The sequence below is a fragment of the Gymnogyps californianus genome, chromosome 16 (assembly GCF_018139145.2).
Source record: "Gymnogyps californianus isolate 813 chromosome 16, ASM1813914v2, whole genome shotgun sequence".
Taxonomy (NCBI): domain Eukaryota; kingdom Metazoa; phylum Chordata; class Aves; order Accipitriformes; family Cathartidae; genus Gymnogyps; species Gymnogyps californianus.
The window spans coordinates 9294705-9583062 of record NC_059486.1 but is presented as its reverse complement, the minus strand read 5'-3'; the positions used below and the strand labels follow the sequence as shown (position 1 = coordinate 9583062).

The window sequence follows — 288358 nt, the reverse complement described above, 5'->3', positions numbered from 1 at the left end:
CGGGGCAGCTGACCTGAACTAGCCAAAGGAGTATTCCATACCATAGCAAGTCTCGCTCAGTATATAAACTGGGGGGGAGCTGGCCGGAGGGGCGGATAGCTGCTCAGGCATCGGTCAGCGGGTGGTGAGCAACTGCCTTGTGCATCATTGTTTTTTTCTTTTTTTTTTCTTTTTTTCCCTTCCTTTTTTTTGTTATATTCCTTTTCATTACAATTGTTATTATATTTCATTATTATTATTGTTAGTATTATATTTTACTTTAGTTATCAAACCGTTCTTATCTCAACCCACGAGTTGTACCTTTTTTCCCCAATTCTCCTCCCCATCCCACTGGGAGCAGGGGGAGTGACAGAGCAGTAGCGTGGTGCTTAGCTGCTGGCTGGGGTTAAACTACAACAGATTTTTAAAGAAATATATTTGCCACAAGGTAAAATACTTGAGATTTATTTTCAGACAACTGAAACATTGTGTTTCAATCAAGAAAAAAATGTCATTGAAAATGGACAACTCTTTTGTACATTGTGCACTATATACACATACATACTGTGTAAGTACAAGTATTAAAACCAAAAAACCCCGTTTTTTTCAAAGAAAAAATTGTAGCGTTACTTTCCAAGAAGCTCAGAATTGAAAGTTATCGCCCTGCTTCTTCAAAACTGAGGCATTTTCATAATGTGCTTTGCTTTCAGTGAATCAGAATTTTGCCAGAGGAACTGTTTCTCTCGGCCAGTTTCCAATCAGCTCTAGTGATGCGCTAGAGCAGGCAGGACACCAAAAGAAGGTGGTTTGGTTTATTGAGCTATGACTCTGTATCATCACACGGGCAGTACACATCTGAAACAGCTACAGTTTGCACCAAGTTTATGTCAGCTTATGCAAGTTGCAGGACAGATGCTACCTGCAGTGCCAGCAGAGCTGCACTCATCCCTTTGCAAGAAAAACTGAGCTCACAAAACTCTTTGCCCAAGACAAGACTCTAAGAAGCACAGCTAACCTTCTGTATTTTCCTTTTTGAATATGGCACTGCATGCCAGTTTAGGATGTGGAGGAAGCCCAATATCAAAACTTGCATCTGGGTTTTGGGCCATGAAGAGTTATCGGATGTGCAGAGTTTGATTTAACTTTCTGTAATGATGGGAATAATTTCTCTTTTCTTGTTTGGTTTGTTTGGTTTTTTTTTTTATAATTACACCATCACAAAATATTTTTTTCAGGCTAAGTTTCTGATTCAGTTAGCTCTAGAAAGGTTTGGAAAGTCCAATTTTTTGAGGCCTCCAGCCCGAAGGGCTGCAACGTGATTCTGATCAGCCAACGCAGCTTCTGAACCACGAAGATTTTTCCCAGACTGAGTGCACAAGGAAATATTGAGCCTTTTCACAATGGATCTACACCGTTACTCTCATCCTAGCATCACCAGAGATGATGATACACCACAGAGAATCTGCAGTATTGAATGAGCACCTTTTTCCTCAGCTCAGCTCACCATCCCTCCAGCATTATTTATCACTCACCCTGTAGCCTGCAGGGTGGAGCACGCTGCAATAGTGGCTAGCCACTAACAACTCTTTGTACAGATTAGCAAATCTCCTGTAAGTATTCATTAGAATTGCATTCCAACCTTTTATATTTAGTAGGTGTGCTCTCTGTGTGACACCAAGCATTTTGTCAGTATCTGGAGGTGATTCGGGAGGCTAGACATTTACGTTGAGGTCTATAGGCAGAGGAGAAAGCAGTGTGTAATCAAGGACAAACACAGGCAAACTGAATTTACCCACTTGCAATACAGGCAACACAGAACTTTCCCTTTCTATATATGTCTGAGTCGAGATTATGCAGTCTTTTTATTTCTCACTATGCTATAGGGATGAAGAAACTCTTCACAGATTCAGATCAGAGTTCTTCACTGCTGCTAATTGTTCATTTTTATTGCATATGTCTTTATTGAATTTAATTAAACTTGGCTCACAAGCTTTGCATATGCAATAACGAATAATAGTTAATAGTCCATTTCTCATTACTTTTGAGTCAAAGGATGCCTTAATGCTCTACAAAATAAATTGCATATGTTTAGGATTTTTTACCCAGCAGTGAAACAGCCATCTCTCATGATGCCTTGTAGCACATCTTCAGCAGTGCAAAGAAACCCCCCACTCACCTCAGACTAGGCTACACAGATACCAAGTGCAAATGAAATGGCCCTCAACTAGGGATTAGTAAAGAGGCTATATTGATTTATATCACAATCTGGCATACTGCTTGCAGAAACAGATTTGTGTTCCATGAATGGAGAAATCACTCGGCGTTACTTTTCCTTATCAGAATGGCAGCATGTCCTCTTGGCAATGAGAGATCAGATGCGTCTACAAGTAGCAGCTATCTTATGCCTTAGTCTGTAAAGTCAATCAAAATCACTGCCCAAGCTGATCAGGATGAAAAAGCCCTCTCTCCAGTCAGTCATGTTTTCAGTCCATATTCGCTCAGCCCTGAGAGGAATAACTAGAATACAAAACAACTTCCAAAGAAACAGTTCTTGTATCAGCTAAAACATTAAGACAAGATGCTTAGAAACTTCGCTAAATATTTTGTTTATCCATGGGAAAATCCTTATTTACACTGTGACATGTGACTTCCCCTGGGATCTCTCTACCAAGCTTCACATTTCTGGGAGAGGGGGTCTTAGTCCCCGAATACACACTGTTAATTTTTGACTCGGGTGATGCTGGGACAGGCATAGTCATCTCCATCCTCTCTGGGCTAAGCGAGCATCTGCCACGTTATTTCTTTTTTCACCACAACCTATACCGTAAAGGTTCAGAGGGAAATGGTGCCTTGTCTCTCCTGTAACACTGGAGGCGAAGGAGAACTTGCTGGGGGATAACTGACATCACCTCTTACAATTTTGTTATTCAGCAGGGGAGACACGACATTAGAAGTCAGTGGCTTGTCCTAGTTCGGGAAAGATCTCTCCCTGATCGGGATGGCTGAGTCTCTCACTTTATGCTGTTGCGCCTGCGTTAAATGGTGAGCCCGCTCTCGGGCTGTGACCGCTGTTGTGCTCTGCTTTCTGAGTAGTCACACCGTGCTTATCGGCACGGTGTCCAGGTGCTCATGGCCAACAGCTCACAGCAGTAGATGAGTCACAAGAGTTTCATACAACAGAGGCTTCTAATAGCAAGTTAACACTGACCTGTCCAAAGGGCATCATGTGCAAATATAAGCTATGAACAACAGGAAAAGGAAGACCCTCATACCTCCCTCCTGCAGGCACTGAGGATGAATTCCATATGTAAAGAAAGGAGAAAAACTAACACGATATCGCTCTGAGAGCCAGAAACACATAGCACAGAGCCAGTCCTAGGTTTTGACAACCTCTGAGGATCCTGGACAATTCACTACTGTCAGGACTGAACTAGGCGATTCACACAAAGGGCAGTGGTGAATTCAAGCCCTTGCAGAGCAGACTAGAGGCGTATCTTAAGCATGCGTCATCTCTGCGATCTCATGCATTGCAAAGGTCAAACGTTTCTGCCCTGCAAAAGTCAGTTGCAGGGCAGAGGTACAGCTGCTCCTCTCACAAGATTAAACAGAATGAGGAGAAAGGGTAAACTCAGCTGAAGATGAGCTGCTGCCTCAAGACATGCAAAGGAAACACATGAAGAAGACGCTGGGGTTCTGCCCGGAGCTGGTCACAAGAGCCCGTTCGCCTCAGACTTTTGATAGCGTCCTAGTAACACCTGCTGTTACTGCAATTCAGCATCAACTTCCTGTGGCTCAGCACGAAAAATATCTTCTTCTAGGATAAGAAGAGGAAAAAGTAATTAATAGATAAGGGTCTTCCCAGTGGAGGCTGATTTGCTTTCTGAGCCACAAAGCATAGCAGATTAAAAACTGGAACTAAACAATTCATAGAAAACTGAAACTGCTGGAGAAGTGGGTGCTTTTTTCCTTCACAGATTAGGGAGATCGTTACCCTCATCTGCAATCAGGATTGCAAAATTCCCCAGTCCAGCATGCCTGCTAATCGCTCCCTTTGCTTCATTAAAAGGAGAGCAAAATGAAATTTCCTGCACTGATTAGAAATGTGGGGAAGGCAATCACTGTCATTTGCATTCAATCAGATGTTTGTTCCCCTGATAGAAGAGCATCAAGATTATTTGAAAAGCACAAACACGTGCTATGCCATTTCACTAATTAAACCCACCCTTCTGCTTTAAAATTGATGAATAACGACTGAACTTGACTCATAATCCCTTTGTCTTCTATTATTTACTCTTTTTTAACAGTGATTTATGGCAAGGTAGTGCTTTCATTATTCTTGTTAATTACCTCTGTTCTCTACTTCAGCTTGTAAAATGTAATTGCCTGAAACATAAATCTAGTCTTGTCACCTATGTTCACACATCATTAATATTATTCTGGCTATTCTTATAAAATCTTTATAAAACATAATTATACATGTGCCAATAAGTGCTATGTTGTGTTGAAGATGCACTAAGCCTTTTCTGAGGACTAAGCTGGTCTGTATATTAAACCTTCCTGTTTATGTTAATGTGTTTGTGTTCCCCTAAGGAAAAAAAAAAACCACATTAATTGGTCAGTGAATATTGTAGATCCAACTAACACACCTCCTTGAGCGTGCAAGCCCTGCTAAGTGGCTGCTAACACTTTTGCAACAGGGGAGCAGAGGCACTTTAATGAACTCTCCTTCACTCCCCACCCCTGGAAACAATAATTTCACTGAACTGAACAATGATCACCAGGCAATGATCACCAGGCAAGAGGGTAGCAAACAAATGCAGCAGCTACTCACTCGAGTGATTATCAAGTTTCTTTCTGCGTGTAGATAATCCCCAAACAAATTGTTTTTATCCTTTCTGCCCCTGATACTTCAAATCAAAAGAACAGACATCTTCCAGCGGCCGATTTTTCCCATTGTAATTTTTTAGTATTGCTTATGATTATATGTAAGGAAAAATCTATTAGAAGGAGAGGAAATGCATTATCCCCAGCTCATTGTTGACATGATATTAGCTCAGTATTTGTCAGGCTTCTGGTAATGAACAAGTTTATACGCAGCACTTCATCTCTCCAACAAAACACTTGGCTATATGAACAGCAGTAATATCCCAGCTGAGCCTAGTGAGAGAGAAACATGTTTATTATTTCTCAAAAAAAAAGAAAGAATCTCATTCCTCCCTGATTCATCTGCTACATTATTACCTAAGTGTGCATTTGGAGGTACTAGATCAGCTAATGTAAGCCCTTCAGCCAACAAGTATTATCAAGTGTATTTCCATTAGCTTCCATTCTCCACAATCGTAGGAAGGACAGCCTATAACATATTGCAATTGCATTTACAATTGTTAATTACTGTAAATTCAGTGTTTGAGATAAGAGCATTTGCTCTCTCCAGGTCTTCTACCTGATGTATCGTGGCTATTATGGCTTTTAGTTGGATTCGCAGTGGCGAGGTGCTGGCCACGGGGTTTCTCCTGCCTTTCACCAGCGTACAAGATCCGAATCAGGCCTTCCCGGCACTACAGCCTCGTCAGGGCCAAGACTTTAATGGCTCAGACCGCAGATCTGAGAGGCATGGGCCAGAAGGGGAGTGAGCAGGGTGTAGCCTGGTAGATGAAATCAAGACTCTTTCTCCATCTTTTCCTATTCTTTAGATGACTGCAAGGAAAAATATTTCCTGCCTGACCCCACCTGTGGTTTATTGAGTAATGGCATTCTTGATAATGCATTTTGCCTGAGGAAAGCACTGTAACTTGGTTACTTTGGGGGAGAGCATGGAAATGGGATGAGAAAGCTGAGTCTTTAAATCAATTTTGTAAATCTATGCCAGATTGGGGTGGGCAGCATGAAAGAGGCAGGTCAGAGGGCAAATTCACCATTAAGTACAGTTCCCAGAATTAGACAGATTCATTCTTTTTTTCAAGTAAAGGTTTATTTTTTAAAATCAAATCTATCTGATATAAGCCATAGAGCTAAACCAAGTTCTGGGACCTAGCTTCCTTTCTTCTGAATGCAGTTCTGCTACAGAAGTGTATATGCCTTCTGGAGATTTCTTTCTCAAGAAAAGTGGATAAATCCCACTCCAGTCCTAACTTAAACTGCTAAAAGTGACTCCCCAGCCTCAGCTACTCATTCAATAGGGCCAACCATGAGGCAGTCCATCCCATTTTAAGCTAGTTGCCTAAGAAAAGTTGACTGACTTGCTTCTTGGCAACCTGTGTTTCTCCATTTAGTTTAGACTTCCAGACCACCCTTCCTCATGACCAGGGAAGCTGCCATGTGTGTGGCTACCTCACCTCCTGCATGCTGCTGTGGGACGGGCACCAGCAGTACGTGTGCAAATGCTCGCCGTGGTCCAGTTCCATTTCTGGATGGGTCTTCACATCTAAGATGTCTGTCGACATGGTTACTGAAAGCTAAAAGACTGGCTTGGTGGATGCAGCCCTGCATTTGGGGAGTGCTGCTCTGTGCACGCTGTCCTGGTGTCTCCTGCCTCCCGACCTCCTCGCCAACACCAATTTGAAATACAGGTGTCCAACACAAATGGTCAGCAAGGCAGGCTGTTTCACCACAGACTCCTTACAGTCAGACACAAAATACACTTTCATGCCAAGTGGGTCCCCTCTGAAAGTGATTTAATTAAAACTTCTGAATTAATAAGCCTATCCTTCATTAGTAGCCAGAGTAATAAAAGCAGCATGGAACTTCTCTTTAATGAAACAAAGCATACCTAAAAAGCGAAGAGGAACGTGAAAAAACAGTTGTATTCTCAGACCTGCTTTTGCTGCTGTTGGTGCATCGTTATAATGACTATCAGGCAACTGCTGTGTGTGTTCTAGTGAAGAAAGAAAGACTGAACAAAAGAGTGTATATCAGAAATAATGGAATCAACTTTGGAACTTAAAAATACAGGTATAACAGGAAAAACCTGAGATCTGGTGTTGCTCAGGTATTCTTATAGACCAGAACATCTCATGTATTCAGAGGTGTTTACTGTAAGATGTCTAACCATTTATCAGGAGAGCAGTGGAACAGATTACCTCTTCTGTGCTTATCTTTGTAACCCTATGAAAAATCCTAAACATGGAAATCCCCGAGCAGGGTAGATACTGAGACCCAGATCACAAGGTCGTGCGTCAGGCTCCTCTTTAATTCTGGACGCATCACACACCACTAAGCGCCTTTTTTCTTTTCTTAAAGTTTTCTCTTGTTTTGTAGTTTTTCCAAAGTTTTACAATCTACTGTTACAAACCTAACACAATTGTATCTCCTGCACAGCTGGGGGTTCGCGAAGCTAGTTTTCTAAAGAAAATGTATTTTCCATCCACTGCCTCCATGAGCCTCCCTACTGAGAAGAGTTTATGCTTAGCTACACTCAGGACATAATAAATGCAAAAGAAAAGGAGGTAAAGTGAGGATTTAAAGAGCTGTATCAAATTTTATCACTGGAAGGTCTGGCGATGAACACGATCCTATTCTCTTCTGTTTAGCGCATTTTGGAGTTCATTTTTCACAGAAACCTCCTCATTCACCCAAGGGATTTTTTTTTTTTTTTTTTTAAGTACCTAAATGGGTGAAGTGGTCAGACTCTAATTGTGTCTGAAAGGCTACAGTTGACACACACTGGAGACTTAATTATGTAGTGTGCGGCTCCATCTGTCAGCTGCAATATCTTTTGTTACCAAGAATTAGACTTCCATAGAAGATGACGTGACAGATTCAATTTGCTTTCACAAGGATAACAGTTATGTGGGCATTTGAATGATGCTGGAAATTAGAACAACATTTACATTCCTTGTGTAGACATTGAAACGCTATTTACAGCAAAGTTTGTCCAAAATATAAAACTAAGATTGAATGGGTGGCAGCCAATACAAATCTGAAAATCAGGAAACAATTAATTAAAATATCATTAAATGGAGGATAGTCTTACACAACACTGTCTGAGTAAAGATGCATCCATACACATGTAGAAAAATTCTGAAGAGTTTGTTTTTGTGTGAAGTTAATGGAAACAGCAGTTGTACTAAAATTCAAGTGCTTTTATGGCAAATCTGACAGCAAAATGTAAAGACCATAAAATTCCAGTTTGGGAGGGAGAGGAGATAAAGTTTTCCCCTAAACTAGAGATTTTTGACCTTTTTCCACTTGTCTACTATAAAGTTTTTTCAAGGCTGATGCAGATTGCTGTAAAACTATTTAAGCATGATGACTATAAGCTTACCTTTCTTTTCTGCCTTTGTAGATAGCTCACAGATCACATCTCTAGATTCATTGTGAGGTAAACAATTATCCTGTGTGGCTGGATAAACCCAGCTCATGGTTACTTTAGCCTTGCTGCTACCCGGCCACTCATTTAGCTGAGATAATCTGATCACTTACGATTGTGGGTCCAGAGCCTCCAACGGACACCGGTACCCGTGTATCACATGTTAGCATGAAAGGAGGAACAACTGTTATTTTCAGAAATTACATGTGAACCACAAGTTTTCCTCCAAGTTTTTGCAATCGTGTTTTCTTAATTTTTCTTAATACACATCTCTGCCCCATTTCAGTTTGTGAAGCCCACACAGACTACATGGGAAGCAAAGAAACTGATGACAACATGCTGGCATATTTACAAAAAGAAAAAACAGAAGAGGAAAAAATACACTATGAGGGATTTTCTATTTGCTTTAAAATGAAGAGACCTGTTAATTAGAAAATGCATTTCACAACTGATTTAATTTGAAATGGGGGGGCACCCCTTTCATTTGCTTACAGGCTGCAGCATATTTCATCCGATGAACAGCAACATTATTTTTAGCAAGCTATACATTCATCATATAGCAATGCATCTGGAAGTCTAACCTGCCATTATGTCAGCATGCAATATACAGTTTTGAACAACTCCCTGTATTTATCAGCTTTTGAATTCAACGGTTGCCCAATTATCTCTAAAATTGTTATAATCTTAGTTTTAGCTGAAAAGCTTTTATTGAAAATCTACTAGTAATCTTCCATAAATGTTAGTCATAAACAACACTGCTAAATCATAAAAATATAACTGCTTGTGATTAATCTGGAGAGAGACTTACATTAACATATTCAGTTCTAAATGGCCTCTCATCCCAGCATCCAATAAGCACTGATAAATTGAATTAGCTTACTTAGTGTGAGGTTTGCTGGGAGCTGGCTTGTAAACCTCCCCTGAATTTCTATTTTAGCATCCTGGCAAAAGTGTGAAAAATCCAACCCCAGACCAGATTTTCTGAAAATGGCACCAGTCTGTGAGGATCTAACAAAATGCAATATCCACGCTCTTTTGAATGAGCCTCTAACACTCATTTTACATTCCGCGCCTATGCAGGTTTTACTTCCCAAAGCGCAAAGCAACCTGAGGCCAAGCAAACCATGACTTTACCATAATTGCATCCCATTGCAAGCCTACAAGATCTGCTCAAACTGGAGGTCTTCCTGCCTGCTCGCCGCATTTACCCTACTCTGCGCACTCCGGGCATTTGGGTTTGCAATGTGATCTACAGCCATGAAACAAACAGGAGACACAAGCAGGGGACCAACATCACCAAAGCCTACGGAGGCCATCAACAGGGGCATGTACAAACATGCCTTGGTTGGGAGCAGGAAGACATAGCTATGTGGGGTTGCTCAGGGTTCCCCACCCATATTTTGGTGGATAAGAGCTATCAGAGAAAACCTACACGCTTGTTAACGTGACAGGGGCTGCACAGTGTTTGGCTCCTCCGTAGCGAAGCCGTAGCCGAAAGGCAGATGTATGCAAAGGATGGGAACGATGTCAATATTATGGGCTGGCAACAGCTGCAGCTCTGAGCCGAGTCAAGTGAAACCATGACCCTACGGACTCCACTAACCATGTGTGGATGCATTTTCCATACTAATTTGTATACTTTGCAAATACATAAAATACACCTCTTCCTCTGCTACAATTAGCTCATATCTGCTTCCAGCATGGCAAACTCTAACTGCGGCAGAAGCTGAACAAGAACTAATACTGGTTAATGAGAATTCACTAAAAACTGATTTGAATATTGCTCTCGTTTGCAGCCTAACTGGAGCTTGAGAGCTGCCGAAGGAATGAAGCAAACCTAATGAACATAAAACCAGGGCGTCAGTGCTGCTTGCTTAGAAAGGAATGGCTGAATTATGCTGCTGGAGCAGCTTGAGCGGCTGCAGAAATCTGTTCTCTGGAGGCCGTGCCAGGGAGGTGCCCACACGGCCAGGGCTCAGGGCACTGCTCGCGGCGCCAGGCTGCTCCGAGCTCCCTCCCGGCAGCCTCCGAGCTGTGCCGTGCCTGAGCGCTATTCCCTGCGGAGATCTGCCAGCTGACAGAGCTATTCTGTGAAATGAATACCTGCCAGCTGACTGCAACACTGGGATGAAGGTGCATTTATTTTACTCCAATATTTATCTTCTCAAATGCCTCCCCTTCGCCTTGCTAGCAGAACCACCTGGAGGCAACCTCAGGGTGTTCCTCCTTGTGTGGGGCTGAAGAGGTGGGAGATGCCTGGGGATTGCTATGGGAGCCGAGCGCCGCCCGTTCAGCATACAGTTTTGTTTAGCAGCCACATGGGCACCTTAATACCTTTCACATATAGATAATGTTCCTCACTTCCCAAATGCACAAATCAAGCAGAAAAAAACTCCAAACAGCTCAATTAAATCCCATCTAACTGACACCACGGGAGGCTTTTGACCAATGCAGAAAGCTAAGATATGTTTTACTTCAGTAAAATGAGTAAATAGCTTCTCCAGCGCACCAGAAAAATGTAGAAAACATGCAAACTTTAAACCACCATTTGGTGTTAAATACTTGTAAAAGCCTTTTTTCCTTAGATTAATATCTCACGTTTATCTGCTCTATACCTTTTGGAGACACAGTGAAAATTGCTTATTTCTAATAAAATGTAGCAACTGTACCCTGAGGAAAAATTACTGTGTTATGAAATATTTTTCCCCTCTACCACAACCAATTTAGTTTTCATTTAAAATTCAATAACTGCATCATACTCAGAACGTTCCACGACTGTCATAATGACTTTGAACAAAAAGTGTGCTGTAAATAAGGAAGATTAGAAAGACACTATTGAGGTAATTTCTCCCCAAGTTTCTTTCACACAGACAGAGATGCAGAAAATGGATGCAACAGTTAGCGTGAATACAATTAAGAAATAAATAGGAAAAAGGAAGCACTTTGTTCCACAGATACTTTGGTAATAAAAGCATTACTTCTTCTATTTTATTTGAGATATCTTTCACTGCTTGGTGGAAGGAAACATTTTGTTGTTTCCTCACTGAAATATTGATGTAAGTGAAGAAGACAAACAATATAATATTGCTAGGAAAATGCTGCCTACTTGCTGTAACATTTTCTTCCCTTGCATCTCAGGAAGGAGCTCTGGCAGCAGCGCCGGCAGAGATCTGCTGTGCAGGAACTGCCGGTCCACGCTCCCCCAGTCCTGCATCTCGTTGCTTTGTCAGTAGCAGTCACTTCAGAAGAAAGTGCAGAAAGAGTCTTTCCCTTTTCTCTTTGCCTGGTCTCTGAAGACAAATTCTGCTCCTAGCATGCAGAAGGGATAGAAATTTCAAAAAGTGCCTCTCTTGCCCGCCCATGGCTCTGCTCCTCGCTGAGTGCACGGCCAGGCTTCTCCCCCGAGCAAAGCCCAGAGCCTCCATTTTGCAGAAGGCGGCTGAATTCCTGCAAACCTATCCAATAAGCAGAGCTGTGGACATCCAGCTACATCACTTGGCGTCATTCCCTGTGTAAAGCATCTTCACACTTGCAAGAACCTTTCCTATCATTTTTAACTCAAAACAATCCCAAGAGCTGGAAGGAAGCCAGTGCTTTGTGGTGCACTGAAGAAGGACGGGTGCTGTGACGGTAACTTGCCTTGCATGGGAGCTGTGTCTGATGGAAAGCAGTGAGGAATTAATCAATTTTGAGGCTCCTTTTAGAGAAAACAACAAATGTGGATGTTTTTCTTCTGAGACCAATTCAAGAATATTCCCTTTACAAAGATTTCTGGTATTTTTTCCATCTGACCGTACTGCAAGGTCAATCTTTGCCTGCGTACAAATTCCCACCTTCCCTGAGCTCATGGAATCCACAGCTGCAAGGAAATCTTCTCCTTTTCCATGGAAACCAGACACAAAACCCACTAGAAACTTCTGCAAACCTTAAAAATCCCCTGAAAATTTTTAGTCCGAGTAAATTCCATTAATCTGTAATTGAAACAAGGCTGAGGCCCTGACCCTGCAGTTGCTCTGGGTGCTCTGCCTTACAGCTCCCATGGCGCTAGGACCTTGTCATTTCCAGTTGCTAATAGCTGACCTTGTAGGTCTTGTAACAGTGTTTGAGTTTACCAGAAAGATGATAGTATCTACAATTGCGAAAAAAAAGAAAGTGGGAAAAGTGCATTTCCAGTGAAGCCGAAAATCATATTATCATCATAAACCAGAACAATTTATAGTTCTCTATTTTTCCCACCTCAACAAACAGGAAAAACCTAGATGTATTTCCTATGGAAATGCAACGTAACATGGAGAAGCTTTCCGTGCTATTTCCTGTTTAACCTCTAGAGTTAAAGGAGTTCATTACCAGTCTTCTATCAAGTCCCATTCCCCATGTCAGCATTCCTTATTCCTGGTGAGGGATGCAGCCCAGCACATCCTGATCCAATTATGTCCTCAGGACTTTTCTTAGCACACCTTAGACACCTGCAGCAACTGCTGCAGGTGCCCGCTCTTATGCAGCAATGACATTACTGGTGTTTCATACTCTTATATTACAACTTGATGGGAACAATTTCTGCAAAGAAGGTGAAGATTCATAATGTTGCTATACCTCGCTATGCCCAGCACCCACAGCGAGCCCCAGCCATCGCTTCTGCACCTGCTGAAATGGCACCCGTGAAACCCTGCTCTGTTTCCCCTTCTCCCCCTCCGCTTTTCAGCTGCTCTTGAGATCACCTACACCGTAACACGCCTGCACAACAGAAATCCCCGTGGGTGCTGCTGCTTTGCAGTGGCAGAAAGAGAGGAGAGAAGCACTCTGGGCAGTTGGCTGTTCTCAGGATGCAAAGTGCTGGTCAGTCAAAAAACCTGTATTTCCCCCACTTATATTATCTTCTCCCTGTGGGATCTGTTCAAAATGAAACGTCAGAGTGGCCATTACAGTCAACTTAAATTTTAATAACAAAACCTGTTCTTCCCTTCTCTCTCCAGGGCTGCACAACAAAGCAGACTTGAGCAGCTGCCTTCTCCCTGAAGAAAGGCTGTATACTCTTATTTAACAGAAGCATGCAAACTCAATTTAAAAAAATTCTGGTTTGATTCTTCTCCTCTTGTCTACTCTAATCAGTGTAATTTAAAATGTTGACAGTAATTTTCCAGGGTTTTGCCAGGTGATTAAGCCAGAGGAGGTCTCTGTATGCCAAACCCTGATCATATTTACACCAGACAGTCTTACTAGTGCTCTACAGACACAAGATCATGTTAACACCATTGACTTTCTGCCCCTCTTCATTAATCTGAAATAAACATTTATATCCCAGGAACTGATAGGCCATCTGCAAGCAGAGGTAGCAGGGCATGCCCTTTTTACAAAGCTATGGCATAGGTGTTGGCAAAGAGCATAGGAATCTTTGGAAAAATGGACTATGAAGAGCAAACAGAGCTTTCAAGAAATAAATCAAACTCCTGTAAGTGAGCAAGAAAGTACCGGTCTGTTCTCTTACACATACAGGGTAAGAACCAGTCTCTCGCTGCACAGGACTGTCCTCAAGAAACGAATCTACTACATGGATTTTCCACATCTGTGTGGAGGGATGATCTCTATCATTCACAAAGAATTAGGTGTTCACGTCCAGTATCTGTTCAGTGCTGTGTCTGAATCATTGTTCAATTTGGGCTTCACAAGACTTTTTAACATCTTACCATAGAAAAATAAAAAAAAAAAAATACCCTACATCCAGGTAGTTTTAGATTTGATACCACCCATCTGATGGAAGGGTAACTCCCACAGCTTACTTTATTTTTTTTATTGTAGGTCACGGAGCTGATCTCTAACTGCAAATTCCAAGAAATACCACATGGAGTATTGTATGGAGTATGTGGAGTACTGGTGGAGTGAACAATTCAGCAGATTTACTAGATTTCCTTCTCACAAAGTACTGGTTCATATGAAAAAAAAAAAAAAGGCTTCTTAAATTTTCTGGTTACCTGAACCCCAATGTAGAATGGGGACATAAGGATTGTGAAAGTCTTGGTGATTCCATCCCATATGTGCAAAGACTTGGCATCTGCTAGATTCATGCACTTGACTTCATTACCGTTCAGCATTTGTCACTAGTCAGCTGCCAGTCTCTGAAAAAAATCAAGAAAAAACCCTGCTATCTCCTGGAGAACAGCAATGTGTCAACCACCAGTAAAAAAAAGCTTCAGATTCATGACAGCCTTTTACTATTTCCACACGAGATCTGCTATTTGCTATAAACACTTGTTCCTAGTCCTCAGTTTTGGGAAAGGTAAGAAACCAAAGGGTGGATTCTGCTTGGTCTTAATGCCATGCTTTTGTGCAAAAGGAAAATAATCGTGAAAGTACTTTCTTAAAACCTGGCCACACCACGCTGATTCAACAGGCAGTTGGTATTATGAGATAAAAGGATGCTGTTCAGTCTGATTAATCAAACCCCCTTATGCTTGCCAAAGCCTAATTATTCTTTGATCTACATTAATGACTTCAGAAAGCATAGTACACCTGGTGGGAGTTCTCAGTGGGGAGCATTTTAGACTAAAAGGAAAACTCCTCCCTGTGTCACAAAAACCTAATTTACTTATATCGGTAGAATCAATTGTTTTATACAGAACTGTGGTCTCCCACAGGTACTGTTGGTTATATTGAAAGATAATGTATGCAGGTTTTACCAGTACCAAAAAGCTATTGTTTGACAAATAGCAAACTCCTTCTCAGGGTGACTTTAAAAAACACATCGCTATTGCATACTATTGCTGTACGTAGCTTTTTATTGAACAGTCTGGCTGTAACTCACATAAGCACAGAGACACATCTCTCAGTTTTCTGCATTCTCAGTGAGATGAATGAGCTGCACATATCCCAATTTAAAATTCAGCAAGAGATTAATTTACAATCCAGATCCAGAAACGTTCACATGGATAAGGATGACACAGCATCACAAAGAAAAAAAAAACCCTATGAATAAAGCAATTCACCCCAGCTTTACTTGATTTAAAAAAATCCTATCATTAAAGCAAAGTAAACTGTTGAAAGCATAAGGTCTGTGCTTGTGCAATGGGAACTCATATCAGGAATTTACTACATCAAATGGTACTTTATGGTCATCTAATGGTGGAGGCGTCCAGGGCCAACAGAAACACAGAGAAATATAACAGAATTATTTCTAGCAAATCTACCTGCAACTGCATCAATTTATAACAGAAATTTTAAGATTGATGTGAGTAACATATGAATGGAGAGGCGTGTGTGAGCACCAGACAAAACAGTAGAACAAAGGTTTAAAGAATGGCCTGCATTTGTAACAAGATCAAGCTATGGTAAACTAATAATGTCCACAGGGATCTTCTTTGGTCTCCTCCGTGCTGTTGAGGATAATCTTGGGAAGAAGGTATCCTTTGCTTTACAAGGAATATTTGCTCAAATCCCAAAGCCAGGAACACAATTTCCTGTGCATTCATGGACAAGACCACATTGACAACCCTCTAAATTTTGAGAAGCTGATACTATTTACTCAAGAATTTAACGAAAGAAATGAGGAACAAAGATTTTACATAAGAACTGCATCAAAATAGCTGTTGTCTATGGAGAACTCGGAAGAAGCAAAGAAACCAACGTTCTGGTGTTTCCCTTGGGTACATGAATACTTGAGAGCCCTGGAATAAATTTGCGCTGGAGTTTTGCAACAAAATGACAGACGTGAGTTGTGTTTGCCAGAGAATCTTGGAATGCATCGGTTTCACAACCACATGTGGAGAAGAGGAGCAAACCTGTATGGTACCAATTGTCATTCAAACCGGAACATATCCTCCAAGGTTTCATGGTATTGGCTTCCCTCAGTGGTTATTAAGCTTAATATCTATAGGATCCAGTGAGAGAAGACCTGATGACTTTTTTTTTTTTTTTTGAAACAGACTTTTCTGATTTAAGAATAACTGAAAACAACTAGTAGTACATATCTAGACAAAATAACGCAAATTTATCCTGACAACCAGTCCAGATCCAAAGAGCCCACATAAGCTTCTGGGAAGTAATTCTCCCTATGGATTCATTGATCTTATTACACACTATCACATATAGCTTTGCTTAAACTACAAGTTTAAGCTAGAACTACAGAACAAAGAATGTCTTTACAGCTTAAGTCCCCAAAACAGTCTGATAGTTGTTTAGGCAACCATATATTATACACAAGATCGAGTTCTCAGAGAGAACTCAGGCCATTACAAGGATTTAGTCAGAGCTGTTTCTTCCTACTCTTCATCAGGCCTTTGAATACTTCATGCCCATTGCAGCTTTCAGTCTTTCACAGTCCTTACTGACGGGCTGGATCCTAATGCCAGGAAGTTGGTACTTCAACAAGGAGGTTGCAAAAGCAGCACGGAGTGCTTCAGATCAGGATTGAAAAAAAGAACACTTTTTCACATCTGTTTACATGATCTCATTTTTTTAATTCAGGGCTTTCAGCCCTTTTACCTCTGCATGCATCACCAAGCAGTGTGCAAAGTGCTAAACTGTGGGAGTTTGTAGGTGCTGTCGCAAGAAGCAGTACTAGAAGACTTGGCAGAACGCAACTGGAGTATTCCTGCTGTCAACTGCTTCCAGAACTCAGCTCATTGACCAAAGCAGGAGAGGACAAGTCTTAAATCAAGCACAGGACAAAAATGATTAAACAATTCGATGGAAAGATCAATGATGACACCACTTTGCTTCTTCCTTCAGCATATTATGAGCACACAGTATTTTCTCTTGCAGCAGAATTCATTAGTTTAATGTGAAATGCTGTGGGAAGGGACAGCAATCAGAAAGTTGTAAGAAAGGTTACATGTTTGTCTCAGATAGTGTTGCCCAGAGCTCTTTTTTGCTTAGTAGTATTATTATTTCTTTCTCCATTTCAATACGACTCCTACCTACATTTCATTCTTTTTTCCCCAGATGACTTTATTTTAGGGCCTTTGAATTTTAATGCCCTGGGCATAACCTGTTCAACATATCTATGGGTCAGACTTCGTGGCTGTATGGGAGTATGCGGCCATGAGAAAGCACAGCATCTGGAAGAGAGGTACAACCTTGCTGGTTATAAACCCACCTTTTCCATTCATAGCAGCAAGGCATCTAAGTACCTACATATACCTATAGTGCATCTAACAGCCGTGAATCTTGTCCTGCCAGTCCACGGATAAGCTCGCCCAATTCAAGGGACCAAAGCTTTAGTTGATATCAATCTATCAATGGGACTTCACTTATTTATAACAGCAGACGTTCTTGCCCTGTTACGTTTGCTTTGTACTATCATTTCCTTCTCATCAAGAAAGCAACGCAATTATACTTTTCTCTGCTCCAGGCATAACTAATCAGCAGGCAACTCCCTGAGTAAGCCCAGCCATTTCAAACACCTCTTCTCACACGCAGATATCTCAAATAAGAAGTGTTACTTCTATACCCCTCAAGGGGTGCAGGCACAGTCATTAATCTTTCTTTCATCTCACAGAATGCTAATAAAACAATCACCTCCCTATCCTGGAATTGGGTAGGTCCTAATTAACATGCTAATTGGGCAGATCTTCCCTATGACTCCCAAAACGCAGCAGTAATATGTTATTTAGATAGAAAAAAGTTACCTAAAAGATAGGTAGAATTAAAACCTGGCAAGCCAGAGCACAGTTTGGATAGGCAAAATACTGAAATGGACCTTTCAGCTGTGAGAATTAAAATTCTCCACCTGCCTATGCTACAGATCATATATTTACAGATTCAGCACCTTGCAAGGTTCAGAGCAAGAGGCATTTTCAAGGTAATATACAGCTGTAATAAAGAATATTATTCAAGCAGAGAGAAACAACATATGAGTAACAATGAAGTTTTTAAATATATTATTAAACCTGTTTATTTTAATATCTCTCTAAATAAATCTGGCTTTTATTATCTGACACAAAAACGTACAAGTTGTTTTGCAAACCCAGCAATGCCAGCAGCTCTGGCAGTTTGTATTCATGAGCAACTTCAAGATGGATAGTTCAAGTCTTAATGGAATTAGTCCACTGGGGCTAGAATTGTGTTTATGCAGTTAGAGGCTCAATATAATCAAATTTCTGTGCATTTGCTCTCTTCAGAAAATAGGACTCAATAATAATTTAAATCCCCTGTTAAGCTAAAATGAAAATATTGGCAGATGCCATAAAAGTCATTGTTCTAAAGTTTTCTTTCATGCACACCTCACAGATAAAAGCAGAGTTTTGTTACTAAGATATTAGAAAGTTTGAATCTTATAAAACAAAAGCTTTGATGTGTCGCTTTTGAAACTTGTACTGCAGAAGTCCCTGCAAACATGGCCTTACCCTACTACAGCTGCACATGTAGCTGACGAGCACACCGCAGCATGTTGACTCTGAAAAGCAGCATTTCTATAAATACCGTGCACACAGCCAGTCAGTACTGCCTCACGCCCCAAGGTTGCGTTAGGGAGGACAAATTCAGTGTGTCAGGACTACACAGCAGCAGCTCACCCCAGTCTAGTCAACTGAGACAAACCTGAAGCATATGCCTTGGTCCCAAACTGGAAAACCTGAGGAAAACCAGATTTTTTTTTTTTTTTTTTTTTTTTTTGCTGTGTTTTTGGAGCACACAGAAGGAGAAATACTGGCATGGGGACACCATGGTATTATTTTGTACAACTTTCTGGACTTTATTTATAACACCATTAAAAAAAGCCATGAGAAGCAGTCAAAACATTTCACTATGATATTTTGTTTTCTGATGCAGAACGATTTTTCATTAAAAGGTTTTTTTACAAGATGCCAAAAGCTAAAATGAAATAGTTTTATCCTGATATCTACTGTTCTTTCCAGTTCTAGTTTTTATGAACCTTGTTCACAAAACCAACTTTTTTCCTCTTCCCCCCCTCATTTTACAATGGCTGCAAATAAAAAAAAAAATCTCCACCTATTCATATGTTTTTGCTGCATATGAAAGAGGGACAAGCAATGCAATCGTTGTTACTCATGGCTGTGACAGACCAAGAAAAAATGAGTACAGCTGAGCTTTGGACAGGTTGGACCCTTTCTTTTCATCATTGTATATCCAGCCAAACCTCTTCTCACTTCTGAAGGCCCATTTGATAAAGAATCTGCTGGTTTCATTTACTGGCAACTGCAACACAAACGCCGACTTTAGATGTACTATCAAAAGTCCTGTTACTGACACCCTACTCCACTAAAGTCAATGAAGCACTGATTTAAGCAAAGCCCCTTAGCTCCTTTGGTACCATACTGCTGCTCTTGCCTTCATATGAGGCAGTTTATAACATACATTTAGATAAAATACGGAACAAGAGGCATCAGTCTGAACAGACAACACGGAGTCTAAGTAATATAAAATACAGTCTAAAAGAAAGCTATCCTTTTTTATGTATGCAATACTGAAGTGCATGGGATCACAAAAACACATCACTTTCCATATACTTTGTTGTGAACAATATCAGTTTTTTCTTAGGAGTTATTGACAGAAAAAAATATTACAATGAAATTACTGTAGCATGTATCGGGCTCACCTGCGTTTCTTGTTGGTCTTCTGTTATACAGCCTAAGGGGGCTAGAAAGCCCTTGGGTCGAAACTGCTGCATTACAGACCAGGCTTTTATTTCACAGCAAGTTCTTATAGAGCATCCTCATCCCTGCCTGACAAATGGGTAATTACTTTTGAGCACACAGAACTTCATTTATAACACCATTAAAAAGCACCTGTTTATGGTGTTTTCATTCACCACCAGATAAAGGGTCTGCCAGTGATGGAAATCCTGGCTGCTATTTAAAAAAAAAAAGTCTCCTCCCTGGTTGAATTTCAGCTGGACCTTGTAAAGCTAACTCGTGCTCCACCCATGCATCAGATATTGCATATTTGGGCATTTGACTGGACAGGAATAAGGGATAGCAAAGCCACCTTTGTGCTGCAGGGCAACTACTCCGTACAGCTCACACTCAGCGCTGGTCTGCTGATCATCTCAGTATCACAACTCCTTTCCAGCCCAGGCACCAGTGTTTTCTTCCTACTGAAAGCAGAGCGTGCAGGAGAACTGTGTGTGGCAGGGCTTCACCTCTCCCCAGAGACACAGCTGAAAAGCACTTTCTAATCCCACAGCAGAGATGCAGCTTCCGGGCCAGCATCCATTTTGTGTTACTCCCTACTCGGGGGGGGTAAAGATCAAGCCCTCGCACAATTTGATGGTTCAAGGTAATTTTCTGTACATGTGAGAGTCCACACTGAAGAAACAGTACCATTCAAGATGCCTAACAGGGCTTCCCGGGATCTTCAGCTCTCCAAATTATCCCTAACAGAGTCAGGTAATCTGATTTCTGCTCAGGTGATCCTAGTAACTCTGGGCTACTATTGGCCCATCTAACCTTGCAAATATGATTTCATCATGAAGAATGGCTTTAGAATTGAGTTTTGCTAGTAAAATTGCATTTGAAATGAAAGAGCACACGCTATAATTTTTGTGAATGAGCCAACACTGGTTAATGGGTAAGGCTGCAAGCCAAGTTATGTGTAAATGCTAAAGAAAGCCAATAACCTTACAATTTCCTCCCTCCCTCCAGTTTCCAGGGAACTTCAACTAGAAAAGCACTTATGTGAACATGAGTGGGCAGTTCCTGAAGTCCTGATTTCTCAGAAGGAAAAGCTCACAAATATCTCCTTCTTCCAAACCTTCCCTGTACAAGGGTTGGGGAGCCAGGAGAAGCAAATTTGAAGCTGCCAGCTTGAGACAAGGCCCAGATCAATATTTTAGACACCAGTGTGATAAACTACATTTTGTGGGAACTGAGATACCACTTAGTGTCAGGATATATGTGCAAACATTTTATTATATTTATTCACAAGCAGCATACAAATTTAATGTGGTAAAGCCAGCAGTGGGATACCTTCAGCACAGCAATGGTTACTGGCTGCCAAACTCTGGAGAAAGATGGAGGATGGCCTGGTTTTAATTACTGTAATTCTAAAGACAAAGAACGAAGAATAATAAAAACAAGAAAAGAAAATGCATTTCCAATTTTCAGCTGGAAAACAAAACCCCATTATGCTAACCCATTTAACCTGTTACACCCTAATCCAGAAGAGACACAGTTCCTTCTAGGGACTTCAGGACCTGGGAAGGACATTACTGCTTTATCGCTTTAACCTCTAGATTTTTTTTTAAACATAGTTAAAAAGGGAACCAAAGGCAAAAACTATAAAAATAAACCCCAAAGCATAAACCCTCCAGAATGTGTATAACCAACTCCTTTTCATGCCACGTTGACAGAAGAAACTCTCAAATGTGATTTTAGCAGTGAGACATCTGGACCATTTCCAAGCACTGCCAGTCATTACAGGCTTCCTCCAAATATCCCAAAGTCAAGGGTTCAGTCCTTCCACTGATTTCAGATCAAGTCCAACTGACACAGACAACTGGCACACAACTGAGCTGTCAAAACCAAAAACACAATCCAAAAAAGTGCTCTATGATACTGGTCCATCATACTCACTGGTGTATTAAATCAAAGAGACACAGTAGGAGTCTTGAATGAATGCAACGGTGCTCCTACTCCAGATTGAGTTTGATAGCAAGTCAGCTGAGGTCTTAACACTGATCCATCATGCAGATCCTAACACGCTTGGATGGGTCTCACTAAAATACAGGCTCTTCCTCAATATCTGCCTGATTTAGGCTTATGAAAAGCCTGATACAGGCTTATGTCGCACTATATGAGACAAAGTAAAGACAAGAGAGATTTTGCTTATTAGTGCAAGTGCTACTCACCAAACAGAAACTTGCTGGAAGATCCCACCTATAATCAAGATCTGGGGCTTTTGTATACACACAGACAACAGACTTGACAAGCAGCAAACTCTGTAGTCTTCTCCTCTTAAATACATGCAGAAAAACAAACTGGACCTGATCAAATGAACTTCAAAGTGGTCATCTCCTGTGAGGATGCAAGGGTTCTGCTCCGAGATGCCTGCAGCAGGAAGTAGCACCCCCCCAGACCCAGAGCAGCACAACACCTTTCTGTACTCCAGCTCGTCCAACACCCCTGTGCAAAACAGACTTTACAGAGGCACATTACTCAGCTACTTTCCTCTTGGCAGCACCTCTGGGGTGTCACAGTGTGTGCAGGCTCAGACAGGGCGTTGGGAAGATGGGAAGGGGTTTTTGAGCACAGCTCAATACCTCAGTCCGTTCTTGCACCTGCAAGGGACAGCAGGAAAGAGAATATCCCCTTGGAAGGACAGCCAGGATAACACAACAGCTGGATGTGGCTGGCACCATGCGGGCTATTGTGAAAGAAACCACCAGAGCTCTTTTATACAGCTTTGTACCTGTATTTATTTATCTATAAATACCTATATCTACATAGATATACTGTTGTTTCTTGCTATATAACCTCTCTCTAGAGCACGCTAATATTTCTGTGTACCACACCGTGGCACTGTGCTGTGGAAGCTCGGCTTGAAGCAAAAGCCATCATGGAAAAAGGCTCTCAGACATAGGCTTAAAAGCAATGTAGCCAGAGACAAACAGCTGCAGGGTGAGGTATCTTATGGGGTGTGTTTTCCTGACAGAAATACAGTTCCCTCAGCTGTATTCACATCTTCTGCAAACTCGCATCACGGTTCAATAAAATAATAAATCCATCTTAGATCAAACCTACTGCAGCTGTGAGACACAAAGCACTGATCCAGTATAAATTTGCTCTGCTGATTCAGATTTGTTAAAAAAAAAAAAAAAAAAATGTTGACAGGTTAACTTTTCACTGGCAGACTTTACGCTGGATCATGTACCATTTGTCTGAAGCACTTCAACATTTTCTGAGATCCCGTACCATCTTCAGCTACCAGAAAATAAACATATGCTCCTTATCTTAGATTTTGGTTAATTCACTAGAGATGCAATTGCATGTTCATGCCTGATTTGGTTCAAATCTGTGTTGCTGGATGGTTCTGTAAGTCCATGGATCTGGTATAAAGACCAGAGAACATCTTCAGCCTTTGCTAGAACAGTTCCAGAATGTATTGCCCCAGGGCAAAATCTCTGGTCTAAGCAGGGGGGCAGGTGAGTGCTCAAGGTGGCAGGAAAAGTCATTCTATGTGATCCGGAGCCAAAATCATGGGGTACCCCTTAAGAACAGATCTGGCCTGAAACCCAAAGCTGCTGCTGGCTTTGCTAAGGTTGGACCAGTTACATACATATACTTTAGGTAATACGGACTGCGAAGTATTCAAAAGTCTTAAAAACAATCATCTTGCTCTTCTTCTTGAAAACGTACCCTTTTGCTCATTGTTTCCAAATTGCTTTTCTCCCTTTTGTCTTTTTTTGGTGTTTTTCAGAAACCAGTTTTAACAGAAAGAACTTTCAGCTGCCTGCAAAGAACAAAATAAAGAGAGGAAACTTTTGATTTGTAACCTTTTCTAAACAACAAAAAAGCATGTAGAACATCCCCTGATGAGACCTGGGTCATGATCCCCTACAAGCCACCCCTGCTCAACTGAAGGTGAAATGGTTCTAGGTGAGCTCAAAAAGAGCTCAAAAGAGAAAAGACTGTTGAACCCAGCTGAGGGTCTAACCTTGGTCTTCTTGAGATGACCTGTTCATTGAAGTTGCTATGCGGAGTGTAATAGATCAGTGGGTTTTGAAAATTCACTGAAGGATGTGTGGGCTGAAAGCATTAATGCTACGTAAATGGAAATTTTCTTTCTAAAGAGTGAAATATGCAGATTTTGCTCATTGCTTCCACATTAACGAGTGACCAAATGAAGAGAAAACTGATCAAGAAAAATGTATGCATAATAAAAATGTGTACATGTTTCATCTAAAATTCATTGCCTCCGAAGGTTCATCAAATAATTACTTAATCTTGAACAGCTGCATGCACAATAAAATTTGCTTGCACTAGGTCTGAACAGAATTAATTTTTCCTGAGAATCATAACATAACCAATACCCTCCAAAAGTTCAGCAAGTGGCAACTCCAATTGAAAATGCCACTAAAGTAACTTGTATTTAAAAGGACCTACCCAAACCAGATTGATTCTGAGCTGACATTTGCTGGTTTTAATCATGTACTTCATTGCTACTAGAGTAGCAAGAGCCTGAAGAAATAACAGAGCTACCGCATACAAAAGTTTATTAATGTATCAGATCCAATCCGTGCATTGCTCTGCTCAACAAACATGAGAAGCTTTGTGTCACAGCTGAAATATTTCATTCCTGCTGTGAACTGAGGAGAGGCTATTTAGGCCCTGTGCAGGAGATTCTAGACGTTGTGCGTATTGCAATGTCTTAGTTTCCTTTGCTTCCCAAAACCTCTGCAGGTATGTCAAAGGGCGGGGGTCTCAGGCAGGGTTTGGGGGTATCGCTCCTCAGTGTGGAAGGAAAGGGAGAGCCTCAGTAACCTTTCTGGAGCAGAACTTTAAAAGAAAGATTCACTCCACCCCCTTCTTTCAGTAAAATCACTTCTGTGCTGACAGCAGGATTTGTTCCAACATGCTTCATTTTTTAAAATATCTGTTCCCATCAAATTTCCTTGAATAATGTTTATTACTGGGTCACCTGTCTTGAAATGGGAGCTGCAGGCATAAGAAATCCCCCAACTACCAGTAAATTATACTACACCCCCTCTGCCCCTGCTTCCTGCTTGTACAAACCATACAGCAGGAGACTTTCTTTGTTGCACTGAAGTTAGCAGAAAGACTCCCACTGACTTTCCTTCAGTGACAATTGGATCAGACGCCGGGTAGGTGTCTCGAAAATTCACAAAGCGCCAGTTTGGAAGCACTTAACAAATGTCACCGTTTACTCTAGTAAGAGGAGCTGCTTGCCAAAGATTCAGCTCCCATGGTGAACAAAGGGATGAGGGATGTTCTCGATTTACCATGGATAGCTATCCCTCGCAGCACCAGGCTGCCCGTTTCCATGCTCAGCTATGAAATAAAAGAAGATTTACAATAATCACAGGACCGAAGACTGCCTTTCATCTCCCCAAAGCTGAATGAGTTCAAAATGCTTGGGATGACAGATGACGACATCCATAGTCAGACAAGATGGGTAGCAGCCCATGTAGTTTTGTAATTAAGCTAGGTTTGCACAGTTTTTATTTTGGAGAAAAAAACCCAACAGGATCTCTTATAATTGGAAATGAAACTAAATGAATGCTACTGCCTTTATTCTGGCAGCTGAATTCCAGTAATGCTTAGCAATTGCCGTGTTTGTAATGTAAATATACTACTGTCGCTGCACTGGAATAGATTTCTTCTTTTTCCCTACTCATCAAAGTAAAAAATTTGCTCCAGCTGCTGCTGATCAAGAATTTGGAGAACATTACCCAGACTATTAGTGTTCTGCACACACTGCCAGGTGCAGAAGTAATTCACTAGCATCTCTCTCTCTCTCAACCCAGTTAATTGAATTGTGGCTTGATTGGGTTCAACAGACAATAAAAAATATTTTCCCAGTTTGAAAAGTTTTGACCTACCTCAGTGAGTAAAAGAGTGATAAGGGACATCTCCGCAAGAAAAATCAGGTTTGCTAGTCTCATCTGAATCCGTGCTCAATTTTGTGAGCGCTCATCTTTTCTTTTGCTTCCTTACTCATATTTCTGTTCGCGCTGCAAGACAAATGAGCTAGCAGATACCACAAAAGGTCAAAAGAGAGATAGCAAAAGAAATTTTAGCATAACTAGATTTTCTCATCCATCGCATGGTCCTGCAGTGTATAGATGTGATTTCTGCTCTAGTTGTGTTCTCAAACAGGACTGCTACAGCTACGTTTAACAGAGCAGGCATTGCCGAAGAAGAGATGACCTGCACTGCACCACGAGTGCATCCAGCTGGGTGTCCTGCCTCCCCCAGCAGCCATCAGAGAGCACTTCTCTTCTGAAGGCTGCCGTGTTTCAGTCTAAAAAACAATGTTATGATTTAGCATCAGGTGAAGCACAGGAACCCCCAAAGACAGGGAGAGTGCTTGGTTCGCCCATTGAATTTAGCTGGAAGGGAACTCACTGTAAGGGAAATGAAGGAATTTTACAGCTGAGAAAACCATCTCTGCTGTGCAGAACCGCCAGACCTTTTTTCATGGAAACTCCCTTTTTTACAGAAACAGAGCACCCTTGTGCTTCCTAATTGTCCAGAGGGTTTCTGCATTTGCCAGAGGAACCATGGAAATCAGCTACAACAGTGGCTGTGCCAGACAAACCCTCTCTCCTGCTGTGTCTTCAGCTTGTTTCTCTCTTTCCCCAACTGACACTTCCTAAACTCCCTGCTTGCCATGCTGGGGTGACCTATAGCATCGCCCCAGTCCAAATCTCAGGACACAGTCCGATATCCAGCACAGCTGCAGCAACACCGAGCCAGCTAATGGAGACGTGCAGAAGGCTGAGACCCGAAGCCCTGCAATCTTAGCAAAATCTGGGGCATTCGACAAGCATTGCCTAGAAAAGAGCAGAAGGTACAAGGGCACCGAGCAGAACCGCGTTGTCAGCATTCGCAGCGCTAACAACTTTGCAATTTCTCAGTGACCTTGCACGTAACAGGCAGGATGAAGGTACCCGGAGGCCCACGTGAAGGGTGGCTTTGGGCCAACGCATGCATTTGCTGCCTGGCCTTGTGATCAGATGTGAACCTTCAGCCCATCATTGCATACTTTTCCACCTATCAAACCCCTCGCTTTTCTGGATTGCAGTGGGACAAGATTCATAGTCGATGTAAATCAGCACACCTCCAGTAAAACTAGCAGGGCTGCAGCGCTCTGCACAACCGATGCCTCATCTAGAAGGCTCCAGAGATCTTACTATTTTGTAAAATATTAGGCATTACACAGCAGGGATGAATTTGACTAATTCTGACAGAGCTGAAGTCCCATTCATCAGCATCTCTATAGTATTTCCAATTTCCTTGTTTATTGAAAACTAGTGTTTCCTAAATATTCACTGAAGGTACTTTTTTAATAGACACCAGTCTCAATTAATTGTCAATCCACTCAAATTCTATTTAACAAGCACTTGAGTAGAGCTTGCTCTTCCAAATTGGTTTTCTGTTTTGGGTAAACTTCAATGGAGGACAGGCCAGCTCTTAGCATCTAGCTTTGCTGTGTTAACTGCCATGTGTTAAAAGAAAAAGCCCAGCCCCCCAAAAAAACAAAATACAAATCAAGAATTAAGAGCTTTCAGCTGCATTCAGTTGTCAAACAGGCTCTGGAGTATTAACAGATGCAAACAGTATGTATTTTGGTGTGATTTATATAGAGAAGGAAGATTGATGATGCGGAGTTAAGCATCAAATTCTGAATTAAATCCTGTTTTTATGTGCTTGACTGAGGTGTGCTTTATTATAGCGTGACACCCACTTGCACAGATAAAGTTCAGGGTCTGTCAGCATTTTCCAGTCCAAGTCAGGTCTGTTTTCCAGAGCAGAAAGGAGGTCTGGGCTGTAACTCAGCTGTATCCATTCTCTTGAGTCAGTAGTTTGGCAGACAAGGTTGCCTCTGAGGACAGTAGTGTTTGCTCTGCTAATTATTGTTCCAGCTCATTTGACCTTTTTAAAATTAAAGGAGAATTTGAAAGGAAAAGCACATGCAGGTCAAGTTTTCCACAATTTCAGATAATTTCTTATGGCTTGAGATACTGTGTTTTATAACTATAAGCGCAGTATGTGGATGAGATGCTAAGAACATACTGAAAATTAAGAATACGCCCCTTCAGGTATTTGATACTAACCCTTCCCAGAAAAGACCTTTAGGTTGCAGGCTACAAAGTGAGAACTAGTTTAGATTCCTTCAAATCACAAAGATGTCAGTGTGTAACAATTTGGTTTGGATCACTGTTGACTCAAAGTGATACATCTTTGTAAATAGCACACTTGTTTTCACTGTTTTTGCAGGTAGGCTAGAAGCAATGCAGTAAATATAACGCTTCTATCAGCAACATTACTTCTGCAAATTTTAGAAATGAATATGGTAATTGGAAATTGTTAAAAATTGATAAACATATGTAAATGAAAAAGAACTGCTGTGAGGCAATTTAAATGGAGAAACCATGGAACAAATTAAAAGCAGCAATAGAATTTTTTGGCACATAAGCAAGTTTTTCCTTAAAAACTGTATGCATGTACAAAACCAGAAAATATGTAGGAGAAAGAAAGTTGGAAAATATTTGCACCAAAGGACATATACGGTTCATCCAGCCATCTCTTTGGAGTCAGAAGAGAAGAGACAAGTATTAATTTAGCACTAGCAGGGAACTGGTTTTGACTGCATCAGTTATGCTTATGCTGAACTCGGAAGAAGTTTTGGTGGAAGACTTCAGCTGGAATCATCAGCATCCTCAGAATTGGAGGCCTGATCCTGCCACATCTGGGAGTTCGCCTGAGTGAAAGCTGTACGAGACCATCCAGAATAAGGAGCTGCTCTGCAGAGAGTCTTTACTTACAACAACTTGTCCTCACAACCAGAAATTGCAGCAAAAAAGCTGGCATGTCAAACTTCAGAGTATCTAAGGATAATAATAAAATAATAAGCTAATTAATACTTAAGATAATGAATAAAATCTTTTTAACTCATGAGGTTAAATAAGATGCAAGGATTTAAAGAAAACTCTGCTGACTGCAGTGCACAGAGACCTTAAAAAGAAAAGTCTGTCCTAATTGTGGATTCAGAATACTATGAGAAACTGGCGCTAAACTTATGTCACAAATTTGATATGTACAAACAAAAGAAAGAAACAGAGGACATAACTAAAGGGAAAATTGAACCAACCCTGTCACCTACAGTTATAAAAGTCAGGCCAGAGTCTGATTTTCCCTCAGAAGCAAACACTTAAGGCATGGTACTTATGACACCCGGGAAATGGCTTGGATGAGTCTGAACCATCAGCAAATAATGTTGTACATAATGAAACACTGTAGGGTCCTTCTCTAGACACTGATGCGGTGTGGGCAGACCTATTTCACTGTGACTCTCCTTAGCGGACTGTGGTCTAAGGACCCAAAACTGTAGGCAGATAGATATTCATTCCTTCTTAAAAGTTGGAGGCTTACAAACACTTTGCGTCCCTTCTATGTAGATGTCTTTTTTCATCTCCTTTGACTGTCACGAGGTCCTACAATATTTACAGCAACTCTGCAATGTCTCAGTAATTTATTCAACATTCAGCAAGTTTCTCCATCTGCCACATTTTATGTATCCTTAAGGAGTCTCCTAAAGAAAAAACACTCTTGAATTTCTCCGCTGAAAAACACAGTGCTAGCCCTGACTTAAATACCAAACATACCCTTCAGATAAGGCACCAATTGATGGCATACTTCCACCAATATAAACCATGTAGCTTAAAAGTAATATTTTATATTTTCCAACAGGGTTTTTTTGTGTGCAGTATTTTAAATATTCACTTCAGGCAGGATGCTATTTGAAAAGGCACTTCACCTAGGGATTTTGGTGTGATTTCTAGCCTCTTTCTAGTCTCAAAAGAGACTAAGACTTTATGCTCGTGAAAGGTGTTTCATATGGGGAATCACACAGTGTTTCACAAATAAATATTAATGTATCATAGTAAGGAAGCTGAGAGGTTCAGATGGTCAACCTAAGGCACAGACACACGCTTAGCAAGTCACTGTTTTATGTACTTCACTTGAGGCATGTGAGTGGAACTTACTGGCAACTTTCTGGCTTAATTTTATCAAACAAATAACTGTTTAGAGACCAAATTTGTAACAAGGAAGGGCCTGGTATTGCTATTTTACTGGTTCAAAGTTGTGAAAAATCTTCTGGTTTTATATTTAAAAAGTAAGTCTAAATTACTTCTGTTAATAAGAATTAAATTTATACCAAGAGACAAAAAATAGAAATGTTTTAGTTGACCCAAACTTCTTCTTTCTTACCCTCTTAATTTTGCTTGTTTGAAAAAATAAGAAAATTCTAATTTTTTTCATGACAATTTTAAGATCTGGAAATTCTCAGAGAATGAGAAACACTTCCTACATAAGCTCATTTATGAGTAATCAAAATCAAAACAAGGATTTGACTTCTAACATCAGGAATGTGTATACCAAATTAGACTATGTGAAACACAAGAGAAACAAAACTGCTTGTTTACTCTTGTAAGGTCATATTTATGCTAGAAGTTTCTTTGGACACCGATTCCATATGTGATTGCGCTCATCATTTAACAACATTTTCAAATTTTTAATTGAGTTTGTTTAATCCATTTAGAAGAGAGATTTATTCAGAAAAGGCATTCCTCTTCCAAAATAAGAGCAACCACCCACAGAGCCCATTAGGACCAGTTAAATGGCTTGACATTCAAACTTTGCATCTTATTCTACACTTTCTTGAGTATAAGCATACATCTTGGTTCATCTCTTTCTCCTTCCCTTACAGCTATCCCTATCCAAGGCCATTCGAGACAGATGATTCAATGAGTGGTGAGATGACATTCGCCTGAATAAAGACACTGCCTGAGCCTGCTGCAGATGCACACTGAGAGCTTTCATCCCACCCCCTCTCCTACAAGCGTCCTATGCTGTCACAGCTCCTCCATGAGATGCTGTCACATTGCTAAGGCACAAGAAGTTGGAGCCATCTGCTTGCTTCAATTAATTACAGCTTGCTCCCGAGATTTCTGCTGGGACTCTACCTTTTCAGGCATGCTGAAATGAGACCTGCAAGCATTAGGGGAATTGACCACATTGTCCCACCATTTAAACAAGAATAAAAAGAGATGCCCTTCCTAAACAAGAAAAATGGTATTATTTCAGCTCCCTCAGAAGTGACTGGCAATGTCTTCCTCTGCAAATGACTGTTTACCACATGCACAAATAAGGCTAGGAGAGGTTGAAGTGTCAAGAATGGTTGAATTTTCAGCTACTTGCTCTTTAATAAATAATGACAGGCTGCGCTTGGAGTTCAGCAAAGAAACCTTATTGCCTTTCTCCTGCCAGGACATCTTTATGCATTACAGGATTGGACACAAAGTTCCCTGACACAGCAAGGTTAGTGCAGTCATGCACTTGAAAAGACGACCCAGTGATATTCAGGGTCGACAACTGATAAGCATTAAACCATTCAGGTGTTATGCTCTTGCTTTGTGAGCTCCTCCATTTGCTTGTTTACTGGAGACATGTTTTATGGGGCAATTGTCAATGAACACAGCGACTTCTGGGTCTTATTGCAAAAGAGGACTGTTCATAACTCTGATAGATTTTTCTAAGTACCTAAAGTGAACACATAGTAATATAATTTGCCGATTAGAAACAAAACTGCTGGCTCACGGCCTAAGAAATACCATGTTATATCTGATTTATCCTCTCCTCCCAAATATACATGGCTAAGGAAGGTCATGAAGCAAAAAGCCCCCTCACCTTTACGTGGATGCTCATGTAAGCATATGTTACAGTTCCTGTCACAAAAATATCGAGTCATCTGCCTAATTATTTCCAAATCATTGAAGTAAAATTTCCATCGTCTTCTAGTTCTTCCACAGTTCATCTGAGCTAGCTCTGTGATTAGATCCTAGAGTATCATTAACTTGCCACCAGCCTTATGACCTACTCCAAGAACAGCCTGACATTGCAGCATAAAGAACCAACCTGAATTTTGCTGGATTATTCCCAAATTCACTAAAACCTCCTTCTCATCAGCTGCAATGTGATGCTAAACAGTAAACAGTAGGCTAAATCTAACTATTTCAGTGTTGCTTAGAGTCAGCCAGCTCCTTGGGGTTCCTGACAAATAGATACACCCTTCCTTCCCAGGAGAATTCAATGCACTTGTTTATCTTAAGCTAGCATCTGCTAGCTTGTCCTGGATACAAAGAGAAATATAAAAGGAAAGTTAAGTTTGTAAAGTGTTTCAGATGTGTCTCATTCTGGTTTCCAGTCCCTGCCACAGGTGCAATGAATTTCTATGCCCTGTGCTCACAGTGAGCATTAGGGTTGCAAGGTGAAATGACAACAAGCTTCTTTAGTAGCTCTGCTGCTGGCAGGAAAAGCACCAGTGTATCCCTCAGGTCAGCCTGCATGGGATAAGAAACCAGAAGGGAAATCAGGGTAACCTTCTCCTTTCACACTGCCTTCAGAAGAGCCACAGCATCCTCCACCAACAAAACCTTGGAGCTATTGCTCTGAAATGCAAACAAACTTAGAGTTAGGAAGCTTGGAAACTCTGAGGAGGACCGACATAGTTTATTAATTTCCACCTTTTGTTCAAAATATGCATAGACGTCTAAAGGCTGAGGTTCATAAAAGTCACTGAACAAGTGCCACTTTAGGAGATCAACTGCAAATAAAGGAATATATATCCAGCTGTTAAAATGATGCAGCCCATAAATGCCAAGAAACAGTGACTGTTTATAAGAGCTGTACATCTGCTACTTCTCTCTTTCCTTCCTATCCTTTCTGGGTAAGGATGCCCTTCAGATGGTTCCTTCTTGTAAAAAAAGGAAGAGGGGGGGAAGATGTGAATGAAGAGCTTTCAATTAGAAATACAGGTTCTGAACTCCTTTTTGATAGAGAACTTGGGAGTCTGACAGTTCACGAGCCTGAAACCTGACTTCTCTCTCCCACTCCCAGCAGAAAATGAAGGAGATGGTAGGTTGCAGCATTAGCACATTAAAGTCTCTTCTTAATCCATTCTTGCCAAGAAGCTGATTTTGGGTGAACTTGCTGACAGCTCTGTAAACCTTTCTAGATTAATCTTAGCTAGTGAATGACATTTGCAAGGGTTAGATGGCTCAGATTACAACCTTGGGCTGGAACTCCTTTAAAGATTCTCATATTCAATAACCTAGTATGAACAATTGAATTAGAGAATTACCACCAGTCAGTTTAACTAGAAAGTTCTTCACACCAAGTTCTTAAATTCCCTTTTCTTCAATAAATCAAGGCATTTATTCTCCCTGTCATCCATCTTCTACTTGTTATTTGCCTGGCTTAAATATTTTAGCAAGTTCTTTAAAAATGTTTGCTGTTTAAAAATTTAGGTGGTGAATAAATATGCCGGTTTCCTATTTCTTAAGCCCCACTGATACCAGGGACCAGATATTAATGGGAACACTTTTCTGCTGAGCTCTCACCACCAGACTTATACATTCACATTGTTGTCAGAGGGCTTAGCACGGGATTGAATCAGTTCAGTGCTCTTAGCACATCGTTCCTTTAAACATCTGTAAATGAATAAAGCATATTTGATGAAAATCTGTCACGCACTAGTCATCTGCATTAGCAGATTTTTAAATTTTCATGAGAATTATGTTAGACTTCAATAATAATAAAAACCCCAACCTTGCCTGCTTGGAACATATGCAGGGAGTACGGGGACATTTTTGCACACAGATTAAGGAGTTTTAAATGTATGAACTATACAGCAGAGCTTACATCAGCAATGGCAAAGAAAAACACACATGGTCTACAAACTATTCACAGGATACCAAGAACGTAAGGATCAAGGAAGGAGAATTAATAAAAAGTATGTACAGAGAAATACACTAGATTTATTCAGATTGGAAAGAGGAGAAGAAATAATTTTTCTTCAGGGAGACCAGCCCACACCTCATTTAAAGTCCCATGAAAATCCTGTATGCCTAAAGCTGGGTACACCCGGACATTTGGTTAGTGCTGGGTTCAGCTGAAATAGAAATTTAAGAATTACTTTTCAGGAAAAAGCAATTCTGTTGCAGCCAAGGAATTATCCTGGCCTTAGAATTGGGCCTGTTGTATTCTTCCCCCGGTGTCTCTGGATTTGTTTCCTGATAATTGTGGGTCCCTGAAAAATATCCCTCATTAGTCAGTAACAGCTGAATGATCCTGGTTCTGGGAAAAAAATGAAACCAAAGCTGCTAGAGATTTAATCAAGAGCATAAGGTGAATATTAGTGATTTCTACCCTCTTTACCCAATCACAAAATTATCCATGGACCCAAGCTTTTTTTTGTTTGTTTGTTTGAGGTCAACAGAGAACCTCAAACATCTTTGAGGTCTGTTAAACAGTGGGATATTTTTCCATGTTCTCCTTGCTGCTGAGATCAGTCAGAAAGACAAACAGCAGCCCACTATTACTAGAAAACAATCCTTTGATGGAGCTACACAGCCTGCAAGAGCTTTGCACAGCAAGTGCCTTTGCAAAGTATGTGTTGGCCACCTTCTGAATTCATTCTTCCATGTATGAAAAACCATACTGAAAGGATTGCTTCACTACAGAGCAGACAATGAACAGTAATTTAAGAACCTGTCTGGTTAAACAAGACCTGCTAGAAATGAAAAATGACATTCCTGATACAAGGCAATTACTGTAGTTCCAGCCATCCAGTCAGGAGCAAGGTATAAGGGAATGCTTCCTGCATTTAATTTCCTACAAAATCACAGGTATTAATTAACTTGACTTTTCAAAAAGGTGCTACCTTTGACATTTGAACACATGCAGATTTTACAGAGGTTTGTAACCATCTGGTTTTTGAAAACTTATTCTGGCCTCTGACCTGACTGAATAGCCATGCAGTGCAGCATTTAACTGCTGAGAGATAGAATAATTTTTTTCTTCCTTCATCCAAGATATTTAACAGCTGTAGTAAGGGAACAAACCCTGGTTCAGATTAAGTCTGCTGACTTTTCAACAGCAGTAACAATTTCTGTGGATGTTAGCCAGGGGACGTAAATAAGGAGCAGATTAAGAGCTCATGGCCATGCTGATTTTCTGATTAGAAAGTAGAAGAGGTGGGCTAGATGATTAGATTTAGGTGGATCTTTGTTTCAATAATGAAGCACCAGGAAAATTGTGATGCACTGCAAGATTGGGAAGCACTATGGACATTTCCCCACCCCCCCGTCCCCAAAACGTAACACTTCTTCCAAAATGAAAGCCTTTCCTAGAATGACAGTGAGGCTAGTAGGCCTGGCTGAGGGTTCTGCTCGTCCGAGTATTTGGAAGAAAACATCTTTCTACGAGCCTCAAGTTTCTTCTAGTGAAAAAATAAAGCCTGCTATTTCTGTTCACGTCATGTCCCAAGTCAAGTTTTCATCTAGTTATCATTACATAAAAGCAGCTTGATCCTTCTCCTAGGGTCGGAGCAGTAAGTCTACCACATCTCCACAGGCAACACATTCTCCCCTGCAACCCATCTCTGAATGTGAGCACAGCTCTACACACATACTGGCACGTACCACCCTCATCAGCTGCTGCATGTCTGCTTAAATCTTTTTCTTTTCTGTAAGTAGGAAAATGTCTTCATCAGTCCTGCCCTGAGCATCCTTGGATGAGAAGGCAAATTTAAAGTCTGTGCTGTGGTAGCCTCCTTGATCTATCACTGGCGTGAGGCCTCCGTAGATGCACTGTGAGCTGATCCAGTGCTACGGCTGCTGCCAGACGTTAGTATCAGCAGCCAGGTACCCGGACACTGAAAGTCCTTGCTGCACATAACTGAATATTCCCCTGTCTCTCATTAGCGTTCCTCACAATTCTCATTTATGATCTTCCCACCATACTTACAAGTGCCTAGCTGTTAATAAGCACTGTCACTCCAGTTATTATGTTTCGGATAAATATGTTGCAGTAATTAATAGAGAGTAACAATTTGATTTAAAAGATACTGGCTTGCCCCAGTATGAAAAATGACTTGACTGTCACTGCAAGCTCAGCTAGTCCTCCATTAGATTATACGTGCAGTTCACATGGGGAATCATACAGAAATCCCTCATCGGTAAAATTATATTCATTAGCCCTCAGTTTAGAAACGAAGCTGGTAAACCAACTTTATCTGCCGTCTGTGGGGTGAAGAGACTTTTGATAACAGCTTTTTAATTAGATGAGACTCCTTAGCATCAGCATGCAGGTAAGTGAAACTGCATGAATTACCTATACTTTGCAGAAATAGATCCTTTGATTTGGACTACAACAACAACAAAAAGATTTTAACATCAAAAGTATTGGGGATAGGACTGCTTATGAATAATAGCATCTGTATAAATTATAGCAGAAACAGCTGCAGCAGAGATGAATGCCTGTAAAAATGAGCCTACTAGAAGAAGTCTGTTCACATCAAAACCCAGAGAAATCCAGTGCCAAGTGACTATTAAAACTTCCAGCCAGTTTCCACTCAGATGGATAAGAACTGCCTGACACTCACTTCTGCTTACGGGACCTTGATTATAAAACATTTATCACATTTTCATCCCTTGTTAAATGATTTCTTCCAGGGGAGTTCTTTATTGGCAAGCATATCTAGTGCCTCCATATGCCAAGCAAGCAGGAAAAACTGCAGGAGAATGGAAAGACTGAATATTTCATACAGTCCCTGGTTGCACGGTTGTATGCTTCTGAGGCACTCTGCAAAAGGTACGAGGTTTAAATAAAGCTATTTCCAAGGAAATGGCTGCTAAGTTTCCCCTTTTGAACCTGCTAGTCACATAACTTCTCAGGTGGGAAGTAGCCAAGAACCTGAACTCAGCTCTTGCCACAGGACCACTGGAACTGGACTCCTGAGAAAACCCAGCTTCCTCACATCAAGTCTTATTCAAGCAGTAGACCTGAGGCTTTCACAGGCTTCGCAGATGCAACACATTCTTTCTTTGCTGCTCTTTCTGTAGAGAGAGGAGAAAAAGCAAGCTATGGGCCAACAAGATGACTGCAAAAGCACCTATGGGAATAGGATAGGATCATACTCTTTGCCTCTGAGTTGTGACAGAAGACTGCTTTTAATGCTGGCTTTGAACCTCCTGTTTGCTAACACATGGAGCATGGCAGAGTCTGGGCAGCCACTAAGAGAACCAGGAAATTGCTGCATTTGTGTGTGCCTTTGAAGATTTTGATAGGCACCCATCTTTTTCCACAGAGTAAGTATACTCACACTGAATCATGAATCTGATGTGTATTTTCCTTCAGCAGTTACTGTGTGCACCCCAAGCTTCCCTCTAAACTTTCTCTCATCATCTCCACGCTGTATGTGCACAGATAACATGCTTCTGGTACTCAAAGTCAGAGCTCTCATTTCCATATTGAACGATCAAGGGCAGCATTTCCAGGTCACTCATTTGTCACTACCATTGCCTCTGTCAGACTCTCCTAGCTGGAGGTAACCTTAGCTATGTATTACCTACCAGCGCTGGTGTTCTGAAAACAAAATATAATGCTCCCACTGCAAAGCTCAGAAACTGTAACCTGGCACAAACTCTGTGCCAACAGAGATTGAAATCTTCCCGGGTAAAGAGTCGACCACAAGGTCCCATGGCCCAACTCTGGGGTCTTTTAGAGGGACAGAGCTTGCACAGTGGAAACATAACAGCAAAAGCTAAGCCATAGGCCCTATTCTCCTCCTATCCGCATAGCAAATGGCTTGCACCATCCAATCGAGCCTGGAAAGCTGTCCCCAGGGTCCTAGACTTGACAACTGCACCAATTTCTCATCAGTTCTGTGTAAGAGAAAGATTTATGTGGTCTGAGGAAAATGCAGAGCCAGGCGGTTTCTAGAGGCTCTGGGAACTGCAGGATTTCTAAGGTCCAGGTGAGGACATGACTGGTTCTCAACCCTAAATGTCCTTAACATGAGTTAGGAAGAAAAAGCATCCTTCTGAGCTGGCATGAAGTTGCCCTTGTGGGGGCTGTACTGTCCTGCGATTGAGTGACTCATTTTTAACGACAGGAGGCTGGATAGGAAAATACCAGAGCTGTCTACAAGTTGTCTCTGCTCCCATGAAGGGAGCTGATAAGTGGGATACCTCGGGTCTGATCCTCCACTTGCTGTTGCAGAGTTATACCATGGAAACCTGCTGCAGGAAAAATCAAGTGTGCCGAATTCCCAGGAGCTCTTTGCCTTCTCCCAGCAGGCACACGGGGACCAGGACCCAGCGCCTGCCAGCGCCCCAGTACAATACCACCTGGCTTTGGCAGCACTCTCCTCCTGCTGAGGTTCAGTTAACAGACTTCATTACCATGCTTCCTCCATACGATACCTCTCACAGAGCACAGCTTTAAGTTTCCTCCCGAGGCCACGTAGCTCTTCATGGAGGCTGTTCGTGTTGTTATCAAGTTCCTTTGAAAATTCTGTAATACTCCCCTGTCTGCTCAACACTGAATTTTATGGGAAAAGATCTTGCCTGGGCTTGAAATAATGGCGGGGAGAGAGGAGGCAACCAGAGGAGCACACACCTTTCTGAACAAAGACAGTTATTTCACATACCACACAGCATCATTGTAATTTAAATGATGTCAAATGTAGCTCTTAGGATCTCTCTGCTCCAAGCAATAAACTACCAGATAGTTTTAATACCATTCAGTTGTCAAACAAAGTAGTAATTTACATAATAGTGTACTACTATGTCTGTGAAAGTCCCAACTCTTTCATAAGGCTCCTTGGCATAACACTTCTGCCTCTAGGAATATTTACATTATTTTATTCAGTACAATGCAGCTCTGTGGGTCCCAGTGGATTCAGCTGTCCCAAATGCGTTATGCTGGAAACTATGGAAGTCTTTTGTGCTTCTTTGACAGAAGAAATTCCACCATCTGGTCTCAAAAAACTTGCAGAAGCTCAGTACTGGCTTCAGCACATGACATAGCTCCTGCTCGCTGGCTTAGTCATGGAAACAGTTTTCATGCATTCTCCTGCTTCTCAGCAAGCAAGAGGTAATGAGCAGAAAAGGGAATAATTCAATCCTGAATTTGATTCCTGTTCTGCACACTAATGCTACTTTGTAATCCACGTCCCCTTGTGCCTCCAAATGCACTGGGGCTAAAGGGGTTTTTCTTCAAGCAGTCAATCGGGAAGCGTGACAGCACTGACCACATCTGATCCCAGCGGGCAGAGGGCACAGCAGGGCAACCACACCCCAGACAGCTGGCTTTTATCACAACATCAAGCAATCTGATTAACATCTGCATTCCAAACTTCCATAAGCTCTGCTCTGGCATTTTGTCCCCCAGCACAATCAGGGGGGGGGCGGAGAAAAAAAGAAAAAAAAAAAAAGAGAGTGCCTAAAAAAGAGCTGAATTCTCTCCAGTGTCAGGAAGCAGGGTTTGCACTCACTCTGTTATTGCTATTTCAAGGTTCAAGAGCAGCCTGGGCCCAGGTGCCATGTACACACGCTGCGGGAGAACCTCTGTTGCACTGAACAAGAATGACTGAGAAAGGTTTGTAACAGATGATGTAGAACCTGAGGAGCTCAGGGCCAAGAGGATATTATATGACCTGTTGTGACTTTCTGAAGGTCACACATTCCGTTTGCAGAAATCCCAAGAGCCTTGCCACACCAGCCCATTTTAAAACTCCAAAGAATTCTGTTCGTTATTCAAAATGATAGTATTTCACTTTGAGTGAAATTTTGCACTGTGATATTGCGCATATGAACTTGCTTTTTCCACACAGAAGCAACTAAGTTCCTATGAGCAAAGCCTGCTTTGTAAGATGCCTAACTTGGTTGCCTAGTTTTACAAAAGCATCTTCTATTTTGGTAGGTATGTGACCTACAAACTGCTCTGGGCAGTGCAATTCCCAGGAACCTCAACTAAACCTGAGTTTGAAGGACAGGCTGCTGCATTTGCCACTTTTGCAACATATCATATCAAGAAGAATACAGTGATCCTAAACACAGTTCTGCTTCACATATAGCAGAACAAGGAGGATATAAAACAAGATGCTTTCCCATGCAGAACAGCTTTTGAATATATATACTGAATAGCATAACTATGTCAATAATGTTGGTGACTGATCCTTAGGTCAAAGAAATAAAACATCCTTCCCACTGGTATAGGACACCAGCCTCATATGGTAGAGTAGCTTTACAGAACACATTCAAGTTCTTTTCCGTGTCAGAGGATCTCAAGAAATACCATTTTACTCCAGTTCCCCTTACCTCTTATTGAGTACTCCACACCTTTTAGTTAAGCTGCATACACCTCAAATATAACCTAAGACTAAAGAAGGAGAATCACGCAACCTGGAAGAAAGAAATATTGAGACAAAGCTTGAAGACTGGAACACACAGCAAAATACCCAACGATATGTCTGGAAGTCTTTGTGTTTCAGCCATTTGTTTTTATCTTGGCTGCAAGGTCCGAATTATGGGAACATCCAGCCATTCATGGTGCTTCTCTTTTCACTTGAACATTACCCTCTCCATCCCCCAAAAAGCTACATTTCAGCTTGTGAAAAATCATCTAGAACCCTTATAAAATGGTGCGTGCACATGATCAGCCCAAACCTGCTGTATTGTAGAATTACAGCTTAGCTATCTCTGTGTTTACTTTGATGAAAATCTAATCCTTGTTCTTCTCTCAGTAGAATTGTCTTGGCTCAGTCTCTATGCTGTGATAACCTTGCTCTGAATCCAAGTAGCTGCAGCTCATCACTTTCCAGTGTGTATGTTGTTTTGTTAGGTGTATGCTGAGCATTTTAAGAAGTACTGCAGTCATTAATGAACAGAATTTCAATCTGCTGTCATCTAGTCATGTAAATGTGGGGGCTTTTTATTCTCTGCTGTTAAACCCCCTAACTCATGTTTCATAATGGCTTCCAGGAATTATGATTACTGATCTTACATGTAGAATATTATTTTACAGTATACTACATCTCGTTCAAGTCAGTCTTCAGTTAAGCTGAAGCTCAAGTCCTCAGTCTAAAGTTAAATAAAGCTTTATTTTAATTTTCTTCATTGCATAGCATCACTCAATCATGCAGGCATATAAACAACTTTAGGAGAAAGACATCTTAAAATGACCAAACATTTTCAAAACCAGGATAAAGCCAAGAAGACAAAAGAAAAGACATCTTTTACAAGACCCAAACAACCCTAAACACTAGGAATACTAAAATGTCTCAGCCTCTGTCCCCTTAATTCAGCCCTTACCACCAGAATAGTGCTTTAAGTAGTACAAATATTTTTTTCTCATTTTGATATTTCTAACAGGTTCCTTTGCATTTAGCACTGAGCAGACACAGACTAAGAGAGACCATCCTTGAAAGTGAACTGACCTTGTGTCTTCAGGTTATAGATCTCTCCTATATCCCAGCGTGGATTACCCATACAAGTAAGCAGCAAGAATCCTCACCTAAGTAAAATCATCTCACTTTGGATGAAATTTTCTCTTTGCCAGGGAAACAGAAGTACATATTTCAGTGTAATACAATTTCTTTCCTTTCCATCCCTTCCGTTCTATTTTCCTTGGAAAGGTGGGAGATCACAATGGCACTATTAGACTCCAGTTTCCTGGATACATTTATGCATACGAAAAAAAGTGATTTGAAGTTCACAGTCTTAGTACATCAGAATGTTAGTGTCAGAATACACTGTAGAAAAAAACTCCTAACTTGAAATAAGGATTTTTAGCCCTTCCTTACATATCCACAATATATACTGTAGTAATTTTCTTTTTTTTTCTTTTTGTCTCTTACTGTTTGTGGAGATGGCAAAGGTGAAACTGATGCAATTATTAAATAAAGATTGTGTTTTAGATATTTTGCAAGGTCACCTAAACCTTGGAATAGCTGATGATTTGGTACAGACAGAAATAGATGAATCAACATGCAGTCATTTTTCAGAATGTTCAACTATGAATTGGTGATTAACCTTTGAAACATACTATGAAGAAAAGCGGCTGATTCTCTATCTCATTGCCTTCAAATCAAACCTAGTCATCCTTCTATAACACATGCTATAGCCAAGACCAGCTATTGTGTTCAGCACAGGACTATCTGTCTGAAATTCTTCATCCTATTCTTTGTAATAGAAGAGACCACATAAGCATATAATCTCTTTCAGCTGAAACTCTGTCAACCGGTGTATAACATTTCTAGTACCTACAAGCCAATATTTTAGGGTCCAACTCACAACCTTATTTCATCATTCTTCAATACCGTGTGGAAAAATTACAGTTTGTTGGTATTGCCACATTCTAAGCCTCTAGTAACAGTGCACTTGCCTCTAATTCTGAAATTTTCTAATGCTTCTTGTCAAATTAGATAGAGATCAACTTCACCTAGGTGGGAATCTTTCCAACTGGCAGCCAAAGAGAAGCTGCACTGACAGAATCCCAGAAGCTGATGATTAGGCATTGAACGGAATAGTTGGAGCAACATCAAACATTGGCAAAAAGCACTAGCCATCCTTTGTAAGTGGCGAAAACATTATTTCATGAATGGTAAACTGACGATATTCCTCATTGGCATGTGTTGATTTTTGGTCTGCTTGGTCTTCAGGGAAATACAACAAAAATTTCAGATTTGTAATGAAGTATTAGGACTTGTCCTTTATACTGTGAATTTTCTAAGAGGGAAAAGTAAACTTGGTGTCAAAACAATTCTCCAAAGTTGATGAAAATGACAGATTGTCACCACCATCTCAATTATGTTTGTTCACTGCTTCCAACCGCAGTCAGAAAACCAGTGAAAAGCATTGTTCAGGTCCTATAAACCCAGGTTTCCACTCTATCGAGTGGCTTTAGATCTAAGCCTCTAGTTTGCGAAATTCAGTTGGCTGAAAAGAAAGATTTACATAGCTGTGTAATATGAAAATGAGGAGGGGATCAGGTTTCTGGAAGATACGTATTTTTTCCAAACCAGGAATGTGTAGTACATCCAGAATTTACTTGTAATTACTCAGAATTAAGAGGCAGATGTGAACTGGTTGAATGAAGGCAGAGTTGGGAATGGAGAAATCTCTAAAAGTGTATCCTATCACGACAGAGAAAACAGACCCATGAAGCCCCAAAAAACCGAGAGCAGGTTTGAAACCAAACTTACTCAAAATGAAAAATACCTGGATGCTTAAGTCCCACTCTAGGACCACCTCTGATGAATAACAACTAGCTAGCAGTGTCTGGCTCCAAAGACCCAATTAATACTCTTCTCCAGCTATGTGTGGCTATCAGTTTGACTTCTGTAGTTACTGATGAGTACAGACAGAAGCCTTTTATTGTGCATCAGACACCAAAGAAAATTTGTGGCCATTTTTTTTAATCCATGCCTCCTTCTGAAACAATTTATATAGGGGCTTTAAAAATGCAGCAAATGCAACAAAGGATAAAACTGCAGAATTCTTTATTAGATGACTAACCCTAGTGTGTGGTCATTAAGAGTAGTAGCTGAGTCTGTCCAGAGATGTACTGATATGGTGCTCTAGGCTTTGCTATTGCTTATTTTGGAAAAACAACAGATCTGGCAAATACCCTTGACATATCTGCTACGTCAAACTCAGTCTTCTGGGACAGAAGCCAGAGTGAAGGATTTGCTTTCTACCTGACCTTGAAGAAGTCACTTGACCTTTGAGTAACCGTACTAGACAACCAGGTTAATAGAAGAGCTTTAATGAGAACCAGATGCTGTATCTGAACTGAATTTTCATAAGTTCATGAATTATAGAAACCCTAGCAGCAGAGGTGGTATCAAACTTATAATTAAATTTCAGTTGATGTTTCAGAGTCCTGTTCCAGCATACAGTGATCCAGTGGGAATCTGAACAAGTTTTGTTAAGTTCTTCTTTTTGTTACATTTGAATATCAAATAATTCACTGATTTGCTTCACCTCTCAGATAAGAAATCTCTAGGTCTGATTCTTCTTTGCCTATCCCAGTGGGTAGTCTCATATGCAAATATCCTTATTATGCCAGGTACCATGTTTCACCAGTGTATACATGGTTAAAGAAAGTACAGGACAGTCGAAAACCAGTCTGTCTCTGAAATCATGCTTAGCCTTGCTTGAAGCTTCCCCTGACTTTGCTGGATGCTTTAAAAAATACAGCCAACCTACAAAATATTAAATAAAGGCAGCCAGTAAATAGCCCTTTCATGCATTTGGTGGAAGATTTTAAAAAACATCCCATACCCATTATCTTTTAGCAGCTGTTAGTGACTACAGCAGGTGGAAAATGCTTTTTCTGTCTGTAAAACTTGTGCTATGTAATTTTGCTTCCCTAAAACAAGAGAGAGCGCGTGCACGCAGAAACAAAATGCGAAGTTCTTAGCTTATTCATCTTTCTTCTTGTCTGGCTAACTGATACTTAAAGTGACTGTTTGCTTTTTTGTCAACATGCAACACATCAGCATTGAGCCCTTTTACTTAGGAGCCAGGCAGGTATTAGAGCAACCCAGGACTCTGTCTGATAGCACCATCTTTATCTGGCTCTTCTGTCTCAAGTGTTGCTGGTTGAAAAGGCAGCCGCGTGTAGCAGATGGCCCGACGTGCTTCAATACACTCGCGTCACATGCAATGCTGTGCATCGGCACAAAGCCTGCGGTTCCAATCTCAGACCTCGCAAGCCCAGCACTGTCTCCTAAATTATTTATTTCTCAGGTCAGGCTTAATAGTGATGTGGGGAAGAATTTGGTTTTGGGATGAAGAGTGATTTAACAGAGCTAACAGTATGCCTACAAGCTTTGCCGGGGCTATTCAGCAAAGAGGTGAACATTCTGCTGCTCTGTTAATGGTTATGGGTAGTTAGTCATCAGGCATTAACCAGCTGTCATGAATAAAATCTCTGCAATCTACCAATTTCTAGACATGTAGCAAAGCAGTCTGTGCTATGGACAAAAATACTGCCTTCTGGACCAGGTGACAGGAGAACAAGATGTTGTGGTTTACTTTGTTTTTGTTTTGCTGAGAAACTAGCATTCTTGTTGTTTGGATCAACCCTAATGGAACACCTGCTAGGTTTTAATTAAAATAAAATGGAATGCAGTTGCATGAACAGGTGGAAGGAGAAGATGATATACCATACAGCTCAAATCCCTCCATGTGTTCAGAGACTTCGCAAAGTCCCAGCTATCACATCCATAAAACAGCGATGGAGTGTGTCAAGAACATTTTGATTGTGCACACGAGTCTGGTTAAAAAGGCATCTACTTAGTCAGGGAACAGCAGAAAGATAATATCCAAGCAGCCTTACATTACATCCAGGTAATGACTGGTGTAATGGTTTCTCGCTTCTGATGTACTACATGGTAATATTTTCCAGTTGTGAGAAGCTGGACTATTCAAATCATTCACAATAAAATGTTAGACATCAAAACAACAGCCAGACATCAAAATACATGAAGTATATAATGACTACGATCTTAAAAAAAAAAAAAAAACCAAACCAAAAACCTAATTACAATTCCTATCTGGTCCCCATCCTTTGCTGCAAAGAGCTGTCCCCAAGAGGCACGAGGTTGTGCATCTCTAGCCAACTGCCAAACAGAGCGGGGCAAGATCAGCCGCTTCATTTCGTATTTTGTTTAGGCATAGAAAAGAGGTGGTGCTCTTCAGTAGACTGCTGCCTCCTGAACTTGGCACAGGGTTAATTGCCATCTGTATGTGGCAAGAAAATGGAAGGTAATGAAGAGTCGGAGTCATGCTCCACACAATCCTGGCCCTGGCATAAGAGAGAAAGTAGGTAATTGTGAAATGTGCACAGTGAACACCTAGTGTAAGAGCCAGTTCTAGTGCTATCATTTATGGACAATTTAAGTTTTGAATTACATAAATGAACTTAGTGGGCTAGAAAATCTGGCCCTTTGCCAAGGAACGCTTAATACTGATTGCTTTAAATTAGGTCTGTCCTTTAAGAATTGGCTTTTTATGCATTTACTGTCAGTGAGCCTGTAGTGTTCATCTATTACTACTTTGGTGGGCACTTCCTTCTAAAACTATAGTTCCAGAACAACAACAAAAAATATATCCCATATGAAGTCTGAAAGGCCCCTCCATTTCCCTCAGGAGAAACTCATGTCCTGAACTTTTCCTGTTGCAAATAAACTACTGCAGAAGCCCTTAGTGTGCACTGTGTTCATCAGTAGAGAGAAACTATTTAGTGCATGGGTTATTTATCTTTAACAAACTTTTCAGTCTATCAGTTTGAAGCAGTTCAATGTTATAAAATACTTAGAAAATACTTACGCAAGAGAGGCTTTCTGCACATAAACATCCACTATTTTCTGAGATACAACGCATAAAGCCTTTCTGATTTTTGCTTTCAAGATAATAAAAGTCCTCTAAGGACTAATGATTTGTAAAATTTCAGTTCTATATCAAAGAATAGGGGAAAGCACATAGCATGCTGCATTCAAAGGAGCTCTTCATTTCAAATAACTCCAAGGATTGCAATTATGTACAGTAAAAGGTAACAGATGGAGCTGGAAGTTTGACCTGCTAGCTACCTACTAGTTCTGTTTGCTGTATACTTTGTACAGTGGGTTGATTACTGGTTATTCCCCTGTAAAACAAGGAGTTTTCTGACATGCTTGACTCCATAATTTGGAAAAATGTCTGCAGTTTGTGCTTTGATTTAGAAAATGAGACAGCAGTGGTATTTTCTGGTAAAGTGGAACTCTGTAGAAGAACGCATAGAACTTGGGGAAAGTTTTGCTTTCCAAGGGATGCAATCCAGGGTACTGCTCCCAGGCAAGGGGTGTGCAGCCTAATGAGGCAACAAGCCTGACGGAAGCTGGTAAGTGAAACAATTTCAGAACTATAAAAATGGTTTGGAGACAGCAGAGTGTTAGGAAGGAAGGATGACCTTGTATGAGCCAGATCCTTACCTAACCCAAACATGTGCTGTCCTATCCAAGGGCAAGGAAGTCACCAGATCTAATTACTTATGACAGATAATTCAGCATGTTTAAAAGCATCTGTCTGCGTGATTTCAGTCCATGAGATAATCCAGAAACAAAGCACTTTGGAAGGTGAGTTGGTTCTGACCTCCCATATTGAGATCTATTTCCATAACTTTTCTCGTAACACCTTCACTTCCCAAATGGAGTTTTGGCTTGAGTCACGATTTTTGGATAAGTCTCCCATGACGAAGCAGGCTGCAGCAGCAAAATGGGTCTTTGTGTAGTTTAAAGCCACGTTTTCTTTCACTCTCACTCTGCAGTCTACATTTGTAAATCACATCTTCCTTGGCAGCTACAGTGATTGATTTTCTACTAGTTCAGATGCAAAAAGTAATGTTTGATCTGGAAAATCCATTGAACAAGTTTTCTTTAATCTGTTTATGCTGTCACAAAATGTAATACACATTTTTACATGACATGGTTTATTTTTGAATGTGAATCACCTCCCACATTAAACGAGAAGTTTCTCTCTCAAGAAACCTTAAAAACAATGATGAAGTATGAAGTTGCACACTCTGATAGGAGTTAAGTTCCTAGATAAGTATCTCTAAAAGTCTGGGCCTGTGTTATCCAGGTTCTTTAATGTCCTGACCTGTCTGCATTTGCTATACTCATGCATGCTTTGTACAAACACTATGCTAAAACTTGGCAGCACTCTTCATCCACTGGTGTCATAGTTATTTACAACAGAGAGGAAAAAGCGGCAAGACTTTTGTTCCTTTGTGGTCATTGGCTGTGACGATTTGTGAAGCCAAACGTTCAAGAACAGACAGAATCAGGTAAAATAATAGTAATGGGGCAAGAGAGGAAGGGCAGGGAAATCCAGCAGATAATTGCACTTTTTGTGATGTGTTATACCTGACACTAACTCTGCATTTCCGCAAAGGTGAAAGGACATGAAGCAACAAAAGCAAACACACCTCACATTGCACAGAAACAGACAGAGATCTTGTTCATATTAGACAAGAAGGTGGCCAAGGTATAAAAAAAAAATACATGGGCAGAGGTAGGAGCAAAGAGAGAAAGAAATTGAATATTGGGTCTGAAGTCACTTTTATGGCATTTATGCTACCAAAGTTCTTGTGGTAACACCTACAAAGCAGAATGAAGATCTGCGGCTTTGCAAAGCAGCCTGAATTTTGGATGTCATTATGTACCATTAAAGTGCATAAACCATTTAATCACAAAGGCACCCACTGTTCTGCGGAAAAAAAAAGGCAATTGCTCTCTCTTATTACACAAACATTCAAGCTAATCCTGTATGGGGTCTCAATCAACAACCACAAACAGATGCTTCAAAGAAAGCCAGAAAAACTCCATAACAGACAATTAGAAAATAGTCCAGCGTAGACAGAGGTACTAACACAATTAATACTTCATTTTTTGCCCAGGAGCCTGATAATCTGTATTGCACCAAACCAGATTTCTATGTAACTGAAGAAGGATTTGGCATTTAAATGACAGTGAAAACATATGACAAGTTGTGTCATCAATGTCACAGACAAAAGCGTTGTGCATTTGCACAGGTTGCATTTCTCCAAGCTCGGCAGTGGATTAGCCTGATAGCTAATCCAGTTTGCACCATTCTCAGTGTAAGAACAGACTCATCTGGAAGACCACTGAGCATGTTTTTCTTCTGAAGTCCACAGATAAAACCATACTTGCATCACAAGTTTATATTTTTATATTTTATATATTTATATTATTTATAACATCTGCAAACAGATGCCTCTGGCTTCTTTGCCATGTGAACTCTGTCAAGCCATTAATTTTTCAAGTACCTTCTAAAAGAGATGAATTTCTTTGCTTGCACACTCATTGCAAGCAGCAGGGAACACCGTGGATTTAGCACCAACAAAAGTAGATTACAATAAAAACTATGTATTTTCACATTTCGCTGAAACAAGCCAAACTCTTCCATTAAAAAAAAATTAAGCAAAGTTTAACTAAGAAAACACTTGTTTGTGCACAGCTGGATATGACCTCATGTCAATTAGTCATGTGGTCCGCACCAAAAAGGCAGTGACATTTAAACATAAATAATTGGGTACACATTTCTCTTGGCTAGTGCTGGTAGGCTAGGCACTCCACTATCTCATTTTCATCACTCTTTCTCTGGTCCTGAGGAGCAGAAAACTAACATTTTTTTTCCTAGGAATGAAAAGTAATCCTGTGGAACAAGACAGCAGCGTGAACAGGTACAGCACAAATCCTCAATGTGGTTGCAGGATGTTGTTTTCCTAATACTACCGTTTCTACACCTGCACATAAGAACTCCAGCCAGTTACATTAAAAAAAAAAAAAATCTACATTCTATTTAATTATTTTTTTTATAAGCTTCTGAATGCACATTGCTTCCATTCTGTAATTTGGTCTCCTGAGTACCTTAAGTTTAAGGCCTTACTAGGTTAAAAAAGAAAAAACCTATTGGCCCTTTAGATGTTGCAAAAACACCCCACTTTTGGACTCTATTTGAATACATAGTGTTTCTTTGTGGCAAAGTTCTGGGATTTGTGGGAAGCATGAAGGGCTGCAAATGTTTCACAGGTCAGAGATTAAGTTTACCTAGTAAGACTGAAGTGGTTTAGGATACTTTGCCAGTGAAGATTTGATTCCCTTCTCTCAACCGCTTTAATAACGACAGTGAAATGAGCCCCCAATGTGCCCTGTCACTGACCTATCAGGCAAGTTTAATAAGCTTTCCTCTTAAATATTACATTGCACAGGGCCTTGAGACATCTTTTCCTATTTATAACCTGTCTCAGTCTGGGTTAACCCTTTCATACTTGATGTGCCTCTTCCAGTCCCATTCTTCCCTTCCCAGAACTACAAACTTGGAAGCTGGAGCTCAGGAGCACAGGTAGCTCCTACCTTCCCTAGTGAGCTCAGCATGAGCTTTACTTACACCACTGCTTCCCAACTGCATTAAAAAAAAAAAAAAAAAAAAAAAAAAAATCTCTTCAACACTTGCAATTCCCAAACCTAACACTTCATTTTACTCAATCAGAACAGATTGCCCTATTTTTTACATCCTAGTAATTGTCCATTAATAAATCCTACTTCTACTCAGCCTTATCCTTCAGTTACCCAGCAGCATCATTGGCACCAGCAAGATTCAATTCAAAATTGTGCCCAGGAGGGTAATAAGAAGTAAGCAAGCTTTTGCCCTTGGCAGGCATCAGTGATAATAGTAAAGTGGTAAGGTGCTGACCTACATCCATCTCACAAACACATCAGCTAAAGAAAGTCTTGAATGCCAGCACTTCAGTCTGCCTTTCAGCCCCAGTCTGTTCACATGTATCAAATATCACAATTTGGAATTAGAGCAAGTGTTGGTTGTTGTTTGTTTTTTTTCTAGTGCCATTAGGTGTGGGATTCAGGGAAACTGTGCTGCATAAGTAAAAAAGCCAATAGTTTCTGGGCTAACCAGTCACTGACCATACTTGGCTGTAGAGAGGAGCAAGGGCAAAGGAAGATCACACATCTGAGGATCAACATTACGAATCTGGACTAGGAATGAAGAGAGGTGTGAAGGGTGAAAGGGGCCTGATGCTGGAGACATACACACATGCATCCTCCAGCAGCGCCCGAGTGTGTTTAGAGGGCAGGGGAATATGGTTCCCTGGAGCTCTGGAGCTGTTCAAGAGCTATGTGAATTAGGATGGTCATGGTTTTCCACAGAGTTTTTCTATAGCTGCCTTCATGGTGGTACAGAGGCATATTGCCTGTTAAACTGTAGCCTTACTATCTGCTTATCTAACTCTCTTCATGCTTATCAGTCAAAAGTGCTGAAGGTCCAGTGTCCTTGAGTAAGAACTGCTTCAAGATTAATTGGGTTTTGTTCCCTTTGTACCATCAAACACAAGAGGGGTCATGCTTTGGGGCCTACATTTTCACTTTTGCTTGAACTAAATTATTCTTTGTCCTGTGGAAGTTACAACTGAAACAGAAAAGAAACTTCACGTCAAGCCATGGCTTGAAATTGTTCACAAGCCCTCTCGTGGTGCTCACTGTCAGCTACACTTCAGAAGCATCAAGTCGCTGCAAAGATGCAGAATGCAAGCTCTGCCTATGAAACAGATGCTCAGGGAAAGACAGCACTTCGTTTGACATAACCCAGTGCCTCTGTGCCTCTCTAATCTATAGTGTATAGAGAGCAAAAGACACAGAAGTGGCAGATTCTTTGCAACCTCTTGCCCTCATTCTAAACGTGAGTACCCTGCTCTCCAAAGGATGAGCTTTTCCTTTTTTAAAATAATTGTTTAGCAGCTATTTAAAAGTTTGCTCTGCTTATAACTCTTCTCTTTCTTTGTCCTCCCTTGGGCAAAGGATCCCCTTCTCTTCATTTCGTTTCATCAGCTTTCAAAAGAAAACCTTTAAAGTGGCACCACGACCTCCACATTTGTGCTGGCTTCTTCAAATCTATTTAGACAAACTGATGCCAGGTTATGTGAGGACAAATCAATTTTAGTTAAAAGACAACTTCGTTTTGGATTGTATTTATCTAAAAGACTCAGAATAACCCTGATATAAAACAAAACAATTTTCCCTGAGGTAGTAAATAACTTGTATGAAAATGGTTAAATACTGCGCACTCACAAAGCCAAAGTCTCTACCCCATTCTCAGTGTGTCACTAGAATTTTTCTCTAAATTGTTGAGAGTCCAGAAGAGAAGTTACAAATTGAGGTCTGACTGAGAAAACTGAGCTCTTTTTTCAAAGCTGAGAGATGATAATAAAGAGATAGTATTTGCTTCAGGGAAAAAGCTTTGGAGCAAGTGTCGCCCATTTGATCAGCATGCTGTCTACTTTGTCCGCCACTCCTCCTTTAAAAGGCTAATAGAAATAATTTCTTGAGAGACTGCACACAATGATAAGTGCAACAGAGTTGCAGACCTCTAGTGAATGTGCTTATCAGCCATTTTCAAAGGGCATGGAAATGAACTCCTCCTGACTTCATCAGCAGATCGGGAACAATTCAAACACTTTTGCCCTACAAGCATTAGATTTGTACACCCACGGCAAAAGGAAGGGTTACAGCAACATTTATTTATACTTCCTTTCATACAGTCTCAACAAGGAGTGCAACTTGGTTTTTATCTGCTTTGCAGCATCTCACATAGAGGATTTTTTGAATAAATTATTGAAAACCCAACTTCTTGAGCAATTCATTTGTCCACCTGCCTGGTGCTAAATTATCACTTTCTATTTCAAATAATGATATTGAAGGGCAAATGACAGAAATAACCTATGAAGAGGAATTTATCAAAAGTTCTTAGGAATAGGATGACATTTGCTATAGAAATGCCTTATCCCACAATAAAACAGGTGGGCAGAACTCTATCTCATAAACTGAACTTGACAGGTATTGCCACCAGTGGAGTTGAGTGTATGGCTGCAGGTTTCCATGAGCTAGTGCTACACTAGCTATTCTGAGTAGAGACATGCTACAGTGCAGCAACATTTAGATTAGATTCTTAATTTAATTCACTCCACCTCCAAGCAGATTTTGCAGCTCCTACATACTTAGGTGAATGCATCCAGCAAAAGCACCTCGCTCTTGGCTGTTGGCAAGAGGTCTGCCCTTCTTGGGTTATACTCTTCTTCCCTGGCCCACAGCTGCTTTTTGTTCACAACCGCTTAGCCCAGTTTCTGTGGCACTAGTCAGTTCTATTACCTGTTCCTCCAAAGGACTATGTTAAGATGATTGTGTGCATCCAGTGGCATTCCAGACAAGCTGACTGTAACTATAGAATCATTGAATCATTTAGGTTGGAAAAGACCTTTAAGATCATAGAGTCCAACCATTAACTAGCACTGCCAATTCCACCACTAAGCCATGTCCCTAAGCAACACATCTACACATTTTTTAAATACCTCCAGGAATGGTGACTCAACCACTTCCCTGGGCAGCCTGTTCCAATGCTTGACAATTCTTTCAGTGAAGAAGTTTTTCCTAATATCCAATCTAAACCTCCCCTGGCACAACTTGAGACCATTTCCTCTTGTCCTATCGCTTGTTCCTTGGGAGAAGAGACCGACACCCACCTCGCTACAACCTCCTTTCAGGTAGTCGTGGACAGTGATAAGGTCTTCCCTGTTCTAGTTGGGCTTTGGCCCTCCCAATTTTCTCCCTGCATAACTTCATGACATCCTTGTAGTCCTCCTGAGTTGCCTGCCCCTTCTTCCAAAGGTCATAAACTCTGATTTTTTCCTAAGTTCCAGCCAAAGCTTTCTGTTCAGCCAGGCTGGTCTTCTTCCCCGCCAGCTCGTCTTTCGGCACAGGAGGACAGCCTGCTTCTGCGCCTTTAAGATTTCCTTCCTGAAGAATGTCTAGCCTTCCTGGACTCCTTTTCCTTCCAGGACTGCCTCCCAAGGGCCTCTGTCAACCAAGCTCCTAAACAGGCCAAAGTCTGCCCTCCAGAAGTTCAAGGTGGCAGTACTGCTGACCCCCCTCCTTACTTCTCCAAGAATCAAAACCTCTACCATTTCGTGATCGCTATGCCCAAGACAGTCTCCAACCATCACATCACCCACAAGTCCTTCTCTGTTCACAAACAGGTCCAGCAGGGCACCTTCCCTAGTTGGCTCACTCACCAGCTGTGTCAGGAAGTTGTCTTCCACACAGTCCAGGAACCTCCTGGCCTGTTTCCTCTCTGCTGTATTTTATTTCCAGCAGACATCTATTAAGTTGAAGTCCCCCATGAGAACAAGGGCTAGCGATCATGAGACTTCTCCCAGCTGCTTACAGAATATTTCATCTGTCTCTTCATCCTGGTTGGGTGGTCTATAAGACTCCCACCATGACATCTGCCCTGTTGGCCTTCCCCCTGGTTCTTACCCATAAACACTCAACCCTATCATCACCATCATTAAGCTCTAGACAATCAAAACACTCCCTAACATACAGGGCTACCCCACCGCCTCTCCTTCCTTGCCTATCCCTTCTGAAGAGTTTAGAGCCACCCATTGCAGCACTCCAGTTGTGCAAGTCATCCCATCATGTTTCTGTGATGGCAACTATGTCATAGTTTTCCTGCTGCACAATGGCTTCCAGTTCCTCCTGTTTGTTGCCCATCCTGCTTGCATTGGTGTAGATGCACTTCAGTTGGGCTATTGATCCTGACACCTTTTTGCAGGGAGAAGCCCTAATTCCTACGTGACCATTCTCAGGCGCTTCCGTGGTTTCTAACACATCAATAACCCTTGCGTCTTTGCTGCCACACGGATCTCTATCCCCTACCTCCACTGAGACGGCAGACTGAAGGACCTCACTAGCACACTGTCCCTCAAACATTGGCGTGCTGCCCCCAGGCTTATCTCTAGTGAGCCTAGTTTTATTCCTTTCCCCCTTCAAATCTAGTTTAAAGCTGTTTCAATGAGCCCTGCTAACTCCTGTGCAAAGATCCTTTTTCCTCTTTGAGACAGGTGTACCCTGTCTGTTGCCAGCAGGCCTGGTGTCACATAAACCGACCCATGATCAAAAAACCCAAAATTCTGCCGGTAAAGATAAAGAACCCATGAAAAATTAAAGTGTCTGGTGCTCCCAAAGATGATCTTAAACTGTGAAGCTTTCCCAGAGAAACTACTGTACTTGCTATGGCACTGAAGCTCACAAGACATTTCCCCTAGAAAGTATTACACTATATTCATTTAAACAAAAGGTCATGCTGAACTAAATAAGAAAAACGAGTAAAGATAATCAGTGGGAAAGTGGTACAGAGACCAGTATTCTGTCCACCATACAAAGGACTCTTCTGCTGAAGACTGTTGTATTTATGTGCTTCTTTTCTCACTAGTGAACATTACCGTTCCTAGGCAGAGCAGCTTAGTGGCAAGCTCCAGGCATCAATTTCCATTTAATTGTTGGAAGAGGGAAGGAGAGAGCAGAAAAAAAATAGAAAAGGGAAGTAGGAAGAAAGATTGGTTTTGAAAAATCAACAAGGTACAACAGGGTGATGAAACCACACAGAAACACAGTCATGCTGCTGTCAGCTGCGCAGTTGCTCCTTTTGGTACCTCATGCTCCCAATCATTCCCTTCACATATTCTCCAAGAGATGCAACTCTGCTTACCATTTGTGTTTACTTTTCAAGCTCTATTTGCCTTAAACAAGTCTTGGCAAGATGCTCTTAGGATCAAAGAATAATTAGGATAGGACTCATAAAATAGGTTTATGATTTATTAATCACTGATTGTGCCTCCTCAGCTTCACTGCTAACATGTCACTAGTCCAAGAATTCAGCTTTTATTCTGTGCTGTCAATCAGGACACTCCTGAAGGGCTCTATGAAGAAGAGTGATGTTTTGCATTTCAAAGTGTTAAAGGAGAACAAGTAGAAATGATAGACACAGCTATTAGACAGAGTCTCTCTTTGCCGTTCATTAGCACAATGTTCTGGGAGGAGTCCTCTCCATGCGTTTTATCCCACGCAAATGTTTGCAATGCTGTGGTCTTCCCCGGGCCCCAATGAAACTAGAAAACCCAGCAAGCAAAAGCCATAGCCACACACCTCAGTTGTAAAACCAAACCTCCCTCCATTTAAATTCAGTCCTAGCCAGTAAACTTGGTCCCATTTAAGGTGTTAAAACATGACTTTAAGTGCTTAACCTGAAGCTGCCTGCATTTTAAAGCTTCTTACTACCTCTCTTTCTATAAAATAAAACTGTCAGTCTTTTACCTCTCAGTTAATTGAGATGGGGTAGGCTATGCAGAAAGTGTTCTGCTGAGGCAGAGTCAGACGTGCTCTAACCACTGCAGGGAGCAGTGCAAGTCTGGGAAATAATGTTTTGTCAGTCAGTGCTAATTGATCAACACAGACCTTGCTGAGTCCAGTATTTCCACAGCTGCTTGCAATATTGCTGTAATGCAGCAACCTTGTAATAGTTATGTTACTGCTTTCAGCACTAGCTCACATTCCCTGACACAGGACTGCCCATTTATATAGCCTACTGTCTAATTTTGGAAGATTGCTTTTGAGACAAGCAATAATCAGGAAACCTCAATATTTCACAATATCCAGTAAGTAAAACTTGTAGTTAATGCCTTTACAAAAAGCCCTTGGCGCCATATAGTTCTTACAATGGGAAGATTGGTTCTTTCCTGGCAATGAAAAACAGAAGAGAAAAAGATCTTATAAGCCTATAATAAAAAATACAAAATACATCCTAGGAGGAGAGTTGCAAAGGGGACAGTTTTTCAGGCAATGAATATAAGCACCAGTTCAAAATGCAAGCAGCTACAGAAGATCAATGCAAGGGCTGAACACTTCTCTTGACACTTTTCCTTTTCTGAATGTCTCTCATAAATTCTTGGAGTGCTTTGCTTCACAAAAGATTTAGAAGTGTCTGGATCCAACATCCCAGTCACTCCCCAAAAGATAACATACTTGCTCATCCCAAGAAGAGTTATATAGAAAGCAAATTAAAAAATGCAAGATCATATCAAATCAGAGCAGAGTCAGTCGCAAATATTAATGCCTCATGTCATAAAGGTACAAAATAATAAAAACACTCCCTACAGGCAATTGAAAAAGCAGCAACTTGGCAAGCAATCAAGAAAACTGCAGCCCTGGTTTATAGGTCTGCTTGAGCTGGCTCATCAGAAGAACGGAGACTCCTATTCCATGGAGTACATAAACGTGTGCATAAATCCTATGGTTTCTAACTGGATGCAGCCCTTGCTTACATGTTTTGTGTCACAAGGGTGCCAGGGAGGTGAACAAGACTCTTCGGGTACGGGTTCCAACTTTATAGATCATTAATCTGGATTAGACAAAAAGCTCAGTGTTTAGAGCAAATTCATTAGTTGGTAGCCTCCGAAATGTCACATTATCAGTTTTACTTGTACCAAGTTCTGTTCCTCTGCCAACAACTCCTAGGTCACAGAACTAGAGATGTCAAAGCTGATGCAGGAACTTTCTTTCTCAGATCATGAATTAATGAAGCAATCGTACTGTTTCTGGGCAAGCAATGCTGCTGCACCACCACTTATATTTGACAACTGATGAGGACAAGTTCACCCATAGAAGGCACATCTACCAGTCCTCCCCCAGTTCTACATGGGCAGAGAGTGACAAAATTCCAACAAAAATTTGTCAGCTTCCCTGAAAAATGGCATGATGGAAACAGAGTTTAATTCCAGGAGGCGTTATTTTGTCCAATTACTAGTAGGACACAGGCACAGAGTTCTATTCAGTTACCCCTTTAGTGGCCAAATGACTTATGTTCACTTAAACCCAAACCAAAATTGTCCAGACAGGCTGCAGTGTCTCCAAGGCTCGAAGAGAGAGGAAGAAGTCACTTATTACTTAGCAACTTGTTCTAATTGGTAATTATGCTCATCTTTTAAAATAAAAGGGTATACAGCCCATTTTAAATTTATTTGGATTTCTTCTTCAGCTCTTGGGCCTTTCAAGTTCACTTGAAGTGAGCAAAATTCATCCAAAAGCTAGGAAAAGTTTTAAGTTTTTGGTATCCACTCTTGGGACATCATAAGAGTGGGACACTCCTGGGAAGTGGTCTTGTTCACTTTTTTTATAGTCACCAGCAGCGTGTAAAACTCACCAGGGACTGCAAGCAACACATTTGCTTAGTAAGGCTCCCTAAAGTACCTTTGCCATGCTGGAGCCCTTCCAGGGCAAGTGTCAGTACAAGTCTGCTAGTCAGTGCCACACCACCACTGACTTCAAACTAAATTCACTTCTTCCCACCTCAGCCAATAGCGCTGGATGAGCACTCTTCACAGCAAGGGATTCTGGCCTGCACAGCCAGCCAGCTCCAGTCCTGTCCATCTCATTAATGCAAATTAGGAACTTCATTTTACCCAGGGCTGAGCTGCCACTGCTCCTCCCTTCTCCTGTTTGTACTTTATCATGGCTGAAGTTTTTTGTCTTGCCATGAATGAGTCTCCTCTGCTTTTACAAGAATCTCTCATTATAAAAGGTTGTGGTTTTTCTCCCCTCCTTCAGGCATCTTCATTACAGCGTACTTTAAAAGAACAACAACAAAACCATAGTGCAGTGTGCCAGTCAATAGTGAAATTATGAGAAGTGTAATCTACTCTCCCCACCCTAATGAGCTGATGAGTAAATAACTGTCAGGCCATTGCACTGAGCTATTGATTAGGGCTTCCCACAGAGCTGATATGCTGCATAGGTACCTGCTGCTAAACAGAAGAGATCAATATAGGAAACTTCTGAAAACAATAACAAAAGGTTTCAGGTTTTTTAGATGCTTTCTCTCATGTGGGGGCAGCACATCTTCATGGCTAGATCAATCTTCGTTGTTAGATCACCCCTCCCACCCTGCTTCCTGACTTTCACCTTGAAAAGGTTAAACATGTTCTGTAAACATGTAGTACCTTGGAACAGAAAAGGCTGATTAGTGAGAAGTGTAGTTTATAGTAGATATTAAAGTAGCTGGCTGAGATAACTTCACCTGCAATGAGTGCTCCAGAGAAAATTTCCTCAAAGATTTAAGCCTTACCTTCTTGCCCCTACACAACACAGCCATCATATCACACATATTGGCTTCCTATTCTACCAAGAGCCAAAGCTTGAAATTGTTTTACTTCCAAAAGCTTTGGAGGTGCTCCTCCACTGAGTGGCATGCTGTGTCACTCCTCCTCCATTTTCCACACTATCATCCTTCATTTAGTACCAAACTTTCAGGGCAAGACTCTTATCTTCTGCTGCATGTTCTTTTTTTTTTTTTTACCTTTCTTTTCAAGTCTCAGTTGAAAAGTTCTCTACCCTTCTAGACCTCAAAGCATTAAATTTTCTGTCCTCTGATCCTATTATTTACTTGGATGGTCCAATTTTCTCAAGACTTATCACAGCTTTTGCTTTTGTCCTCACCTCTTCTCGTTGAAGCTAGGTACAGACACAGATGTCAGCCTTGAATGCCAATTTTGAAGTTTCCTTTTTATAAAATTACTTTTCATTTGAACTCTTATCATGTTTTTTTAAAGTCCATTTACAATCATTAAAATGAGAATGAAACATTTGCTTTTTTAATGAAAAAAAATTTCAATTGACATAGCTCATCTTTTAAAAAATTCCAGGGTATGAACAATTGCAAAGGTCTTATTTCATTTGGTGATCTAAAAAAATTCAAATTCAGGGAAGTTCTCACAAAACGTTAATCCTGTTGTACTGTAAAAATAAAGAGACTTGAATGTCGCGTGAGTATCCTCAGATGAATTCACAAGCAGCTATACCTGAAACTTCAAGTGGGTAGCACGTACCTCCAGATAAATAGCTTGAGTCCCTATTAGATATTGTGTCTAAATCAACAACATATGGAAGCATGCTGTTCTCCTTCCTACAGAGCTGAGATTCTGTAAACACAAACCATAAGCTTTGTCTTATATTTATGTAGTCTCTCACTGAGAGAAATCCTGAAATAAACACACTATCATGTTTCTATGGACTAGTATTATCAATATATTTAAATATTAAATTGACCACAACTAAAAATAAGTTGTCCCCATCAGAAAATGGGGTCTGCAGTATTTTTTAAAGGTGTAACAATCTGGATAGAATTTTTCAAGTGGGAAAATTCAAGAAAATGTTTGGGTCTTGTCAAACAAACAATATGGTAGTTTTGAAACACAGAAAACTTTTGCTTGCTGTCGCGGTTTAATCCCAGCCAGCAGCTAAGCACCACGCAGCCACTTCCCCCTCCCCCTCCCAGTGGGGTGGGGAGGAAGATCAGGAAAAAAAAGTAAAACTCCTGGGTTGAGATAAGAACAGATTAATAACTAAAGTAAAATAAAATACACTACTAACTAATAATAATAACAATTGTAATGAAAAGGAATATAACAAAAGAAGAGAAATAAAACCCAAGAAAAGACAAGTGATGCACAATGCAATTGCTCACCACCTGCTGACCGATGCCCCAGCAGCGGTCCGCCCCTCCCGGCCAGCTCCCCCCCAGTTCATATACTGGGCATGACGTTCCATGGTATGGAATACCCTTTGGCTAGTTCAGGTCAGCTGCCCCGGCTGTGCTCCCTCCCAGCTCCTTGCACACCTGCTTGCTGGCAGAGCATGGGAAACTGAAAAGTCCTTGGCTTAGGATAAGCGCTACTTAGCAACAACTAAAACATCAGTGTGTTATCAACATTATTCTCACACTAAATCCAAAACACAGCACTGTACCAGCTACTAAGAAGAAAATTAACTCTATCCCAGCTGAAACCAGGACACTTGCATAGAGAGCCCTGATGCACAACACATTTTCAAAAAAAATTGGTTACAAAGTTTTCAAAAACAGCACAAATTTTCATCTTGACATCTTGATCTGTGATAGAAAAAAGTTTCAGAACATCAGGGTTTTCTGCTGGACCGAAATTGCATTTGGTGATCTGTTGTAAGAATTCTTTAAGGCACATACTTAGCTTCACTACCAGTGTCCTGTTTTTTCAGAATTTGTGGTATGCTGTGGATATTTGGCTTCATCACATACCCCAGAACGATGTCATTGCAACAGTTATTTTAAGTAATGTCAACCTTTTCTTGCTCAAACTCAATAATTAAAGATAAAAAGGGGAAGTGGATTAGACAAGACATTGTATCCCTTCCTTTATGCTGCCCCAAATCATTTTATCACAGGGAAGATATTTTCAGCAGATAGGTACTTGTTCTCTATTAAAATGCAGCAGAGGAAATTTTAAGAATGATCAAGGGGACACACTGAGGTCTTCATATTAAACAAACAAGAGAACTTGACGTACAATTCAGAAAACAGGGAATAAAAAGAAAGCTTAGACAAGATAAAAGAGATAACAGCACACAGAGGATAAGTTATCAAACAGAAGACCTTGAAGCAAAGCATATTTTTTTCATTTCAATAAAGAACATAAGATTCCACACAAGAAGATGGAAGAAGATTATTATTTTCTCCTCTGACAGATTCATGTTTGTAGCTTTTTTAAATTTATTTTTTATATAGCTCTACTATAATCAATTCCCTCCTTCAGTCTCCACTCCCAACCTATAGATCTCAAGCCCCAGAAGCGAGTGTGCAGTTGAAGTTACTCAGTTAGGAGACACTGTCAGCTATGAAATTAAAAAGAAAAAAAAAAGATGAAAATAAGAAACTTGGAAGCTGCAAGGTATTTTTAAAACGAACAATGGACAACACAGCAGAATGCACTGAAAGCTACTTCATAGAGCCAATATCTAGACCATTAAACTTGATATAAATAACTGGGCTGCAAAAAGAAAAAGAAGTATTTATGCTTAAACAATTCATTGCAATCTAGACTCCCAACCAATCATTCGAGCCATGGGTCAAAAAGCAGAAAATACTACAGTCTTTAAATCCTAGTAACATTCAGCACTTGTTATAAGGGCTAATTTTTAAGATTTTGGTGCATAGATTAAGTGGCTAGATCTAATCATGCAGAGCACGATCTCTACATCTACTAATTGAGGAGAAACACACCCACATTTTCTCAGTGAACACGAAAAAGATGTATGATCGCAGAGAATGGGAGGGACCGTGAAGAATGCCAACCTCTCCTTTGATGTATCAAGAAGTAAAACCAAAACCGTAAAAAGCAGCTAGTGACCAACCAGGACCTTGCTCAGCATTAGAATCTCACCAGGTTTTTCTTCACGTTTCTTTGTGAGGGTCACCTTCCACACAAGGCAAATCTCAGAAAGCGCCTGTGAAAATGATAATCAATAACAATAGAAGGAAAAATGAAAGAACTAATATAGTTCTCTTCCCACCACCTTGGGACACGGTGCTAATAGACAAGGAAGAGCTATGATAAGTCTACAATAACAAAAAGAAAATTCCCCTGTCAAACAGAATGCCAGCAGACATCAGAATATTAATCAAGGAAAAGCTTTTCTAGTGCTCCTGGATGTGATTTGTATTACACTGTTGATGTCCAGTGTACAAAGGTTTTACTGCCATAAATCTGAAGGTGCTATGTGTTTTCCTGCCGTTAGGACCCAAGACAGGTTGGCTTTTGCCTGAAAGCCCATGCATAGTATCATCATAACTGTATTTCCAAAAATTGGATATGCAGGGGAGAACAAAAGAGACTCCTCTGTATTTGAGACTTCAGCTGGCATACATCAATCCTATAACTAGCGGTGGTAGCCAACATTAATCAGAGCTACAAGATGGCAGATTCAAAAAAAATTTAAAAACCTACATGCAGGCACTTTGTCTGACAGCATATAATTAGGCTGAGAAATTCATTGGCCACTGGATGCTCATTAAGGCTGAAACCATCAATCAAAGTTGAAGAGGGAGTGGACATCAGACAGTTATGTAATAAGTGCAGATGACCCTAACACTTCCAAGGGCCACTAAATCTCCGCTTCTTGGTCTCAAGCCAATTTTTTTGTGACTAGACATTACGACAAAAGCTTTAAGGCAGGGAAGAGGTAGCACAGGTTATTCCTCCTCCCAGCATGTGAAGGAATTCTTCTTCTGGAGTACTTTGTCACAGGTCAGGATACTAGTCTGATAGTCAGGTTACTAGCAGGATGTACTTACTAACTAGATGGAGGCACAAGCTGGCAATTACCACGTCCAAAATAATTCCCACAGACTCTTGTTAACGCACTATGACATTGTTCCTGGTATGTACCAGCTGCTGTTCAAATAGGCAAAGAAACAGTCCATATTCTGTATTCCCTTGCGTGGCAGGCAGGTATTTAAGTACAGTTGCTGCCTTACCATATGCAGTACGAGAGCCCCCAATGTCTTTTGCAGCCTTCCACACCCCCATCCAGGGAGTGCAAGTTCTGATGGCTTGTGCTAAAGCGAAGCTGTGAATCATGGTAATGAGGTCTCTTCCCTCCTTTCCCCCAGGCACTCTTGTGGGATCCTTTCCAGCTGAAAAGATCACAGGAGAAGAAAGGTCGGTGGGCTTCTTTCTTGCAGGACTGGCCACAATCCAGACCCAAGCATCTGTTAGAGAGCTCACTATTGCTCTTTTCATAACAGATTTGGCTGGTAAACCTGGTAACAGCTGCATGAGCTATGCTTGTGATCCATACAATTAATTTGCAACTGGCAAACCTGTCATTGTTCATCACTAGATGACAGCAATGCACTTCTGTGCATGCCTTGAACTGCTACTAAGGGCATGACTCCAAGCAGCCTTGCGTGGTTCTGTGGCCTGTTTCCCTGCCGTAATCACAGTTACATCGGAAAATGATGGGAAGAGGATGCACTTGGGGAGATAACTCTGCGTGGATGAGGTGTCACTATCCCAAAGGGAGAGAAGACACCAGTTCAGGAAAATACAAATTAAAAATAGTGGTGGGGTTCAGGATTTACCCCAAAGAAAAGACTGAAATATGAGCTCCCTTCCTCTCATTACCATGGGTAGCACACTCAGAGGAACTTAAGCCAACCGCACTACACTGTGTCATACGTATGACTTTCCTACATCCACAGCACAAGTGCTGATGCTGTTGCAATATAAGGCAGAGACATGAAGAGATACGCTTCTAACCATGTGATGCCATAAAACTCTCATTACCAGTAATATACATGCTGGGCTGCAGGAAGGGGGTACCACAGGAGGAGCGAAGCCTGTGGTAGCAATTCCAGGATTCCTGCCTTCTCCTCCTGCTCCTGGATGCAGCACACTGACTAGCAGTGGTGCTGGCAAGACCATTTGAGTGACTGCACTGTGAACGAGTTGGTCAGGAAACTCAGCTGGCCTTGGACCAATTGGGTCCATGTCCACCATTTTGTCTTGCAGCCAGGCAGCTCACTGTGGCACCTCCAAGCTATTATTCTAGCAACACCACGAGGGCTGGGAACAGAAATAGCAAAAGTGGAGCTGCAGAAGGCAGGGATATTTTAACATCATGTCCCATAGCAAGCAACCTGGCCAGTTTGTATTTTCTCAAGAGGTTACAATTTAAATTAAAGAGTAAATGCAAGTAAGCTCTTAGATGGACATGGGGGGCGGAGGAAGAAGGGAAACAAATACAAAACCCCAACCAAAGCAAACAGACAAGATGCATGACCAATTCACAGCCAAACACTGCTTCAGCTGGAACAACTATCATTTAATCCTCCAATTTCCATAGACAGGCAGTCTATAAATTTAGCTGCATACATACATATGCATACCCACATTCACATAAATCCTTGGGTGAGAACAAGGAACATGAATATCTGCAGCTTCAGTGATTCCTTGCCCTGCTGGCAAGAGAAGAATAATTTCTTCTATATGTATGACAAGCCATTTATTTACACACAGTTTTTTCCATACTGCCCTTTTTTCCTTCTCACCTGATATTTTGCCTTTGCTGTATAGTACTTCATTTATGATAATTATTTTAATTCTGAAGTTAGCTTTGGGCTAGGCAGTCTTACAGAATATAAATTAAGCCCTTGACCACTTGAGGTCGTTAGAGACTCCACGGCAAGAAAATTATTTGTGAACAAGAAAGCTTAGTTCTCTCTACCAACAAGAAATAAGTGTATCCCTGGTAAGACAAAAACCACACCCACCCACCCCCCCAAAAAACCCCAAACCCAGCTATAAGAGCACAGAGAAAGGTTCAGCTGAGAAAAAGGAAAGACTTGTGTTTGCATTGCTTCTGAAATACCAAGTTCTCTGGGTTATCCACTTGCAGGTGTCAGGAAACCATGCCTTGTTTCTCCCTCACTTTAGTATAATCATCTGTGGTTATTTCCTTTTGGAATGGGATCATCAACTAACAAGTTGGTCATTTTATTCTAGTGGAAACCATCAGCCAGAGGTGTTCATCCTACATAAAATATCTTTATTGATTCCTCACCCTTACAAGAACAAAATCTTCTGAAAAGAGCTTATAAAGGAAGCTGCCAGTTCAGACATTCACCTTCATGACAATTCCTCTTATAAAAGTCACCTTTTTCAGAAATGAGGAGATTAGAGAAAGTAATATACATACAAGTTTAGCATGGTAACCATACTATGGACACTTAGGCTAGCAATATTAATTTACAAGTTTGTTTTTTTTTTTCCTTCTCAGTCAGTCATCAATCCTCAAGTCCATAGCAACTTCTCAGATAGCTCCACAGTTCCTTGGAAGGTCTAAGAGGGCCCAGTCTGACTTTCCACTAGGCAAGATCTGTATGTACCGCTGTAGGAAGGCACAATGGAAAACAACATTGGGCAGCTCAAGGAGCTAAATTTCTTACAATTTTTTTGGCACTGATTTGTCTAGCTAAATGAAAGGTAGCTGGGCTATTCTATCCAACAGAAGTAGAATGGGGAATCCTTTATTTTTTTGGCAAAGCAATGAGAATTATTTTAGACCTTGTTCTACAGAAAATGGACATCATCCTGGGATAACCCTAACCTTCTTCAAAACTAACTTAATCAGTTCTTCACTAAGTGAACTCAGATGGCTCTGAAACTCCATTCTTAACCCGAGTGTCTTTCTTCTGCTTTTATAATTGTGCACAACTTGTATTGTTTTATTCCTCAGTGCAGCATGTAATCCAGAAGACCTATACCAAATTGTAGAGCTCCTTCCTGCTTCTTGTGCATTCCCATTCTCCCTCCCACTGCAAACTTCCCTGCCCTGTGTTCACTCCCCTCCCCACCAGCATCTAAACTCGCCCCTTACCCCAGCTTCTGGTCTGCACGAAATCTCTTTTCCAGCAAGTGTGGTACTCGTTCCCACAGCTCATTCAGTATCTGGTATCTTGGAAAATGAAGTTTCTTAAGAAAACATGAGACAATGTCATTGTGCTTAAAGGACGCTAATGATTGGTAGGGGACTGACTACGCCCTATAATGAACGAGAATGCGGAACAGCCTTCAACTTTTGCAGCTCTTTGGGGAAGTGTTGTTGTTTTCCCTCTTTAAATAAATTTTGAAAAGACGACAGGTGAACTCTAACTGCAACTCCCTCTGTAGGCAATAAAGCATCTGATGGAATTTCTGCACATCTGTGAGTGAAGTGATATGGATTAATCAACATACATCATCATCTATATGGAAAGTATTAAAGCCTCCCTTGGACTGCTTTGCAAGAACATTCTCTTGACATTATTTTGATATTCATATCTCAGCCTTTATTTGTTCCTTGTCTTTTGGGGTGATGGATGAAGGTTAGAAAAACAAATCTCAGTGAAGAATTTTCCTTTGGAAAATACTTGCCCTAACCTTGCACACTGTACATAAGGGTTGATAGAACCAGGTTAATTTTCTCCATTGGTTTTCATTCACGTGACAGTAGGGAGAACTGGCTGGCAGTTTCTTGACATTTTCCACCTCCACACCCCCAAATGGGAAACTGACATTTTTCAGAGAAAAGGTTTGCTTTACCATAAAAGTCTCCAGTTAGAGTTTTGTAATTATTAGAAAGCCCATTTTAACATACAATGGAAATTTGGAAAGACATTATTTTATATTAGTCTTGACAATATGAAAATGCAAAACTGAGATACTTTGAAATGGTTGAAATTAATAAAACAGTGCTTTCCAAACTTTATTGGGGTGGGAAGGAAGTTCAGCAAACATCAGGTTTTGATTTGTAAGTTTAAAGAGATATAACTTTTGCCCAATAGAATACACTTAAATGAAATCTTACTGAAGATCTCAGAACTATAGAGAAAGTAGTGTTTGTCTCAAGATAAACATCATTTGATTAAATTATAGGGTATACTAGGAGATATCAGTGTTGATGTCTTCAGTACTCAACTGATTTTCTTTAAAATTTTGGTTTTAACAGCATCTTCCACTGAGTTTTGAGATAGTCCTGCCAGATTTGGAGGACTTGCTTGAAAGAACAGCAGCCTGTTCTTTGTTGTGTCACATGAGCTGTCCTGTGTCAAATAGGACTGATTTCAGCCATCTTTCTCTAAAAGTCAGTTTTGTCAAAAAATCTGCTAAACCTAAACACTCAATTTAAACCATAATATAATAGTAAGTCTTCAAATTTCAATCTAAATTTATCCACAGCCAGTTTATACATGACTTAGTTTTGTGCCAACAACATTCTCTAGCTCAAACAGGTATTTCTCTTACCTTTGTAGTTCCTTCTTCTAGATAAAACTTCTGTAACTTAAAAATACTTTTCATCCTACCGGGCTCAACAAATAGGCCTATTCATCAACTTATCCTCTGAAATGTTCCTAATTCTGAACATGGCTCAAATGCCAGATCAAATTTTTCTAAATAAACCTACTCATAAATCTTCGTAGGTAAACATCTGTCATGCACCTAAGTAAACTGAAGGGAAAAGGAGATTCATGGCCAGTCAGTTACTTGCTTTACTCATTTCTCTTTGCTGGTTCATCTCTCTGGTTGCCTACAGCTTGGCAGAGACAGAAAGCACATTTGTAGCAGCCAGCTCTGACTGCATTTGGAAAGGTTTGCTAACATGACCTTTTTATGCCTGCATGAGGACACATAACAAAGCCAAAAGGGAGATGTTTGAGACAGAGACAAGTACTTCATCAAATACCACTAGTAGCAGGACATGTTCAATAACAAGGATATGCCAGTGAGAAAAATGCCCAAGTCCATATCTAGTAGTGATTAGAGCAACTAAAAGAACTGGTAAAGATGTTTAATCCCGTTACAGACCAGCAGCCAACCCCTAACAAACAGAGCTCAGAGAAGACTTTCATTTCTGCAGTCACTGCACTGCTCCAAGGGCTGCAGGTACCAAAGCAGCTGGTACTACCAGTGCTGGAGAGAAGCCACTGGACACGGTAAACTGATTCAGTTTTTACATATCTTCCTCAGCTAATTCTCACATGTTCTTTTCTGTTTAAATCAATGGGATGATTAGGAATGACTTGCTTGTGGCAGGACTGCAGGAGTTTATTAACATCACATAACATGAAAAGAAGAAATAAAGGGGCACTAGAGAATCTTACAGGCCACCAGAAACATGCTGTTCTTAGGGGCTTGCTTCCATTATACTGATAAATAATGTCTCTATTGCTTGTCAGCTACAGGATAAAACAGGGCATCTTTATCAGCAAAAATGTACCCTAATCGGAATTTTAAAAGAAATTACTTGCTTAATAGCTCACTCAACACTATTAGGAATATGCATTACTTTGTGTTATAGAATGTAAGGGAGTGTTTTAGTAGTAACAGCCTATTTTGACTAAATTTATCTCTGTATCCTGACAGTGTAATGTTGATTTAGCACTATGCCTGTCAGTTATCTTAGAATGGTAATTCTGTCTTCCAGCTGGGGAATAAGGCTTTAATAAAAATATTTATGGAACATATGATTTTTCTTAATGATGCCCAAGTTGGGCAGACTCAACTTACAGTAGCTAAGCAAAATGCCATCCAAAACAATTACAATCAATTCTTTTCAATCTATCAGCAGTTAGACTTGAAACATTAACAAGTGACAAACTGGGAATACTTACAGTAAAGTCACTGAAATTAAACCAGCATAAGTGAAAAGATGTGCTATTCAGAAATCTGAAAGGATTATGCTGCAACTTCTTGGACTATGTATCCTTAATAGCTTACGCTGCTTTGGTCATGTCTTTTTGACTCAAATGCTCAAAAAGTCACTGCTTGACAGTTCCAAGAAAGTGACATTTAAAAGTGCGGTCAGGGGAAATAAAGTAAAAACAACAGACAAGATTCAGCAAAGAGACCATTCATCTTTCACAAATGAGCAGGTGGTGAAACCAGTGCAGAATTACAAAAACAGATAAAGGAAGAACCAATTGAGCAAACAAAGAACATATGGTCCAGAGACACCATTGCACCATCTGCCTCCATTTGCAATGGAAATGGCAGAGTTGGGAGTAAATCTATCTTTTGAGCAGCAGCTGGCCAGCTCCTCATCCCATAGGGAATACTGCTCTCTGAAACAAGACATTCTAGGAAGAACTAACCTTGTTTACTTAAAAAAGCTTATGTTCCAGCTTGTGGCTGGTCTCATCTAAAACCTTGCTATCTTGCTTCCATCCAAATCACACGTCTCACAACATAACTGGCAGTCCTAAATCAGGAATAACTTGCTGCGACAACTGAAGTAACCTTTGCAGTTGGCTGACAGTCAACAGATATGGCTATAAGATTCACAGAAGTGTCAACTGAAAAAAAATCATTTCATCAGCAGTAACGTGTTTACAACTTAAATGAAGGCTTATATTTATCCAGAAAATAGCAAAGAAAAATGAATGAAAGGATGAAGTGAATGTTGTTCCCCCAGGGCTAAGGCTATTTTAGAGGTAAATTATCTCTAACTTTCTCCACAGGAAAAGCTGAAGATGATAGCCAAGCCTGATTCCATAATCTTATTTTGTGAAGTGTAGATACTCATCAAAAGCTTTTTGAAGAGAACAGCATTGTCTTGACAGCTAATCAACCAACGACTATTGTTTATCTCTAGGAATGACCAATCTGTTGTTGCAGTGTCGGCTTTTATTTAAGGAATACACCATAGTACATCAACACAGATGTGCAGGCCTGCAAACTATTCTATCTGACAACTGCCATCTTCAATTATTCTTTTCCTACCTACCTCAGTCTTCTTGTCTTAACCTGTTGTAATGAATTCTAAAATCCCCCCTGGGATCTTGGCATCTTGTAAGAGTCCCTGGCAAAAAGGGATTCCAGCCTGTCTCAAGTAGATCTGTGACCTGGTGCAATCAGTACACAGTCGCACAGGAGCAGCTTGAAAGAGAGAAAGTATACAACACACATGCAAAAGTGTAGCCCAGAGACCAGTTTATGTGCATTTGTAAGCTGTATTGCCATAAGTTAAAAATGATATTTAAAATTACTCTTGCTTTTTTCCCCAGCTTTTGACTCCAGCAAGCAAGTCTGGCATAATCTCACCCAGGGACGTTAAAAGAGGGGTAGCAGTGGTTCCATTGGTACTTTTCCTTCTTCTAAAACCATATGAAAACTAAGCTCTGATGCAAGAGGAGCACACATGGACTAGAAGTAGAGACCAGGCAGCTACTATAGCACCAAGTTGAGCTCATCTCAGAAATTCCTGTGAAAAACCCCCTGGGAGTTGAAATAACATTAATCTGTTTTCAACCACTTGAAAATCAATCAACAGATTTGTACCATTGCCAGGGAAAATTCAGTCCACCTGACTTCAGAGAGCGCTGCTGATTTGGAGAATAGCAGTTTTTGTCTTTTCAGGAGAAAATTTTGTTTGAATGTAAGTCCGAGGAATTCTCTCCGAGAAGATACATCAGCCTGATATTCAGCTAAATGTCTGCAATTGAAAGAAAAGCATGCATTTCCTCTATATTGAGGTCACTGTTATTCCTAGTGGCTTTCAAGGGTCTCCACAGCAAGGTAGTTCAGGTTTTAGTTCTGCCAGGTGATGCAGTTCATGTGCATCTTGTGTTGCAACCTGAACCACACGTACTTTGAGGAGGCAGAGCGCTTGTGTTGGAAGCATTTTCAGTACCCTTAGAGTTATTACAGGTATCATCTAGAAAGCTTGCTGCATAAACATCCTCCAATGCCAGTGGGAGAACTATGATATACTAAACTGTCTTGAATCCCAGAACACAGGAAATTGCAATCTTTTAAGCAGCGTTTAATTCTCTTCCCTTCACACCAGAATTACCTATTCTGTTTAAGAACAGATTATTACTTTCCCAGTTTCTTCACATTCAATCTTCATTACAATCTGATCAATACATGACCCTTGCCCCTTGCAATCAACTTTGCCAACAGTTCCAGTTGCATGATCAATGTCTGTATTTCTTAAGCCTTTAACACTTTGCTGTTAGTTACACTGTTTAGCACACCAGATCACCTACTGATGCAAACTTCATGCACATCTGTCCTTAGAGGACCTCAGTTTTCCCTGGGAAAGATGACTTTATAACTAAGGAATTCTTGAAAATACTTTCTGATCTTCATACCTATAAAAGCAAGTAGATTCCACGAAAGCACTGCTCCGTATGATTTTATTTCATAATTAAATCAGTTGGTAAATATGAATGGATATTTACCAGATACATAAGGTGTGCAGAAACCAAGTTTTCATGAACAAAAAAGTGAGGGAGGGAAGTGCTTCTCAAAGATTAAAAGCAAGTAAAATTATTTTGACATGTCTAACTGTTTCTGTAGTCTGGCCTGATTTGCATATTAAATAACTTAATTAGATGACTGTGGTAAGTATAAGAGACTACAATGGAATTCTGTAAAGACTCTCAACCAGCTATTATTATTCTTATTTATGCTTCTTTACCCCTTGCCCTAACTGCACTAATAACAGAAGAAATAAGTACTGCTGTTGTCTTCCTCTACCTGTTCTGCTTTCAGAACAATTTTATTTTTCCCTCCTTCCTCTAAGATATAACTTCATTTCTAATTACTGTTTTCTGTTCCATTTCATTTCCATTAGTTGTTTTAAGAATAGGAAAAAAGAACTCTGTGCTGTTTTGACTCTGCATGATCACCCTTAATCACGTGAAGCTCCCAGCTATTTTCAGCTTACACACATTTCTCAGGACCCAACTGATATATTCACTTTATTTCCTTCGCAGGGTCTTCTGAATTTCTTTGTTAACACACATTTTAAATAATACAGTTTGTGTTAAACAATGAGGTTGTCAGACAAAGAAAGAAGTCAGCTTTTATGTATGTACAGCTATGTGACAAAACACGACCCCTGTGGCAGGGAAGTAATACGTCTGCATTAATACAGCATTACACCTAGGCCTGATAACTGCACTACAGGATGCCTCAGTACTGGCAGAGTAGTGCACTAACACAGCTATGCTGGTTTTGAGGTCCAAAAATAATGCTCATGTCCCTCTGAGTATCACAGCACTGTGCCAGGTAGAACAATAACAGTATAGAAAAAACTCAGAATTTCAGTTGTGCTTTCTAGAGAGATAATAGCAACTCAAGCACACAATTAAGCAAATTAGCAATTGTTTTAAACCTGAACTACATCAGCAACAGAAAGATTTTGAGACTGCACACTAAAGAGATGAAAAGCATAGATGAAATAAGATGAAAATTCTTATTTTCTACATTTTCATACCTTGCCTTGGCTACCAGAAAGTTGTAGTTACTCTGCTTTGAGTGCCACCTTTCAGTGTTCATTTATATACACACACTGCCCACTACTACTTGCTCTTAAATTTACAGGAGTGAGTATTCTCTGCCTCTATTGACTGCCTTTTTCAGACTAGGAAAACCCAAACATAAACTGACATATTCTGTCTTAGTTAAGGCAATTCTTCTGCTTTACAGTTACCATAGGCAGCAACATTTAATCACCTACTTTAATTTATTCATTTTGGCACACTGCACCTCCATCATACTGTAACTGACATGGTCCAGGAAGTCATTTCCTCTAAATAGGGGTAAGCGTCCTCGGCATTTGTAAGGCAGTTATCACCATCAGGTGCTTTCATTGATATCATAGGGCAAACTGCTCATTACAACTGGAATTCATATCAAGCTTAATTTCCAACATGATGTAAATTGAATGTATCATGTTGGGCCATAGAACAATACATTTACCTGCCTGGTTTCAAGGTTCATCTTCACTAGAACTTGTATTCCACAGTTAGCTACAATAAATCAGCTCTACAAAAAAAAGGCTCCAGTAGCAGCAGGTTTCTAGTCTTTGTTTCAACTCATCTCTACCTGTAATTAATGCTTCATCATTGTCCTTGAGGGAGAACATCTGTTTTCACAGATCATGCTAATGCTTGGTTAAATACAACTGTCTTTACTGTTCCCAAAAACATATTTGGCAGATCTTAAACATATTGTATCACATTTTTCAGGAGGTTTTTACAACCATTTTTCTAGAGTCTTCACCATTCCCTTTGCAGATCCCAAGCAACTTTTTTTTCATTAACTGACAAAGAATTACCATCCTACTTCCACTGCCTAGAGACAGAGCTGCAGTATGAGACCATTATCATTATTATGTTATCATTATTCTCAATTACACTAAGCTACAGTCACAAACAGCGCATGATATCACCATTAGCGTTACACCTATTATTACTGAGGAAAGTGTGAAGATAATTAGCAAAGGGATACTAAGACTTGCAACAAGCATGCATTTCTCAATGTAAGAGTTTCAAACCTCTTCTATCCTTGAATACAGACTTTTGCCTACAGACACAACACAGAAAGGGCAGTCAACTCTGACCTCAGTTTGCTTGCCCATTTCCCTTCTAAATTGCACTGAACTCTAGCAGCTTGTCTTTTACTCTGGAGAGCAGCGTCTCACAAGATGCCAGAAGTATGCCTCTTCATGGCTAGTGCCAAAAATTCCAATTTGCAGAGATGGTGGTATCACTGAAATGAAAAGAAATGCCACTGATTAGCTTCAGAGACCAAAACTAACCTAGCTGAGCATAAAGAAAAACAGCTAAACGGCCTCTCCCATAAACTATAATCTTCAGCTGAAAGATAATAACAAAGAGTGAGACAGCAGCTTCCTACATCATTCTGGCTTGATCAGCATGAGGTTGTGTTTTTGACTCTGTTGTTTTTTTTAGAAGTCTGCCCACAGTTCAGACTATGTACATGACAAAACACTTCAGGGACATTGGTGCTAAGGTCACAGTCGAACATTCACTGCAGAACAGGCTGTGGTACTTGAAGACAGCAAGTCCCTCCATTCCAAAAGAGTATGATTTTTTTGCATTGACAAGGATGAAAAGGATGGTGGTTTATCAGCCTAGCTCAACTGCAGAGACAAAACCCATGGTCAATTATCATGTGTGATAAGAGACTTGAGTAATTTCTTTCTTTCTGTAGTTGCTTTTCTTTCCTTACTGTAAAATATTGATGCTTTCCCTGATCTCTACCATTTCACCATAAAGCATGAAAGACACGTGAAACCAAGAGATACATAACGGTCTAACAGGGCAGTCCCATGCAACACCAGGAAAAACCACAGACTATTTTCCCACTCCTGTGCAGGAAAACAGTAGCTGTGACACTCCAAGCTTGTGGCACCTGACTAAGCTCTCATCAACCTGAGGGTGGAGCACAAATGGCAGGTCAGGCTCTAATTTAGCCTCTTCAGTAACAGCTGTCCGGGCTTCACTGACTCACTTCACCTTTCTGCTTGCCCCACACTGTAGGTAGAACAGGGCTAAACAATAGTGATGTAGCAGCTGTACTCAGGCAGCCTCCTGAATCAAGTCTAAGCCTATGCTATTGTTGCAAACACATCACAAAAAATCTCATTCATTGACACAGCTTAAAAGTATTGAGATTGTTTACCCCACTGTAGGTATTATAAGGCTGGTTCGGAACCTCATTCCTCTAATGGTTAAAAAAAATACCTTTTTGCTGTACCTTACTAACAGAAGCACTGGGAATTAATGAATTCCCACTGCCTACACCACACTGATCTTCACTATGTTACAGATGTGCTGAAATAACAAAAAAAATATTTAACAACCAATATCCCATGTTTCTGGGAGATCCTTAATACCCACTTCCCATCATCCCACTCTACAAGGTGCTGGTACTTTCAAGTAAGGTCACAGCACTAGCATCTTCAGAAAATTCTCAGCTTAGACAGATCATAGGAATATAATATATTTGAGATACATTTCATTGTCATATAGGATAAAAAAAAGAGCATACACTCAAGGAATTGTTGGTTAGGGCATTCTGGGTTAAGCCAACACATATCCATTGTCAAGACAGAAATTATATTTTAACTGCAAAGTGAAAGCAACTGACAAAAGGATAATTCTAATGATCAGAGATTGCAAAGGTGACAGTCTTAGACTCAAATAATCATACTGCCAGCAGAACCATTTTAAAGAAAGTATAGCTCATAGTAGAGTTTGATAAATAGCACCTCATTAGCAGAAACTCAAGGAGCCAGAGGTTACTGAGAGTTAGAGTCCAGCTAGATTTGTAACAACGTTTTCAAATTAAACCCTTCATTTAGAATATCCAGACAAAGTAGAAGCTGAGTTTTACAGCTCCTGTACATTTGTTACCCTAATCAGGTATCAGCCATCATTTTCTCTCCAGTATGCCGCAAAAAGAAAGATTTCCCCTCTCTCCCTTTTACATGCATACAATTGTCTGATGTTTTCAGGTAAAAGCTTTAATTGTTAGTACGTGGCAAGCATAACAAAGGGAGGATTTGCACCTCTGATGTTTCTTAAACAGGAAACAAGCCCTGCAATCCAATTAGCTGCCTTTGATGGTAACCTTAATTTCTAACCTTGGGTAAAACTCTTTCAAGTAAGCCACTTTGTGCTCTGAGCTCCCACTGTGGCTGGTATTTATTTGTCACTGTCAAAAAATGCCAGAAACTAACATATTTTATCTCTGAGAGTTAAGAAGTAAGGGTATTATAAATGCAGCTAATAACTGCAGAAGCATTCACAATCCCATTCCAAGCTTCTATTGGATTAGTCATTGTAGACTTAGTACAGACAAGTATAATTGAGCAATCATATGACAAGGATTTTTGTTAGGGAAGACTCTGTTATGAATTCAGACACCCAAGAAAGAGCAGGAGCAAACTAAGAAGTTTCTGAGTCATCCCAGCAAGGGAGCAAAAGCACCATGGGATCTCACATCAGTGGTCCACCTCTGCCAGCCAGACGACTGACAGACAAGTTTGTGCTCTAGAGCCTCAAACTGTTTTGTCCAAACAATTCAGCAGAAAGTTACAACATGTAACTATAAGAGTATAAAAGAAGGAAGATGTTAAGTTATTGTCTCCTTCCAACAAGGAAATTCAACTGACTATTATTTCAGAAATAGTGAAAGCAATTTCTGCTTAATTCCTTTAGAAATTCAGATCTGACTCCTCTTAGTTACACCAACCTGCAGGCAAGCTTTTCCGAAGCCTGTAAGGTAGTGAAAATAAGAGACTACACAGACAACAGATATTGGGATCTACAAAGCTTCTTGCTATTTTTTCTGAAAGGCTCCACATGACAATGATCACATACATTACTCATGCGTCAAAGAGTGCCCCATAACCAGATATAAGTTTTAAAGCATACTACAGCACACAAATACCATGTACCAGCATCCTGGTATCTTAACTTTGAATTGAGGCTTTGAATTCACATCAGAAATTACCTATTACTTTGATTCAAACAAAGCAGTAAAAGCATCTGTATGTTGCTATCATCATGTAAAATAATACTTAGCTTTCTATCAAATTAGACTTGTTTTATCATAAGACTTAGTAATCCTTAGAGCATGAATCAGCTTTTTCCCCCCTCGTGTATCTATAGATAGATACCCCACAACCAGACACACCAGATTATTATTTGGTGCAGAATTAGGTCCTAATAGCACAAATTGCAAAAGCAAACCAATAAAAAGCAAAACAAAGTAAAAGACTAGGCAAAACAATTATAAGAGAAAATAAAATGGTTAGAACCCTTATGAACTCATTTATCAGTACAACTTTCCCTATATTAAAACTATAATTCACCCCTCTGAGTAGCTGACAAAGTTCCCTCAGAAGCAGTCAGCAACCTTCAATTTTTTCATTCTAAGAAGTACTTCATATTACATTATTTAACTTCTGTGAGACAAAATCAAGAAAGCTCTTAAGTACAACAAGAGCTGAACAAAAATAAATTGCCTTTCTCTATAATTTCAGAAAGCTTCTCTAAGCTCTTAACAGTCCTAAAAATCATGCAGCAGCAAAAACCCCATCCCTCCACCACCTCTTTTTGTCTGGCTAAGGGGACCTGTTTACCAAATGCTAATTGCAGTTAATGAGCCATCAATTATGAGAAGCTACATTTTCACCTGTTTCACATCAAAATCCCTGGTACTTGTAGCTTGTCCAATTATCTTGTTTTAACTCGCAAAGAAGTTGACCTTCTGTGTGAAGTTAACTCCTGCCTTCCTGACTTTTTAGATTCATGACACAGTGGTTGCTATGTGCAGCTGTTGACTTGTCTGCTGCAGTTATAGACTTGTCTGCACACAGTTTCTCCAGTAAATTCTTCCTGGTTAGTACTTTAGAAGTGAAATAAACATATTTTTCAAGCAGCATGCAAGTTTGCTAAAATATTCTGTTAAATCATAAGTAGTTTTTCTAATTAAAATGCCTTCTTATTGAGGACAATTCCTCTTTGCAGGCAAGTCGTCCTATTCTTTTTAACCATTAAAAAGGAGTTCTTAACAGATTGTATGTTTTGATAAGGACTCTTATTTTCCTTCTCAGATATTTAGCAACGTTCTTGTTGTCTATGTGTTTGCAGTTTATTAAAACTGCAGTGGAAGCTGGCCTGCTGCTATGATCTGTATCCTTCCTGGATTCTCCTTCTTCTTGTCTGAATTTTTTTTTTTAATTAAAAAAAGAAAAGAAAGTAGAGAGTTTATTTTTATGAAGCCATCCAAGTTTTTAATTTTCAACCTTCACAAATAAAAACACATCCAGTTCTGGAATAATTAAAAATTAGCTCAATTATTACGAAGATAAATTAACTGCAAGTGAATAATGTTGATATCATGGGTACCTGATTTGCAATAATTTACTCATTGAAGAACTATAAGCCAGTCAATTTGCATTAGAATGGTTAAGTACTTTAATTCAATTATGGAATTACTATTGGGTGATTAAAGACTGAGAATAAATAACAAATAAGTCTGAGTTCATTTTATTTATCTACTAGCTACTAACTACATGACTTAGCAAGATTATCAGTTTAATTAAATTTGTCGCCATGGGAATTTATCTGGTATTGCTAAAAGCAAACCCGTACATGAAGTCATTTAGGAATGACCTTACCTTTCTAGGAATGTTTTGGGATTGGGAAGGAAGACCTTGTACAAGCTCTTTTTTCAAAATTATCGAGACAAAAATCTTTCATGAAGTCAGGTTGTAAAACCAAGAAGAAATACCCCCACACTCTCACTTGGGACTTTTATAAAGAAACTCATACAGAACTGGATGAAACACAGAACAAAATAAAAATTGGACCATAAATCTGTGGCTAGCTTCTCACTCAACATGTAAGTACAAATGAGGAACTGATGCCTTGTTCGTGTGCAAGGTTTTAGATCAAAGTGAAAAGTCTGTAGGTAACTACTTCATGCTATCTGTTGTGAACCTGCCTTAGTCAAATATGTATTTAGTGATACGTGATTACAAGTCTCTCTTCTGGCACAAGAGGATTTCCTTGTAGTTAGACACTCAGCATTGTGAGTAAGCAACAACTCCTTTGGGCTTCTCCCAGGCCCTAGACATTACTTGTGCTGACTCTAGGAGAAATATAAGTTGCAAGTTACTATATTCTACATTCAGAAGGCTGAATTGCAAAAAACTCTTTATTTAATGTGCTCATCCTGTCACTTGTCCCTTTTAGCACTCCAAGGTGATTGTTAATGAAAACTGCAGTTCTGCAAAGCATTATTAAATCTGGTTAATGGACAACAACTTGCATTGAATGTGCATGTATGGCAGGCGCACTCGTAAAAATCCTCCAACACCACCAAGTTATCATTCAAACCTTGGCTTACAGTTGTTCTTTTTGGCACACTGAAGACCACCTGGCAATGGTTAGGAAGCTGGAGTGTTTTGATCACTAATTATAACTCTGCCATAATTGCATTACTGGGTTATTGACTTCTCCCTCACCCCATCTCTTTAACTGACTCTGTCATTACATCCCTTACAGATTTTAACAGTTTTTTGGGGCAGCTGCCTTTCTATAAATGCTCTGTACAGCACAAGCTATGATGGGCCCGAACCTTCTAGGCACACAACAGACCAAACAATAAAAAAGCAGAATTATTAATAACAGTAATCATTAGCATACAGTTGTGTCCCACGGATAAAACATGGGATAGTGTATATGTGCATTCAAACCTGGCATTCACAGTATTTTCCATTAAAAGATATTGGCAATTTAAATATTTCTGGTCATTTGCTCTTATTGTAGCGATCACATTTCTAATTTCTCCCAGGCTCTTCCAAGAAAATGATTTAACACACAGTGCACATCTTCCATGTAAAAAGGACCACCATTTTTAATTATAGTCGTTTCACAGGATCTAATAGCAATAAGGTTCCCATAATGTTCAGAATCTAACAAGCTTCACAGCACTTTGCAAAGAGTAGCCATCATTCAGCAGAAATGTTAGAATGCCCTTTATTCCCTTTCTCTATTTCCCAGCAAGCATCCCAGGAGAATCATGAGTTTTAAATTTGCTCAGGCATGAAGGGATTGTGTGCCCCTTGAGCCTTTGTATTATGATAATGCATACATAAAGGTAAGTTTTATTAATTGGAGCTCTATCCACAGGGGTTACTACAACAAAGGAGGCAGGGGAAAGGGAACTGAATGGAAGAAGGAGTGACCCTACTGAGCAGTGATTCCAAGATCCAAAATTCAATCCTGATATACTCCCCCTTGAGCATGCCCCTCTTTACCTGTGCACTGATTTAATGTGAACTGTTCCAGGCAGTACTAATTTTTAACAACTCACTCCAATTTATTGTCTTTTAAAAAAAATCAATACTCCAAACTCTCCTTTGTACTTATCTTAAAAATTGCTCTCAGGCAAGATTGGAATTCATTACTGTAGCCTTTGCATAAAAGTACTTTGAGTTCACGCTCTGTGCCTTCCTAACACCACGAGCATAGATGTGATAGATTTCTCAGTATTTTCCTCATTGCTGTCAAATTACACTATATTTCACTCCTCCTTATTTGTGTCTTTTTATATCTGTGACACCTATCATTATTGCTTTCTTCTTACATCTTTCCCCATTTTAATAGCTGAGGGATATGCAAGGATGTTTTGATGGTGCCAGATCCCTTCTTCCAATCTTGCTACAAGCGCAAGCATGACTAAACTGTTGCAGAGCCTTTCCCCCATCCCTACCTCCCCAAAGGTTTTGAGCGGGTGTAGAGGTGACTTTCTTCACTTTAGGAAACAAAAGCCTGCATGACAAATGCCCTCTTGCTTTCTTATCAGCTAACCAGGCTTTTGAGGGAAGGAAGAAAATAAAACGTGGTGGCAGGCTACTCTCCTGCTTCATTACTCATCTGCTCAGGAAGCCAGCAAACACATGCTCTGAAGACAATTTGTAAGCTTTGATTTGTCAGAGGGAATGTCATCATGAAAACGATCCACATTCACAACAGTAAATTAAAAAGGCACCTGCATTGAGCAGATTGACCTAATTATGCTTTCACACATTTCCAGTGCTTTCAAGTGAGACACCCAGAGAGCCCCTCAGGACAGAGACCAGTCCAAAGACAATAAATACTGGAAAGAGCCCTGTCATGTGTTGTGCATCAGCATATGTGAAGAGGGGAGAAGGAAATAACTGGCGTAGGTTGGGCACACACAAATAAGCCTTCAGACATACGGTATGATAGGATAAGAACTCAATACAAACATGAAGAATTCAGAGTGTATTTTTAGGCTCCTCCCTCCCTTCCTCCCTCAATCCCCCCAAACACAATAGGATTTTTTTTCTAACTTAAATTCACTGAAAACAAAAATATCACAAAATTTGGACAGGTTAAAGTTATTCATGAGGTAGCAGGACAAATTTGCACTTTAAAGAAAAATAAGCAGGCTTTGTAATTTTTAATAAGTAAATTCAGAGTTATATTAAGACATCACAACAATAACAAAATTCCTCCTAAACCAAGACGACTTGTCTCCAGCTTCATTTTGGTATGAAAAACTGGAATGTGGCATTCAGGCTAATCTGGAAGGAAATTTTTTTTCCAGTTTCAGCCGCCAAACATAAAAAAAGTTATTTGCATGGATCTTCTGTTGTACTAGAGAAAACAAGATACCAAATATTCTACAAAGATCTCTTCATACCTTCTTTCATATTAATTAAATGGAATATCAAAGAGCAGGACCAATAAAAAAAGAATGCTTTAAACTTTCTGCAGCTTCTTGGGTTGTTGCTTCTGTCTCTGATGCTCAAGCAGAGCCTTTTCACAGTTAAAAATGAAAACACTTAAGAGGCTTTTTCCTCCTTTTTCTACTGGAGACTCATTCTCTTTTGAGCTAAAGTGCAGAAGCGGAGTGTAGCTAAAATAAACTTCTGAGGACCTGATGGCTGACAGCTGTAGTTTTTAAGATGTGGTTTGACAGGGATGGGGAAAAGCATACAGTGACTTCAGGAAATTCAAGCAAAATCAAAGAAGGCCTGAAATGGGCGCCTCTGCCATCCTGCTGTGCGGCTGGCCCGTATGTTCTGGGTATCCCCAAAGCTGGCTCTGAGCAGAGAATGCTCTGAGCGGCCAATAATTTTTGTGCATCATGCTACAGAAAAGGGAACTGGGTACTTTTCAGATGCCTGTGTTTTGCAAGAGTTGACCAGGCTTCGTCTCTTCCCTCCATTACGTTCTTAGGGCATTATGTGTCTTGGAAACAGGCTTAATGTTGTACAGCATATGAGGGCTGGTAGATAAATCTGATAGCACCAAAGCAGAGCTTGAATCAGGGATGTCCGTCTCATTCCACTAACAGTTCTGGCAAACATATTGTTTTTCATATCATGCTCACACATATACATCTCAATAGCATCTGAGCATCCTGGTCTTTTGTATATTCACATAGTCACAAAGCAAAGTCTTCGTATTTAACTGTGTGTCCCCATTTAGCAAACACCCTACCAATCCAGCTGGAATGCAAGTATTCATAAGTTTTCATCGAGCCTTCCCACACCTGCCACATATTAGAAAAAGAATAATTTATTAACAAAAAGGCTTGCAGAGTTGATATCTCCTCAGGTAGCTCCAATCCTGCTGGCCCTCCTAGCTACCTCATTGCTTCAGTAGAAAGCAATAAACAACATTCTATTTCCTAATCTGACAAGTAAGGGCAAATTGACTTAGAGAGTTTAATTACTTTTTTTAAAAAAATACTAATGCCATTGGTTGCCATGGCAATACATTCTCATTAGATGGAACAGAATTGGCAGTATTGGAGAAACAGTCTGTCTTTGTAACTGCTAGTCTTACAATAAAATACAATTATTAACTATAAATGCTTCTTGCTGTTTAGAACTGCAAATGCAACGGCCAATACAATAGTCAAAGAGTGCTTTGGTGTACTGCTACAGAAATTTGTGTGCTTACGGTCCTATGGGCTGCTGCTGGGGCAGTGGGAAAGGATACAGCCCAAGCGCTACTATTTGCATAGCATATGACAACAGTGATGTGTAGGTTTGGAGAACTGGGAACGGCTCTCCATTGTAACAAGTGTGCAAAGTTTGATTACTCAGAGAAATATTCATACATATGTCCTGGTCTTAGTCTTTCCTATACACTTGCTTTAAACAATTTAAACAAACAAACCAGTGACTGCAAGTGCTTTATGGAGGGAAGCAGTAAATAAAGCTAACCAACCACTGAATGGGCAGTTTAGAGCCTAACTAGTTATTGCCAAAGGTGAAGGCAATCTTTTGCTCTCATGAATGTGGAATCCTCACTTGCTTCTCCAAATTTTTCTCTGCTTCTGGCTCTTCATATTCCTTCTCCCCTTTTCTCTCAGGAGCAGAGTTGAGGTAAAAAAAAAGTGCCCTGGAATATGCTACAGTTCTCCTTCCACCATCTCAGCTCTGCCCTTCAACAAAATGTTGACAGGTATACATGAACCATAACTCAATTTATTAGCTCCCCCCCCCCAAGTGCTACTGAGAGCAGAGGATATTCAGCTGGTATATTTTTGCTGGCTTAAGGTAGGTCTTGATTTATGCCATTTAATGCCTGTTTACTCCAGAACCTTTAATTTTCAGGAAACAGAAGAACATTTCAGGGGATAATAATCTCTGTGTTTCTTTTATTATTTTTAAACTGCTGTCAAAGACATTAAACACCGCAACTTAAAGAATCTCTTCTCAAACTAAGGTGTATTTATGCACAACGAGTATGCCAGAAAAACGTTGAAGACTCTGAAGCTATAGAAAAATTCTTACTTAATAATCAGGTCCTCTGTCTCACACACATTTTGTACATTAAGTGATTATGCTGAATTTTGGCAAAGGTCTGTATGACAGCCATTAGGTGCATTAATTTAAATTAAATAATCCAATTTTTTCCTCAAGAAAATTTTGCAGTGAATTGTGCCTTTTGGCAAGACTAGAACCTCTTGAGCATTTTCTGAGGCAGATTTATTCCATTATTTACTGGATACCACAAGGACTGCAAAGAAAATGGCGTGAAACATTTGAAGCACCCAAAAAAGAAACACCAAAACAAACAAAAAAATCCTCAAATTCTCTCAGTCGCACCTTCATAGTTTAAGAATTTTAAAGGTAATAATTAAAATAGAGTTGCACAATGAACCTCAGATCTTGAAAGAAAAATACTAAACCTAAGGTGAGCAATGAGTTCTTTAATAGCACCCATGCTACTATTTTATAGAACAATTCCAAAACAAAACCAAGAACAGATCAGAGCTGCAAAAACCAGAACAGAGGTTCTGCTCCGTAATGCTATACACTGCAAAACAGTTTCAGGAGAAAAGAAATATTTATGTTAAGTGAAATAAAATTTATTTTTAAGCTTCTAAATTATGTATTTTTCCATGGCATAATAGGGAAGCACAATATTTTGTTCCTTACAAACTCTTGATAAGATAAAAAGATACAACTAACCCAAGATTAATATTACAGTCCTCTCTTTCAACTAACATTTCCCAAAATGATATTTTGCTGTTAAAAATTCATCTGGTAATGCTGAGTCCTTGTTCTTATCAAAGAACACACTGGGATTTAACACAGCTGAAATATTTTCCCTTGCTATTATCTCTGGATATTTGTATTCTAATTACCAAATGAAAGAACATATGTATAATGAATATATGGTGTAAGTTTCCCCCCAGCCTCCAGAAGTGCACAACACAGCATTTTATGTGGATTTTTTTTAGCTTTTACATTTTTATTCCAAAGTCTTGAAATTTCTTTACAAAGTATATGCATTTTCCCCACTTTACTGTTGACATATACTGGGAAAAAGCAGCAGGACAAAGGTTACAGAGTAGTTTTCTACAGAAGCTCAGACTGGATCCGGTAACTTGAGTCCCAGTCTAATGGCATAAACAAAAGCTGATGAGTGGACACAAAATTAGAACATAGCGTGCAGTTGCCATAAAACAGACCAGCTATACCAGTGCAATGTACGCTTAACTTCTATCAACTGCTGTATTTCATGAAGAAGGGACTGCAGTCACAGCTGCAGTAAATCAGTACCTCCACAGCAGCCAATTTATAACAGTGGGGAAAGGGACTCTGAATATTTCTGTTTTATTAAAATTCTGCTATACTGAGCTGCATAAAGGAAGATTGATGCATCAAATGCATTTTGGGCTCCTTTCTCTTTGGGCTAATTTGCAAAAAATAAATCAGCTCTCATCAGCTGGACCAGTGCAAACAGACCACACTGAAGTACAGTGGGCTCTGGGTAAGTACCTATCTGCCATATGCGAGTATAAACAGTACCACCCACCAATGACTCCTCAGTAGCCTTTCATCAACAAACACCTATTTAAACTCTCTTGAAGTTCTTTGTATAGGGTTTGATCATTCACATGCATCACTGTTGTCTCTCCTAGGGAAAGAGCAGGCCACAGAAACGGTGTGCTGCTATCCTGCTCTTCCCCAGCTCTGTTGCGAGAGTCTGTTGTTCACCTGAGCTAACCAGCAAGTGGAGAAGTGCTAGATCACAGTGACATACGGACCGTGTCTGACATTTATTTCCTAGAAATCAATATGGATGGTACTAAGAACCTAGCCAGAATGGCATAATAACATGCACTGCAACTCAGGAGATGGAAGAATAGAAGGAAAATATGTGAGGGTCACAGCTGGGTATCAGAGCTGGGCCACCCAGAGGTCAAACAGGTCCCTTGCCCAAAGGAGCCCACTCGTAAAAATTTACAAGCACAGTTCAAATACAACATAGTAAGCAGTGAAATTGTGAGATGGTGGGTTTCAACAAAAACCTGCCAGTGCCCTATTTATTTTCAGCTGTTTGGGCTTCAAAGTGTGGAAATAATTGAGAAATTTTATGGCATATTGTTTAAGTATAAAATCTGGATTGTTAATACTGCTTTGTGGAATTACAGAGAGGGTTGTGGAAGAAAGAAATATTTGGTTTAAGATTAAGCAGTTGGCCTATATTCTGGGGAAGAAAAAGACCCCCTAACTTTAATTGTATTGATTTTGCTCACTGAGATCATCAAGATCCTTTAGATTTTTCTAAAGGAAAGAAAAACCTACTTGCAGCTTAGAACAGGGGTTTGGAAGCATGAGTTTTGCTTTTGTTCTGTCAATATATTTCTGAAAAGCCCTAAGAGAGCATGCCTGCAGGTGAGGATTTTGCAGCTTTGCTTGCAAACATGCAAGCAGACAAAATACACATTTCCAAGTATTCATAGCTTATATTTTTCAGGACCTGACCTGGGGATCCTAATGGTGACAACTCATTCAAGGTATAAAATTATGCCCAACATTAATGGCTTTGAAATGTTCTCCACTATCAAATTAAAAAGAAAATCATAACAGTATATACAACAGCCAAACACAAGAGATTTCCTGTGGAAGGCATTACTCCCTTATTTGTCTTCCAGCATTCAGAAGAAACATCTCTGGATTTTGCTTTTTATGAAGACTAGGAGAGAGCTTGTCATATTGGCACACAGTGTAGAAAACCAAAATGGATATTGGATTGTTCCTTTAATTCAAAGGATGAGCAGACAATCATGCAATATTTATCACTGAAGGGCAGAGGAAGCAATCAATAATGTTGTCCCATGTGGGCCATTTTTCTCATTATTTTATAGGACAAATCCAGGTCTCCAAATACATGAAGCATGGAAAAAATTCACCCCTGCACACAAGGCCAGTGTTAAGACCCATCTGCTTCTACCGCCCTGCTTTAGAGGTCTGAACTCTTGCACTAATTCCTCTACACAGAAGCGAGTTTTGTCCAACAGATATTGTTTACCCCTAAGCAAGAGTGGAGTACAGGCTTTCAAATACCACTGTTAAGACTGCTTATGTAGGGAAAGATAACAATGTTCAATAGCTAGTGTTAAAAAACAAAAAAAGAAAACCCACACGAACCCAAACAACAACACCCCCCCCCCCCCCCCCCCAAACCATGACTTGCAAGTTCGGAATAGTCAGTGTTTCTTAGATACATTAATCTGCTTATCTTCTGTTTCTCATTCTTTCCCTACTTCCCTTCTTCCTCAAATCTAGACAGATTTATTCCTTATGCTAACAAAATTCACCGGCTTCAGCTAATTATTCCAAATTAAAAACAGGGGGAAGGAAGATCTAGGAAAGGAGATGAAAACACCTAAACAGAGGCTGTAAGAGGTAAATATCCTTCATATTTAATTAATAATGCCTGGGATCCTCAAAGAACTGGAATCGATTTTTATGGGTTTCATAGCATGCTCTGTATTTTTCAAAAGAAATCAAACAAACAAGCTATGTCAGATTTTGAATTCAACTCTTAATGATAATTCATTAATAAAAATGCCATCCAGGAGCAGCTCATTATTTGACAGCTACGGAAAGGAGAAGTATGTCCAAACTGCATGCAGTTCAACAAACAAACACTCTCTCTTGCCCCCAAAACCTGTATCAAACCAAACTCCCAGGTTTCAGAGTTTAGCAAAACGTCTAGATTTCCTTTACTCATGAAAAATAACATTTGGCAAAATCTCATAACTTTGCTTCATGCTGCTGCTTTGAGGATTGCAACAATATAGGTATTTTCTTGAAGTGTCAATTTAATTAATTTCACAGTTCTTTTCATACTTTCCCTTATTGCCAGTAGCCCTTGTACCTGAGCAAAACAAACACAGAACTCCCAGAATGGAAAAACTGCTACTTTTCCTACTTTTAAAAAGCAAGCAAACAAACAAACTCTCATTTCAAATGCTTAAAAAAAAAAAAGTGATGCAGAGAAGAGTCTAGTATACCCGTACAGCCAGCTGGGCCACACTGATCACACCATGGTCCCTTGGGCTCGCACTTCCACGATTCTCACTGATTTTAGCCTTTGGCCCCTGAGCCCGAGGAGAAGCAAACCACATTTACACACAAAGCACAAATAATCTCACATAACTCTTAGTGGCCTGTATAGAATCCCATAAAGAAGGGCTCCTTATTTTGAAAGCTGTAAGAAAGATAATGAGGGATAGACTTCAGTCTCTCTTTTAATTAAACCAAAAAGTTATTTTGATGAGTGGCTGTTCCACTCATCAGTATGGAGAAACACTATACTGTTTGAATGTTGAAATGAGAGAGACTACATTGTCATGCAAGAGGTGGAGGTCATTTAGATTCACCATGTACTCATCTCTGTACAGCTAAGGCAACAAAATCCTCGACTGCATAAATTATCCTACAGAAACAACCATTCCAGATAAGGCCGCAGATTCAGTAATGGGTTAATCCACAGAAAACTGGGCTTTCCAGATGAAGAACAGTTGCACAGCATGATGCAAGCACTCCAGGTAATGCATTTTGCCCCTGTGGAAATACTTTATTGCTGGACAAACTACGGCTTCTTCCCCTCAGTCTTCAGGAAAGCAACTAAATGCAGTCTATTCATTTAAGCGCAGCAGTCACAACATGATGTGCTTGAGGTTTATGCCCTCAAGTTTCACTTCTGACAGCTTATCCATCTCCTGTATTGGAGGCCTAAGAACTACTGAAAACAAGAAGGTAGTTGCATCTTGCTCTGCTCAGCTAAAGAGCAAAAAAACAATGTACTTCAAGTCTCTTTGGTTCATTCCCTGCTTATCTTCCACATATGCAAAATTAAGGCTACAACTCCTCTTCTTCGCAATCCCTGTGTACCAGCTGCTTTGGCCACAGCATTCTGGTACACAGGAACACAAAGGTACTTTGCTTGTCATTGCATGCTTGTCCTTAATCCCAGATAAAAGATGCACACCCCAGCTGAAATAATAGCTTTTTTTTTTTTGCCTTTCGCTCAAATTTGCTATCTTTGAATGTATGCCATCATCAATAAGATTCTGACTGATATAAAGGGACCTTCTCTGATAGAAGCCAAAGGCCACCATCACTGAAGGGCACCAGTAGTACTAACACTACCAATACAGACCGTTCAGCTGAGCTTTAACGTCATTAGAGTCACACAAGGGCACAGGGCAGCAGTGTGTGCTTAGAGTTCAAAGAGAAAGGTGCTGTAGGTCTTGCGTAAAATATTTTTCAAAACATGTAGGTGGTAACTTCTTCCCATGTCAAAATGTTCAATCATTGAAGTTTCCTATCCAAATACAAAGTATATATATACACAACTAGAAGCTCATTTTGGAAGTATTGCCAAGATCTTTTTGCTCAAGAAAAAAATCTCTACATACCCAACAAGTAAGTGAAATTTTGCCATTGCTTTCTCCTGCCAAACAAAGAAAAAAAAAAAAAGGCAGATTCAAGGATACAAAGACATTTTACAGATGTGTATCATTTTTGTTGGACATTCCAGGCTGACTTTTTTCCATAGTTCTGAAAGACTTAAGTTGGTGATGTTTTGGCCTTTTTTCTTCCCCCTCCCAAACCAAAAGTGCTGCATTTTTCCATGAGCTTCACATGTTTAGCTTCAACATCCTCTTTTTTTTTTTTTTTTAAGTTAAAAGCTCATAAGTTTTTCAATTTTAAAAACTTTGATCCAAATCTATTTTTAATGACATGCTAAACACTTAGACCTATTCTTATAAATGCAAACATTAACAAAAGAAAAAAACCTCAGCATCCACTCAAAGCTGTAACAACAGGCCTACCTATATCCACCCCCTTCTCAAATTCTTTATAAACAAGTCTCCATTTAAAGCTAAAGAGACAATGAGAGACTAAATTCATCTCACCTGAGACATCTCAATTATTTAATTAAAAATCATCTTTGGACATGCTAATCCTGACTTAGGTTTAGTTTTCAGTCTCAGAAGAAGAAAGTGATTACTAACACAAGCAAATCAACATTCTGCAGCAGAATGGCACCTCAAGTGTATTTATAAACAGGAAGATACTATTAAAAAATAAAGAGCTCCCAAGCTCAGACTGCGTATGCAATTACAGTTGATTATGAAACTCTGCCATCATCATAAACTCACTAAGAGAGATTGCTGAACCAGTACCAAGAACTGTTCTGGTCCTTGGGAACAAGGGGATAACGCTGCTGTTCTCCTCCCCCAGGCCTCGAAGGACAAGGCTTACTGCTCAAACTGCAAAGGGTCTGAATTAATTTCATGTGGGCCCACACATTCATTCTGGGATTTAACCTTTGTCTTTGACTGGAGGGAAGGTGATAGCTAATGAGATCTGCTTTGGGGTTAGACAAGGGAACATGGGAGGGCAGCACAGTGTATTAATGCAGCAGGAATAACTAGGCAAAGAATCCAGGCCGCGTTCCTTCCTCTTCACTGTGCAAGTGTGGCAGCCACTTCTCAGATGACTTCACTACTTTCTAGGCACTAAGCACTGACTTTATTTGATGGAGAAGAATTGCAATTAAAAATTGCAATTTTAATTGCATTTTTTACAAGTTTTAACAAAACTTTTAAAAACCATTTTTACCATCTTTAACACTGAAAATGGTATTTTTATGGAAAATGGAACTACTATTAAAAATTGCAATAGCCATACCAATGAGGGTCAGCTAGCTTCAACAAGGGAAGAGCCTCTCTATTTTTGCAAGGTATAATTAAAGCTATGAGAGATGCTACTGTCATAGGTAGTAAAAACTGAGCATACTTGAAGGATACAGGGTCAAACCCTCTTCTCTGAAAAGAAAGCCCTTCACAGCCAAAAGGTCTGGATTTTTTTTTTTACAGTTCATTGTTCTGAGGTGCTCAATCCATTTTAAAACATTTTCTGACATTATTTTTCACTCACATGCATTAGCATGATCTAGTTTGATCACAGCTCCAGAAATTTACAGCTCTGAACAATACTTCTAACACCTTGACTCAAAAAGGATCTCCTTGTCAGCATTTTCCTTCGTTTGCAAGGACAAGGTGAGGACAAAGCCTGTTTCCCTGAAACTGTTTTCCTTTCCTGTGACTAAATGCAACGCTACACAGCAAGAAAGTGGAGTAGAAAAGAGCAGGTATCTGGCCACACATCATTATACAGCCTTTTCGCGAGGTAGGCAACGACCAAGAGTCACCCCCTCCGAGGCAACCACCTTGAGCTTTGACTCTGCTTTTCCAGAGGCCACGGGACTCAAAGCCCACCCAGTCACTCCTTCTGAACAAAAACACTGCTAATTATTGCACCTTCAACACACCACGAAAAAACCCGCAGCCTGCAAACTTGTTACAACTGGAATTATCTTTAGCACAGTAAGCTGAAGTCATTAGTTATTTATTTCCTGGCAGTGTAGGTGGATAATTAGCGCATAATTTGAGGTTTTCTAGGCATGACAGCCTGCTCTGATAGCTGCCCCTAGTCCTGATTAAATCTCTGCCTCAGATCTCGCAGCAGCATCTCATGTGAGAAAATTCCAGGCTCTGCCAATATCAGATCGCTGTCTTGGAGTTTGAAACCATCGTGAGTGTTTTGGGGTGGGTTTTTTTGAGGAAGATTTTTTTTTTTTCCCCTTTTTCCTGAAGCTTTGACTAAATGTTGCTTTGCATCCAAAGTACCTGTGAGAACATGGATTTGACTGCAGGGGTATTACACATGAGGCATTAAAATAGCATTATGGACAGAGACATGCACAGGCTTTGGAAAGGAAAATAAATATATCTGTGTGCTAGGAAAAGAAAAGCGAACTCAGTGTATGAAGTGTATTAAGACTGCTCTAGCCCACACAACACGGAGAACACACAGGAGCTGTTATAACGCACCCAGTCTGTGTGCCCAGATTTTCTGTCTCCTACACCACAGTGCCCGGCGCTTCACAAGAAAGCGTCCTGGACTGAGTAAAAGCAGTTGTCTGCCCATTGCTGTGCCAGGTCTGCTTCCTGGGGAGGGCAAGGCCGCACAGGCTGTCTCCAGCTTCTCCCTGGCGAGCAGCTCTGGGGAGCCCCAGTTCCCCACTGCGCAGCTCGCCTCAGAGACACGGCTGTGGCGGCAGCCGGGCATGGCGAGTCAGCCGCAGGCCGGAACAAAAGGCTCATTAACGCTGCCCCTTTGGGGCGTGTATGCGGGGCTTTTCTTCCAGCCCCTGAGGAAAAAAACCTTTTCCCCATTCCCCCTGAGGCCTGAGGGCGGCCTGAGCCTGCTCTCCCCGCCACTTGCTGGCCCCTCCCCTCTCTTCCGGAAGCTTCCTCAGCGGGGCCTGTCCCAGCCCTCCATCCCCCTCAGGCGGCAGCACCGCAGGGAGGCAGCCATCAAGCCCTCCCTCACAGGGACACAGTGACCAGGCGGCCGGCTGTACCCCCAGCCAGCTAATACCTGCTCCCGGGACAGGACATGGGGGCAGAGGGGCTGCACAGCACCCTGCTGCCCACACAGAGGGCCTCTCCATCGTGAGGAGAAAGCCCTCAGCAGCCTCTTGCTGGAGGCTTGGTTTCTGAGTGCTAGTGCTCCCCTGAGTGGGGTTCAAGATATGGACCCCCTGCGTTGAGGTACACCCCTGTTTTTCAGCCTCGCCCGCAGTCCCAGGGCAGGCAGATGGCAGCAGCTGGGTTTAATGAGGTATTGATTTTGCAGATGGCGGCAGAGGTGGGGTTGCCGGTTTCTGCCTGCGGCGCCCAGATTTGCTCGCTCGTCATAAGCGAGATCGGCGGATTTTATACGTTGTGCTTGGAAAGGTCACAGCTCTCTGAAGTCTGCAAGCCGTATTGTCGTCCCCTTCATCCCTCGATACACTAAATGCCAGTTAGCTGCGTGGCCTCTGGCAACAAATTAAAACCAGTGGGATAAAATGGACCCTAATCTCAGATTCACAGAGTGGGGATTCTGTACAGATATTTATTTCTTTCTGCTCCCATAAAATACCCGAGTCCTTACTGATTCTCTCTCCACGCTGCTTCTCCTCTCTTGTTCCCATTTTCTTACTGTTGGCGCTCTGCCTGAGAGCACAGGAATAAATGACGGCAGAGCCCGGCCCAGGGGCCACCTGAGAGCCCACAGTTCTGCGGCTCAGCGAGTGTCAGAGCTCTGGTCCTGCAGGCCCTCCCTGAGTGCCAGGACCAGCACGATGAGCACTCGAGGGGGGGCATGACAGGAGGGAGAATCTGACCCTGTTTCATGGTCAAAACAAGAAAGGAAGGAGGTGTCCAGCTGCTGCTTGTGTTGTTAGGCTCCTGGGGAGATTTTTGGGGTTGTTTTTTTTTTTAAATTCACAATCTCTTCAGAATGTTTTTGGACACATCCAGAAGTTGTAGTGGAAGGTAGCTTCATTATTTGTCTGAAAACTGCTAGGTCTCACACACAGGCCTTTCCTTTTCCTGCCTCAGTTAAGCGGTTCAGCTGGCACGCATCCTCACAGCACAGGAGATACAGGATAGCTGTCCTCACCTTCTCTGCGTCCCAGCCTTGCTCATACACGGACTAAAGAGCCTACCTTGGGTACCACCAAGGGAGAGAGGGACTTCTGCAAATTATGTTACCTAAATCCCTCTGTGGATATAGATTTGATAAAGGCATCCTTGACAGAGCCTGTCTTCCAGAGTCCAGTCCAACAGCTCAATCCATAGCTATTCAACAGATGTTGAATAGACGTCACCCCAAACTCCCATCACAAAATATTACCTCTCAGCATCTTAGTAAATACACTTCTTTCTTTCCTTGGACTGATCCCTTATTACATTTCAGGGGCTAGCTTGCAGAGGACAGGTTCATTTGCTAATACATGAATCATTATTGCTTTGAGCCTCTGAGCTAGCATTTTTATGAGCACGTTTCAAAATGTATTTGATTGCTGTTAGAAATCATTTTGGTTCACACTCGACAACCAGGCCAACCTAAGCCAATATGGTCTGCCTGGCACTGTGAAAGGATGTTGTGAGAATTTAATTACCAACTGCAAGTTACTGTGCATATGGTGAATTTTAAATGTACTATTCCTTTTATTTTTTTGCCTCCAAGGTAAAAACACCCAGTTGTTTAACTCCAGCTTATTAAGATTTCTATCTAGCAGTTCTGATAAAATTGTTTCAGATTGTACACCCTACAGAGAACAGCATGCTGCCTTTTCCTGTCCATGAGCTGCTTGCAGACCATAAATGCCATCCAAGCCAAAGTGAGTCCTCTTTGCCCTTCTGTAAGCCTGGGCTTCACGTTAGAGATTAGAGTTACTTCATTGCCTTCACTTAAGATAGCTTTTGGAAAAACATTTGGTTTATGTGATAAGGTACAACAAAACATCACTAGAACAGAACTTAGTTCTGGCAGCAAGAGTCTCACCTTGGGGAAGGGAGGGAGGGAGGGATGGTGGGGGTGTAGACTGTAAAATTGTATTTAAAATAGTTTAAATCCACTCACTCTTTACTCCTTTTCTCCTTTTCCACTATTATGATGGTGCTGATGCTCTTCTACTGTTTGGCTCCTATACACTTCTGTGACATGAAAGTTCCATGATATATGTCACACTGATATATACACACAGAGTAAATCAGAACCTTATATTGAATCAGATTTCATCACCATATTAACAAGAGGAGGAGGAGGATGATTTTTCAGAATGTCTCTTATTAACACGTACAGTAAAGCATAAAGGCTATGGAAAATTCAGCCCTTATATGCTTCTACACTGTGCTCATACCCAGTATTCTTTCCAATGAATTGACTAAAACGCCTTGGGCCCCACTCTATGTGTATATTCCCTTGAGCATATTCCACAGCATCCCTGTGGAATATATGGTGTGCATCACACTCGTCCACCAGCTCACGTTCACCTCCAGGAAAGCTCAGTGATGCAGTCTGGGTTGCCCTTTTTAGGAACCTGGCACCGTACCTTTTATTAGAACCTGACTGCCAGACCCACAAAGAAGCAGGACACCAGCTCAGCCAAGCTCAGTGTACAGTAGAAACAGGGAAAGTATGAAGAGAAAGCAGAAGGAGAATTTGAGGTGGGAAAAGTACCTTTCTCCAGATGGTAAAGTAACATACATGTTTACAGTTCAGCTCCTTCCCCTTGTCTTTCCATAAAACAGACATCTCAGTGCATAGAGCCTCCTTTAGGACAAATTTTTCCCCATTCAGCAGCATGGACTGCCTTAGATACATCTTCTTACCTGTAAGAGCTGCATGCTTACAGGGATGGAAAAATAAATCATTACATAGATCTGGAAACCTCCCTCCTTTTGGTGGATTTTTTTCTCTTCTTTGTTTAAATTCCACTGCTAATCTGCTTTCTTTGTGAAGTTTTTATCTTGAGCAATTCAGATTGGAGGGCTGGATATAAAGAGTGTGATTTGAATTTATTGTAGAACAGAGAAACTGCTGCGGATGGTGAAAAGCAAGACTGGAAATCTGGAGTAATGATGCCAGAAATAGAATCATAAAAACTGATTTAGAACCAGCATCCAAAGAAGCATCTGCTGACTTCCACCTCAAGATAAAACTGATGCTGCTCCTGAAAAACCCACTCTCCCCAGATGACACTTCTCTTTGGAGGAGGATTTGAAGGGATTTGATAACATGCTACTTGAAGGAGAACGCCACTGAAGTAGAAATGACCTGAGACGAATATACCGTGTAAATGTGGGCTAGCTGTTCTGGAGGCCAGCAGTTACCATTATGCTTAATTGTGGGTCTGAGGGGGCACATTCTCACCCACCGTGTTGCATTCAGTTACATCTGATTTCCCCACAGCTTAACTGTATCGGCTCAGCATTAAATCCCACAACTCCAGTGAAGATCACAAGCCAGTTTTCCCTGTGTGTATGAATAAAGGAGGAAGCATGTCTCGTCATTGCTTCAATCAAGAAACATGATATTCCCCCCCTGTTTTGTTACAGCCTTCCACTGGTGAACCACTTCAGCCAGGCTTTTTGCTTTAGTGGCTTTAGACCCTGAACTGAAATTTTGGAGAGAAAGGTAGAAGGAAAGAGGAAAAAGAAAAGAGCTCTTTGCTCTTGGGGCCTCTTTTCCCTCCAGACAGAGCCATGAGTGATGAGGAGCCTGACATTCTCCTCGGTTAAGTGTTTAAAACGAGCTAGGATAAATTCAGGTCTCATCCTCCCTGTACTGCAATTCCTGCTCTTTGTGAGGTGGAAGATACCTTACAAAGGTCTTGCAGGAACAGGTTCATTAGTGTTTGTGACACATTCAGGTATATAACAATGAGAGTCACATTGGTACTTAGAAATTTCTGCAGATACTGTGACAGGCTTCTGATAGTTTACTTTTGTGCCTCTTTCTTTAGATTTTAATTCTCACTGTGAAATGCTTGAAGGAACCGGAGTGTACATTTCAAAACAGAAATTATGAGCACCAGCTTACTTTCTATGCTTGCCACTTCAACAGTTCTTTGATTCTCATGCTTACAAAAACAAAACAAATCCTAAAACCTGTATTTAGGTTTTAGGTGCTGTGAGTTGCCAAGTCTGCTTGATACCTTCTGGTCCTTGTGAGCACAATAACCACATTAGACCTCCAAATTTTCATGAAGTCTTCAGGCCTGGCACAAATTAATTAGGAGCCTTGTTTTTCTAAGCAGCCAGCATTTTTATACATGTTTGGGATGAATCCTCTGCCGGTGTACAAAAGAACAATTTTGTGAGACATGATGAAGCTGTGTACGTTTACCTCAGACTAATTTTTTGGCCACTTTATCAACGCATTTCGAAAGGAAAAGAAAGAAAAAAACCCCTAAAAGTCCATTGTTTTGCCTTGTGCTCAGGCAAAGAAGTTAAGAAAGTGTTTCAAAAGCCTTAGAATTGTAAGGTTTTAAATAGATTTAATAGTTACAGAGTCCCCTTCTACTAAACCTAGTGAAGCACTGGTATAAAGAAGAAGAACAGCCTTATGTCACTGTGGCCTGATGGATAGCAAAAAGGGTCTCCGTAACTGTTTCAGATTTAAGAAAGGAGCTTTGGCTCCAGGATCAAAACATAAAGCAGGCTCCTAAGAGATGAAAAGTGTCCTGACTTTTTTCTGATAAGGCTGAACACAACACAAATCCCTCACTGCCCCTCAGGAGCCCACTGAAGCTTTGAACTTCATTTCTGTTCAGAAAAAGGCGGCGGCACAATGCAGTATCCTGGGCCTCGGTATTATGATAGCTTGAGACTGTGAGGGAAACACATGGCTTGGACATGCTAGGATGTATTCTGAGTATTTTAAACAAAAACTCCAGCAGAATCATTCAAAATGTACCTTTCCAAAGAACAAGGAAAAACATTTTCGAGATACCTGTGTCACTTTAATGAGCCTACACTCTGCTTCCAAGAGTGACTCAAAATGACCTGTGCCATGTAAAAAGAGCAAAACTGGATCCAAAGTTATTTAGGTTCAGATTCACAAAAATATTTACCTACTTATCTTTAGTGAGTTGGACCTCAGCTATCTGCTTGACTTGCATTTTGCACCCTTGATGCAGATTCTCTTCTCATAATTCTCTGCCCTTTGGTCAGCAAGATGAGAACATCCAGCGTTTGTCTAGCCTAGACCTCCTCTTGCAGTGTGAGAGTGGCCAGCCAGGTCAGCACCTCATTTACCCAGAATCATCCTGACCGGGCCGAACATCTTGCTAATTGCTTTTTAGTACAAAACCGTCAGCCTTGCAATGAAAATAGCATTTTTTTCAGTTTAAACAAATGATTTTGCTGTTTAATTTCTCCTTGCTGATAGGTGGCACCATTTTCTGCACAGAATGCCAACACTTGAAGTACACTGAGAATTTAAATAGGTTTTGGCAAATGTTTCACTGCTAACACACCACGGCACCAACCCGTGTGTGTTTTGGAGCTCTGTCAACAGATTAGACAAATTTCACTGTAATGAACTGCAAAAGCAGAAAAATCTTTCCTGAATCCTGATTAAAATCTCTTTATTAAAGCTCAGTTATTCATGTAAAGAACCCAGGGCCTTATCCCTCAGTGATTGCTGCATGTTAGTTCATGCTTTCCAGGTTGGACAGTGCACCTCAGTCTTTCATGTTTAACTCCCACTTTTCCAGTTCAAGGAAATCCTGATACGCCTTGCCCTTCCCTTATCATCCCATTTCCATAACTCCAAGTTACGACACTAAAACACAACCTTTTCTTCAAGAACTTTTTCTGCCAGCTGGGCCCACCCAAGGAGTCACATTACAGCCGCCACTGTCAGCAAGATAAAGGCCATTAGGAAGTTTTGCTTGGCTTTTCTAAAACAAATAATAGGCTCTTAAAAATTGTACACATGGTCTAATGAATGTCACATCACTTTGCTGGTCGCACCTTTACCCCTAAGTTCTGTAAATGACAGAATTATTTTTGTTAGAAGGCTCCTTTTTCCAATACGGGTCATCTACATTAGTAACACAACTGAAATAAGTTATACAATTACATTAGGGAAATAAGATGATAGAAGAAGGTGAGAAGAGCCTAAAAAGAAAGTCAGACAATATGGTTAAGCAGTAAAGGTGAGCTTATGGTAAGAAGAACGCAGTCCAGAAAAAAGTTGCGCTAAATTTGCATGAAAAGGGCTGAGGTTTTTTTGCTGGTGCTTAGGATTATAGTTGGTTTTAGGCACTGAAATAAGTTCTTGGTTTTGTTCACAGGTTAGGAAAGTCTCAAAAATTCTAGCATAAAAAGGTTTTGTTTGTTTGTTTGCTTTTACCTCAACATTACAGACAGGAAAATACCTCAGTCCTTATTTTCTTGTTTTAAATTCCAGATAACCAGTCAGGATGCAAAGGCAAGTCTAATCAATACAGGTGCTCAACTACATTACAGTAACAACAGATAGCCAAAACAAAGCAAAAAACCAACCAAGCAATGTATAGGCTGAAAAATCATTATCACTGCTACTTCGTGCTCTGTTACAGGCACATAATCGTGATTCGCAGCTGATTAATGAAGATTTATTGATCAAAAAAAGAAGAGGGGTGGCTACATTCATGATATACATTCTTCACACTGAAAAATCTGAGACTTAGGATCACTTCTGCAGTACAAATGTTGTCAGATGCAGAACTGCCGACAAAATATTTATATGAACCTAATTTTGCTGGATATTATTCACAGAACATTCATTCTAGCAAGCATATGGTATCTTTAAAGGTGACATTTCTCCTTCCAAGAAATGCTGGCTTGATTATAATAGGAAATTAAGTCCACAGAAGACCTCGGCAAGAACAGAGCAGTGTTTCTACACAGAGTCCTCAGTGTGGATTTACAAAGAAATGCCTCACCCCGAAAAAAACTGATCCCAGAGATGGAGCTAAATGTGCCAAGGCTGTGTCAGACTATTCCTTCTGAGGCTGGCTGTATTGTTGCCCACCTGAAGACTACAGCCAACCCTACTTCCTCTGGGTAAATCAGGGACTCGCTTAACAGCTGCCCTTCGACTTACACAGCCACTGTCCTTGTAGAAATCAGGAAGGAGAAAGCTTGTGCACTCAGGTCTGCAGTTAATTCAGCTGAACCAGAGCTGTGCAAGAGAGTCAGGAACATGGAAGCATGCCCCAGTCCGGTCACACAACTGTAACCCATGGGTGGGCCCTACAGCCTCCTCCTAGCACGAGGAGCAGGGCAGGGAGTTCTTCCTAGCAGAATGAAAGAAGGTGTCAGATCCTCTCAGATGCTCTGTGCTCTTTGATCACAAATTGCAAACTTTGTGCATACATGCTAACAGAGGAGAAACAGTCTGGCTGAGAACCAAAATCAATGTTAAAGCCAGTAATGTATGTTTTATACTGCTGAGCAGTTCAAGAACCCGATCAGTTCTCACCGTGCTATCACCCAATCCAATATATGACACAGAGCATCTGCTTGCACTTCTACAAAGTTGTTTGCTAGCAATACAAAAAAAGCATGACACTCAATCAGTTCTGAAATATATTTTAAAAGAGGATGACAGAGGTCAAACTAAGAATGGTGTTAAAAAAGAGTTGGCAGGAGTTATTCACAGTTTTTCACAATAAGAGAACTACAGGGCATCCTATGGAATGAAAAGCAGATACTGACTCACAGCAATTGTGCTATTTATTACAACAGGACGTTGTGACATCCAGAGGTATAAGTGGATTAGATACATACAGGCCCACAGTAGTTATTAAGTCTAATGGTTGGGTTGGTGTGTATAGCCTCTGGCTTGGGAAGTCCTTACCTTTTGAAATTAGGGGGAAGATATATGATGAAAGGATCATTCTACATTTTCCCCGTCTCCTATTTCATTCTTCTAAACATCAGTTATTGACTGTTTTCAGTGATGAGGTGCTGGGCTGTGTAGACTTCTGGTGGAAGTATGACAGTATAGAAGGGAGTTCATAAGCACTTCATATCCCCTTTCTATTGCCTTTGGGCAGATAAAAGTGACTTTGGAGGCAGAAAAAAAAATCAAGTCAATAGCAATATCATCAGTTGCAACAAACCAGGTCTATAGATGGTATAAATTACTATAGTTCCCACAACTTCCTTGGCTGCGGCAGAGCAATGACATTTTATATCGTCTGCAGATCTGTCCTCTCTGTTGATATAGGTCAGGTCACAGGGTGGGGGATATCCTTCAGTCCTTTGTATTAACTAGGCAATTTGGGAAGTAGAAGTTGTTCTGTTTCTTTGGTTGCGTTCTTTAGAACAGTAACACATCAACGACAGATCAGTTGTGCTCTTACGCATTTGAATTACTAAAACATAGCTCCAATGCAAAACTCCTAGAAAGGGAACACTTTCATCACCAACTTCCTGGCTGTGGTTCGATAGCCTGTTTTTCCCCATGGTTCAATGATTCCAGGAATGGTGATTGCAAGGTCAGAATTTTTTTATGAGGATTTTTTAAATCTATGTTTGAATGCTTCTTGTGGAGCACTTACTAGTCCTGCGGGACCATACAAGACCAGAGCTTGTATTGCTGTGTGGATTGGTACCTGCAAGCGTTACGCAAGTGTGTCTTTGCACTGGGATGGCGAGACAAGCCTCCCCTCAGGTCCGACAGTCACAGTGCAATCGTAGTCTGTGCTGTTATCGGTCTCGTTTTGGATGTGCACTCTCAGGGGCCAAGTCTCTAATGAGTGTGTGGTGATGCGTCTCCTCTGACATGCACAGAGCTCGTCCGCTTTAGAACAGCTTGCAATCTGCTGCAAAGTGTGCTGTGCTCATCTCAAAAATGGGCTGACTACCTTTCAGAACAGATTACGTGCAATTTAAATTTTAAAATGCATGTATACTTTGCTTTTCTAGTTTTCCTTTGTGTGACAACTTTGAATTTTAATACAAGGTGTCGAAAGGTACAATGATAAAAAAATGCAGCTCATGTCAGCAGTAAAATGCATAGTAATTTATTAACTTTTCAAGTGTAAATACAAATTGATTTGATGATGTGCCACATAATGAAAAATTATTTGCAGTCACAACTTGCATTCTAGTTGCTGCATTATTTTTTTTAAATTAAACTTATTACAAAGAGTTTGAAAACTGCGCAATACTTGTTGATGGCCAATAGAAAACTGTAACCCTATGAAAAGTACTAAGTGCTGCTATACGTCTTTAAAGAATGCGCTTGATTCAGAAATTCTGTTCTTCACAATCAGGTTGCCGTATATTGCTTCACTGGAGTATTTATAAGTAAATATTCTTGGCCAAAGAAAACACTGTTTTTACTTAGGGCAACCCATGAACTCAACACCTTTAGTTACATATCATTAATGCTTTTGTAATATAAGTCAATGTATTTTGTGAAACCATTCTAAAATCCATTACAATGTACTAAAGAGGTCACTGTACATCTCTTTTTCGTATGCCATTGATGGCTAGGGCATTGTAAAGACACAGCTAAAGTCTTCACACAGCACGAGCATCGCAGATCTTTACAGGGACAAGGTATTTTCAACAGTTATCAGAGTAAAGCAGGGAGATTGTTAAGAGAGAACCTGAAGCTAATTCAGTACATTCTTTAGAATATTTAAATATTGATGCATTTTGTGCCAAATTCACTGAGAATTATTAACTATATAATTTCAGTATTTACTCTTCGAGTTCCCTTAGTTCACTAGGTAAGCAGACTCCACCTCTAGCAGAATGCACTCTGCATTAGTATTTCAAGAATATCCTTGTTACCACACAGGAAGCTATAAATACATGATGCACACATTTCAGTAGACCATGGTGCCAATGAATGTATTTTCCATGCATTCAGTAATTACAGCTCTCACCTTAAGTACACTAATGTCACACACACACACAAAAATCAAGCTGTATCTGCAAAATAAGATTTAGAGGTACACACTACAGTGGTCTCTTGAATACATATTCCTGATTAAGCAATACAAAAATGTGTTAAGTTTGGGATTCTTTCCAGAGAGAACATAATATTAAGTTTACTTTGGTGGCATCCAGATCTAGAGACATGTGAAGACCTGATCATTCCTTGGTTTCTATCCAGCTTGTTAGCTCGTTCTTCTAATTTGCGATACCATCTTTTATCTGTGGTATGATCTCACGATCGACTTTGATAAGCAATAGGAAGCAGGCAGTCAAAATAGCAGCAGACAAAACTGGAACATCATTGCTAGAAACATTTTCAATTAAGTGAATTCTGACAGTTGTTCTTCCTCCCAAAGCCTTTCATGAGAAAAACCAAAGGACAATTCTGTGTCCTAACAGAATAATAATATGCCAAACTCCCTCTGAACTCCAGCTTCTATTAAAGTTCTTACAACCCAACTCATTGGGTCCCGAAACAGACCAATATGTGCTTTACTATGGCTGTTAATGAACCATTTCAAATGAATACTGGATACTGAAGGAATTACATGCTGTGTAATTGATCTAAAGAACAGATTAGGACTGGTGCTGTTTCATTAAATCTTATTAGCTCTGGCTTAAGTATTTAAAATTGCAGCTGTCCTGTGTCAGATAGATTACACCCCTTGTCACATGGCAAGTGAGGTTTTCATCTACTAGACCACGGTTTTTAAAAAGGAGCAGGCTGACAAAAAGAAATATAAACAAAGGACTGCAAAGGCCTGATCTTCAGACACACCAAGCCCCAAATTATTCGTTGAAATGAGATAAGATAGTTCCACGCTTTCAGAATATGTACGAAGACCTGTTCTTTGTTTCCATATTTTTGTCTTAGATCACTTCTATGGAACCAGAGTTTAGCTTTTTGGATGTGGAACAGTCCTGAAGAGTTCTCATGCCTCATGGATGAGCACAATATAGATCTTTATGTAACTGCAGGGGAATCCACTGGGTCCTTCAACACCACCTTTTTTAGCTCTTCTTTCTCTTAGTTGCTTTCCAGTGGAGGTTAGTGTGCCTCAGGAACCAGTGAACCAATAAAGCTAGAGGACAATTTTGGCTGAGGAACAAATGGCTTTAATCAAGCCAAGAATAAATTCAGCTTGGAAAATAGTTTATAGCTCTCAAAGAAGAAAGGGCTTTTTTCCCCCACAGGACTCAAACTAATTTTTAGGGATCTTGACGTGCTTACAAAAGGTGTTTTTTTTTTTTACTGGTTTGCCTTTGACAACAGTGTACTAGACTTGATGTTCTTTCTCACCTTCTAGTCTTCTGTCCTAGGACCTAGTATTTAACTCCATAATCTCCTAAATCAAACAAAATAGCAATTGAAGATTTTGATCTGAATTTTCTCTACAAGGCATATTACGCTATATTAAATACTTTTCATAATATCTGGACTGCTGCACTGTGGGAAACAAGACTGAAAATTTGAAACAACATTAAGCAAGACTTCAGATTATACTACGGGGTGAAATACTGTCAAGAGATCCATAGACTTTGGTTAAAACAGATAATGCTCAAGGCTTTTTTTATTATTATTCCTTTTATGAGAGAATATTTAAGACTCTCTCACATGCAGAGTCAACATGTTAATACCACAGCCAAAGCAGTGGTTCATACAGATAAAGACTAAAGTAAAAATAATCCAACAGATGTGTTTTTCAAATATAAGAAATTGTTTCAGTACATCTTAAAAAAATGACAATCACAGAAAATACCAACTCCACCTTTAAGAGTTATTTGAATTCTTTTATACTATTCTGTAAATCTCAAAGCCATTTATCTATCACAAAAATCTGCTTCCTTTCTTACACTGAAAGTCTGGTTCTTGCAAGCCTTCTGCAGTCTGTGGCCTCCGCACTCAAAGCGTGCCAGGACTGACCACTCTCAGCTAGACGGTGTGGCCGCATTCACATGCTTTGCGCTGGGCACTGAAAACGTGCAGTAGCAAAATTCTAGGACAACCAATTCACATTCATGCTGGTGGTGTCATAGAGAAGGGTTGTCATGCTTGCCTGAAATCTTTGCCAGTAAACGCAGATCTATCAGGTCTTCTCAGCTTCAAAGCTCCTAAACCGCAAATGCAACGCTCCTTTTAGGATAGTAAATTTAAAACCTGGTATTTCTCCAAATATTCAGCCCTCCTTTTTCATTTACCCAGGATTTGAAAGACTTGCTGGCCCATTGCTAACCAAGGATCAAGTGTAGATTGGCAATTCAAGACAAGGGAAAAAAAAAAAAAAGGCAAAAAAAAGGCAAAAAAAAGCACATGTAGCATATTTGCTTCTGTTCAGTAGAGTAACTTTATACTCTAATAGTTAGGCATTTAGTAGTCACACTGATATATAATTACTTTCAACTTCCAGCCATCTTCATATAAAATAATTAGCACTGACTCATTGGAAAGACTACAAATGGTGTGAATGACCTGTGATGTTACTCCCCAAAAAGCCCACCTGGTAAAACTGTCTTTCCCTTCTTTTGCCTTCTCGCCTCCCTCGGCCAAATATTTCAAGGAGTGAAACTCCATCAGAGTAAACAAAAGAAGAGCACAGCTTTCATAGAATTTAAAAGGGAGAAATTGTATCTGGAGAGGAGATGAAAAGTCACTTCCAAATAGAACTCCTGTACAAAGCGTTCAACACCTGCTCCGCAGATGGTAACTGTCCTTTTAAATTGTCTAATAGGTTAACATAAGGAGGTTAAATGCAGGACAACTGTTCCCAATCTATATTTACCCTGAAGCTTCCTACCTGTTTAAGACCTGCAGGAAGGCTTGAATACTGAGCTTGTCCATGATTTTTTACTGTATTGCTTGATTTATTAAAGATGCTACCTCTCCCTGCAGGTCTTATTACACTGTTCAAGAGGTTGTGTTCAACTAACCATAAACACAGAATTTTAAGCATTTTTATATTTAGAATCTCACCCAGAATTTTTCTTTTGTATATGTTCATGTATAACCTGATCCATGTGACATAAAGATCAGCAGTTAGCTACAAACAAACTCCAGGAGAATTGGCTTTGTATTAGAACTTGTACACTCTGTTTCAAAAATAAAATTGGGGCAAAATACAGTGATATGCTCTCTAGATACCAACCAAGAGTTGACAAGAACTGATGGATTTTGCATGTTAAAAGTAAATATTTTATTACATATCATGCCCTTGAAAAATTAACTTTGTTTCCATTCTATTTTGTTCAGCATGCCTTGGAATAGGAATGGCAAAAGCTCTTCAAGAAACAGATCACCAAGATTCATGGTACCGCAGTGTCTGCAATTACCTATTTTCCTGGCTCACTAAAACAAAACAAATTTTTTTTTAAAAATTACTCTAAAATATTAAACAGTGAAGTTAACAGATACCATCTCTGTCTCTCCTTCAGTATGACTGAATCTTCTGTAATGAAAAGCTGTCTGCCATGGACACACATCCAAAGCCTGCTGACATTGACAGTGGTCATCAGCTTTGACAGCCTTCTGGATAAGGCCTTGTCATTGCTGTGGCTACTTGTGCACAGATACTGCAGGAACCACTGGATACATTAAATTCAGGTTCACAAAGATGCTGTCAATGGGTCACCTACAGTAAAATATTTATATTTCAGAGTAACAGTATTTATATATGCTGCCTAATTTGGCCTCTTATCACTAGCTTTTTGTTGGTTTTTCAAATACTGAAAAGACTGTTGGTTTGTTCAGGAAATTTGTCTAGACAGTGCTCACAAAGCGTATTTGCTCACATTTGACATTTTCACAGGATGGGTAACAAAATGGAAGATTCAAGTTGTTAAATTCCACAGATGGCACCTAAGTCAGTCAACTGATTGTCAGAAGTAATGAGTGTCCAGCTTCCAGGCAGCTTCTGGAGCAACACAACAGTGCACCTGCATGCACAGCACTGCAGGATGGGAACCTCGCACTGACACACTCAGGGCTTGTGGGCCAACTGGGGCCTCTAGAAATTCATCCATCTACTACGACATGTACTGCCTCGAAAGAGTTAAATATGCAAGTGCTATACTGTGATGCCTTTACAGCCAAGAAATGTAAAATGTGGCAATATAATGGAGCATGTGGCTATTTTACCTATTCAACATTGACCTGTGTCTAACTAGAAGAGGTTTCTAAAATGCTGCTTTTTAGCAGCTTGAAGGTTGAGAACCACCTGTAAACATTTGCGGAACAGTCTCTTCTAGAAATAGAGACTCCTAAACAATCAACCTTGAAATTTATCATATATTATATTATATTTCCAGTGTTATTTACAGATCATCTTGTTTAGTACAATGAACCAGACATGCTGAAAAGGTAGGATTTTTCCAGTCCCCTTTTATACGAAGTACAATAAAAAGGCACATGATTATTCACCATAGGAGTTGTGCACCAGTCAATAACTTAAAGCTAAAAAGCTACCCATCAGAGAACTCTCTTTATGAGGCAGTATTGGGATCTCTCCTTTGAACTCATCATAGAAACATCTGTCTGTTAATTACTCTAGGAGAGCTTAAGGAACCCACTTTTCTGTTTGTTCTGATCTTCACAAGATTTCCAAATCAACAGAAAACTCTTGTTAAGCTTCCCAGGTCATCTACCGGAGCAAGGAAGAGTCAAATAGGACATGTATGTGTCTGTTCTCTTTTTCTTCTTTTTTCCTTTGAATGCCCAACTACGGAGGACTCTTGAGAGCCAAGTCCTATTCAAACTAATTTGCTTTAAGACAAATGCCTTGCAAGGTATGGCACACTGAGCAATGGACAACGGCAGGAGAGGCAGCTTCCCAGCCCCAGCAGTCAATGTCGGCCATGTTTTATCCAGTTTCTAATCATCCATTTTTGCCCCGAGCACCTTTGTACGACTAATCTGAGCCCAAAATTTGCATCCTTTGACATTTCCACTTCTAGACAACGGCCAGTGTCTCTGCTGATGATGGGACCATTCTGAGAAAAAGGAAAAAAAAAAAAAAAAAAAGAAGAAGAAGAATTAGAAGAAGGAATAGAAAAGGTGAAAAGACTAGAAGAAAAATAGTGCTAGATCTGTAAATCCCTAGAAAACGCTATAAAATGCCCGACAAGTTCTGTATATATCAAGTGATAAAAGTCCCTAGAAAGTGCTAGAAATTCCTAGGAGAAGCTAGATAACCCGTACAAAGTGCGAAAACAATTCCTTGATAATTCTAGATTTAGGAATTGCTAGAAATTTCCCCAGAAATCACTAGAAAATCTCTAAAAAGCACTAGAGAATCCCTACAGACCCCAAGATATAGGAAAACCCAGAAACTGTAAGAATGGCTTCAGAAGTCCTAAAAATTATTTGAAAGCTTTAGATCTAAAAATTCCTAGAAAGATGCTAGAAGAATCCTAGAAAAGTTCTAGAAACAAAAATTCCTAGACACTCAAAAAAAAAAGTTACAGGTATGCTCTTGACAATTGCTACAGAAATTGAGAATATTCCAAGAGAGGATAACTAAAAATTCCTAGTAATAATATAAGAAAATTCCTGGATAGCACATGACCTATGGAAAACATATCTGACTATTTCTAGAAGGCATAAGGGGGGATTCCTAGAACAGTCTTCTAAAGACCTCCTTGTTTTTCATTAAATATCATCTAGAGCAGCATTCCTCTCCAATTTATCTCTGCAAGGCTCCCCGAGCTCTTCCATACCTGTGTGAAATCCCAGAACCTCTGTGCTGGCCTCAGGACATCTTCACACTTCTTCAGAGTCGGCGTCCTGCCCTTCCCGTCGTCAACGAGGCATTTGGAGTCAGGCAGAAAGGCCGTGGAGCCCAGCGGCCCCAGCTGCAGGACGCCTTCCGAGCTGTAGCGGACAAGCTGGGGAAGAAAGGAAAGGGCAGCCTTTAATCCCAGCCCCAGGGACCCCAGCGATGGGACACAAAACCGACCTCCAGCTGCCTTCCCTGCCAGCTTCTGCCCGAGCGCTGGTGAGGAGTCCTTTGTCCTGCTGCCTGTTGGGACCTTCCCGGTCTGGCACACACTGCTCAAGGGCAAAGCTTGGGAAACTTGTTTTACCAACACAGGGTCTCTCCTAGGACACAATATCCCCTTCTTTCACACCTCTGCTCCCCACCATTCCCTACCCACTATTTCACTGCAAAAGGGCAATCAAGGAAGTGAAGTAATCAATATGTAAATCATACCCACTCCGCAGGAGTTGATTTAACAAGGACACGATGTCAATTTGCCATGCAGTTTGTTCTTAAGAGCTCTGTTAGAGGCTATTGATAGCAACAAGTCTAATTAGTTTTTGTAAATAAATGTTACTGAAAAAATCCAACCATGCAACCAGTATCCAAAAATATGAGCAGGAAAAAAAAAAAAATTCATGAGGGAAATAACAGCAAATTTGCTAACATATGCTTCAGGGTTACATAATAAAGAATCACACTCCGATATTTCAGTTTTGTGTGAGGCTTAACTGTTCTGCAATTTAGTGATGTGGTAGATGCTACTGGCTGTAATTAGAGGCTTCAGGTGAGGGCCATTTATTATTTTAGAGGTTTTTTTTTTTTTAATAAAAAACTTAAGTAGGCACAACCATTCATGTTAATTTTTACAGGAGTGTAATTTTTTTTTTTAACCTTTCTTCTATTTTAAGTGATGATTTCACTTGCCTCAAGTCGTTCACAGTAAAATGAATTTCAAGAAAAAAAAAATCCGTATGTAGAAAGCAAGGTAAAAAAATTGGTCTCTTGTAGTCTCAGTGTGCCAGAATGTATTTTATTACATTAATATCGGACCAAGGGAAAATAGTTATGGACGTAGAGAATATCTGTAGATGGCTCTTGTCGATCAGGACAGATTGTCACAATACAGATTTGGGATGGAAGAGAACTGTTTTGCTCTGTTCACAGCAGCCTTTTTCTGTAAGCAGAGCCTGTTTGCCTTCTCACGCTGCTACGTTTTGGGTCAGAGGGGAAGGCGATGCTGCTCCTTCTCCGAGCGCCACGAGCTGACTGGGACTGCACAGCCTCCTGCACAGCATGCGTGTGAAGGGACGCAGCCAGCGCGGAGCCCGCAGACTCCTGGCAGAGCTGGCAGCAGACATAAACCCACATCTCAAAGCACTGGAGGAAAAAAAGCTTTTCCTAGGGACGCACTGGGGACCTTGAAAAGTTTCTTGCCACCCAAGAAGCCACTAAAGAACTGCTGGATGACAGCAGGCCTGAAGAACACAATCTTGATGAAGGAAGGTTGATTTCAAACCCTTTATTCTGCCTTTTCCAGATCTGATTTTTTTCTACTACAGTTTCTACTACAATCTATATTCTAATAAAGCCTCAAAGCCTTAAGGGTGGTTTTAGGATGTCTGTTTAGAGGGAAAAGGGGCTCTGTCAGCTCACTATCGCTTTGCACTGAGATAGCTATGATAGCAATGGAGTCCTCATTTATAAGTTGAAAAAATTAATAAGTAATCCCCTTAATTATTGCTACTTTCTAGATAGTTGAAGGAGAGCCTATTGAGGGAGATTTCAAAGCACATTAAAGCGAAAATGCACGATGTTAATTTGGCAGCAGGCCAATACATCAAATCAGACATATCTACTTCTCACTTCTTCTGTGTTTAAATCCAGAGTCATTACACCAGCATAATATTTTGCCCTTGTTACCCTAGAAGTAGTCAAATGCAGCACCCAAGTGCCAAAAGACTGCAAAATGGAGTCAGCTATGTGGCTTGTATGCAGTGAGGCTGGATGCTGCAGGGTGAAGATCTGAGCCACCGAAGAAATGCAATTATTACCCAGGAGATTCACTGCCTGTCTGGTCTTATTGCTGCTATATGGCTGAAATTGCTTAACAAGAAAGGGAAGGAAGGTCAGAAGTGCCTGCCATTTATTGGATGCTACTGACCAGTGCATGAGATATCATTAAGAGTCAATAAAAAAACCTCAAATTAGAGTCTAGCTTTCTACAGCCATCCTTATTAACCTCAGAAGAATCATGCTATGAATAATCATATCTTGCTGGTGGTAAAAAGAGCATGGTCTACTCACTCCCAGAGCAGATGCCCTTTGACAAAGTATGTGTTCATTTTCCCACCTGCCACTTCTGTTCAGAGCAACCATGTGAAGTGCAGAGTTAGAACAGAGCCTACATCAGAGACAGCAGAGGGATAACCACGTGAGGCTGCTTCTTGGTACGAACAATGTCATTGTTGAGGCGCTGTCTATACACACTAAACAGAGACACTTTTTTTGCCTTTCGCTGTAAGGGTATGGGGGACACACGTAAACGATGCTCAAGCAAGCAAAGTGATTCAAAATATGAACGGACTGCCAGCTCAGACTAACTTCCTTTTTTCCCCATATAAAGGAAAAAAAAAAAAAACCACAAAACTTTTTTTTTTTTTTTTTTTAAAGTAAAACCTGTCTGTGTATTTCACACTTCTCATATCTAATGGGTACTCAGCAGAGTTTGAATGAACTGCAGGCATGGCTGAAACTCACACTGACTGGGAAATGTGTTCATCTTGCAGGCTTTATTATACTTCTCCAGGTCCCCAAATACCACCTAACAACCTCGTTGGCTCTGCCTTATCTAGGTAATCAGAACCACTGTTTATAATGGGCTACCTGCTCTGTAGCGTAGGATCAATTTTCGCTGTGGTTTAAGACGAGCAGCATTTTGTGTACTGATATTAAAATGGTCTAAAATATTCTTTGTCTTTAGAATCTCAATAGCCAGAATTGCATGTGCTCTGCATCACAGTAGCCATGTACTTGGGAAAGATGTTCTTATACGGAAGCTTGTCAAAGCAGAAAGTACCATTTCTGCTTAGGCCTTGGAAGTGGAAGATACACTAACTCTATTATAAACTATCTCCAATATTGAAAGTGGCAGTTGCGTGACAGCTCAACAGAGTCAGAGATGGCTCGGTGCAGGAAACTGCTATCTATACAATGAGGAGACAAATGGAACATCATGGGCTTAATTTTCCTGAATCTGTACTTTCTGCCAGGAGTTCCAACAGTCATAAAAACTTAGGGCTTATCCTAAAATAAAATAAAATTCTAAAAAAACCCACCCACAAACAATTATCTCAGTTCAGACCATATTACATAGTAAAGCTTTAGTGCCTGCTTCTGCAAAATCAGACCAGAAATTAAGGTTCAAGAAACTACTATACTATTAATAACATCTCCCTCCGAAGACTTCATAACTTCCTAGAGACAACATACACTGTGAAAATAAAATAAGCATTAAAATAAGTTGCTTATTACTGTAGACTAGAAAGCAGGAACTGGGGTACAAGGTCAATGAAATAGTGAAAGTTACACCTGCTGTCTTCAAATTTGATCTGAAGTGCCACTACCATACCGAAAAAGAAATAACCTCTGAATTTGCATTGGAACCGTGGGCATGATACACCACGCCAAATCCACTCCCAGTGCCAGCCAGCCAAAATCAAATGACAAAGTCCCCTTTACTAAGGAATATTCAATCCCATTCATTTAAAAAAAAAAAAAAAAAAAAAAAGTCTGTGCAAGTCTTGATGGGTCGAGAGCCTTAGGTATCTGCATACTCCCATTGCAAGCTGCAGAACAGAAACAGAGTTTTATACATCACATGAGGACAGACCTTCGCTCAGTTTTTCTCTTTTATCTGAAAAGAGCTGAAGGATCCACATAAACGACACTGAAGCTAAGTGCTCTATTAAATACTCCAAGATCTAATCCTGATACTATCTGCTGTACCTGTGATAACATAGGATAGTTTTCCCTTCAACATTCAGAAATCTGAGCAGAATGGAAAAGATGTCAAAGGTTGTTCATCAAAGCCACCGTATCTGGTTCAAAAATAGTGAGTGGTGCTGCCTATGGAAGGTGATCCTCCAGGAGCATCAATGTGATAAGTAAATGCCAGCTTTTAACTGAAGGATTTGACTTCGGAAAATCCATTCCTGCTAATTTCCAGTCAAGTGAAAAAAACCACAAAATAACAACACGTAATTATTTCTAGGAACCAGTTACACCGATGGGTCTGGTAGCTTTCCACACTAAATTTAACCCCTCTCTCTCACTCTTGTTCTCCAAGCAAAAGGAAATCTTTAATGATCCTTCAGCCCTGCAGGTTAAGGTAAGCTGTAAGCTGACACAAACTGAAACAGCGAGCTATACAGGAGTCCGACATACCTTAAGTTTCCAGAATGCTTGCCACCACAAGACAAAGAGATGACAAGTTACCAAACTTCCAGTTTGTTACAGAATCTCACCCACCGCTTCCTGCAAGTTAAGAAACTACCTTTTCATCCACCAGACCTGCTACCTGGTGTGCGACTCTGGAAAGCCATAGCTCTACCAAGCAAAATGTTAAATATCTGCCCTCAAGCAACAGTTGAAGTAAAGCCTTTCATCTCCTCTTACTCCGTCTGTTTGCGTAGCTGCGAGCTCCAGGAGTCTGAACATCAAGATCTCCCTTCTTTCTGCTTGATCTCAATGCCGAGGGAGTTCTCGCTTTCACAGCTGCAGTGCCTCCTCTTTCTCTCGGTGTGAAAGGGAAGAGAGGAGGGTGGAGGAGGAGGCTGTTCACCCGGGCCCTTCTATCCCAGGATGCCATTTTATTAACTTCTCTTCTTTCACATACCGTATAATCAGCTCCACATCACAGCGTTCAAGACAGACTCTGAGACAGTGAATGTTTCCACTGAGGCTGTATCAGTGCTCTCAGATGGTTCAAAACCTGTGTGTTCTATAACCGTTCTAAGAAGCTTCCAGAACAACACATTCCACTTCCAGAACAACACATTCCATTTTTGGGGGGTTGTGTCGTCCGTGTGCTGTGTCATTCCCCCCCCCCCCTTTTTTTTTTTTAATTTGTTTTACAACAGAAGGATATTATGCAGTGCTGTAGAACCGATGGGCTTTACAGGTGATTGTACAAGACAAGCCACATGCAGAGGCAAGGCAGTTCAAGACCCCCAATATATTGCTTTGTTTCTGAATTTTCTCTAGCCCTGGACTATTTCCTATTGCTCTCCCAGCAGTATTTGCAAACCTTTTTTCCTGAAAGGGTTTAGATTCAAACAGCAATCTAATGAACACATATAAAAATGACACTACTTTTGTGTAAAGCGAGTTTTGAAATCAACTTAGACTGATGCAAAACCTTGTCTGGATATTCCTAACTGATAGCTTACACTGACTTAGCTCGAGTCAAATTCATTAAGCTAAATTGATGTAAACTCAGGCTAAATGCATTCCAGAGCGTCCATAAAAGAGCTTGTCCCTGTTTCAATAAAGAAATTTAAAAGCTGATGTCATTGAAAAGATGTGATTTATCATGGTAAAAACTGATCTTGAGAATACACATAGGGAAAGGCATTTTGTTCATGGAGCAGTAACAGCGGAGTGGTTTTATTTTTCACTGGTAATGCAGGACAACACCATTCAGAGGTGTGCAATATGCAAGGGAAATAGAAGGGTAAGAAGAAAAGAACGTTTTATCACAGATGAACAGTAATCGTATTCCTAACTCAGGTTTCTTTAAACACTTGACTGACTTCTGTTGGTTTCAGTGGTACCATGTGTATACTAAAATCATTGGTAATTTGCTTGTCAGAATTGAAGACTATGAAAAACAAACAAGACTGTAGCTGAGTAGCAAGTGGCTTTCACACTGGTAGGACACATCAAGCACCAGTGATAACCTAACTGGTGAAAATGAGTTCCATGTTTATATTCATTTACATTCAGTAGGCATGTACAACTAACCCAAATCTCAACTCAGTAGGGGTATTTTGTGCCCTATGCTTGAGATGAAAAATGTCAGAAACTGAAAGCTAAACATAACAGACAACTATGCTCACCCAGGCTGATTAGAAGAGGAGCTTTAAAAAATGTTTATTTAATATATTAAAACTCTTGCTGTCAACACCTTTCATGCTATGTGCTTGAATATCCTTGATTAGGGTTTGTGCAGCTGTGGTTCTCATACTGAATTAATTTTGTAAATTGTGGTGAGATGATAGAAGTTTTCCAGCTGTGTAATCATTAATTAACTTGGCTGCATTTGAGTGGCTCCAACTCATGCTTGTCTGCAAAATACTCAACTTAGATAAAACATCACCTCTGCCTTCTGCTTGGTGTTTCTTACAGAATGAAAACTTTTTTCCTTTTTAAAAAAAAAAAGGGAAATGGAAAGTGCTGCAGGATGATTTGGTAGATTAACTTTTTGCCTTTCCCATACTTTTATAATTCTCACACACAGGGGATGCTTTGGATTTTAAGGGTTTGGGAAGAGTGACTTTCTCTTTTTATGCATTTACACAGTGCTAGTAACAAAGGGGCTCTAGCTTGTGGCTGTAATGTAAAGTCTAAAAGCTTTTCAGGCTTTTCCAGAAAATTCATGCAGACAGGATACTGAAGACCTGTAGCAGAAGTGAGCCAGAAGAGATTTAACTGGTCACGACCCAACTTCAACTTCTTGGGCAGTAAATACTTTGTGTATTGTTATTGGCACCTGAGAAGAGCTGCCCAGTGTCTAGTCTAGGACCCACAATTCAAAAGGCATCATCTACTAGGCAACGTATTCACATCTTACTAAAAGGAAAATGAACTGTTCCTTAACGGAAAAATTGGTCAGAGCTGGATGCTGAGAGGTGAGGTACTTTGTGCCCCCAAATTTATGAGAGTTAGTCAGGAGAAGCTGGGCACATCGTACTTCCTTTCAAATAAATTCACAGTAACTTATGCCCCCATCTATTCTCTTCTTCTGGAAGTCAAAGCGTATTCTATGAAACAGGAGTCACGGAGGCAAACAAGTAGGTTAAGGACTTAAATTGAAAAATAAATTACAGTCAGAATAATTTGTTTCATTATTCTTCTCTATGCTATCATGATGATAGGAGATCAGATGTTGCAAAGGGACTTTCTGGAAGGACTTAAATTTGCAACTTTCTAGTCAGAATTAGAATGGAGCAAGAGACTGAACTCTCTCTGTGTGCCTTGACATCTCTGACTAGAGTCTTCTTGAAAAGCTCATTTACATCTAATTAAGGAACACTATTTTGTTACCTTACTCAAAGGCTGTTCCTTCCGTCTCTACTAGGAGAGTGTCAGTCAATTGTTCCGTAATGATCCTGCCAAAGGTGGACATTGTGTCAGTAGGAATTACTGTCTATCTCACTTTGCTCTAATAAGGTATGACTCTTCACCAGCTTGCAATTAAGCCCAATAGGCAATATTTATATTTTGCGACTCTTGTTATGCCTCCATGGTGATGTATGAGCCAGGGCTCCAAATCAATATATGTATGACTGAACTTCAGATAATTGTTAACTCCATGATAAGGTCAGAGTTTATTTATGCATGAGAATGTCCATTAACGTAGTTTTGATTCAGATGGTACTTCAAAAGAAACTAGAATTACATTTCAGAAGAAGCTCAAGTCCTGGATTTAAATAATATCCAACTGATATTTAAAAAACATGTAACATCACTACGAGCATGGAAAGAAGAAATATCATTTTAAAATCTTCAGACATCTGTAAGAAAATAATAATGTGCACAGGGACTGACAAAAAAGAAATCTTCTATTTTAGAAAAGTATTACGTTAAAAGATATTCTGAATTCCCTTTGAATTTGATGTTAAATATGTGCTTAACTTTTTGCCCACTTGGGGAATCACATCAGCAGCTTGCTAAATCATTTCTGCATAGGAGCCTACTGGACCAATGAACGGTTAATTTAAAGAAGTACTATTCCTAGAGTAAGTCAAGTGAGCTGCTCACTCACACAAACTGTCTAAATTCATTAATCTTTGGTGGATCGCTCTGTTATTAAAACAAATTGTCATGATTCTTCCATTTTCCTAACTGGCATCTTCAATGTATAGATTCACATGCTGAACAACCTTGGAAAGGGCACCCAAAAAGACTGGAGTAAAGCCAGATATTTTCTTTTGCAACTCAGGAATGTACTGCCAAACTCAACTCAAATGCACCAAATTACTTTTTGTTTCTTCTGAAAATTCTTCAAGTTAAAGGTTTCTCATTAATTATGGTATTTTAACCATTTACCTGAGAGGACATTCCATGGCATGGATAAAGAATTGCTTTGTCATCCTCTTCAGCTCCCTGATCTAAGCAGTAGCCACTAGCTTTGCTGTTACGCACCTATAAGCAGATCAGAAAGAAAACAGTTGTATTAGAAATTAATCTGTACGGTGCAAGTCCAATCTAGCTAAATCTTAGCTGCACTACAGCTATTGAAACAACTAGTATGTAAAACTGTTGTTCTCTGAGAAACACACGCTTATTCTCCAGGTATGACAGGATGCCAATAGTGAATTTGCTCCAGGAAAAGACATTATTTGGACAACCTGCTGTCTTTACAGACCTTGGGTCAGAGTTATATTTTCAGCAATTACTCAAGATCAAAACCCCATAAAATTCACTCTAAGAAACCGAGGCCAAATTTTGCTCCAAATTACTCTTGTGTAAATATAAATTTTGACCCTATATGTTGAGAATGTGACTTCACCACATGACATAGGAGCTCCCCAGGATTGGTGTTGGATGAGGCACCCTTTTGTTTGCTCCTATGGCTTATACAAAAACAAAAAAAGCATGTGAAAAAAATTTATTTGAATTGAGAATATAGTATATTGTTATGCACAGAAGTGACGTAAAGCACGTCATTGTGAAAGGATACAGCAATGATGAGCAGAGTTGGAAGGCTTTCAATATATTTAAAGTGTGGGTTCAGAGATCCAATGAAGTAAAAAATTCATGTGCCTCCCCAGACAAGAAGAATTTACAAGTCTATAAAACTGGGCTGGAGCTCTTGTGAAATTTCAGGCCTGCCTTTCTCTTCAAGCTAGAAGTATTATACACATATTTTGGACATAGAAAAGTTTTACAGGTATCTTAAACAAGAAGTTATTTAGATGGACATTTTGAAACAGTCAACAGGTCAGTTTTAGTTTAGACTGTGAAGTATTTGTCTGGCCACCCCCATAACATAGAAGTAGCTGCTGCATGAGGTGTCGGAAAAATCAGTAAATAATCCTTCATATTACAGTGTATGAGCATAACAGGGAACGTTATCGGATAAAGGGGCTCACCAACAGTTAAATTGCAGGAGGCTTATTTTATGACTCAGGTACTATAAGGACTAAAGAAGATGAGGACAGCTTTATGACACAGCTTTAAAAAATGTGAATTGAGTCACTAGGAAATATATTTTTACTACTGTTTCAATCAGTTTCACATCTACTCAATACATTTATTTTCTTTTAAACTCACTAAAATCCAGACATCTTTTCCTCCAGGAAAATAACCAGAAGAGAAAGTATTTAACAACAAGCTTGATGTCATTTAGGATGAAGCCTCTATTTTTTTCGTTATGGGCATGTAAGACTGAAAGGAAAGGATGCCAGTTTATAGTGGCTAAATAGCTTGTGTGGCTCCACTTTATTATAAATTTTAATGAATTAGACACTTGCATCACTAAACTTCCTGTTTGACTCAAGAACCTTCTATGCGACCACTCAACAGAAACAAACTTCTTTTTAGAGCCCAGCTTGCTAACCGTCTGCTATAATTGACACAACATTGGCAGTTCTGCCAATGTTCTTTGCAGTTAACAGCCTTCTCAGAGCTGACAGTTACTAATAGCTTCTGTTGAATTTACTAAATGTCTTTTCACAGTTACTGCTAGGGATAGTTATATTAGGATGCAAAATGATATTATGCAATAAAACTTGCACTTTGTATCAATATCTGAAGTGCCTGACTTATTTTTATATGAAGTCAATCAAATGGAACAGAATGGAAGAATGTCCATTTAGTTGTCTCGTGTGAAAATATATTGCCTTTGGATTTAATTGTAGTTCAAGCAGACAATTAAAACAGAATCTTAAAAACATTATACAGCAGGAGAGCTCCTAGAACTTCGCCCCAGTTCACAGTCACAAGTGACAGCAGTCCTTATATTACAGGCACATGATATAGATTTAAAGAGTTACAGAAGGCATGTCTGACTTCTTTAAAGATTGGGGTCAAGCATATGTGGGAGTTTTGGTTGGTTCACAGAAGAGAAAGAAATGATCCAGACAGCTGAGGTGAACCAAAACATCTACACATTTCTAACACGTTTGGATCCAGCATTTTATTAGAGTTAAGTAACCTATCCACTCAGCTATCTCCAAGTAGGTGTCCCAAGGTCTTACTCAATACTGGTACACAAGTGCAAATGAAAATACAGGATCTGAGCACAAAGCAGCAAAATTGTTTTTCCTCTAATGACTTTTTCACGATGAGATAAAGACCTGCCAAATGGTAGCCTCACCTCATAATCTGAACAAAGATATGTTCCTTTTTATCTTGAACAAGGAGGACTGCAAAAATGAATTAATAGAGTGAATGTAATCCTTCAAATAGTTTGGCAAAACCCAAAAAAGGGGCGGTTCTTGACCTAAAAACGATTCAGTAAACTCAACTGTTCTCATTAACTGTAATTATTTTAGCTCTCTTGACTGCTGATGTTTTCTTGATGACGTCTGTGGCATCCTATTTGGGAAAATGATTACCTCAAATTTATGTTCTCAGAGCTGCTCTATTTTAAAATGAAAGCCAAGGAGGCTGCGTATCATCGTTAGTGAGAATGATTTCATCTGATACACTCCAAGGAGAGGGACAGTGCTTTTCAAAGCCACACTTCTTAGGGTTGACTAAAAGTAGGGGAGGACATTCCTGTTGCTACTACTGTGCCGACTTGAAATTGCTCTGTACGTCCTGATACCCACCACTAAGATGAACGGGCTGCTCTAATGCAGCCATGATGTATTTGCAAAGACATACAGTACCTCTCCGTAAGTGACTGTATTATTATAAACCCTCATTTCGGGATAGACATTCTCCAAGTACCACTTAAAACTCCGGCACTGCAGTCGCTGTCGTAGAGCTATTCTTTCAGAAACGTCTCCAAAGTCAACTCCAGGGTTCTACAAAGCAGAAGAAGAATAAAGAAATCTCACTGCATTGACTTTACAGTTGTTTTCTTTACTGAAACCAAATTGGAGTTCATTTTGTATACCAAGCAGTATTTCCCTCTCGTCTTTTTCTTTTGTACGTAGCAGCTCATCAAACAGCTGCTGTTGAAAGCAGACAATAAATATTAATGAAAGTCAGTGGAAAAAGAAGGATAACGAACAAGCAAAACACAAACATAAATCAAAACAATAAGAATACAGTAAGAAAGTTGTTACTTACAGCAATTCTAAATGTTTGCAATCAAACCTGAACTCCTTTGCTTTCAGATTCGTTAGGAACTTAGGTGGTAATTCTGATCTAAGATATGGCAGCTTGATCATGGTTTACTCTAGTAACAGCCTTGGGTATTCACTAATGTAAGTGAGATCAGAATAGACCTGTTAAAACTTCAAAGCAGAGCTGCTCAAAAAGTCATTAAGCCCCATTAAACATTTGCATAGACCAGCATTCAGTTTTTACTGGAACTGGAGCTCATTTGCAGACTTGGGCCATAAAATGCAGTTAAACTCAAACCCTTGTTTATAATTCTACTTCAGAATTTAATTCATGTTTGAATACAAATACCATGAAAAACACGGTCTGGAAGAATCAAATCAATACGATCAAACCCCGCCATTTAAAAAATACCAGGTCCTGAGTTAGTGTCTGTTGATTTAAACCATTATAAATCATCACAGTTCAACATTATGACAGTAAGAGTTACCTCATCTAAAAATCTTTTCCAACACTGTATGAATCAAATGGACTGAAACTGGGGAGTTTTGCATGGATCTGTCTTAAGTGCCTTGTACCTTTCCTCCAGAAGATTTCTGTACTTCTTACAAATAATGTCTAATGCGGGGTTACAAGACAGCAGCAAATCTTAGCTCAGGGTTTATGAGAATCCCCAACAGATGCCTAGTTTTCAGGAGAGAATACAAGTGTAATACTGAACAGGTTTTTCTATTTGCCACATAAAGAGTTTGCTGTGCTCACTGCTGCTTGCTGATGCATACTTTGTCATGAGCTCTCTCTGCAGCATCCATTCAAATGAATGTTAATTTACGTACTACTTCAGGCTACATGGAAGGAGAGCAATTCTCGGAGGCACCCAGTACAATAAATCATTCAATATAACATTCTTTTATCACTAAAATTGTCGAGGAATAGATCATAAGCAGGGACATACCAAATATTTGGTTAACTAAAATAAAGCTATGCTGACCTGCTGCTGAAGGTTATAGGAGTATGATCTTGCAGATGTGTCCAAAGATCATCTGCTAATCAAGATACACATTATGCACAGATCCTCAATAACTTGGAAGGGAGCCAGTTGTGAAAAAGATGGTGTGAGTTATGAAAAGGTTAATTTGGATGCGTTTTGGTATGGGAGAAAACATATATTTTACTTGCGTCCTTTCTGCCCTATTCTAAAATGAGGCAATACAGCGCCCTGTTTGCAGTGTCATTTCTACAGAACTCAAGAGCAGCAAATTGAGCAGCTATGAAAGTGCTGTGCTTACTTCTGTATTAGCTGCAGTCATCACCTGCGGGTTACAGCATGATGGTACAAGAATGAGGTGTCCACAGAATTTAGTACGTGGACATGTTCTTTTTAACCAGGCAGTAAGGTTTCTAGTTCTCCTGCAGAAGGTTTTTCTAGTGGCTTATAACAGTACAGTACTTCTTAGTCATCGAGATTGAATACTACTGTGGAATATCTCTGAGAACACTAATACTAGCTTCTTTTTCCTAAGAGCTAATGGGGTTATTTTTATGATGCACATTTTATCAATCAATTGATTTTACGGAGAGAAAATTTTAATGTTCAGTACTTCTGTCTCTTAACATAGATGTGCCTGGTTGTTTTTTAAAGCACTGCTGTATAGCTCAGTGCCGAAAACTACATCAATAAGTAACCTCAGAGAGATTAAAGGAAATCATGTTTTGATGTAAATGCTTATTTAAATATCTTGTCTTTTCTCAGAATTAATTTGCAGACACCATCAAGCAAACAAATTTACCAAGGTTACTTTTTCGTCTCCTATTTGAAACTGACCATTTCATCACATGGATGCAGACAGGGCCAAAATGCCCCTAAAAACTTAGATGGACACTGCTTTGTCTTCCTCCTGCTATCACGGAAATCTTGTGTGGGAAAGAAGTTATGCAGTATTGCCTTTTGTTAAGGCAAAATAATCCTCTGCAATTACGTCTCACGCCAAAAGAAGTCACCGAAACACATCTTCATAGAGACCTTGCACAGAGTGTCCAATACTGAACAGCAGTAAGTGAAATTCGGACATGTGCGAACATCTGATATATTCAGACATAACATGGAGAAGAATGAAACATTGCTCCTTTAGATATATGGATTTTCAAAACTACAACAGGAATGAACAAAAATGGGGTTTGATATATTACCTAGGTACGAAGTACAAATAGATATTTAGGACACAGACTAAATCCGATGAAGTCTTTGACAAGACTGCTGTGACTTTGATGGACTCTAGGTCATCACTGAATATTCACAAAGGCACTGCTGGGTTGGCATATTTTCCTGTTCCGATAGGAACATTCCTGTTTCCATTTACTTCAATCAGCTCTGGACAAACCCCTCATATAAGGGTTAACTAAACCGTCATTACCTACAGATCAGAGTATGCTTCCCCTCAGCTGCTCTCCCTGCGCCCCTTCACATGAATAATTTGGATGCAAATACCACTAAAGAATACAGCAGCAGTCAGCTTCCACCTGACTGGGATATAACATATATCTCTTCTCGCCAAGAATTATGCTCAGTGGAGATGTAGCATATGATATACTTACAGAATAAAGTGAGAAACTGAACCTACAGTTTATCTAATATTTATATTACATGGATAACTAGAGGCCCCCACATGCCATCTACAATTCGTATGCACAGTAAGAAACAGAACGTGTCCACATTGCAACTCGCAGCCTGTAGACAATAAAGCTAGTTAATGTGTGATTCTTTTATCACATACTTTGTTTTTTATGCTGGTGAGGTCTACTATGTCTCACAATGAATGATATTTATTTATGGACATTTCTGTAGTCCTCACCACTGTAGCATATGAACACCTCAAAGTTTAATGGCATCCCAAATTAACAACTTCTTCTGAGGAAATGCATAAACCTGAAACATCGTGCTCTAGTTAAATTATAAAGCTGCGTCACCGCTCCTGAGCGTACAACAAAACTTACACTGAAGAAGGCAGTTTATATGGCAGAACTCTCCATATTAAGCACGCACCAGCATGAAAGCACTCTTCCCCCTAAGCTTAGCCCACTTTGTACAAGTGTAGTAATATCCTTCACCTCAAAGAGCTAACTAGGAGCAACCATCCGTGTTTCTGCCTCTGTTCAGGAGAGAGCATGACCCATACTTACTGCCATGGGGATGTTCCACGCCATGTAAACGTGCGACTTGAAGTCATCCATCCAGACCTCAGCGGCCCGCAGGGCGTTGCGCTTTGCATAGTAATCAATGTCGTTGTTGTAGGGTTTCTTTGTGCGTTCAATGTGCGCCACGCGAGAACAGGGTAACACCTCCATGCTTCCTCCACACTGCCAGACCTGGGAGAGTTGGAGGAAAAACAATTACATTATTTCTTTTTTCTTTTTAAGGCGATACAACTGCTTCTTTTCAGATGTTGTATAGAGCGTTCCCTAGTCGGAGACTATTGAACCTGCTGTCGCCCGATTTACCTGCTCTGGGGGTGAAACCTCTCTCTCTGCACATTGACTATAGATGAGTCCAAGGTGAATGCAGCTGGCTGTGTTAGGTACAAGTTTAGATGCCATAAATATCCAAGTCCTTCCCCATAATGTCACTGTTCTTGGAACCGTTAGGCAGAAGACAAATTATAAGGTGGTAACCTCTATCATAGGGACTAATTTAACCTAGTGCTTGTTACTGAAACTTCAGCAAAAATCAGTTGTATCATCTGGCTGTGTTTGGCACTGTATACATGGGGGTTACTGTGTCAGCTCACCAAATCAACTAACAAACTTTTAATAGTTTAAATGTGACTGCCAGAAAAATCTGATACATGTTTAGCATACATAAGCATCTCAGATGACCTGTTCCACACCAGAGCCTTTTATGTGGGGATTTGAACATTACCTTTGGGAAATAGAAGGAAACAAATTACCCCCCCACACAATACCAACAGGAAAAAAAAGCATGGAAACACTTATTTTCTCATTATGGAAACTTAGACTTTGATTGTGAGTCAGTCAATTATTCTTTTTTTTTTTTTCTAATCTAGCCCCTGCAGGCTTCACTGATTTTCAGCACAGCAGTTCTCCCTTCACAAACAAGCTTTGCCCTACCTTCAGTAAGAAACAAGCAACCTGGTACAGGATGTCCCATGGAAGTTTTAGCCGAGAATAAGACACAAGTCTTAGCATAGGATGCCTTGGTAAATCTAGCCATTAGCCAAAACGTGCATTTATTTCACCATAGAGGTTACTGCCACACTTGGCAGTGGATGTGAGCACAGCAAATGCACTTCTCACCCAGTGCTCCTACAGCCTCTCAGCCGCTTACCTGCCAGGCAGCGAGGAAAGGAGAAACCTCTGGTGCAACTATTCTGTATACCTTTACCTGCAGCCCGGTCATATAAGAAGCAATAAATGGCCACTTATCTCTCTACCCCTGCGTTGATGAAGATGGATAAAAAGGGGCTGAGTGGAGACTGTATCACCCAGCCTTCCCAGACACCAGCCTACCCATACCGTGCAGTTTTTTCCTGCCGATTATTTACTGTCTGAACTCCATGGTGGGAAACAAAGAGGACTTGTCTCCCTGAATCAGCGAGATTAGGAATGATGCAGGGTGAGCGAAGCTTATGCGTTTCAGTTCCCTCAGGTCTGCACCTAGTACTATAGTCTAGCTGAAATAAATAAAAGATATTAAAATATAAGCAATAATCCATTGCTTTCCAAGGCTGCCTTTGACTGAGCATAAGAGCTCATTTCCAGACAAGATGCGCTCCAGAACAATACTGGGGCAGTTCTCCACCTAACCTGCCTTCTCAGGGACAAAGATAAATTGCTTGGGAAGTGGCAGATAAAATCTTCTCCTCCAGTTTGGCTTTTTTTTTTTTTTTTTAATACTTTGTTTGGTAATATTTATTTGCTGCTTTCCAAACAGTTCTGTAGTAAATCACTGGCCACTGGAATTTGCATTTGATAAATAAAATACACTGAAAAACACACTGCTCATAAATTTGGACTGACATATGCTGAAGGTTTCCAGTGCAAAGGGGAAGTGCTACAAAAAAGAAAGGAATTAATTGATTTTCATGATCAGAAGGGGAAATGAGCAGTACACCTTAGTATACTGCTGTTTGCCCAACCCTTCCTGGAAGTCAGCTATTTAATGCACAGCACATTTTTCTTTCTCTTGATATGGCTAATGACCTTGTAATTTTTATTTATATATTTTGGTACCAAGGGCAAATACATTATCTGAGCAAGAGATTTATTTCCTTCAAATGCCAGTGCTCATGCAAACCTGAAAAGAAAAAGGTACTAAACTGCAACATTAAAGGAAACAGTTTAGCTCATCTGTAAATTCAACACAGTTATTTATCAGTGATAAATTCTCCCCAGATGAAATCCACAGGGAACTCAGACACCTGACTTTGAAGAAAACACAATAAAAAAAGGCGGCAGCGGCAGCCTCAGGCCAGATAAAGCTCACCCTGTCAGCCAGGATCTTCGGTGCTCAGCAGTCAGCGTGAATTTGCACTGTGGTGTGACCGCCTCATCCGCAGTCCCCTAGACTGCTTTACATTTACGTTCAGTCACTCCTTTCCCCTACCCCTCAGCCCCATTTGGTCTTTAAAGAGACCAAATCTGCTGAAGAGTAGGAAGGAAGGAAACAGCCAGGAAATAATAAAGGAAATTTTGCTTCCTATGAAGATGCTGATTTACCCCAGATTCCTTGTTTTTTCTGGGAATACGTAACTTCTAACACCAGTGGGGGATGTTTCCCAGGGTAAGGATGGGCTTTCCAGTCCCAGAGAAAGAGAACTGGATGTACAGCGTATGGGGCGAGGAGGCAGTTAGATACTTGTGTATCACCAGGCGTATATCATCATGCCACCATTTCTCCGTATCCCGGATAAATGCCATGGCTGCTCGACTATGGGTCATTTCTTTTCAGGCCAGACAAGGTCTCCTGTTTCACTTCATAAGGATTAGTTGCTGTTCAGTGGAGCATGGACATGATTCTGCATCCCCACACCCTTTCAGTGCACTGCTAAGTACAGAGTGAAGCTCTTGTCCTCTCCCTTTCCAGCCCAATGATTACTTAGTCTTACACAAAATGAAAGAGTTTCAGTAGTACAACCAAGCATGTGCACCCAAACCCAGCCAAGATCCCAGTAGTTAAGAGCAGTTATGTGAGATTTAGATGAAGACTCAAGACTTGTGTGTAAATCAAGAGGATAGGGAGGTTTAGCAGCACCTTCTCCCTGCTGGACACAGAATTGAAAGACACGCGTGATTCAGAAAACCATTGCCTGTCTGCCTCTACCTGCAAGAAGTCTCTGAAATACAATGAAGGATGAAAGAACATGGAAAGTTTTACTGCATGAAACAGATAAGAGAGAGGCAAGTCAGTGGCTGCCCCCGAAACTAGTTGATTCTCCTCCTCTTTTCATCCTCAAAACTGTATTTAATGACCCATTTTAACAGTAGTAAACAACCCATTTCTTTCCACATCTAACTATGAAATTATGCCAGAAAAATAATTACATGCATCTATATAGCATTTATCAAGCAGAGTTCTTAAAGTGCCTTACTATGGGAAGCAAACCATTTCTACCTGTGAGCATAAAATGATGCCCAAGTCCCTCCAAATTGACACATTTCAGGCAATCAGAGGAAACCAACTTCCATATCTATGACTCATCTTCTGGGATAACAACATTATTTCCAGCCGAAGTAATTCCTCTCGCACTGAGTTGCCAACATTAACTGTGTGTTTCAAGGTTCATTTACTGAGAACGTGGAAGTTGAACGGTCTCTCTGAGCCGGTCCCTACGAGGGTGCACATCACTGAAAAGCAAACTCAGCCTTCTGTTCGCCCATGGAGATGCCAATCCCCAATAGTAAACTTTGTTTCTGGCATCACAGCATGCACTCATCAAACCTGTATTGGAGGGCAGCAGCTGGGGCAACAGCCCAGGCTCCACTGAAGGCAGGGTACCTACAGGCTCCAAAGATGCCCTGGCCAGGGCACAGAAGTAGCTCCAGCTGATAAGCAGCAGCAGAAGAGAAGCAAACAGGCTTCTGCTTTGGGTGCTCCTCGACTCAGCGCAGCTGCTACAGCCCAGGGACTCGGCTTTGCCTCCGTGAGCGTCACACTGTGCAACGTTTTAAGACATGATCAAGTAATTCCAAGAGACACTCAATTTATTCACTAATTGTAGTTAATTTCTAATTTCAGTATTGCTCTTTAGGCTGCTATAAACAAAATTGATAGCAATATAAATGTTACCATAGCCATGTTACCTTAGCATTTTTACTGCTAATTATCTCAATCAACTTTTCTATAAACAGACATATTAAGTATTAAGGAGAACAAGTACCCACATCAGGGGTAAATTACAAACTGAATGATAATGTTCGTGGTTTGTGCTACCATGATTTACTGGCACTAATTATTAGCTATTCCTGTACACCTGAGATATGACTGTCCTACAGAAAAGTGTTTACCATTTATTATACAGTAGTCAATCAGACATCATATTCTGTGCATCAAAAAAACCCTGAGATGAGACAGTGTCTTGTCTACCATGACCCAAACTGTACATCACCAAAGTTCTCTGAATGCAGGTTGGGTACATGATTTAAAAAGGCTAATAAATTGCTATGCTTTAACTCTTACCAAACAAGAAGAAATTTTCTGCGGAAATACATTTTCCCACAAATATTCATTGCTGAAGGGCCAAACTGTAATTTTTAATAGGATTTTTTAAAAATATTGGTTTCCTAAAAAAAAATTTTTTTAAAATCCAGAAAATGTCTTAAAGCAACAGTTGTCTTTTTTTTTGGATGAAATTATTAGCATCCTGAAAAGGAAGTACAGTTTCAAGCAAACCAAAAAAGCAAACCAAAAAAGCAAACCAAAAAAGCAAACCAAAAAGCAAACCAAAAAAGCAAACCAACACTTTTGACCAAAATCCAGGTATTTTGGGAATGAGGAAAGGAGGTGAGGCAAAGTAAAAAGTAAAATTCCATCAATCAAAAAGGTCAAACAACAAGCCTGGTCACCACTGAAGCAGGATGTAGAGCTGGCTGGACTGCTGGGCTAATCAGTTCCTAAGTCATGGCAATATATAGAGAGAGAACATTGCTGACATGGCCTCCAGCTCTGCAGGTGAGACCTATTTCCAATAGCATCATGCCCTGCTGAGTGAATGTCAGAGCTCAAAGACGTCATGGGATTTAATACTCAGGTGAGCCATTTGCAGCAGGGTAGCTGCAGCTCCCAAGGCACTCACACTGATTACAGGGAGGGCTCTTCACTCTCCATGGACTTAGTGCTCTGTAAATTGAAAAATAGCCCACATTACCTTCAGCCATTCTGGTTTTTGAAAATACATGTTTACTGACTAATGAGTGAAATGATTCATGCCAAAAATGGCAATGAACTTCCAATATTTTGTGGCCGTTCTTATGCATGCTTTTAGGAGTGTCAGAAGAAGAGGGTGCCTGCAGTCCACAAGTAACTAATACTAGAGATTATTCATTGTTTCAGTCAAAAAACCCAAACTTATAGCTTCACAAGTTAATGTATGACATTATTTTGTACGCTAAGCCAACTGTACAGGGTTATTTAATTTGGTACAAATGATCTCAGTAAAAGCAAAATCAGTAGGTAAAAATAAAAATGGCATTGGTATGAAGGCATAGCTGAGGAGACAGTTAACTCTCTCAACTTGGAAAACGTAGATTGGAAAGATAGTTCATGATGCTTAAGAACTTTGTATCCTGCTGTGAATTTTGCAGTTTAAACACCTTGGTGCTCAGTGAGAGAGAAAAATAAAAGTTTCAGACTCTCTGTTGCAACTATTTTTTCCATCAAATACACCTTTGATACAAGCAGCTGGAGAGATGAGATATCCAGGAACGTGTAATAGTGGAAAGTAGACTTCAGTGTGGGGGGGATTTGCTTCCAAATAATTACCCTTTGCTAACAATTTCACAGCCTCTTTTAATGGACACACCGGGTCTGTCCATTGGTCTAAACACTGCAAGTAAACAGACGCCAAAGCAACGCCAACACAGAGTGAACCAGACATTTGCAACACGTTGGTCTCCACTTCTTTTAAAACCAGCTGAGTAAACATTGGCTCACTTTCCAAAAGAGAGCTGGGATTAGTCCTGCTCTCTAGTAATATAGAAAATCAAGCAATTAATGAAATTTGCAGTAATCTGAGTCTTTGAGCCCATTTTTCATAGTTAGCAAGCTCTCCGGAGGTGGTGCCAGAAGGGACGATTACTGTACAAACTGCAATTGTGTCATAGCAGCTTTGTGCTTTATCTGTTTCCAAGAACTCGTGGACAGTTCAGTGGTCCTTTGCTGAAAGGAATAACCACTTGTCTACATCTTCCAGCAGTAAGAAAATGGAAGAAATCAGCTTCAAAACATGCATGTGGCAGCAGGGTCCCCTCATTTCTAATATGCTCAGCAGAGCATGTTACCTGGCATTTCTGCAATGGCTTCTGCCAGAGGCAGCACTTCAGAGGTGGATGTTCCTCACATCCTGAAATGAAACCTTTATGCTAGAACCGGACTCTGATGTTTTATAAAAACAGTTCTGAACTCCACTTGAGTAGCACTTCATAGAAGCAGCCTTTCAGATTTCCGACTTTCTTTTCTGTGTGAAGGCAACAGAAAAGATGGAGGAGTTTTTAAAGCAGCTCAGATATCCCTGTTTTATGACATCCCAGCGTGGGAATTCTTACAAGTCAGGGATCTCAGGTTTTCTTCAATTTTCAAAGCAAAGCCCACCACAGACACATGTCTTCTAGACTACCCACACACACCTACGGCAGGACTGGAAAAGATTTTCCTATCACGAAAAAATTTCCACATGTTTCAGAAATTTTGCTGACCTAAATTGTCAAGAATAACATCAATCTTAAATGTTTTCACTAGTTGAAATACAGGCTTTTTGTCACCTCCATCTTCCTCCTCCCAAAAAACTACCCCCAAAATGTTTTTCTGAAAGTGAACTACTGATGATTTTCAGAAGATCTCTTTGGTGTTAAAAGCTTTTTTAATATAAGCGTATGTCAATCCGAAAGGTCAGTTTAAACTGAAAACCAAACTTTTGTTGCAAAAATAGCAAAACACAACCTTTTGACAACATTAAAAACAGGTATTTCTTCTCATTTAGAAATTTTGCCAAAGCACAGCCTTTTCCACAGAAATATTTTTGGTTTAACTTATCAGCTGGAAAAGCCTCAAAAACCTGCCCATCAAACTTTAAGGAGGCCAGTGGGCTCACAGTCCTTCTCAGAGTGCATGTGGCCTGGAGATAAAGATGCCTTAAATCACTGTGACAGACCGCCCAAATGATGGGATCTGACAGAGTGATTAAATTGTGGTTCCTCAAGGTGAAAAAAGTCTAAGTACTTTCTGGCAAAAGTTGCCATACCTGAAGGGCAGGAGGACACACAACCCAGTAAATTCACAACAGCAGGCACCACTGGGCCCTTCTCAGCTCCTTTAACACCATTGTGTAAAATAAAATCCATGTGTACAGCAAAGTTACAGGAAAATTCCTACTCTGAAGTCAAACAGAAAGGTAACTCTTTAACATTAAAAACATGCATGGGAAGATGATGCTGTAGTTTCGGCCTCTCTCTCCAGTCAGCCATGGACCAACAAGGTCTGAATCAGAAGGGATTCTTCAACATAAATTTGAAAAATGACAATAAGATCCTTTCCCATCTGAAACACAGGAGCTCTCTAGTTATCCTCCGGTCCTTAATGGATGTGGCAACTCTTCTAGTGCCCACTCTAGAAACAAAAAATTAGCATGAATATAGCACACTTATGGTTCTTGCATCTCTGATATTGACAATTTACATAGTTCACTGAAACCCGATTTTTCGAAGTAATTTATAGCCTGACATTTTCTTTTTTTCTAACGGGGTTTTATGGATATTCTTTCTTCCACGTATTCTCAGTGCTGAGAGTCATATTTAATCAGATGTGCTAGATAAAGTGCGCTCTCTGTTTTTCACTTCACATAGGAAGCTGTTAGAAACTAGGGAGCTGTCATAATCAAACACGTCATACGGAAAAATTAATCATGTGGTCTCGTTTTGTTCATCAACTAAATTTTTATCATCATCTTTAAAGGCAGCCATAATTATGGTTTAAAAAAGTCCCAACTCTCATTTCTCAAAATAGCCTGTGCTATTTAGTGGTGCACTCAGAGCAAAAATCTTTCCATGCTGGGACAAAACAGCTTACATCAGAGGGACTTTTAGCTGCCAAAAAAAGAACTGAAAAAAGGAAGAAATCACATCTCAAGATCATATGTTTTGTCAAAGATTTCAGGATAAACTTCTGACTGATGCTTGCAAATTACAGGACCCAAAAGGGTCCTTGCTTGACTGATCATGACATTGTCTCTATTACAATCCCTGCCTTTTTGGTTTCAGCTCCTGCTAACAGCAGTTTATAGATAATCTGCTAATAGCAGATATATAGGGAGTGTGACAAAGTCTCACGCATAAAAGCTAATTCTGTCACTAGGATAGTCTTGTTAACGTAGGTGAGTAAATACCTAGCCCCGTCTGCTCTTGCTGCCCTGTACGGCTGGGGACATGCAGCAGTGTTCGTGGACTATTGATTTTGGAGGGTTGAATTTCACTTGGGGCGCTCCTCATGTTTTTTTTTTTTTCCTGGCTCATGCAGCATGAACTTAATTTGAAGACAGAAGCATAGATACGGACAATAGTGCAGATGCAGTCATATGAGTCTTTAGTATATGTTTGGCACTAGTATTATCTCTTTATGATTATTATTATTATTTCAGTTGCCCCAATGTTGAATACTTGGAAGCTAGCTGCTTTTCCCAAAACTCTTACGATAGAGTTCAAGGGTGTGTTCTTAGATCCTCTTGCAGAGTCATCTAATGTGAGATTTCATGGCAGATTCAAAATGGCACCTTTTCTTTGTAGGGAAGTAGAACAATTATTTCATAGACACTTGATTAACCTTTAAAATTTGTTAGAATTGATTGGAGTTTGACCTCTTAGTTTCGTTCCCTTGAGGTTTTCTAATATTTGCAGATGAATTGCTTTCAGAGAAAAAAGGCAGTGGGACCATAATGTTCTTGCAATGAGACACTCAACTGATGCATGTGTTTTATATTTCTCTGGTGGCTCTTCAGTAGCAAATTTAGAGGTTGTCCTTCTCGTATTTCTTAGAGGTTACACAGAACCTCAAGCCAGCTAAGATCTCAGATGTGACAATAGTGAGAAGATAAAACCCTTCTGTTAACTCTCTTAGAGAAGAAAATAGATACACATGAAGAAATTGAAACGTTCTCGAGAAAGTCGCGCTCAGCAACTGCTATCTTGCTATAAAGATAAGCTTTGTGTGTAAAGAACTAAGTCCGATAAATTAATAGACTAGGTGCTATGGGAGGGAGAAGATAGGATTTAAAATGATATTAAAAATGTCCCATATACTTTAACCACTAATCTGATCTCCATAAACCCGTATTTTGCACAATTTTTACAAAGGATATTGCACCTTCGAAAAAAGCACGTCTAGGGAAGAAGCTGATGATTTTATGCATGAAGTAGAATTCCCTCCTGCAAGGAAAATTCCAGGCTCTATGAAACGTCTTGGTGATGGAGGATGGAAATTGCAAAAAACCTTCGGAGAAACAAGAGCAGACTGATAACGCATAGGCTAGCTGCACTATGCAACACTGCATACGCCATGCTTCACATATGGATTTCAAATACATGTTAACTGGGATGGCAAAGACTAAAATATCACTCCAAACCAAGGTGGTTCAGGAATTCTTGTTTGCCGCTAGGAAAGTTCATCTATAACTGCAGTGGTACTGGTCAAAGACCACCTGCTCTGATAAGACTGTTTCCTGAGGAGCTGGTGAGAAGGCTTCACAGCCAAGCAGAGCATAGCAGGAGTTAAGCACGAGGCCGAAATGATGGCAAAATGCAGCCAGTTCTGTACTCAAATGTTAGGAGAGCTTACGCAGATACCAGACTTCCATCACTGGCTCTGGAGCCTGCTCCTCGTTCCCAATCCTGAGCTCCTAGGATTCACATGGCTGCAAAGCAGAGCCTGCTTCTGGTGATCATGACGTCTGCCCTTGCTGGCACAAGTTCCCTGGATGCCTGCCTGCTCTGGGGTAGCTGCCCGAGAGAGGCACCGGGAGAATTATCCAGAGACTCCACCGATCCTGACTGATCCACTTGCAGCAACGTACCATGTGCCATGCAGAGGACAGTGGCTCACTGCTCTGCTGAAGGCATGATGTCAGCATGTTCCTCATGTGGAAGAGGACGGGGGAGATGATTTGTTAGTCCCAGAAAGCACTTGGGGAGCAGAATTTTGGGAGATGGCAGCTTAACAGGTAATAACAAAGCAGGCAACCTCACAGGCATGGTGTATAGCAAATGTCAGTACATTCTGTATTGCTGACCTTGGGTGCAGATAAACACTGTTTGTCTACCATCCGCCTCATTGACATCATTGCTTAGGGATGGCATTAGGGTCTGACAGGAGAGCAAGCATTGAGGAATGGGAGTAGGGAGAAAGGACAGCCTATCTAAGGGCAAGTTTTTAATTTTCAAAGACTTGTTTTTCTTAGCAAATGAATGAATGTTGGCACCTCAAAACGCTCCAGGAGATGTTAACAGCTCCTATCACGTAAATGACAGGCATAGAAAAGAGATTGCTTTGAGACGTAGCCTTAAACTTCATAGGCTAGAGATAATAACTCTACTTTCTCTGAGTTCTCCTCAAGCCTGAAAGAGGCTGCAGATATCTTCTTCTGGTCTAATACCAGATATGTCGGTTTTTGCAAGCCCAAATCATTTTTCCTTGTATAAAGTAAATGCAATTTGGTATCTCAAATGTAGTTTGGTAATTGTCCCAGGCAGATGCTTCTCATAACATATTCTTTAAGAACGCATTTGATGAGAATAATTTTCTGCCTTCTTACAAATTTACTCAACTTTTTTCCAAATCAATAGAACCACTGTCAGTCATTTCTGCAAATCTGTCAGCACAGACACTGTTTGTACTGTAACTGTTAAAATTCAACAAATTGGCCTTGGAAAAATACAGTCCACATGGGATACATGAAACGGCACTAAAGACCAGCCCGTCATCCTTGTTCCTCACTTCTCATTCATGTGATTGCTTTAGGTTATTTCTTCTCACTTATCCCAAAAGACCATAGAGAAAATCTCCCTCTAAATTCAAGTCTCAGCAAGGGGTAAAGACATAGGTACATTAAGCTTCCATCAGAAAATCTGCAGCTGAGCTCCTGCGACATTTAAGTTCTTAGGAGAATACCTGTTTTGCCAGACTAAGCTTTACTGACCTGCACCAAACCACCAAATAATGCTGACTAGTCAATTCAGAAGCTTCTCCTGAAACACAAGAACCAGTATACTAGCTGCCATAGTCCAGTGCTCACTTGGACGCTACTTAAGAGAGGCTCAAGACTAGATCAGCTGAGCATAGCAGCAGTCCAAACCAGGTTGCAGCACACTGTCAGATGCCAGGAGATTAGCAAGAATACCGAAGGTCAGAGTAGGGATGCCTTGCTTGACATGTGAAGGTGTTCACACAACACTTCCATAAAAGTCTCTTGAAGAGTACAAAACTAACTCACAGAGAACAGAACCAGGACGCTTTCTAAAAAATATCACTTATAAAATAACTGCAATGACCACACTTGTCATTGCTGTCTCAATTTCCACCAATATGTGTCAAGATTAGTATATTCCTCAACCATTCAGCTACTCGATCACTGCCTGAACAAACTGAGAGGCATTCAATTTATTAACCATGCTGATACTCGTAGTATGGCTTTCTAAACCTTTGACTTCCTATTGGAAAGTCTTACCTACAAACAGTAACTGGCACTTAGTCATTATATGCCTTTGGCCCATTAGTAGTTTCATTCCGTTGAGGTTTACAAGGCTCTGTATTAACAAAAATCAGTCCTTCAGATAATGTAGCAGGGCACTGTGCTTTTGATCTGAAGCCAATTCCACCCTTGCCCTAGCCAGGGCTGTCACCTGTGGACACTGTCCATAAAGCAACAGCTCCTTCAGAAATAAACTTTTCTTCAAGAAACTCATCTCCTCAGTAGGAAAAAAAAGCGGTGAGTACAGAGGACCAGATTTGGTTAAATCCCATCACATGAACTAGTTTAAACACATCTCTGAGACAGAGGTAAAGCCAAAGATTGTCATATTTAGATGGGGTTTGTATGCACCTAGTTTAGGTTCAGGTTTGGGCTTTGGATCTGTGGTCAAATGAGGACAGTAGTTGAGCTTTTGAGGGGAGGAGTTGTTTTATGTTTCAAACCTCTTCCCATTTTTATTTGGTATCTCAGGTGAACAAGGATTATTTCCTCTGAGTAAATTAAAGCAAAAATCAGACCTCCAACCCAGAAGCAAAATTAAAAGCCTTTGCTAAAGCCAGGTGCTAGAATTAAAACACCCACGCTTGAAACCTCTGGGGTTGGTCTATTCATAACACCAATTTCAAATTTAAACTTTTTGAACTCAGAAAGAAAACAAGAGAAAAAAATTATACAGCAAGTTTGGAGTCATATACATCAGTGCATGTGGCAGCTGAATTATAGAATCACAGAATGGCTGAAGTTGGAAGGGACCTCTGGAGGTCACCTGGTCCAACCCCCCTGCTCAAGCACGGCCACCTAGAGCCAGTTGCCCAGGACTGTGTCCCAGTGGCTTTTGAACGTCTCCAATGATGGAGACTCCACAACCTCTCTGGGCAACCTCTCAACATTGTCTCAACAGTCTGATTTCAATTAACTTTCTTCAAAATGGCAAATGAAATGGTTTTCACACTATTTAGGGTGCCTATCCCAGTATGTCTGGGAGATAAACTACTTCTAGCTTTGCAGAAAGGGCAGACAGTAAGCGCGTAACTCCAAGGCACCTTTTCTAACAGGCAGGCAAATACATTAGCCTAAAACTAGGCAGAACCTCTAATGGCATCTCCCTTCAATTGTTACCTAAGTTAAGCCAGGATGAAAGTAAAAGGCAAAAGTTGTTCAACTTCCCCCCCCACCCCCCCAAAGGGAGTTCTCAGCTTTCTTGTGTAATACCATTAGTTCACACTTTCAGTCTTTTGCTAAAGAAATAATACTTACTGTGTGTTCAACCTTCAGTAAGAAGGCTGAAAAATGATAAAATGCTTCCTGGAATTTGAGCTGAGACCACAGGGAGGAAGAATAAAGAGTGAAATTTATTGATGCTTCCATTAGAATAAAGTCATTCTTGAATAAGAAAATATTGAAACAGACTGTCTAATGAAGTGATCACAAAGGGTCTTTTCAAAAGACTCTAAGTGGAGTCATCCTCATTTGTTTTCTCTTTCCACAACAGTCCCTTAAATGATCTTTGCATATTGTCTGCACTAAATCCTGCAGGGTTGCTATTTCATTTTAAAGAAAAAAGCTTTTAGGCTGCAAGGGATTCATTCAGTGAGAGCTATTATGCTTATTGTGACTCTGCTGCAGAGCCAAGGGATTTACTATATGCTCATTAGATCCTGCTTTGTTCCAAAACAATCTTTTACAATGCAAATTTTAGCGTGCTGATCTACTTAGAATAACATTTTCAAAAAAAGGCTATTAAAGTAAAAGCTTCTTCTAATGCAGAAACACTACAAACTCAGACTAATTACTAATATTTTAGACCATGAAGACATCTGGTGTCTCAGCTTAAATTCAGCTTTGAACATGGTTACGAGAAGTCACAAGGACTCAGTGTTACGGGTACAAAGCAATACCGTGGACAGTCACAGAGCTCAGAGGCCACATTATAAAGCCCTCGTAGATGAGGCACATTTGTCGGCTGGCTTCTTGGTGGCTGGCGTACAAAAGACTTGATTTGTTCAAGTGCTGGCACCTGAAGCATCTAGGCAGCGGAGAAGCCTCACCAGCAGAGATGTTCTTTCACCAGGACCTCTAAAGAAGGTACATGAGACAAGAGGTGCGAGTTCTCCACAGCCCTGCTACATAACCATCACCAGGGCAGCGCTGACGAAAAAAGGAAAGAAAGCGAGGCAAATGTAGCTGGAAAAAATGGCAGAAGTGAGCAGAAACAGCTCACTGAGTTCTGACGCTGGATGTTCAGCACTGAGGGAGCTGTGACAGTTTGCATCTCTTGGGATTGCTCTTTAAATTCACGTTTGGCAGCTGTGACCTGCAGAGATATTGATGATGCAGGGTGCACTCTTGTTTTTCAAAGCATTAATTCTATCTTGTTCCTCCTCTATGACCTTCCCAAGGGAGCGGTTGTATGAACACAGAACGATGAATATTATCATCTGGGAGATATACCTGATAGCTCATTCTTAATAGTTCTATAAATCTCACTAAGTCTTAGTGCTCTAAGTGTACAGCAGAGATAACACTGCTGTAAGGAATAGTGTGAGCGCATTTCTCATAAGTACAGAAACCAGCCAGTCTAGTGACACTATATTAAAGCATTCTCTCTTGTACTCTGATTAGCAGAACTCAAGCTGGAGGTAGAATTTATACTGAAAACTGATCTCTAGGAGGATAATTAATAAAATATCAGCAGTGAGCAATAAGAAAAAAAATAGCTCACCAGCAGAAGTACTAACAAATCATTATAGTAATTCCAGACATCCTTTCCCACACACCCTTTCTAAATCAGATCAGCAAACTAAACAGGCAATTTATATTAAAAAACCCACAAATCATCACCTGCTTATACTGGACAAGTTCATCTGGTAGGAATAAGCACCAGCTCACTAAACCAACACATGATTATTGAATTCAGATGACATCCTGTTTTACACAATAAGTGCCAAATCCTTAAACATAAGATGCAGATGTGTGTAATCATGGCTTTCACTGGGAATGCGTATTTATTTCAGATGACAAACCCATGATTAAGATTCTCCTCCCTGGGAAAACATAACCAGTGCTATAGGAAGGTGCCGGAGGAGGGGGGGTGCCCATAAACAACTGGAATAAGCTACCTGGTAAGGAGAAAGTCAGAACTGATCTAGGCTAAGTCCAACAGCAAAACAAGTCTCTGAAGTTTGAAAAACACGCCTCTGACTTACACTACCCTTTTGTCCAGGCACAGCTACCCTTGGCAGCTGCCTGAGTTGCAAGAACAACTCAAAAAAATGCAAAAAACCGCAAAAAAACCCCAGTGAGTCTGTTACAACACACTTGACTTCACCTTTCTGACTGAAGAACAGTACATGCCTGGAACAATTTTTGGATACCTTAGAGGAAAGAAACAAAGGCAGAGAAGAGGAACTTTAACAGAAGAAAATGCTATTATGTTCTAGTCATTCACTCTGCTTAAATGCTTTATTGCTATTAATGCTATTAATGGACAGATAATAACATTAATCATAGGCTGTGACGTGACTGACAAACCAAGCTATTCTATATGAACAGATTGCTTAGTACGTCACCTAAGGAGCTGGTAAAGGGATACGATTTAGGTAAAACAAAAGAAAAAGGCTGTTTGTGATTTTGATGGTCAACTCCCTAAAGAATCTCCAAATCCTAGGACTGCAAAGTAGGCTATCACATTTGTAGATTTGTTGCCTCTCCAGGGAAATTTGAAGTGAGGTGTGTCACCAGACACAGCCTTCTACTGGCTCTTTTCATTTCATTTCTTCAGGACCAGTTATTCCCAGGTACAAAGATTCAGACTAAGGCTCGCTTTAGTTGACAAATTCTTTCATTTGGAGGATTTTTTTGTTGTTGTTGTTCTGTTGTATAATTAAACCAACAGAAAGGTATTGATGGTGACATATAAAAGAGTTCGCTAGGCATGTTTTTATTCCTTAAACTAGATAGGACAGATTCCATCTAGCATAAGAATGTGAAAATACACATACACATTTGGCAGTATTTTTCCCAAGAGCTAAAAGTGTCCTCACAATTGAACACTGTAAATATTAGCTTCAGCTTATTGGGAAGATAGTGTCCTGTATTATTAAAGTGCTGAGCAAATAAGGGATGTTCTTTGTTTGCAAGAGATTTCTAGAAGTTAAATATGTATGTATACAGATATGGTTTCAAATTGAACCAAAAATGTGCTTGGCATTTCAAGGTGCTTGACAACTCAAAATATGGAAAGTAAGGTCATTTCAGATCAAGCAAAATATTTGGTGTGAACAACATCTGAAAACATCCTTTTCTGAGAAAGTAATTTTAAAAAGTTTTAATGGATTCTCCTTTCTCAACAGATGAATTCAGATTCCCCCCCCCCCCCCAATCTGTATTCTTTTTTCAAAAAAAATTATTTGGAAAATTACTGTCCCATTATAGACTAAAAGATCATTAGTTGATTACAAAGAAAACACTGACATTTACCTTTTGCCTTTTTATGGCTTCTTTAATTAAGTCATTCATCATAATTCTTCACTCCTAGGCTGGGAACCTAAACACCAAATTTCTGCTGTGAGCAGATTTTCAAAACCCTTCAGTTAGAGACAGTCTTGAAAACAAACTATGTAGAAAAAAGCCCATACTTTGAGCCAAGTCTATGTTCCCCACCTTGGATTTACCACTTCATGTTAAGCCAAAGAGAAAGGTAATCTACAGCTAATAGAATTTCATCTAAATTCATCACTTGTTTGGCTTCCCTGTGTCAGACAGCCTCATGCAGAACCACGTGGTGACATCTGTCACACTGGGAATCAGCAGCAGCTCTGTCCCTGCCCTTGGAGACAACTGTAAGACAGAGCTCTGCAGAGGTTAGAAATGTTTTGTATCATCCTTCCTTGCTCTTATGCAAGGACTTTCATCCTGACACCTGAGAGTGATTTGCAGACACCCACTGTGAGCAGGGAGAACAGTATCCCAATTTCATAAGCTAGGAAATGAAAATGGATGTTTTTCATGCCACCTCTTGATGACTCTGTTCTTATAAAAAACTCATTGCCTCCCTGAGCTTCTTAGCATGGAAAGGGTTAGAACAACTAGGGTATGTTAGATGAGGATTTCAGAGAATACTTAGACAACTTGCTCATACAACATGCTCATCCCTCCCCCTCAATCCTGCCCTTATTTATCCTTCCCTGCCCCACCACAGAATTTGGCCCCTCTGCGTTTCACATACCGCTAGATATTGAAAGTGATTCCAGTGCAAATGTGCACTCACAAACATGGCCCCGCTTAACTTGTGTCTTAACAGAGCAAGCCAGAGCCAGTTATATATAGCACAGTCATGAAATACAGGTATCAGCACAAAACTGACCTCAAAAGGATGTCAGACGTGACCAGAAAAGTATTGCATTAGAAAAAATACAGAATTTACTTAATGACCTATGGCATTTTATGTTCCCAGGCAGTTGCTATAGTTTTACTCCAAAAGATACACTTCAACTACAGCTTGGCTAAAATAAACAAATAAAAACAGCCCCTCTGTTACTCCAGTAATTTTTTATTTCTGGAGAACAGTAGTAGTCATTAAATACTACTTTGCTTCATTAAAGTCTGAATTTCCAAGAACTGAAAGGGACACTGCTACAGGATTAAGTAATTCTTTCATCACATGGCTGATGTGTTTTATCCCTGCTGGGTCACAAGTGCTCTTCATTTACCGAGCTCCAGGTTTTACCTAGCTATTTATTTGTGGAGCCAGAATGCATAAATATTCTGGGCTGCCAAAGAAATAATCAAGAGTCCTTCCTACTTTTCTTTTTCAACCTAAATACAGTTCTCTGTTAAAAAACCTTTTCTGGTAAAATGGGATGGATGATAAAAAAAAAAAAAAAAACAATTACAGCGGCTGCATTGCTTTGCCTATCATCTATAAGAAAATTTGAAAAAAATACAGCTCTTCATCATTTTTAGGAAGGCACTTTTCTGGACTTTCAGTTCATTTAATTTTGCCCTGGAGCATCTTTGCTGTGAGTAACATGGAATAGAATCCACTTGTCTGTCCTGTTGCCTCTAAATAATCTCTTTCCATCTTCTCTCAGAGCCAGGCTGTCACAAGCAGTGTAATACCTCTACAGAGATGAAATAAGACAAAAGCAATAACCACAGTCAAGGCCCCCAGGGATTTCTTCACTAGCTCTAACTACAGTGTCCACTGTATCAAAATCCTGCCTTGTTGCCCTGTGTCAACGTTTACATGCTCTGCTGCTTCTACCACTCGCATTTTCAGAGGAATTCCAGATTTCTCATCTGCTTTGTCAGGTGATGGCAACAACTATTTCCTTTCCCCATTTCTTCTGTCACTGTCACCTTCTGCCAACCAACTCTGGTCACAGCCTCTGCTCGATGACTGAACTATGCTGAGCAATTCCATTATTATATGAAGGATGCCGCACTTAAAAAATGATTCAAGTACCCTGTAACGCTGCAGGAGAAAGGGCTTTGTGGCTGCTCGTGTCCCATTGCTGAGACTAAACTGCAAGTTACGTGGTTTGTTTTGACTGGGCCAGGTGAAGACCTTATCCCAGAGGTCTTCGTGCCAGTCCGGGTCCATTCCCTCTGCCCTCCATATTCCCCCATCCCCAAAAGATTACCACTGCTTGAGCTGGTCATGCAAAAGCCCTGTAATCTGGGTAAATTATAATTCAAACTGATACAGTCTAGTTTAAACACTTAATAATAGGAGCTGCAACCCTGTATCATTTTGACAGATTTGGGAAGACTAAGTATGCAGCTGAGGTTTAAGGGAATGGTAATTTCTGTTTCAGGATGAAGACAAAGAGGAGGCAATATATTTTTACCTAGCTTTGCTGGAAACAAAATGCCTGACTGTAATTTATGTTGGCATGGACCTGTTAAAGGGTGAATTTCAGTTTTTCAAAAGAGGAGTACTGTGGCTGTTAATGTGATGGTTTATGGAAGCTTCCATCACATCCAGATGCTACACATGCACATATTAAAATACCAGAAGCATTTTAGAGATCCTCTGAAAGATGGACATGGACAGAAAGAAATATTTCCTCCCATCTGCCATAGAACAAAAATTGAATATAGGGAAATAAAATGTCTCATTCAAAGTCATATCTGAACCTATGGCAGAGACAGAAAAGAATTCAGGTTTTCCAATTTTTGGGCTAGTGCCTTAGCTGAAAGATTATCCTAACACAACCAGCTATGGTCAGTCTACGGGCTCTGCATAGAACAGGCAGAGAGTTTTTACTCATTAGCAGATCTCTGCAGGATTTCTGGCCAGGAAACATCAGTTCTGCTCAGTATTTCAAAATCTGTGTTCAATCCAGTTTTTCCTCACCTTTGTTATTTTGAAGAGAAATCCCCCTTGGTGCTCCGACAGGAATCAGGAGCCGAGAAACACTGGCAGCCCCAGGTGAACCAGGACGTGTGAACAAGCACAGTGCCCCAGCGAACACACAGCCTCTCCAGGAGCTGCCCCGGGGAGCCCCTGGGCCGCCCGGAGCCGCGCACAGGCGGGCTGCGGAGGAACGTGACCTAGCGAGAGACCAGGCAAATTCGGAGAAGCCAAATCGAATAAATAGTCTGTGTGGCATAAGATGAATGTAATGAATCGTTGCCTTCCAATTAAGAAATACCTTCTTAATTTTTTTTCCCCAGTGTAGTTTAACTGGGATCCTCCTTCCTGATTAGAGTCAGTGATTACTGATGGTCCCCAGAAAACAGGCTAATAAATTCACATGCCAACAGATGCATACAAGTTATGAGAATATAAAGACACTGTTCTTAAAGATGTCTAAATACTGCCTCCCAATATCTGCAACGATTTATGTCAAAATGCCTTGGGGAGGGCTAGGTAGCACCATCTGCTCCCTTGAGAGAACATGTCATATACATTCAATGTCTACCTGCATTCATGCGCATAGACAGGTGACACAACCGAGCGGAGCATCTAAAGGTGGTAGCCAGAGATCACTAGCAAACTCTGCAGGTAAACCTGTCCCATATCTGCGCTTGTCGAAGTGTTCAAACTTCAGGTGGAACAAAGTTTATGCAAATGGACCAAGAAAAAGTACTTCTCTTTCTCTGACAAATTAACTGTATTTCACTAGTGTCCCTTCTAATTAGCATAAGTGTGTTTTTAAATCTCAAAAATATGCCATACAGTGAGATTTAAGAAGCCCAGTCTATTTTCTGAGAGAAGTCCAAGAGACAGATTGATAACTAGCTGCATGGGAAGAAATTCCCAATCCTAGCTCTTTAATGTAGCAGAAAAAGACATAATGAAATCTAATAATTGGTAGCTAATGCTAGAGAAATTCTGACTTCAGAATAAATTGAGGTTTTTTTAAACAACAAAGATAATTAAACATTGAACAGCTTACTGGCTTACTGTGGCAAATTCTCTACTACTTTAAGGTTTTTTGCAGTGAGGCTAGGCATCTTCTAAAACCTACCAAAACACTCGAACAGAAATTATGGGGCAATCTGTGTAAGCTGCTAGGTCAGGATCTTGGCCCTCTATTAGTCAGTTTAATTAAAGAAGCCTGCTAGAAGTTGGAGGATTTAACCTTGCATATCAAATTTACAAAGTATTGTGGAGGAAGAAAATACCATGGCTCAAAAGAAAGTCTGACAATCAGCAAACTCTACTCCAATTTTTATAAATTATATAAAACTTTTATGTATTAAAAGATAGTCAGGCAAGCTTCCTAGACTGGGCTCAATCCAGCCTAATGATCCTTTGATGCAAAATTAGAATTTCTTCAAACAATATTTCTTCCCTTAAATTTCTCAAGCTACGATTATTATAACTACAGGGCAAGAGATGCAGGTGGAGATTAACAACTCCTTCACAAGGGGAACACCAATGAATATATAGTGCATGACTTTCTGGTAATCCAAGACACAATAGAACAACGTCTTCCTCTGCTTGTAATCACTAAGGATGTGCAGTAAACCAGAAGTTATCAAGCAGAACAAACTTAATGCACTTGAGAGTGGTACAGTCATGGTTTTATATTAATAAACTCAAGAGTAGGCAGCAAGCAACAGCTACTACTAAATAGGCACCATGGCCAGAAATGAGCACACTATGTGACAACACCTCAGGAGCAAATGTTCTGTAAATGTCTTCCTCAAACAGAAAGTGGAAACTTTACTTTTAAGCTAGCCCTTGAGGACAGTCATCATACGATGCTAAGTTAAAAAAAAAAAAAAATTAAAAAAAAAGGCAAGCAGGAGAATTACTGGGAAAAGGTGAGGTGAAGTGAGTGGCTGCCAAATCCACTCTCTCTAAACAGCAGAGCAAAGCCATCTCCCATCCCAGCCCCTGTCAGGGTGACCGCACAGGACTCCGAGGAACTCTGTGGTGTCTCTGGAAGGCAGCCCCGAGGCACCCCCCAGATACACTTGCTTCACACACTCTGTTGAGCTCTGAATGGAGCTTCTGGTGCAGCTGCACGGCGACCTCTGGGACACAGAGGGTCTCAGGACACAGCATCCTGGCGGATCCGTAAGCCTCAGCAATAACTGTTCACAGGCAGCTCCCTGACTGCCACAGAGGCAGACCTACGGACCTTCCTTGTATCACTGGGTGGATTATCTCAACTTGGACCTTACTTCCAAACTGCTTTCCATTTTTAACCATTAGATTGCATTTTGCCTTTGTCTGCTGATGTAAAGAAAACTCCGCTACGAGAAATCTTCTCTTATATCCTTTGAGATCATTAGGAAATCGCTTCTTGCCTTCGCTACTGATGCAGAATGGCATTACTGAGGGCAGAAATGCAATTTGCAATTGTCTGTAGTTCCAGACCCAGCCAAGCACTTGACTGCTTGCTTAACTATACAGCTCTGTGTTATTCCATTGACTATAGCAGGACCACTCACACAGCTAAAATTAAATGCCTATTTAAGTGCCTCGTAGGTTTTTGGCTTGTTAACAATTCACCGCCAATACCTCAACCCGCTTAGACTGTCGCTCTTTCTCACTTATAGTGGTTCTCTGGTGTTAACAGGAGTTTAAAAACTTCTTTTAACTCCAAGTTGAACAAGTAAATGTGTTTCTGAAAACACCCTTGAGAAGACCTACTGAAAAACCTGCTATCTGTCCTACTTATGCAATTTTCGTAACAGAACTGTACATCACACTTATCTCATTAGCAGTCATCACCTCAGGCAGTACATACAATGTGGGTGGGTTTTCTTTTTTCTGATTACCTAGGAAGTCTTGCTGTCTCTAATTTTCCATGAATCTCGTGAATTGCCACTGAAATCTTTATAGCTACAGTAGCCTGGAATGTAATGCTCTAAACCAATTTTATACCCAATAAAACAATTTAATACCTAATAAACTTTATGAAGAAAGTGGCACATTTCTAAGCGGTGCCTCTTGGTAATGAAATCAAGCCAAAGATGCTTGAGGGAGAAAAGCTCCATGTCTGTGAGTAGCAGCCTCGGGTATGTGCTGACACCTAGGGTGGACGTCAGAGACCTCACAAAACCAACCAGTACAATTTGATTGCCCAGCCAGATTTGGCAAAGCTGTAGCAATGGGTCCATCAACGAAGAATTACTAATCCTTTTCACAACAGACATAACGCACTGAAGCGCACTAATGCAGATAAGGAAGGGAAGTCAAAATGCACTGAAATAAAGTGAATAGGCAAGCAGAGCTCCTGTGACTGTCTGATTGACAGGTTTGGTTTGGATGAACTTCCCAAAGGCACAGACTGCTCTTCCTTAGAGCAGTGAGGCTGGAAAAAGCACAGAAATGGTCTCACCTTTCTAGTTCAGCTGAAGCCTGAAAATGCTGATGTGTGAAAATGGGAGTTAATTTTGCAAGGACTTTCTGGAGCACTCAGATGTTGACTTCTGAAATTCTGCGAAGAGCTGATTTTTGGATTTCATTTTAACTGAGAATAGTGTAAGCCACCCCCAAGATGAAATCAGCATTCTTGAAAACATAACCTCAGTTTGGAGAACAGTCTCATCCTTTTGCTCCTCAGAGCAGCTTGTAACAGATCTAATCAAATAATTATAATATGCTTTAGCTAGAAGGGTAAGGAAGAAAAACTGTGTATGTGAATGAAAAGAGGATGGGTCACAATAGTAGCAATGACTTATGAGGGTTATTTCTCACATCTGAAAGCCCAATAATTCACAAGTACCCCAGCCATAAGTGAATTATATGAGCAAGTAAAATTTTTCCATCATGCACCTAGTCTGATGCACTGTAACAATTTGTCTCTCTTTACAAAACCATACGGAATGTTTCCAAGAGAACTTCAAGAGCCACAGAGGGTAAAAGGCTTCCTTGCCTGCAAAAATGCCCATGCGTCAATCATCAATGCCTCTCTACATTTAAAGTTGCCTAAGTGCTTAACACTCCCCTTTTGATGCTTTGTAGGAAGCGTGCCCTACTATGCATCATTGGCATACAGTCTGTATCCCCTATTTTATTCTCTTTTTTCCCCTGGTACCTTTCATACAACAAGACTAAACTGTACTTTCAGCTTGGCTGTGGTAAATTTACCATCAAGTCATTGACTCGAGTGAAGTTAGCGTGAAACTATACCAGCCTAAAGGCAGCGGCTGGCCACAAGAACAGCTTTTGTGTATTACAGATGTGCTCCGCTCACCTGATTTGTTATCACAACTGGACCCAGTAATCCTCTGTGTTTTCAGCATATGCAAAAAAAAAAAAAAAAAAAGCCCATTGCTAACAAAACTAGTAGTATATTTCTGCAGTTTGTCTTACAGACCTCTTGGAGTAGTTTAGATTATGTCCTCAGCTTTGTAGTGAGAGGCTTCACATTTCTAAATTTATCTTAAATAAAATGAGCTTAAAAATGAAATTTTACACTACTTTTATCTTATGGAGAAGTTGTATTGTAGAGGATGATCCTGTACTGTCAGGGAAACAGTACAGATAGTAGACTTGAACTCCATTTCTCAGTTTCTCAACTTAACTGACACCTTCAGGCTTTGAAGAAAAAGCCCTCGTTGACGTAATGACTCTATAGAAGTAGGGACCTCTGAGTGCCCTCATTCTGGATAGAAAACTGCTTCAACTCTAACCTCTGACCAGCTTCAAAAGACAAATGCAAACAGCAGTCCATGAAATGTGTTATCTAAACCGAAGTGGAAGATGCCAGCCCTGGTTCTTCACTCCAGCTCTGGATACCACAACTGGAAGAAACCAATTTGTGGCCCTGAGATACTCAGTCTTGGCTGAGTATCAGAAGTCTGTGTTTTATACTATGGTAACCAAACTTGCACATTTCCCCTCCTCTCCATATCCTGCTCCATCATCCATTTCTCCAGTTGCAAAAGAAAAATGGAGAAAAAGATGGGTGAACCTTTGCACAGCCATTGTACCCATGGAGAACTGCACATGCTACAGATAATTTTTTTTATTTCTACTCATTTCAGGACTACTGTGCATATTATTGTGAATGTGCAGTGTGGAAAATCATGGTAATTATGACTTTGGTAGCACAAGTTAGGTCAGTAAACCATATGTCTGGGGCCCTATGACTGAATTGGGAAGTCTGTCTCAACACAAAATATCAGTCTACCTGCTTGATTCTTCCAGTAGCACAAGAGCTGTGAGCGCTCCTTCAGGCAATAATCTGCAGCATCCTTAAATACATACAGTTTTAAGCATTTCCCGTTACATGAGTGGGAACTTAAAAACTGTGCTCAAAAACCTTTGTTATATTGGGATGGAATTAAATCTGCGCTTGCCCTGGATGCTGTTGCATCTTTGTGTGATGGATCTCTGTAATCATGTTCCACTTAATCAAAACACAACTCAGCATAGCTGTGATTACACAATTTCAAATGACGAGTAACAGTCTTCATCTTTTGTTTTGATGAATTCTGAGTTCTCTACGTAGATAACATGATTAATTTGTTATTCAGAAATGGCATTTAATCATTGAAGGACGTTCTGAATCTGACCAGAAAAAAACCCAGCCCAAAAACCAAAGGAAAAATAATCAAACAATATTTGATAAATGCGATATGTTTTGAACAATTTTGTCCAAAGTGTTGAGCTTAGCAAAAGTAGGCTAAGTTAGCAAAAACTGTACTAATCGACAAATGGGAAAAAAACCCAACCCCGTCTTGTTTCACTTTTCTGATATTTCACAACATCTACAAGTTGCTACACAGGAGGCAGTTGTTAAAAGAATTTACAGTCGTTTTGTATTCTGAACAAATTCACTTGCTCAGCAAGAGAAATGACATTAAACTGCTGACAAAATATACAAAGCCAAGCTGGTTTCAGATATTCATGCCTTAGACTGTGTCAAAAGCACTGGAAACATTAATATCAAACCATGACTACTTCTAATAGAAACTATGAGAGAAGTCAAAATAAAATGTGTTTTGTAAAGCAAGAAGCTGAAAAAAAACATGTCTTGGGATGATAAAGAGACTGTAGAAAATTCAGGTACTGATTTCATGGGTATTAACTATGCATAATATACATATGTAAGAAGACAGCATAACCTTGTGGGTAGGACATTTTTATAAGTCTGAGGAGAGCTGGCTTGAATCCTTGGTTCTGCCAAAAGCAGAGTATTTTGAATAAGACACCCCACACCTCAGTGTACTCATATGTAAAGGGCAGATAATAAAATTGCCTTCTGTTAAAAACACAGGAGAATCAGAAGCTGAAAAAATATACAGAAATTAAATACCTTGCTTTTTTGTTTTTAAAACAGCAGCACAGGTGTTTTAAAATACTGACAATCTGCTTTCAGATAAGTAGGCAGAACTTGGTGTTGACTTAGAGTAAGGTCCTCCAGACATCAGTGATTATTGGGGTGCCTCAGTTTGCAGATGGCCCATTTGGGACTCCTTAAAGAGAGTCAATGAATGCATCTCTTTTTAGCCACCTGCAGTTATTTCCCAGTTTAGTAACAGCAAGAAGATGATGGCCGAGTGGGGTGCCCTCCTTTCTGCTACTGCATACTTCACATGCTGTGCAGCGTGTCATGTTGTAACCACTGCCTTTTGTTAGATGGATCATCACAAGTATAAGGGCACATGCCATTAAATATAATTCGGCTTTAACTGAAGTGCCATTCTATGAAATGGTTACTACTCCCAGCAATTTGAACAAGACACGTACTAGGACAAACCAGTATTTTATGTCAGCAATGGATGATATCTACACCAAGAATGAAGTAGATTGTATTTCTTTAAGTCTCCAATCTTCGAGGACTGCAATTTAAACCATTTATATACGGTGAACATTACAGTGTATACGGCTTTCATAATTTTCAGCCATCCTTAGCCACAGAACAGGCCCTGCCTGCACCAGGTTAGCATCAGGGTGATCCTCCCTGAACTTCCCCCTTGGGTAATGTTGTTCCACAGCACTGCTTTCTCAGTGTTTCCCTGTATCAAAATGAAAAGTGGCATTAAGTTCTGGGAGAGCAAGATTTGACTCTCAAGTAGGTACAAAAGAGGAAATTCACTGAAGTCTGGAGGAGAAATCATTTAGTTGTCAGCTTCCCTTGCCTCTTTGCAACCCTGAAGAGAACCAAAACATTTAGCTCCCCAGCTGCTAGGTGGTCCCCTGGGTAACATTAGCACCTGGGGTAGGTTTGAGCACTCACAGTTTGCTCCAAGTTATATTACGCTGGCCCATCTGTTGGTGCAGGAAAATGTACCTACAAACACGGGAGCACTGGAAGGGCTTGGCTGTCGCATTAGTGAGGTGATTAGTAGCACTGGCACACTTTCAGGCAACTATTGCACTCAGACAGAAAGAAACAAAATACATTTTCATCAGCTGAAATACAGAAACTGAATCTATAAACATAAAGCATCTGTTTTGTGAAAGTGAAAGAAAAGAGGAGAAAAAACGAGAGAAACATCATGGCTTTAAAATGATAAAAGCCCTTCTAAGAACAACACACTGTATTTGCTCAAAATGTGTGCAGCATCATTTGTCAGTTATGAAATTTTAAAGTGAGGATCAAAAGGTACTGAAGATGGACTACTTACATGACATTGCTCTATTTTTCTTTTTCTGAAAGCCTCACAGTGCTTTTAACACAAGAAAACATCAATGTGGCAATCACATTTCTGCCAAACAGATTTTCAGCATTGACAGGTAGTGGTTAGCAAGCCTGTTGAGTGCAATTAGCAGTTGCAGGGATGACAGCATTGGACATCAGACCACATGTCACTGCTTGCTGCTGAGAAAGAAACCAGCCTGCTCACACCCACTGTCACAGGGACACTGACACTTCGTACCAAGCGCCGCCTTCTCTGGTGACCACATTCTGTACTTCAATCATGCCACACCATGGTACTGGTGTCCTACAAGCTGTTCTTCAAAACTCAAGTAAATATGCAATGGATTCAGGAAAACAAGATCTGATATTTCTATTCACATTCTTTAAAAGCGGCCCTAGGCTGTGGAATTTCATAGAAAATGTCTTTTTCATTTTCTTCAGCTGAATGATATAAACCAAGTTCCACCCCTGCTATAAAATTATGCCGTAGTGATGTTGTAACCATGATGGTTTAGGGATAAAAAAAATTGAAGAAAGCCCAAAAATTTCCTACTTTTTCTATGTATGTATGTCAACTAATAAAACATATTCTTTCCGTGGCTTCAGCTATCGAGTACATGATTCCCTATCTATTTTATTACTACTATTTCCTTCTTCCATTGTAGTACTTTAGAAATCCAGTCTTGGACTCACACACCTTTGTACCTGGCACTTACAAACAAAGATCCCGGCAGATACCGTGTCTTTTCATCCAGTCACACATCTTAGCATTACAGTGTGACATTACAATGCAAACGTAGATGTAAATAACGTGGATGGGAAGCCAGTCTGCTGGCTCTGCCTAGTGCACAATAAAGACAACACATAGGAATTTAAAACAAAAATTGTGGCTGAAAACCCTAGGAACAACCCAAATTTCTTATTTTTCTCATATAACCTGCAGAATGCTTCAAAAGAGAAGAGTGACAGACTCCACAAGGAGTGGCTTTAGCAATGTGAGTGAAGTACTTTGATGCCTCAAAAAAGAACTTTATCTTTTAAAGAAAACAGAGCAAGAAAACGGTACTTGGAGATAAGTGCCACAAACTGACAAGAGTTTTGCCACACAGAAATCAACACACAGCCCTGCTCAGCCCATCTACTGAAAGATAATGTTACATTAGAAAAAAAAAATCCAGCTGTCATGAAATTCTTCAGAGGACAAATCTGACTGACTTGTCAGCATCCTCCTTACTGTTTGGCAGTTCCAACAGCATAAGATATGAGAATCAAATATTAATAACCCTGTTTCTCAGGCATGCTTCTGTAATGTAAAGAGATCTCTCTCATGAACCTGTTCCTTAAAATGATTGTGACCTTTCTCATCTTAGGTGAACTCCTAAGAAAGCCAGCACCACTAAGTCAGAGGATGGGTAGCATGACCCACCCAGCTTCACAAAGTCCGTTAGTGTTTGGACAGGGCTCTTGCGTTTCCTTCCAGTCATTCAGAAGAAACAAACCAGAGGCAGCGTTTGGTGATTTGAGTCACCTTGAAGAACACGAGCTCTAATTGTTCTCCTTCTCAGAAGGTGCATGGCTGTTCATATCATTACTCCTGGCAGTACAGCATCACACGAGGGCATCATTGCACTGTAAACACACTGAAAGAAAACCAGCTCCTGCCTCGAAGTACTCGCTGTCCTCCCAGACAAATGGAGAAAATAAGTGAAACAAAGGCAGGAACTTCCCTGAAAGCTCAATTTTTATCTAAGAAGAGAGACAGCAGTGGAGCTGGTATTCCTATTCAATACCACTTCCTAATTTGAAGAATGGATTTGGTATTTCTTCTTCCCTCCCAATCAGTGTCCCCTTCGTTACTTTTATCCCTTCCTACTCGCTGTATCCTTCATTTTCAGTGGAGGACCATGTTGGTTTGAACACCTCCCTGCTGCTTTCTTACAAACTTCTTTGTGGTGTCTTTGTGAAGAACAATGCTACAACATTTTTCAAATGTCACTTACTATTTGGTTTCAGGCATTCATTTTGCAAGCTAAGACAGGATGCCTCACAGCATGCCTGCATTCATCTCCAGGCAGCAAAGCCTTTAAGCACGTGCTTAATTTTAACCAGGCACTCAGTTCCCGTTGACATCAAGGGGACTTACACAAGTGCTTCACGCTAAGGAGGTACTTGAGGACTTTGCTGAATTGGGGCCTGAATTTTGATTGAAGAGTTTGATGGGAGGAGTTTCAGCTTACATTTTCGGTTGTTTTTATAATCTCATTTGCCTTCCTAAACACAGTAATACCTACTTGCTTTTTTTTTTTTTAACCCCAGGTAATTATACAACATCTAAGTTAGCACCTCTAAAGACTGAATACATCTTACTTCATAAGTTGTACTCAATTTCGAGTAAGTTGTGCTGATGGCAAAGCCCCAAAGATTCAGCAAAAGCTTGGGTCTGCTCAAATGTCTGACTGACATCTAGGGAATATGGTTTGGTGCATTTTCCAAAGCTTCTCTGAGCTATTTAAAGAAAAAACAACGTACACAAAGCACTGTGTTCTCCTACCCAGCGAATCTGGTTAGGAAATTTTAAATATAAAAGATTTTTTTTTCAATAATTTTTTCTACTGTTATTTTTGTGTGTGAATACTGTTATTACTGTGTGAATCATCAAGAAGGCAAGCAGGCTGCAGGTGCTGTGACAGACCATTTAAATTTTGGGAGCATGTTTTGCTGTCACTCATTAAAATGATGTGTGGCTATATATATTTGGAAACAAAATATGAAAATTACATATACGCCTGTATAATTTTAGGGTATATTTGTGTATAGGCAACTCTCAGCATCCTTCCACAAAGGTTTTGTTTGAGGGGAAGTGCCACAGTGCTAACTTCCAGATTATTCCAATTGAACAAACACCTCACCAAAAGCAACACCACAAGTATGAAATTAAGTTTGAGGTGTGCTACAGTACTGCAAACTCCCCGCAGGGAGGATCTGGCAGAACTGCAGTCAAAGTTTTACCAGTGACATTTTCAAGCGGAAGTTCAATGGGATTTGGACATCCAGGTCACTGAGCATCATCTGGAATATTTCACCCGTTTTATTGATCTTTCCTTAGATCAGATGCACACTTAGCATTATAAAGAAACAGATGTGTGTGACTGCACATGTACTTGGGAAGGAGGAGAGGAAGGGAGGGGCACTAAATTGCAGGCCAGGATGGCATCTAATATTAAAATTACTTTATTGTTTCCACTCCACTTGATTTTTTTGGGCTAGCAATCAAGCCAAATGGATTTACATTAGCAGAGGACTTGGCCTTCACTTTTCTTCGGAATTGTCTCTACTGGCTGCACATCAAAATATGTCTTGGGCATTCGACAGGGCAAGGAGCCAAGATTGCAGGTTCATGGATTTTTTGTTTGTGGTTTGTTGGGGTTTTTTTAAGCTTCTTTTGGAAAGGTTTAGTGGTATTTATCTACTGCAAGCAAGTGGGCAGGCCTTACAAGGGAAGCTTTGTTCAGCAGGCTTTGGTGTTATGCAAGCATGCTGCCTTATTTGAGTACCTCTTTTGTGTATAGGATTTGTTATTTGTTTGTTGTCAAGATGCCTCTGGGTATTAGCCCCCAATTCTTATAAAGAGATTATTTTTCTATTATTTTTCACGCTGTTCCTCTCCAGCAGTTTCAGCTGCTGTAATACTTGAGGCTGTTCCAAAAGGCAGAGGGATAATGCAGGGACATCGAAAAAATTTAATGTTGTAGCTTCAGATTCTCTTTCCTGAAGTAATTTTCCTTTGAAGTGGCTTCTCAGTCCCCAAATACCAACTCCTCTTTCCTTGCCCTCTCAATTCCTCCTCGATATCTACTTTAATACAAGTTTTTAGCTGCCGTGGCTTTACTTGTGTCCACACAGTCCCATACTACTATTACTGGACCCTGCAAAATAAAGCAGGATCAAGAAGCCTGTCCCTTCTGGCAGAGTTGACCCTAGAAAACAGAAAGCCTCCTGGCATCTTGATGGAAGTCTTTATTTTCTCCAGAATAGCTAATTTTCTCCTTGAGCCATAGACCTGGGAACTGACCCAATTCCAGCATCCAGGCCCAACTCCTACACTGGACCATGCAGCCCTTCACAAAACCTAGTGTGTACCTGGTCTTTAAAAAGGTAAGGAGAGGTCACTCTGAAAAGGAGGCTTAATATGAAAATAAAAACCACAAGTCAGCAACACAGAAGATGCCATTAGGGTAATCTCAAGGTAAGACTATGAGGAAGAATAGGCAGACGGGGGAAAAAATTAATATTACAAGGCCCTATTTCTCATCTCAGTGGGTGCAAGGTATGAACTAGACAGGTTTGTCCTCTGAGCAGCTGAAGGAGTGAAACACATGCATGAAGCATGAGTTCCAACAGCATGAGGCATTTCCAAGCTGTCCAAAAGCCCAGCACTAAATTCAAGCTGTTCTGACTCACTGGTACATGAATACCGAAATAGCTAGTCTGGCACCTTTCAGCTTTCTTCAGGATTACAGTTCTAAAAGGACTATGTCTGGAAAAACGTCAACAGCTTTCAACTTGCTAAGGCAGAAACATTTGACACAAGGCTTTTTAACACATTCGAAAAATAAACAAAATTTAAGAGGAACATGAATCTGGATCCAGTATAGCTTCCTGGTTTATACCTTGAACTGGTGTGGACTGGCATCTCATTACCGATTTCAAGGAAATCATGCTCATCTCTCAACTGAGAATCAGACACAGCACCTTTATCACTGGCCATAACTGAGTTTTAGGACACATCTCAGGAATTAAAAAAAATGTAATATCAGCAGGTTTACACAGGGCAGATAAATAAAAGCCTAATGGGAGTGGTGGGTAATGACTTGCACAAAGGGGTAGTTGAGGTGCATGAAAAAGAAACATTAGATTGCTTCACAAAAATCAGACAGTAACACCATTCAAAAAAAAAACGTTATCCTGAGATACTGCACTAAATCTAGTGATGAATGTGCTGATAACTCAATGCTTAGTTTTGTGCCACCACTGTAAATCAGAGGTCATTTTTCAAGAGTCTGAATGTTATTCTTTCTTGGTCCATCTTCAGCTGAGGGTTCTCAGCTCTAATGGCAGAAATAAAATTTATAGTCCAGAACTTCAAGTTGATTCTCATGCTAGATGGAAGCTTGTCTCCAGAGGTTACGCTAACATATTTCTTAACCTCACAGATGCTTGGAAGTTTTTAAGGAAGTCTGAGGTTGCCAAAAAGCAGAATGAGAAGAAATAGCTTAGGACATGTGGGAGAAAGAGATAAGAATCAAATTTTTAAAATTTTAAGTTTTTAAATCTTTGTTATGTAAATTCTTCATTCTGGAAAAGCTATCTTGTTCTTCATTACCAGACCAATACTCTAAAAGCCCTCAGATGTCCTTGTGATGTCTGGTATATAAATTTATCCATGGACAAAAGTCACTGAGCCCACTTCGCTCCCACCAGCCCACCACATGGCCCTAGCACAACAGAAAATCCACTTGAGGGTTTTAGTGGTGCAGGACACAATCTAACACTTTTCCTTTTGATCCAGATATTTTAGGGCTTGTCAACATGAAGATAATTAAGATTGGTTAATTAAAATATATAAAAGTGAATGTATGTAATTCAATAAACATATTGGACTACTATGAAGCTCTAATTCAGGTGTAAGTGGCTTTACATTGAAGATCTTGGTTTAGCAATCTAAGGCCACTTTGCACACACATGCTAACTTCACACTTTGAATTGATTCACTCTTTCTGAATCAAATCGTCAAGACATTAGTTTCTTTAACATCTTCACTGAAAGGATGTGTCAAATTCTGAAAACACTTTGAAATTTGTCACAGACATGTAACAGAGAAGTGATTTAGTCTTTAGTGTTGACATGAGTAAATAGTTTACTGCTACCGTTTTGAAACACTGAAATGAAACACTGTGAACAGTGAAATGCATTTATGTCGGTTGGAGAAGCAATCTAAAACTGGAGTTAGTAAACATAGCGAGACAAAAGACAAGAAGGAAAACAACTTCACTAGGGACACTTGGAACAAGTGCATATAAAACTCTTTCGCACTTTGCCAACCTACTGCACACCATCCAAGATTTGTTAAAAAAATAAAAATAAAAAACTGCACAACTCTGCAAACATGACCACAACACTGGTCATTGCTGCCTAGATGTCCTGAAAGCGGCTCATGCATCTGACCAGACCAACTAGGCTGGAATTGTCCACAACACCTGCTTACAAGATGTGTATAATGTGTTAATGAAAAATTAACCTGTAAACTAACACACCATTAGGTTTCTGATTTAGATCTCATCATTGAAACTAATGTCATAGATCTATTTAATAAGCTCATCACCTGTATAGCCGTCTTCTCCCATTTGCACATGACAAGGAAGCATAAGACACTCCTGATTACCGTCTCTGTTCACATATCTGAATTATTCAGTTAGGTTTTTTCCTTTGTGAAAAAAGAACAGTGCAGATTACATAGCACGTGCTGAGAAAACCCATCTAATGACTTTATAGATATCTCACATTAAAAGATTCAGTGGATTGAGCCCAAGGTTTGTATTATATGCTAACATCGATGTTCTGAACAGCCTTTTCAAACTCACCCATAGCCTTACTAACCATCTCTAAACTGGCTGAGTTACGGTAACAAAGGCTGCCACTGTGTGGTCAGTTTTTTTAGTATTCAGGTAACCACAATATACTTTTCCTTCTTTATTCCCTCACTTCAAATGGGCAACTGAAAAGCAAGTTGCTTCATCTTGTTCTAGTGATGACCTGGATGCAAGAACAAATCAAGGCTTTACATATACAGTAGAACAAAATAAATACACAATGTTTTGTGCCAAATACCTCAGATACATCTCTGCGACCCTGCTGCCATCAGTTGAAACAGACTAAAGGGAAATGAGGTGCATTTTGCTTCTGCCAGAGAGGAAAGGGAGCTGGGAGAATGCACTGATGGATGCCAACGGGTAGGAAGAAGATCCTACCTCAGCTTCCTCTGGTTTCAAGCTTGAGATGTCAGCTGCATTGCATGGGCATTATTTTGTAAGTGTTTGGGGACTGATTACTAATGTTACGTAATTCTTTGCTGGTCATTCTTAACAGAACCTTTCACTTCAGCCTTTAACTGCATTCATCCCATGTACCGACACAGCTTCAGGTCTGCTTGCCTTGCAAGGGCATATAAGTCCACCTAGTAAAAACCTCCCCTTCCTGCCTATCCTACTAGCGGCTGCAAAACCCTCGTGATACAGAGTCAGCCGATGCATACAGTGAGCCCCGATGGCTGCTGTTAGTTACTGATTTATATAAAGCTTTGTTATAGGGACTTCTGTCTTACATGACACTTTGCCTACAACATCAATGTGTTTCCTCCGATACCAGCACGTCATGCTACCTTTGAACAAACAAACCCTAATGATCTACACACACAAGCAAAGATGTGATGGAAACATGCATACTTGTGAAAGAAGCAGAGAAGAGAGAAGGATTGGAAAAACTAATTTTTTTTTTTTTTTTGCTATATCACAGTGATTATTGAAATGCATTTTCAGTAGAGAAAACCCAAATTACAGAAAGAATCAATGCTTCAAATCTGTCCCATTTCAGAAGAAAAAAACAAATACATATTTTTAAATTACACTGACAATGTTTTCTTCCTTCTCATCAAATTGATTTGTACAGTTTTAAATATTTAATTAAAATACAACCACTGAATTGTTTCTCACGGGACCTCTCAGTACTGTGGAAAAGAAACCTTCTCAACAATCGAAAAGGAAAGCTGTGCTGTGACTGAGGCCTGGAGAGCAAGAGAATTTCTGTTGTAAGGAGAGGTTGTTGAGATGCTCATTTCTGATGTTGAGTTACTGACAGCGGGCTATCAAATACAATTCTGTTAGTTTAGATGTCAGGAGGGGAAGGGATGGAGCAGAAAGTATCACATGACAAGTCTATCAAGAATGGCTTCCCAAAGCTACTGCAAGGCACGTGCAATGTAAGCCAGGACACCTACGATGATTCCAGTCAGGTAAGAGGAAAAAATCATCCATAATCACCTGGCAGTGCTCAGTGTCCTTACATTTCCCATTACACAGCAATTCCAGATTTTATGTTACATTCTGGTACCATGGAGTTTAGCCATAAATAACAAGCCTTTGTGCAAATTCATTCTGCAAGAATAGCATTAATGGCCTGAGCCCTTGCCAGAAGTAAATTATCTACCTGCACCTCTAGTGAGGACAGCAGCACCCACAGTTCACTACAAGAATAATTTGCTTCTCGGATGCAGAAAAATATTGTCAAATACGTTTAAAACAACAAATTAGAAACAAAACAAAAGCTAAACAGTGTAAAATAGGTGCACGCTAAGAACTTAATGGGGAGGGGAAAGTCAAAACATGATATCCGCTCCAAATTTAAGCCTCAATTGGGGGATCTGTGTTTGTATAACCCAGATGAGGAGCTTGTGGTCTAACATGTCTGGACACCTAGATCTGCCAACAAACCTTAGGAAATGAAAAGCCTCCTATTGACTTCAGTAGGCTCTCGCTGCCACGGGATGTTCCTGTGTGGCTGTGATACAGAACATCCCACTTGGCCTCAGATGGTGGCACCTGAGGCTCTGGGCAGCACTGGAAGGAATAAATCTGCATACTGGGTACAACAAAACCAGAAGTACTTGACACTCACAAATGACTGTGCCTTCACTTGCAGAACCACAGTGGAGGTGGCCCATGGCACTTCAGGGAGAAGCCCATTTGTTCAGCCTTGATGGACCAGCGCAGCAAGGCCCCTCTCTGCTCTTGGTGTGGAAGAGAGGAGTTGTACTGGAGGACTTTCTGCTCGGTGGAGTGGGAATCAGCTGGGACAACAGGAGGGCAGAACTGAGTCTCAAATAGCTACTGCACTGCACTTTCACATCTGGCCTTAATCCAAATCAGCTTTCACAGTGTGAATAATTGCAATATTCTGCCCATGGAGGGGACAGCTAAAATTTGCCCCTCTGTGTTTCTTCAAATAATTTCTCTTCTGGTCCAAGCCCACAAGGCCAACAGACATAGTGCAATAAACAAATGTTAATGTGGCTCATTCTTGCCAGTTAATTAATAGTTCTTCTCAGAAACCATTTAGTAAATTATTTGGATGATGAATAGTGCTTTGAAAGGGTTTTGCAGTTACTAATAACACCATTCTGTCTTCCTGTTCCACAGCTGGTTTTATTAATAGAATCCTTTCATAGATGAGGGCTGATCTGCAAGAACATTCGCTAAAATAACATCCAGAAAAATATTACATATAGGCTGTTCTGAATCCCTAACCTCTAAGAAGTACAGCCCTGTTTTAGGAAACCATCAGTATGCTGGCTGAAACTAAAGGAGATGGACTGCTTTCAGGAATGCAGAGCCTGACATTCTTGTGTGAGAAGCTGCTGTGAGTTTTCTAACTTTCCCTAAAACACCAGAGTTTCTAACAAGGAAAAATTCACCTGCTCCATCTCTTATTGAACTTTATCAAGTCTAATGGGCTCTACTGCTTCATTTGCACTTAATTGGCTCTAAGACATTACCTCATTATTAGTTGAGCTGCAGGCATTCATACCATCTTGGAAAGGTAAATTGGCCCTAAAACCAGAGAATTACTCCTTTAATTAGGTTGGATTGATCAGAAAGGCTACAAAGATCACCTGCATTAACTACAAATCAGCACATGTACCCTGCCTAGAGTCAGGGAGTGACAAATGACCATGGAGGCCTTGTCTTGTAGCACCCACTAGCGTGAGATCAAGTTATGAGATGCTCCAGTAAGGCCATCCATCGAACAGGCCACAGACTGCAATCATGCTTAGTTGAAATTTGTTATTGTAATGAACTGAACCTTCTCAAAGTAGCAGATGCCAGACGGAAGGATGTTATATGGATTTCCAATACCAGCCAAACAGCCTCAAGCTTGGAGCCAAAATTCTGTCACTCTGCTACTCCGTGGAGTGTCTTGTTTATGGACTTTCATTACTTACCCGGCTTTGTAAACCACTCATTCCAGAGCTCCCAGTGGTATAAGCAACTTATCATCACTTGCCATCAGCTGTTGTATATTATGTACATTAGTAAGGTTCCCCATGGAAACATAGCATAATAGAAGCAGTTTGTTTTATTTTCCCCAGTAAGAAAGAAAAAAAAATAAAATCACGATTTCTGCAGAAATAAGCTTCTGAATATATGAAAATTAATAACAAGGCACTAAACATTTCCGTGCCAAATGACAGAGTAGGGCAATGAAGAGCTATTCAATATGTTGGTGCCTGGCTAACTTAATACACATTCTGGGAGGGATTTTAAAAATTGCCTAAGTGCTCTTGTAAATGTCTTATTTTCAATGACACCTCTCCTTCAAAGTTGCTCAGGTGATCTAGAGGATTCTTCCTTTTCAATGCCCAACCTGTGCCATCAGACACCTCTCAATAAGAGCTGAAACACACGTAGTGGAGTACACAGAAGGCACTGCCGTTTGGATGGTGCCAAAATGTATTTTAAAAAGTTTCCTGTTGCTTTATTCATTTTGAGTTCCATTGAAAAACAGTCCTTAGTTAGAATACAGATACCCCTGCTTGCAAAAGCTCATAAACCAATCTTGGTTATATGCAAAACCTCTGTACTCTGTATTCTGTTATGGCTATAAATCTGTATTATGCTCCTCTGCACACCAGTATTTATCTTTGTTGTTTAGTGCACCTCTGCACACTGGAGAATTCATTAGGAAAACGACACAGTCATGCAGCGTGGCTATAAATTAGTGTTCTGCCTGAAGAAATGCTATTGATTTTGCATGGCACTCCTGGATTTGCATGTTTGCCAGTTAGCTTAACCATAATACTATAATGTACATCAAAGAATATGCTCAAGAGTTGAGTTTGCAGCCTAACTATGGCTGCATTTTGGCGGTATGTTAAGCCTTCACAGAATGCCAGTGAGAAAAAAAGCCGCCAAACCAATCAATCAAGTGGCCGAGATTTAACCAAGCATAAAAAAAAAGGGTAAATTTTGTAGCTTCCTGTCTTTAACATTTAAGTAGAGCAACAGTGAGGAGTGAACTCTTTAGCTGATATGCTAAAGCGGTTCTTCTCTTTCCAGCAATTTGAGAGACGACCTTGGCATGCTACATCCAACCAGCCCACAACCTAAGAGAATGCTCCTTGCAAAACAGGTCAAGTAAAATGGAGTAAATGAGTTTATGCTATCAGGTAGCAGAATAATAGATTGAAACGACAGAGCCAAGGCTTCTGTGAACACGTTCCAGCACAACCACACCATTCAGACTAGCTTATCCATTTTCATAACACAGCTTGAAAATTCAGATTCCCAGAAGAGTAGAAGCAAACTTAAAGTCCCTGGCTTGGGCAGAATGAGAAAATGCAGAACTCCAGCAGCACACCAGTGACATCCTGGTAAAGGCAATGGGGGAAGAACGCTCCTTGTGGGAAGCACGTGCAGGACCTGATATGAGGGATGTGAGTCAGAGGGAAACTGGAAAAACGTTACACCAGGAGATGGAAGACAGGAAAATACAAGGAGGACCTGCTAGTTGCAAACCTTGGTACATGCTCTCTATGAGCTGCAGATGCCTTGGCATTTACCACCATGACAGGGACACCCCGTCTTTCGTCACTCAGCTATAAAATCTTAAAACTGTGAGTTGGCTTTAACTAGTCTGCAATCAATTATTGCAGGAGAGCCAACTGATCACATATCATGATTAGCCAGATAATTTGCTTCGTATTTCCATTAATGAGCCCAATGGGCATGATTAATTGCTGCAGGGCGTAGAATTTCAGCATGGCTAGTGGGGAACTTGCTTTGTAATATTGTGAATCCCATTACTGTTAATGGAAATTTAACAGCCAAAGTCCCTGTGGATCACTTAGAAAAAGTTGCCCCTTAAGGTTAAAGGGGGATTTCATTCATAGTATTCTAGGATGCTCTGATTTAAAAGTACTGTAAGCCTCCAGTATCACATAGAAATATGCATCCTACTGGTTTTCGCATATCCCTTGTTATTATTTCTATCACATTACCCTTCTCAAATGGAATTTCAAAACACAGCTCAGCCTATTGAAATGTAAGGCACATTAAGGGTAAATTTTCTAAAAGTTATTCAAGGAGATATTTCTGCTAAATTCCTATTAATATTAATGGGAATTGCCCAGCTACATTGCTAGACACTACTCTGAAAATGAACCCCAGCAGCAATTTATCAGGCTCCTTGATTCCTGATGCCCACATATAGCAGAATATACACTACATATAAGTCTAACATTTGGGCTGGAAATTTAGATACCATGTTGTCACGGTTAATGACATCTAACACTTCATCTTGCACTAGTCTGAGATGTAGACAGAGTCTTATAAATGACTTTCTGGAGTGTTTGGCATCAAAAGCCAGTACATGGATGTCACTCGAACCTAGCTAAAGGTTATGTAGAAAAATATCCTCACTTTAGAGTGCGTTACTGACTGTCAATCACTAAGAAACACTGGTGACAGAGTGCTCCTATTGTTGGGCAGCCAAGTTGACAGAGAGTTAAATTCCCCCTGAAACGCGAGGCTTATGTTCTCTGGAAACCAAGGTCCATTAAGATGGACACCCAAAAGAGTCACCTTTTAAATACACGTGAAACAAGAGGATAGCTGCAAATATTAGACAGCGTATCTCAGACTGATGATATCAATCATTTAAAATAGATTTGGCTATTTTCCAATTTACAAGTAATTTACAAATTGAGCAGCATTTTCACAAATTTGTGCATTGCTGATAATTAAGTTTCTGGCCATTTATTGTTAACATATGACTGTGACTAATTATTAAACAATTTCATGTTGGCCAAAGTCATACAGAACTGCATCTACTCCTTAATCAACTGGATGAAACTCTTCACACAGGGAAATGAGAACTATTGAATGTCACAGTAGTATGTGCATGGACTCACTCATTTAATCACAAACATGACCATTCAGTGAAAACACAGCTTTGCATGCAGGCACTCAGTCTGTGTCCATCTATTTGTTAATGTGTTCAAAGCCCATTACATTGAACACCCACAGGAACTGGTCCCTCAGACGCTCTTCTGTAACATTTTACTGATGCAAACCAATACAAACTCATAAGTGATGGCTTTAAAAACAAACAAACAAACAACAAAACCCCAAAACAACAAAACTTTGATGTTTCAGTTCAAAGTTAGAGAAAAGACTGACTGGATCAAAAAACATAAGTTGGCACAATTAGTGTCAGCCACAGCTTGATGCCACCACAGCCTAGTTGTTGTAAAAAGCCTGACTAATTTGGGAATACTCATGCACATAAGCTAAAACATTCACATTAATCAACCAACTCAACCTGTCTATAATGTCAAGCAGTTCTTAGCATTAAAACCATCCCTAAACAATTTGGCTATAATGGATATGAAGATGGACCCTCCTAGCCCATCTCTGACAATATCCAGGATTTATGAATACATATAAGGGCACTGTAAGAATTTTAAATATTGTTTTCTGTTCCACTTTGACATCCTACAATTGTTTTTATACTAAAACTATGTCCACATTAGGCAATCTGATCTTTGTGTAGTGTAGGGCCTCAAGGTCTATTTTCATGAGGCTGGTGAAAGGCAATGTTGGATTCTCATTAGCATGAGATAATTTCTAGCTACTTTGTCCAACTACCTAGGGGGATGAATGGATGAAAAGAAAGAAGGCAGCATTGAAAACAAGCGACAGAGAAAAAGACACCAAAGAAGTAGAAGAGTCAATCAGGCAAGAGAGAACAGAGGAGTAAGGGATATGGTAGACAAACCTCAGAACAGGATTAGGTCTTGAGACCTTGAGGATTTCAGAGAATTCTCTATATGCATCCGAGTCTGGCCCTCCTTTGAGCCATTAATCTGATTCTATTTGCGTCCACCTCTGTGTTCACTTCCTGAGGCCACTGTTTCACATTTTTCTTTCAAATGCATAGCATCTCTAGAAGTCTTTACTCCATCATCTTTCTACAGTCAGAGATGAAGTCAAAACATAAGCCTCTTCTACATATCCTGTGAATTAATTTCTGTTTAAACTAAAACATTTCCTTTACAGTATCATTTCATGTCACAGACAGGACCCCTGGTTAGTTGTTCTTGCTATTAAAGATGCATGTTTTTTCCTACCCTGAGTAACAGGTTTTCTCCTTCTTATCTAGTCTAGGCTTCTTCTCTTAAGCAAGAAACTCCTCAAACCTCTAATGCTTCTCTTACTTTGAACATCCATTGTGAAAGACATTTATGAGCTTTCCTGGGAGTTGCTTAGGTACTTGAGAGGTCTTGTGTCCACAGCAGCACTGAGGTCATAAGTCATGGGCACAGCTAGATGAAAGCGTGGAACATTAAGGCCTGGTAGAGTTAAGCCAGGAAAGGTGGAGGGATAGGAGAGTGATGAAAAAGAATAAGGCGTATTGGCAAGAGCAGAAAACAGAAGGTGGAGAAAAGGTCTAAAGACTTCCCAGAAAGAAAGGATTTAGGATTGGAAGAAAAGCTGAAACAAGGTGGGAAAATTATCTGAATTTTCAGCCTCCCCCCTGCACAGCTCAAGATGATTCGGTCCTGTTGATTTGTCTCATGCACTTGAGTAGCAGCTCATATCCACCATCCCCCCAAAACACTTCCTTTGTTGCCAGCTCCATGTGCAAAATGCAAAAGATGTCCAAACCCCAAAGGCTGCCCTAGAGAGGATGCAACGAGTGCTGCTCGCATACTACCCCTGCCTTCCACAGTTGAAAACTGAGCAAAGTCAAACATGTACCTCCCTCTGCATCTTGTTTTCATGGTTCTCACGCTGGGGCCTGACACACAACCAGTGTGGTTACAGTTACACAGAATCAAACCAGGAGTAAGGAAGGTACGTCAGAACACTACCAGGCAGAACTGACAGCAGATCTGTTGTTTACCCCAGAGACTCTTGTGAAAGCATCTAGACATAAATAGGAATGCGGTTAACAGTCAGCCATTCACACCTAGACTCTTCATACCCTTCATTACCTGCGTTGGGCAGGGGATACCAGCACCAATGGCAAAAAAACAGGATACAAATAGTCTTTATTGAAGACCTAATGGGTCTGTGTTAATGGGGAAATATTGCATGAAGCCCTCACAGTGACAGAAGCAGAAACAGGGCAGAAATTAAGGCATGAAAGGGAGAGGGTTAGTATGTTAGATGTCTATTAGCGTGGTAACAAGTGCAAAACAGCACTGGATTTACCAGAGTTGTTCTGAAAACAAGTGCCATTCAGATCTACGGTAAATTCAAATCAGCGGCTGCTGTGCCTCTGCACTTAGAGCAGAAATCCACCCCACCCACGCACCAGGAGGGCATAAACATCTTTCAAACTGGGTTGGGTACTCCATTTTACTGTATATCACAATTTAAGGAGGTCAATATGCAGCAGGTTGAAAGATCTATCATGCAATCTCTAGCAGGCTCATGGATCCCAGTTTGTTATTTAAGGGTTTTCTGTTTTGCTAAATCACAGCACTTTCTTCATATCCAAGAGAGTGTGGACATTCAGCTAATGCCACTGAAGGAGAGTTTTTCCATGTCTGTACTTATCAAAAAGCTAAGGAAAAGATTACAGGATCTTTAAACTACCTTTTGAGATGCAATTCACCCAGGTCACCATATCATCACTCCTCCTTTCTCTTGCTATCACATTTGCCTCAATTTCTTACTTTATCTGTGTCTTGACTCATTGCTAGATTTTAAACTTGAAACGCTAGATTGCACTATCCTTCCCTATCTGCTTTCTTTGCTAAAAAAAAAAAAAATGCCCTGCAAGGTGTGCAGAATGAAAAAGTTGTGTGTGAAGGTCTAAGAAACATCTTAATAAGTGCTAGAATTTGCTATTTTTTCATGTAGAAACTGCCTTTGACATTTGACATGACAGGAAACGTTGCTTCAGTAAGATGGACAACAGGCTATGCTTAATTAAAACAGGCAGAGGGAATGGAAAGGGAGAGAAAGTAACTTGTACCACATTTGCACATCACTATATCGCCTGAAGAGATACTGAATACGGATTAATGAGGAGCAAGAAAAATGAACCACATTTCCCTTAGCAATTATTTTTGCTGTGCTTCCTGCTGAAGACAACCTTGAGTAGCCCGTGTAAATGAAAGCACATACAATGTGAAGAGCTGCTGAGCACAGGGTGACACAAACCTGGGTCCAAATTCTGCTTTCTAAAACTCACTTCCTACTTCTGCTGCAGCCCAGAGGAGAATACCTCAGCACGACTCTACAAAAAAAATGCATTGACCCTCAAGTTAAAAGATGTCCTAGGAAGGAGGAGACAGAAGAATGTCTATGTTGCTTGCATGGCAAGGTTAATGGACTGATTCAGTTTATAACAAGTCTGGCCTGACATTTTGGGTGCTCAGTGCAGAACACTCAGGGCTTGGCTCCATGATCTATTATCCATACCTCCTTCCTCTCCAGGGACAGGTCAGGTTCATTTGAAGAGACTGGTACAACCATAAGTGGTTTCAAAACTGACTCTGCCAAGACCTGTCCTGTTCTTTCAGGAGAGGCCTGTCAAAGCTTGGTTCGATATGCCCCATTCTGCACCCCTCCCCCCAAAAATTATGAATTACAGTGCCCTGGACATCATTAAATTGCCTTCTGGCCCTTTGCAGAATGCCCACATTTCCGTTGCTCTCAGTCCACAGCTGCCTGTGTTAATCACTACCTCCAAATGCTTCTTTCTTGTTTGCCATATCTCACTCACTTCTCCTGTGGTTTCTCATCTAGAGGTTTTTGGTTTTTTTTTTGTTTGTGTTTTTTTGTTTGTTTTTTAAGATCTTTATCAGCCATTTTCTTTTCTGTTTTTTACAGGTTAAGCCTGACTATGCCCCCCCCCACCAATTCATGTGTCATAGACATCAAGGGAGGTGACACCAGGGAAAGCAGCATACACAGTGAACTGAATTTCTTCAGCTAACAAATTTCTAAGATGATGGAGGCAGTTCAAATAATATTGAACTATTAGTTCAATACATAATAGTTTACTACAGTTGGCTGAGAAAATAAACACATTATTGGCAAGTTGCTGGACACACTGAACCCTAAAGACAGAACTCCAGGCACCAGGTAAAATTTCAGTCTGACAAAGAAAGATGTTTAAGATCCATACCCTATTCTCAAAGGGTTGACCTTGGAGGTGGGTGCTATATCCAGCTCTACACACAGCAGATCTTAAAGCAACTGCACATCTTTGCAAACAAACACGGATTCATGCTAAAACTTAGGGCAGTGGTGCCTTCAACAAGTAGCTGAGTATAAAATAACCTGATTTGATTTCTGAATTTCCATTCCCACATGTTGTTTTCTGGGGGTGTTTTCCCTATTCAAGGGCATTTTGCCTTGGGAATTTGGAATCTAATTTTAAATAAAATTTCAAGACATACTATATGATAACCAATTTCTAATTGCTAGGTCAAACTAGATCTTTAAGAATGAACAGCTGACAGATTTTGCATGTGTCTATTAGAGAGCTGACACCTGACTGCATAAACTATATTTAATAGCTGATACAATTAGATTCTGGTCTTCAGAGGAGCTAGTTACTGAAGGTGATATTTTAATAAAAATCCATAGAGGATCATCACATACCTAACAGATATGCATTAATTGCTAATGTCTCTGTTGTATGGGAAGACAGTGTTTCAGTGATCAAGTTTCTGTACAAGGTAGAAAATATGCAAGCTGAGAGAAAAATTCAATTGTCTTTCCTGGTCTGGTTGTTCATTTGATGGAGGTAACGCTTTTTCAGACTGATGTGCCTTTTCGGAAGAAATAAATTCTGATCTCTTTATGCTTACTATAAAGGAGTTAAAAAAAAAAAAAGCATCAGCAAGAAGGATAAGGATGTTTAATTTTTGTGGATGCTTTAAAGAATTTGTCACAGTGCTAAAAGGGTAAGTTATTTGTTTTGGATTGTAGTAAAGTTTGCAAAAAGTCCCAGCCTCCTCCCAAATGCCACAGAACAACAATTGGCAAAATGTTTTGGAAGGCAAAAATTAAATGTGAGTGAAGTTTAAATTTACTGAGAAAGTGGCATTTTGGTTGGACAGGTGGATTACCGGGGAGGGAGCAGAGCAGTGCAACATATACAAATCACACAGCTGTAATTTATCATGTGAATCCATTCTCACATAGTATATTGTATGGCACAAAATAAAGTCCCTGAGAGTTCATCTTTTGGCTTACTCTGAAGCTTTAAAGGTTTACCATTTGAGAATTAATTTTTACAAGATCTGAAAAAAATGGACATTGTGAGCGGAAATACTAAGAGCTTTTGTAGGCATGCAAAAAAATACCCTTAATCTGTGCAGCCTTTTTGACTGAAGACGCTTTGACTCTTAAGAGCAAATCCCTCCTCATTTAATCTGGCATATGTTCAAGAAACCCCAATTCTATTAATACTAACGTTTTTCTCTTATCTATTTACTTTACCAGTTTCTTTGCCTGATTCCTAAGTCTAGCACAATACTTTCCTGGCCCTCAAAATATAATCTTCATCCGCTTCCCGACCGCTTTGTAAATATTTTTTTTACTATAATACCAGTAATCAGAAAAGCACACATTTTGAGGCTTGGAGCCACCTGCCTGCATTGGCTAATCTTTCAAGAGCTTCTATACCGTTCTCAAAATCCTTCTTACTAGGCAATTTGCTTCTTACCACTCAGCACTGTGGCTGACCCTTCTTTCCGTCAACACACCCCATTTTACCTTCTTTTTCTCATCGCTGTTCCTAACACCCTGATCACACGCACGGTGTGTGATGGATACCATCCACCTAGTGAAGCTCTTGTAATGGCAAAGGCCCTTTCTCTTTCCCAGCCTTCTCTCTCAACCTCTGTCTACATTACCCTATTTCTATATAAAGGCAGGCATTTCTATATAAGTAAAAATCCTTTTTTGTAACCCCTTCCATTCTAACACTACACATATATTGAGGGTGTATCAGTTCATCACAGCACCCAAACAGTTTGGCATATAAGCAACAGATTTATAAGAGTCCCTTTTAAATTATAAATATGCTATTGATTATGTATATTAATGGGACAATTTATGTGCAAAAGTGATGGTCGCATATTTATAGTTAAGACAATTGGAGCTATGCAGAATGTTCACAATGAAAATTTAGAATCCACCTAATTTAAAGACTCTGTTCTGCTTTCATTTTGCAAAATTGATTGAAGCCAAAACAAAGTTTCTCCCTTTAATTCTTTTGCTACAAAATATAGCACTTCCATACATTTCCGCTTTTGGAGAAAAAATGCTTCTGTATTTGAAATTGTGCATTTTTGATTAACCATACTATGAAGTTCAGTGTTTTGGCATAAATCCAACTATTTCACAGAAGCCCTGAGAGGAGGAATGGCCCAAAATGAGCACTAGTCCATGACCACTACATACATATAAATATGTATACACAGACTTATATACACAAACACACAGACGAGTTACCAAGTTATCAAGATGGAGAGACAGAATGTGTGTATGATGCTGCAGAAAGAGGGCATGCTTAATTAAGGGGATAACAGTACACAGAAAAGAACAAGTCTACATGTTTGTGACAAAAAGTCTGGCTTTCTGATATGTCTTATATTGGAGAGCATTGTAATACTTGATTCTAGATTTAAGAAAACTGAAAGTTCTTAGAGACACACATGAAGTAGTATCAGAAAAAAACACCCTATCCTCAAATTCTTTTCACATGCTCATTTAGCAATCAACAAAAGATAACAATTCCTTATTTAAAAAAAATAATTAAGCAGTGATTGGTATTGCTAATATTTACGCATAGGAGGGAAATGAAGAATCTCAGTTATATAGGAAATCATAGAGAAGAAAGCATGTACTATAAGTCACGCGAGTTTCTCTGAATATCTGTGTTGGTTTCCAAGTAAAAAGTCCCTGCAAAGCAAAGATCTGACATGCAAATGAATCACGGCTTGCCAATGTTCAGTATAGTATTACAGCATATGAAGAGCTACTTCCAATGCCCTCTGCTTTTGTTTTATTTTAGTTAGAGACCTGTTTGCCTATATCCAATCTTGGGAACCAGAAGGCCTGAGACCAAGCCATTTGAAAGCCACCCTGGACGGGCAGGGCAGCTGAGAGAAAAGGCAGCCGAAGGTCTCTCGCTTCATAACACACGGTAACCCAAACTCCTTCTGACAAAGGAAATCAATACTTCAGTAGGAGACGTGCCCCAGCTTGGCACAGAATCTCAGATGAACAACAGGCCTCCTCCTGCCTGAAGATCACCCCTGGAGCACCTCAATCAAAACTCACCTCATTTAATACAAGCATCTGCAGAGGGTATTTTCCCCTCCAGGCCCCCCACGTCCTTCTTTAACATTTACTGTTTGAGATCAGTAGTCTATACAATTTATCGCACCTGTCAAGACTAATTTATTCATGCGATCTGGCAGTAATCAAAAAGACTGAGATCGATGTGCCAGCAAACCCTGACATTTATTCATATTTTAAAGTCCCATTTGACCTTGAACTGCAGCTAACTGGAGCTGAACTTGTCAGCAGCTCTCTGAGGCTCACTGGGTCTGGCAGATCAGCGCCTCTGGGCTAAAGGCACAACGTCAGGGCAACAAACGCTGGGACCACGAGCACAAAAGGCTGAACCACAGACAGAGGGGTAGGGAAAATGGCACCATTAACAACGCCGTGGTCACAGACCCGCCAGTTGATCCAGCACGTGCACCTGTGCAGCTTGTACCTGCACATTCCCGCTGTACAACTGTTCAGGAATCAATGGATTTTTTGCTGAGGGGTAAAAAGGGTGAGTGAAAGGAGGGAAGGAGGAACATGACGTATGTCTGCCTGCAGCAGCACAAGCAGGACACCCTAGGTTGTCCTCAGCAGACCGCTGCCAGGCTGGCCCCATGTGGGCCACTCATGGTGAGTCAAGAGGAGGCAAAGGAAGAGGCAGAAAATAACGCCACCTTCCCTCCCTGAGGGGGGAACAGAGACAGCGGCTGGTGATCCAGCCACAAAGGGCAATGCAGAAGATATATCAGAAACTCTGCAACCCACTAGGCACCTGCCAGCACAACATGGCAAGATCAGCTGGAAACAGGAACAGAAAAAACAGATCTCAAGAGAATTGCTTTGAATGTGCTCTCGTACTCCTGCTCAGGAACTGGCTTTAGAATTTGCTTATTCCTTTTGAAGTCCATCATCCTTGTCCTCTCCTCACTCAGTCGTGCCCTAAAGAAACATAGGAATTTTAAGTACAGTTCCTCTAACGCATGCATGTGCTGTAACCTCCAGTAATCATTTCAGGCTCTGAATTCAGAGCAATTAGTAGAGAAATACGATAAAGTCTATTTAAAATAGTTCCAACCTGGGCTCTGCCATCAAATGACTCTCAGATGTCCAGTGAGGACATTTCTAGAGCCTTCTGCCTCAGTTTCTCCTTGGTTAAATGGAGGCATACTTATTTACCTGCTCCCCCAGAGTGTGCTAGGAATTATGGGCGTGACATGCTTTGAAGTTATTGAATTGTTTGTTTTTCTGCTGATAGGAAGATATTTGTGTAAATGACATGCTATTAGAGACACAGAGGAAATCTAAGTGGCATTTTAGGTAGAAATATGCAGTTACAGTTTTACTGAAACATGCAAATAGATTATTTTATTACAGTCAAAACACTTGAATATGTAATATGCAGTTGCACCTAACACAGATTTTGCAGACATATTTCAGTGCTGCTCAGTTCTCCTTGGCTACATTTCTCATGCTATAAATTCTGTATGTCATATTAAATATGATTTTTCCGTGTGATCTGCCTTTTCTAAGCTTAGAATACAAATAGAAATGACAGATATGCCATTTTGTGTTTGTTTTTCCTCTCTTTTAAACAGCTAACACCTTTCCATTATGTTGGAAGAAAGTTAGCAATGGAAAGCAATTGGCATTTTGACCAATGCATTTGTGCATATTATATATATGTCTAACATTGCCATGCAATCTAATCTGATGTTCATGGAAGAGAAAAAATGACATATGAGGATGCAAAGGTAATTTGTCTGGATCTAGACTAGCTGCAGTATGCAAGCAGTGAAACTACATATGGAGCTATGTAAATTGCAGTAAACATGCTAATAAAGCATTTCAGCCAACCTGTTTCCTTATTTTTCCTATGTAGGAAACAAAATTTGAGAGAGAGAATCTTGGAACTCTTTACGGGAGTCTTTAAATATTTTACTGGAATTTTTTTTCACTTCCTTCCATACAGAAATGGTGTAATTTATTTGTGCAGGAACAAAGCAGGAATTCACCTCTACAATAATGATGAAAAAAAGTACAGAACAAATGTGGCAAATGGATGTCATCAAGTTCCCAACTCCTGGCAGCCAATATGATCTAAAGGTACATTACTGCACACGTCGTGTCCCAAAATAGTGTCATGAAACATTCCCCCAAAGCTTTTAAAGGACACTGAATTGAAGGAAATGATATACCTCTGCAGGATGAGCAATTGGGTTTTTTGCTGCTTTTTTTTTTTTTTTTTGGTTGTTTGAACAATTGATGACTGGTGTCCTTCTATGACATGAATGCAAGCAAATGCTCACTGCCACCAGTACCAAAAAGGAAGAATCACAAAACTGAGGCAAGCTTGGGAAAATATTTTAGGGTTTACTTGCAGGAGGAAGATTATGTGGCAACAGATGAACTTCTCATCTGCTTACTGTTTTGACTCTGTGCCAAGGACTGCCATCATGCCCACAGACACTCACATCTGTGTATTTTCTGCCTGTGCTCAGCTGAACGGGGATCTGTTTCCCTGCTCTGTGCCCCATTCCAGCCCCTCTATGCTGGGTCTCATTCCTCTGTGAGCTCTTTGGGGGAGAAACGGTCTCTCCCTGCCACCTTCCTGGCCATAGTGCCTTTCTGAAATGTTAACTGCAAAACAAATAATAAGAGCTCATCTGCACTCCTTTCAGAGGACATTTTCTGCCACTCTAGAGATGACAACTTTACCGTTCCCTGTACTGTTTTGCCCACTATACAGTTAATATTATCATTGTCATTTGCAGGTGGGCAAACTGAAGAGGAAGGGTAGGAAACAGAGTCCTCAAGATCATGCAGCTGGTGAGTATTCCCCAGTCAAGCGCTTGACCTGCTATATGACACAGCCGCCCTGTCCGGGGGCTCCTTTGTTGTGAATATTCCCATTGCACTACGCAGGCCATTAAAACCAAATTTATGAAAGACTTGCATTAAAAATTTCTCATTGGTGGCCAATCTTCTGCTGCCTTCAACAGAAAATAGTTTGTCTCTTTCATGCACAGTGTTAAGTTGCTTTTTTTCTGTGAATTACACACAATGCAGATAATGTAATAATTTCTTGGCGCCAAGGGGTGAACCTTTATTTAACAACACAGGTACATGCATTATTCCTTCCCTGCTCCTCAGCTTGGACGTCTGTGTCACACAGGTCAGCTCAACATGCTTTGCTCTATTCAGGCAACACTATTGCAAGGATAATTATTAGTCAGCTAGACATTTCTTTAGCAGACTGCAAAAGATACAGTGAAAAATGTCATATTATCTCCCAAAGTTTTCCAGGCAGAATGAAAACTAAACCAAACAAACCTAAACCCCACAACACTTGCCCCCTCCAAACCCACAACTCATCAAAGATCAGCTCTGTTTTCCTCACGCTCATGTGACAAGAATGCTTCCACTCGCCAGTGGTAAGGATTTATGTGCATCTGTTTAACATCGTAAATAACATTGACTTGAATTTTCCTACAAGGGTAACACCTCAGCGACAGATGGCAATTTATACATTTCAACACCTACCACCCCATCTCCAGACCTTGCACTCAAGACTGGAGGATCCTATAAATCTGACAGCTCACCTCTAAGGCTGAAGTACATTTTCCCAAATGAGAAGGTTTGCCTGGAGGATGGTACCCGGGAAAACCCTCCAGCAACACAACCACACGTAGGAACCCTGGCCACGGCCAAGGAAAGCAGCTTGGGCTGCTGTTCTCGCATCCCCTGGCTGCTCCTCCCGGACTTACCCAGGCTGCTGGTCTGGGTCAAGGGACCTCCACACAGGACACTAGCCCAAACCAAGGCTTTGCTCCAATTGCAGAAGTCCAGGCTGAAGGGACTCCTGCCATCCTAAGAGCCCCCTATACTTCCTAGAGGATCAGATTAAACCTCTCATCCCCAGAAAAACAAGAACCACCTGGGGAGCTACCCAAAAGGTCAGTTAGAAAACGGGCATCTCCTTGCTCTGGGAACAGCTGGTATCCTGAAACACTTTTGCATTTCATTTTTTGAGTGGAAAGAAGATGTTTTCCACAGCACTGATAGATATATCTTTTTTTTTTTAAGAGTTCTGAAAGAGATTCAAAATGGTTCCAAAAAACTCAAAGAAACCTTTTGCCAGGTGTACTGGGCACCCAGCTAAGGACTGACAGTTGGGCACCTCTGGGTACACAACAGCCCAAGCCAGGCTTTCAGTAATCAGCATCAAAATTTAGAGTTCTACGGAACATTTGGAGTTTTGGATGAGTTATTTTGCAACAGAAAATATGTTGTACCAGAAAGTTTCTGACCAGCTGTAGCTCATCTCTAGGCTTTTGATTCAGTCTTGTCATTAGGCAAGTGAAACCTATTTCAATCTCAACACAATTAGCACGCTCAACTTCTCTGCGTTTTTCCTCTCTCTCTCATTCAGTTCACACTTGCCACTGCAGAGGAACCTGTGTTAGATTTAGATTAAACCTGCGAGAAAGTGGCTGAGAAGAAAGCAGCAAAGACTAAGGAAGCATTTTCTTTCCTCAGTTCTTTTGCTGTTGATCTCTTTCTGAAATTTCCAGCCTTGTGCTTTTATAATGTCCTAGTACATGAAAGAGTTTGTAACATAAAATGTTACACTCGATGGAGCATGATGTGATATTGAAGCCAAATGGCCAGATGCTCTTTTCTGAGCTATTTCCAATGCTCCCACTTTAGAGAGTGTTTTTAACGGTATTCACAAGCTCTAGTCCTGTAGTTTGCTGGCAATTTCATGCTAGAGCACCATTGCGCTATGTTCTGATGAAAACATTGTTTTCCATTCAAGGTTACAGTTATCTTCAATTTAATAAAAAGAAAGGAAAAAACCACACTGGTTCAAAGAAATTGCAGACAGGTAGGGAGTTGGATTCTCTCCCCAGAAACAAGATTGTGCATCCCATTTACAGTACAATTAAGACAATACAAATGATCCAGTAGGAGAAAAACCCGGGTACTCTAACTTAGTGGGAACGGGCCAAGGGCTATCTTTCAGCTGTTTGGCTTTGCTTTACACTGTTTTCACATTCCTCTCTTTCCTGTGTGGGAAGACCCTTTACATGGAAAATCCTCCGGTTTGAAACGTTGTTGATGTCAGACATTTGAAACCTGGCATCAGGCGCTGGTTGTCACACTGGAATTCAGCCTGTCCTCTTCATCTGCTTTTTCATGGTTTTCTTATTTGCTGACAGCACTGCTCTCTACCAGAGCACTATTCTCTACCAGAACTCTCTCTGGTTCACTGCACGGAGGCATGAGCACCAGTAACTGGGAGAATACAACCACAGAGCCAGGACCAGAGTAACCAGGGCTGCTAACAGCTTTCTCCAGGCTGTTAACACCATTATCACCCCGCGTAGCCCGTTGGGACTGGCAGTTGCACACTTTGGCAACGGGGGCAGCAGTGATTCGTGGTGACTTCGAACACTCCAGGGTTCAGCAGCCTGGGATTTAATGCCTGCATGAGCATCTTCACTTACAACTAAGTCTGTCTCCTTTTCCAGACAGAATGCATTATTGCTATGTACAAATGTCAAGCCTAATCTCATCCTGTTTGAATCAATGAAACTCCGCTGGAATTAAAAGATGCTGAACATTTAGACGGGCAGAGGAACTGGCACATCATATATGCACATCACCATAGAATAGACTATTCCAATCCCTATTTTGAAGAGGGAAAGGAGCTGCGAATTAATGTAATCCAGGCACCATGAATTCAATCCTTTCATGGTTTCTTAATGCTTGACTTTACAAGCTTAACATTCTTTTACTTTAGGAAATGCCTATAAAAATGCTGAATTAAACTGGAGATGGAAGAGAGGACGCCTTTACCTACACGGCTTATCTGGAGGGTGAGACCTAGGAAATTTATCACAGAGATCTTTGCAACCTATGCAACAGGGCAACTTCCAATAACAGTAGATTACATCACTTATTAGGATTTTGCTTAGGCAGTGTAGAGTTCAGTGTAGAACTGGTCAGAAACATTTTAGTAGCATTTAACTACACACTGAAAATGCTGATTTATCGCACTCCAGTGTGAATAGGCATGCCTAAGGACAGAGTGCACTACATTTTCAGATGCCAGCAATTGTGAATTTTTGTTAACATCATTTAAGTGATTAAACATCTTCAAACTGAAAGGCTGTCTTTTCAAACTTTTCATTTGAAACTGAATTAATTTATACTAGAAATCACAGCTTGGGAAAGGTCAAAATAAAAATGAAGTATTTTTGGATTTACGGAAACAAGACATTTTGATTAACCTGTATTTTTGTACAATTTTCACTTGTATTTTACCACAGCATGTGGGAAAAAACCCTGAAATTTTGAGAAACTCTGCAGAACAGCGTTCCTACTTACTTCTTAGCTCTAAGACCAGGGGCCTGGCCTCATGAATCACACAGGGTAAAAAGCGTTGTCCAGAATTCAGAATTAAAGTTTGCTATACATAAACCTTATGACATTTTTATTACAGCATACCAGCCTAGAATCTGCATTTAAAACACTGACTGCTCAAAGGAATCTGAATCTCCTTAGGTAAAGGTAATAAAATCAGGTCAAGAATTCACTACTCAACAATCTACCACTGGCATTTCTGTTCAGAGAAAATGTAGTTCATCTGTTTTTAAAGAAAGTAAAGCCGGACCATATAGCATAAGTTTGGAAAGTATAATGATTTGCTTGTGTATCAAAGTCCATTAGGTAACGAGTTTTATTTCCTCGTAAAGAGATTTCAGTGAATCTGCATAATTTTTTTTTTTTACAGTACACACAGTATTTCTGCAAAGCCCAGAGGTGGGACTGCATTTCTATATGCATAACCCATGCTTGCTTTCAGCTCGGCAGCTTGGCCACCATTAGCAATGTCATCACAACAGCAGAGAGCGCAAAGGATCTGACTGAGCTTTTATCCTGTTTTCAGACGATTCTTTTCAGTCCGGATGAACTGTGTGTTCCCAGGGCCATGCCGTTGCCAGTTGTCAAACCTGGCCACAGTTACCTGTGACACATCTGCATGAGCCGAGGTCACAACTAACCTTAAGCATCCAGCTAAGCTCTGCTGGAGAACTAAGCCATCGCTTGAATTCACCATAGAGTTAATTTGTCACACTGGTACCTAGGGACATCTCTAATTGATTTCTCTGGCCAGGACCTCTTAAACATTAGTTTGGCGGGGGGGGGGGATCGGGGTGGGGGGCAGGGGGTGGGTGTCTGTTGGGATTTTTCAAATACCAGAGTTAGCACCTCTAAGAATTCATCAACTGATGCAGATTCCCTCCTTTGAGGTATATCACAGTGGTATTGAGAATAAAGTAGTATGGCCAGTTGATGCTGGCCATAAAAGAGAAAAAGTTTTGCTTTCACTTGTCAATGTGGCAACATATTTTTTATTTCATTTGTTTGGATTCTTAATGGGGGAGCAGAATTTAATTTGTACTAGAGCATCCTTTAAAATAAATGCTTGATCTCTTCCCACCCACCAGTACAGTTGATGGGTACAAAATAAAAAGAACAGCAATTCATTCACCTTATCACTGGAGCACCAGAGGAAGAGAGAGATCCTTAGTGCAATGATTAATGACTAGCTATAAAAAGATGCACCATAAACTGCTTGTATTAGGTCAAATCATAAATGAGGCTTTTAATGTTTATATGATCCCTTTCTAAATAATTAAGTGTGTCTGTAGCTCCCGCTAGGAAGGGAACTTATATGATGCCTGCAAACCATGCAGTTTCTTACAGGATCCTAATTTGGGACCCTCACTTAAAGGGATCCTTGTCTTCCTCTACATTCAAGCATTGCTTGAATTTCTCTTACTATTGGGACATCTCTCTGTACTACAGGTCAGAGAGACTATTTGATGTCCAGGAGCAGCAAAGATGAACATGATCTACCCTGAGTTTAGGGTGTCTTCTTCAGGCACAGACACATCCACAGCTTTGCTGCAGGACAAAGTACCATTATTTTTCTTTATCTCTTCCTCCAGGTTGGGAAAAGGACAGCTGAACCACAGCTGAAATGAAAATAAGGCTATCTACCGCTCACTGGATCCACGTGGATACAAGAGGCAGAGCGGCGGTGGTGCTTGCCTGAATGCGGCTAACAAGCCAAGTTGCCCATGCTTGTGAAGGGCACCTCATCCACATAGGAGTCAGCCACGATTTGACTTTGTAAATTCCTGGCCAAAATCAGCTTTTAGGTACGCACAGACAATTCCCATCAGCTTAAGTAGCTGGTTGGTGAAGACTAAGAGAATAGCACCATTTGTCCATAACAGAATTCAGTCCTGTATTTATCAATCTTGTGGTGAAACTGTCATCTTTGAAAAATACAGTACAAGATGACATTATATAAGTGTCCATCTATTTTCTTTCTATCACAAGCCTGCAATCATGTCCATCTCCCTTTTATTTCCCAGAACAGGTGGTGCTTTTTCTCAACCAAACCAGAATCTCCCTAGCTTGGCAAACAGACATTGGCTTTACTGCAAAGCTACCCCATTAGGAGAATGTCACAGCTCTAACCAATATGAAGTTTACACAAAAAATAACGTGAGTTAAAAAAAGAGCTGCAGAGCCCTAAATATTTTCAATAGGTGTGGTAGCCCCAGTCAGTTTATGCACTGCTTACTCAATACAGAAAATCACTTAGTTTATTTATTTAAAAATTTCCATCTATGGAATTTAGAAAAGGGAAAAGCCAATAGCAGAATACCCAAGATGATGATTTTTTAATAAACAATATATTTAAGGGGGATTAGCTGAGTTATCAAACAGTATCCTCCCAAATCAGCTCATTAGTTTCACTGACTTTCCCTATTCCACTTTATTAAAACAATTTAAATGAGGGTTCATTAGATGCAATGTAATCTAATTCAGACACTCCAAGCCTAATCCCTTTTCTTTTAGCAGTAACATGATAATAGTTTGCAAAAAAGTTTAAAGGATTATTGTTACAGCTATTTTAAATAGGGACTGTTTTCAGCCAAACGCGTGCCACCACTTGCCCACCATTTTATTATTTATTATTGTATTATTTCTTGCTCTTTACTCATTCATTCATTTATTCCTTCCCTTTTCTGTCTTTCATTGCTCCACACAAGCAGAGTCACACCTGGGCAACAGCCTCCCTCTGTGCACGTGTAGGGGATATGCCAAATATCCCTGCGTGGGTCAGTACATCAGGTCGTGGGAAAGGAATGATTTTTTGCAACTTACTTTGAGATTCTGAAGTTAAAAAAAAACCTTTGTAAATTCACAGTGATTTTATAAATATCCTAGAGGGAAGGGAGAAGGTTCCTGTGCATTTTCACGCTGCTAGTTTTTGACAGCTCTGAAAGACACACAGGAGGGGATCACGCGTAGGACTTGCAAATTAGGAGGCAGACACTATTACTTACCGTGCTAGATCAGGCTGAAAACATAGAGTAACAGATCCATGCTATGGACATACAGCTTATTTCAGAACGAACTCACTCATACTCCTGTACTTTCATAAAGTCTTTTTCAAACAGTAGGGTTAATTATTCTTTATAGGGCAAAAAACCCCAAACCAAAAAAAAAACCAAAACAAAAACCAAACCCAAAGAATGAGAGCTAGTTTCTAGATCCTAGGTTTCTGCAGACTTTAACAGGTTCCCTACCCCTGAAAACCTGTCCTCGCTTGCTTCGAATCCTTGTCTCTTAAAGCAAGTGCCATTTCATAATCCTATTAAAACCTTTGCCTCTGTTTACCAGGAGCCCTAATCGTACTCAGCAAGTTCTTCTCGTCTAAGGAAGAGCGACAGCTTTCAGATTTCTTAGGAGGCTTATTCATCAGCTACGCCAGAGTTTTGCCAGAGCGTTCAATCTATTCTGGGAGCAGCCATGTGGAAAAAGTTTCAAACAGCTCAAAGCCCTGCACAATGATAAAGGAAAGCTCACACAATCCTGGTAATAGCCTGACCCTCTTAAGGAAAATTGGATGATTTGTGGTAGCAGTTTTTCTGTCCCCATGTGAATTCTGAACCTTAAAGTATAAGCAGTGTATTCACACAGTCCCATTACAAACCCTATCCCTCTTGCGATGCTGGAATAATAAATACACACCCATACGTGAAAATAAACTCTTGCTGCAGTGACCTTCTTCCGCAGCCCACTGGTGTGAAGGAGCTTGTAGCCATTTTAGAAAAAAAGAGTCAGATAAAGAATGGACTAATTTGATGTTCAGTGTTTCACCATGAGCAGAATATATGCTTTAATGAGCACATTACATGCACCAGGGACGTGTTACTGTGAAGCAGGGAATAAAGAGTAAGGGGAAAATAATTAAACAGTCAGCTTTATAATGAGGAAACTGTGTTCATGCAACATTAAGTGGCCTAATTGTCAAGTGCTAAGCAAAGACATGTTCCTTGGACTTCAGAAGGACTTGCTGGCAAGCACCACCTTGAAAACAAGGGCAAAGGATCACAAGTATCAAACCTCCTATAGATCCAGAAGCACAGGGTGGACTGATGCTGTCCCAAAGTCATCTGTCCACACTTTGCACTGATCTATCCGACAGGATTGAATACCTGTACCCTGTAGTTCTTATTCTAGAAGGAGGACACTTAAAGTTTTAAAATACCACAGCATTCATCATGTGTTGTACGTAGAACATTACAACTGACTTCTACCAGCCTGGCCTGAGGTTTCTGTTGGTACTGCATCTGCTAGGCCACAAGCATACAACATCATCTAGGCACAATGAGCACATGAAGACTTAGTGTAGCTGTTTGCACAAGCAGAGCTACTGGGAAAGGGGAAAATCTGTCTCGTTGGGTTCAGACACTGACAGAATGAACCAATAGACCATATTTCTGACTGTTATCAGTTCTCTCAAGGCCAGCAAGGCCAGGAACATTCATTTACTGGGACTGTCAGTTCCAGATAGTGTTGCAGTATCAATTACTTCAGTGTAATAGCCTATCAGTCAGACAACAATTCTGTTTGGCCACAGGCTCCCCGTCTTTCTTTGCAAATGGACATGGCACGAAGTCTCTTCTTTGTACTCACCCTCATGCCTAATTCAATGTTTTCTCCTCCATAGACCTCCATACCAGGGTCAAGCAAGCCAATCTCACCAAAATACTCTCGGTCCACTACAAACGAGCATCCAATCATGGCTGGTGTCCTGTACAGAGAGATTAAAGCAAAAAGTTAAGTTGCTTATTAGCTACTACAGAACCCACCTCATAACAAATTTACACAGACAAAACAGTTCTTAGTCTTCAAGTCTACATTTTAAATTTATCTATTAGCGTGCAAACACATTGCACTTCATCCCCCAATGGACAGAGGGCCCTGTGGGACCAGAGCCGCCCGAATAACTAGCACACTGCCAGACACACTTGGACCAGCTGTCTGTGAGACAGACACAAGATGTGAAGTCAAGTACTCCATGCGTGTAAGTGAAGAATCAGGCTGGTTTTTGTTTGTTTTACAGACACAACCTCTGTGCTGGAGCTGAAGTTCACCACCATACAGAGTAGCACAAGAGCGAGACAACACTTTATTTGAAGATTAATACACAAGAAAAACCCATAAGCTTTGTCAGAAATGAGGAGTCCCCTTACCCACATATTAAAAGTAAGTGCATGTCGAGAGCCATGGAACAATCATGGTGTGAAGTTTGGCAAGGGACTTCCTGAAGTCAACTCCAGCAGATACATTTCAGCCTTTGTGAGGATGTTCCACGATTAACATTTCTGTGTTTGCTGAGGTCAGTCTTTAGAAAAGGAAAAATTTTCAGACGAAGAGACTCTGCCCTCAGATCTGCCACTGACCAACTGGATGATTTCAGATAAATCATCTCCCTTCTCCGAGCATCAATTTCTTTATGTGTAAAACTGTGGTTCTGCTTTCCTTTACAAAGCAATCTGAAACCTGTCAATGAGCAGCACTACATGACAACAAATTTTGAGATCATTTCCCATATGAACACAAGCATTATTTCAATGCAATACAAGCTAGTGACATTTGCTAGTTTCATTTGTCCACACTTTCTCTGCATCTCGGTACTGGTCACATCACCTGCCTCTTTAAAATTCAAGGTAGGAGCTAGGTGTTGCTACTATAGCCCACAATTTTAAAATGTAAACTTGACTAACTTTAAGGTGGAAAACCAACAAGAGCCTGCAGCTCCATGTTTGACTTGCAATTCAGCTGCAGGTTGCATAGTGCCTAGTGCAAGATCACGGGTAGTCATCCTGCAGTCTGATCTACAGGATCTGCCCAGGCCCTGGGGACAGATCCCCCCATTTCAGTGGGATCCCAACAGACCAGACTGCTGAATCAGGAAAACTGTAAAATCATTTGAGAAACTGAACACTTTTGGAGCTGACCTAGAAGAATGAGCTGTGCTCCCTCTTCTATTGAAAGGGAGGCGATTTTGGACCATCTGGCAGATACAGCATCATTCCTAACAGTGCTATTGTAAAAAGACATCAGGAAAATTCTAGTTTTTCTAGTAGAATAGAGAATGCTCTATCTGTGGCCCAAGCTTATATGTATACACCATGAAAATGCCCTATAGAAACAAAGATGATGGAAAAGGTCTAAAACCTATTTTAAGAAGTCTCCTTTGTAATGCACTAATGTTATACTGCCGCTACAAAGCCTCTCTTGTCCCAGATACCTGCATGTTTCTTCAATTTGTACAGAAAGCTATTCACAAGTTATTTGCCCACGACATCTGAGAAACATTCATGAGGCAGTTTCATACACACGTGAAAAACTGCCCTGGCCGGGAAAATGAACACATTTTTTACCCATGTATTGGTGGATCCCACCAGTAGCAGCAGGTGGCTGCTGGAAAGGTGTTATCACATCAGGTCCTTTTTCTCATCAGTAGTTCACCATTTCTACAGCAGGAGGTTAAAAAGGCTTCAAACAAACAGCCAAGATATGGTTGGATAAAACAATTCTTTGCTCCTGGTTCTAATACATATCCCGATGTTGCAGAACACAGTCCAACCTATGGCAGGAACTATTTGGTACCCTTGAAAAGGTTCATTTGCTGAAGCACTGCTATTACTTATCTGTAATGGATTCTGCTGTAGCACTCACATTACTGGTACCGCTTCAGCATCTCTCCCTTCCACTTTTTCTCAGTTTGAAAGCCATTGCAACCTCTCAGATCATTACAAGCCTATACTGCAGTGCATACTATCCCTGTCATGTTTTCTCTGCATAATTGAAAAAGGCAGCTGTTGATAGAAACACATTTGATCGGCACTGTTTCTGACAAAGAAGTTGAAATACCTTGATTAACTCTCACATTCCACCCTTACAGAGTGAGATGCATTCCCTGGATCATGAGCTGGGGGGACAAGATTCAATGGTGGTTACAAAGGCAAACATCTGGCTTTCACAGATGACTTTGGACTGAAGTGGGGCGCTCAGCCAGATCCCTGCACCCATTCAGTCAAAAAGGCTGGAGGAAACTGAGGCCAGACGTCACAAACCCTACAAAGAAACTGCAGCGGGGTCACCACCAGCACACCTCTCCCACACCCCACAGTCCCCCTTTTGTGTGTGCAAGAAATTCCAGCACTTCTTTGTTTGGTGCTGTTATTTGTGAAGACTTTCTGTTGAATCAGTCGCTAGTTAGAGGTGGTCTCAAAGCTCTATGAAAACCATGCATGGTCCTGGGTACTCTTGGCTGGACATATCCATCTTCTGTTGATGCATATACTTATACACCAGGATCTCTGGAAGATGGATGGCATTTATAAATTCAAGTTATTTGGTAAAATGCATCTGCCTGCTTATAGTTCCTAGAGCCATGCCTGAAGATAGACTTGCCTAAAAAGGCTGAGAGCTCTCCTGTACACAGGACCAGACATACCCTATATATATCCCTCTGTCACATCCTGTATCACTGAAAACCATATTTTAGGCTACCAAGGACTAAATTTCATCTAGAAACTGAAATAAAAGAAGGACATGACCAAGAAAAGGGAATTCAGTAGCTCTGAAATGAAATAAGCCTTTGAGGGAATATTTAGGTATTCCTTAAGTGTTAACCATGATAAAAAAGGGAAGGAGGTACGGGGAAGAAACACACACCACTTTCTTTATTTTCCTTTTTATGTATTTAAAGCTAAACACAGGCTTCACTGGATGAAGGCTAGAGCATCACTGCTTTGCAAAACTGAGCTGCTAGTTTGGGCTTAGATTCATTCTCTTTCCAGCCCCCTGCAAAAATCCTCTGGAGGCAGCTCCTTACAGCGGTAGGATGCTCCCATGAGGACATTTCTCTTTCCTTCCTAATGAGGAACGGTACGCTAGGCTTTGCAGACTGCTCTCAGGTGCTGGAATCTCTCTCTCTGGGGGATGGATTTTTGCAGCTGTCAGCTCTGTCCATTAAAATACTGACTTGTTAATTGAATGGGGGTGGGAAATACATTTTAGATGCGACTACATAATCATCACTCACAGACGAACGCCACTGAGGACAGCTTTTGCTACTCCCTCTCTCTCTTCTAGGTTTTATTTCTTCTCATTAGATATATGCAAATACGGACTCCACAAGTCTTCATGGCTTATTCAGAAAAAAAATGTTTTCAGGAAAGAGCAACAATAGCAGTGCAATGGCAGAAGGAACCACATCCAGCTTTTCAGAGAAGCCAGTCAAAAATTGCCACTGTCAGTGCCTTTCTCTACCTGAATTTGGCTGCCTGCAGCCACTGCTCTTCTGCCCAGCAGCACGGCTGCAACCCCAGAAGCTGAACAGAGAAGCCTGTGGCTCTGCCCTGGCCGCATCCCGATGTGATGGAAGAACTTGCCTACGATGCGCAATGTTGAATTTTCTGCATACTGCACGTTCAACACTTCCATCAGGTTCAAGCAGAGTTTTGGGCATGCAGTCCTCATCAAGCCCAGGCCCTTAACTTCCCTGTGCTTTGACTGACCCGACTGTAAACTAAGTGTAATGCGATTGCACAGCCCAGTGAGCTGGTAACAGTGCTGTGAGCCGCGGGACCCTGACTCTATTCCCAGCTCTGTCATTCATCTGGTCTTCAGTGAGTCACCTCCCTCTGCCTCTGTTTCTCCATCTGTGAAGCACACATAATAATACTGGGTAAAAGTCTGAGAACTGCTTCAGCAGCTTGAAAGCCTAAGATTCACTTCTAAAAGTGCTTTAAGCATATAGGTGGAAAATTTTATATTGGACTACAGTGTTAGATTGACATATTGCAAACACTTTTAAAAAAACCTGCTCCCCAAAAGCATGAGACCCTCACTTCGCCGTCATCACTGGGTTTTTCCAGTACCTGAAAAACTCCAGTATATCTACCACTTTTGGTACAGCGCAGCAAAGACTTTCCTTGAAAGTCAGAAATGGATATGTGAGCACAAGCAACTGTGTTAGCACATCTTAAACACTGCTCACTAGCCAAGGGGCAGCAAATGAGAAGGTGCACGCCCTTAGCACTTCACAGCTTCTGAGTAAAATGTATTAAGCTAAACCACACTTGCTTTGTCTAAAAGGACCTTTTTCCTTAAGCCATGCACTTTCTAGTAAAACAGTGACATTTTTAGAAGGAAGGTATGACAAAATAGCAATTAAAGGTGTACTATTTTTTACCAACACCTCAAAGGTGTTAGGAAACTTAATTGATCTGTGGAATATTTTTTGACACAACTGAGGATGTTATAAGCACTAATTATAATCAACAGCAGCACTCAAAGGATAATGTGGGAAACACAGCAAAATGATTTTTGCAGCTAAAACCTTAAAATGCAGCATAGAATAGTATTGATTCTGCACTGGAGAAAGATACAGCATAGTCAATTTGTGGAAATTACCTGATGGCATGGCTGTAGCAAGGAAGATATGAGAGAGACATTACTTTGGGTAATACCCAGGGGAAAGGGAGGAAGCAGAGAGAGCAGCGCTTCATGGTGGTAAACCCTCCCTCCCTCCCCGCCTGCTGCTGCAGCAGGTACAGTGCGGGTGGCTACAAGGGAAGAGAGGTGTCCTGGTTTCGGCTGGGATAGAATTAATTTTCTTCTTAGTAGCTGGTACAGTGCTGTGTTTTGGATTTAGTGTGAGAATAATGTTGATAACACTCCGATGTTTTAGTTGTTGCTAAGTAGCGCTCATCCTAAGTCAAGGACTTTTCAGTTTCCCATGCTCTGCCGGCAAGGAGGTGTGCAAGAAGCTGGGAGGGAGCACAGCCAGGGCAGCTGACCCGAACTAGCCAGAGGGATATTCCATACCATGGAACGTCATGCTCAGTATATAAACTGGGGGGAGTTGGCTGGGAGGGGCGGATCGCTGCTGGGGGACGGTCAGCGGGTGGTGAGCAACTGCATTGTGCATCACTTGTTTTTCTTGGGTTTTTTTCTCTCTCTTTTTGTTATCTCCCTTTTCATTACTATTATTATTATTATATTTAATTTTATTTCAATTATTAAACTGTTCTTATCTCAACCCACAAGTTTTACTTTTTTTTTTTTCCCGATTCTCCTCCCTATCCCACCGCAGGGTGGGGGGAGTGAGCGAGCGGCTGCGTGGTGCTTAGTTGCTGGCTGGGGTTAAACCACGACAAGAGGCGCTGTATGGAAGAGAGCAGTGCCTGCTATGGGATGGGGTACCAGAAACAGAAGACACGTTGGCCAGAAATGAAAGCCACTTGCTGTAGGTCTGAGTCATGACTATTTTGTTTTAGTGAGATCTCCAGGAGCACGGCTCTGTCGGCAAAACTCCAGCAAGCGCCGATACCCATTTCTCCAGCCAGGTGCATCCCCCTCCTTCCCCTGACAGACAACCAAAGGATGCTGCCTGGGGGCTTCGTCAAGAACAAGTGAAGGAGAAAGGGATGAGCACTAGACTGACATACTGCACGTGACACGATAAGTCTTCCTCTCCCTTACACATCTTTCTCCCCCTGCCTTAAGGTCAGTGTACGTGCAATCAGGTCACATTTGAAACAGTTTTCAGAGCATACAAGTCCAATTTCCAGGACAACTGACTTACAAACACTCACACACAAATACATAAATACAAACACAAATATAACTATAAATAAATATATGAACATAAATGTATATATACAGGGATAAGGAGAGAAAGAAAGAGATTCAAATGACACATCACACACCGTATCTTTGAGTTTTCCACCTTTCCTGGCAGAATGTTTCTTTGATTCAGGTTCCTATGCAGCACCTCACCCCTGGCCTGATAGATAAGTGGGGAAATCTGCATGGTACCTGCATAAGCATTTATTTTTTCTTACAACTTATGTCTTCTGCAAGAAAGAGTCACACCAGGCTGTGAGAACAGAACTCAAGGACAGATTTGCTGCTCAGGAGCTACAGGAAAAAAACTGACAAGCTTAATGATGGGAAGGTTTGTTAACCCCTTTGGAGAGCTATAGCATGTGAAAAAAAGCAACCCAGGATGCTTGGCTAGGAAAGGCAGGGCAATAGGGATGTAAAATAACTCTCTGATGTCCCACGGAAGTATATTTTTTGGGACAGACAGGATACCTGTCAGAACCTGGACAAATGAAAAAGAAACTGCTCTGTTATAGGCTCCTGTGAACCAGCAACTGAAAAGATGGCCATAATCAACCAATAAACACTCATCTGTTTTATTATTACATGACAGCATGGTTTATCCTGAAAGACTTTACAGATGAGCCCCTTCCTAAGCTCAGGTACACAGATGGATTTCTTCCCAGAGCAGCGAAGACCCAACGTGGCTGCATCACCTTCGCTATGACAGACCGGCACGGGGCCTGACTTGCACATGAGACGGGCACGCACATTCCCAGCTAAAGTAGGCAGCACAAACCACTTCGCTGTGGGCATATCAGACACTAATTTACATACATGAGCGAGACACATGTGCTTTCTGGAGTGGCTGATTCAGTGCATGTACATACACATTCCTACTGGTACCAAGCTATGGCATATTAAAGCAGTAAGTGAGAACATATGCAACAATGAACTGCACCACTGCTGCTGGAGGAAGATAAAATGGAAAGCTGTGCCGCGCTTGGCTGAGTGAGGCTGACTAATGACTCTAATGTTAGTGGCTGCTGATCAAGAAATCAAACATAGAGCAGTCCATCATAATCGCAGCAGGTGAGGAAAGACGAGCCAGAGCCAGAGCTCAGGATACCAGAAACCTTCCTTGCTGTTCCAAAAACCAGTAGTATCTTCTGCATACAGAAAAAAACCCAGCTTGTTTCAATGCGTAGTCAAATTCATTAGAAACCCTCTGAAATAGGATCCTTTGTTACACGGTTTGTTGCCAGATGATAAGGACGTTTTTGGGCAGCGTGTTCTCAGGAACACAAATGGAAAATGACATGATGGACACAGTGTGTCAAAATAGCAATCCTCATTTAAATCTTCACATTAGAGACATCTTACATCTCAAATGTCAAACATGCAAAATGGATTGCCTGCAGAAGCTGATTCGGGGAACATCAATTGTTCTGAATTTCAGAGCATTAACATGGAAAAAAAACCCCAACTGACTTTAAATTGTATCAGAAATCTTTACAAAATCTGACACTTTGTTCTTGCTATTTCTTTACCTTTGTTTGCACTTCAAGGCCACATCCTCTTTGTCACTTGGACCAAAACAGCTGATCTGACATTTTATGGTGTGCACTTGACACGACTGCGTATACGGTGCCCCACTGACTTGAGGGACAGTTCCTGCTCCTGCCCAGCAAGGCTCTGAGTAGGATCACACCACTGTTAGTGTTCAAGAAAGTAGAGGATCAGGCTTCAAACAGAAAACTTCTGAGAAAAGAAGCAAGCACATCTGTTGTGTAATCCCAGAAGAAAACAGGAATTGGACTCTCTAAATGGCTCACCCAATTCTGCAGATCGATGATATTTATTCATACAATGCAAACATCAGAAATGCCAGGGCTCTGATCCTCACTGATACCAGGGTACACACTTTTTTTAACACTGAAAATCTTTAATCCCTTTGGAGATCTGGGAGGAAGTATTCAGCTACATCAGCCACAAAACCAGTCATGGGGTTATCAGTTATTAGCCTTTTCTTTTACAAAACACACAGAGAGACACAAAACAACCTCACTATTTGCTGAAGACAGTGTCAAAGGAAGCCTTAAGAGGGACAGTGTCAGCAAGGACTAAATGAACTCGCAGTTTTGATGCTGATGAACAGTCCTGCAATCTTATGAATGCGCTGAACAGATACATGGATCCAAACACCATCAATGTGGACCAGTTTGCACGCCTTGCAAACTGGACTGAAACAGAAATCATGGTTGCAGTACCTAGTTTGGAAAGCTGGTTACAAAACCAAAATCTGTACCAAACCAACAGAGATTTTTGAAAAAGCTTGCTCGCTAGTCTGACTTCCTCTTCCTTTTGAAAATATACCTTAAATTTTCTACAGCTACTAAGTTCCCATCATGGGTGCTTTCAGATCTCAATTCTAAGTACAGACTTCTTGATCCTTTTCATCAATAATACTCACACGTTCACTGTTTCCACTACCATAATTACGCTGGCGTATCACTTAAAAGGCACAAAATCGCATTGTATTTCTATATGCAGGCATAACACAACAGCACACAACAGTGTGCCACATGCTTTAGCAAATCCATCCAGGTGCTACTGCTTTGGAGGCCCGTCAGAAATCAGTGCAGTGTGGCTATAAAGTGGATGCTCTGCTCTCCTAGATCACTGCCTTCAAAGCACATGTTCCCAGGGAGACAGGTAAGTGTTCACGGTTCGACGTTGATGTCTCTGCATTTTAGGGCATGTAATTAATAATTTGCAGGAGAGATACTTACGCAATCACAATGTCTCAGTGCTCCTGGTATTTGTCAGCAAGGGTTGGGTGCTCTCCTCCTTCTGCTGCTTGTCTCATCTGTCTCTGGGCAGTTTATGTACTGTTGAATTGCAGAGTTTCTTCACTCGGGTTCAGAATAAAATCGCTGCTATCAGAAGCCAGCTACTTACGTGCATCAGATTTCAACACTACTCAGTGCTTGAATTTGGACCTTATTCAATTCTGTATCAGTCCAACTCAGTGCCAGTATAACTCCGGCAAGAACTTTAACATAAATCTGAGGAAAGCCCATGGTAAATCAGGCCCTGTACTGCTGAAAAAACCCTCCTAACCCAGCATTACAGGGATGAGATTCCTTACTCTCTATTAAAACGATCTGTAGTTGAATTTCCAGAAGTGTTTTGCAGATGCAGCTTCCATACTTAAGAGAGCGCATGAGCTACCACCACTGAAAATCATGGCTAAGAACTTGCTGAGGTTTAACCTCTTAGTTCAGTCTTATCTGATATATGATCATTGTCTCCAGAACAGAAGATACTCAAATACTAGAACAACTCATGTGAAAATTAATACAGTGATTTCACATGTAAACTGGAAGTAATGAAGTGTGCAAAACCTTTCAGAAATAAAAGACTGAAACCCTGATTTCAGGAATGAAAGCTTTGGCTGATTAATTTTCCTTCATCAATAAACTATTTCTCAGGGCTGAGCGAAATAGATGTAAAACATCTGCGCTTTTAAAACAATGTGAGGAGAGCAGGGCATGTTATCCAAGAAAACTGATTTTCTAAGTAATTACTTTCCTGCTTATTGAGGTTTCAAGCTGAGCGAAGGGTCAGTGATGAAGGACTGTGCTGTCTTGTAGTAAATAAGGTTAATGTTACTGTATAGCTCTGTTTTGCAGTCACAGGGCATGAGAATGAACCTAAGTGCAACTTGCAACACTTGCTCAAATATGGATTGAAATATTACTCTCCGTATGAGGGACGGATCCTGTGAGATGGCCCCATCCAACCGATCACTTAGAAGTGTGATCCGTTCGTCTGTGTCCTTTCACTTCCAAAAGACCACTTGGATCCTTTCAGTTGGGTATGTTGTTTGAAGCGCTTGGATGGACTTCTCAGGACCTGACAACTCAAGCTCTACACTGGAAGGGACGTCCATTAGCTTCTCTGCCAGAGCCTACATTGGGACCATACCATAGACTTTTAGCTTACTTCAGGATGAAGCTGATATACATCAAAGTGAAGATGACTCTAAGGTGGTAATTTGTGTCCTTCCTAAGAAATCTCAAAAATAGGGCACAGCAACCTAAAATGCATACCTGGGCTTCATATTTTTTAGCATCTATTTCAACAGTTGCTAACAATAGTACCTTTCACCCAGCACAGCACATCTCAGAGGAGCTGTTAGACAAGCATCTGCACTGGAGATGAAGGGCTAGAGATGTGAATTTTCAAATGAAGGGGAAAGCAAGCCCCTTTCTTATCAGTTGCTATTTTCCCACTGTAACAATTCTCGAAAACACTACCACAATTCCTGAAACAGTATTTCCTTAGAAAATTCCATTTCTGTAAGGTAAAATGTTCCCTTATAGAGAAAAATAAAACGACACTCTGACTACGTGGTCCAGTTTCATTTTAAAATTCATCCAGTAGGAAAACTCAGAACATGTGCAAAGTTCTCAAAAAAAAGAGCAACTCTCGAACAAGGCAAGGCTAACACATCTCCTACCAGTGCTCCTGGGAAGCTCTGGTTTGGGCTGATGGCCAAGAGTGCTGCCTACAGACCAAAAGTGAAGCCAGCCTCTTTGTAATCACATACAAAATACCTTTGTTTCTCATACACACAATGTTTCACTGGCTTACTACTCATGCCAGAGTCCACTGGAAAATAAAAGCACAGACGAAAAAGATCCTGCTATCCTACTAAGGGCTACAATGTGAACTTGAACCACACATTCACAGCTAGAGCACATGCACTTCTGTGTATGTTGTGGTGCAGCTCTGAGATGCGACACATGCATCCACAGCTTTGTAGAGCCATCTGTTTCCTTCCGTTTCGTTTTGCTATCCCTGTACAAAGCCTATAGCTTTGCTTCACTTAAATTCCCCCTCAGCAGACAGCTGAGACGGAAACATTGCTGGTACCAAAATGACAGCCCATGGGAGATTTACCTGATGGGAGCTGACTCATCCCCTTTATCGAGCCAGTCCTGCGGTGGGATTATGTACATGCACCAGAGGCCCCAGTTATAGCCGTGGGCTGCATTGGCGTATTGCTGCACTTCAAAAGTGTTGTACTTGATATTGTCAATTGCTGGTAAGATGATCCGCTTTCGATCTTCTTTGATCCGGGTAAGTGCAGGTTCCACCCTGAGAACAACAAAAACAGCAAAATGTTTTACAGCCATCCAGTAATCCCAGGTCCTGCTTTGCAGTCTGATAAAACAAAGTTCTCCAATACTGAGAGCAGTAACCCAGCGAGATGGCAGCCCGTAACACAGCATAGCGGGATCGAATACAGATCGCTGTCATACACTGAAGAGGCTGGAGCTTGATGTAGGATACTTCACATAGCAACAGCACATGAATTATTACCTTCATGAAGCTTTAACAACACAAAATTTTACTGAACACTTATTCTGAGGCCTGGTGACTGTCAATTCATTTTGCAATGGACAAGTGTTGAGAGACACTATCGCCAAGAGTAACTAAATGGTCTCCTAACGGCTACACCACCAGGATGCCTGGTAGCGATTAAATAGCTGCTCTTGCTGACAAGGCCTGAAGAACAAAACACACACCAGGGACTGAATGAATCTGAAGGTTACTCAAAGGTTTTAATCTTGTTTCCTAAGGACTGACCCCATCGGATCTAGTTTGAATGACAAGCATGGCTGCATTATGCCTTCTAAAACCTCTTTGGTGATGAGAAGATTTCAATTGCCAGATGGTGCAAAAGCAGCAAACTGCAGGAAATGTGCCATCATTTCAAAAGGCTTTAAAACATCAATGTGCTTTCAACAGAAGCTACATCCCAAAATGTGTCAGGAAAGTAAAAAGCTTCAGTGCAAACATTCATTTCTGACCAAGGTAGTCTGAAGTTGCTATGAATTTACAGAGAAACTGACCCAAAGAGGTAGCAGACTTACATAAGGGTGGAAAGCACTTCTCAAAGCAGTATTAGAAACAGCCACTGGTTCACTCCTTTGTAACCGCGTTTCCCCTTGAAACAAGCTTTGAAGACTTTGCAGAGCTCTCATATGTATCTTTAAGGGAATGGTGGTTTGCTGTGATTCACAGAGGTAGTAGGATTTGAACACTCATCTTTTCTCATTTTTCTTTCATTGTTGTTTAAAAGGCAATTGTTCCTTTGTGGTTTCAAGTTTGTTACCTTATATTTTGTTTGTTATCTTATATTTAGCTTGTCACCATGTATTTTCTTGTGTAGGCCAACAGAAAGGGACAAGTTATGAAATTAATTCAACCTCCATTTTCAATCTTCACTGCCTCAATCTGAACTATCATAAATTTTCTGATCTAGTCTGTAAGAAGACAGCAATTTCTCTGTACTTGAATATGGCAAAAACATTGGTCTTTTATGTACAGACTCCATATTGCTTACATGAGTTCATATACTGCTTTCTTTCTCTTCTTTTTACCCCTCCCACATCAGTAAAAAGACACACAGATTCAGTGAAACCCTTGAGTATTGACAATGAGCTACTTACTGCAAATAAACCATCACAAAACAATGTAAAATAAGAGCATAACTGACAAAGAGACAAGGTATCACAGTATTTCATTTGGAGAGAAGTCAAAGAGAGTTACACTAGTTTTATTTGGATTCCTCTAGAAAAATGACATTTGAATTTACCACCTGAATGCCAATAACACAGAGCATGGAAGTTTTAATAAAAAGAATGGTCACAAGCATGGTAGGAAGAGAAGAACGACATTGCAAGTTGCAGAAATTCCCCCTGGCCAGGAAGGTTATGAAAGAGATGTTCATCTCATATGCAACATGTATTGTTTTGTTACTCTACTTGATTTATTCTGGGAATAAATCAATGCATCCCTCATGACTGGAATGGCCTGAGGTCTCTCTTACTATTGCCTGCCACCTGCAATTTTTGGTGCAGTACTTCTGTTGTCAAAGCCCAGTCCTGCAAGGTACCAAAGACCTCCACAGAAGCATGACAGTGCATCAGCCCGGAGGAGGTACAGTGATTTCAGCTCAGGTTGTTAAGTACCTTTTTGGCTTTAAAATATTTCCTTAGTCAGTAGGATCACATGTTGTTTCTTCTTCCCCCTTTTTGTGCATGGCATTTAAAGAACTGCACCCCAGACTCAAAGGAGGTTGTTTTTTTTTCTGTGGGAGAGACAAGAAACAACTGAGAGAGATTCAGGACAGTGCAGTACATGATTCAGAATGCCAATTTGTACAGTCTTTAGGCCAGACTCATGCACCTACATAAAGAGCCAATGTGACCTACCAAATCAGGATAAGCCACTACTGCTATTAATACAAGATTATATTTATGAGATTAACTGTTTTAAAAACCAGTGGGTGTATGGCAGAAAAACTCTTGCAACTCCAATAAAGCAGGGAAGAATGCAGAGAAGATGAATCTGCTTTCTTCTTTCCATGTTATCTCTGCTTATCAGCCTAGAGGCAGCAGAAGAAAATACAGCAGAACAGTGGAGATGTCAGCCAGACACCACTCTCCCATCACGAATCAGGTGCCTCCATGCATGGCTGTGGTAACCCTTGTGCATAGTATCAGCAGGAGGCTCTCCCACTCCCTTCTGGCCTCTGAAACAAAGGCTTTCAAAATACCAAACAACAGGTATAGATGTCACTAATGAAAGGCCTCTAATTGTTTGTCTGGAAGAAGAATCCTCCTCTTCGTGGTTGTGAAGAAAAAAAATTACCTTGGAGCAGGTCACCGTTCATGCGGAGCACTTGCAGCAGAAGCCTCGTTACAAAACTGACTGAGTTCCCTTGCAAACCAAGGAACACCTTGGGAGGTGGCCCACTCCTGAAGCCCTTGGGCATTGCTTCAACAGATTTGGTGCAGTGGGGAAGTCACAGAGCAGAGGGTTACATCCTCCAGTGAGATCTGGTGCACATCACAGGGCACAGTCGCACCCAGTGACTCCCATAGCATGCAAAAACTTATTATGTTTGAGTCTGATTTCCAGATCTGCCCTGCAAAGCAGGAAAACTGACTGCATGCCTTCTGAAGCAGAAATCTGTAAATAGGTTTCCTTTGTAAGAATCAAATTCTGTCATTCTTATTCACTGCCATCTGATTCTGGAAACAGGTCTTTGACAAGCAAGGAAAGACTGCGAGTTTTTGAAACTATTTTTTTCTCTCTTGGTTAGAGTTCTTTGGTCACCAAATCCACAGGTCCTCAATTATTGAGATGTTTATGTTGATACAAAGCAAGACCGTTTAACCATCATACTTAAAACTATCCTGAAGTTTCCATGTTCCTTCTATAGTTTCTCCTTGTGTGCTCATTTTGCAAGTATTTTACTTTGAAGGGTAGATTGAGATCGTGTAATGAAAAAGCTAAGAGAGATAAGGAATTCTTCTCCCTTAATGTCAGATGTCTGCAATAGACCCCCCACATTCAAGGTAATTGCCTCAAACTTTCATTCTCAGCAGAGAGAGGCAGAGGCTAGCACTTTTATAGTAAGATGTTTCTCATATAATGTAGACACTGAAAATAGGTGAGATTAATAATGTTCCAGAGGAGCCTATTTTGAATATAAAGGGAATTTAGCCTGCTACTTTGCAAGACAGCTTAGAATTGGACTGTTGAAGTGTATCCCCAATAATGGTTAGAGAAAGAATGTGAAGAAAATATTTAACAGTCACTCTGATTTTCATATTTGTGATTGTGTTGATCTGGTACTTGTGTCTTGGAAATACTAATCTGAGTCCTCATTTTCTTCATAACAAGAACAATCCATTCCCAGCTCTGGTGCTGCTGTCACACCAGCCGTCACCAAACTACTCCTGTCACTCTACAGTTGACCAAATTCCTAGTTTTTTCCAGTTGTATGGCTTACATTTATTACCACCTGACTTGGTGCTTTGCATCTGAATGGCACAAGGAGGAATCTCTGGAGTGTAATACAACAGTTGGATCAAAATACATGATGAAATTCCATTAATCTCTATCAGTCTATTAATTTGAAATCTCAAATTTTGAACTGTCATGAAATCTGAGGCATCTGAAAGCTGTCCATGTGATGGAAGTTCCGTTTCAGTGCCCTGCACTCAAGAAATGTAAATGTTGAAGATATTACTACTTCAACAAGTGTTGATATCTCTACCCTCAGGTTACAGATGAAGTAAAATGCCATGCCAGGGTTATGGAATGAAGTGGTATGAAAGCAGCTGCTGGAACTTCATTTTCTCAACCTCCCATCTCCCCCAATGGAGGTGACTTTCTTCCTCTGTCTGTATCCACATTTGTGGAAATCACGTCCCTGCAGGTATTAGGGACAGGAAAGGTTCAGTATCTGGACAGACTGCACATTTATCTAACTTCCAAAATATGTTCACACCCACAAGTAAGAGAGCAGGCTCTGAGTCACAGATGGAAAGAGAAAATCCAGTGCAGAGTTGTTCTCTGTTACTGAGCAAAACTCGGAATGGAGAGCCTTTTAATTAAACACTGTATACCTGTGAGATTTCACAGCTTGTCTTGCCCGATCACAGACAGCAGCAATAGCAACGGGGCATTCAGACACCAAGCCCTAGCTCATTGCAGTGAGATCTACAGGAACATTCAAATCCCAGATTCTGCCAATGCCCTCTGCACCACCAACACTGCTTGTGCTCTATTTTTCTGCCTGCCAAGATCCCTAGGTAATGGCCAATGAAGAATGACTATAAGCTTGAACAGGACTGGGTAATGGACTGTGTTTACATTGCTTATCTTAGGTAATCCATGAAATATGAGGGTTTTTTTATTGCTATTCATTGCTAGCAAAGTCCAGCCTTGGAGTAGCTCTATTAGGCTCAATAGACTTACACAATGTATTTGTCTTTATAAGCTGAGCTGCACATTCATCAAATCCTTTGTCAACTTGGCTGGTAATTCTGGCTTTGTCTAATTGCTTCAGGTTTTTGGAAGGATTATGATTAAATCTTTCCCAGTAATTTCTAATTTTTTTCCTAATTTTAAGCTGCTACATTATTATGTAGATTTACTCATCCTCTTTATAGACACCAGTGTTCTTTCCCTGTTTTTTTTTCCCCTTGTCTTGTTTTTTCCAATGTGCATCTGCAGAAGTCAGGTGCTCCTGGCAGCTCTCAGGACTAAAAGGACAGAGTGGAAGAGGTTGCTGAAGTCCAAGTATGTTCAACATGCTATGCTGATAAGCTGCAATATGTTGGTTGAGTATTTCCTTTCTGCATGGCCACTGCTGGCAGCGAGGCAGGAGTCAGCCCTGCCTGATTAGGTACATAAGCCAGATGCAAATTTTGAGATTCATCTCTATTTTTCACAGATGCAAAAATATTAGGTTCCTAGCTTGTATCTGAGTCGACGTACTTTATAGGCACGGAGTAGCATATATTGTTAACAAGTGATTTACTGGAGCAAGAGGAAAAATTCTCCCAGGCATATTCACAGACATGATGGATTTCAGTAAACTAAATATAATCAAAAGATTCAGCTTTAAAGGTAGTGTTTCACATCATCCAGTTCTTTTTTCCACCTAATAAAAACCAAGCAGACAAGTTGGGATGGAATTTGAGTGACATAAGAAGTTCCTCCCTTCTAGCCTCTCTAAAAATATATATTTGTCAGTGTCCTCCTCTCACTCTGAATAGATTGCTGGTGAATGGTTAAAGCCAGAAGAGAAAGGACAGTAAATTTAGTTCTTTTATAGACTCCACTAGGCTAAAGGGTATTTTCACTTGGGTTTTATTTCTCTGAAGCAGTTCCAGAAATACAGTAACACACTGTTGAAGTCTCATTCCCAGGACTCAGCCCTGCGATTGACAGTGCTTGGTTGAAACTCCACAACGCGTATCGCTGTCCCATGATTTTGGTGGGCTTCCCACAGGCATAAGGACGTGCTGGGAGCAACATCCACAGCAGGTGCCTTGGTAAGTGACTCCTCCTTGCAGAAACTTTCTTGGGGAATTTGTGGAAGGAATCTCAGATCAGGAGCAAATTCACAACAAAAGGATGTGTCGATTTGTCCAAGACTGTTGAGCATATCACTAAACATAGCACATGCATTTCATGCATTTAATGCTTTTGCATACCACTGGGTCAATTTCTGGATTAACACTGGATTTTCCAAGGTGTTGAGCACCCATGATGACTTCAGTGGGAGCTCCAGCAATGCCAGTACTGTGGGCCTCAAAGAATAAGTGCTTCCAAGAAAAACATTAGAGTTAGGAACAGAGTTGGAAGGCAGAATTTAACCCAGAGTATAGAATAAGCCTGCAAGAAGACTGAGAGCAAAGGCAGGGGTCATACTGTGATCACACGGGCTTCCCTAATCCCATTGTAAGTCGATCTCTGAACACATATGCATTCTGTGTTTAATATTGGGCCAATTCAGAGCAGCTCAAACCCCACGGGAAACCACAGCAAACAAAAATTGTATGCTGTCTTACATCTTTATCAGATTGCCGGAGATTTCATGCCAATGGGGAAGTCTGATTTTTCACAACGCTAAAAAGAACAGCTTCTTCCAGATAAAAACCAGACAAAAACAAGTTAGTAATGAGCCCCTCAGCACGCATGATTATATAATTCACCTTTTTAAATATGTAAAAACACCTGCTGACTTCAAGCAGACTTTTAAAAAGGCACAACACAGGAATAAATGCACGTGATCTAAGAGGAACCACATGCATGCTGCAGGCCAGATCCTCTGCTGTCCAACTCTTCTACTTCAATGGACTTCACAACTTCAGGGGTGCTTTGCTAACACGCATCATCTGAGGAGGGGACCCAGAATACTTTTCAGTTCTTAATCAGAATGATTGTACTAGGCATTTGTCAATAACTCGCTTCCCTACCCCCACCCCAAAATGTCACTTTTTCTGAATTTGTCCAAAAGTAAATCCTTTCCTAAATGACAGGAATTGCATTGGCAAACGTCTCTCTTAAATTCTGCCCTGTCCCAAGTGGGTACCCAAATACCCTAACCTCTGTGTTCTTTTGAGATAAACATGTCTTTTTTTCCTCTCCACCATCACTATTCTAATTTTTACTCCAATAAAAAAATGAAGAACTAACATTAAAAAATCCAACCTTTATTTTCCCCCTTTCACAAATCAGAATTTCTTTTTTTGTTTCTTGCAAGGACTTAAGGAAGAGTCCTTATAAGACATAAATGAAAGACAACATGGTCTCATCTGCTAGATTTTATGGCTCAGTGGGTCTAACACTGTAGTTTACTCTGGCTGTACCACTGTCAGGTACCATGAAGTAAAAAGTTAACACAGAAATGTAAGAAAAAAAATCTATGTTAACTGAAAGCTTATTTTGCATGTGATTTTCACTGGCGATATACATTTATCAGACAAGCAGATCTACTGACATACATAATTCTTCACTGAGGCCAGTTGAGGAATATTTCATGCAGAATGCCTTTCCTGTAAACAAGTGTTCAGAGAACTAAAAAAAAAAAAAAATTCATACTCCCTTCCTCAGTCTCTAAGAGGAGAGAGAAATTCCCCATCTGTTCTACCTGACATCTCTATCAGCATTCCTGTGTGCCCCGGGGAGGTTTCAGCCCTGCAGCCCCCAGCCAGAACGGAGCGAACGCAGCATAAACGCCTGCTGGAGAGTTAAAGATCAGCTCTTTGGCTGCCAAATCTGAATAGCTCTTTTCTGCACCACTGAAAAGCAATGAGGATGCCTCAGTGAACACTCTAGGTTGTTTAGGTAGATGAATAGTTGAAGTTGCTTTTCTGGCATGTCCTCTGTATGTAAGCTGGCACTGTCCCATGAATCTGAAAGGCCCACATGGCTTATGTTGCATGCTCCCCTCTTCACTCAGACAATATTAGTTCACTTTTGCTATCTAAAACATGTATTCTGTTAAGTTACCAAATTGTTCCTAAGTGATGGTAGAGGCTTTGGATGAGAAAAAACTCCCTTAATAAACACATGTCCTTTCCTTTGCATTTGCATAAATAAAACTTCCCAGGTCAAACATAGCATGGTACCAGGGATGCTGCGATGAACCATGTCCTGAGCAGGAGTGATAGGCTTGAACCCCTCCAGAGGGGAGCGACTGCACAGAAGGACTGCAAACGTAATTTCACCCTCACCTTCAGCACTTCTCTCACTAGAAGGAAAGAACCACCTGGACCTTGCCAGGTCCCCGAAGAGCCACCTGAGCTTGAACAGGGGGGACAGGGAGTTTACCTGCTGGTAGAGATTGGCTTCGAGTACATTGCATGAAAATATTAACAAGGGAGCTTTCAGGGGGGCATAACCATGCTCTGTTACAGAGTCAGTAGAAGATTAGGAGGAAATCAACTTCCTTTTTCCTTTACACACTTTCTTAAGAATCCATTGCTTACGGCCACTACAGCAAATTGCACTACCTATTACAGTATAAAATAGCATCTGCAAAGTATCATCCATAGACCTAGGGATCTTGATCTTTAGCTCTTCTTCTTAGTTCATTAAAATACCAGTTTTCTATATTTTTTTAGAACACTGCCAACTTCAGGGATAATCCATAACGATGGGATGTGTGTGGCACAATCTGATGGATACTCGGCTTATATTTCAGGTCCTCTTTCTCATGTTGGGTTGTCTCTGTTTCTCTGGTATATTGAAATCTTACGATTAAATCCTCTTACTCCACTGCTTCCTTATTGATACTCCCCCTTTGTCTGGCAAAATTTTAATTACTACAGTACTGCATAACTCCATTCAGTGCTCTGATACTACCTTTGTGATAGGAGCAAAAGCAATTCCTAAGATAGAATGCAAGTATAATACTCCATCATTATGTCTTCTTTTATGGCTCCTAGCACCCTCTTTATGGCTGCTAATATATTGTGGTCTCTGCCTTTCACTTGCTGATTTTTGCTCTCCTTCACTCAATGTGTCCTTTTTCTCACCCAGAGAATTAACACCCCATCTCTGCTATCTCTCTTTCCTGCTCCCAGATACAATGTAGTGAGGTTCTCTTCTCCTTGTCATGTTATTCTTTCCCATCTCTCAAAGACGGGAGTCTATACAATGCTCTACATCTTCTGCAACACAATTAGCAGCCAGGATGCAATGGTCTGTACTCAGTGTTACTGTGTGTTGCTTAATGCACAGTGGGTGGACCTAATAGAAAAGTCAGAGCAGGAATGCTGAAATCTTCAGAGGACTGAAGGGAAAACTGAACTATACAAGCTTAAATATACCCTCAGAGAGGAATGTACAGGACCTTTTCATACCTATTGGTTCTGCTGGGTTGCTGACTCAAGATGCTGACTCCTATTGACATTAAGTAACCATTAAAAACAGACAAGGTTCTACTGCAGGACAGGTAGAATTTTACACGAGCTGTACTCATACATTATCATGTAATTTTAATTTAAAATTCCAGTTGATAATTAATAGTAATGGCCTCCCTTTCAGCTAGTCCTCTCCACTTTTGCTCTCACAGCGGCAGTATGGGCTCACACTATCAAAAGCCTTAAGGGGAACAGGTCAGTAGAAAATCTCTGCTCTCTCTGCTCTGTGCTAATACATTTCAATACCTGAGAAGCAAAAAAGCAGCAATTAAGCACAGCAAAATAAATAATTCAATAGTTAATTTGACATGCCAGGTTGTAGAGTATTTTTTTTATATCCTACCAGATTGTATTTTAGTTTAGAAGAAGTGTCCCTAGAGAGTAATGCTGTGAGAGCCTGTAAAATGCTATAGTGTGATATAAGGCAAAAGCTCACCCATAAATGGGGCGACTATTGTTTAAAGAAAAGTTTTTTTGTTGTCAGAGTCCTGCATTTTTCATGAGAAAGCGAAGTCCTTCTCTGATTCTTTATGAATTAATCTGCCAACTGATTAAGCAGGTAAAGCAGCCATAGATTGGAAGACTAAAATTGCATTGCAGGTACTTGACTTTTAGATGGAACACAAACCAAACAGAAAGCTAATACTCTTTTTTGTGGTAAAGGAATTGGCTTCTTTTTAATTGCCTCACAAATAATCCATAGACAGCTTTGAGTGGGAGCAATCTGTGTGGCCTCTGAATACATGAATATACATTGAAAATGGGGAGAAATATTCCTGCAAGATGAGACTTAGTAGGAGAATAGAACAGCAGTACTTTAACAAGATACTCCCGCATGACTACCAAGTTTATAGGATTATGGAGTAGAGGTAATGTTAACCTGGTGGGAAAAAATAAAGCAGTCCAGATGGAAGGACTTCCAATCCCTCCTAGTAAAAGAGGATGAGATGAAAATTGAGATGACAGGCAACCGCATGTGCACAGGTGGACAGAATGAAAACTAGGAGGAAACAGGTAGAACAAGGTTTGAGATGGCTGTCAGCAGCCCCAAAGGTTGAGGGGAACAACAGGAGAAGCACCGCAAGTGAACACTCTGAGCCGCCACGTGCGGCTCTGAAACAAAGGGATACGTGATTCTTCTGGTGCGCGTTTGCTATTCTCATTCATCCTCTGCGGCTACTCCAGAAGCCAAGTGGTCTCAAAGCAGCTGCACAGACTGGCTCAGCAGAATTACCGAGACTTAAGCGCACTTGTTGAAAGGAGAGTACACCAGGGAGGATGCAGTAAACGCAAACACTTTTTATCTCGGATATACACACACTCTCATTTACTGAGTGGTCTAGGTTCTTGCTATGCTGATTTCAACCCTTTCTGACATTAATGCAAAGCAGTAAGGTTAAAAAAAAAAACCAAACAAAACCAAAAGCAACCACAAAACCCTTTCCTGCTTACTGACGCCATTGCCTAGCTTCTCTGGGTACTTCAGTAAGATCTCAATGTCCTTTATAGAAGTGATAACAAAATTCTATGCAAGGCTCAGAAAAATGCATCTTGGGCAGGACAAGCAATGGGAACGGCACCCAGAGCATGCTCTCCCCAGTCCCTGATTCTGTCCAGTAGCTGATACTACCCTACATGAACATTTGCAATGATTTGAAAGATCTAGTTGCTTTAAATGTAAATAAATAAATAAATAAAACCAGCTCTTAAGCTTCTAGAAAATTGCTACAACTGCTATTATAGTCTTTCATAGTCCTGGGGAAAAAAATGGGGTGAACATAAACCAGGTGCACTACAAGACTTATTTTATTGCATCTTCCATTTTATAAAGATATTCACGAACATATAAAAATAAACACTCCACTCCTTTGCAATTAAGTTTCTCTCTGGTTGTAAGTACAGCTATTTTTAGTTTTAATTTGGGGATATCTCCCAGAACTGCAGAGCATAATCAGCTCCACCATAACCCTGCATCATCATTATAAAATACCAGACTATCTTTGGAAAATAGACATTTTACATACTGAAGGTCCCAGCAGCCCTTTTTCAGCTGACTGTACATCTCAGTGCCTTCAGTCCTGACTTCCAGTAATGCCCAATATAGGCCACTAAGTGGTGCTACAAAGATTTAGTCCAACTGCAGATCTGGCCCATTAAGCCCAAAACTGTGCTTCCCACAGTCAATACTGCTCCCTTGCAAAACAAAGGGGATGAGGAAAGGCGTGCTAATTTCAAGCCCCATTAAAAATGCAGGAAATAATTCAATGTTTCCCTCAAATGTAAATGCAAGAAAATTTATGAGGAAATCAGATTGGTGTTCAGGTTTCTAAGAAGAAATGATAGAAAATGACAAGGAGATTAAAAAAAGTACCTGAAAGCATGCATCTGCCTGCAGCCCAGAGCCTCCTTAATGGTGTCTCCCCATTTGACTGCTTTGGAGGTTTTGTATTCCTTGTGGTTTAAATTACTCCTCTCTCCATTGAGCTGTACTAGAGCAGGCACAACAACTTTTTAATGGATCCTGCGGCCATTGCAGAAGAATGTCGGCAATGTTGCAATAATCAAGAATTTTATTCAAAAGTAATTGCTAATGTGATAACAACAGCCTACAGCCATCTCATCCTTATAGTTTTTCAGCTCCCCTGTTGCTGAGCAAATCTCTTTCACAGCCTTTGAGACACAGGGCACAGTGTAACAGTCCTGCTCTCCCTGTGGGAACAGCCAACAACTTACCAGCCAATGTTGAACTCAACATGAGCATCAAAGAACCCGACGACAGGAGAGGTTGCTGCTTTCCAGCCTTGGATTCTGGCTCGAATCAGTCCTTCTCGTTTGTTATTGCGCACTATTTTCACCAGACCTGGGTATCTTTTATTGACATACTGGTCCAGATTAAATTTTAGCTCAACTGCAGGACAAAAAAACCCACACAAATATTCAGAATGAGAAAAGCCCTGCAACGTTATGTTTTACTTTGATTTATTCTGCAACAGAAAGAAATCCTTAAATATTCCTAAACCCTTAGTCAGTCTCACAGACACAAACCAAGTACCGCAGTTGTGGCATGGACCAGTTCCAGGGGTATCCGCTCAGAGAAGCTCTCTACACATCAGAGACTTGCACAGGCTTAATATGGCCTGATGGATTTGAGTATTGTTTTGAAGAGGTAGTTTGTTTAAATATTTTAAATAATTATTATTCTAATTCTCTGATGATTTGCATTAGGTTACAACTGGCCTCTGGAGGAGCAATTCTGACCTTACAGCAGTGTAACATGGGAGTTCGGTGATTTTTTTTCTGATTTATGCTATTCATTAAGTTTGAAAAATAACCTCAATGGATTTTGGGTCAAGACCTAATTCAGATCACAATTAATTTCCCTTAATTTTAAGGGTTTTCCCTCAAATATAATTAAGACTCCTCAATACCAGGCTTCTTCCCTGTTGAACTAAATGGGTATTGAAGATTTCAAATAGACTTCTCTTTTGTTCATTTTCAGGCATTCAACCACAGACAGAGCAGAACTCATTCACTCCTTTATTCAGCTTCATTTCAATAGGTTTATAAACAGGCAAATTACCAAAATGGCCTCTCTATTTTTTTACATCAATCTAGTTTGGTAATTCATTTACACTGCAACTTATTCATAATGAGGCTTTTACTCAAATATATTTATTAGGAAAACTAGTAGAAGCTTCCAGGACATCAGAAGCCTCATTCTTCTGATCTATATTACACAGTAGAATCATTATCATCGGAATCAAAGACCTGATAAATCTCCAGTTATCTAGAAGAATGACAGAAAAGCCATATAAGAGTTCACTGAGAAACAGTGAGTCCAATTCTCCTCTGTATTACATTGACTCAAACACTTTGCAATTTCACATAATTACTCCATAGGTTACACTGCCGTAACTGAAAGCAGAATTGGACAAAAGGTTTCTTAAATCTACAGGTTTTTGAACTTCTTTTTGGTTTAGTGATTTGTTCTCTCAACCCTCCTTTCTCTTCGAGGACCTTGAAGAGGAACAGCAGCTTAAAACTGAAAGATTTAAAGCTGTTGATCTGTGGAGGAAATGCTAAACTTGAGCCTAATTTTAACAAATATGATTTGAGAAGATGCAACAGTTCTAGAAGTCTAAGGTATAACAACTTAAAACACAACAACACTGCTAGTCACCTGTATCCTAAAAGGTCTTCGAACCCAGCCGTCCTGTGAAATATGTTGATCAACAGCACCCTATATGCTCACCAATATTTTGAGTTTTGATTGGCGTAACAGAAGTGTCATTTTTACATTAATGAACCAGATGACCTGAAAGTTGCATGTGCTTTGTGCCCATTCGGTTTCATTCTCTTAGTCTAATTTACTCCCTACCTCAAAAAAAAAAAAAAAAAAAAAAAATCAGACTCAAAATCTGATATTATCAACACCTGTTTAAATCATGAAGAAGCAGAGTGTGCTGCCATGTAAAAGACTAGAAACTATCTTTAAGGAGAATCTGTAGCCCCACTTTTCCTTGGAAGCAGAATTTAAACTTTTAGTCTATTAATGATTATATTCCTCTGGATCTGAAAATTTGGAGAAAAGTATAATTTCTATATTAAGATTGCCTATACAAATGTCATTCATCCTGTGAGGATTTCAATGAAATCAGCAGGGTTTATCCACATAATGTTTATTTGTTATACAAATAGTTAATATTTACTCAGAGCTTTGTGCAAGTGGCTCAATCAATCCTCTCATCAACAAACACAAACTCTTGTAAATTCTACTGACTTCAATAGAGGTGCATTAATTTACACCAACTTATGATCTAGCTTATTAGCCATAAATCAGTGGTTGCATGTATGACCTTCCTCCCCCGGCTGTTTAAATGCAGAATGACTCAATACTGTTTCATCCCAACGTTAAAAAAAAAAAGCATTTCAGCTAGTAGTGACCATACTCCCTTTGATTTACATTTCCTGTCCATTAACCACACAGGATACAGTACTTAGAGGAAAAGTTACGTATGTTCACCATTGTCACTGTTGTCATCCACCAGAATGATCTCCTTAAGCAAGTGCGATGGGGTGTGATTCACAACGCTGTGCACAGAGCGCAGGATGACAGAGAGCGCCTCGTTTACAAATATAAAGACCACAGAGATCTGGGGCAGGTCATCTGGGTAGGTCATCTGTTTGCACCTGGAGAGAAGAAAGAAAGAATTAAAACTCAAGCAGCCACTGGGAGGTAAAATACACTGAAGAGTGTCCTCTCCTCATTGCTCTCCAGCATATAGGGACTTGCAGGCTTTGTTCTTTCTAACCCCGAACAAAGATGTGGTAAAAGCTCAAAAGAAGCAAGATAGCTAGGAGGAGGAAACTTCCCATCAACTCAGTGAAAACCAAAGTGTATCTGCACGCACACAGACTTGTAGTGGCTCTCATTCTCTGGAAGGTTAAAAGCATCTCTTGAAAACCAAAGGAATATCAATTGACTTTGCTCAAAAACAACCTGGAGAAGGCCCACAATACTATAGCCTGTCTGTGCTCCCAGGAGAACCATCAGAAGGTCTGCTCTTAACTCATAATTAGATCTCATACTTTTAAAACCAGAACACACTCAAGCGCATTTTGCATTTGCCCATACAAAGAGCACTTGCCACCCTCTCTGATTTTGCAGTTTGTGCAGCAATAACAAATGCATGACGTTTGTTGTACAGGCATGCACTTGCTGAAATATTTGCAAAACAGATCTGCTCCATCTAAGATGTCACCTTGGTAGGCAGCTACATCCTGAGATTCACAATTTCCTTTTGTGCTTGCTCACTGATGTATATATGTTACCATAGACCATTTTGAGAAGAAAAAACGAGGCCTGGAGAAGTCACACCGCACAGAGCAGAGCTTCTGCTTCCCAAGCCCCCAGCCCATGCCCCTCTGGGGCACACCATACTGCCTTATGTTAGTGGAATTCTCTCCCACTAGCAAAGGTGCTAACTTTAAAAAATTACCTATGTGTTCTCACAGTCAAAAGCCATTCAGAATTACCATAGCAATTACTGAACCTGCTCTCTAAAATACTGCTAATGGTATCACAGGAAATGACTTTTCCTGCTCTTATCGAACTTTCTGACCTCTTTGCTCATTACTTTGGCATAACAATCACTCCCCTCCTCCCCCCCCATCAGCAGTCATGGGGATGGGGAGGGCGACAAATGCTTGACTGTTGGGTGACCTCTGGAAATCAGTTATGAATTCTAGCAAAGTGCAATTATTCATAATTCCTACTCATCCCAGCACTATTTGCTCAGAGACCTGAGTACTTGTCATTGATAACAGTGTTACCATAGCTACTTACTAGCAGCTTGCTGGTGGCCTGTACTGTACAGAGGACCACTGTGTAAAACTTCTGGCTAAGCAGAATTCGTACACAATCTAAAAATAAACCTGGAACAAGGACAGAGATTCACAGGAGGTGTGAATGCTCTGACACAGCCTCCTTTTTGAATGTGATTTTCCTCTTGACCACACCAACGTATCAAAGAAGTCCATCAGGAATACTTCACTAACAGGAAAGAGCTATCAGCTAGAAACATGGACCTTGCAAGATTTCCCCTGATGAGGGACATCTTTGGTCTGACCGCAATTTGCTTCAGAGCCTCACTTGTATCAGCAGGACATAGCAAATTGCATCTCAGTAAATTCGACTGGTACCCAAGAAGTGGGTGCATTGCTGGTGGAAGCGAGGCAGAGGAGGGAGCCCACTCCAGGCCATGCATCCTGGTGGGGTCCTGCATCAGCACTCAGAGCTAGCAGGAAAGAAGGGAAGCAAAGAAACCATGTAGTGGAAGTCTGGAGACAGCAAGGAGGCTGTGGCAGAGGAGGAGAAGGAGGAGGAAGTGCAGTGAGAAAGAGAGGGCAGTCAAAGCAGCACTTGCAATGTGGAGGGTCAAGCAATCAAAGGAAAGGTAGGATGAACACAAGCGTCAGAAGCAGAGAGGCATGTGTGGAAGGACCAAAGTATTTTGCCTAGGAAAAGACAGGGAACCACTGAAATAGTACAAGACCTCAGTGGATTAGGCTGGACTTCCTTTATCTTCTGATCGAGAAATTTTGCTGAACTTTTCTGGAGTAAAAAGTATTTGTTTTATTGGCAAGTGGATTGAAACACCTGGGCACCCAGCCACATGTTCCTGTCCAGACTGAAAGGTTGAGTAGGACTAATCTCCAGCACGTTTCCTCCATCCTCCCACTTACATTCTGAGAAAATCGGTACTTCTAATTCAAGCTTTAAACCAGCACACCTAAACCATAACCTCCACTTTTGATTTATTTGTTCTTCATCCTATTAAATCGATGCATTATTATCCTAAGTGTGACTCCATGGTCTCACTGGTTCACAAGACTTTTCATGCCGTGGTTCTCAGTGATTACTTACATTGTGGGGCATCATCGACTGCTTTAGATAAAAGGCTGGTTTGAATTTGTTATCCCACCTGGGTTAAGTCATTCCCATCACTTCTCACTACAACCTTCCTTCTGTCAGTTCTCCCCTTTCGCTGTTAGCAGGACATAGCTGAAAAACTGCATTATGTCCGCATGTGGAAAGAGCGCTCCAACCATTATACATCAGAATATCTTGGGTAACCCCACTGCAACAGAAACATCTAGATGGGCAAAGGCAAACCTCAGAATTTAGCACTGGTTTAAAAGCTGTCATAATTTTATTTATTACAGCAAGGATGAAGAACAGCAAAAGAAGCTGTCCAGCTGAGTAGACTTTTCAAAGTACAGCAGTGATTTAGGAGTTTATTTCCTGCAGACTTCCAGTCAACCTTGAACTCCCAACTCCTTACGTCACTTCAGCAAATGAGATGGATGTGCTGAGGTAGTCAGGAGAAAGTACTGGTCCACTAACAAACTCTTCTGATGATGTCTGAGTGCCCAAGCAATCCCAGTCAAGGGGCCTTTCCTTAAAAATCAGTGGGTGCGTAAGTGCTTTGTTGGATTGTCGCCCAAGTGCTTCCCAATGTATTCTGTAATTAGATACCAGCCACAGCAATTTACAGTTAATACTTCCTTCATTCCAAGAAACTCTAACCAGCAACTGACACTCTGAGCCAAAGAGTGACATTAGCAAGTCACATGCAAGAATGCTCTACCATCAAAGCACAACCATGCCCACTGTCACCTTACAATGCCTTTGCAGCTTCGCTCTTGGCAGGATGCTGACAACAGACTGAGTGCATTGCAATGGAACATTCAGTCACCTGTGCCTGTATGCAAGGTTGAGAAAGCCAGAGTGTCAGGACATGTGATGTCCTCCTTGCTGCAGCCCTTGATTTTGGCCCTGGTGCATGGCAGCAGGAGAGAGGTCATTCCAGAGAAGTGCCAGGAAAAGTAAGCCTATAACAAGCCTATTGACTTTCAATAAGGCATAGGGCATCCTCTCAGAAAATGGTTGGAGCCGCAGTCTGGAAACAGTGGGAAAGCGTTGGGCCAGAAATCTATGAGCTAACGATAGAGGAGCTTAACACGAGACTAGTCACTTTTATTATTTATTTTGAGAGGAAAAGTAACCAGAAGGTGAAGACATCAAACTGTACGAAGGTGTCCTAGCAAGGCACACCCTTATATGCTTCAACCTGACCACCAAAAGGACTTCGGTAAGAAATTAAGAAATTGCCCACTTCTGGCAGCCCTGATACTGCGCAGTAAAGTGCCTGGGTGTTTAAGGCAGCCCTTCTCAGGGAGCAGAGGCTTGGCTGCCCTGCTTGGGGAGCCCACAGCACCAGCACTACGCCCAGCACTCTGCCAGGGAAGGCAGCTGGGTACCACCATGATCTCCACTTCTCTGCACTAGGTCTGATCACATTATGAACTGTGGCAACCGGGTGAGGGAGGACAATTATAGTAATTGATAGCCAAATCTTGGCCTCATTAACATCTGTCTAACAGAACTTAGGGCATACATTTGACCTCTGTGGTAGCTAACAATGGTCTAAGCTGGCCAGGCATAGCTCACATTTATTATTACTGTGATTCTAAATTAGTATTATGAACTGTTATCAGGTCTCACAGTGTACAACCAGCAAAGGACTTCAGGTCTGCATGAGAAGCAGTGCCTCTCTCCAGGGCAGATAGGTATGCTGTAGAGAAACACAACACTGGATGCATTTAGGACTAGTGATTCCAAGCACAGACTGACGATGCCATGGCTAATCATTTCCGTGGATCAGCTGAGGATGGATTAGACCTGATATGTGAAACAGCCCTTCAGGTACCTTCTTACAACATGCCAAGCATCAAACCAGAGCCATCCTGCTGTTGTCTTGGGAAGAGTCTTTGAGTGTTCTTGCTCTGTATTGGCTACTGCAGAGCTTGGCTGGCAACCCAGAGGTATTTCCTTTGTACATGACAGACAGCTTGATCTCAGATCATTTTTCTCTACTCTGGAGATGATTTTCACTCATTCTTTCCCTTGCATTGAACCAGTTCCTTAAACGAACATTTCCCAGCCAGCCCCCTGAGCCCAATTGTGAGCACTGTCTATGCAGGCATAAGAAAACAGGAAAGGCTTTTCAGCTGGCAGACCAGAATCTTGGAAAAAAAATCATGTACTAACACAAAAAAGGTCATAGATTAGAAATTGGGACAATGAGAAAACAAAAGCTTCTCAGCTGCACGTGAGCCTGCTCATAGCAGCCCTGTGAGCTTGTAGGCAATAAAGGGAAGGAAATTTTCTTTTGTCTGAACCTGCATTCCTTGATAGCTGTATTTACTCTATTTGTATCTGATCCGACAGAAGCATGTGAAGCCCTCTGTTTATCAGAGCTGGTCTTACAGTCTATTTGAGTCGTACTATTTTTTGTGAAGGGCTGACACTACAGCCATGCAGGTAGTTCAGTGCATTACCAAGGAAAGAAAAATCTTTCCTACTCTTTCTCCTGCCTTCTCTCCTGTCTGCATACTTGCTAAACTCCAAAAATGAGTTTTGCTTGCAGACCTTAATATACTGAGTTTGGAAATGGATTAGGCAATGCATTTAGAGATTTCTGACAGCTTTACCCTTCAGGAAGAAATGTAAACAAAATTAAAGCTGCTTCATGAATCTTTAAAGTATTTAATACAAGATATGTTTTTCCAATCAACCACTGGGATGGAGATGACTGTGGGTTTCTCTCCCTCACAAACTTGATGAAATTGGTGGGCATGAAGAAACCTCCTCTGCAGTTCTAGCACAAAACAACCCCAACATACACCATACCTTGAAAGCTGCAGAATGCTTTGTGTTTGTGTTTTATAGCCACAGCAGGGGAAAGAGGCGGAACAGCACTTCATTGGGTACATGATCAATGAAAGGACAAAGATAAATATTAAAAAGATTATTGAATCCTTGCTCATTAATGCTAACAAATACTACTTTTAATCATCAGGTCAATGTATGTCTTGAACCCAGTAAAACTAAAGGCTCAGAGTAATCTTACATACACGGTTACCTTTTAGTACCTAAATGCTGCTGTGACTTCCGCAGGCACAGACAATTTACAACAGCTAAATCACTAAATTTAGTGGCTAGTTCAATGCCTGATTTCTTCCTCCAGAAAACCACTGAGGCTTTGCAGCTAGTGCTAGATGTAATAGTAACTTTTCAGATGCAGAAATAAACTAGCATTACCTTCTTGTTCCGCAATGGCACAACAGTGAAAATGTGACAAGCTGCAAACATCTCCTTCCCCAGCAGGGGATTCAACTGCTGACCAGTCCGTGGCAAAAGCAATGACAGGCTACAAAACTGATTAGCTTCATGGATCATGGATCATGAATCTGTCAGGCAGAGGACTCCAATTCCTCCCTAATTAATTCTCCTTCTCAATAGAAGGTGTTAACTGTATTATGCCATAACATTCTCTTTCTATTAAGAATGGATTTTTCTGCCCTATCCAAAAGGAAAAAAAAAACCCAAACCAGTAAATTTTTGAGTTCAAGACTTGCTCTTACTTTCTCCTCCTGTTTTGCAGCTCAAGGACAGCATTCGCTAAGAATCACGTAATATAAATACAACTCTGAAGAAGGGAGCAGTGGTACAGAACACTGATGCTCTACATAACTTGAGAGAAGCAGCCCATTGTATTTACAACTAAGGTAAAAAGAGAAGCAGCAGTTGCTTTCAGAAAAAGCCTAGAAACTATGGTGATACCAGAAGATGCCTTTTTACCATGGCTATTTCTTCGCAGTCTGTGTTGCTTTATGGAACACCCTCCACTTTGATTGATCATATAGAAGAAAAATCAACACCACCTCCTTTTTCCTGAATTTATTTGGGGAACTGCAGATACAAGATACAGTGCAATTCTTGTTGGTGCTGCAAGCTTGTCTAGGCAGCTCCAAAATACCATCAACACTGACGAACAAAGGATTTGGTGGGTGAATTTCCTCCCCTGAGTGACAGCTAAAGAAATTGGGATAGTTTTCCCTCCACCTCTGCAAGTACTATAACACTCCTGTCAGTATTTGGACATTCAGCATTAACACTGACTTCCTGTATCCATCCATTTTTTGGGTCCTCGGCAAAGAAAGTATTTGCCAAAGCAACGAAAGTCAATTTTGAGCTCTACTGCCTGATTCTTCTTGAAAGAACAAACTGAATGACAGTTTTGCAAGAACTGTATGTAATGCCGAAGAAACGACTGCTCTTTCTATTGCTTGAGAGATCATCTTCATAGTATGTGTTATTTAAAACACTCCTCTGTCAGGACTTTACAGTCTGTAAATGGTCAGCTTCCCTGAATAACTTCTACCTGACTTCAGTTGCTCCCTTGGCCACACTCCATGCAGCAGTTATCCCTGAAGAAGAAAATCATTAAAATAAAGACAACTCCTCAACTGTTCCTGAGTACAAACTGTGTCTGTTCCTCCTCCCACAGTGTTTCAGTGCTTCATATTAAAGGGGAGTCAGGGGAAGTCAACTAAAATAATCTATCCTCCAGCTTTTCTGGTACACAGTGATGTTGATGGTCATTTTCAGGATTATAATAAACTGAGATCTTAAATCTACTCCATACTGTGGGAATTCCCAGCAGCTTTTTTCACATGCCTCCTTGACACATTTTTCCTTATTTTGCATCCAAAAGTCTAAGAAAGAAATTACCCACATTCATCAGAAAGAAATCAGGCCAAATCCTCGTTTCTGGGCTAATCTCAAACACATCCTGTATCAAGGAAAAGCGTCCTTTAATATCAACCAGAAACAAATGATTGCAATACACCATGAGTTTACCAGCACACATCTGCTCCTGGGAATTTCCCACGTTCCCAGGCTGAACAATTGGACTTCATGCCTGTAGGATTTGCAGAATGAAGAACAGCAGCAGCCTTTTTAAAATAAATGTCTTTTATACCTTAGAACTCTCTCTTCCTTGTCCTATTTCCTACAAAAGAGACCAAATTTACAGGAATTTCTGTCCTGTAATACTTCCACGAAGGAGAGAGCCCTTTCAAGCTGGGACACAGGCAGTTCCACAGGTAGGGTAAAGCTTCCCATGAAGTTGCAATAATACACATGGGACAAGTGTTTCCTGAGAATCAGACATTCATTTTTGTCCTTTTTCCTTTTTTTTTAAATTCCAGGCCAGTACAACTGGAATTAATTTCTCTGCACAAAAAAACGAACACACGTTTGCATCTTTTGTTTTTTAACACACTTGCTGCTCTATTTGGCTTAATTCCTCCCTTCTCTATGACAAATTACGGTAGAAAGCCCTGAGAACTGTCAATCATTGACTGATAACTCAATATATATGCATAGTTAACATATGCAGCATGAAGATGGCCCCACTTGTAAAGAATATTAACCCTTATATTGAAGATTATTAGAGTCTTCAAAAGTAGCTGCCACACACATAAAATAAGAGGCCTTGTATTTCAGTGAGCTATTTCTGGCTTTCCTCAGGCAAACAATACCAGAAACATGCTATCATGTCTAATACTCATATTGATTTATACATATAAAAATGCTAAAACTAGTTCAAATCACTTTTAAAACAAGCCCCTTTATTACCATGAAAAATGGCTAAAAGCTCATGCTCAGATCCTTCTGTAGGAAAAAGTATGTGCCTTTTTTTGGTAACTTGAGTCACTAATATGTTTTGAAATACCATCTGTAAGAAATTTCCACTCTATCCCCTAGTGTGCCCATTCAGATCTGCCTGTGGCTGTATGCATGCTGCATCACAAAGCATTAGGCTGATTGGAAATTAATGGAGAAGCTGAAATCTGCTTTCAAATGCTTTTCAAAAATCCCCAAAGAAAATGTATCCCCCATGTGACTTTATTTTTAATGGTGCTGCACTTAAATTTAAGGAAGAGCCCAACTAAATTCCAAGTGACACGTACTCTGCCTAATTTTAGGTGATTAAACACTAATGCCTTATTTAGATGTCAAGTGATTCTCAAGATTTCTGAGAGAACCTGGTCCCTGTTCCAATTGGACTCTTAGCTTGCATCCTTTAAAAGTAAAAACTAGACAAGAGTTGTCTTAAAAAAAATAAACATAAAGGTGGTCTTGCAAAATTCTGCTTTGAGATTGGAGAGCTCTCTGAACTTGAAGTTAAGTGAAATACAAACATCAGTGAAACCAATGAAGTGAGACTAAATAAAGGCAAAACTAAAGGCATTTTGCCAATTCACAATAGCAGTGCTTTGATTCGAAGTTCTGACCAGCAAAATATATTCAGAAAACACTACCTTTTGTGCCACTTTTTGAAACTTAATTCTGGGAACTATGCTGTCTGTGGAAGAGAGAGAACGTACTCTCATCTCAGCACTTTGCCAAAACTAAGACCTCATATTTCAAATAGGGAAGGTTCACAAAAAGCCATTCAAGAAGCCAGAAAATGTTTTCTAGGGTGCATTCACATAATTGGCTGCTACCCTGTGGCACCACTTCTTGTTCCTGCCACCAAGGGTTATTACTCTCCAGCTAGCAATGTGAAGTCAGCTACTTAGCTGCATTTCCAACAGTGATTTTTAGCAGATTTCCCATTAAGAAGTACTCTTCCACTCAAGGTGATGCATCAAGATCCCAAAAAAAGATCTTTATGGCAAAGGAAGAATTAATCCCAGCATGTCTGCAAGGAGTGAGAAGGTAACAGCCCAGATATCCAAAAGTGGACTACATATCTTAAGATACCACCTTCTCTGAAATGTCTTTCCCGTTGCACTCCAAGTCCATGCCAGATGTAAGGGAAAAATAGTGGAGTGGGTGAAATCAAAGGAATAATTTTCAATAAATAATGTATAAGAGTAAACTCACCATTTTCCATTTGCACAGAACAGTTTGCTGTACCCTTGAAGCTATTTGTTATTCAGATAATAATATGTAAATATAGAAAGTCATCCTTGACTATTAAAAAATTTACTGCAAGTATTTAATATTAAAAATTCAAGGTACTTTTGTTTAATTTTGACTATCTCAATCCCTCAGCTGGTGCTGTTGGTGCGGACAGAGGCTGAGTATCACAGCATTATCTAGAAATGAAGGGCAATAAAAAAGTTTTCAAGGTAACTGCTGCAGAGCTCTTCACGGATTTCATTACAGGTTTGCTGTCACGTTGCAGCATGGTGGTACGGAGGAGGATAGAGGAATGCAATCATTTTCCACTATTACTTCAGCTAACAACGTTTTTTATGGTCTCGGGAGGACATACAACAATGTTTGGCAAACAATCCTTTCTTTAATGGGCTCCAGTGTGTTTCACAGGAGACCAGCTTTAATCTCTGGTCAAATCCAGTTATGCAGCAGAATGTTTCTTTCTACCTATGTACAAATACAGGACGGCTGGAGGAGTAAACAACCAAATGGGAGGTCAGTCATAAACTGAGTAAATCCATCCCCTCACTGCCTGCCAAAACTGTAGTGAGAAGCTCTTAATTTTGCCTTGTCCCAGCAGTTGCAAGGCTGGCTGTAGCCCAGAAAGGTAATGCTTCCCTGGTGATCACAGCACTTGGTGTGCTGAGGTGATGCAGAAGCTGATTTGACTAACCAGCAACGGCCTTGAAATGTTTAAACAGTAGTCACAGGGTTTTTCCTCTTGCTTTAAGTGATCAATTTCTATCAGAGTGAAAACAGACCAAGTTTATGGTATGTGGGAAGAATTATGGTTCAAATAGAGCAGTGTTCCAAGAACAAATGCATAAAGAACATTGATTTAGCACTGAAAATGGGAGTATTAAATTCATGATGTTTAGATGCTTTATATGGGATTGAGCGGAGAGCCTGGTGGTAGTAGCAGCGTGTTTATAAAAAGGCACACCTCTGAGTCAAGCAGAGAGGACAAATGAAGGTGCACACGCCGTATGTATTTCCCTCAGTAGACAGGGGTAGGAAACTGCCTGACAAACTAAGCCTCTTTCACAACAGATGATGGAGTGCATCCGAAGATCTCAACGAACTTTGGATCAGGACCCTGCAGGATAAATCACTGGGCAAAAACAGCTTTGTGAAAACCTAAGAGCAGTCAGATCCTGAAGTGCAGATGGGACTTTACTCCTCTTTACATCTTTCCCAGTGATACTTGCAGGATTGTTCTCTGTGTATTATAACTACTTTATGAAATGTCCTATTCAAGTAAAGCAGTTAAGCATGTCTTAACTTCACTGGGGTTACGCATACACTTAAAACTAGGAACATATTTAAGTGCTTCATTGGACTGGAGCCTAACTGCACTTTTATAGCTTTTGTTTAAATTAAAGGCTAGCTAGAGGTGAACAGCACAGTATTCAACAATTTCCTGCATTTAGAAGTTAAATGTTAACAACAGTTTCTTACCTTCTAATTATTTTGGGCACTTCAGAAAACTGTTGCATTTTAATTTAATTTTGGTTACATTTAGAAATAAAAACATTTTTTAAAAATCCAGCCACATTTACTGTCTAGCACAAAGCTAATATCTAGGGCACACACTTCATAGCAGCAAAACACTTCAATGTATGGGGATTTTTTATATTTATGAGCTCTTATCCTAATTCAGAAAAACAGGTCAGCATATGCTTACTCTTCACTCAGGCTGACAGAAATTAGGCACACATCCTAGACCAGGCAACGTACTTAAGTATGATTGTGAATTTGAGCAGGCCAAGGACACAGGCTAGTCTCTTCCTGGCTCTGAGAAGCTATGGCCATTGTTGCACTTCAACAGTCACGCACTGGTCCTGCCCAAACCTGCCTGCTGAGAACCGATTTCCTTTTTCACTCTATGTTGTCTGATGTTTTCTCCTACTTGCCCGTAGACCATAGACATTTTGAAGTCATGTCCTCAGTGTTTGCAGATTGAAATTAATTCGCCATCAGAAAGAAACCTAGAAGTGAGTGCTCTGCACTGGGGGAACAAATTATTCCCATTAACCGTCTGCCCAGCAGACTGAGGCTGTGTGCACAGCCATGCCCTTCTTCATCCCGCATCTATAGACAGACACACTCAACCTGTTCCATCCAGACTATTTGCTCAAACCTGTACTTAGAGAAACTTTCCCCCCACTGCTTCCAGAGATTCCCAGATCTGTCAGGCAAAGGAGTTGAGTGCTCCTCTATGAGCAAACAGAACACAAATTCCCTGTCTCTTGCGTACACGTGGGTTAGTAACACCAAGGCAAGAAGCCAATGAACTAGCTGTAGGTCATGCATTTGTTTTCAGGCAGTGTGGAAAATACAGGAGCAAAGCTTCAGTGTCATTTTTATCCTGAATTTAAAGTAAACTGCACCGTGACCCTCTGGGAGAACTGTGTCCTAATGAAACATCCCCAGAGGGGATGAAAGCTTACTCCAGTTGCTGAATGAGACAACTGTTCACTTTGTGGATGGAAGTAACTAAATTTTATGCCTTTCCTCTGGAATTTTAGGGGTACAGTCTAACATAGCAACAGCACCCACGGGTATTTTAGTGCACTGTTTTAATTATTATTGATGCTATTAATATTCTACCATTAGTCGAGTCTGAACTACCGTCGCTGCCAGAGAGGTGTGTTTCATACTACCCTAGAGGCTAGCCCAATGCTAGGTCATTCTGCAGACAAAATACATAAATGCAGACTAACAAAAGTCTGGGAGCGTAGAATAAATAATATACTCATCCCTTGGAGCAAAGAAGAAAATAAAGTAATTAAGGAACTATTTGACAACCTGAAGGCATCTCACACAGGTAAAATGCAACTCCAGAGGGCTTTGTTTCTAGAAGCTGAGAAACAGGGAGCTTAGTGCATAAGCAACACGCAGAGATGAAATCTCCTGTAATTTAAAGCTGCCTAATGCCTCACTGATAAATCCTGCCACACCACCACCACCAAAAATTGTAGGTGCACTTCTTAGACCAAGGAGATTTGGATTTCGCCTGATGTCTGCATGACAATTGTCCTCATTTTGTCTGTTTAATTCAGACATATAAGGAGAGATGTGTATTTGTGCTGGGTAGCCAGCTCTGCTGTTCTCCTCCACTGAATGGCTTCTTGTCATTGCTTAAGTGATCCCTAGACAATATATCAGCTGTATCATAATTCTCTACAGAAAACAGAGAATAATGTTGCCTCCTCTTCTGTTACTACTGTTAACCTTCTGCTGAGCAAGGGCCTTCCAGCTTTCTTTCTAGGAAGAGGAGATAAGAAACACTGATTCAGAGTATTTTCCAAGCGTTATTTTCATGTATATGCTAATCTATACACCAGAGGTGGTCACAATAATGTACAGAGGATTCTTAACTTAAGAAATTGCAGCCTATACCAAGTTTCTTTGCAAAGAGTAACTTTGCCTCAAATATTCATTAATTATAGACTTAGGCTAGTCGTCTAAGACAGAGGATTTACTTGCACACTGAATGAAAAAAAAAAATACTAGAAACAGAGCATGCTGTGCGTTTCCCCAGTGACCCTGCCTTTACAATACTTCAGCTAGTTAAAAGCTCCATCACAAGTTTTGTGTGAAAAATGAAATTTCCCAGTTGAGTTTCCCCAGTGCTCACAAGACTATTCCTCTAAATGCACAGAATCGTCAAGAACCACAGAGATCAGGAATCTGATTTTACACCACATTTGACACCCTTATCTCCTCCTGCTATATGCAGAGAGTGGTTTTGTCACCACCTTGGAGTTCTGAGGCTTAGTAACACATATTGCATGCTGCCTGCTTCACAAGGGTTATTTAAACGTGCCTGGACAGCCAAGAAATAGACAACAGTCATCAGCCTGGTGCTGGCTTTACAAAGGAGGCAACAAGGCACAGGCCTGGAGCTCCCGCTCCTCAGGGCTTGCACCATATTTCAAGAGAAGTCTCCAGGTGGGAACATTCAGCTGCTGCAGGATTTCTTGTGGCCAAAAGGATGCAGGCCAAAATTGCACAAGGATTTCTTATTAAGACAGCCAGTTGGTTTGGTAGAAATTTAGGGAAAAGAGTGCACAGACTGCATGGGAAGCAACTGTCCCTGGACCTCCTTTGGAGTTGCATCTGGCAAGGTGACCTGGTTTGACTATGGTTTGTTTTTGAGACCACAGCAGAAAGTTTAGAAGCAATACAACAGAAGCCAAGAATTTTTCAGAAAGCTGGAGGAACAGAAAATAGTGGTCCCATACTTCAGCATCATAAAACTATCAAACAACTTAACTGGCAGGTGCTGTTTCAGAGAAACAAAACCTTGGAAAGCATCTAGATCAAGCTAACTGAGACAGGGAGCTTACATTTGCTAGCCTGTAACTGTCAGGTGCTTCTGGCTCTGGCTAGTTTTAAGAGTCTCTCACTTTTATTAGCACTAAATTCACTCAAAACAGGAGACACGGGCAAAACAAGCAAGAACTGACACTATTAAAATGAAACACTGCATCAACTTGGAGTTCACAGTTCAGTTTTATTTCGGACAGAAGAGTAAATTGTCTGACATTTTGGCCTATTCATGTTTTTATCACGAAGACACAAACAACAACAACTAAAAAATCTTAATGTTATTTGACCTGAAACCTTGACTTTCTTATACTGTGAAACCTATCCAAATAAAATAGGAACCAAAACTAGCTAATTTTTAAGGTTACACCAGGAAGGCATTTGGAGATAATACATATCTCACATTGTCAGCAGAACTAAATTTGCATGCACATTTTAAGAAAGAAAAGGGGAACGTCTTCTCAAACCACAAGAAGAATTCCTTCAAAGCCATAAGGATATCAGGTGTAGCGTGACAGAGATACATGTAAGGAAACATAAAAGGAAAAGAAATACCACCTTGAATTCATTGCCTGACTTGTTCTGTTACTTCTTTTTATCCTGTAATGTGGTATCATGGAGTGTAACATAACATGACAGTTCAGAAATTTACAGGAATACCCTTTTCTCCCTGGAAGTGATAGCGGGCAACAATCAGCCATGGGCCCAGGGGAAAGAAATGAAAGAAACTTTAAAATGCCAACACACAGCTGCAGACAGCTGCAAGTCATGGCTGGATCTCAGTAGTGCTTCTGCATTACAGATGTATTTACCTGTGAAAGAATAGCATACTCAATTTGAAGACAGCACCCCACCATTGCTCTTCTTAAGGAAGAAATACTCTTTCTGCTATGAAAATACTGTGGCTCTCTGTTTTCAAGTTCAGAAAATGACTACAGTCTCTAAAGCATACTTTTTTAAAAAAAAAGCAATCGTGTTTAAGGCACCTGTAAATGTGCAGGTCACATGAGACGCATTTAGTCTCATGATCTGTAAGAAAAATTGAGGGATGCAAAACAGCTTTTTGATCATCTTTTCTTTTCCTCCCAGCTGAAAACTGTGCTGCACCCACAGTTTTGCCTCCACAGCTGCTGGGTGGGGACCTTACCCAGGCTGCCCATGCTGGCAGGTCATTCTTCAACATGTGTTGCTAATACAGAAATCCCCTCTTGTTTCTGTATGCCTTGGAGCATTTAACATTTTGGATTGGATTCACCTGAAATCCTATTTGAGCTGGCTGTCCTAGGTTCCTGAGGGAGACACCTCCAGAGGACATTACACACTGTACATCTTAAGCAATGCTACCATGTCGTCTTCTCCATTGACTATAAAGGCAGCCAAGTTGATCACCTTAAATTAGATGTCTAATTTTTAGTCAATGTTATGCAATCCACCTTAGGTAAACTATTCATGTATTCAAGAGTACGTTCTGGTGCAGACAAATTGCAGGGAATGGCTTCCAGTCTCACTGCATTTAAAAACAATGTTGCAATCAGTTATTTTTCATGCTCTCCAGTTAATCAAATTCAGCCTCCACTAAATCTACATTTATTAGTGCTGACAGTCATGCAGAATTTGTCTTCAACAATTAATATACACAAAGACACTGCAAAAATGTAACAACAGGAAAATTACTGCATTTGAACATAAGGTGGGTTTTTGGAAAAGGTTGTTCATTTTTATGATTCTTTTAAATTTAGCCTTGCTGGTCCTGCTTTCATTATCCCATGTGCCAGTGTTAATAATCAAGATCTATGTTATATGCTTTGTGGTATAATTAAAGTCACTACTTAATTGGAAAGCCTAGCTAGCACTAAACAAAAGGGAATCAATAACATATCTATTGGGAAAAGCCAGAGAAAACTTCTATCGAATATCAGAAATAACTGTGAGATATTGCCACATGTCCAGCACTGCTACTATGGAGACAACATGGAGTCTGGCTCATGGGGGAGTCTCTGCTTAGGAGCCATGTCCTGCAAAAAACTTCGGTACTGTCTGCCCAAACCCTTTGGGGTCACGAACCCCTATGCACAACAAAGCAGAAGGCAGGGTATTACTGTAGTCCAACCTGGGCAGTCTCGTGGTCCTACCTCATAGTCATGCCCTACTGCTGTTGATCAAGCAAATGCAGTCTGAGAACCTTCCTGATGATGGCCTGAAAAAGTGGTTGGAAAGTTTCTCAATAGTTTTTTATTATTATTGGGAAACATGGTCACAGTGTTAATCTGTTCCTCAGTTAGCCTTCTCATTGGAGCAATTTAACATTGTATAACAAATTAAATACTCAAAGACCTGGGATTTTGGAGACAAAGGTTTGAGCCCACATTCCAATTAATAGATCATTATTTATGCAAAATGAGCAGAGCTCCAGCAGAGGTTGGGAGAAGACCTACAGCACCTTCGTAAACAGGGTCAAGTCATGACTACCGGTCTCAGTGACAACTACAGAGGTACAGTACAAATAAAGAGCACTGGGTGTAAAGCCAGGGGCTGGCTGGCGGTACCTATGATTGACAGGGAGTTTCCTTTCCCAGCCAAAGGAGCAGGTGATTTCTCCCCTCCTTTGAGGGCTTTACACAGTTCCAGTCTAAGCCCTTTACAGCCAAATAGGAAACGCTTCCCAAAATGCAGTGATAAGCCTTTGGCATACACAGGGATACACAAATAAGCACAACCAGCCCAGAGGCAGCAGTATGAGCAAATTTAGGTTGTCAACTGATATCCCAAATGAACTGAGTCAGAATTACAACACTAAACACTGTGCAGTAGCTGGTCAGAGCCCAGCTCTCCGCAGAGGAAGCGGCACAGGGATTTACTCAGTCCACACCAGTTCCTTCTGCTCTTAGGCAAGACGGAAAGTCAGCTCAAACTTGGGTATGTCTCTATGAAGCTGTATCGTCAGTTGTGCATACGGATAATGTGTGTGCAAAGGCGCCTGTGCTATTTGTAGGGGATTCACAGCCTGAGGAAAACGTCCAGCCTGTGTAACTTGGCAAAGCTGGTTGAGATCTATATAAAGTCCCAGAGCACGTGTACACACATGCCCCCTTTGCACTGTTCAAAATCCACATCTGGACATTGATTTGGGATCTAATTAAAACACTTCAGTTAGTTTCATCTCTTACTCAATTTCCCTCCAATAAACAATCCCAATCTGTTGCCCAGAGGTAATTCTGTCTGCTCCATTTTCTGTCTCTGTTTTTCCTTCTCTCTGCTTCAACTTACGTCATACGTGCAATCAGAGTGGCCAAAATGGGTTTTTCAGAATTTTAGCATGGTTTTTTAGATTTATTGAGAGTGGGTGCAAAAAAAAAAGTCAAAAAGTTTCCTGTTAAAAAATAAGCCTAATTGAAATCAAAATATTGTGCCTGTACTGTGATTGTGAAACAGTCAGCTGAAAAAGGGAAATGCTTAATTTTAACTGATGTTTCACTTTACCGTGACCTGACATTAATCTGAAAGTATTGGTAAAAGCTAGTGATAGAAAATTCATTATTTTAAATCTAAATTTTCATGGGAAACTGAATGTTTCATTGGTCTAAACATTTTGTTTAAATAATCATTTCACAGATGATGTTCAGACTGACACAAAATATTTTTAGGTGTGTTTTTTTTCAGTTGTCATTTTCTGCTCATCAGAAATTGTGATTTCTGAAAAGCTCTGGATCTGTTCCAGTTCAAATATTCCTTGCGAAGGGACCCTTTACGTTGCACTCTGGTTAACCTGGGAAGAATCCTAAGGGTCTGTTTTAATTTGGAGATTCTTGTGTCATTTTTCTAAGCAGTGCAAAGAATACCTAGTGTCCCCAGAGGATTTGAAAAGCGGGTCAGGAGGCAGAGCAAGCTGCAGAGGTGGAGAAAATCAAATAACACCAGGTCTAGCCTCTCCAATCCACTGATCCAAAAGCTGATGCTCTTTGAAAGCCATCTGCCTTCCTGCCCTGCTCCTGCAGGGACAGCCAACACAGACTGGCAGAGGAGCTGCCCGCCCCGACAGCCTCAGGCAGGGGCCGTTGTACCAGACCACTGATCCTCCTCTCATGACAGAGAACTTGCAAACACATATATAATTTGGCTCGAGAGAGCTGCTGACTGATGGCTCAAATATCACAGGGAGTTCACAGAGCTCTACCACCAAAAGAAAGGGTCAAAATTAAAAGTGAGCAACCTGCGTTCTCAAAAGGCTTGAGCTCACCGGCCACTGAAGGACAATCTCTTACAGAAAGGCTGTTTTCTAGCTACTGGCCTAATACTCGCTACTGTTATTAAAGCCTTGAATGAACAAATCAGAGGTCTATTTACCAAGTCTGCCCCCTTGATAGCACTATTTGATCAATTCCAGAATCCTTTTTGATAGGTAATTAAAAAAGCTTTTCCTTAGGTATAGAGTGGAGTGAACCATTAATTACACTTCAGAGCCCTAGAGATGCAATTCCTTTGCTATTGTGAAATGTCTACAGCAAGCAGCGAAAATGCTCGCCTCTATAAAAGAACTGAATAAATGAAAGTAATTTCCTCGAGACCTAGATTCCTCTGCTTTTTATGGCTAAAGACTTGAGTTGCCTCAGCATTAATAAGTTTGTTCTTTACAGCTGAATTTTCTCAATACAAACATCCATGACCATAACACAAAGAAATATCTTCTTTGGCTGATAGAACCAGCAGACTGAATCCATATATTAGTATTATTGCTATCACTGAACTGCCACAATGCACTCGGCATCAAATTGTACAAAAAAGATCAGTTAAATTAAAGATCCTCACCAAGCAGCAACAATTTCTTGTAAAAGCCAATTTAGCCGTTATGGAAGTTCTGGGATCATATTAACTTTTCTCAAAAGTATGCATAATGCATCACAGCAAGTGGTTTTGACAAGTGCATGTGTGCGTATGTGTGGACATGTCCTGCATGTAAAGAAACCCCAGAAGTTATTTAAGTTGCAAAGTCAAGTGATAGAAAGTTAGAAAATGCCAGATTTACAGGTGTTCAACCTGTTTAATTCAACCCCTTGCAATCCAGCCTGTGCACCAGAAAGAACAGGGGAATTGACGTTATCCTGAGAGACGATGCTTACGTTTGAAAGCATCTGGTTAGTTGATACTTCCCAATTTTCCAGGACGCCACACTGTAAAACAAACAGCTTTTGTAAGTATGGGGGCCTTTCCCCCTGCCTTTGAATGAAATTCCCTAAGGTTTTGAATTTTTCTGCATTCTTCATCTCTGATAAAGTAAAAATCTACTGTCATATGGGGCTGTAGCACCTCTGTCTTCATGCATGATTGGGAAGGATTGAGTCTGATCCTTTGTTACCGGAGGACAGACTTATATTTTGTGCTACAGCTGGCAGCAGTGAAGGCTGTTATTCCCCCAAAAGGGCAGATGGATGGCTGTTGCCGTTCCTGAAGCCTACTGTAGCAATACAGCATGTCCCGGCTAAACCTGTTCTCTTTCTCTACTCTCAGTACCCCTAACAAATGAAGCCACTTGAAGACAAATGACTACGCAGGGGTTTAGGTGGCTGACTCCGGGCACTTCTGTTTGCAAGTGCGGGATCTCTATCAAAATCTCAGCTGTGTTGCTCCAGACCTACTTTTGACTATTCAGTCAAACATTGGCCCTTTGACATTATGGTAAGAAAGGCATGCACACAGCCCAGCAGATTTCACGGCGTTCCCATGGGTAGGATTCAGGACTATTCTACATCTACACATATTGTTAGAGATAACTGATAGAAATACATGCGCTTATGCTTTCCCGCACATATACGTAAGGGTCATTGGCCAACATCAAATTTATCTCCACTGAGTACTCAGGTTTATGTGATCACAACACTCATTTTGAATATGGAAGAACATAAATGGAAATTAATCCAATAATATTTCACCATTAAATAACACTTTTCCCAGAGAACCACAGAGCAAGCTCTAGCTTAGCCATGTGCTTCCAAGGGAAAAATAACCTGTTCCTTACAAGAGAAGCTTCTCTTTCTTCCATTGCACAGAGGAAATAGGGTATGTTAGCGAGGGCTAGAAAGTCCTGCTAATAATTTACTGCTGGGAAGAGAGATCAGGACATTAAGCATCCTGAGCGCTCTGCAATGTATTTTCCACAGTGGTATAGCCCTTGAAAAACTTCAGCACACCGGGGAGCAAAGATGGGGCTGCAGCAGGGACATGCAGAGACCTGTGCTACTTTCCTTGCCCCTTCTTGTGGCTTGCTCTTAACTTGGGAAACGTTTTTCAAGCTTGATATGTACCAGCATGACAGGGGATGCAAATAATTCCATAACAAGCATTATGAATTCCCTTGTAACAAAAATAATCCTGCAAAATTCTTTTGGCATTAATGTAGATTTCATACATACTAAAAAATTTACTCTAGAATTTAGATAGTTAGTAACACTCAGTACTAACCAGATCACTAATTTAGAGTTATTTTCATGTTTTTTAACAGACAACAGGATATCGACCATGTTCCACTGAGTACATGAAGCAAAATCTCAGGTCAGTCCAATACTAGGATGATTAGCTGAACATTTTGAAATACTCATCAATCAACCATAATAAGTCCTGAGTATTCTGCTTGACGTTGAACTCAAACACATTTCATTTGTGCTACTCTGTCCTTGCATCTTCTCAGAGCACTCAGCTACACTGTACTCAGCTGCTTCAAGGCAAAAGTCACCATTAAGACATATAATACTTTATGGAAAGATCATCAGCACAACTTTAAGATCAGCCCGTTTGATTTAGGTGAAATCCAACAAGAAATGAAAATAGTGTTCAAGGTCACACTGAATAAACCTACAAACTGTTGGGGAGGCTTTGTATTGTTTCATAAGACAAAACTGCAACTTCTCTATATTACATGTCTCTTGAAACTAAACATAGCTTGAAATATCAATTCACAGTATGTTTTTGAACTGTTTCCCCAGGGTTGTCTTTTTTCTACACAGAGACAGGGCAAGCATTCAAGCTGTGGGAGGTGCAATATCAGAGAAGAAAAAGCTGAGACATATTTATTACACCACTTTAGGATCAAACTATAATTTTGTAATTATCGTGTGAATTGCAATCGCAAGCAAGCTATTTACTGTCATTGCTTCGATTTGGCACACAAACACAACACGCACAAAATCTGCTGTTGTCTCCTGTACTGACTTAGTGATTCCTATCTTAAAAAAAAGGCTTCTGAGTTAAAAGGAGTATCTGCACTGGCAGCAGCAGGTCGGAAAGCAGAACACAATGCGAGTGTATGGGAAAAGCATCTCGAGAGCAGGACTGCCCACCCAGGCTTGCAGACTTTACTGCAGTGCAAGGACATGGAGGTGACTCCAATTTAGGAGCCTTCATGGTCACGCTGTCTGACTGTACACCTCTTTAGTGTAACATATTTTTTTAATTTGCTGTGTGGGGATGAAAATACCTCCTGAAAAGCAATTAAACTGCTGAATGTTTACTGAAGCTATGCTCGTAGATGGAACAAAAGGCTTATTCTACCAGAATAAGGTACTGGACAACAATAAGGGGGGAGTTCAAAGGTGAAATGAACTAAAAGATAATATTTCTGATCAAATTTCTTTTAAAAGAAGACTAACCCTGGAATATTACAATTCCCACATTTGCATAGCGAAATCATGTTTACTTTCATAAACTGTGTCTATGCAATGCAGCCTGGAGTATAAATTCTCCTGGTTCATATCTTTAATACCTACTGGTGTGTGCAAATACGTAGATCTGAACATTTTAAATGGAAGCCAGAATGGGGAGAAAGCATGGTTTAATACTTTGGGAATGCAAATCCAGGTAAGTGTTTTTCTTCATAGGCTGGCTGTGGACTTTGTACATGGCCTTCCACATTAATTCTACCTTGCTTCTCAATTTAAAAATGAGAAGTCCTCCCTTTTTAAAAATGAAAAGTTCTGGGAATGACATGAATATAAATCACAAGCAGACTGAGAAGGGCTCAGTGATGAGAGCTATTATCAAGAGGCAGAGAGATGAGACCATTGGGCAAATCAGCGTACAAAGCTGGACAAAACAAGTGGTTTTCCCAAAGCCTGTCTCAAAGATCTGGAGGTTTAGTTCTCTCCAATATATAATTAGAGCAGAGTGTCTAAACCAAACAGAAAGTCACGCTTAGCTTTGCCTTATGGCTATGATGCACAACTATCACCTGTTAGGTAAGCAGATGTGGTACTACATAGTGGATAAGAAGAGGTTGATAGGGTAGGGAGTGAAAACTGCCTCTCAGCATTAGAGTGAGAGCTCCCAACAGAGACTGTATATAAGTAGCTGTGCATTTGAAGGGGTCAGAGACAAAAAATGCTGCTTATGAAGACAGCAGAAATTTCTAATAGAAAATGGCAACCAAATGGCAGCCAAAGCTCCTTTGATACCAGTGGATAAAACTCTTCATATAAAATAAGAGCTTCTACCTTCTCCAAACTTTCACTCATTTTTCGTAGCAAATTCAATCTGAAGGGTTTTCCGGTGACTTGTAAGTATCTGGAGACAAGTGTTTCAATTCCAGCATCTAGACCTAACTAGAACCACCTCAAAAGTGTCAAAACACCACAAGGAAGGCAGTTCTCCCAGTAACTCAGTTCATCATGCAGCACAGCCTTATGAGATTCCCAAAATGAGCACGTCAGAAAGCTTATCTGAATGACTGATCAAAGCTTCCAAGTAAAACTGTGGAAGAGTATAATCTGAAGTGAAACATCACTGCACTGCAAATGCTCTCATGCTTCTGACAGCTGCTGAGCTAGATTCAAGCTCTGCAACCTTTGCTTTTGTATTTCCTAGTAGAGCATTCTCATTTATTATCCACCTGACTGCAGCACCTAATAACAGGCCAGGTCAAACCTCATTGACTTTCATTTGAAAAACTTCACACTGATTTTAAGGGTCTTTGGACCAGATCTGATGCACAACTCAAATTTTTGCATAACTACAGACTACTTTTTCCCCAGAAAAATTCCATGATGGATTTTTATGATACACCAAGAGAGATGGAGAGATGAGACCATTGGACAAGTCAGTATACTTGCATCAAATGTGATATCGAAGTAGTAGATCTTTTTGTCTTTGCCACTTCTTTTATCTAGGTTTTCTTTTGTATAGCAAGTGTCTGAGAAAACAAATGCTGAGTCAATAGTTCTGAGATTAGATTAATATGTAACACAGCTAACGAAATTTGTAGTTAAGCTGAAGTTTTGTTTTGCTGGATTTTGTTTTTGGCAGCTTGAACTGCCTAAAATCCTAATTCAATTGCAATCTACTCACAGAGCACAGCTGTTTTGCTTGGCTAAACTTTTCTCGCCACTTAATAAGATACTTTTTTATTTAACTTTCAGTTCTGCCTAGGAGCCCCAGTGGGTCTTTTAAAACAGAAGATTATTATTAGAAATTAATTAAGTATTCTTTTCAATTCTGTCTCCTGAGAGTAACTAGGCATTGCTGCTGATCTCCTCTGCATTAAGACATTACTGATTGTCATTCGTAGGATGACAGTGCGGATGTCTCATCTGGAAGATACATAACTCCATAAATATGAAAGATTTGAAAGACATTTAATAAAAAATATAATAAGTCAGTACAAATATTAAACATATAATTGCAATGTCAAACATAGCACAGGCATATGAAGACTATAACACTAGAATAAAAATAAACACACATTCCAAAGACAAAAAAAAATCTTATTGCAATTAAAGGACAATTTCAGCACATTGTAAACCCCGACTAAACAATTCTAAGAACATCAAACGCAATTAAAGAAAAGGCAGTTGATTTGATGGGTTGATTTTTTTAAGTGACCAGTGTCTACGAAGTGTTTGTTGTCACTGCCCCACCTTCCATTGCACATGACCACAAGAAGCACAGACTAAGGCTCCCACCTCTGATGGTGGGCTCAGCTGGCACTACCTGGCTTTTTCTAAGGGAACCAAACCCAATAAGCACCAATATCCTGATGCAGTTTTTGATCCGAGGCCTTGAATGTGCATATTAATACATTACTCACAGAATTAGCTATGCGTTTAACATGGCACTTCATGCTTGAGATGGCAGTTGGTCTTTTTAATTTTCACTAAACTCAGGGGTATATGTATGACTAACTGCTGTCATACTCTAACCAGGAAGGGATGTGAAGACAAGAATGCCACCATGGGTCAACAGAACAGCAATCAATCACTTACTCTTAATAATAATGTGGAATTCAACTTACTTTTTTGGTCTGTAGTCAGGGATGGACCTGTCCAGTGATATCCTGTCACTGAGTTGGGCATTGTAACCGTATTCTTCATACTTAGTCTCTGATTCATGGCTATCATCTCTGAGCGTAGCAGCCATTCCCCCCTGGCCCAAGCCTCCTGGACCTTCAACTAATCCCATGGGCTTTGCCAGACCTAAATGAAAAAGACAAAAAAAATCGAGTTATTAATATAAAGGAAATTGATATAACCTCTTCTGGGACCACAGAATGTTTTTAGATAAACAAGATCTGAACTCCCATGAAACTCAGCTCTGAAACCCTCATGGCTCTGTGGAAATTATCCTCAGCTTTTCAAACCAGAGTCCATATCGACACATCTTGTAGTATCAGTGCATAATTATTAATGAGCAAACTATAAAGAATCAATCAGCAGCTTTCACAATTTCTCCTTTTTCCTGTATAAATCCCTGGAAACAGGAATCTTGTTTCCAAACATTCCAAAATGCCTAATTATACTTAAGATAATTAAGATAAATTTTCCTCATAAGAACTGGAGGCCAGGCCCTTTCCCAGTACAGCCCATTATAGCTCCATTCATTTTAAGGGAGATATGTTGAATTTCTACCACATGTAGATCTGCCAGTTTAACTCCATATTAATGTCAGTTCTGCAATAAGTGTTGGAACTGAGGCATCTGCTCTGTGGCTCTAAGACTACCTGTGGCTCTTGAATGGTTCAGGTTTGGTTCCCATGCTGGGAATACAGCTATGCAACTGGTCACCAGCTGCTGCTGGGTAGGAAATACAGGGTAAATCTGATTTCACTGTGTGAGTCAATAGATGGGTCATTTAGACTCAACTGCACACCTTGCCCAGCCTGTTCCCACAAAGATGTGCTAAAACTACTAGGAAGCTGACACCATCTCTCACCTGGGAATTACTCCAGATTTCCTCTGTCCTTCAGACCTCTGACGAATGAAATAGGTATATTATGTAAGATACTCAGCTCTATACAGCTTATAGGATCAGAAAGTTTGGACACACTTGAACTAAAACAATTAGCCCCACTTGGTTAGTGCTGAGATATTAGCCAGTCAACAATCCAGTTATAGGTTTCATTCACTGGTATATTACTGGTCAACTCAAAAATACATGTAAGACAAAACTAAACCAACATAAAAAATGCCCATACGATCACATCGCCAAGAACCTCTTCCATGGCAACAGGCATTTAACTTGGTGATGAATTCTCATAAATAAGCTCCTCAGATATCCTGTGTTTAATGTCAAAGCTTTCATTTCCAAAAGGCTCACTATCAATAAGTCATTAAAAGTGAGAAAGTTATTTATAATAGTCTTGGAGATACCATACAGAAATGTGCAAATATCCTCCCCATCACTTACAACGCAGAACAAAACAATTAGAGTTTGACCTGCTCAACATTTTTCAAATTAAGAATTTTCCAAGAGGAAAATGTCATTATTTCAACTAAACAATTAAAGAGAAAGACAGAAAGAAACTGTCAACATTTGCTAGTAACAAACAAGTAAGGCACTACAAAACTGGGACTGGCTTCTCCGAGTCACAGTCAGGTCTGGGACAGTTTAGTCCCTCACGAAGGAATGTCTCTTGCACCTCATCGCTAACACTGTCCTCACTTGTTATAGCTCCATCATCATCTCTGCTTAATTACAGGACAGAACAGAGAGACAGTGGTTCATTAGTGGTCTGAAAGAGTAAAATTAGCATTTTCTACTATAGTGCTTGTAAGAAAATCCTGTGCTAAGGTTAAGTGCAACACTACAAATAGTCTGTCTGAACATAAAAGGACTGAGTACCTGCAGGACTCGGGAATTTTGGTACTGAACTTCAGATATTGCCTACAAAAATACATATCTCATACTGCAATCAATGATCCCAAGTCAGGACAGACCTTGCTTGTGTTTGTGTCTTTGAAGTCTTCTTCATGTTCCTCATCATCATGCACTGAAATGCTCAACTGTCTCAGAGCAAATCATGAGTCTTAGCAGGAGGGGGGAGGGCAAAAGAAGAAAAAAAGGACGCCCTACAGAAAAACATTCTTGGCATAGCCAAGCTTTTGAAAAATTCAAACAGCTCCAAGCATTGAAGCCTAGTGAGTTGTTGAAAAGAAGGGAAAACAAGAGGCTCATGCAGCCATGATCTCATTATAGGTGTGTGTGGGAGGTGAACTCCAGGTCTCACTAGCAAGGGAGATCGAACAGAGGCATGAGCAGAAACCCCACAGGCCACGCACCCATGAGGGGAAGGTAGAAGGATGAAGCTTCAAAACAGCATCTTTTTCTAGGGTATTGTATTACTGGGACACAGAGAGAAAAGACCAAAGCACTGAGCTACTGAGATTGATACTGATGCTTAATCAATAATGAACTTCAAATCTGTAAGCGAAACAAAATGCTAGGAAGAATGAAAGGTATGCCCAAGGCAAGGGAATGTGGTATCGGTAGACAGCTCTCTTCTTCAGTCAGTCACACTGCCAAACTAGGATCTCGGACCACCTTTGATGACTTATCCTCCAACATTTGGTAACACAAAACAGAGCCCTCCCACTGTTTAATGACTACTTTTCCTCCCAGGCCAGCTATGTTGTCTTCCTCTCCCAAACATGTTTTCCTTCAGTAAGGTATGGAACTAACCCAGAAGACAAGTAGGAAAGTGCTCATGTCCTGTCTCAAACTGTACAAGGAGAATGAAAGAAATCAGTTCAGCTGGACTGAGTTGAGCCCCAGCAGGATGGCAGAACGTGTATTCCTGCTCATCACCTTTCTGCTAAAAAAAAAAAATAAAAAAAATCAGAAGGAGTTACCAGCACAAGCCACTAAACCCTAGAGAATTTGGACCTAATGCAACAACTGCAAAAAAGTAAGCTAAAGGTTTCCAAAGATTATTATAATTGTTTCAAATGCCTATATAGTTTTCATTCATGTCTCACATTATTCTTGAATTCATGAAACTGTCTTCAGGTATGTGCAGAAGCATTTAGAAAGTTTTTGCATGCTTGTCTGAGCCGTGCTTCTCCTCTGTGCAGAAGTAGAGGGAGTAAGAGTCTTTCTTGTGATCTTAAGCTGGCCACATGAATGTCTGCCCAGCTGCATTTTCAGGTAAATGGAAAAATAGAGTCATGTCTCTGCTGTCCAAACTTCTGGCCAAGAGGAGCTAACTCATGAGTCAAAATTTCCTGCTGACTTATACTGGTAGCAATTCACTCAGAGACAAATTGAAATCATAGCACTGTGTTGAATTGCTGCTTGCTAAGAGACACAACTGAGCGTACTGAGTCTGGATAGCACTTATGACACTGGTTGTCATTCTCTAGTGCAGTCCTGACTGGTTCTATCTTAATTATTACAAATATTATGATGCCTACAGTTTGCTATTAATGTACAAACACATCAAGAGTTCCTACTCTGAATGACTAACATTAGCCCAATGTGATCTCTTGAAAAACAGTATTCTTGCCCCTAAAAATTGAACAGATTTAATTCATACATCACAAACCACTCTATTGCTCACATTTCTTTGTAGAAATGTACCTTATGAATCTTTCTGCCACTAAAACTGGTTCAAAAATGTCTGAGAACCTTCCATTCTTGCTTGCAGCAATCATCATAAAGCAACTGGGTTAGCATCAAGTGATCAACCTGCAGCTGGTATTACACTTCTGCTTCTGCAGGGACAGGGAGAAACTAGCACACAGGAGGCTCACAATTAGGAATTGTTATAATCATGTCTCCAATTGGGTCATGCAAAGGAGAAAGCTGTAAGCAAAAAATGTGATATTGTGATATTTGGGGTATTTAAGAAGGACTATTTGAATTTTCTAATGAAACAATTTTCTGTAAGAAAAGTGGAGAACGAAACAGTCATAGTTTCTGTTGAAACATGACTAAAACTCTTCAAGAGTTGTGTTGCAGTTAGTGATTTCAAACAACAGAAATTCTTTTAGCTTACTAAGTGAAGGACTTCAGTACACATTAAATATTTCTGAAAATATTTTAGGGAACTTCATTTTGAAGGAAATTGTAACATTTGTCCCTTTTGTTCCAATTTAGGATGAGAGGCTATTTGGCACTTTGACTAGCTTTAGTATTTAATATTACTTCCTTTGGAAAAATTAGAACAGAAGGGCCTAGTGTTGCCATCCCTGGCCTGACAACTACTCCGTGCTCAAGTAATTACAGAAATTACATGTCTGAGACTCTAAATCTCTCCCCACCCAAAAGGAAAAACACAGCAGCCTAATCTTCCTGCATGATGCAGTCTTAGACTTAAAAGACACTAATAGCAAGCAGTGATGCCGCATGCCTCTGCTTTACTTGCCCAATATATGGCATCTTAAAGGGGTGCTCAGTTTCAGAGAAAAGTCAGCAGTCCCCTCAAAAAAAAAAACCACCACAAGCAGGCCTTATTAAAAGGGAGTCAAATTAGGCACTTTAGAAGTTAAAGAATCCAGAAAACTAGACACTTCATAAAGCCTATGTCCTTGAAAGACTGCAACGTGGAAATTCATTTGCTGATTATTTGGAATCATCTGGGCTGGGTTCTGATGTTACATCAAAGCAAACTGAAGACGACTTCATTAAAATTAACTGACCTGCTTTGATGAAAGGGTCTCCAAGATGTAGTGTGCTCATTTGACTTTAAGCAACAATTTAATTCAAGTAGTTGAAAACTTTATTCTTTATACTATATGCTCTTGCAGTTTACAGAACAAAACACTTGCATCTTTATGGCACAAGTAACAGGGGAATGAAACTTTCAACCCACAGGAAGCATCAAACACTTTGCTATTTTTCTTGTGAGAGAATTAGTTAGATAGCCTTCCAAACCATGCATAATGACAATTATTTCATATACCTTTTTCCTAAATCTGATATTCTAGCTCTTCATGCTGCTAATCTAATCTTGTTCTAGGAAAGAGTCATCATATGTCTGACTTACTCTCAGAACATATTGCTGTGAGGTTTTTTTCCCCATTCATTACCCAAACTGTAGCCTAGTCTGACTGACAGTTATTATAGCAATGCGGTAACATTGACCAATATATAGCAGCAATTAAATAAATGATATCACATTGCTTCATTCTTCAAGAAAAGCACTAAAGTGGCTCTAGAAGTTGTTAGGAACAATGAATATAGTATTTTATATATGTGTGTGTGTGTGTGTGTGTTAAACGCAGCAATTAGAGGCAATGTTCTTCAACACATGGTTGGTTAGCTAGACACAATATAACTATGTCTCACATAGGATAACATTTGCATAGCATTTTTCATCTCAAAGGATTACCTGTTGCTTCAGCGAATGTCTCCTCAACAGAGGGCTTTGCCCCATGACTACCTAAGGCAAGATCATAACTTGCTAACTCCCAAATCCATAGATATCTGCATTGGTGTTGCTGGTTTTGGCTGGGGTAGAGTTCATTTTCTTCACAGGAGCTAGTATGGGCTGTGTTTTGGATTTGTGCTGGAAACAGCATTGGTAACACAGGGATGTTTTCGTTATTGCTGAGCAGTGCTTACACAGAGTCGAGGCCTTTGCTGCTCCTCACCCCACCCCACCAGCGAGCAGGCTGGGGGTGCACAAGAAGTTGGGAGGGGACACAGCTGGGACAGCTGACCCCAACTGACCAAAGGGATATTCCATACCATATGACGTCATGCTCAGCATATAAAGCTGGGGGAAGAAGAAGGAAGGGGGTGACGTTCGGAGTGATGGCGTTTTGTCTTCCCAAGTAACCGTTACGTGTGATGGAGCCCTGCTTTCCTGGAGATGGCTGCACACCTGCCTGCCGATGGGAAGTAGTGAATGAATTCCTTGGTTTGCTTTGCTTGTGCGCGGGGCTTTTGCTTTACCTATTAAACTGTCTTTATCTCAACCCATGAATTTTCTCGCTTTTACTCTTCTGATTCTCTCCTCCATCCCACCAGAGGGAAGTGAGCGAGTGGCTGTGTGGTGCTTAGCTGCCGGCTGGGGTTAAACCACAACAATTGGTCAGCCTTTTGTGAAAAATCAGAAAAGGGGTGCCAGTTCAGCAGCATCTTCTCAAAAAAAGGATGGTCTTAAGAGATGGGATCGGGAGACAGGCAATGGGAGACAGCGTCCCCCCAGATTTGGCTGAAGCAGAAGCTACTGGTGGACAAGACACACCTTCCAGCAAATCCTCCAGGCCCTCATCTGAGGGGTGCCCAACAGTATGGGACCATTGAGCAGAATCATCTCATCAGAGGTCTTCCAGCATGCCAAACATGGGAACAACACCTGGGAGGACATGGAGGAGCAGAATACTCTACAGCAGTGCTCCCACAGGATGCGTAGGTGGGCTACCAAAGACAGACAGTCCACAAAGAACAACTTATTTGTGCCCTAGGGCTTGGGCGTTTTCTGCTCAGCAAAAACCCAGACAGCCTTCAGGGACAGCTCATAGGAAAATTCATTCCCACGGGTCTCGCCTACTGGAACAACAGGGAAAGGGATACATTTCTGGAAATACTGCTGCTCGGCAGAGAGACAATTGCTATTGATTTTATATGCTGGGTGTTTAGGGCCTACAGTGATGGGGAGCAGTATAAAATCTCAAAAAGACAGATGGAGAAGTGCTTCTGGTTCAACTTCAGCATATACTTGGGTTTTAAACAAGGCAGATCAGATGAGAGCACTTTTCTGTTTTCTTCTTCTTTTAAAGCTTGTTGCAGACTTCCAGATCCTCCTCTTATCTTTGCGTTACTTACCTATAGCTCTAACTAGCACCCATTTCACCCATTTTTCCATGGCTTGTGAAGCCATTGTGGACAGGGTACAGCAGCATTGCTCATAGTGTAACCCTGTGGCTTGTGTCAGAGCAAAGGATTGAAATCATGCTGCCAGCTCTGAAACGGTGATGGGCAGAGAGGGGAGAGAGAGAACAACAGTGGCAATGCCCAGTGAGCTGCTATTTTTAAAGCTGTCTTTTCTTTAAATTTTTAGACTAAAAAGATCTACAGCCCATACGCTGGGATCAGTCATACCCAGTTCAACGCTGCAGATGACAATGAGGTCACAAATAATTAGTGTCTGTCATTCATTTCAAATTTATTGCTCTTACTGCAGAGATTTCTGTGTAAGACAGAAATTGCTGGGAGAATGGAGAGCAGAATGAACCAGTCTTAGTTTCTTAACCAGACGAATTACTCCACAGGATGCATAATTTTCTAGGAAGAAAAGAGACCTTCTATTTTTCACCATAAACCCTGTCACAATGGGAAAATTACTGAAGAGATTTATATGAGAAACTATGGCAAAAGCAAGATCAAACTACATCTGTGATTATTTTACTGTCTTTTTTTTTTATTTGCAGCACAATTACAGGCAGCTGTAAATCAAGTCCAGCCAAGGTTCTCAGACATAATTAACCTTTTGACAATTCAAAATGAAAATAAGCAATAGAAAATAATTATACACCCACGTTCACAATAGCACAGGTCTGTTCTTAGCCTTTTTCTGGCCTTCCTGCCACTTCTGGCAAGGCCACCTCCCCTTCAGCAGCTGCAGCTCTGCTCCCACACCTCATCCCTCTTTCACCAAAAGTCTGCCCAGGTCGTACCAGGGATGCTGGGCACAATCACAAGCCAGCTCCATCACCTATGCCACCAGATTCGGTAAGCACTGACAGAACTGCTGCTAAATCTCTGAAATGCCCTTGCTGACCTGTCTCAGTCTTAGGTTCAGAAGGGCTCCAAAGCCAAACTTCTGAGCTTTATCTACACTTAGACCATCTGCAGTCTTGAATAACTACACAGAAGTATTCCAGTTCCTAGCATCTTAAAAGGAGGGAATAAAACATTTCCTTCTAAAAAAATTGGCATAGTCACCCAGTAGTTTTACCTGTGACTCCTGAAACACTTCTCTCTCTTTTAAACAGGAAACATAAAACTCATCAGCAAAACGGTTGTTTCCTTCCTTTTCTAATTCTGATTTCTCAGTTGAAAACATCCCTGCATACCTTGTAATGCAATAAAAATCTTTAGATCCTAGTTTAACCAAGGGGAAAAAAAAAAAAAAAAGAATCAGGGGCAAGAGCAACTCTACATAGATTGACAAAGCTGACTTTTAGCATTTCCAGTTATATCTTTTGAAAGACAAGAAAAAGTTCATAGCCTCTAGAATAGGTTCAGTAACATAGCTAAAACAAGACATCTTACAACATTTTTTTAAGCTAGCTCTGTACAAAACCACTCTTTTGGAAGCAGGTATTAAATTAGTTGCATCTAATTAATCAGCCCTAATGCTTCCATCTTGAATTACTGTATTGTGCTAATTTTGTAATCTTGTTCTGTTGCAACTAGAAACTTCAGATGAAGGTTACAGCCTCACTGACTAGCATATCCGTAGGCATGGAGGAAAAAATTGGTCTTCCTCCTTCAGGAGTTAACAGTACATGGTAGAGCGAAGCAGATGCACAAGAAAAGCAGCTGGTTGGAGGAGGAGGAAAGAGCAATATCAGCAAGCTGTTCAACACTAAGGAAAAGGTCTCAGCTCACCAGTTGTCTTGCTGTTTATAGCTCCATTTTAGTGATCCCTACAAATAACTAAGAGGAATGAGTTTTCCAAAATAACACGCTTACATCAGAGAAAGGCTCAATCGCCTAGACAGTGCTTTGCCTCTCATACACACCTAGCACAGCCCAGGGACGCTCTGGTCGGCTGCTCAGTTCAGTACGTTGCCCCGGCTGGGTGCTAGAGGAGACATCCTGGGGAGGCTAAGCAAGTCCCTATGGGGCACAGCTGCTACAGCTGAGAGAAAAGGTGCCATGAGCTTTGTCTCAATTTCAAATTGAGCTGATAAGTCCCACCAGGCAGATGGTTTGACAAAGAAGGGACATACAGAGGCTACAAAATGGCAGCAGTAACTACTTTTACAAAACGCTTTGAAATCTCTGGATAGAAAGCACCCAAGTTATTTACTACATTCCAAAAGAAGCAGATTTTGGGCTTGAAATTCAGTATCAGAAAGAGATGTCTTTTTCAGAAATAAACAAAACCCTTCTACCTTGGATACTTTAGCCGTTGAGGTGCTCCAGGATAATGTTTTTGCACTAGCTTGTATTGGTTCACATGTCCTTTCATTGGGCTACTGAATACAAAGCTGCCCCCACTGTACAGAAAGTTACGGTACTTGGAGCTCTTTTGCAACTGTCACTGAAATATTGCAGTGCCTCCCAAACACCAGTGAGGCTGGACTCCCAATGCCCCTTGAGGTTGGAAGGAGTCATCCTACCCACTTCTGGGCAGAAATGATCTGCTGAAAGGTTAAGGAACTCCCCAGGATTGCACAAGATATGGTGGTGGAGCCAGAAATCAAAACCAGCGACTGCCTGCATTCTTGTCCTGTTGTGATTACTTTGCAAATTAAAAAGCAGCCTCCCTCAGTTTCTAACACAGGCCTACTCTGGCAAAAGCTGAAGCATCTTCTGTCCAGTGATTCCCTGTGATGTTAGCAGGAGCTAACGGTGTGGGGTAGTATCATATGGCATCACATGTAGAATGGTATTTCTCTCTTCTCCATCCTATGATACTGCCCTGAATCTGCCAAAATGCTGAGCAAGTTTCACAGCCTGTGCTTTCTTTTTCCTCCCTCTCCCATGCTGTATGCTTCATTTTTGCCAAGGGATCCCATGCAAAAATTTGCCAAAACCAGGTATCTGCCTCTTTCCTTGACTCCCATAAATACTGCACAAACTATGGTTAATGAAGAAATGACCATAGCTAGAGAGTGGCTCTCTGTGATTATTGCCTTGGAGAATATAAAAAAAAATGTTTTGTCCCATAGGCATAAATTTGCTGAATGCATTAGCAGCTCAGTGCACCAAAATTAAACATGGAAAACTAAAAGCATTTTGCCGTTGCAAGTGCAAGGATCAACAATATCCAGAAAAAAAATCTTTCTTGAAACTATTTCACTATTTGACACTATTTCAGTCAACTTTGCGAACAGTAGCATGCAGCATAAGGAGTCAGTAGCGTCTAGCTCGTGATTCAATCTAAATGTTAAACAGAGCCTGGCCCTTAATTTCTGCATATCCCAACTTTCCATATCCCAAATCATTTTCTCCCACCACGACCCTGCAGTAAGCCTACATAATATATAAGATTTGCTGCCCAGAGAACTGATCTGAATTTTGTCCATATCAAAGGTGCTTACTTTCTGAGCTGGAAGGAATGCTGTATGTGGATGAGATTTAGTTTTACATACAGAAACATTCACCAAATCGCACTCCACGGGGACACAGCCTCCAACTCTCTGCAAAGAGGAGAGCAACAAACAAAACCCCATCCAATTTAAATGACTCCAGCACTTCCATTTATCTGAAATCCAAAATACAGTCCTATTTTTATAGTCGTAATCAAGTTTGCTGCATCCTTGCTTGAAAGATTTCTGTCCCCTAGTATCCAGTATCAGCCCCAAGTATCTCTGAAGGTATACCAGGGAGAAGACAAACAGTATCCTGTGGCCGATGGTTTGAAAAGGAAAAGAGTACAGTAACTTGTAAAGCTGAAGCACTTGATGTGCAACTTTTTGGCTCTAGAAACTAGGATTTGCAGTGTTTTTGCACCTTGACCTCATCTCCAGACCCTTCTGTCTGTTCAAGTGGAAGCCTGCGATAGTGTTTCTCAACCTTCATTCACAGATGACTGACAATCCTGTAAGACATCTATCTGTGAGAAGATTGCTGAATGATGGTGAAGGGATGAAGTGATCTGGCAGCTCTGCCTGTAGGAGGGCTGTTCCTTCTCTGCCCACAGAAGCTAGTCAGGCAGAGAAAGCCGCGAATCAGGAGCCTTGGAAATTATGTAGATTAGGAAAAATTATCTGGAAAGAGGACTAATATCCAACCCCTTATGTGCTTTGCCCTATGTTTCTTCGTCTTCTTTAAAATAAGGACATTTCCTGGTTGCAGAGAGCACTCTGAGGCACAGGCTATGAATATCTGTCAAGTGCTCGAAGTACCTTAGATGGAAAATGCCATAAAAATGCCCAGGGCTGTTATCAGGATCTGGGCTGGAAGCTGACCCTTATTCCATCCTACACACTCTGCCCCTACCATATTGATGTATTAATCCTTAAATCCTTTATAGTAAGCCCTACCAGGACAGGATCTGGCCAGAACAGCTTTTTTTCTTAGTGTCTTCATAGCGTGTAGTCTAGATTCAGGACACCATTGTAGCAGATGCCACACAAGCCCCAAAAGACAGTTCCTACCCCAAAGAGCTCGCTATCGATGTTGAAGACAAGAAACAGTTGCAGAAACATAATCAGGGAAGAAGACCACAAGACAGCATGGATCAGTGGGAGAGGCAGAGGTTGCAGTGCAACAGTGGCCCGTGGATTTCATCCTTGCCATAACAGCAAGAAAACAAGTTGTTTCGTAGCCCACTGGAGGATCTTCTTTTCTACCCCACGGAACAGATTCTATCCCCATGTGCCCCCCATACACAGATGGCTTCTTGGGGATGAAAAGGAGAGGATTCCTTTGGGAAAGTAACCTAGGGACAGGATTTATAGGCTTCTCCAAAATAACATGATCAAGATGTTTCTGAAATGATTCCTTTTGTAGAAAAGCTTGTGATAGAATCTCCCTACTCATTTCGGTTATTTTGAGATGATGAAAGATGGCAGTTCTGATATATGTAAGACAGGTTTCCCACTGAGAAGGCTCAGCACAACTCCTGCTGTGTCTGTAGAGGGAAGGAGTCCATGGAGATCTCTGGTAAAGCTACCCCATGCCAAATGCAAGATTCCTAGTGCATGACTTAAGACTTTGAGGAAGAGGAGAGGAATATCTGAGGAAATACAAAGACAAATGCGTAATGGAAGGCCAGCTGTAGGAGACAAGCGTAGTAGGAAAAACTGTGTTAGTCATCTTGGCACAATGCAGAGAACAATCAAGTCCATCAACGTATACAATAGGCATGCTGGGGAAAAAAAGGAACATATGTCCTTGCATAACCATCTTCTCTCCCTGACCTACTATTCAAAGGTGTGGCACATGTGCCACTGCTGGCTTCATCAGCCCTCTTACAGGCCTAATTTTTTGTTCATTGCCTTAGCAGAAACAGTAGCATTGCATAGGCTACTCCCTCTCTAGACACAAAATTCATTAGTGCTTTTTAATTGGAAGAAATACTGTGGTTTTATGTACAGATATCTAATATCAAAAGTAATTGCTTTTATAGAATACTCATTTGGAGCTGGTTTCCCCTTGAGATGAGAAAATGTATTCTAATTACAACAGATAATTCTGGAGGAGATAAACAGATTGACGACTGGAAGGACCAAGAAATAGGAGCTACACAGACCATTGGAGATGAAGATAAAAGCTCGTTTGTGAGGTAGGACACTGATCCCAAGCCTATAGATAATAAGAGAGATGCCAGAGTTTTGTCAGAGCCTTGATATAAACAAAAATCAATTTCCTAAAGAGCAGGGATCCTTAAGCAAGGGAGATCTATGTGATATATTTTTAAACTTAAATTTTGAGTAACAAAAAAAAAAAAAAAGCCTATGCCATATGCATAATTTTAAATTATACATGTGTGATTTTGATTTTTTATTTAATTTTCATTTTAATGATCAAAAAGATCATTCACAGAGAAAGATCAGTTTGTTTTCTTTAAATAAATAACAGATGCCAAGATTCTTCTAGAAGTTTTAAAATCCCAGATGACTTGTGGTTTGTGCTGGTGAAACATATAAAATGGATTTTTCTCTTCAGGGCTTTGGAGGAAAGCCAGAAAACTCCTCTGGTGATGGCATAAATCTGGAGTTGGGAGGGGAGGAGTTGAAATGTTGGTGTAGCTGCCTGGCAGCCCAAGGAATTAAAAGGAGACAAAATCTGAGTGTCATCAGTTTGGTATCTGGCCTCTGGCAATAGCCAATACCTGAGGCTTCAGAGGAAACGAAACACAAATCATAAAGCACTTGGCCAATTAAACTGTGCACAGTCCCTGGAAGCAGAGTTCCCTTCTGAACCCCATAGGCAGGTAACTAAAGCCCTGAAGCATAACATTAGATTACCCTCATTATCTTAACTCAGACAGGTAGAAATAGGGCTTAAAACTACCCAGTGCCCTTTAAAAACCCAGCCACTAGTATTGGACTCAACGGCCTCCTGCAGCAATGAATTCTCTGGTACTGTCACGGTCAGTGTGTCACTGACCCACATGAAATGGATCATCTGTATCAATATATTAGATTTTCTTTAATTTTTCCAGGGAAACAGAGGTGAGAACTCCTGGGGAATGTGATCATTACAACGATAACAGAGCCATTCCAGAGAAAGGGAAAGGGGCTTCTCCTTGGAAAGCTCCAAGGTGCAAGAGCTAAAACTTTGGGGCTGTTTAATTAGATTCAGGAACAAGCTGCTCCAAGCCAAGTTAAATGGCTTTCATTTCATAAATGAGGAAAAGATCTTTTGAAAAACAAGGATTTTGCTTGTGTGAATCAGAGGTAGGGAAGGGAAGTGGCAGACCATTGCAGGAAGGGAGTTCTGACCCAAGGTCTGACAGGACAGAGCCCACAGCTGAAAAGATGTGTCAAAAAAAGACATTTTATTGCACCTACAGAGCTGACTGCACATCTCTAACCGTTAAAAATACCCCTTTGATTTCTGATGCAATTCTGGATGAGAAATCCCTGACTGGCCTATTCTCAGACCAGCTCAACTACAGCAGTAAATCCCACAGGGTTAGGTTCCATAAGGAAGAAATTATCTTTAAATACAAGGAATCTAAAAAAAGCATATCTATCTAACTTCAGGTCCTATGCAGCCTTGTACTACTGTAGACTCTATTGTGCTGATATTAAAGTCTAAACTAACCAAAGGCTGTATCACATCTGACGTTGCCAAGCCTGCCAAATTACTTCCTTTCAGCCCAGATTTCAGTCAGGCACCCTTGGGACTCTGCTCTGTCTCAGAGGGAATGTGTCCAAGACTAAGCAAGACTCTTCTCTCCCTGCTCAAGGGTGTTTGGTGAGCTCTCGACAAGGGCCAGACAAGCCCATCTCCTGCAGCATCATTCTGCAATCATGCTCCACATTATTTGCAGACATTCATATGCCTCCCTGCTCATTTACCTAAACAGCCTGCTATTAAATTAAACTAACATAATCACACAGTCAGCTTTCTCAATAACAAAGTCACATACAACACTTGCCATTTGTATGACTGAAAAGCTCACAGTTGTTCAACCCATTTTACACAGCAGAGGATGACAGCATTAAAACCAGACATAGTAGCTGCTGGAACTCAAAATCACATCATGCTTGAAAGTAGGATCTCCATTTTCCACCCCTGTGAAATTAGTCACCAAGTCCACCTCTGGCAACGCAACTACAATAAAGAGAAAACGCAACACCTACAGACCTGCTGGCTATGTCCACTGTTCTTCCTTCCATGCTCCAAGAGTCACTGTCCAGTGTCTTTGTTGGCCATGAGAGAACCAAATGATCTGAAAAGGTCCCCAGTTTTGTCAGAGCAGTACTGGTTCTCTATCTGCTGCCTCTCAATCTTATCATCAGGCATTTCTCCTTGGGAATAGATGGTAGAAGAGATCAGCTGCCATTGAGGACATGAGATTTCAAATACTTCCATCAGATCTCTTCAAGGGCCCGCACTTGAAAATCAGTTATTTGGATATCGGTTCTGACAGAAGCCAGAGAGAGCCTTGATTCCTTCATTTTCCTTTCAGTGTGATATTGCCTTATAGGCTCTTTAAAGGTGACATACTTTTCTTTTGCATCATTACACAGCAATATTGATGGTTGCCTTCAAAACATACTCATTTTTCCTGACAGACTGCCTATTTTACATCTGTAGATACATGTATTTTTCTTGAACTGTGTTTGTGTGCTTCTTTTTCAGGCATATCTTTGACACCTCTCAGGGAGTTTGGCTTGGAAATTTGGTTTGAGATAGAACTTGCATCTCTGCTTTTCCTCCTCTTTCCTCCCTTCGCTTTATTTTCATATCTCATGTCAACATACACTACAGCTGTGCCTTGCTTTTCAATGCCAGGCTGCAGTGCCTCCTTCCATCAACCTCTTAATACGCATATGATTTAATTTTCTACCAGCAGGACAAGTCAGTTCAAAACCAAACACAGGACACATTTGAAACGGCAAAAATACAGCCCAGAATCCAGCATCTAAACCAAAATGCTTACAAATCAACAATCTACGGCGGTTTTGAAGCTACAATGGATGAAGAAAGTTACTGTGCAGTCCTCCTAATTGGTGAGATAAATTGGCAGCCACATTTATAGCAGACCTATTAGACGATGTGCCACAACTAAAGGTCTGATTCTCTCCTGCTCACAGAGGAGGAGTAGGAGTAGGAGGAGTCCACAGTGCTGAGAATCATACTTGTTTTTGAAGTGCCTTGCTATTGTTTAAGGAAATGTGGAGCCTGGATTTGGTTTTGGCTCTAGAGAGGAAAGTGTTCACTCTTGACATTCATAAAAGAAAGCCTATTTTGAAATGAAAGACAGAGTGTTGCATGGATAACTTATAACGTACAATTAATCAGGGATTTATCAGGGAAAAATAAAAAGAATTAGGTACCATATTCTCTGGAGGAAGTAAATCAAAGGAGGAGATAGTTTTGCAAAAGAAAGGAGAAATGAGGATAAATAGCAATTGTCAATAAATTTGAGAAAATAAAGATGTAATGTTAGGGAAAAAATACTTGCACAATTTTTTATTTAAAAGCGGTAATAAAAACATTGCTTGCTTTGATTTCTGCCCTTTCTGGTTTACTGTTGATATAAAGATAAATTGACTCAGACTTCCAGGAGCGGGAGAGCTACGATCCACTGTTACAGGCACTTAAAAACCAGCACTGCTATAATACCTGATTCATTATTAACAAGATTGGCTTCATTGCATGTTGGTATTTTTACGAATTGACTGTGACCTACGGCTAGTTTAGGCCCTGACAAACTCACTGCAAGACAAAGTGGGCTTTGTTTGACAAAGGCGGGGTGCACTTGGTAACAACATGCTACTTTGGTCCACCTACAGAGCATATTTAAAGCTATCACACGCATATAGAATTCAGATCATATATAAAGACAATGGCTGAGTTTTTGAAATTGTGGATCAGACTTCTCCAATTTACCTTCCTAATACCACTGACTGCAATAGTGCTTATCTGGTTTCCACCAAGGCAATGTAAAAAGAAATTCAAGTTTTCAGAGACTCAATTTTTCTTCAAGCCTTCCTTTCCTTTATGCAGAAATTCCATAAAAGAATGACTGTTCCTGTCCCCTGATGTGTCTCAGGTTTGTACTTATGACTACATTATGAGATGTTAAATTACACAGTAAAGAGAGAAATGAAGACAGTGACAGAAGGTGCCTTTATACAGGAGAACAAGATCCTTCAGTGAAGAGACAGGCACGAATCAGAATTTGAATTTCAGAAAACCAAGGTCTGAGCTTACAGCTTGGACTCATCGCTCCTCAAGGACACAAAGCAGACATGCTATCCGGTCGCATTTAAACTTCAGGTCAGACCCACTTTTCCCATAAGCAGAAAGAGCTTTCCAGCACCAAATGGTCCCAGAGAAAGCCAATGCTGAGCCCCCTGGGCCATGAAGGGTATCTGATGAGATGAGCAGCAGGGCATGCTTCACGCTGCCTAGCAAAGAGCAGCACAGGATCGTTTCTCTGCTCCTCGCATAATTTAATTATTCAGTCACTACTGAAAGGCAATGAGACAAGCTAGTGGGACCCAAGTCTGCCATTTCAGGAAGCTGAAAATAAAGGAGGCTCTCCTGCAGTACTGGTGTAGTGTCAGGGAAATTTCATGCTGCTATAGTTATTAACTGAAATAAGCAGGAAAGCAGAGAAAAAAGGCTTGCGTTAACATATTGCCAATTAACAGAGCAAGCAGAGGAATTCAATGTGAAGATCTGAGTCTGGTTCCTTTAAAAGCTAAGAACTTGATTTTCATGTTTGTGTTTAAATGAGTGAAAATCCCATTTGTCACCAATGCGATTTTTAGCCAGCTTTGCTAAGAAAAAATAGTTTGTGGGATCATGCTGTCTGCATTTGTCTATCAGTCTGCTTCCCTCTCTTATACCCTCCCCTCACTTCTGCTCGTTAGATTTTGAGGACTCTGTCTAATTTCAGCCAAAGCTTGGCAGACAGTCAGAGGTCTCCAAAAATTACATTTCTGCAAGTGTCACAAAAGTCGACATCTGGGAAGAAAGTGGCATTAAAATGTTCCTACTGAGAGAAGAGGTTCAGTGAGAGATCAAATACAAGAGACCTCTTGGAGCTATTAGAGACTACCAAGAATTCACCTTTAGGAAACCAACCTACAAGAAAGTCAGCTTTCTTGCTTTTGCTGCTCAAGGAACTAAACACTTATTTTTTGGATTAATTGTGGTAATTACTGGATGTCTAGGTCTGTTGGATGTCTGGCTGTAATTTATATAATTGATTAACAATATAATGAGGTAAGAGGCTGCACAGACTAGTCTGGACTCAGACCTCCTCGGTTAAATAGAGGACACAGATTAGGGGAGGGGATGAAAAGAGCAGAGATGAGCTGGCACCACAGCTAAAGAGCAAAGGAAAGGCACACCTGGAAATGAAGCCCAGGTCTCCTAAGCCCAGGTCTTGTATTTCAGCAGCTCTAAATATTTGCTCAAAAGCTAGCACTGAAGCTGCTTCGTTAGCCCCCAGTTCCTGTGAGCTTACACACGCTTCTTGTCAGGTGTTAGCGGCAATGATAAGAACCAGGTTAAGTGACAAAACAGCTTGCGTTTTGGTCACAGATTACAGGATTCCTAACGAAATAATGAGGTATGTCTGTGACCCCATTTAAAACTACTTTCCCTGTAAAGATACCATGTTAAAGAAAATTCTCATGGAAACGCCTGACTCACTAAATTAGCACTTCTTCCCTTAGGAAGGGAGAGACACAGACTTAGAGATGAGGCACCATGACAGCAGGACACACCATTCCATGCAACCCTGGCATTTATTAAGAAATTAATCCTTCTGATTGTTTATAGTAGGGGTGCTTTTCCCTCCCTACCTTTGAAAGGAATATAAAGCAAGGTATGATCCCAAATCCACACAGCCTCATCAGCAGAATATCAAACTGTCCTGGTTTCGGCTAGGACAGAGTTAATTTTCTTCCTAGTAGCTGGTACAGTGCTGTGTTTTGGATTTAGTAGGAGAATAATGTTGATAACACACTGATGTTTTCAGTTGTTGCTGAGTAGTGCTTATACCAAGTCAAGGATTTTTCAGCTTCTCATGCCCAGCCAGCAAGAAGGCTGGAGGGGCACAAGAAGCTGGGAGGGGACACAGCCAGGACAGCTGACCCAAACTGGCCAGAGGGATATTCCATACCATATGACATCACGCCCAGTATATAAACTGGGCGGAGTTGGCCGGGAGGGGTGGATCACTGCTTGGGAACTAACTGGGCATCGGTCAGCGAGTGGTGAGCAATTGCATTGTGCATCACTTGTTTTGTATATTCTAATTCTTTTAGTATTACTATTGTCATTTTAGTATTATCATCATGTCCTGGTTTCGGCTAGGACAGAGTTAATTTTCTTCCTAGTAGCTGGTATAGTGCTGTGTTTTGGATTTAGTAGGAAAAGAATGTTGATAACACACCGATGTTTTTAGTTGTTGCTAAGTAGTGTTTATACTAAGTCAAGGATTTTTCAGCTTCTCGTGCCCAGCCAGCAAGAAGGCTGGAGGGGCACAAGAAGCTGGGAGGGGACACCATCAGGACAGCTGACCCAAATTGGCCAAAGAGCTATTCCATACCATATGACATCATGCCCAGTATATAAACTGGGGGGAGTTAACTGGGAGGGGGGATCGCGGCTCGGGAACTAACTGGGCATCGGTCAACGAGTGGTGAGCAATTGCATTGTGCACCACTTACTTTGTATAGTTTAATTCTTTTAGTATTGCTATTGTCATATTATTATTATTATCATTATCATTGTTTTTCATTCCTTTCTGTCCTATTAAACTGTCTTTATCTCAACTCACGAGGTTTTTTTCCTGATTCTCTCCCCCATCCCAGGGGTGGGGGGGCAGTGAGCAAGCGGCTGCGTGGTGCTTAGCTGCCGGCTGGGGTTAAACCACGACACATCATTATTATTTTTCTTCGTTTCTGTCCTATTAAACTGTCTTTATCTCAACCCACGAGTTGGGTTTTTTTTTTTCATTCTCTCCCCCATCCCACTGGGTGAGGGGAGTGAGCGAGCAGCTGCGTGGTGCTTAGTTGCCAGCTGGGGTTAAACCATGACACAAACAAAACCTTTTTGGGCTTTTTTTTTTGACAGGGAATTTGTCAGTTCAGTATCTATCAAAATACTTCTGAAAATAATCACCCTCTGGTTTCACAACCATATGCTGAGACACTCGTATCTAGCATAGAGAAGCCATAGGCATGCGATATCACCCATCAAACAGATTAGAGGCATCTTCTTCCAGTTCAGGGACAAAACCAAAAGATCATACGCTGACTTCTTTTTCTAAAATAAATTTCTATCCAGAAATATCCAGTTTTGTTTTCTGATAGTACAGTGTACAGAGGATATCTCAGCCTACCATCACACAGAGCATCGCCTAGTCATATCGAATTGGTGTTGATCCTGCATTAGCTGTCCTGTCCTTTGGGCCCGATTCTGATCTTGCTACTACAGTGCCATAAGTAGGCTAGGTAAGAGACAGTTTTCATCGCTTGAAATTCTGGTCCAGAATAGTTATCAACAATCTACGTTAACATGAATCGTCAAACTGTGTTACGGGCTTTACCAGAATAACCTGTTGTACATTGTGCTGCAATGGGGAACTCCACCTCTCCTTAGGGCTAGAGCAGTCCTAGCATGACTCATGCACAGACCCTGACTCCACTTCACTAATCCCATGCTTACTTCATCGACTATAAGCAACTTCAATAAGAAGAATTTTACAAAGTATTTCACTGGTCTCATTCTTCCAGAACCTTCACCGTGTCTCTAAGACACCAGTATTTGTGCTCCAGCTTCTTGTCAGTATGATTAAAGGCTGAGAGATGCCTAAACAAGTAGTCCTGTAACATATGCAAAAATGCCCTCTGCAATGATCAACGCCACCTCTGAGGGCTGCATCACTCAGCCTGTGTCCATTGGCATGCCGGGCTGCACCACCCCAGCTTCAAAGGTAGGCCATGTCTTTGTTCTCTCATGAATATTTCTCCTCCATTTCCGCATATCTTTTGTTCACTCTTCTCACTGTGCAAGGAAGACTTAAAAATCTCACTTTGTGAACTTTTTAATGTGACAGAAAGAGAGAGACAAAGAATCCAGTTATTAGGCAGATCAGGTTCAGAATGAATCACAGAAGAAATTTTTAATTCCCTGACCTCATCTAAGAGGGCTCTCTGCAGCCTGGCTTAGAGTTTTGTAGGCCGGAAATGGGAACATGGCTGTGAATATGGGAACCATACCAAGCTGACTCTTTCAGAAAACAGAAGGTTTTACATATAACCCCACTGGATACTAGCATTATAAAAGCCACTTCCGTTCCAGAATTAATTTTCTGTTGAATGAAAATGCATTGAGCCAGATGGATCTATTTCAGGAGGAGGATCAGGCTGGCACAGGTCTAGAATCAAAGATTATTGGTTTTGTGTATTCAAAGCTGGAGCAGCTGAGAGCCAAGTGTTCAGTGCAGGTGCTGATATGTTCAGGTCTACGCCTAAAGGAGTATCCCAGGAAGGATATATCGAGTGAGTTTGCCAAATATTAAATTGAAGAAAGATGGGAAATTCCTAATTAATACCTGCAAATCTTTGTACTTCTCCCTACAATACTAGCAGTGAATAAACAAAAGACATTCTTCAAGTGTTGAGAGAGCTGCAACTTCTAGCAGATGCAAAAGATCATTAAAAAGTGGGAGAAAAGACTGGTCACCAGGAAGAAATACACAAGCAGGCTCCAGTGGAGCATTTGGCTGCCCACATTCCTGTGATGGTGCTGGAAGTCAGAAGCCTAAATCTGCAGACCTGGATTCGGAGGATTCTCCATGTGACACGGAAATTATGTAACAGAACTACCAAAAAAATGTGGTTTCCAAACCCAAGATTAACACAGGCTAACACCTAAACCACTCAACCACCCATTTTTCCAAGCCAAACCCACTCATTGCTTGCGTAAGTTGTAAGCATCAACTATTTCAGCAGTTAGACAGCTAGTATTAGGTTGTTTAATAACTTGAACATGATCAGCTCACTCTTACCTCATACTCCACTCCCATCTGTTACATGGAGCCACCTGCAATCTATCATCATGTTTTAGGATTAACAGCTCTGTGCAGCAAAATCTGTTTTTCCTGTTAGAGGTGTGAACGGTACCTAATCCCTGCTCAGCACCTCCAGTACAGTGCTTGTAACACCAACAACACAGGAATACGTGAGCCTCGTTGGCCAGCTGACACCAGCACAATGGGTATCAGCATCTTTCATCAGCAGGTTTATGCTTGTGGTAGTCACCGTTGGGATGGAGTTTTGCAGATGCAAAATTTAGCAGCTATCAGTAGCTTCATTTTACACATGGCTGGATGACTAGAAATCTGCCTTACAAGGAATCTATAAAGCGACTGCAAATTTTATTCCTGAGGAAGACTAACCTTTGGGTTATACAATGCTATTTCAATTGGGGATATTTTTAGTCTTATCACTGCCTTCAGTTCAGTATGGACAGCAAAGAATACCAGCAATCTTTTCTACAACACAAGGCTTGCTTGAAAATGAGTTAATATAACAAAAAATACATTTTTATTTACAAAAGCTTCACATCCTAGAGGCATATGAGAGCTCTAGAAAAAATAAACTCAATTTCTAAAAGGGCAGGAAGGCCCCATTGCCAAATAAAATACAAAAATAGTGTAAAGAATCCAAATGAAAAACAACCAATTAACCCTATCACCCTACCAAAAATGCCAGAGACAAAATGAGAAGCAAACTTCTCTGGTATTGCAGGAAAGGGCTTTCCAGCTGTCTTGGTGGATACCTTCCAAGAAAAATGAGCTCCTGTGCAACAAAGCCCCTTTTGCTTTGCAAATGGTACGGCAGTACCTTGGCTAGGATGCTAGTCTGGGCTGTGGGAAACAGGAATTGGAGACTGTGTGACTTTGCACAAGTTCCAGTTTTTGATGCATTCCAAAGTGCTCTAACACACTGAGGATAACTCCTAGGTGCTAGCATCTGGGGTCCAAGCTGAGTGCTTGCAGGAAGGACCTGCTCTCCCTCCAGGGAGAGCTCAAACCTTTGGCTGAGGCTCGGGATGGGGCTAGTCAACAGAGGACACTGAAAAGGCGGGAATGAAAAGTCCCATCCTTGCTTTGAGGTCTGAAAACATTTGCCCACATAAGACCTACGGCTCTAAAGAATGCAGCAGAGGTCTTATTCTTCACCTAAAGGGAAAGTTACATGATTCTCCTTTTGTTTTTATTTTTTAAACAATATACTAGTGGTTAAAGCATTCAGGTAGGATGCAGATAACCCATACGCATTTAATTGCATATGCACACTAAAAATACGTATTCAATCAAATCTTGAAGAAAAGCCTAGTTTTGGATCCCATTTAGACTCCGTGAATTAGGCACCAATTTGCCCAGCACTGTCAAACTGAGACAAAAATTATCATAGGCAGAAGCAGATCTCAAAGGTCAAAAGTGAAGGGCTTCTACCAGGCAGGCACTGGCTGAGGGACGGGGGAGCTACGTCCATGGGAGCACAGGCAGTAGCGGAGGCATGGGGGGTTGCATACATAACGGACACAGTGTGAGAAGAGGATTCAGTTTTGCTCTGTGGTAGGTAGATAGTACTGTGCAGTGTTGTGGAAACAGATAAATCAATCTTTGAACAAAGCTTGCTCAGATACCAGGAGCAAGACAGCCACGATAAGGCTGCTAATCTGACCTCCTGGTCTGTGTACTTCTTTTTGCAAAATGCAAACTGGAGCCAAACAGTGCAAACACAGAAGCAATCAAAGACTCCAGTAGTAGGAGTCAGAGGTATAAACACAAAGCTCACCAGATCTATACTGGAAAGGGGAATCACTCCAAAACCTTCAAGGAGGAAGGATCCTGTTCTCAACAATACTAAAGTAGTACAGGGACACAGCATGAATTCATCCTTTATACTACATATACATCATCATAACTAGCCAATATACTGTTCATCCCGTGGCAGAAGTACCTTCATTTGGCCAAATTTACTACTGGAGTTACTATGCTGATAACTACTGGCTGTGCTGATGCTTCAGGATCAATAGCACGGATTAATTTAGGCAACTGGCTTCAATAGGACTAAGTGCCTGGGTGAGCTGAGGAGAATTTAGATCATTGCTGCAGGCATAAAAACCTATTTGAGCAAGTTACCCCATCCCACCAGCAATGTCTGTCACTGTCCACACAACGCACTGCTGACAGCAGAACAGGGGTTGGCAGGATCTGCGGTTTGCTTAGAAAGCAGTGTCGGATTTGTACCTGACATAGATTCCCTACTAAACACGACTGCTGACTGTATCACAGATGTGATTTTTAACAGTTCTCCCCAGGAACAAAAACTAGTAACACATTGGTAATCCCAGAGAGACCAGCTCTGTGCTTCATGAGCCTATGAAGTCTATGACAGAGGATAACCCTCACAGGTATCTCTGCATAGTCTAACACAGCCCTGCGTGAACCTCTGTAGGTAGTACTTGTGTTCCACAGTATCTGAATATTTAAAGAACTTCACAGCAGAGAGAGACCTGGCAGGATCCATTTTCTTCCCTGATCAGTTTATCAGACATTAAAGCCTAGTTGGGAGACTTTTTATGCTGCTTGTACCAAGCAGTGATTCAAATGCAACTCTAGCAAAGCTGGTTTGAGTCATGTCTTATGAAGTGTGTGAGACCCTTACACTAGTGAGCATCTGTTCTCATGAGTACTCCAGTAAAGGCAACTGGATTGCCTGTATAAGTAGCTCTGAAATGTAAGTAAAAGGTAGATAATTGAGTTCCACGGCTCCCTTTTGCCTACACAGGCTCAGATTTTCTCCTCTCCCTCCTGCCACAGCTAATTGCCTGAAGAGGGGAAAGCAGTGGTTTGTATAGCCAAGGAATTGTCCTCCTGGAGCGGAGTCCACTGGCCCACAGATAACAAAGGCCTTTACATCAGCAGCTTCTTTCCACAGACATGTCTTGGCCTTGCAGAGAGGAAGGAGGTGTCAGTGATCTGTTGGGGGATAGCATGGCTTTTGCCAGTGCTGTACCATTTTACACTGGCTATTCAGCCCAAGGGAGATACTGGCATTACCGCAGCCTCTTACGCATTTGCTCTAACATTTAGCCCAGGAGGTTAAGATTGAAGCAAATGCACTAGAGAATCTCAGAGGCCCAACATGTTCCTTTGTATTTTCATCCACTGAGTTTGGGTTAAATGTGATTTCCAGATCATGCTCTGAAATAGGTAACCCTCTCCTGTAGTATTCTGGCAGCAAATGCCTCTGCCTGACAGAACCATTTTTAACTAGCAGTGCTTAGAGAAGCTCTTTCAAAAACCTTTTCCTTGGTTCAGGTTTCTTAATCATTGCCCATTCTCCCAGGATGACATGCAAATTACAGCTCAAGAATTAAAAGTATAAATCAGACTCTGGTGGCAAGTGAAAGGGCTTCTAGAGAACGGCTCCATAGGAGGTGGTACAAAGCTTAAAATATTCAGAAATCTATATTCTTCCCTTTTCTAAAAATGTTTTGCTCATTTACTTAGACAACTCTTCAGCCCCTGAGAAAACTATGCGTCCACACCGCTCATGATGACAAAGCAGAATCAGTCTATTGTCTCCTCAGCTATCTACCCTGCAGCTGCCCTCAGACTCTTCTCCAAAGCCAGTAATCAAAGACATACTTGAAAAAAAAAAAACCAACCACATATATTAGGCCTTTTGCCATTTGTCAGAGAGTCCCAGAACTGGCCGTTTTCTAGTGAATTGTTTCACTAAGGACTCCCCTCACTGAGGATACAAAACAATTCATGGTCCCAGGCTCATCCTTGGGTTGAGAGCAGATCCCTCAGAACAAGTCATCCAAGCAAAATAAAGGGAGAGGCAGGTAGCCACATCTGCTTTGCAAGACAGCTTTGCAAGACTGGGCAGAATGCACACAGAGTAACTTAGTCTGAAGGTGAACAGCAAGTGGGTTTACTTTATACTGAGGACATCCATTTCTTCCTCTTACTACAAGACCAACAAACTTGTCTATAGACATTGAAGCGAGACCTCTCAACACACATTTCAGCAAGATGACATAAGAGGCATAAACAAATGAACACACACAATTATTCAGAAATTAAATGGCCTGACAAATGCAGTGAGAGTGGTAGGAAATTGGTGTCAGAGCTCCTCTGAATGTTCCGCCGGATTTCCCACAGAAAGTGCTGCTGCACTATCTTTCCACGCATAGCAATGAGTCCAAGTTAGCTAAACCAGGTGAAATAAAAAGCTAGTGCAAAGAACCACAGAAGCACAAGCCCACTTTCCTCACCACGGGAGGAGAATGTCAAACAGAGGGGTAAGAAAGCAGAACTCAGCTCCAAAATACCACTTCCTTGGACATCTACAGACTTGTGTATACACACACTGCTCACTCCATTTAGATCTACACCAGATCACAGGTGTGACAGCACTTCAGCAAGCCAGCTGGTGAAGCTCAATTTGAAGAAAGGACCGTTTTGCCGCAAATAGTAATCTCATCCTCAAGTCTCTCTGTTTTAGAGGACCTCTTGTTGATGCAAATGAAGGCCCTTTCCTACTGCTTCAGAGTTTAAAAAAACAAGGCCAGAGAAGTCATACAGGTTATCCATGCCACGCTCTTGTACGCAACCAGTGCTGATACTGTGGGCAATAGAAGAAGACAGGACAGAAAATTAGAGGTAAGCCAGCACTGAAAAGATGAAGCCTACCAAGCTTTGAAGCTATCTTCACGAGGTGAAATTCCATACTCTTCAGTGTGCTGGAGAGTCTGCAAATAAGAACTTGAAAGCCTAGCACATTAGACTGAGAAATAAGTTACAGAACCAAGATTGTCGCCTTCATCCCCAACAGTACTACCATGCATTTAAACTCAAAGTAACCCCAGCTAAATGAGAGGACCTGAGACCAAATGTCATCATGCTGCTCCCTGATTACTCCCTTCTGTTCCATAAGTCAAGCAAGTCTTGGCTCAGGAGATAGCCTTGCTACAGGTAATTTTTATGCTCTTCTTATGTCCTACAGGACTTGCTGAGGAACCAGCAAGTGTCAGTTGCGTTGTAGCTTGTCTCCAAAACTGTCTGGGAAACCTGGATATTCCAGAACACCTGAAAGGATTAAGAACTATAGGGTAAAAAGACAATTTTTAATCTGTTTGCATCTGCCGTGCTGTCCTTGATATGGGTTTTGCCTCCACCTAGGAGGCTTTCAGATATTCACAGCCATTTCCATGGCACCATAGCTATGGGTTTTAGGAAAAGCAGACAGAAGTCATATACACATCTAATTAGCACTTGGCTGCTTTAGCTCTGTGCTCTCAGGAGAAGATGACTTTGGCTCAGTGGGAGAATCTTTATCTGGCTTTCATTCTCAGAAGCTAAAGTTCTCTGATTTCAGAGGACAGTTTTGATCAATAGGACTACAACAAGGTTGGAAGCTGCTCTGCTGTCATGGGTTTGCTTCCTTCCTGTTATCCAGAACATCACAGGCTCTTTTCCTTTTTTTTTTCCTTTCAGTTTATCAGTTTTAAACTGATGGAAATGACTACCAAGTGAAACCCCACAAATAATAACAATAATAAAAAAGTATGCCAACTATACTGAGAGAGACTGAGTACCCATTAGTAAGGTTAAAGAGGGGCATTAATAAAATGAAGATTTGTTAAACATGACTCATTTCTTTTCCTTCCTTTCATAAATCTTATTATTTCCTTGGAGAACAGCCATTCACTCAGTGGCTGGAACGACATTCTTAAATAATGCTCTTGGTTTAACTACTACCTGCCTTTACTTACTAAAAAATCAAATAAACAAAAAAAAACCCCTGAACTCAAAAAACAACCCCACCTCCCACTATCAAGGGTATTAAGTTAAAGCCAGGTTTTCTAATCCTCTAAAACTGTATGGTGGTTATGGATGTGCAACAATCACACTGCAGCTCTTCACTAGAAAGATGACAGACCCATACTTGCTTTTCCAACTCCAGCCACATCTACAAAGAAATGGAAAGAAACTGAACTGGAATACCTCCTAAAAGGCAACAAAACCAACATCAGCCAAAGATTTTCTTTCCACCTCTGTAAACGTTGCTTTTAATCCTGTATAGTACAAATGATTCAAGTTCTACACAAATAAATGAGTCTGACAAAATTACCACGATTCTTCTGTCAAAATAAGCTTTCTTCCCAGCTACAAATGCAAAAAGCAGAAACATTACATAAAAAAAAAAGTTACCAGTATATGAAACACAGAGTACAGGGAGAGACTTTAAAATCACTGATGTGCTGCTGGAATGGAGATACGGTTTTTGTATTTGTCAATATTTTGAAGAGTTGAATGCAATTTTGCCTGTTTTACAAAAGAGATTTACCCTTTTTTCCACCAAACTTTTAGACCTTTTCTTCCTAAAGTGCCTAAATAGACTAATACTATTTCGATTACCTTATATTTTTATAGGGGCTATCCAAATATTGACTCAGGATGTTTTTTGCCTTTATTTTGGGGAATAAAATCTTGGCCTTCCTGAAAGCACTGATTATGAGTTTCCTCAGCTACATAAATCAAGACTAACACAGCTAAAGTCAATGTGAAGTGGAAATCAGTCTTTTGGACTTGACCATCACTTTGCAATACAGAAGGTCAGGCCTGTAACAATGGTTAACTACCTAAGCTTGAGTAACTGATCCAGAACAATTTAAAATACTTGTTATATGCTGTGTGGCGAACCAATAAACTGCAGCCTAACTTAAAAAAAAAAAAAAAAGTATTTGATATTTTTCACTCCTGCCTTCACTAGGCCCAACCTTGCATTTCTTAAAAAAATCCTCTAATGAGACCAGATGAAGAAGCTGCTCACTAGGACAAGGAAAGCACATGGCTGAGAGCAGTCCCCACAAGTAAGCTGATATTTTTGGAGATAATTATGTGCTAATTTTGTCAGATGCATGTTAGCATCAGACCATAAACAAATGAAATAGAAATAGTTATATCATGAGAATCTGTATGTGGGTATGAGAAAGTGCAGTTTCAGTAATGCAAGGCTGGCAGTCACACTTAATCTTCCCCCATGCACATGTGACTTCACCTCTCTCCTCTGCAAAGGAATTACTCTTCGACTGAAAGTTGCCAGCTGTAAAAGCTTCTTTTTGACAAATGTGATGTGGACATTCACATGATTCATTTGCAGCCTGTTCCCAGCCTTTACTTTCGATATGGAAATTTGGAACCATTTTCAACCAGTCCCAAGCCTATGAAGAATAAACTGTCCTTTTAAAAATACTATTGTACCTTTAAAGTATGCAGATTGCCAGGCTGAATTTTAAATGCAATCACTTTGCTTCCAGTACACTCTAAAAATCAGGAGTCACAGTCTGCATGAATCAGTCCTCTGCACCTAGGACCTGCTATTTCCATCATTTTAAGCCTGTGTGCTGCAATTATGTGAATTGTCCACTTTTTTCCCCCAGCTTCCTCCATGAAATGCATATGCAATATAAATTCCATTTATGATACTGGAAATTGCTATTGTATTTAATCTTCCCAAAGAGAGCAAAATCAAATTATGATGTGTAAAGAATGATAATCTGTCAAATTCAAGGGAATACTCCAAACTTGTCCCTCCACGTCTGCAATAGAACAGGTCAAAGAGGTCTAATGTAGAAGACATGGGTAGGAAGACATGATGTGAGCATACATAATGAGAAGATGAAAACTCTCTTAATCTTTGCAGATTGAATGAAATCTAATTACATGCTGTATTGATTGTTGTGTATTACTGGAAAGAGACAGTGAAAAGGGAAAAAGGCAATTACAGTGAAATTGTAGTCTGACCCTTCAATTGCTTTTGGCATGAAAGGTTATGCTCTACTTGGGGCATCAAAAATTCTTTATCCTCTATGGTAAATCATTAGCAACAGACTCAGATGCAAAACAATTAGGGGAAAAATTCAGTCAATTAAATCTTTTTTATTTTTTCCCCCTTACAAAAAATAGAGGCAAAGGAAGAAAATACCAAGGTATTATCATTATGCCATTTCATTAATTGCTGCTACTAAGTCTACCTGGCATTAGTTCTGTGTTGACTAACAATAAATCATATTCATCAATAGAAATACCAGAGTAAAAAAGGAAAAATATATAGATTGATGAACTAGATCTAGAATAACTCAATTTTTCAAAATAAATGTTATACCCAGAATCAAATATTAAGAGGTAATATAAAGTTTCACCAAAGAAATTCCACAGGCATGTTTCATTGCTTTCCTTTCCCTTTGCATGCTCCATTCATTTACTTCCACCAAAAACAACAGCAGCTGAGCGTAAAGAAAGCTTTCAGAAATACTATTTTTCTAAGTTGATAGAAAACCAAAGCACGAGCCAACTGAAAACTATTGTTTGGGTGTATGTCTGCACGACTCTGCAGGGAATCATGGCAATTCTCATTCATTCTATTCTAAAAATTCTTGTTCTGCCAAAGATAATTGCAAGGACCAGCTTTCTACTGACTTTCATGCATGGTCCTCTGCGTTCTACACACACCTCCACAGGCGTTGTATGCACAGTTGTTATTCGGACTGAAAAGTTAATGAGTTCTCTAGTGATCAGTTTTAGGTTGCCTCTTGATACACTTGTAATGTTACTGCTTGTGTTTATTTTTCCTTGCAGAAGGTACACTTTCAAATAACATTTCTTTGATTGCATGCAAACAAATAAGTGTGACAGAAACAAAATTCTGTATAGCTGCAGCTGCAGGGCTGGTCTCTCACAGAAGCATCTTTCTATGGCACTGGATATTCAACAGAGTCCCTAGAAAATCCAGGTAAGGTCTTACCAGTTTAGGACTAATCCGAATGGAAGAGAAAAATGAAATAAAAGAACACTGAGACTTTATTACCAAAAATGTAAGATACTTAATAGGTGGCTCTAAATTTGCTGATCTCAAAATAGAAAGAACCAAGAGCAGAAAATTGAAATACTGATCTGGACAGACCTACTATAACAATAACATTGAGCTGGACTCAAACTCCTGGTGCTTGCAGGAGTTCTGGGTATGCAAGGAATTCATATTCCTTATGAATAAAATCTGTCTACCCATGTCTGCCTCTCCATATAAAAGTGACTTTGACCCACCTCATGAAAAACTAACATCCAAGAAGGCCTCAGATGGCTCTCTAACCTTGTGATGAAGCAGTAGACAGGCTAGTGTCTGAGAAACCTTGCTTGACATTAGGATGAAACTGCACAGCACCAGAGCAGACAGAGTGCTTCTGTAATACCAGTCTTTCTGTGAGACACGGTAGAGCATCATCACAGACAGGCTCCCTTGAATCTCAATGCTGCCAGAGCAGCATTATGCCCATTAATGGCATAAGTAATGAGTCATGATGTTAAAAATGGAATACCAGTAAGCTAAACCCAAACACAGATGCTTGATCCTGATTTCACCTACAGTGATGCAACTTGATGATTTCAGTGGAGCACCTCCTAATTTTTTAGGACTTTTCGGTTTTGTTGCCACAGGATGGGGGAAAAAAAAAAAAAAGAAGAAAGCAACAAAGGATCTTTTCACAATGATGATGAAATAATTATCTGTATTAATGTACCACTGTGTAATAAAAAACCCAACTGTGTCAGAGAGAAATTGAAGGGAAATGAATAGGAAATTTGAACAGCTCAGCTTGAAAAACTTTCTGTATTTTCCTGTGTAAGAACTTTCAAGAAGAAGAAACTGCCTGCAGTGTTTATTATGACCTGAAGAAGCAATATAACATTTAAGTTCAAGTAATTTCACTATGAAGTTCCATATCCAACAAACGAAATGAAAGAAGAAGAAGAAGAAGAAAGTCCCCAAAACAGAGGTATACTTTACAGAGAACTTCCTGTTTACTGTGAAGCCACAGTCATTACATGCAATGGTGCCTGCCTAGTACATTAAGGACCCCTGCTGATTCTCCAAGGGATGCTACGCTGAGATGAACCCAGAGCAGGTAAATCCTACCCAAAGTCTCACCTATGAACAACACCAAGAACAAATCAATTCGGGCCAAAAAAACTCATTCAGTTGAGCTATGATGGATATAGCTCAGGGACTGATCTAATTTAGTTTGGGAACTCCATGGCTTCAGTGAATTTGGGAGGAGGATTTCCCTCTTAATATCCTACATTCTTCAAAACTGCTCCAAAATACGGTTAGGAAACACAGCTGTTGACACTTCGCCTCTAATTCATGAATGTGTATTGCTGTGACTAACACCCACACTCCACATTCCCTTTCTCTCTTCCCCCTTTTATACAGATGAGCGTGTAAGGGGATGCCTGTTCTATAACACTTGCTGGCATAGACTGCATATTACCATAACAGTCTAACCTACTTAGATTCATAGAGTCATTCAGAAAGTAGTAATAGGAAACATACTTTATCCTAACCCTCCTATTTGTCTGCATTTTAAGACTACAGTAGCCTTTGTTAAATCAATGTTATGAGTAAGATTTTCACAAGCAGCCTAGAAGCACATTTGGTATACTTAAACATATTTACCCTGGAAGTTTTATTTGGTGCTAGACACTAAATGTTACATTTATATTGTAATTTCATGTAAAAGTTCACTCCTTCAGCCTCTTCTTGTCCAAAGCACCGATGTATTTAATCACATACTCATTTTTTTGATGTTCCACATTTAGAACTTTACGAATCTATGCAAATACAAAGGCACTTGTTTTGAAGAATTTGTTTCTATATGAAACGTTAGTTGTCCTATACCAACTTTTATGGCTTAGCCTGTTCTAACTACCGTGGAAGGGTTCTTTGCTCACCTACCAAGGTTCTTCAAGGCTGGTGAATTAGAACGGAATGTCTTAAAAAAAGTGGTGGATGCTTCCCCTCCTCACCAAAGATAATATCAAATTTAAATGGCAAAGTCGTTAAGGAAACATATGGGTGCTATGTTTAAACAGACCATTAGAAGTATACAGCATAAGAACTCAGTAGAATGTTTTTAAAGTCATTCTGAGTCCAAGTATATGACTTCCAGCTATAACCTAACAGTGTATTTGCTATACAAACACCTACCCATGCAGAGTTAATATATGCAGGCAAACTGTAAAACCTGGTACAGTTCGTAGGGACTTCCACCAATCCTTAAACCCATGAACTCCGCAGCCCCCTTAACTTTACATCTATTGAGGAAGTCCTGACTTTGGACCGAGAGTTGGCAGAGGGGTGGGCTCAACAAATCCCTCCAGCAAAACCCTGCAGCCACCTCTTTCCCTTCGTTTTCAGCACTTCAGCAGTGGGGTCAGTGCGTATGGTGCCCGGGCTTCCCTCCCCAGCGGGTGGGCGCTTCGGGCGCTCTTCCCCGATCTGCGGCACCCTCCCAGGACACAGGGCACCACGGGACTGGTGCTGCGTCCCCTCCCAGCCCTCCGTACCATTTAGCTGGTTGTAGACCACTTCCTCCAGGTGGTCCAGGCGCTGCAGGATGGACTCCCTGTCGGCCAGGCTGCCCACCTTAGCGCCGCGGCTCCTGGCCCGGCGATCCGCGCTCCGGACGATCTGCACCAGCTCCTGGGAGCGGTCCTGGATCCTGCAGTAGACGGAGAAGAGGATGATGCCCACGAAGACCAAGATGTTCACCGTCAACAAAGTTTTGATTTTCCGTGCCACCGCCATGGGAGCCGCCGGCGCGGTGGCGGGGGGCACATCAAGGCGCGGCGGCCGGCGGCCTCGCGGCCACCCGGCGAGGGGGCGCGCCCGGGGCGCGGAAGGGCGCGGAGGGGCGCGGAGCGGAGCGGAGCTGTCCTTCAGCACCGCCGCGCCGCTCCCCGCCCGGCGCCCGCCTTCGCCCCGCGGGGGCCGCGCCGCGGCGGGCTGGGCGGCATGGAGCGGGGGGCCGCGCAGGGAGCGCGGGGCGCGGAGCCGAGCCGCTGCTGGCTGCGGAGCCGCCGCCTCTCCTCCTCCGGCGGCTCCCGCTCGCTCGCTCGCCCGCCCTCGCTCTCCGCCGCCCCAAACGCAGAGCGCCGGTGCGGAGTGACGTGCTCCGGGGGATCTCATCTACATGCACACGGTGGAGCCGCCGTGCCGCGCCGCCCCGCCTCGCCCGCGGCTCCCCGCCCCGCATCTCGGCCCTGCCGGGGGCCGCCGCCGCCCGCCCCCGGGCCCTGCGGTGCAAGCCCCGGCACTCGCCGCTGGATTTCGGCACGACGGATCGGGGAACGAGCCAGGGGAGTTGCGTGCTTCTCTCCCACGGAAGACACCAGTGGCCATTTTCTCTTCATTGCCCACCTAGAGGACCCTTATTCTGCCCACGCATCGCTACAGGCAGCTCCTGAGAGCAGACAGGACGAAGATTGTCCTTGTCTATGGGTGCAGCCCCTGGAGGTGAGATGACGCCCCACCCGCCTCACCGCTGGAAATAAGCTGAAACAAGTTCACGTGCTCCCAGCAAGAGGGAGAGCTGGTAACGCACTCGGCTCCCTGGGTTTCCCAGCAGCCAAAGTACAACATTGGCTAGTGATCCTACCTGGAAGTGAGATGGCTTGGACCACGTCCACATGCAAGAGAAGTTCTTGCCAAGCACACATAGAATCATAGAATAGTTTGGGTTGGGAGGGACCTTTAAAGGTCATCTAGTCCAATCCCCCTGCAGTGAGCAGGGACATCTTCAACTAGATCAGGTTGCTCAGAGCAACCTGACCTTGAACACTTCCAGGGATGGCGCACCTAACACCTCTCTGGGCAACCTGTTCCAGTGCCTTGCCACCCTCATAGTAAAAAATTTCTTCCTTATATCTAGTCTAAATCTACCCTCTTTTAGTTTATAACCATTACCCGTTGTCCTATTGCAACAGGCCCTGCTAAAACTTTTGTCCCCATCTTTCTTATAGCCCCCTGTAAGTACTGGAAGGCTGCTATAAGGTCTCCCCGGAGCCTTCTCTTCTCCAGGCTGAACAACTCCAATTCTCTCAGCCTTTTTTCATAGGAGAGCTGTTCCATCCCTCTGATCATTTTTGTGGCCCTCCTCTGGACCCGCTCCAACAGGTCCATGTCTTTCCTATCACAGAATCACAGAATCATACACAGGTGGAGAAAAGCAGCCTAGGCCCTTACTCTCAAACACACATCCAGTGACTGCTGAAGAATTACCAAGATCTCTAAGCTTGATACCTATGGACATTAAATAAGCCCTTTCAGCTGGCAGCTTCTCCATTCACTTTCACAGTGGTCCTCCTTTGTATACCATCTCATTTACAGGGTTGCATACCATAATATAATCCTCCTTGTGGGACTTTTTTTTTTTTCATCCTTCCTTCTTGATTTCAGGAGCTGCCAAGCTCAAAATCCAGCAAAAGTTACAACTTCCTTGAATTTACTGTAACTTGGCAAGGCCTGCTCAGGGTTTCCTGAGGTATAAACTCTCCACTGCTGTCCTACTTCTGACCCTCCTGTTGTTCACCTTCTGCAAGGCCCCTGAGGGTGCAGTTTGTTTGAGAAGACATGTGTTTCTGCCTTAGAGCAATTCTCCCCTTGTCTTTTGGGGATCACCAATGAAACCTGTGTTGGAGGGATCAGCAGCGCAGAACAAGCCTAGACTAGAGTTTCACCGTAATCTAATCTTATCCCTGGCAAAAGATGCCACAGGTTTCTGTAGTGTCATCTCTTGCAAATAGGTATGCCTCTATAGAAATATGTACAGGATTTGGTTACTTCTTACAGTACTGTATTCTTAAACACAAATAATACCTAAATGCAGGGTCAGATGTTCTTTCACTGAAGCAGTAGTAAAACTCTCAGTCAGCTCAGCAGAAGCAGCTCAGAACCTGCAATTTTCCAGTGTTTTGATTATTTTAGTAGTATTCTTATTGCAAGTCTGTCATAGCATTTTCCTAGAAAATACCAATTTGGTTTAAGAAAACGTATTGAACTAATGCTCAGGTGTAGCTTATTAGATGTCTCCACAGCATTTAATATATTATAGCAACACCTGCTGGTCTTGATATGGTTAAGAATCTGTTAGATCACTATTTCCATTATAAACACCAAGTTCACAAGCTGGGCACAAGAATTCAGTTTGGATTCTGACACATGAGTGTATAGTTTGTCCCAGGAGTTGTAAAAGACCTTCGACTATCTCAGAGAGTTTACCAAGTTTTGATTTTTTTTTTTTTTTCACATCACTGCCGTTTTAAATGGGCTCTTTCAAAGACATGATTTCATCCATGATTGACTTAGGCCAAACTGTTGTTTTCTTCTGCTAAGTAAATATTCTTAAATGGTGAGCTTAAAATAGTCTATGGTGTGTACAGAAGAACACAAGAATATGCTTATATGGCTGAAACTTTACCTAACACCATTCAAATAATAGCTAGCTCTTATAGATCACTGTTCATTCAGAGATCTCAAAGCAAGTTACAAAAGATACACTATTAGAGCTGACTGAAGGATGGCAGTAGTGTTTTTGGAAAAATCTCAAGGTCAGAAAATGTATTTTCTTTTTGCATCGGAACAAAACCAAAAAGCTTTGAAATGTTTTCGCCCAAACAACACTGAGCTGAAGCCACTGTTTCCTGCCCAGAAGGGTCAGGTTCCGATTTTCCTTCCCTCAGACAGGCTATTATTGCCAAAAGAAAACTAGATCAAAATCAATATATGCAACATCTGGATTTCAGTGAAAATGCTTTGGTTGAAACCATACCAATCAGCTCTGATTGCTGACCTGTCTTACAAATGGGGAAAAAAGGAAGGCATTGATAACTTGTTCCAGAGGCAATGCCGGGTTCCCATTCCAAATCACAAATCCAGTCTGTCTGTCTGTCTGCCTCTCTCTCTTACTTGCTTACTGATTTTTACTCCCCCTCATCTCCATAGGGCTCATGTTTTCACTCTTACCATCCAAGATGGATTAGGAAGCTGCTATAAAGAAACACCAAGATACTATGTATTCAAATGACAGTCTATAGTTGATCATACTCTTTACTTCTCTCTGCTATCACTGTGCTCAGCCAGAATAAACACCTGGATGAAGGACAGCTGGCTGAAGATGAAGATGATGTTAAGCAGCCAGAGGTAAAGACTTTAAAAAAACAGTCAGCACTCTAAAATAGCCATCTGTCACAGGCCTCACCTCTAATGTAGTAAAGACGGTTTATTGCCTTGGGGCACTTCTGGGCTGCTACTGGACTGTCAAATAGCTAAGGCTGCAATGATAACAACAGCATAAAAAACCAAACCTTGCTATTGTCTGTGGCTCTCCTTGAAACTGTGCTTGGTCTTGTACAATGTTGATCTTGCAACAGTTATCTTTGCCTCTGTTGACTCATGGTTACTGCAGAACGCTCCATCTTGGCACGAAGATGTTGATACAGAGGAAAACTTCAGTTGCTTCTTCATTTACAATCCTATTCTGCTTAGCTACTGAGGTCAGAGACAGTAAATTTCACTACATACAACACTGAACTAAAAGATTTTGAAAAGAACCTTTAGTAAAGCATTGGTCTTACAGCCATCGTCTGCAGAGCCCATCATGCAACTAGTCAAGGCAACAGAATCCAAGTCAACCTGGCCCCAGTTCATTTGCAGTTACTAACCTCAACCAATACAGAGGAACTAGATTTTTTTTTTACCAGCTAGTGAAAACTGTAGATTGTGCTGCAACTGAATATGACCAAGATAACCATCATCATCCGGACATTTCCCAAGTTCAAGTTTTCCCCAAAAGTGGTCAGAAAAAGTTATAACAAAAGACCATGTCAGACCTACAAAGTACCATCTCTGTAGCAGAACCCTTGGAATCACCACGCCTTCTGTTGTACAGTCCCAGGTATGGTGGGTACATACTCAGATAATCAATATAAGTTTCAATTTTTTATGAGACGTTTTCTGTTGAATTTCATTTTAGTGCCCCTAGAAGGAGATGAAAGAATTGGCTTGCTGACGAAACAAAATAAGTAAGATTTTACTTCTGGGGAGAAGTGAGAAGAGGAGAAGTTGATTGAAAAGTTGCTTGAAAGTTTTTTGAATTTTAAAAAAGCTTAGGTTGAAAAAAAAAATATTGAATTCAAGTTAATAACTGTAAAATCATTCCCAACCACTTTTCCAAAAGGGCACAAGATTGATTTACCATATCTAAAGAGACATACCTTTCTGATCATTCTACTGCACGATATGAGACATTTGCAAGAATGAATAATGTGTAGAAGGGAAGACTTTGATGTTTAAAGTATTTGAACACTAGCTTTAAAGAAGAAAAAGAAAAACACCACAGAGAAAATATTATGCCAGTGATGATCTGCAATTGTAAATTCCAGCTGTAGTTACTCACACACACTAACATCACCTACCATTTTCCTAATGAAATCCCAACTGCATTTACTAGCCCATTGCTTAGAGTTTTAATATAGCCTAATATTTTTCTACTTTAAGTAGCACTTGTTTAGAAGATAACAGCAACAAAAGCAGACAACAAAGCCTAAGATGTCTGTTAAATTACCCAGGCATACAGAACAGAGGCCCTCATCCTGTTGCAAAGAGGTATTGCAGCCCATCAAATAATTGTGCAATTTAGTATTTGTGCAGCCCCCTTCTTACCATAGTTCCAGCAGACTTTGTAAGAAGAAATTTGAACAAACACAATGTTTGCATGAAGTTGCACGAAGTTTTTTGCAAAAGTAGCTAGCAAGTTAGGAGAGAAATAAACAAGGAAGCCTCAACTGTCTCACACTTGAGATGTTTCCAACCAGCCTCTTTTCTGCTGCAGCTTCGGAGAAGATGGCAAGCTGATATTACAGTGGCACAAGAAGGCCAATAATCAAATAATTCCCCTTGCAACAAGAGACTGCCAGATCCCTAAGGCTTCAAACTGCCACTCTGCTCATGTTGATGTAGAGGCTTTGGAGCATGTTCACAGTTGACCAAACGCCTGTTATTGCTAGTATAGGAGTGCTGTGGCCAGGTAAGGCAGAGAGAGGAATCCCCAACCTGGTATCCATCTCACTGCATTAAAAAGGCTGGAAGCCCAAAAGCCATGAGGGATTTCCATGCGGTGATTCTATGCTGGGAACTTTTAGTTCTGGCTCAGAAAGTAAAGGTGTATGGTGACTGGATAGCCCTGAATATAATCAATGTCTACTTTACTTAGAGCAGAATGACAACAGAATGTGCTGTGCTGTGGTTTCAACCAAGATGAATGTGTTTACTTTAGTAAGATGACCTCTCTGCTACACTTATTACAGACCTGATGCCATAAGCGTTTATTAGTGGGGTCACAATTACAGTGTGCAAAGACTCTCATTCATAACCAGCAGACCTACTCAAAGTGGTAGGCACAACACAGGGATTAACTATTCACAGGATTAGCCTGGAGGTGCTGAATTCTAACTTCATCTTGAGGATGGTTCTAAATCAAATGAGATGCCTTAAAATCTGAACATATATTTCAGAAACTATACAGAAAGACATACCCTTTTAATTTTGGCAGTATTAGTCACTTACTAAGGTTACACAGAAGTTTCCTAAAAGGAATTTTGGGATGCTTCCTTCTAAAACTGCAGCAATTCCCACTTGCACAAGGGACAGTTCTTCGAACGTACAGACTGCACTGTGTTCTAGCACCTGTTGCTGTGACACAAAGAAGCACTACCCATATATTCCTCATATTGTAGTAAAACTACAGGTTGACCCTGCAGAGAGGATTTATAATACACAGCACAATTGCAGGCAGATCTGCTGCTTTCATGCTTGTGATATTGTTCTTATGACCACACTGTAGTAAACAGCATACAGATAAAACCCAACAATTATCCAAACACACATTAAAAAACCCACTAAACCTGTCATTGCAAAAACAGAATATAAATAACTGCCAAGACTAAAACATTCAACCCACATGCTTACATTTTACAAAGCTCTAATCTATAAACATTACAGCTCTCACCAATTTTAATAAGAATGAGTTGAGTTCCTACCTTTTTGAAATCCAACTGCATAGTCCTCTATCCATTTTCTATTATTATCTCCTACTGTAATTTCAGAACAGGTGCTTGTTTGCAAAGAGAGGATTATCACCATTCACCATGACCAAAGATTATTTGCATGGTCTCACATTTACTCCATGCAACAACAGAAAAAAATACTTGAGGATCTTGTCTCCCACAAATGGCAGAGAGGCTCAGTCCATCTGTGCCTCAAAAAGGGAAGGTGGTTGGAACCTGCCTGACAGCTGCTGCACCTGGATCCTAGGGTGCAGACTGATGTTTTTGATAACCATCATAACTTACTGTAAGGAATTTCAGAGGTACTGTGATAAGAGAGAGAGAGAGACTCACACACTGGAAATAAATCTGGGAAGTTTGCAAGGACAGCTTCTGTGTTTATGAGTGTTCTAGTGAAGAAAATAAATGTGCAAGAGATATAGAAATGTAATTTAATATCCAGTTGTTACAGATACAGAAATTACCTCATTATACTCCTTGAAATCCATTTTTACTTATTCCTGCTGCCAGAAAACTTACAAAAAACTAAACAATGGCTAGGCTGTTTGCATGCTGAGACTTCTGCTTTTCATACTGACCGATATTGTCTTCTGGTTCCCTGTGTTCCCTCTTCTGCTGCAGTCATTTTCTTTGCTTTCATACTCTCACATAGCCTTTAAAGCAGAGACTGCTTTTTGATAGCACTGTTTTAAAAAAAATGGTTCATGAATGGTGTTCCTAATCCCAGGAACAAATCAATCTTTGGCTCTATCTGTCAGTTGACATCTGCGGACTATGACCCTGAGTTCCTCCTTAGAATCCATTTGTCTCATTTCCACCTTTACTCTTAAACAGCCAAGCTTACGGTAACAGAATTTGCAGTCAGCTCTTTTATTAGTGTTCAATCAAATATTATCTTAGGCAGAAAACACTGTCCAGATCAAGTTTTATATTAAAGCATGTTTTTAATATAGCTGAGCTTTAGGTAGAAGTCTGTTTACCGAAAGGACTGGCAAAAAGAAGTGGGCTTTCTCAGATAGATGTTGAACGTAACAGTTCTTCACTGGCACTAAAAAGCTGGGAGGATGTTGCTCCCTGTCCAATCCAGCCAAAAACCTATGAAAAAGCTGAACATTATCACTGGCTTAGAATAGTTAAAAAGATTTTGCTACTGGAATTGCACTGAATTTAGTAGGGTAGTAGGGTACATTAATCTTTGGCCATCATCATCACAGTCCCAATTCTGCCACGAGGTACAGGCTTGCGGACTTCTGCAGGTATCTGTCCAGGCTGATCCACTTGTAGGAAAAGAGCCTCATACAATATTCATTACCTACTTGTCTCTGTCTTGATGCACATTATTAAGAGATGCATGGCCCTCCAGCAAAATCTTCACAATAAAATTAAGAAACACAGCCAGTCATCATGTCAAAGTCATAAGAGATTAAATATTCTAAGTGCAGCAGCACAGGGGTAAATTAGTATTGTTACCTTCTGACCCCCAGAGCTGCACCCAATGCTGGCTTTAAACAATAAAAATAATGAGATTTTTAGATTCCATTTATTTTGAAACAACAACTGGCAGCTTGAAAGAAGAAAACATGTTTTGGCAAATAAAGTTGACATTGACATTTTTAGCGAAGACTAGCTATACGGTGGCTTGTCACTGGGCAAATCTGAAGAATCACTGCTGCCTCTGATGTATGATGTTTTTCACAGGGACAGTGCATGTGTGAGTAATAAAGAACATTTAGTACAGTTTGTATCTGCCTTTAACAGAGATGTTCAGAATATTTAAATAGAAACCAAACCATTTCTAGCATTAAAGACTTCAATGTATTTTTAAAAAATATAATCTTAAAAAAATAAGATAAAAGCTGATGTACGGTAAAATTCCATCCTAAAAACCATGCCAGTGAGAAGCCTTAACAGATGGAAGTAGGATGACAAAATCAAACTCATCTAGTTGAGTTGAATTCCCAAATATTCCCAGTAAAGGACAAAGTCCCATTTAACAGTTTTGGAGGCTTTTTTTTTTTTTTTTTTAAACGCACTCAAAAAATGAGCCAGTCGGTAGAAGAACACTTAAGGCTATATTGGACTATGCAAATGCGTAAAGAACTGTTATGCTGTTGCCTGTTCCAGACCACACAACTTCTCTAGTTTTCAATTTCTCCATCTGAAAATTGGGGACAGCTTGCCATAAGGGAAGTGACAGAATTTGCTTTTATTAATCTTCATCTCAATTGATTTAGAGACCATATGCAGCTTACAACAAACAAAAGTCCAAACCAAGAAAAACATGGAAAACCAACAGATCTGCTATGAGGCACCAAAAGAGCAACACGCTGAGGGAAGCTGCAGGTAGAGAGAGACATATAGGTGTGACATACACAGATATTCATAACCCTTTTAGCTGTAGATGCTGGGAAGACATTCTCTATTATTCATTAATTCTATGGTGAGCAGATAGATTAAGCATTTTTGCCTTTTAATTAATCTTGCTCTAGGCTATGAAGTTGAAGAGCTTCATTTATTTATATATTTACTTATTTTGAGAGAAAAGTATTTCTCACCAAAACTCTCCACAGTGAAACTGCAGCGTCAAAGCCTCTGACCAAGCTCACAAACATTTCAGACTGTGTATGCCTTTAGCCACTACATCACGATATATAATTGCAGATACAGAACACTTACTGCTTTTGATACTAAATACAGGGAGATATTTTATGTCGGTGGCTTGATTTTCCCAAGTACAGACATTAATACCAGCCATAAAGGACAGATCATATTCCACCTATATAAAGGAAACATGAAATGGAAAGGATCAGGTCTGTAGTTTTCTTTATGCTATTTATTATTATATATTATATCCAACATGTGTCCAATTGTATCAGCTCACAAAAATTTCCTGACATTAAATCCTTTAATGTCTATTGAGCTGCTTTTGATTTACATAAACCAAAGATCAGCAACAAGCAGTGAATGGGCTGCCTAGTGCTGAGCAAAGCTTTTGTTGGTGCTGGTTATTCCTTTCCATCCCTCAGGCACACAGGCCCCTGGGAGGACACGCCTTGACAGAGGTTAGCGTGGACCTAGGTTGGCTTAAAATGCAGGGGTTTCAGTTGCTATTTAACAGAGACAATGTTGCACCGAGCAAGCACTACTGCGTGTTAGCATGCTTTGTTCAACACAATTAGTACGGTACCCTGCCACAGTAAATACTAAAGGATAGCTCAGGTGATAGACTGAGGTTATTCAACTTTTGACAAAAGGTTAGGGGAATTCTCTTGAAACAGTAATTGTCTGTCACATGAAATACTGCAACTTCTTGAACACAGGAAACGGGAAACCATAACATGAATTGGATTAGGGCAAGAGGAAACTAGAGGCAGGCAGGTTAATACAGTGGAATCTAATGGACTTACCAATAGAGTTTAGAGTAGATTGGACAGAAAATAAAGAATAAAAGAAAGTTAATAAAAATCTCAAATTCCTCTGATGTGTCTGTAGCTAAAATAACTGAGGCTGGTTTCCTCCTAGGTCTTAAGAATTTCTGTGGTCAGTGCGTGGATAGGGAACTTCTGCAGTATCGCAAAGAAGGGCCTCAGAGGATTTGGCATGGGATGCTTTCCCATGTGAACCGAAAAAAGACAGAATGGCATAGGAAGAATAATGTATTTCCAGCGGTGACAACATTCACTACACTATAAAAACAGACCCACAAGTAATACATCATCTTAAAGATCCAGAGTCCGATCCAGACCTAATGCCATTGTTACCTGGCTAACTGGAGGTAAGTGACGTTAATTGCCTGTGCAGGCAAATGTTCTGCAGGTTTGGTTTGAGGAAATAATATTCAGGAAGCCTTCAGAATGGGCATACCTTTTGCAGAGGTATCATTTCAAACACATGGGTGCACAAGTTGGGTTTGGAACAGAGGGTAAAAAAAGGCTTAAAGTAAAAACTTGTAAATTAATCTGGTAGTAGAGCCAGAAGCAATATTTGCAGAACAGGTCTTACCACTGGCTTTAACTGGTGACAGACGCAACTACTGATTACTATCAAATTCATTCTGTTGATGAATCCTTCAGTCTGTATCTTACAATCCCATTTTTCCCCCATGGCACTTTCCTAAGCTTTTTGTTCTCAATGCTTGAATGGAGCATTTATCTACAACGGGACCCTGATCTTGACCGGGACAGTGAGATGCTTCCATCTGACACATAATACATAGACAAGACAAATAATAATGGGCAGCAGTGATAAGAATAGCACATCTTTATAACATCCACTCTATGTATGACATAAATGAATACATCAGATTACTCTTAAAGTAGCCTACTCTAAAATTAGATAAGTGAATACTGCCACGTAACACTATAATACTAATGTAATTGGAAGAGCTGGGTATAAAGACCAGATTTAGTGCTGAGAAAATCCTCTGCCTTGAAAATGTAAATTCATGTAATTGCCACTAATTGTGCATAGCATCAGTGTAAATTCAAACATGAAAACTGAACAAGCAGTACTGAGTCTGACCTTTGTCAGGTAAAACCTTCATTTTAAGGAAAATCTGTATCAGAATCAGTGAATGCATGCTCTTTTACACCCACCTAGCTTTCCAAAGCATGCTGCAGACAACTACAAGGACAATACTAAGATAAACATACCTCAAATTCATCTCAAATAAAGTGCAATTTCTGTGGCATGCACAACAGTTCTAAGCCACATCTTCCACCACGTTGTTCCTCAATTGCACAATTGTCTGAACTTGCAGCATAGAGGGCAACCAGAAAGAAAAATTTACCTTTAAATGCAGCTGACAAGAGGGCACCTGTGGAGAGCGTGCTCACATGAGGGTTTTCTGGGCTGATGTGAGTAACTGAACCGTGGACTTCCAGGGGTTATGGCAGGATAAAACTACTTAACTCGGAGCAGTAACAGACTCACATTTCTGTGGCCACAACTGGACTGTTGTGTAACGAGTTGTCAATTTGGAAATGCCTGGTCTCCTGGCCAACAGACTAAGCAATACCCAGGGCTACATACGTAGCCTGTGGCTGTTGAAGATGAAAGTCACGTTCTACAGATGTGATCCACAATAGTTTCACATATTTGTAAGCTTAGCAAAGACAGGCATGCACAGTAGACAAAAAAAACCACTGGATGACATTTGACTTGTGCCATTGTCTGTGGATTTTATTACTGCAAAGCATCAGAAACAAGATTTAGGGTGATTTTTTTTTCATAATTATTTCTTTTCTGGTTTTTACCACAAGAAATCATCTCATTTACCCACTTATCACAGGCAATTTGTTTGAGAAAGGTAGTCTTGGTTGACTCCAGCATTCACAAAACAAAAAAAAAAAAAAATCAAACCCCCAAAAAGCTGTAAAAAGCCTTAGCTACAACTGTAAGTCCTTACTGCTGTGTAACTTTTGGAACATCACCTTCAGGTCAGAAGAAAAGGCAGATGTTGTTAATATGCCATCTGCTGCTACCAGTGTATCCTAACCCACTGGAGAACTGTGCACCATCGAAACAATGCCTGGGGTGCAGTGCAATATCAGCATTAAATCCCAGCCTGACATCTAGCAATGCTATTGAATAACACCAAAAGGCAGGGCTCCACCTTGGGAAGTCTCCTTACCAAAGAAACTATTAAAGTCCCATAGCCATAGGATAAGAAAGTCTTAAGAACTTGCAGCGAGTTACAGCTGGCAAGAGTAAACCTTTTGTCCACTTTTTGTCCTCTGAAAACTCTCTCTCCAAGTTCTGATACATGGTAGCAAATCTGATAGTATCTTAAAATGGCTAGAGAAGTATCTGAATGCCATTCTATCCACTCCTCTAAATCATAGTAAATCCTACAACAGATAATTCAGCTTTATGGTTGGACTCGATGATCTTAAAGGTCTTTTCCAACCTAAATGATTCTATGATTTTATAAAAATACTTACCTTAATGGGAATTCGGGGGTTTTGGGGTGCAGAGAAGAGGGAAGACAAGACCCCTTTGTTTTAAGGAATGAAAATCTATATCTGGTAGCCAACAAGACACTGAACACTGCCATGATGGACACAATTTGGTATGTTAGAGGAAAATTGCTTCTTCTTTTGGGAATAAATTGTCACAAGCCAGCTGCTTATACTGGATTAGAAAAGGGAATTAGAAAATGCACAACCCAATTAAAAAGTAATGTTTTGTTTGTTTCTTGCAGTTCTTTTGCGCTTTCGTATTAATTTCTTCTCTTTTTCATTTTTACTTAATTTAATATTAATATTAATATTGATATTCACAAATAAGTCCCAAGGTTCATGTCTTTTTAAAATGCCTCTAGCATTTGTTTTCACACCATGGCCTGATCCTACAGCTGTAAATGGAGCTACGCCAGTTTCCAACAGCTCAGGATATAGCCCCAAGCATTCCTCTGCTGACTTCAGCAGGAGAAAGACAATCTCTGAACACAGTAAACTTTCCATATCATCATACCAAAATGAAAAGGTGCTCCAGCCTTTCAAGCAAGGATATCCAAATGAATCTATATCACTTTCACATAGATTTATAGAAAAGTTGAAAGAAAGATCATGCTGGAGGCAAAACAGAATAGGAATTTTGCTCTTTCTACGTGTTCCTCTGATAGCACAGGTTGGAAATGGAATTGGCACATAACAGAAATACTAGTACATTAACTCTACTACCATCTAGAATTGTCCATTAAAATAACAAAGACAGTAACAGGTGATATTTTAAAGCAGCACTGAAATTCCAGAAAACAAACAGTAGAACTGGCTGTAAAAACTTACACAGACTTACACAGACTTTAAAAAATACCGATCTCCGATTTGCCAGATTTGAGGGCAAATTCCCATTTTCTATCAAAGTGAAAAATAGAGCAAAATCAAAGTACACAACTTCAGACCGACCTGTGGGCCTTTGAATTCTCTATTGCTCTTAGAAATAAGAAGGGTTTTAAAGATGCAAAGATGCAAAGCCCCAACTCTTCCTTGTTGAAGAGAAGAAAGAAATATATTTATTTATTAGGTTCCTTTAAAAACTGGGAAGGGGGGAAGCTTGTGGCACTCCATTTATTCTTGCTTTCGTGAAGCAACTTATACAATTAGAAAAGCAATATAAACTTTCTGTAGTGACTTGAAAGAAAAGGTTAAAATCAGAAAAGAAGAAATAGGAAAAAGAAAACCCTCCAAAACTATGATCTTGCACTTCTAGTAAATTATCTTAGTCTTCACATGAATAAATGTGTCCCATTGTCACATCTATGATACTCTGAATACTTTCAATCCTGATAACTTCTCATTTTGGGAAGAAAAACTTGTAAAGAAGGAATCATTCAACATTTCTGTGCTTGCAAGTCCACTTATTTTTGTTCATTTCTGTTCAGTCTACCCCAGCTAACACAGCTGTAATCTCTCAGCCGGGCTACCTGCCCCTGCAAACGGGATCTCGGTGTGCTGGAGACCTCCAGCACCCTCAAAAGCAGTCTGGTGAGCTTAATGAGTGCAATGCCTTTGAATTTTAGATTGCAGAATTCCCTCCAGCTTTCAAGTGATTCTTGTTTGATGCTTGAAGTCAGGAAAGTCAATTGAAACTTAATTCTTTTCTTCTTTGTTTTATAGCAGCTGTGGATTAAGAACCTGATTTGGGACAGATTCAATTGTTTCCTCATTGAAAACAAACTAAGAGTTTTTCTTAAGGTTTGTACCTTGAATAATGGTTGTGTGTGTTTTTTTGTATTACACCACTATATTTTATTAGAAAGCATTAGTCAACCCTTATTTCCTGGAAATTCACCAGTGGTGCATTCATATGTTGTCAGAACATGGCAATGACTCAACAGCACTCTTTGCTCAAGACACATGAGGACAAGGGGCTTGGCTAACCTGGGAGACCATTTCATTCATTGAAAAATAGACTTTAGACACCCAAAAATGGGCCAAAAGCATTTACTGCAACTGTTAGTAGGATTTTTTTCAAATAAACTTTAAAAGGGTTAATTTGTTTCAAAATTTTCACATCTTTCCACTCTTTTAAGTTTTACATTTCTAAATGACACCCTGATATGAAGTGGACCCAATTCTGACCCTAAAGAACTTACTTTTTTTTTTTTCTTTTTTTTTTTCCCCCATGAAAAAGCTTAAAGAATTCATTTTGCATCTGGATATTTCTCTTCACCAGTGTTTCGATTTAGTCAACAAACAAACAAACAAATTAGTTATTTGTATATCTCCAGTCTCCCTGCTAAAGTCTTCCCTTTTTAGAGTTTATAAGAGACAGCAGACTTCAAAATAACCCACTCTGTTTTGGGGCTTAGAGAAAAAGATGCTTAGTTCATATAAATCAATATATCTTCAGTGAGGAACATGAAGCTGTGTGCTTTCATGCCAGGCTAGGAAACAACCCATTTTTACTATCACATTTCAGAGATAACTTTTTTGTTTGCAAATGTATGTGTTTCATTACTTAAAAATATTTAGTTAAAAAAATGTAATTACAGAAAACCTTAATGTAGTATTTACCTAAAAAAGGTGCACTGAAATGCACAAAGTATTAGAAGATAGGGACATCACACTATACAAAAATAGGAACCCTTAACAAAAGGGTAATGCTTTGAAAAGATAAAGGGAAGATCAGTATGTTCCATCTTTATAGACTCTCATCTCGTATTCTCCTGTAGTCTCAAGTCAAAGCCTACTTTTGTCTGTAGTCTAACAAAGGGTATTGGTGTTATGAAATGTACAGTAGTTCCTTCTTTATGCTCCCTGATAACTTGTCATTTATAATCAGTCTTCTATTCAAAACAGCTTTTTCTTTACCTGCCTGGTTCCCTTTGCAGAACAGCTCACAACTAGCCACAGTATGGTACCTTGTTTCCCTGCATTTAACAGGTTGTTTTCCTTTGTTTGGTTCCTCCTTGTCAAGCTGTCTAAATGCACTGCCAACAATGGCCAGAGCAGAAAGTTGGGTGAAGAATAAATCTGTTGAGCTGATCTACCAGGTACTGCCATAATTCACTGGACAGTAAACTTAAAGCTACCTTGCACACTGAAAAGAAAAATACACCTCAAATATACCCACAACTGCAGGTGAGGATGTGGCAGATCAGTCCCCATTTACCTAAGCTACTAACATTAGGTAACGTTAGGGGTGGCACATCTGCACCAAAGGCATGCTGTCTTGCAATAAGCAGCTGAAAACTGAGGCATCCAAATACAGAGGTCAAGCCTGGAGATTCAACTAAGCAGCCTACTTTGTATTGCTCCTGAAAGTTACAGAAGGGAAATGTAAAACACTACTCTTCAGGGCGAGTGCAAACCACAGCTACATAGTAATTTAAGAACAAAGCTTGTTACCTGTCTCAGAAGTACCTAGACGTGACAGCAATTACTTGTACATAGAGAGACACGACTTTCTTCCCTTTTCATCCAATTATCTGTATTTAAGATGTGCCTGTTTACAAGAAGTCATGCAAGATGGAAAAGGAAGTACGAAATCACATTCCCTTCTTCCAGAATAATTTAAAATAGCTTCCCGGGAAACGCAAAGTACCTGTGATATTCCCTGGTGTTTCAGCCAAGGAAGCGTTACAGAGTCCTTCCACGAGGTACACTGTGCCTCTGTTATTTATGCTTGTATTTATAGCAAGGTTTTCCTCTCCAGTTGAATAGCATTGGTATTCAGCAGTATTTTGAGAATTTCTGAAGAAGTTGGGGGGGGGGGGGGGGTGGTGGTGGTCATTTGAGGCACCAGTCTGGGAAGCAACATCTCTCTATAAGTTCATGGCAAGGCAACTTGCTGGAGCACCAGTGTGAGTTGTGGCTCACTGGCTCCACAGACGATTCACTCAAGAAAAAGGAATTCTCTTCAAAACCAGATTGACTGATTTCTTTCTTTTTCATGTGTCACCATTGTGGCTAATTACAATTAGAGCAGTAGCAGACTGGTTAGTTCACAGCATTCTACAAACATTGCACAAAATAAGAAGTGGGGTATTAGAGGGTGCAAATGACTCATGTGAATACAATCTTTGTCCCCCAAAGCAGCTAAATATAGAGGAGCCCAGAATAGGAGGCAGTGGAATGTCTTTTCAATTAAAAAAAAAAAAAAATCATTGAAAAGGTACTTCAGCACTTCTAAAGATAGCACAACTGACTTTTATAGAGAATAGACAAAGCAATTTTCAACTTAATGTCAACATTCAATGCTTATCAAAGCTTTTTCCTCGATCATGTTTGGAGGAGGTGGAGAGTAAGGAGGATGTGAAATTGTCATAGTTCTTGTTTCATTTCTGAACCCCAAAATCCATCATTGCAACATCTGGAGTTTGCCAGGAATCAGAAAATCCTTTTCCGTATTGGCTCTGATTACAAAATCCCAGCACTTTCCCTTCATACAGAAGCCCATGAAAGTAGAAGGTGGGCTTTTCTAATCTGAAAAATCAGTCAAGACCTTCACTTGCTCGCTGCCCATCAGTCCCATCTAGGGAAAGCAGTGTGCCTACACCACCCAGAAGGCAGACTTTCAGCCTGGGGCAGCACGAGGAGACCTGTACTGTTGCTTTAGCAGAGGCTGTAAATCAGACACTTGCTTTATCCTGACGTAATTGTATTCGTTACCTGTGTTATGGCAGATAAAGAAGTAGCCGGCAGGACAACAGAGTAAATGATGCCCACAACCAGCCTTCAACTTGCAAACACAAAAAAGCACCTTCTTTGGAAACTCAAAACTCCACTAGATTAAAGCCCGAGTTCTCGATAAGGAGGCAGATGAATACTCGGAAGAAATGCTAAAAAGACAAAATCCTTTTGCCGCAGACAATGAACTGCTATAAGGACTGAAACCCATTTCTTATCTTCCAGTGAGTTTTTTGTCTGGATGCTATTAGCACAGCATTCCTCTGATCATTTGTAAGTGTCATTTATAAATCCTTGCACAATTATTCTCTGCAGAGTAGATTACAGGGTCCAGCTTTCCTTCTTTCAGATTGCAGACCATGCTCTGTGTTTAATAAGGATGTTGCATATTGTATTTTTTCAGTTTATGCTTCAGTGACTGTGACCCATGCCGCACCATAATGAACCAGACCCTCTACCAGTTCCAGTAAATTGCAACGTCTGATGTGTGAAATGCAGAGGATCACACTCTCAGTTTGAAAACTTGCACTCATTTTCTCATAGAGCTTTCCTTCAAGTCACCACTGACTCTGGCTGGATCAGAAAAGTGGGCTGATCCCACAGAGAACCAGCTGCATGAACTCCCCGTGTCCACAACAGTCTCGTGCACACAGGGATTTCTGGCCCTATTCAGAGCTGTCTTGACATAGATGCACTGCTGTGTCGACTCCTGGCCTCACACCTACTAGTGTAACTTATCAATTTGCAGTATTTTTTTTCCTTTTTTTTTTTTTTTGCCAAGAATAGCACAAACAATAACAGCTGTTTATATAGACCAGATTGTCATTTATGTTCAGTCTGCTCTCAGAGGTAGTGAGGCAGACAGAAAGGGAAGTTTGATTTTGATCCTGTGCTAAGAATTACCTATTTCTTGACCCAAATCCTACCTGCAGACAGGTCTGAAATTCATGCCAGTAGTGTCCATTAAAGGAGGATTGGACATGGCTCCTCTCCATTCCCACCTAAACAAAAAGAGCAAATGCTACCCCACCATAGCACCTGAATAGCAAACGAATGAGGTAAGGAAGACAGCAGACATATAGCAAATAAAGCTCTTGTGATGGCACATCATAGACAGAACTCTGTTCTGGCTTTAATTGCTGCATACAAGTAATCTAGAAATCTAGAGTACAAATTATGAATTCTTCACCAGCCATTGATACAGGGTCCATACATGCTTGTTGAATTTTAAAATTCCAAGTGTCAAATAAACATGCTATAATGCGAACTCTGGACCAAAAGAAGCAGATGTTGTATGTTTACTTCTACTTTGAGCTGTAAGGTGCACTTGTTTCTAGGTATTTTAGTGACAATGTCCAATTCTGAAAATCTGCTAGCTGTTTATTAATTTTGAAGGAGGAAATGGAACTCTCTGTTGAATTAATTAATTTCCTTCAATTCATGCAATGTTTCTCCTTCTTCACAGTTCATGATCAAAGAAAGGGTGTCTTAGATAATGTTAAATATATTTAGATTTTACAGTGTGCTATCTGCTAGTTTGGTTTTCACTTCTCTAGCAAATCTTTTGTAAACATATCGTGCAAGGACTGTGATAAACACCACACAGGAACGAAAGAGTGAGGGCACCGAGTCCAATGTAGAAATCAAACAAAAGCCAGTTGCTACCTTATTATTGCCAGTCCTGAGCTGAAACAACAGAAAATCTCCTAAAAACTACCACCTACAACCTCCTCAAAACACTACAATGAACAAACACCTTCCGTATTGGGACTGGTACCATTTTTTCCAGAGGAATCCAAAGTCAGTTGGGGAAGCAGGTGATTCTCAAATGCTACTATACACCATCCTTGTCCTGCACTCAGTAGGTGACATTTGGATCTCTTTCTATGCTGCAGTAAGTAGAGGTCCCAGCCAGATGAGTGGTTGCTCTTTCGGCACACTCCAACGGCATGGAGCTGGTGCAACTTCAAAGTCAACAAGACTACACTCACCGCGCGGCTGATTCCAGCCCAACGCAGAAAATTATGTCATATTTGCCAAAATATTAATGCGTGTTATGCTCCAGTGTTAACTAAAACCATTTCTTAATCTATTGCCTAGTCCAAACAAACAAATTAATATAATTGGAGAGCTGTGTTTACGAATACAAAGCATAAAGAGAGGCAACACACATTGTCTTGTTGTCATTCCTATCAGGCAGCAATGTTCGGTTAGTTCTGCTCCTTGCAGTCTGAGCATACTGGTATAATTGATGGCAACATTTATCATTACAGCAGCGCAAAAGCATCAATTGCTTGATGAATTTATTTACTCCTGCCCAGAAGTGAAGCTATGATTGGACCACTTTATAAACATCAAACTGCTGTAGACCTGGTCTGTCATTGTTGATTGCACTTAAAGGGGAAGAGAGAAGAAAAAAAAAAGAAAAGAAGAAAAAACAGCAGAAAAAGACCCTGATTAGGAGACTGGAGGTTGAGTGAAAAGACAAATCTCTTTGATTAGAGGAAAACAATAATTATTTTACCTAATTAAAAAAACCAGTCAAACACTCTTACATCCGTGATCAACAGCTGCAGTATTATCTACTTCATAGCTTAGTCCTTTCTCTGGCAGGTTTTTTCTTCCCAGCCCACAATATTCCTGGAGGTAGAGAGCTGTAAAGAAAGTATGAATCTCCCAAACCAACATGACAAGGCCCTTGGGCTTAGCAAAGCAAAAACACGAACCACATCACGTTCCTATTTTGTGAACTACTTGTCTTCCATAGAGAAATATGGGGCTATATTCTCTTCACCCTGGCACTCCGCAGTCATTTAAACCTGTGCAAAACTCTGCTATTTTTCCTGGGTGGATTCAGCACTTTTTGTGCACAGATGGAAGTAAATCCAATGGGAAATAGGTCCAATGGCTCTACATTTGGTAGGTTTCCAGAGTCTCAGTCTAGCTCTGCAGAGATCTGAAAATCATTGCTTGAGATGGAATGGTCTATGACACTCAGTCTGCATGCTAATAAAGTATGGTTGTTTTTCAAATAATAGTAACTAAAAGAAAAAAAAAAATTCCTGGTTGACTCCTTCGATTTCCCTCTGAGAAGAGCAGAGGGCAGTGTCAGCAGTGTCAGGAGATGAAAGTTTCAAACATCCAGTTACTGTTTGGAGCAGTCTCTATCCAGTCTACATCAGAGCTAGCAGTATCATCACAGGATGATTCACAGACTGAGAAACAACATAAATGCCATTATGGGCTTCAGCAGGGTAAAAAGTTCATCCTTAATGAGATCTTAATGTCTCATAACTCACTAGATAAAATTTAGTTTATGATATTATGCTAAGAAACCAAAATGTAGTCAGGCCTGATACAAACAGGCTCTTAACTCCATAGTTAAGACTCTTCAGTTAGTGCTTCAAACTGCTGAGAAACTAGTATCTGCTATTGACCTATTCCCTTGGCCAGTAATTTTAGGAAGAGGTGACGGAAACCCCAGAAGGGGAAAACATAGGCCATGGTAGTGCATATATAGACAAAGGAAATCAGCTCTAGGTAACCTTTGAAAAAAATCAAACAAAACAATTTTGTACTCAAGGTGTAAAATGGAAGAGCAACGTCTTTAGGCTCCTAATTGGACCAAGAGCTGTGACTCATGACGGCTCTTACACACGATGTCTCATGTAGTCAGATGCTCACAGACACAGCCTAAGGCTGAAGACGCATCGAGTCTGCAATGCTCCATTAAATGAAGAACCCACTAAATCCTGATGCATCCAGTTACTAACGTTACACACCCTACAGAAAAATGGATGACAGCAGCAAGACCTTCTGTGGCCATTTCTCATCTCTGCCATGGGATGAATGGGGAAATGGACAGCTCTTGTGCATGAGACTCCTGTTTTCAGGGCAGTTGATGGAATGTGTTAACATTGTCTTTAGATAGTAAAAATTGTTAAAATACAGGCTTCTCTGTAGAAGCAGGCAATTAGTATTTCCTCCTACCTGGAGAGATACCTTATAAACATTTTAGTGGGCTTGGCAGCGGAACTGACACCTTTGATTTGGCTTTTATTCAAGGGCTTTGGTGGTGCCACTTGATGAAAATTTCAACTGTGAGCTCCCTGAACACGCAAGGGCACTTGCTTTCTTTGCCAGTGACCAGGTGAACAACTCAGGGCAGATTTTTTGTTGATCTTTCAAATAATAGCTTTTGTGCTCAAAGGTGTTACCTTTCACAGCACAAGTCACAGCACTAGGACAAGGAATTCTAAACTCGTCTTGCAACAAATAAGACTTAAAGGCGCACTGCGGTTCATCCCAAGGAGAACAGGGTGGTGAAGCCGTCCTCCAGAGCCCATGCAAGCTAGCAAGGTTTAAACAGAACATGTAGGGCAGAGACCGATGTGCTCTACAAGCAGTGTAGTAACAGTGACTGTATCAGAATACAGTCAAGCAGAAATAAGCGGGATTTCAGAAGCATGCATTGGCCTCAAGAGCACAAAAGCCACTGAATTTCTTTGGTAGTTACACTCCTTAATGACTCAGGAGCTTTAGAAAATTCCTGCTGAAACCTTTTAAATTCCCTTCCTAATTACGCTGCATCTACCTTTGAAGAGCCACATACAAGGCATTTTGTTATAGAAAGCTAGGACAAACACCCATGCTCCCAATAACAGTCTGTGAAGGTGAATGGGAACAAGCACGCTGCCTCCCTACTGCCTGCAGGATCAGACTTGTTTTTATGAGTGGGGCTTGTGTCTCCTTTATGTTTTACGCAGCACTTCAAACTCATGGTCAGTGTCACACAAAGAACAAGAAGATAATCATAGTAATAAAATGCTAATCTATCCTATTAACCTGTGCCTGGAAAATTGCAGCAGAGCTGGCTTCCAATAAAAATAAAGGAAGGCCTGAGAAAAGGGCAGATTAGACAGATTTCCAGCATGGGGAAATAACCCACCAAATCCTGCTGCATCCAGTTACTAATGTTACACACCCCATGGAAAATTGGATGACAGCAGCAAGAACTGCTTGTGGCACAGTTTCCATCCTGCTAGTCTGCTGAGCACACGAATTAAGTAAGTCCCTGGCAGCCCAGCCAGGGAGGGGGATGGCTTTTAATGTAAAAGAAAAGCCTGCATAAGTAGGGGTAAGCAGTTTTTACCATCCTCATTGCTGTTCAATGAAAGGCACAGCTGCACCTTTCTCTGAGTTATCAAAGATTATTTCAAAAGCGTAGAGAATGGCTCTTACAGCAAGATACGTCCCATCCTCTCTCTGTTACTCTGTTCTACAAAGCACTGGGACGTGGTACTCTCCCTTTAGCACAAGCCTCTTGGCCAAAATATTGCTTCCCAGATGAAATGGCTGCTTACAGGTAGCCTGCCACTACCTTGACCTTAGTCAAGTCCTTCAGACTGAGGCTGTGCTCGCTTTGCCAGAGAGGTGCAGACAGCCTTCCTACAGCTGTAATTGGGACTTACAAGAGAATTTAAAGTCTCAGGCAAATGCCTTGGTAGATGAGCCAAGGCAGCCCCCGTTCACCCGTGCTAACGGATGTCAGACAAAGCTTGGCTCTGCTGGGAGCTGTCTGACTAAACAAATGCTTTGAACGGAGGAACTGAGCACGGGATGAGACGACCACAGAATAGGCTTCAGTGGTTCCCATTTTAGCATGAATCTCTTTGGTTTCTTCAGAAACTCTGGGAAGGAAGGCAAAAGGGACCCTCCAGTGACTTTCAAAATTCAGAGGCTTTCAATTGAAAGGAACAAATTTCTATCAAAGACAATTATTTTGCTTTTAGTATAAGTAAGGCAAGCTTAGCTCCTTAAAAAAAAAAAAAATCACAGCAGTGTATCTCAGCTGAGGACTTTGCTCCCCCATGCTAACAGCAACTCTACTATAATCTTTGCTTTTCTTCCTTTTTGCATCACAGTTCAATGACAGAAGGAAAAGGTGATGGCCTTTCCATGTGGTTACTCCTCTTTTCACTGCATATGATGGAAAGAGTTTCTCTGGAGTTACACCTTCATGGAAGTCTGAGCAGCTCTTCAAGCCCCAAAGGTGGCTGTTGTCCAAGGGAGGCTTAGGGCTCTGGAAGCTGAGATGTGCAGATGGCCAGCTGGCTGGTCATGCACAACACAAAGGCTACGGAACCAGATGGCTGATGTTAGGAAGAGCAGGAGACATCAGCTTGATTGAACTCGCTGGCATCATTTACGGTCATTTCAGGACAGTGTTGCTCTGAGCTATTCTATCGTATGTGCATGCCCTTGCTCAGAAAAGAAAATCACATTCACCATGGTTTGCAAAAAGTCCTCAATACCATCTAAGTAAATTCTACCTTACTATCCAAATATCCTTTTTGAGGATACTTTATTGCAGCTTTAATAGTTATTTAACTATTAATATTATTTATACATTATTTAACTATTCCACAAGCATGCTGCAAAAGCCTAGCTAATTAACAGGAATTCCTCTGCAAACTATTGATTGCAGGAATACCTCTCAGGTATGCCCTGGGCCCCAGCAAGATTACACGCAAACGACAGTGGGATGTACAGCTCAGGCCCACATCAGGACCACACAATCAGAGGCAGGAACAAGCCACAGAGCTGCCAGTCACACTTCCTTAGCCTGAGTCTGGTGAGCAAGACTTCCTCCCCTGCAGAGGATGGAGCTTTCCTGGAAAAGCACAATGCTATCGACCACATTACAAGGGCACAAACAGTTTAGCTGTTCCTTTTCCATTGTCTTTCCACTCATTTCCCCTCTCTACCATCTCTTTCTGAACGATCTCATTCACTCGCTCCTCCTTTACACATCAAAAGGATAACTAAGAATCACCCACCATCCAACCTGAAGAGACAAAGGGGAGCAATGCTTTGAGGAAATCAGCAAGGCAGAGCTGTTGCACAGTCACAGAGGAATGTTAGCTTGGGTACAGGATCCGCTCTGGCCGTGACAGCACTAATCCCTGTGGGAGATGAGCTCCCCAGGGTTCACCTCGCTTTTCTGGGCAGCTCTGCATCCTATCCTGAGCTCCAGGCCGATGGAGCTAGACCACAATCAGGGGTGACTTGAAACCCAGACTGAGGATACTGTGGACCAAATCTGCAGGTAATGTGAATGAGCACCAATGTCAAGGCAGATTTATACCAGCTGAGGAATTTGCTTTCTCCCCAGCCCATCTTGCAAGAATAAAGCTTTTTCTTTCCTCAGTCATGAGACACTAGTAGGGTTTGCAGGGCTCTGTCTCCAACTCCCTCCAGAGCCAGGCCTGCCTCCTGAGGGCTGCAGCAGTCTCACCCAGGATGTTTGGTCTTTTAATTCAATTCCCTTAAACCAACAGCACTGTCTAGGCTTTTCCCTTCCATTCTGATTACCAGACCAAATATGTTCTACATGAATTGCGTAATTATATCAGCAAATCCATTTTCTTTTGCAATTTTTTTTCCAGTTTCCCAAACTGTAGGGCTTTTTCCCCTGCAGAACTCCCCAAAGAGATGCCACAAAGCAAAGCAATCATGCAAAAAGATTTATGACAGTCATTTGTATACATGAGTATGCTCACAGACATTCAAGTTCCCTCTTCTGTCTTGTCCTTTTATTTAGTGTGAAAGCGCAAGCTGTTCCCAAGTCACATTTATACAGTTTTCATAAATCAGATACACTACTCATATCATTTTAGAGATGGACATGAGGGGTTTTTGTGTGTTTTCTTTTTCCAGGGTCCCAGCATATTTCGTGCTTTGCCTGGAGTCTTTAGCAGGCATCAAATTTAATGAAAATGGACACTCACCTCGTGGTTAATCGTGACCTGGACTGAGCCTTTGCTCAGGGCCCCGTGTAGGATTGGCACTAACTGAGGTGCCTGAGGAAGGAAGCGTCACTCAGATGCAGCTCCTGCCTCACCACTCCAGTGTTTGATCCTGCAGCTCTTCGCTAGGTACAGTCTGCTCACGTGGAGTTAACTTCTGCACCTTCCAGATTATATTCCTGCTTGGGGGGAGCATGAGACTAAGAGATGAGCAGTAACACACCAACAAAAAGTGCAACAGGCCTTACTGCAGGCTGTTCTGCATGGCCTGGTCACAGCCTGGCTATTCATTAGTATTAAAACAGCAAGAGCTGGTTAAAGCACATGATTCATAAAAACTAACACTGATTTCTGCATCTGCTATGGACTTGCAGAGCAAACATAGACATCTCATTTAGTTTTTTCCCCATCTCAGTTTCCTATTTGCAAATGCCTGCCCTATTTTACAATACCACACAGCAAATGTAGAACAACACACCTCTACTAGAAACAACTTCTTCATCCTCAGGTTCTTGTCCTCAACCCATCTCATTCCCCCTGAAGAATAATGAAAACTGCACAGGCTGGGAACAAATCTACATTTTTGCCCTAAAGAAACTAGTAGTATGCATACATCTCATCTTTCAATCTGCTGAAAGAACAAGACCATCAGCTCACTGCTTGATTAGCCCATGTCTGTCTTTTGCAGTCCTTTCCTTTACCCTGTGGAAGCTGAATGTAAAAATGCTCAAAATCAGAAAGGACAGGCTCAGGAATTTGGAACCCTGATGCCCCAGGATGGAGTTTGGACTGCCCTGTGATGGAGGGTTATAACATTTGCACAGGTTCCCTGAGCGTTACAAGCCAAGAAGGTCCATGGTTGCATATTACAGATCCACTTGCAGCACACAACTTGCATAAGACGGGAAACAGCAGGCACTCGCCTTGCTCTGCTTCGGCAATTCTCTCTTCACCCTATTCATAGCAACTTATATAAAACAAATGCAAGTGGCAGAATCCCTCTACGCTGCTTTGCATTCACTCTACACAGGTGTAAACGACCACCTGAAGTGCATGGCAGGAGGGAATCAAACCACAGCACATCATTTGTCCTGAATGTCTGCTAGTAACTCATCTCATTATAGTATAAACTAGAAACACAGAAGCAGACTAAATGAGCTCCTGAGAAGAATATCTACCCTGTTACTCAGATGAATGCTTCCAAATAGTTACCAGAAAATATTAATCTTCTGTATTCCTGGGAACATGCCAATGCAGCACGTAGAGTTAAAGGCCAGGGAGACTTCAGCCTTCCAGAAGTATTTCAGCCATCCAGCGATTAGCACATAACCTCCTCTTACGACTGCTCTCTCAGGAAGCAAAGTCTGGCTAGGCTTTGGCTGACATCAGTTGAACAGAGCACAGAGATCCATGTTTATCTGTGTTTATCACACATTTTGTGCTACTTAA

General features: G+C 40.7%; 1 protein-coding gene across 3 annotated transcripts; it reads right to left on the bottom strand.

The window, feature by feature from the left end:
• Positions 1–104184: 104184 nt before the first annotated feature.
• On the bottom strand, positions 104185–262150 carry GALNT9 (polypeptide N-acetylgalactosaminyltransferase 9). Of its 3 annotated transcripts, XM_050906607.1 has the most exons (12): positions 261910–261964; positions 229165–229345; positions 224009–224059; positions 205224–205390; positions 202934–203108; positions 190863–191060; positions 179904–180021; positions 121575–121760; positions 117995–118132; positions 115206–115301; positions 106834–107001; positions 104185–106107 (listed from the first exon to the last, which is right to left on the bottom strand). In XM_050906607.1, the coding sequence occupies exons 2-12, from the start codon at positions 229329–229331 to the stop codon at positions 105961–105963; spliced, it is 1611 nt and encodes a 536-aa protein (XP_050762564.1). In that variant the 5' UTR covers positions 229332–229345; positions 261910–261964; the 3' UTR covers positions 104185–105960. The 3 variants fall into 3 exon arrangements, with proteins under 3 accessions (XP_050762564.1, XP_050762563.1, XP_050762565.1); XM_050906606.1 differs by lacking the exon at positions 224009–224059 and having other exon boundaries at positions 261910–262150; XM_050906608.1 differs by lacking the exons at positions 179904–180021; positions 190863–191060; positions 202934–203108; ... (2 more) ...; positions 229165–229345; positions 261910–261964 and adding an exon at positions 172601–172662.
• Between the last annotated feature and the right edge of the window lie 26208 nt (positions 262151–288358).

What these genes read in the sequence shown, in the direction of transcription:
- GALNT9 (XM_050906606.1), bottom strand. Translation starts at nt 262,150, where the DNA reads ATGGCGGTGGCACGGAAAATCAAAACTTTGTTGACGGTGAACATCTTG. An exon ending in GTTGAGTTCAACATTGGCTG is followed by an intron (nt 191,061 to 202,933) that starts GTAAGTTGTTGG and finishes TGTTGTTCTCAG; the next exon opens with GGTGGAACCTGCACTTACCC. An exon ending in GGTTCTGGGATTTCACACAG is followed by an intron (nt 106,108 to 106,833) that starts GTATGGAAGAGC and finishes CCTTTTTCTCAG; the next exon opens with AATGGTCCCATCATCAGCAG.